The 288,358-nt window shown below is 41.5% G+C and overlaps 15 protein-coding genes across 26 annotated transcripts in view; 4 read left to right on the forward strand and 11 right to left on the reverse strand.

Moving 5' to 3' along the window:
- cngb1a (cyclic nucleotide gated channel subunit beta 1a) overlaps positions 1-923 on the reverse strand; it is a 24,855-nt gene extending 23,932 nt beyond the window's left edge. For 4 of the 5 annotated variants that reach the window (XM_053854584.1, XM_053854587.1, XM_053854585.1 and 1 more), the window contains exons 1-2: positions 531-923; positions 1-441 (exon numbers count right to left, since the gene is read on the reverse strand). The exon at positions 1-441 is cut by the window's left edge and continues 17 nt beyond it. The gene's annotated coding sequence lies outside the window, so the exon portion shown is untranslated. The remainder of the gene's footprint in view (positions 442-530) is intronic. The other variant, XM_053854586.1, reaches the window with a different exon arrangement.
- Positions 924-5,994: 5,071 nt separating this feature from the next.
- LOC128765732 (annexin A2-B-like) lies at positions 5,995-12,802 on the forward strand. Its single transcript, XM_053876742.1, has 13 exons — positions 5,995-6,063; positions 8,614-8,678; positions 9,507-9,603; positions 9,934-10,028; positions 10,264-10,377; positions 10,447-10,537; positions 10,676-10,755; positions 10,840-10,899; positions 10,972-11,065; positions 11,965-12,060; positions 12,177-12,235; positions 12,296-12,418; positions 12,656-12,802. The coding sequence occupies exons 2-13, from the start codon at positions 8,625-8,627 to the stop codon at positions 12,713-12,715; spliced, it is 1,023 nt and encodes a 340-aa protein (XP_053732717.1). The 5' UTR covers positions 5,995-6,063; positions 8,614-8,624; the 3' UTR covers positions 12,716-12,802.
- A 45,477-nt stretch (positions 12,803-58,279) lies between these two features.
- On the reverse strand, positions 58,280-60,557 carry LOC128746547 (forkhead box protein B1-like). The gene has a single exon (XM_053843671.1). It carries the CDS (start codon positions 60,395-60,397, stop codon positions 59,453-59,455), a length of 945 nt encoding a protein of 314 aa, XP_053699646.1. The 5' UTR covers positions 60,398-60,557; the 3' UTR covers positions 58,280-59,452.
- A 15,238-nt stretch (positions 60,558-75,795) lies between these two features.
- gtf2a2 (general transcription factor IIA, 2) lies at positions 75,796-77,908 on the forward strand. Its single transcript, XM_053853917.1, has 4 exons — positions 75,796-75,963; positions 76,444-76,548; positions 76,988-77,114; positions 77,696-77,908. Exons 1-4 carry the CDS (start codon positions 75,892-75,894, stop codon positions 77,719-77,721), a joined length of 330 nt encoding a protein of 109 aa, XP_053709892.1. The 5' UTR covers positions 75,796-75,891; the 3' UTR covers positions 77,722-77,908.
- An 81-nt stretch (positions 77,909-77,989) lies between these two features.
- On the reverse strand, positions 77,990-85,033 carry znf395a (zinc finger protein 395a). The gene is made up of 9 exons (XM_053853916.1): positions 84,944-85,033; positions 83,467-83,608; positions 83,257-83,399; positions 83,068-83,177; positions 82,339-82,535; positions 81,925-82,263; positions 80,912-80,998; positions 80,296-80,366; positions 77,990-79,785 (listed from the first exon to the last, which is right to left on the reverse strand). Exons 2-9 carry the CDS (start codon positions 83,599-83,601, stop codon positions 79,674-79,676), a joined length of 1,194 nt encoding a protein of 397 aa, XP_053709891.1. The 5' UTR covers positions 83,602-83,608; positions 84,944-85,033; the 3' UTR covers positions 77,990-79,673.
- Positions 85,034-87,175: 2,142 nt separating this feature from the next.
- On the reverse strand, positions 87,176-94,319 carry si:ch73-204p21.2 (uncharacterized). The gene is made up of 8 exons (XM_053853496.1): positions 94,182-94,319; positions 91,842-91,969; positions 91,638-91,698; positions 91,493-91,556; positions 90,864-90,950; positions 89,283-89,348; positions 89,125-89,205; positions 87,176-88,747 (listed from the first exon to the last, which is right to left on the reverse strand). Exons 2-8 carry the CDS (start codon positions 91,961-91,963, stop codon positions 88,566-88,568), a joined length of 663 nt encoding a protein of 220 aa, XP_053709471.1. The 5' UTR covers positions 91,964-91,969; positions 94,182-94,319; the 3' UTR covers positions 87,176-88,565.
- Positions 94,320-96,598: 2,279 nt separating this feature from the next.
- LOC128752361 (membrane progestin receptor beta-like) lies at positions 96,599-101,792 on the reverse strand. Of its 3 annotated transcripts, none has more exons than XM_053853493.1 (6): positions 101,646-101,792; positions 98,230-98,526; positions 98,052-98,164; positions 97,585-97,747; positions 97,292-97,507; positions 96,599-96,910 (listed from the first exon to the last, which is right to left on the reverse strand). In XM_053853493.1, the coding sequence occupies exons 2-6, from the start codon at positions 98,512-98,514 to the stop codon at positions 96,599-96,601; spliced, it is 1,089 nt and encodes a 362-aa protein (XP_053709468.1). In that variant the 5' UTR covers positions 98,515-98,526; positions 101,646-101,792. The 3 variants fall into 3 exon arrangements, with proteins under 3 accessions (XP_053709468.1, XP_053709469.1, XP_053709470.1); XM_053853494.1 differs by having other exon boundaries at positions 98,230-98,529; positions 101,646-101,791; XM_053853495.1 differs by lacking the exon at positions 97,585-97,747 and having other exon boundaries at positions 98,131-98,526.
- Positions 101,793-102,178: 386 nt separating this feature from the next.
- Positions 102,179-103,104, reverse strand: il17a/f2 (interleukin 17a/f2). Its single transcript, XM_053865689.1, has 3 exons — positions 103,072-103,104; positions 102,460-102,614; positions 102,179-102,389 (listed from the first exon to the last, which is right to left on the reverse strand). The coding sequence occupies exons 1-3, from the start codon at positions 103,102-103,104 to the stop codon at positions 102,179-102,181; spliced, it is 399 nt and encodes a 132-aa protein (XP_053721664.1).
- Positions 103,105-109,459: 6,355 nt separating this feature from the next.
- On the forward strand, positions 109,460-111,425 carry il17a/f1 (interleukin 17a/f1). The gene is made up of 3 exons (XM_053865809.1): positions 109,460-109,579; positions 110,060-110,214; positions 111,064-111,425. Exons 1-3 carry the CDS (start codon positions 109,460-109,462, stop codon positions 111,308-111,310), a joined length of 522 nt encoding a protein of 173 aa, XP_053721784.1. The 3' UTR covers positions 111,311-111,425.
- Positions 111,426-111,627: 202 nt separating this feature from the next.
- LOC128764825 (stathmin-4-like) lies at positions 111,628-115,980 on the reverse strand. Its single transcript, XM_053875018.1, has 6 exons — positions 115,937-115,980; positions 115,023-115,088; positions 114,841-114,936; positions 113,531-113,736; positions 113,278-113,439; positions 111,628-113,167 (listed from the first exon to the last, which is right to left on the reverse strand). Exons 2-6 carry the CDS (start codon positions 115,033-115,035, stop codon positions 113,159-113,161), a joined length of 486 nt encoding a protein of 161 aa, XP_053730993.1. The 5' UTR covers positions 115,036-115,088; positions 115,937-115,980; the 3' UTR covers positions 111,628-113,158.
- A 3,175-nt stretch (positions 115,981-119,155) lies between these two features.
- Positions 119,156-125,202, reverse strand: gpn1 (GPN-loop GTPase 1). Of its 2 annotated transcripts, none has more exons than XM_053885330.1 (13): positions 125,029-125,202; positions 124,373-124,466; positions 124,067-124,173; positions 123,612-123,649; positions 123,443-123,521; positions 123,278-123,372; positions 122,118-122,163; positions 121,549-121,695; positions 120,700-120,782; positions 120,571-120,610; positions 120,413-120,500; positions 119,560-119,661; positions 119,156-119,473 (listed from the first exon to the last, which is right to left on the reverse strand). In XM_053885330.1, the coding sequence occupies exons 1-13, from the start codon at positions 125,185-125,187 to the stop codon at positions 119,358-119,360; spliced, it is 1,194 nt and encodes a 397-aa protein (XP_053741305.1). In that variant the 5' UTR covers positions 125,188-125,202; the 3' UTR covers positions 119,156-119,357. The 2 variants fall into 2 exon arrangements, with proteins under 2 accessions (XP_053741305.1, XP_053741296.1); XM_053885321.1 differs by having other exon boundaries at positions 119,560-119,664.
- Positions 125,203-126,278: 1,076 nt separating this feature from the next.
- On the reverse strand, positions 126,279-126,967 carry LOC128759159 (C-type lectin BML-1-like). The gene is made up of 4 exons (XM_053865945.1): positions 126,878-126,967; positions 126,672-126,812; positions 126,481-126,601; positions 126,279-126,346 (listed from the first exon to the last, which is right to left on the reverse strand). The coding sequence occupies exons 1-4, from the start codon at positions 126,965-126,967 to the stop codon at positions 126,279-126,281; spliced, it is 420 nt and encodes a 139-aa protein (XP_053721920.1).
- Positions 126,968-130,687: 3,720 nt separating this feature from the next.
- On the reverse strand, positions 130,688-132,334 carry LOC128765333 (C-type isolectin Sp-CL4-like). The gene is made up of 6 exons (XM_053876021.1): positions 132,323-132,334; positions 132,092-132,190; positions 131,844-132,007; positions 131,628-131,768; positions 131,416-131,533; positions 130,688-130,834 (listed from the first exon to the last, which is right to left on the reverse strand). Exons 2-6 carry the CDS (start codon positions 132,153-132,155, stop codon positions 130,764-130,766), a joined length of 558 nt encoding a protein of 185 aa, XP_053731996.1. The 5' UTR covers positions 132,156-132,190; positions 132,323-132,334; the 3' UTR covers positions 130,688-130,763.
- Positions 132,335-140,166: 7,832 nt separating this feature from the next.
- LOC128765328 (nuclear receptor ROR-alpha A-like) lies at positions 140,167-177,435 on the forward strand. 2 transcript variants are annotated; one of them, XM_053876010.1, is made up of 13 exons: positions 140,167-140,554; positions 161,075-161,107; positions 165,242-165,327; positions 167,400-167,541; positions 167,615-167,725; positions 167,783-167,850; positions 167,911-168,100; positions 172,520-172,641; positions 172,708-172,840; positions 172,913-173,020; positions 175,083-175,193; positions 175,486-175,598; positions 175,984-177,435. In XM_053876010.1, the coding sequence occupies exons 1-13, from the start codon at positions 140,419-140,421 to the stop codon at positions 176,146-176,148; spliced, it is 1,518 nt and encodes a 505-aa protein (XP_053731985.1). In that variant the 5' UTR covers positions 140,167-140,418; the 3' UTR covers positions 176,149-177,435. The 2 variants fall into 2 exon arrangements, with proteins under 2 accessions (XP_053731985.1, XP_053731974.1); XM_053875999.1 differs by having other exon boundaries at positions 167,615-167,850.
- A 57,352-nt stretch (positions 177,436-234,787) lies between these two features.
- large2 (LARGE xylosyl- and glucuronyltransferase 2) lies at positions 234,788-276,983 on the reverse strand. Of its 4 annotated transcripts, none has more exons than XM_053854030.1 (16): positions 276,731-276,983; positions 261,108-261,205; positions 246,379-246,568; positions 245,071-245,360; positions 244,305-244,387; positions 243,771-243,894; positions 242,175-242,346; positions 240,896-241,000; positions 240,694-240,806; positions 240,107-240,232; positions 239,815-239,982; positions 239,573-239,736; positions 239,202-239,480; positions 238,945-239,091; positions 238,593-238,788; positions 234,788-238,142 (listed from the first exon to the last, which is right to left on the reverse strand). In XM_053854030.1, exons 3-16 carry the CDS (start codon positions 246,476-246,478, stop codon positions 237,945-237,947), a joined length of 2,265 nt encoding a protein of 754 aa, XP_053710005.1. In that variant the 5' UTR covers positions 246,479-246,568; positions 261,108-261,205; positions 276,731-276,983; the 3' UTR covers positions 234,788-237,944. The 4 variants fall into 4 exon arrangements, with proteins under 4 accessions (XP_053710005.1, XP_053710007.1, XP_053710006.1 ...); XM_053854032.1 differs by lacking the exons at positions 261,108-261,205; positions 276,731-276,983 and adding exons at positions 255,301-255,596; positions 255,948-256,140 and having other exon boundaries at positions 245,071-245,324; XM_053854031.1 differs by lacking the exons at positions 261,108-261,205; positions 276,731-276,983 and adding exons at positions 255,301-255,596; positions 255,948-256,140 and having other exon boundaries at positions 239,827-239,982.
- Positions 276,984-288,358: the final 11,375 nt, after the last annotated feature.

Consider the following 288,358-nt stretch of genomic DNA (forward strand, 5'->3'; position numbering starts at 1 on the left):
GTCCAGCATCCCATAGAGCTGCAGCGAAGACGCTGTGATGCTGTGCACCGGTCTGAAGACTGTGGCGGGATTACACAGGAGCTGGTCTAATGGGATTAGACGAGAAACAAGGACACGGCGGAAGTTTGAATTATATTGAAGTATATATTGAAATCTACAACTGTGTTTTTTTTTCAGTTTCAGTTGCATCATTGCCATTGAATCACTCCATGGATGTAGATGGAGATGGAGAGTGTGTGCGTATAAACGAAGGGTGCCAATGAGGATATATTCCTCTGTTTCTAAAAACAGGGGCCAAAACAGGGCTTCAGAAGTGCAGGTTTTCATTGGAAGTAACTAGGAAAGACAAGATTATAAACAAGTGCTGCTCATGTGGACAAGATTGGAGGCAAAGTTAAGGAGACCAGTGTCACGGAAGCCTGAAGGACTGGACCCAAATGCCTGTAGTGAATAGAAACAGGGAGACATGGACAACATGTTTACAATTACCAATGTTTATTAACAACATTACTAACACAACAAATACAGACCAGAAGGAGGAACCAAGGGCGTCACAAACCGGGAGAGAATATCTGTACGAACCAAGTAGAAAAACCTGAAATGAACAGGGAAGATAGCTTGTTAGCTTGCCAACAAAAAGCTCGAGCACCAGAGAACACAAGGAGAGCAAGAGAAGTCAGCTGTCCAAGTGTGGGAGCATGGACGATCTGACACCACAGCCTGGAAGCAGGACGATTCTGAAGGCTCACAGGTGCAGTGATTAGGTGATTGGTTCCAACTGGGTGTGAACGCAAACACTAGAAAGACAAACAACAAAAACAAACAAACAAAATTACAGCATACACACAACGGACCATAACAGCCAGACACATGGAGTGAAAACACAGGGAACGTGATGGATGAAGAATGGAGGCACTAAGAAGAGAACAAGAGGAAGACAACCAATGAGGAGCATGGATGAGGTGGATGAGACTGTGATAGATAGGTGTGACTTGGGAGGATGGACATGATAGGCTTGGTGCGGCTGACTTACTGTGGCAACCTAGTGTTGAATATGATGAAAGAAGGCTGTATGAAGTGTGTTTTGTTTGTTTGTTTTATGTAACACTTGAACTCTTGTCAAAGCTGCCCATCATGGTACACGGCAAGCATGTCTGCCAGCTGACTTTCTGTGACACCGTCTTAAAGATCCTGGTCCTGGTTTACCTTATTTAGAACCACAGTACACTGAACGCCCTCAACATTGAAGTGGCTTGCTTTAATTTTAGGCAGCGCCTTGTTGAAGCGTCACGGACGATGCATTTTTTCACAGTGGTCCCATGAAATTTGAAGGAGGGGAGTCAGCGGTCTTGAGACTTGGCTGCTTGATTTATTGGTTACTACAGTTTACTTTTAAAATGAATGTGAAACACTGTGTTATCTGTGATCCACACAAATCAGTTCCTGGGAAAGCTCATGCAAGTTGAGAGTTTCGACTTCCATGTAGGGTGATGCAGCTGCTTCGCTCACACAACCATGACCAAGTGGAAATTATACTTGAAACCAAGACTTGTATTTTGCCGCAGGCTATGATGTGACAGCAGTCCGGTCCTCGACAACAGCTCCTGGCATGTTTATTACAACACATTGCTTCTGCTGCTGGTACAAGCTCTTAATGTGGCCCTGATAGGGATTAGCACCAAACAAGGTCAATCCCTGTCAGCAAAAAACAGGATAGCGCTCCAGCACGACTACTCGAGCCAGACCCGCTCTCTAATTCAGTTTGGGTTCCATCTAACCTTTTGCTCTTTGAGTAGACTCCTTTGTTTCTCTGAAGGAATTCAGCCATTCTTCCGTATTTATTATATATATTATATTTTTTTAATGGAGGTGATTGAAACATGTTTCAAATGTTGTGGGTGAGACACTTACATAAGAAGAAGTATGATCTTATCGGACAGTTTTAAAATAAAATGAAAAATTAAAAAAAAATGTGCAAACCTTTGGAAAAAACTGACTCTAAAGATACATGAGAAAAAAATTAAACACTAATGAAAGAAAAATAAAAACTGTGAAAACAAATACATCCACATGAAAATATGAGCAATAGAAAATGGTGCACACAAATGTCTAAAATAAAACTAATGACATTTTGATTTTTCACATGATGCAAATATATAATTTTCATGCACAAGTTATGTATTTTTTTATTTTGCACGTTGAACTGATTCAATAATAATTTTCAACTAATCTATATTAACCTTATAACTCATAACTCATCATTATACCTAAGCACATTGCTCATCCTGCTATTATTTAGTTAAAACGGACAACAATGTTCCTTTGATTTTCGTTTATCCTTTTATATATTATATTTTTTATTTTTTGGGGGGTGGGGGTGGGGGGCCTCGTCAGAAATACAAACCAATAGATGCTGCCCTCTAGTGGTAAAACCGATACATACGTTTCTGTTTTTATTTTGTAAATGAAAATAATTTCTACAAAAATCATAAATCACATAATTATACTCCCCGCCCAAAAAAAAACCCTCCTAAATTAAAATGCCATTACACCTTATGGGACACCTCATTGTTGTATCGAAAACAGAATAGAGAAATAAAATTATTGATGTAGTTAATTATCTTGCACCTAAATAATGTATTTAAGTTTCTACCCTTCTGCAATCTAAGATTTTATATGTAGACCAAATAAAACTTGAAAATGTCAAGCATATTAAGAGGTTTGTTTTTGGAGCTAGCAAGTTAGCATGCTACTGTAGCTGAATTGTGAACTGCGTGTTCTAATATGGTCTTATAGTACTGAACATAGTGTGTGGTATATGCTTGATAGAGTGACGAATACTGTATCAGAATGAGAATATGTACAATATTAAGTGGAGTAGTCATGTGTTAAATGAACAATTTTGTGCCTTCGAAGATTGAACTCTGTTGTTTGAAAGCTGAAAACAATAGAGGTTTCCTCTCTCCGCTAACACAGCGCACTTAAATGTCCGTTCTTTCCTGCACAGGTTTCCTTAACTGCTGGACAGTTTCATTACGTAACAGAGGAAAGAATTCAGACTTGGGTGGAATCAGAGCCAGAAATTAATGGAACACTGCATGGCTCAGCCTCAGTCCTCTTATCAAAGCTGATAATGGTTTCACTCCTGCAAGAGAGCAGTGCCGCTGAAGAGATTTTCACCTCTTTCCTCTCACACTACAAACATCTGAATATTGACCTTTGGGAATTGATATCTGTCAGTGTCAGTTTTTCGGGAAAGCATAGCTGAAAAAACAAAACAAAACACAAACACGCTTGTATTTCTGTCTTTTTATCTCATTGCATTCCCCAGCCTCTCACCCTAAACCTAACCATCCAAAACAACTGGCTCACCTTGACCAGGACTCCAAACTTAAACCCAATTATAATGACCTAGTTATTTGACACCTTGTGGGGACCAGCAAAAAATGTCCCTACAAGCGTGTCTCCAAGAATTTAAAGTATAAATTACGGATTCTGCTTGGGCTCATCATAAATTCCGTTTAATATTATAGCTTAAAGAAAATAATTCATTTAATACATAATTTATAATAACAAATAACATGTAATTCTTTATAGACCTACGACACCATGATGTCATAGACACTTGTCTACAAGGGTTACCTCCACACTGTAAACTTGACTCACCTAGCAACCAGTTTTGTTGATTTTACCGGTCTGTGGTTTATCGTATTTAAAGAGGAGCATAAAACAGACCTTTCCACACCCATCTGACATATTTTACAACTTGTGCTAAATATATCAAGGCTTAATGCTATGATAATAACACAATCACTACCTTGTAATGCTACAGCCAAAATATTTCTCGAGTTTCGCAGTGAGTTAGAATCGTAAACAACCATATGAATAAATAGTCATGGTTCTTCCTGTCGCAGTGAAAGGTCTGAGAGGTAAGGCAGGCCCACAGAGACTGTGAATATTCGCACAGGCTGACGCTGTGGGTGTGTGAGGTTAGACCTGTGGGCGCAGCTTTATGGGTCTGGTCAAAGTTTTGTCCGATGAATTATCAGGAAACGTTGGAGTTGTTCATTAAATCTGATCAGATCTGACACATTCCTCTGCACCTTTTTGAACAGCAGCCTACAGAGACAGCTTGCAGTCTCCACTAATAGGTTCATGACCTTTAAACCTTTGGATACACGATGTTTCAGGCAGTAATTACTCTGGTGTCTAGGTTTCTAGGTTGCACCCTATTTGCAATGTACACTGAACTATAAATTACATTACCTTACACAGTATTTTTAATTAAGCTTATACTATATACACTGTTAGCTTAGCTACCTCTTCTACTTCTTAAATGTGTAGCATTATCCAGCATATTAAATGTCATTTTGTAAATTTATTTTTTGAATGTGTTGAAATGGGTTAGAAACTTTGCAGGTCTGATACTGAGGCCATGCACTGTATCATCTAGAAGTTGTAAAATAACTTCTGCAAAACACATAAGTTCCAAAAACCATAAAAGAAATTCAAAATTTACTAACAAACAACTTTCATGTCACCAAAAAGTGTTTCCGCGCGTGTGTTGTCGTGTTCCCCGGTGCAGCAGTGGGGGCGAACTTTTGATAGCACTGAAAAAGTGTCGGTTGCTTTCATTCATATCTTATTTCCTTCATATTTCCTCTTTATGTATTTGCTGTTTGCAGCTGAGAAACCACCAAGCAAGCATGTCACTTACAATAATATGGATGTCAGAGTGGTCATTTAATTCACATGAGGTAAATTCTGGTTCTAGCTGGACCTGAATTTCAGAACTGTATTATGTAGCTATATATCCTTTTTATGAAAACAAAAAAAGGAAAAACACGACTTTCCTAGGGGTCATATCGCAGTATACTTGCGTGTGACGTACACTACGAATAACAGAATTAGCATCAAGATTCTGCATTCATCCTATAAAACGTGTGTTTAGGTAGGAATATGACCAAGATGAGGGGTGTCAAACTCATCAGTCAAGGGGCAAAATGTCTATTCAAAGAAGTTATAGTTGAGGGCCAAACAATTGTCTAAAATTGTAACAACTTAAACAGGAAAATCATGCAAAACCAGTGATCGCAAACTCAATTGACTGGGGAGTGTCCAGAGGCATAGTCTCGGTGAGGCTCAGCCTGCAGACTGAAGGATTCTGTGGTTTTCCCTTGTAATACTGGTCATTTTTCCTCCTCTGATGTTGCTGAAGAATCCTCGTTGGTTATTCCACTTACACTGTTGAAGAGCTATGGAACAGACCAGGTCATCCCACCAACGTCAGGCGTGGTCTTGACTGAGGCATAAGCCTAAATGTCACTCACCTCACTTTGGAGCAACAGGGGCGTGTGGGCGCCACTCCTAGGCTAAAATTGGACCCCAAGTGGAGTGCTGCAAAATTGAATCCTGAGGGCTGCACATGGCCCATGGGCCGCAAGTTTGCAACCCCTGGTCTAAATGATCAGAGCTTATACAGCACACAGGAGAACTAGGATCCACTTCTCTTTCACTATTTGTGTGCTGCCTCATGGGCCTGAATGGACCTGATTTGGCGAACAGGCCTTGAGTTTGACACATATGTCCATGATCCATTTTGCAGGCGAAACATCTGGTACAAACAGATTTGCACTTGGATCCAAATAATAGGTGTAGTAGGTACGTCCCACATTAGCTCAATGCACATAAGTGAAGCATCACCTACAACTAGAACATTCAAGAACAATACCAGACGATGTCAACGTTTGGATAAGCACTGGTGGATCTGCAGCAGCGTGCCACTTTAATGAAACGGAGCCAACCAAAGAATGGGAACCAGAGACCACAGAGGGGTGATGAGGACCATCTGGGGCTGTGTGAGGAATTCGGTTCAAGTTCAGCCTGATGTGTAAAAATGTTGAGGAGTGACTCATGCGGGCGGTCAGATCGAGAACAGAGTCTGTGTGTGTGTGTGTGTGTGTGTGGCGTGTGCTAGTCAGCTGGTATTTAAACGCCACACCCCATCCAGTCCTGGGTCATAACGGAGCTGCTGCTCGCTGCCTCACTGCTGCCTCTCTTTAGGTAAGAACACATGAAAACACAGACTCATTTCTATCACCTAGTGGAACTTAACTTCCTAATAGGAAACACACAGACTCCCAAGACTTCTCTCAGCTGGCTTTCATTAAAAGAGCGCAGACAACGTGCTGTTGGTCGCTGGGTGTGTCAATCGGTTGTTATTCCTACCATTCTGAAGAAATGATAGATACCGTTACTTGGGGGTGAAAAGTTTGCATTTGGATTTCTTGACACAGAATGTGATTTCGAGAGTAGGAGGAACCTTGAAGGCATAGGAGGCTCTTATTTTGACGATTTCGTTTTCCCTCCTTAAAAAAAGGGAGACATGGATGGGAAAATGTTCTCATGCAATATATGTGATCAACAAATGACACTCTTTGATCATAAAATGTCATTAGCTGTTGCGAACAAAAACAACAGTCTTCCACATTTAGAAGGGTTATGCTGTATATGGTTATACATTTTGACTATTGTATTTCCCCGACCATGAATCACCACTACCATTCATTCAGGACTCTCCTTCAATGCTTACAGCATATGTTTGGAGACATGAATGAATCCAGTCCAAGCTGGGAAATTGTGGCAGATGTGTGCAGAGATACTTGTGTTTTTGCAACTATTATGTACGTAGTTTAATCGATGAAGACCTCTGTGGAGCTGGTTGCCCCACACACACACACACACACACACACACCTCTGGACTATATCTCACCTTGGGAAGCCATCAACATAAGTGCGATTATTTGACTGCGTAATGTTGAGAATTACGCAACAGGTCAACGTGATGTGCAGAGAGTGATACGACGGGCGACCTGGGCTGGTGACAAGGAATTTAGGAGTTTATTGCTAACTTTATCAACTAGTGCTGGTCTCAAATGATAAGATAGCAAAACTGTCTTTTCCAACTTGCTTTCCAACACCATTAAACCAAATTCAAATTTCTCTCTACAAGATTGTCTTAATCTTAAGATATGTACTGTTGTAAGATACTTTTATATATGTATAAAATATTACAATACATGCACGGGCAAGTGTATGAGCACTGTGTATAGATTGTACTGAACCAATACTTGTGTTTACTGTTGCTGGGGACACTTCCATACTTCCTGTTAATGCTCAGTAATGGGGTTGAAGGTGCAGGCAGCTTTCCTCATGAGCTTAATGACACATTTATGCTTTTACTTTGAATGTTGGTGTGAGATACTACGCTGGGAATTTCTCAGTCCGATGTGACAGTCGCAGTTGGGACCTTTTTTTTTCTTTTCTTTTGGAGTACTCTAGTTAAACAACCACTTAAGGGACTTTGCAAGGCTGCTTTTATCTCCGCTGACACACCTTCAGGCAGCGCTGCTCTATAAATCAAGAGCACCTGTCCGCTCTTTGTTCATGTCTGTCAATGATTTACCTTGCACTCAAGGACTTGATTTTACTGTCTAAAATCTACATTTAATCTGTATATTATGATATGTGCTTATTTTATTTACTTCCTGTTTTGTGAAATGCTTGAACTGCAATACATTTTTATATATAATGGGCAACAGTATAGAAAAATATATACTCATGTCGATCAATCCTACTCAGACCTTGAACTCAACTTGTGACTTCACTTCTCATGGACGTTCACAGAACATTATGCAACCTCTAAGGAGCGCGGCCATCTATTTAACCTTCATGATGGCCACATTGAAAGATATATGTTTTGTATTAATGCTTACTTTTTGCACACGTAAAAATACTATCTGCTAAGTTTTATTCACTTGTCTCATCAATCTAACCATGACCTTGAATCTGACCATACTTCAGATCAGGGAACATTTATTACCATAAATAAACTACTTAATCATATGTGTATTCAGAATATTAGCCGGCAATTGATCAATATGAAGCAATGATTGGTGTCTTGTTAAGACAAACTAGATTTTCCCTTGTAGAGTCACCTAAAGTTCACCCTAAACAATGCCGTCAATACCAAGTATTTACTGTAAATAGACAAGTATTTGGTTTATTAATAGTAAATATGTATTCCCCAATCTAAAGTGCTGTCCAATTTGACTGTAAGTGCACGTAACATCCACGTCATCTTGTGCTTTTAACAAACATTTATCCTAATCCTCACTGTCTTTCACGAAAGTTCATAATCTTAAATAGCACATTTCTGGATTCTAGATGACGTAGTCATGATCTTATTATCAAATATGTCTGCAGTGTAATATCATCTATGTTAAGTCGTTGAACTGAGAACTTATCTTGCTCATGGAAAAAGAAGCATAGCAGTGGATTGAGTTGCTTTGAACAACTATTTCAATGAAACCATTTTAAACCGAGAACTCTGAAAATGACAATAGTGCTTCATTCAGGACACCTCAGCAACCAGTAGCAGTGATCTTGCACTGCACTTGAAACCATGGATTTGTTGTTACTATCTTCTTTCGGGCGTGATGCTGTTTGCACGGTACGTTCAGGGTCATTTGATTCAACTTTCAGGTGGATCTGAACTGCTTGTACTGAAAATCTGAAGCTAATTGTTGGTGACATTGTTTGTTTTCTCTGCAGGTTGACTCATCATGGCGCTGGTGTCTGAGTTTCTTGGCCAACTGACTCTCTCATATGGAGGAGGGGTGAGTCAGAACATTTAGATGAAAGTAGTAAAAAAAAAAATTGAATTGCAGATCAATCTTCCACCAGTCCTGCTCCCATGTGTAAGCATCTAATGTTAATAATTCAAAAAGACTTGTTTTACTTTTGGCATTTCCCATGCCACTGCAACAAGCCGCCCTTCTTTGCTTTGACCAGTCATGCACATCATCCCTCGACACACCTTCTCTCCTTATCACATCCATGAATCTTAATTGTTGTCTTTTGCTTGGTAATATAAGCCACAATTGAAAATAGACGCCTGCCAGCAAACGGTTATGATCCTGTGACCAGCCGAGTCAACAAGATTTTATACTAGCGCTCACATTGGTCCATATCTTTATAGCCTGAAACTCCACAGGATGTAAACCTGGTCATAAAAGCAGATAAGCATGTTGCCAACCTCTCTGTGTGGCCCATGCTTGACTAAAGAATTGGAGATTTCCCTCAATCGATACATTCATCCTCATGATCCATGATCCAATATAAGGATTAAAACATCAAAATATAAATGGGTCATTATAATTGGGTTTAAGTTTGGTTGGAAGTGAAGGTGAGCCATGTGTTTTGGATGGTTTGGTTAATGGTTATGGCAGAGGATGGGGAAAGCGTGAAAGTCAATGAGAGAGCTCCAATGGTCCTAACAAGGATAGAAATACAAGAATGTGTCTTTATTCAATATTTAAATATTTAAAATGTAATATTTTGGATTATTTGCAGACAGACTTGTACAGCAATATACATGCTAGATTTGATCATGAAGAAAAGACTTGAAACAGACTGGTGATAGCAGTTTGTCTATCTAACTTCAGCATGAAGTAGAACTCAAGTACCCCACCGTGGTGCCGGCGAGAGACTTCGATCCAGCCAGGGATGCTGCTCGCATTGAGACAGCCGTCAAAACAAAAGGTAAAAGAAGTATGAGTCAACACATAGTCAGTTCTGTAGGGCGTCAGAAAAGCCATTGCTATATTCAATTCAATATGTGTTGCATGAACCAGAATGCCACTATGGGAGGGAAGTGAGCGCTGACTGTCAGCTTTGTCTCCTCACTACATATTTTGTTTGTTGTTGCTCTTTAAGAGAGTAATAAGAGCGGTGCCAAGCCAGGCCTCCTAGTTAGCTGGTCCGACACATAGTCAACAACATTCCTCACCTCTTCTGTAATGGCAGAAATGAATCTAAATAAATGGCTCACGCACACACTTCAGCGATTGTGTTGGAAAATTCTTTTCACAGGTGTGGATGAGCAAACGATCATTGACATTCTGACCAGGCGCAGCTACGAGCAGCGCAGAGAGATCGCCTTCGAATATGAACGCATGGCCAAGAAGGTGAAGGAATGAATATTCATCTTTCTTTTCAATTTGTCATCTTGTCTCACAAGTTGTTTACTGAATAGCCACAAAATGGGTCAAGTGGAAAACCAGTTTAAAGCTTGAATGAAGATCGATCGAATCCTGGACATGCATTCACCCACCATATTTAGCTATAAGCATTTTCTACTTTGGTGTGACGCAGCCACGGCCACAACCACACTGACTGACTGACAAACTTCCCTTCTGTCAGGACATGATCACAGCTCTGAAGGGGGCGCTCTCTGGCTCTCTGGAAGCTCTCGTCCTGGGTCTGATGAAGTCCACCGCTCAGTATGACGCATCAGAACTCAAGACCTCCATGAAGGTTTGTCAGACTTTTTATGACGGTCCCATCTCTGCAACCGCGTGATGCTGACTCGGCTGCTCTCTCCAGGGACTCGGGACAGACGAAGAGACGCTCATTGAGATCGTCTGTTCGAGAACCACAGACGAAATGCTGGAGATTAAGAGGGTTTACAAAGAATGTAAGTCTTCAGCTGTTATTTTAAAACCCACTCCACATTTTTCAGGGGTTGCATTTATGAGGAAATGGGTGTCCTGGTTGGTTTGGAGAGACAGTCCTGTTGTTGAGAGCACCATTGTAAATAACAATATTTTTCTAGTGTTCAAGAAGGACTTGGAGAAGGACGTCGCTGGTGACACCTCGGGAGCCTTTGCTAAACTTCTCCTTGCATTGGTCCAGGTAAAAAACATTTTTGACAGCACTTCTTCCAAAGGGAATTTAATTTGATGAATAATGTTAATCTTGTGATTGTTCCGTTGACAGACAAAGAGAGATGAACCATCCAATGTGATCGACTACGAGAAGATCGACGATGACGCCAGAGTGAGTCGCAGTGTCTTGACCGTCACTAAGCAGAAATGATAATGTGTCAGCTGATGTTGTGTTGCCCTGCAGTCTCTGTATGAAGCAGGTGTGAAGAGGAAGGGAACAGACGTGGCCACCTGGATCACCATCATGTCTCAGAGGAGCGTCCCCCATCTGCAGAAAGGTGTGTTTGCGCTGTTGTGTGTGAGTTTTTGTGTTCACATACATTTTTGCTATGTGTTATAGGTGTTACAGTGCCATTTTTTCTTTTCCTAGTCTGCGTATACTTGTTGACAGACTATATATGAATGTGGAGTGTGTGCCACTCAAAGTACAGGTTTTTAGGTGTGTTTTTACTGTTTCATCAACCCTGCAGTGCTGTTTCACGATCCCCCATCTACCCATCAGTTGATTTAAGGAGGGCGATTCAGCAAAAATACCCTGACAACAGAGAAATGGATTGCAATGAAATTTTGATGTAAATAAGGGACAGATATTCAAATTCGGCAGCACTCTAAATGGTCATCTGGATCCTGCAACAGTGTCAAAAGTTGTCACCCTCCATGGTGAGAGAGAGCTGCAACGCTTGATCCACAGAGTGTTGCACAACCGAGTTCAGGAAAACTGCAGTCACCTGCTGTCCCAATTGCTACCAATGATATTTCAAATGTACAGGTATAATATTATATTGATCAAATAAATGTAGGACAATAATATTGGGTAAGAACAAATGAATGGTGTAGATGAGTAGTTAGGCAGTGTGCCTTGCTTGAGACATATGTGTTGCAGTGTTCGTATGAATGTGTGTGTACGTCTTAATGCTTGTACGTTCATAATGCAGGTTCTGGACTTAATGTGTTTGAAAGGGAGGTGTGTGTGGTGTCAACTGTGCTTCATTGTTAATTTCATTCTGCTTGATGCTACTGTTTTGATGTGTTGTTGAGCATGTTTTACATCCATGTCAAACATATTGTATATATGTGTAGAATCTTGTCATGATTTAATCTTAAAGATAATTACCAATGTGTGATAGCTGAATAAAATTCTGTTGATCACTGACATCACAACTGCTGTCTATTTCAGTCTTTGAGCGCTACAAGAGCTACAGCCCATACGACATGAAGGAGAGTATCCGGAAGGAGGTGAAGGGAGATCTGGAAAAGTCTTTCCTCACACTGGGTCAGTAAGAAAGTCACATCCAGATGACGTCTTAGGAAACTACTACTACATAGCACTGTCTGCTGTATAGTTTAACACATTGATGCACTCTGTTAAACTGTTCCCTCCATATACAGTTGAATGCTTCCAGAACAAGCAGCTGTACTTCGCCAACAGACTCAGTGAGGCCATGAAGGTACAGTTGTTGGAACCGCAGATACTGATTTGAGATACTGATGCGTTTGATGTCTCTCAGACTAAAGGAGCAAAGGAGAAGGTGGTGACCAGGATCATGGTGTCGCGCTGTGAAGTCGACCTGATGAAGGTCCGAACAGAGTTCAAGAGGCAGCACCACAAGTCCCTGTACCAGACCATCGCTGTGAGTTCTGTCTTCATGATGTGTGACTGTTTTAAAGGCTCCACAGTAATAATGGGCGAAGAGTTACAGCAGCTTGAAACTGGATGGTGTCATGTCTGTCTTCAAGATTGGTGCCTGTGGCATTCATGTCTGTGCAATTCAATTTGTTTTCCTCATGTACCTGCAGTGCAGACACAGTTTGTTTCAGAAATCGAAAGTCTTAAATCTATAGAATAACATTAAGTGTATTCCCTGCAGGAACACACTAAAGGAGACTACCAGAAGGCCCTGCTGAGTCTGTGTGGAGGAGACGACTGAGGACCTTTGAAGACTTTGCAAATTGAAATTTCTTGAAAGGACCTTTGTCTCTTCTACATCTTCATGCAGCTTCCGTCACAGAAATAAAAGGAATTCTTCCAAATGTTGTTTCATCTATTGACCACCAGAGTGCAGCAGAGTTACATTAATGCTTCAGTTGACCTCTTCGTCCGCTGCCGTAAAATGGAATCTAGGAGTTTGTTGATAATTCATGTCAATATTCTCTCATTCTATTGTATCAATATTTGGCATTATGTCATCATGACAGTATGTGACAGAAAGTTGAATTTTCTTCTGCTATATTATAGTAATCCAAATTGAGTTAGAATCTGAAAAGAAGATGAAACACTGCAGAGGAAAAGATCAGCCCTTATATAGATACAGTATGACGCTCTGTTTACCCAGTGAGGGTCATATCCGTGTGATCATGTTGAGGGGAGCACTTTGACAACACCAGTATTATGGTTTTATCCAATCTATGCATGAATCTGGGCCATAATAATGTGCATTTCCCATTCAAAACCTTTCGCACCACATGATACCAACCACACAAGTATGTGTTTTCAGCATGAAAGCAGGGATGAGAAGTTCATTTGAAAGTTATGGAATAAAAAGCATTCTTTTTATTAATATATTATTTTATTTATTTATATATTTTTTCTTTTGAAAAGTGATTTTCAGTCTACTGTAATAATAATAATAATTGTGGCATCAGTCACATCAAGTATTACATATAATAAAATAATGTAAAAATAAATCAATAATAAAACATTACATAACTCATGTTCATGTCAAATATTCCATCATCACAATGGATATTGGCATTCAGGTCAGCGTCTCTGTGTCATTGGTAGAGTGACTTTGCAAAGATCAAAGAGATACCTGACTAGGAGGATCAAGATGTTTGACCACCATTTCTCTCAAAGTCATGACAAGTCTTCAGCAGTTGCCAAGTGCTGGAAGTGTTCCGAGTGTTGCACTACTGACCTGCACAAGTGCTATTTGTTTAGAACCCGTCTTATCTGCAATTGTCACACTCATGTAATCCTGTCGACAGCCACTCCTGAATCCCACCCTCTGCCACTCTGGCACACCTCAGACAGTCGGACGGCGAGGGGAAATCACCAAAACCGCCACTCCAACATGAACCAAATGTCAGACTCATCTGCCTGGTGGACTTACAGACAAGTCTCATAATTACCTCATTGGAGTCCGGGCTAGTGCAGAAACCCACTGCATACATCGTCGAGACTCTGAATCCACCTTGTAATTTCAAGTGCTGAAGCCTGCGGTGCAATTTTGAATCTACTTCTTTAAAATAAGTATATTTGCTGATGAGGGACGACCTTCTGGGCCGACGTCCTTTTTGTGTTTTATGTTGAGCTTTGCAGATTCAAATAGTTTAAGATCATGGAGAGACTGACTCTGCATTTGATTCATGTTGGTGTCAATTTTCACTAAAATGAAAAGCAACAATAAAAAAAAAGATAAAAAAAAGTATACACTGTACAACACAATCATATTACTGAATATTTTCTGCAACTTATTCCCATCTGTTGCAGAGACAATCCCAGCTGCACTGGGTGAGAAGTGATCCAAGAACAAAAAGCTGAGTCTGACGAATGTTAGAATGGCAATAAAATACGTATATAAGACACGTCATTGTTTTGCTTTTGTTTTCATTTTCTACTTCGACTTCTTTTTTTCCCCTGCTACTCCTCCCAAGCCTGATCCGTTGACGGTACACACCTGGAACTGATTCTACATTTAAGATCGCCTGCGCACACGCCCAATGGTTCAAGTGCTGTATTGACTTTCTCATGTGTTGGTAACATCTCTTGTGTCTTGTGTCTAAACAGGCTGATCACATGCTTCCATGTGTTCTCTTTGCACTGGTATTGCTGTTCAATAATATATCCACCAGGGGGAGCAGCCAAGAGTCAGAAGTTTATGACTACAACAAACACAAAAAGCCAACATGGCGACTGTGGAAGAAGTATTGCACAAAAGACGAAAAGGAAGCAGCATTGTAGGAGGTGGTGGTCATTGAGGCTGTTAAATATATTGTGACCAGTGACAGGGTCCGTCAAACCCAAAGAAAGGAGGGTAAGAGAAAATTTGAAAATAAAATTCAAGTGATGACATCATGCGTGATTGCAAAATTGTACTTTAAAATGCACAGAAAATGTTTGTTGTGTTTAATTTAATTTAAACCACATTCCATTCAAAGATTCTTGATGTGTCTCATACATTTCAAAATCTACTTTCGATTAGATATTTTAAGGGAAAAGAAATACAGGAAAAGACAAACAATTGAGAAAAAATAATCATACAAGAAAGTTATCTTTCAATTGCATCATAGTGAACAAAAAACAAAAATATCACAGACAACAACAGTGTCAGTTTTATAGTTTTACTCTGACTCTAGGAGGGCCACATAAATACAGTCAAAGGGCAACATTTGGCCCCTGGGCCGCATTTTGCCCAGGTCTGCCCTAGAGTCGTGTTTGTTATTTGGATCCTGCTGTTTCTGATTTTCTAATTTCTTTAAGCTCTTGATAGGATTCATCGATGAGCTATGAGCTGACAAGGTTTTGTTCTTTCTTCTGTTTACTCTGGGCAGCCGCGAGAATTCAGTTGTATTTGTGTATGTTGACAACACAAGTGCAAGTTCTTCTTCCGATCGCCTCTGTTTGCTCCCTTAGTGAGGCATCATGAAACTGTCTTGCAAGGTGGTCCTAATTTTCTGCGGACACTAGATGGCGCTCTTGGTTTAGATATGATGTGAGGTTTCATTGAATCAGGGTTCAAGTCCATATATTTTACATTGCCATCTGGTGGCCTCTGAAAATCAGGAAACCTCATCGCTGACACATTAACTGAAATGAGTTTCCCTTGATGGGTGGCAGGCGTCTCCCTTAGGGTGAGGAGATCTGTCACTCAGGAGAACTCGGAGTAGAGCCACTGCTTCTCCACATTGAAAAGAGCCAAAAGAGGAGGTTTGGGCAGTTTATGAAGATGCCCCCTGCACTCCTCCCTTCCGTTCCGGTCAGCCTGAAGGGTCAACCCAGGACCAGGTGGAGAGATTAAAAATCTTCCTTGGCCTGAGAGCATTTCAGGATACTCCAGTCAGAGCTGGTGGATGTCGCCCAGACCCACCTGATCCTATCACAAAAAAAGTAAATGCTCTCAGTATATTTTAAGCAAATGAAGTGTCTAGGGACGAGAACTCCATAACTCATGACCTGCAGACTTTTGATGAGCCTGTCACTTCACCCATTTCATCTCAAACAAATCCTCCCAGTCATGAATTACAAAGAGCAGGTGACTTGCTCCACCCCCCCGATCTGCAAACGAACAATTAAATTAAGAACTAAGCTCCCAATTAAGCAGCGAGATCAAGCGTCCTCGTCTGGGCGGGCGAGATTCCAGCAGGTCGTCGATCAAAGCTCAGAGCAGACACCAGCATTCTGCCCTGACACAAGGCCAGTGGTGCTGCAGGAAAACTGACAGTCAAACAGCACAACAAATATTTCCGGCAGCAGAGGATCCATGAAAGCAGCAGCCTGTTGAATCATCATTACACACACGAAGAAGCACCAGCAGCCACTTGTTTGTGAGGAAAAGAATCCACATTTGATTTCAGCAGCACAAAGAGGATGCAAATGAACCCTGGAACCTTAAAATTTTTATCAATGCCCGCCTACTGCGCGGCACATCTTCTTCCTCCTCTCCTTCTCGAGAACATGCAAAGTTTATCAGCGACTTTCATGTCAGCCTTTTTGAGTGAGATGCCGGCAGACGCTGACAGAGATTGAAGAGTCAGGTAGATGCGCAGTTTGCCTGCAGCGTCGGCGGCTGGCGCTGACGCCTGTGCATGCTAATTCTCTCTGACAAGCTCCTGATGCCAGCGCTTCATTATAAATATTTTTAAAGGGGCTTCGACCTTCTCCAGGCCCCCGATGGGGACCTCGCTGCTGCTTTGATTCGAGATTCTCGCTGAGTTTCAGGCTCGTCGTAATGACAGCAGCGCTTGAAAGACACCCATCACACGCCGCTTGTCATCTTTTGTGGGAAGTTTTGCAACAATTACCATAAATATTTCATCCCCTTCCGCCCCGTGTCATCCCAGCTCCTGCAACTTCACATCCGTCGCAGCCCAGAGAAGTCTCTGAGTGCTGGCAGAAAACGACAAACCTTTGTAAAGTGTACTTTGCACAATACAATACACATGTAGCCTTGGTGGGAGTCTTTCACACGGCATATTTGGGGCGCAGCAAGGGAGGAGTTTGATTACTTTGGTGAATTGCTGTTCAGCACGAAAGCAAATCTCCCACTTCTTTCTGGTTCATCTTATTATTTATTTCACACTAAGCTTATTTACATTCCTGAGAGGACACCATTCCAAGAAGCTCCAGTTGTTGTCGCAAAAGTCTTGAGATGTGGTGCAGAAGTCTTGTAATATTTCTAAACTACATTAGCAACGTGGTTAATGAAGACGATAGACAAGACTACTTCACCTCACCTTCACCTTCTTCTACCACTTATCCAGGGTCGAGTCACGGAGGCAGCATTCGGAGCAGGGAAGCCCAAACTTCCCAGTCCGCACAAACCTCCTCCAGCTCCTCCCGGGGGATCCCGAGGCGTTCCCAGGCCAGACCGGAGACATAATCTCTCCAGCGAGTCCTGGGTCTTCCCCGGGGTCTCCTCCCGGTAGGTCATGCCCAGAACACCTCCCCAGGGAGGCGTCCAGGGGGCATCCAGATCAGATGCCCGAGCCACCTCAGCTGGTTCCTCTCGATGTGGAGGAGCAGCGGCTCCACCCCGAGCTCCTCCCGGATGACCGAACTCCTCACCCTGTCTCTAAGGGTGCGCCCAGCCACCCTGCGGAGGAAACTCATTTCAGCCGCTTGTATCCACGATCTCATCCTTTTGGTCATGACCCAAAGCTCGTGACCATAGGTGAGGGTGGGAACGTAGATCGATCAGTAAATCAAGAGCTTCGTCTTGTGACTCAGCTCCCTCTTCACCACGACGGTCTGATACAGCGACCGCATCACTGCTGCCGCTGCACCAGCCCGTCTATCAATCTCACGCTCCCCTTTTCCCTCACTCGAGAACAAGACCCCGAGATACTTAAACTCCACCATTTGGGGCAAGAACTCTCCACCGACCTGGAGAGAGCAAACCGCCTCCGGGAACAAGACTATATACGCTACATTAATTATAATACAAATCAAACCGCTCAAGATAAACAGTTGACATTGCTATGAACAGACAGGCTATAGTGTTTATTGCCCCCTTGTAATCTTAATATATGAATTTTAATGTACTAAAACTAAATTATTTCAGTAGAAAAGTACAAAGTAAGTCTTGTGAGATTAATGAGGTGTTTTGCAGGTATAAAAACTATACTATAATACAAAATAATTATAGTAAACACTTTTTTAAGCTTATGATGTCATGGTGTAATGATACCTTTCCCTCTTTTATAATACTTCACAATACGTTACAAAAATAAAGTTTCAGTTGTTTATTTTCTTCTGTCTTTTGGCTTGATGGCCTCTCATGTTTGTCACAGAATCAAATGTGGCCTCATAGGAAACTTAATTTCCCACCCACCATCTTGACTCACGGTGCCACTTGGTCCAAGACTTTGGTCAAACAAGTCACTATACATAACAGGTAGTGCCACCGGTGATGTCACTTGTGAGAGCTTTAGATCGTCATTTCCTCTTCCGACTTCCAAACCCCATTTTTGAATGTCAATGTCTCCCCCAGTCATCTGCAATCCATGCCAGGAGTTCCACCAGCACGGACTCAGCTCAAGCAGCCTGACCATGCTGCCCCTATAAATTGACCTGCAATTGTGAACTTGCTTCAGCCGAATGTATTGCACACATCGACTGTTTCAGTCTGTTTGGCCAAAAAATGGATACAACTAATTCCAGTTTTTATAAGGTAGAGTAAAATGGTTGCAGGGAGATAGAGGTATTCTTGTTTGCGAAGGTGGCCTGATCTGGGGAATAAATCGTCCAAAAAAACAGACAGAAAAATAAAAACTGAATTTCATGAATCTCTCGGCGACACATTCTCAGAATAGAAACGAAAGTGATGTCTTTGTGACAGCAGCAATATTCACTTGGTTCCTGCAAAACAAACACTACCAGTGATCCAGTGGCACTTTTCAAGATGGGAGAGTTGCAGGGAAGATTGTGCTGCCAGTGAACTTTATAACGGCGCCGTCATGTAAATGGAGCCAGCCATCCATGTCCTTCATCTCCGATCCTGCGCTCCCGATCGTACATCATTGTCATTATTACCTCCTGGGTGACCAAAGCACAACCTCCCAACAGCCTCCCACTGTGCCACTGTGAGGAAATAAAGATGATCGCTGATGCTGGCGTCCTATAAAAATGAACGTTAGGGTGTAAATGTCTCCTGTTACGACATGTTTGCTCTGCCGGATTTTATCACTCATGACAAAGGATGTTTAGTTCGGCTGTTGTCTTTTCAAGCTATTGATATGAAAAGACAGCACAACTTTCCGTTATTGAACTCCCAATGGGGAGATTAAGGACAGTTACATGGATCAAAAAACTTTTATAACCATATGATTCTGGCTCAAGTTGGTGAGCATTGTGATGCTATTTCAGTAAGCTGGGTCTTCAGATTTTAATTCATTAACACTGACAATAACTTGAAAGAGCATAGACGGATTTGGATGAAATTCTCAGGAAATATTCTAAATGAGACAAGGAAGAAGTGATTCCATTTCGGGAGTTATCTGGATCACTGTCTGGAGCCATGGATTCTTTAACATTGGGAGACTATTTTCAGTGTTTGTGCCGCAGTTTTTTATTTTTCATTTAAACGTAGTTTGTTGTTTGGCGGGGGGTTGCTCTCCCTGAGTGTTTTCATACTTTTTCATGAGATCATTTGGAGAGGAAATCTCATGGTTGCTTTTATACTTTCTATGCCGTCTTTTATGAGTTCAGTGGAGTGCTACAAATGATATGTGAGGGCGCTATTGCACGAGTAGTTGTTGTCCATAGCTGCCCAATAGTTAGTCCATTTTTAAATGATCATTTCATTTCTATCTCTACACACAAACGCTGACGCCCTTCTGGTTCATGTAAATTAGTGATCGGTCTATGAGGTTTCATGACACAGTATTGAGGGCTTCATGAGGTTTCAAGAAACAGTGTCCTGATTATCACAGCCACCAGATGGCGCTGTTTGCTGTAAAATGTTTGGACTTGAACAACTAACAACAACATTCAATAAAACCACCTCTTATGTTACCTTATCTAGCCATCAGTAGCGTAAACTACACAGAGCCAGCATCGATGGCAAGTTCCCGCTCTGGACCCTGTTTCGATAACTCTGCACCATTACCAAAAAGTAGTTATTGGTCAGGTGGGTAATTCAGTGAAGCTGTTGAGCTGTTACTGACTCTGAATGGGAAGTATATATATTCTCATTTGCTTTGTGGACAAAGCTGCCATATCTCTAATTTTTATAAGAAAATTTTCAAACAAAGTCTTCCTGATATATGAAGACAAAAAAGTGTGAATAAATGATACATCAACGTTCTACTTCCACGCTTACATTGACTGCCAATGTTACTGTACTTCTTCATAAAAGCAAATTCCAAGTGTTTTTGCCATGATTTATACGGCTGCTTCTATCAATCCGTCTCCTGATCCTGCTGAGGCTCATCTCCTCCCGTCGCAGTTCCAGCTCACGCAGGCCACAATGACTTATTATTACATCCTGAGAATATGCAAATGGAAGCACCTCAACTGTGTGTGTTTTTGATGGAAGATTACAAATCACTGCGAACGTGACACTTTTTTAATTTTCCTGATGAATGCAATGCTTCAGAAAGAGGAAGGATTGATGACGGCGTGTAATGAACTCTTTAAGCGCACACACTCAGGAGCTCTTCATTACAGTCCTGTGTGAAGACACGTCCAAGTCCACCAATGTCCTGCCAGGCCTCATCGTGCTCCTCAACATCAGCGAAGGAGCCCTGATCAAGCTCTTTTACACGCATATATTTGGTGCTCAGAATGGATAAACTTTGAAAAAGGCTCACTTAACATTAACTAAAGGAGGAGAAGAAAAGACTTTTATGAAAAAACACAAGAATTTCCAATTCTCCAGTTAAAGTGACTAGTGCAATATTCATTGCATGCAGCATGCAGCCATGATGTTTTCGTCTGACAAATGTGCCTGAAGAACAAGAAATAATGAAGCGGAAATAAATCAGGTATCACAAATTTAAATAAAAGTGGAAATATGAATATATAAATGAAATTTAAGTATAGGAATAAATGTTATTCCCTATATTAAGTAGGGAATAAATGTGGTTTTTTTTCCATATATATTTCCACGTTTCTTTACCAATTTTGGCACTATTGTCACTTATCGCCTAAATCAGATGCCAGTCATGTCCAAGCTTAGGGTGGAACTTCTGTAGATATGGTTTGACACTCAAGCTAGCAATGCAACTTGGCGAGCAGAAATACGCTAACTGTACGCTAACTTGCCGTTCAAGCATGGTGAGGCTCAATGACCCGCATGCAGTCTCCGTCTCTGTCAGAGTGATTGATGTACAGTAGTGCTTTAAGTTAAGCTTTAAAATGAGCTGGTGTCAAAAGCACAGCAAGTTTTCATATAAACATCACCAATAATTAAATGTAGATACAGATGTACTTCATTTAATTTTTCATATGACATTCAAACGTTTATCACTAACAATAAATCTTGGGTTTTTAAGATGAGAATTCAAATGCTAATATATTAATTTAGCTTTTCTCCTCTCTAGAAACGCTATGTTGATAGCAGATGCTAACTGGAGTCCACCCACTACATTAGAAAGAAATACTGAATGACAATGTTAAAGTCAGTTGGTGGAGGAGCTTGGGAATAGCTTTCCTATAATGTCCATATAATGATGTAACAAGTACAAGCACTGTTCAACAGTCAGTGTATTGTTGACCTCTGTTGAGAAAACTTGGCCAGCTTTTGTGTATGAGTGTGTGTGTGTGTTTACGTACAGTATTTGTGTGACCAGATTAATGGCCGATCATTCATTTTGTGGCCAGTTGATTTCAGTTTACTCTCTCAGCTCAAACAATTAAATGGAGCAGTGGAGAAGGTGATGGAGGCGCCAGGACACACAGAGGTCGACCCCCACTTTACATGACAAATGAAAGATCTAGACTTCTGGACACACGCTCAAGCACACACATCATGCAGCGCACAACGCTCAGTTCTGCATGCGACATTAGTCAGCTGATCTTAAAAAGGACGTTTGAACCGAAACTTTTCATACGCTCAGTGAGTAGGTGCAAAGCTCAGTATGTGACAGCAACAGTACTCATTTTTACCATAAAGAGGTGTCATTTCAACATTATTAAAACATAAATTAGAAGGATTATATTGGGGAAAAGTCTCAATAATTGTCTCTCACTGGTCCATTGGTGACATTTTTGTCAATAGTTAAACAAACCAGTAACAGTACTCGCAATTCCAACTCAGTGGAGATCCACTTCATTTTGGAAACACTAGGAACTACTGTTTTAAATGGGTCCTTTTTCTTGAAATATGCATGATTTGACTCCAATTCACAGCTCAGATCAGTTTCTATTTCAACCAACGCGTGTACCTTTCCACACCAGATGCAGTACACGGCAGTGGCACATTGAAGTTCCCTCAGGTTGGCAGATGACACAGGACTAGTTGAAGGTAGTGATGGGTAGATGAGCTTACATGACACAGCATTAATGGCTTGATGAGGTTTCATGAAACAGTGTCCGAATTTTCAGATGCCACCAGATGGCACTGTCTGTAGTAAAATCTTTGGAATTGAAAAACTTATTCACATCATTTCTAAACCAACAGCGCCATCTAGTGGCCTGGATGTATTTGAGAAGTGATGGTAGCATTGTTTGAAATGACTGGTACAATTTGATACGTAAAGGGAGAAGAAATGGGCCTTTAATCCGCTTGATGTGTGTAAGACTGCCACATATAACATCACTCCTAAAAGGTGATGTCCAGAATAAATTATCGACCCACTGCGCCAGCCTCTCACCTATGGGCATTTGCTCCAACATACAAAACAAGTAAGCAAAGACAAAGCAATTCAGTGCTCCTTTTTTTTACTTTAGTACTTTAGTTTTGTGACTTATCTCTGTAAACCATGGATTATGTGTTCAACTTGCATGACAAAGGAAGCAAAAAGATACATCCTCAGAGGTCATTAAAACTTTTTATATATAGAGGCTTTGCTTGGGGAAAGAAATCTTAAGCACATCACATGCAAATGCAGTGTCTCCAGCCTTCGCACTCCCTGTCCTATCCCGTCCTCACTAACAACAAACAAACTGGGCTAGCACAGTGTGTGTGTTTGTGAGTCCACCGGAGACCATAACAAAATACATATTAGCATTAGTGAGCCAACTAACAAATGAATGTGCGCTTCATCTGATGGGACGGGGAGCTTGGGACAATTACTCATCTGGTGGGGGGGACAAACACAATTACAATGCAGCAATAACGGAGTGCAGAGGAAGAAGGGAAAAAAACCCCTCCTGACCTCTGCATCTCAGCTTCATTTAAATGTTTGATGTCTCATTGAATTAGTATCACAGTGTGAAAGGCAAAGCTAATGGAAACGGGCCGGCGACAGGCGGCACTGCTGATCGGGCCCCATATAATTAGAATAATATAACGTCCGGTGTTAATAACAAGGAAAGGAAATAAATAACAGGATCAGTTAATAGCTGCTGCGCTAAAACGGCAGTTTTTTTTTTTTTTTTTTCAAATTTGCCGAGGCCAGCGCTTCTTTTTGTTTACTCATGGGCCGCTGATCATCTGAATATTGATGTGGCGGAGCGATCGGCGGTGAAGGATCCTCGGCTCGCGGGAGCAGAGCGTTTTCATCTGGATTATTCATCTTGATAAATACATAAGGACGGAGAAAATTATTGCTGTTTTTCAGCGGCTGCTGGTTGGTGCCGGCCCGAGAATTAGCTGCGTGCTGATGAATGGAAGAGGAATTTGAGAGGCAGCGACAGTATCTGCTTACTCACACTTAATTGGAATCTCTTTCGTTTATTTTCCCGCATCCAAATATTAATTTACCTCCGCAGGATTTATGGTTTCGGGAAAACGTTAAACCACAGCGTAAGGTTGTTTTTTGCTTAACCATCAGAAATGTCCAGTTTATTTTATATCTACAGAAGTTTGCAAGCAGAAGTGAGCGTTCAAACTTGCACATGGGTCAAGGGTGTTTAGCTCATGTGTGAAAGTCTAAACATAAATAATGATGACTAGAAACTTAACAGGCATCAGCCGGACTGACAGACCACAGTCCTTTACATCTGAACAAGTTACCGTCCCAAGCCAAGATCGCTTCACCAGCAGTCTTATCGAGCAGGCTGTAGACTGTTTGATGATGTGTCACTTGTGATGGGTTGATGAGGTTTCATGAAACAGCGTCCTAGTTTTTAAAGCCACTAGATGTCACTGTCTGCTGTACAAATGTTGTCTTTAAAATAACATTTCAATGAAACATCCCAGCATTTTTAAGCCAAGTGCGTCAGCTATTGAGCTCAAAAAATGAGGACACTGATTCATGAAACCTTATTAACCCGTCATTTCAAGTAAGGTTCCATATCTTCCAGTCACACATTTGATGGACCTTTACCTTTAAACTCTAAATTGTTCAATGTGTTGATTCAGTTGTGGTTTTAAACAAACTACATCAAGCACATCAATACAAAAGGTCCAAGAAAAGGAAATATACACTAAAAAAAATATACGCTCACAAAATAACTTGTAGTTATGTGACAAAACAAACTATGCAAAAATAAAAAAACAACTTTATCAATAAAGTGGCTTGATTTTGCGAGCATCAATTTCAAAACAAAAGACCTGGAGTAACAGCAAGAAGAACAGAATGAGGCTCGATGGCAAACTTCAACACAGGCGACATATGCTGCAAAGGACCTTAAAAGTTCGTGGCCGTCCTGGGGAACTAGACCAGCAAAGTAGACACACCTATCCAGGACTTCCCAAACGTGTTTTAATGGGTGACATATCTGGTGAACTGCCAGTTAAGGACAGGAACTCCTGTTCAAGGAAGTCCCTGCATGTCCTGGCAATGTGTGGGCGGGATTGTCTTGTGGGGAGGTCACATGATGGAGTTCAGCAAAGGTCACACATCTCAGGATTTCATTTGGTAACTTTGCCCATTCAGGCCGCCATCAATGAAATCCAGACATGTGCTGTCCACAGCAAATGCCTGTCCACACCAGCACACTAGCGCCACCATGAGCCATTTATCGCAGGACATTGTCGTCAGTGTAACGCTCACCAACACAGTGCCAAGTACCATGTTTCTATTGTAACAATTGTCATATAATTACACAAAATACTTTTATTTTTCTTCATTTTCATCATTTAATTATGCCTAGTTTCATTCTTGTTGTCCCTCCTTTTTCTTCTTGGTGTGTTTTGGCTTTAAATCGTGGCTGTACCCTCCCTCTTGCCTTTTTTTTGTAAACTTTATTGAAGAGGTGAATGACCACGTTTTGTTCACGTTGCCATCTTGCACTTAACATTCTTGTCTGTTGTCTCATCTTGTGTAATCCTGTCGTCTTGTATTGTCCACATTGTTTGGTGTAGATATTTCCATACTTTTCAGCATTGTAAATGTTCATTTATTTTATATATTTATATTTATGCTCAATGTGTTAGCGATGTATGCATTTATTTTCATTCTGGAGAGGGGGCAACCGTGACGCTTTTGTTGTTTTTTGTTTGGTTTTGCTTCGAATCAGTGATTAAAGTGTCCTGCCGTGAAGGTGCTCTGCTTCTTCTTGATTTAAACAAAGAAAATACAACGCAGAAGTGCACCGGCCATTCTATCAGCATGGTATAGCTGGAACCGAGACTGGTCATTCAACAGCATGGTCCTCTGCCCTTTTATTGACCAAACCATAAAGAGTGTGTGTGTACTGCTCACGCATATTGACCACCACCGTGCGATACTTCATGACCCTCATGAGTGGAACTACTCAATCTGAGATTGTAGTCAATAGGAATGGCCAGGTGACACTGGACTACTGGGTGAAACAAAAGTGTGTAAAAACGATGCTGCTGTGTCAGTGAGGCTTTGTGAAGTTCTTCATTTCTCTCCATGAATCACCTAAGATGCCATGAAGCAAGAGTGTCAAACTCAAAAGGGACACGATGTAAACACAGTCTATGTTGTGGATCCAACAAAATCTGTTCTGTGTGGCACTTTGGCATCAAGCTTTTCTGTGTCTACAATTAGAATATATTGACCTCCTCACCACTTTTTTTTTATGTTTTTATGCTATTCAAATTTTCAATGAGGATAAAATGATCATTCAGTGAAAGTGAGTGCCAACTGTATACATTTATTCATCTCTCATGTGCCGCATGCAATGATCTAGACAGCTGGATTTGGCCCTCGGGCAGCGCTTGTCTTTGGATCTTTTTACGCTCATTTGCGTCGAAGAGAAACAAGTTCAGATGAGATGTAGTTAAAAGTTGTTTATGATCATTTCTCCAGTGACAAAGCTGCTTAATTAATGAAGTTGCTCTAAATAACCTGACTTGAATATCATTAAATACACACTGACAGTGTTTGTCGAGTGAATGTATTTTCCAGGATACATGCAGACATGACAGCTCTGTTTTGGTTGCAACTTCAGCAGTGTTGAAACGAAGTTCCTGTCGTGCCGTGTGCGTTGAAGTGTGACTGTGGAGTGAGCAGAAGCTCATTAATGTCACATCCTGCCCGGATTTGTCGATGTAACCCACCAACTTCACCTGAAGAAAGAAAACAAGCTGCCGAGAGCAGTAAGAAAAAAAGAAAAAAGAAGGAGAGACGTGAACATCCATCGCACTTCAAATATTATCTCTCGGTGTCAGGACTGATGGAGCGTTGGGCCACGATCTACGGCCCAAACATGCGGCTGTCATCCATCTGCTGAGTGTGGCAGAGCCGAAACTCCATCACTCTCCATCTACCACCTGCTTCCTCTGATCTAATGCATCTCTGAATCAATCAACAGTGAGCATTCTGATCACACTGTAATGGATTATGAAGAGTGAAGGTTGGCGTGCTCAGATGCAGGAACGACAGGCGCAGACGGCGCAGTGGATGAAGTTTCCTCAGCGCTCCGACAATAACACCTCTCTGATGTGGCTCCAGAAGATTAATCGCGACCTCGCCGGCGACGGGATGACTGGTCGATGACTTACTGTTAATAATATTCTTGTACGCTGAGAAAACAGCGATCTTGAATTGTTCCGCTCCGTGCCAGCGTCGCCTGCATTAACCCCTCCTTCCTCGGAGCGTCATGGTGGGATTACAGAAAGTGGCTGCGAGCTCATCTGATTTGGAGTGTGGAGATAAAAAAAGACCCTCAGAGCTTCAAGTTCATTCACAACTTCTGGTTTAATTTTACTGAGTTCATATCTCACATTTTAATATGTGGAGAAGTGAAAAGACAGTTTGCATTGGAATACAGTGTTGCTGTTCAGACCCCCAGTGTAGATTAATGTTTGATCCTGACAGTTGCGTTTGGTCATTATGTCATGTTTTATATTACATTAGAGTGGATAGTCTTTATTCCTCCCTCGATGAGGAAATTTGACATAGAGGTGATAATGCTTTCTGATAAGATGCTGACGACTCTAATGCCTTTTTTTAAAAAGAGGCATGAATTGTAAATGTACCTGCAGTTGAATGAAGAAACCTCCCTTCGGTGTGATGAGGTGTCTACCTGATGTCCCAGTGAGTGCCTTACAATGCCTGCCCAGTAAAAGCAGGGGGAGTAGTGTTGTTGACTATAAACATAGAAATGAAAGCCTCAATAATTTCTCTGTTTTAATAAATCTGTTAAATTGCATTTACTTTACTAGTTTAATGCCCTGTCCTGTTCAGTTGCAGCCGCAGAAGTCCTGTGTTGGATGAGCCTTTTGTCAACAACGATTTGCTGCAACTTTCTGGTACTTGGACAAAATTTGTTAAGGTGCATGACGTAACTTCCACTACTTTTTAAGGGCGCCTTCACACGAGGGGTTCTGTCTCGAGAAAAGCTCTTTCGTCTCAGAAGTCCGAGACGTGAACACAAGCGAGTCGGGTTTTGGCCGCAGACCTGATCCCAGCTGGAGACCTGCACTTTGTCTCGTCAAACTCTCAGCAGGTGGCGAGCTTCACACCTCTGGCGACTCAGCGCTAGATGCCGGAAACTACGTGTCCAGCGCGACTCCACACAAACCCGATAAATGCCGGGCAGTAAAGGGTCTGATCGCTGGTGGACAACGTCGTTCAAAATAACTTCTCAAACTTCCAGTTTGAGAAGAGCGAGGTGTGAAGAATCTCAACCAGGGGCGACTCGGATTCAGGCTCCCGAGACAGAACACTGCATTGTGAAAGCGCTCTAAGTCATTTTGCAGAGCGAAACACAAACGTTTATCAGATGACGGGTGGTTGAAAATGTTCCTTAAATCAAGTTTATTGAAGTTTCAGGTACATATTTTGAGTACTATGCCATGAGGGCTATAGATGCATCTACAGCAAGGGTCTCAAACTTGGGGCCTGCAGGCCATTTTCATCCCCATTTGCGGCCTGCCCCTGCGTGGCCAAGTTAACACAGGTGTGGCACCCACTAGGCACGTGGTCTCTGTCCAGTGTGAGATGTATAGAAAACACTGTAAATGTGAATTTCAATGCATGGCATTTAGACTTTGTCTTGGGATCCTGTACTTAAATTCAACGTGCCGGTACCACACCAGTATACTTGGAATTATGGTTCCACTGTTGCTTTTTCATTTTTGGTTACTGTGCCTTTTGTGCCAAGGCAAGAGCAATTGAACATAATTTGATTGACATCTTCTTAGATAGTTGGCACCTCCATTACTGTGGAAAACCATGGCGATGACTTGTCTTCATGAAAGCCATCATGCTCTTCTTAATGTTGAACGTAATCTGGAGCTGGAGGTCTTTTTTGAAGCCCTTTCTGGAGGTCCTCAAGAGGCTCACGTTGACATTTAAGTGGGTTTACCATGATGAAAAGCAAATAAAATGAAGCGAAATGACCAATGATGAGCAGCAGAAACCCCTCACTCCACACTTAGATTTTTCACTCTGACCGTCCCCCAGTCATTTGAGTTTGAGACCCCTGATTTACAGACATGACCAGGCGTGGGGAGGGGGCGGCGCTCAAGACACCCTTTCTAAAAATAAATAAATAAATGAAAACTAAATGAGTAAATAAATGATCATTGTTGTTGGTGGTGGGTCGATTCGTTTGGTTTATATAAACACAAAAGGTAATTGACTTACTGAAATAATGAACTTTAATGTGTCTATTGTGACAAAAATGTTGTCCAACATTGTTTCGTCAAAAAAATCACGGTGGAGTAGTGGTTAGAACATATCCCTGGGGAACATTGGGCTGCAGGCGCCAGTTTGAAATATTACAATTATAAAATAATACCTAAATAACCAGTGTGTGTAATCCATAAATGTCCCAATAAAACACATCGTCTCATGGCAGATTGGTTATTAAAAACTGGCGTTTTCTGGAACCACAACTTTCCAAAGCCAGCTCAGGTTTTTTTTGAAAACCATGATGCCATAACCCCGTAGTCTTTCAATAAGAACGTCAGCAGCTTATTGGAAATTTTTGTACAAAACCGTCAGCTTTTCAGCCTTTCGTTGTCATTTGCTGTGAACGACCGACGCAAATGATAAAAAAGTAAAAGAGACTGAGCACTATGTAAACATGAAAAAAATCATATAGGAAAAGGAGAGTTATCGTGGACAAGAACACGGACACATATTATTCATGGACTGAGTCACGTTCAACAGCTACATATCAGCAGCATGTGCTTTGAATTCCCCTTTGGGCACAACAAAGTTCTTTTTTTTCTTACACAATAAGTTGAGGGCCAGGCGACAGTGAGAGTCCGACCGTATACTGGTACCGATTCTATTGCACCGGCAGATAACTGACCTTGATAATAGTTTGAGTTGCGACTGAACATGAGCGGCGGCAAAAGAGGCAGCCCATGTTTAATTCATCCGTGTGCACGTCCCCCAGGTTAATTCCCCCCGCAGCAGTGTTTATTTCTGCTTTGTACTTTTGTTTAAAGCCAGTTGTTGACAACTCTTGAACATGTCAAACTATCACCGCTAATAATTGCTTAAGGAGCTGGAACTTTCTGCAAATGTTGGTTCCAGCACAAAACACTCCTCCACCCCTCCGCTCCTGCTCCTTCTGAGAGTCTCTCAGATGAATTTTTGATATTTTCTTTCCCTCCTACCCCAGCGCTCAGCAAAAACATTCGCTCTGTAATTCAAAGCGATGGCTGCGAGAGAAAGAATAAAAAAGAATAATGTAGCGACACCACTTCTCTCCATCTCCCGTCATGCTCAGTGGGGAAAAAAAAAAAAAAAACTGTCAAGTGCGGCTCTTTTTCATTCTCTTTTGATTAGTTGAGTTTCTTTTCTCTGGCAGGCTTTTTGTTCTTGACCCAGGAATCCTGAAGAGCCTCCTTCTTCTTCTGTGGTGGAGCTGGGAATAATAGCGCTGCGCTGAGGAAGATGAATCGGCACGGGCGCCGGCCCTGGGGCGGAATACACCTCTCACTTTGGGTCAATGCTATTTCTCTTCAGATCGCGACGCCGCCACTCAACTGGAGCTGCCAGTTGATTAATCCCAATTAGATGGGCTGTCACTTTCCTGCAGAGACGCTGGTTTCCGCTGCTGCCTGGATCCGACGCAGGCGGCGCGCCACAGGAAGGAGGTTTTAGCATTTCTGACGGATTTCCCTGTGAAGCCAAACACAGACAGAAGAAGAAATTAATGTCAGAGATATCAACTTCACTATGACAAGAGCGTATTTTGTGTCTCATTTCGTGGTGGGCGTAACCTCTGCGGATGCTAACGGGAATGTCATAACTTAACTATTGTTAAAGCACGAATGAATGCTCATATGTGCCTCATCACGAATGGACCTGATATAATCACACGATGATACAATACGGTGTGGTGTTGCATCAGTGCAGCCAAATGAGTGATGACCAACAATGCATCAAAGGTCATTGGACACCAAAAATTTTCATACAAAGAGACAAATTCGAGGCTAAAAAAAATCATCATGGAGCTTCGAGAAAGATGCCACTCTACACCCTCATGATGTTACCCAACTGCCGGAGCAATCGTCATAGCGTCAGTCATGTCTCTCCTCAAGTGTTTTCTTATCGTGATGTTCATCAGGATCCACGGCCCGGAAAATGAATTATCTTATCTTGTGCGGCTCTTCAATCTCCACAAGAGTCAAGTGAACATCAAGAACTGCAACAGCAGGAGCAGTTCAATAGTTCCCCTCCCAGCACAGTTCCAGCACAGTTCCGGCCGACTTCCAGCAGAGCCCCAGCCGATGGAGTGCCCCCCCTCTTCTTGGGGTAGAGTCTTTGAATAATGTAAACCCCACCTACTCATGGCGCTACGAGGTGTGAACTAAAGGTCAACAGCCTGGTCTCGCAAGCTCTTGCCGATCATGAGGTTCAACACGCCCTGTGCCTCAACGTCCACTGACTGAGCAGATCTCTATTCTCCCGTGGCTTTGAAATTCATATGTGTCTATGAGGAATCACAAAACTGTTGCAGGGTTGATGAAACTGTGTCCTAATTTTCAAGGGCCACTAGATGACGCTCTTGATTTAGAAATTATGCGAGGTGTCACTGAAGTAGTCCATTTTAGAGCAGCATCTGGTGACCTATGAAAATCAGGACACTGTTTCATGAAACCTCGTCGAAACATCATTAGTATCTCTCTTGTTTGTGGCCCACACTTAAACCAAGAGTCTCCCACCAGTAAAGCTAAGTATTTTAACTTTTTCAATTGGATGGATGTGAAGTGTTTTTATTTTATTTTACTTTTTTTTTTTTTAAACAGCAACTCAACACTAAGACTTGCTGACATCACTTGAGGTTTGGAGCTGAAAGGTTGCTTACAGCACAACTGAGAACACTAAACATCATAAACTCTATAAATAATCCCCCAAAATATCCTGCTGTTGTAGAAACTTCAAAAGCAGCACAACATGTAGCCCGTTTATTTGCTCTCTTGTCTCTCTCTGTCGACTTCTAATGAACATGCGTCCTCTCCTGACGGCGCTCATGTCTTCCTCTAATGTTCTCTGTTTCGGTGTTTCACAGGTTGTAAACAAGCACTTGCAGCTTTTATTTTACGTCCCATTAAATATTCATGATGCTGCTTCAACAGGGTGTTTGTCTTTAAACTACTGCCACATGGCAAATATTGAGAAGTGCTGCCAGACTCACGTTTACCCGAGAAAATATTGAAACTTGTTAAAAGTCAAAATGTGCATCAGCGCAAGGTGTTTTGAAGACAAATATAGAACTGTATAAACTCTTTTCTCACCCCCCCAAAAAACACACACACAAGTATGAAACTCAGTTGAACGATGAGGGGAATAAAAACAATGGTTTAAGACTTGAAGACTAGGAAATTACACATCAACTTCGAGGACGCATTTAGTAGGCTACTTTGACAGTGATTTAGATTCTCATAAATCAGGATATTTCTATCCAGCAGAAACCATGAGAAAAATAAATAAAATAAAAAATGAATTCCTTAATTTTTTATTCATTTGAACCTCTTAGGTCCCCCCGTCTACATATGCGCAGAAAACATTTTTATCTTTTACTGCCATGGTACATCTTTTCTAAAATGTCGATCCACATTTAGGGACGCGTCATGCACCCTTTGGAGTGACCCAACAACAATAGCCATTTCAGTGAGAAAAAAAGAAGGAAAGATGGCAAACACATACAAAGAGACGAGACTAGTGCAACAACAACTCCTCAATGAAAACAGAACAAGATGGAACATTCTGTGCAAGTTTTGAGAATGTATCTAGTACACATTCGTGATGGGTCAACGAGGTTTCATGAAACAGTGTCCTGATTTTCAGTGGCCACCAGATGGCAAATGTTTATGCTTGAACAACTACTTCAATGAAACCTCACATCATTTCTAACAAGAGCGCCATCTAGTGGCCTCTGAAAATTAGGGCACTGTTTCATCAGCCCTGCAATACTGTTTCATGATACCTCATCCAACCCATTGCTGTACATGCAATATGTAGAATAAAGTCTCCAGCATCATATGACATGGGAATCTAACCTATATCAGTCATAATACAATTATTATTGAGTACCGCATTGTGAATATTAAATGTCCACAAAGAAGGTCATTCATCTTTACAAAATCAGCTTTCCTCTCAGGACAAAGTTCAGTTATTACTCCTTCTAAGTAATTACTATCTCAAACTGCAAGAAAGCAAAAAGCAAAACTCAAAAAAGCTTGGATCTGAAGAGATTAAAACCAAACTGGAGAAGGGTTGAATGGCTTCTGCAACAGAACTCGATAACCATAATAATACGCTGGTAAAAAAAAGGGGTAAAAAATATTTGTTTAAAAAACACTTTTCTGCCAAAATCTTAGAAGAAAAAAACATACCCAAATTTTCAGAAACCTTGGATTATGAGTGGATTAAAACATGATTTTTGGTAACAGATTAACATGTGTAATAAAACAGAGCGGTGCTGTTAAACAGTGGTGGCACACAAAAAAAAACCATGAAAAGTCAAAGAAATATGGCAGATCCTGAACAAAATAAATAAGGGCCTATTTCCTGTGCGTTTCAGCAAATAAGACATATTTCCATTCTTTGTATATTACAGCTGGGTCCCCTTCATTAGCACTGAGCCCCCCCACCGTAACCGTCATGATGTCCTATCAACGTCCTACGAACTTGACAACTACAAGCAGCTGGTCCGTCTCATCTATGTCTCTACGGTTCCTTCGTGTTTATCTGGTCTGAACTTACACTGGTCTAAATGTATGAAAAGTAGACGTGATTTAATATCTAACCCAAAATGTGGCATTAAGCAGGCGACGTCTTGAATTACTCGGAAGATGAAGCTCAAGGAAAGTGAGGTACCTCAGACCCTCATGGACAAATCAAACTGGCTTACTAGGTCTGCGTTCTGAAGACTAAAGCAGGGGTCAAAATGTTTACAAAAAGGAGAGTAATTTGAATTGAAATCTTTCTGTCTCTTGCTCAACACAGTGCTTTCTATATAAATCTTTTTTTGGCAGTTTTGTCAACAAAAAAAGTGACAGGGAGCTTCCATATCGTCCCCCCTTTCTGACCACATTTGGCGCCGTTTCATCCTCACAAAGCCACGGAGCCTAAAAGAGCATATTTGCTTCCGACTTCATCACAGAGAACAAACAGCACTTTGGGAAATGAGCCGGCGTGGCTGATGAATCTTTAGCCACATCCTGGCGACTGGTTTTGGCGTGTTAGCCTGCCGTTAGCGTCGCTGGCGTCAGATTAATAACCTCCAGCGCGGACCGGTGCGGCGAATCAGCCATGGGTTAATTAAACATTTACATATAGATGCGCGGCTATCTATTGTGGCGGGAGGTAATTTATACGGTGGGTGCAGGCGCAACAGGGGGCCGGATGTCGCCGTGCTCCCTGCTAATTGGCGCCACGCTGGCTGATGTTTTGGAGACAAACTGAGTTCAGAGTCAAAACTCTCACTGATTCCACTGTGATGGGAGTTTTTTTTTTAATGGCGGTGCTTTTATTCTGGCGGGGACTTTTCATCGACGCGTGTCCTCAGAATGAACCAGCACTTTGTTTTATCCATTAAATAGCCCTAATTTCTTCATTAAGTCCAGATGTATTTTTCATGACACCGTTATCGTCCATCACTTGCACGTGCTGGTTGCAGCTACCAGGGAACCATTTTGTTTCCAGGTTTTATTCATTAACTGTTGAACTGAGTAAATCTTTTTTACTGTCTTCCAAAAGTTCTCACATGTAAGTTGAGTATGACGAAAAATCACATCTTTAATATGTAATTACCATATCAGCTTATTATTAAATAATATACTGTTTTTATTTTGTGGTTTGTTTTATATATATATATATATATATATATATATATATATATATATATATATATATATATATATATATATATGGGGGGTATATATATGGGGTGGGAACAATCTAATTAAATAGAGAATTTGTGATTAATTCATCTAAATTAATTGCATAATAAGTTTAATTATATAAGAATATTTGCCACAAGAAGCCACATTTTTCAGTTTGACAATGGCAATGGTCCATCAATGGTCAATCATTAACATTCAATTTTAATGATGGAGCCATACATACATTTAATAAATATTGTTTATTTTGCATCACTTTGGCAACAGCACAATAAATCACGATGGTGGCTATATTGAAGTTTTTATATCACCTTATTTAAACTAAAGCTCCTTTGGTGTCTTGAAAATATTTGTATCAGAATTTCAATGTTATAAGAATTTCAAGTACATTCAGAGTAGTGGAAACTCTGGCCATTGTGTGGCGACAAACATCCCTGAACAAAAGCAAACAGAAGCTTTTGTTTGCTTCTGTTCAGGGATTCCTCCATGTTTGTTGTTGTTGTTATCATCCTAGTTGCCACGTGTCTTGTGCATCAGTGTGATCAGTGGACCAGGAACTCACGCACTTACAAAGGTTCCCTGTTGTCTGCTGAGAAAACTGTTCAATTAAATTAAATTAAAACGATTAAATGCAATTAAAATATTTTAACATGTTAATTACGATTAATTAATCACGATTAATTAATTAATATATATATTAGTCCCACCACTAATATATATATATCGTTTACGCTGTTTTTTAACTATTCCATTTGCTCTTGATATTTGATATCTTGATACAATTTATGACATAACACTACCCTTATGGGGACTTTATGACTTCGGGGGAGTACCATTTGGCCAGACCCCGCACGTTTTTTTTTTTTTTTGAATGGTTAGGTTTGGGGTGAGATGCTCAGCTAAGCATTATGTCAATGAGAAACCTCACAATAACAATCCAAATACACATATGTGCATGAGTGTATAAGCATATCTATCCTAGTGAGGTCTAATTTTGGGGAAAACAACCCCCTTATGGAGCCCTGAGGCATTAGGCTTGAATTAAGCTTGAATTTGAGGATTGAAAATTCAAAATAGCTGGGTCATTATAGCTGAGTTTCTGGGTTTGGATGGTTACGTTTAGGGGAAGAGGCTGGGGATAAGCATGATGGCAACGAGCAGTCCCCACAAGGATAGTGTGACAAACCTGTGTGTGTGTGTGCATGTTTTCAAGCACTGGCAGTAAGTCATTCATCTTTTTTGCCATGTTTCTAATTACATCGTGTAGCCCTTTATTCAGTATTTTTTCCTATTATATCTTTTCCTTTTCCTTTTCCTGATTCTTTTCTTGTTTCTTTTTTCACATTTTGTGTTTTACAAAATATCATATTTTTCAGATATGATGCTTTCAAAATATCTTTTTAGCACCTTTTTTTCCCACATTGTTATACGACCGAAATTCTTCTTTTTTTTTGTCAAATTATATTGAATATAGAGTCGATCACGATGTTGAACTATCCAAGCCATGATTCAAACGTGAACAGATGATGGTGAAGCGTTTTTTCCACTGACTGTTGAAGACTATAACCCTCTCTGTGTGGCCACTCAGAACTTGAAGCAAGACTGAAACATAGTTTTTCCATCAGTAAACAGAAATCAATGAACAACCTGCTCGAGAAGCTGCTTTGTGTTAATTGATGAAGCCTGATAGACAGTTAATGTACCATGTGATGGCACTTAGACTTTTATGGCCCACTTAATTGCCTTTTTGTCCTTTGTTTTCTTTACTGAGCAGACAGTCAGCAGACAGTCAGTGGGCCTGAACGTCCGGGGTTTGTTGGCATTTGTTCTTGTTTGCCGCCAAATGTGGAGTTTAACTGCAGTGGACAGAAGAATGACAGCTTTTGTGGGTTTTGTGGGATTAATTCTCCTTTGAATCAACAGAACATTCTTGTCTTTATAGGACACTGAGCCTTGCCCTTTTTGATGTTTGACTGATCTCCATTAAACCAGCAGAACCTGTGACTCTTCATGCACCTGCAGCACCAAATCTTCTTCTCAACTTCTTTAATAGCTGCGGAACAAATCGTTCAGAATCACTTTGGAGAAACAAATGCAAACATTCAGCTTAGAAATCACCCCTCATTGCTCCATCATGGATATCTTTTTTTATTTTAATAAAAACGGAAATGTTTTGGGGAAAATGTTCTGGTCCCTTGGAAACATTTTCTTTTGTTCTGATTTTGCTCCATCTTTAGTCTAAAAATGTAGTTTGTAGTTTAGTATTTTTCTGGGGCTATAAAAAGCTAAAATAATTGTTGCTTTTTGCAACCGCTCATCCTGGAGTCTTCAGATGTCTTACCTGGCAACCGTAGCCAGGTGTAATGAACAGTGTCACCACAGCCACCAAACATTTGCATTGTTTCAGTAATTCCAGCTGCGTTTGATAGAGTCAACTTGCCCGGGTTTTTGCGAGTCCTGAACAGAACTAGGAAACTGAAATGAAGGGGAAACAAAACAACAAGTGCAGAACTTGCTCATGCAAATATTGAACATGTTTAACATCCACCAAGGTTGGCCCTGACCACTGATGAATTCACTGTTTTTACGCCGCAGACATCGGGGTTTTCTTGCAGGAAACTCGTAAAAAGTTACAACCATTGTGCATTTCCCATCCTTGTTCGGGTAGGGACGAAAAAAAACAGCCTATCAAAATGTGTGTGGTCAATCAAGGTTACATCTACATTTTCCGATCCCATCGTTTTCTGTGGTTTTCAAAAAGTGCAATATATAAATGGAGTCGCTACAAAACAATTTAATACATATAACGGCCCTGTAGTGGGCTCTGTTGTGCTTTAACGGAAAACTAGGATGTCACAGCGCATATGGATATGAAGCCTCTGTGCAAGCATTTGCATAGCAGTGGAACATTGAACATGTCTAGAGACATTGCTCCGGACCTGTAAATCGACACAAGAGTGAGCCGATCTGAGGTCTCCATGCTCCATTGAAAGGGGCATAGTCTATGTGTATTAAAATTCTATCAATTATTGGCTTCCCTTTAGACGATGAGCTTTACCTCTCGTGCGCAGCATGTCTGTGTTTGCTGCTTATTTTAAGTAGCAGAAGATTTTGTGCTTTCTTTACAGTCAGCTGTGACTTGCCAGTGTGACTTTCGGGGAGAGAGTGGCAGTGGTGTCATCTTCCTCAAGAGTGTTGTCAAACAAACCTGGCTTCAAAAAGCATCAGACGTGGTGACTGAAAACACCGGATCCATGTGGACCATTCAACCATCTCTGTTTCGTGTGGATGGAGTGTAAAAAATCCACACGGAGCGGCAGAATGCATCCAAAAAAAAAGTTCAATTCCAGTTGGAAGCAATCCTGGCAACGTTAACACACAAGTCTAGTCTCTTAATTTATCCCCACTGGATTAACTTCAGAAATAAATGCACGGGCATCCAAAGGTAAAGCACTAGCCGATATAGGAACACTGGTCTTGAGTTCAATCTTCACCTTCTGATCAACTGTTTCATGAATTGAGCCACGTGTTCCACGTTGACCAAGTGAAAGTCATTTTCTCCGCTGTGTGTGGGGTGACCAGACTGAGAATCACTCTCCTGCAGGGCCTGGCCAATATTTATTACATATAGATATTTTTGTTGTCAGGATTGTTTTCTTTCCAGTGACTGACTCTCTCCCTCTCAGGATGAATGGACGACCCGGTGATGGGACATTTCCCATGAGTCCGTCTGTCTGTCACGGATGGAGCGGCGCTCTAAGCATAGCCGTCCCATCTTAATCTGTTCTGCATGCTAAGCAGAGACCCCCCCACCTCCTCCTCTTCAGATTGTTATAAATGCTGTTTATGGTCTTGCTATGACAAGTGTGAAGGGCACGGCGGAGGATTTATCACAGGATTATCTCCTCAGCCAATGAATAGACGGCTTGTAAATGACCCCTCAGGGTAATAAAAGAAGACGCCGCTCCAGCGGGACAATAAGAAGAAGAGGAGGTGTTATTATTATTATCATTAATAATAATCCCGCAGACAGACAGATAGAGAGGCGCTCGTCTTCCAGTTTGGCTTTAAATCTTCAGCAGGCGGAAATGGTTCAAACACACAAATTGATTTGTAGGTTTTTATCATGCCAAGATATAAACACACGCAGCTAGCTAAGTAGATGGATAGACAGACAGACAGACAGATAGACCATGACTATATTATCAAGAAACAAAAAACAAAGTATAATAAGAAGGTGAGGGAGAAACAGTACAATCATAATAAAAATTCATTTAAGATACTAAGAAAATAAAAATCAAATATAAGTGGTTGACAGTTGACTTCAGAATATGGAGAAGTAACGGTGAAAAAGAAATACATGGTCCTAAAGAAATGAATAAATAAAACACATATAGCCTCAGGATGTCAACACTGTCTTTTTAAACATGCCAAAATCACAAATTCATCACAGGGTGGGGTGACATTGCACTCCAATCTGTTCATCTTGCAACATATTGAGATCAAAATAAATAAATTGATAAAATCATGACGGAAATTCTGTGTGATAATAGAATAATAATTTCTACAGATAAATATGAAATTACAATAGTAAATTGACAAAGAAAGTTAAATAAATATATGTAGAAAACCTATAGCCCCCAGCTAGGCAAAGCTTGTTCTAGCCAGAGTCCAAATGTACCTCAAGGGATGAGGTTTGCAATCTGTTCATCATGGTGTATCCTTCAGATAAAGACATAAAATTGTTCAAGTTTATTTTTCAGGATCGTACTGCGAACAAGGTAATAATTCATATGGGATGCATTATTTCTTTCATAACTCATACATTTTGAAGAAACTGAGGCAAATTCATGGTTTGTTTAAATAGGTCAAGACAACAATGTTTCTGCCCAAAGTTGAGCATCGTAATGAGCCAAGAAAGGAGTGTTTGACTTGGTACCATGAGCATATGGAGGCTGGCAGGCGCCGCCCCGCGGCCCTCTGATACCAGCGTCCTGCAGACGGCAGGAGGCTTGAGGGTGTCAGTTTTTGAGCTCTGCCACTACAAAGACAGAAGGACTGCCAGTCACATGTTAAATAGAGTGCAATTTCACACATGTAAACAACACAATGTGCCAAGATCCTCCTGAACTGACACTGCCTGGTCATCCACCGACCTGTTCTACTGAATTTCCTGTTGTTTTTTCTTCGTGAAATAGTTGTACCCAACCTCTAACTCACCAGCTTTCATCTGATACAATCATGAGGACTACGACCCATCCCAACTAAGCCAGAATGGAGGTGAGCCAAACAACAGCCAGTGCATTGCTATGGTAATGTCAGAAAATTGAGTACTGATACTGAGTCCTAACATTTGTCTAAGCTACTAAGTCAAAGTATTTCACCAGGGAAATCTTACAGTATTGGTTCCCTTCTGGTATCATTTCATCGACATTGCCATTCCTTTGAGCACCACGCTTCAGGTCAAGACATCTCAGAGGTTGGGGCTAGGTAAGCTAAGGGATGGTGCTCCATTCATTTAAGTGTAGCAATGTGTCAATTGCAATATAAAGGCCGTCACTTTTGCTACTGTCACTAAGGAGCCACGTAAGGCGTTCATCCAGTGTGATTTAGTGAAGAGAGCTTCCGTACGTCTTCCTGTCCCTCGTGAAGCTCCTCCCTCACGTGTGCTGCTCCGCAGTGTGCAGTCCTCCTCCCTCCCACCTGAAACGCAACACAGGAAAGAAAAACTGTTTTAAATTCAACAGTGAAGTCTGGCTTTGTCATCAGTATTGGATGTAAAAGTTAACTTTCCCACGCTGAGGGAGTGAGGATGAGTTGTTATGGTTGCCCTTTAATCCTGCAAGCACACTCCTCTTTTGATAAATCTTCATTGCAGTTGCATGGAGTTTGCTTTGCAGCAAAGTTCTACTTGTTGTACTTAAGGGTTTCATTTGACTAAAATGTCCCAACCATCAGGGCAATCTCATTTGGTCTCCATTTATGTCGTCTGTATGAGTAGATACCGTTTTATTTAACACATTCTAACTCCCAAGGCATCAAACAGCAACTGTTTCTCTGCCATGGATGCTTTGCTTACGTCACCACCTGGAATCGGTGCACAAAAAATAAACTTTATATGTGATCCCTCTGCATTATTTGAATGAATTAATATTAATCCCCATTAACATTTAGATTAGATTAGATTAGATTAGATTAGATTAGATTAGATTAGATTAGATTAGATTAGATTAGATATCCTTTATTTGTATCATTAGAGCTAAGAGACTCCATATAAAACCATGCAGCTTCATTCCCTGTAACACTGAATCAGCGGAGCACAACAGGAGCATAAATGTCTGTAAACTCGCACCCGTGCAGAGAAACAATGCCGCCGGTTCCCAGGAGACGGCAGGCTAATCCCGGCAAACGCTTAAACCCCCCACTAAATATTTAATGAGCACAAAGAGGGAACCAACTGTGTAAAGTGAATAAAACAGTTAAGCTGCTACTGAGTTTTTATTTTGGAAAAAGATGCAGCAGACAATGGGTGGTAGAAGGTAGGGGAGGGAGGGAGCCATCCCCTGAGACCAAATGGACAAATATTCCAAAGTCTGAATGAAGCTGGAGGAGGGAAGTGTGATTATGTAAAGAAGTGTCAGTTTAAGCTGTTTACGTTCCATTATTCCCACGAGACTGTCGAGATAAACCAAAACATCTCGGTCTGGATGCTCTTTTGTCTCTCAATGCATGTGATCAGGTGATTTCACCAAGTTGCTCTTTCGCTAGTTCACCAATTTAAAAACAATTGATGTTGCTGAAATTCATATTTTGGTCAACGAAATCGAATCATTTAAATTAATCATATACAATTCATTAAAATACATTAATCTTTGGTTCTCACCAGACATTCCAGGACCATGAGCAAGCAATGCAGAGTAGCTGTCAACAGTCAACTTACCCAAGAGAATCACAGTCAAGTTCGTGAAACTCAAAAAACAGATGAACAAATCACAGCGAGATTCAATTTTGAACAAGTTTCCATGAGCATAAAACAGAAAAGAATGCCATGTATTGGGCTGGTTATGATCGTGGTCGGCCCATATCTGTCACAAAGAGGCGTTCAGTCATCTTTTTGTAAAGCAGGGACATATTTTATCATAATCTGCAGAGGCCGGGCGGGTCCTTGTACACATCATTGGCTTTTCCTGCTCGGTTAGATGGTGAAGGTCAGAGTTCCTGTAGCCTTTTATGGCCATTTAACTTTGGATGTTGGTGCCAGACATCTATTTTCTGCTGTTTGTCACACAGCAGATGACACTCAAATTGCTAACACTCAAGTCCCGGAATAAGCTGGAATTTTTGTCTGTTTCTTCTGATACTGTGCCAGCACCATTTCCCTTTACAATAGTGAAACAGTCCAACACCAAATGTCAAAAAATATTTTCAATATAAGATCAAGAGTTAATTGGAACGACAATTAAAACGAGATTTTTTTTTTCTTTCTAAATTTTCAAAAAGGATTCTGTAAAACAAAGAAAAAAATCCAGGGTTGAGTGTAAATTTTGTTTCCCGTGCAATGATAAGTTGTAACTCTTAAGCAACGTTCAATTCAAAGAGTCCTAACATATTAAAGCATAAGGAGATGATGCGGCCATGTTGGGCTACATTTGCATTCATACATATTTATAATAGAGTGGTACCTCGGTTCTCGGTCCGTTGCAGACGGCCGTTCGAGTAGCGATTTGTTCGAAATCCGAATCGATTTTTCCCATTTCAATGAATGGAAAAAGAAATAATGCGTCCCAAGCCTTAAAATAGGCTTTTGTAGTGTCTGCTGCAGGTGCGCTGTTCCTCTATGTGTGTGGCCGCTGCATGTGGGAGGGGTTGCCGAGTGAGTGACGTCTCTCCAGAAGTGAAGAGGTGCCCGGTGCGTGTCCAGCTCTGAATGTGCGCTTCTGTGCAGTTTGGCTGTGACAAAGTCATAAACCAAGTAACGCTCTGTCCCAGACTCGCCTCATCCCTGTCAGAGCTCCAGCCCACAACAGGACATCAACACGTTATGTTTTTTCTGGCTTTTTGCGGGGGCTGGAAAAAAAATCTCGAAATTTTTGTTCGAAATCCGGGACGTTTGAAAATCGAGGTACCACTGTATATATAAAAATGTATGCATCAAAATATTGGTTAAGGGATTATGTTTAGTTTCCATCTTCAAGGGAGGTGTTGAGTCAGTAACCTTTATCCAAAGACGTTATTGTTCTATCGTACCAAAGCCGCCAATTTTTGTATTTATGTGTCCTCTTAACACTATTTTCACAGATACACTGAATGTACCACCATAAGTGCAGTGTTCAGTGCTTCTGAGAAGAAAAAAAAATCAATTTGAATTTTTTTGTTTTAGTTTTTTTTCCCAACTTCAAAAAAAAGTTTTTAATTAATTAATTTATTATTTTTATTTTTCCTTTTATTGAATCCTTTTCTAAAACAAAAAAGTTTTTTTTTCTTTCCACAGATGCATCTGGGGAGGTTCTTTACTTTTTACTTCTACAGAAATAGAAAAAAAATGGTTCAATGAGGTTGCATGACACAGTATTGAAGGGTCGATGATATCCTTAATATGTAAGTCCAGTGGGGAGTTATAAGTTAGTGATAAAATGCTTTTGCTTCATTAACCAGAGCAGAATCTGATTTTAGCTCAATCCATTTCAAAGTTAGAAAATAAGATTGTCACTGGGCGTTTAGTTTGTTTATTTAACTTAGAAAGGAAATCTTTTTCGTTGATCAACAAGGGGAAGTCAGAAGATTTTGAATTTAATTAAAGCTGAATATAATAATAAAAGTGTCTATGTATCAGTAAAAGCCCAGAGTGTTTTTGTGTGGTTCTGACTCACAACGCAAAAGTGGGACATTTCCATTGTCTAATCACACTCGACAGCATTCATGCTCATGCTTGAAATTTGTTTGGAAGTCCTCAGGGGTAAAAAGCTGTCCCAGTGAAAAGATCCGACCCTGAAACGAAGTCTGTCCCCCAAAGAGGTGAAGAATAGAGTGACCGTGTGTGTTTGTGTATGTGTGTGTGGTCCGCTCTCTCGCCGTGCGACCTGTTGGGGTGGCTGTCAGCCGGCCGAGCGGAAGAGAAGAAGGAGGGCAACTGAGACTAAACCTACACTGCTGTAGTTTTAGGATGAAAAGTGTCTTTTATGTTCACGGTCACCACAGCTGTTGATGTAGACCTTTGGAAACTTGTTGACCCTCATGAGGATGGTTGGAGAAAACCCTACCTTGTGGTGGGACCCCAGTCAACAATTGGCAACTCAGTGAAGCATTTTAAAAACTCTTGAAGAACAATGTAAAACTAGCCCTGAGGCATCAACTCGATGGAGGTCCACTGCTGCCTTTTGGATGTTCTTGCTGCCACTATAGGCCTTCTTTTGACATTTTACACTGTGGTAAAAATCATCTGGATTCACTGTCTGTCACTCTCTGGAGTTGCAATTAAAGGGCTGGGACACTAGGAACATGAAGGACGCTCAGGACTGGAGGAGATCATCTTAAAGGGCTGGTTCTTGGTCAGTCTTTCGATTTGAAAAGGTTGCAGCTTGAACATGGTTAGAGGGGACGCAGAAGAATCTTCAGTGTGGGATGGAAGTAAAATCACTTGTCTAACTTTCATGTGATGAAATCACCAGGTGTCAGCCATAATGAGTTAAATGACTTTTACAGATGTTTATCTAATACAGCGAAGATACTCTTCCTCATCTGTCAAGCAACAGTGATGAAGGCAGCCATCATTGAACACTACTACACTATATATCCACAACCTCCCTCTCTTGCAGTTTTCAGCCTCCATTTAACCCAGACTTTAATGGAAACATCAACAAATGTTACTCTGATGGAAGTTAGAGGAGTCCTCCATCTGTTGGTGTAAAGTAGTGACTACAGCAGGCTTCATATTTGCACCTCGGCTTGTCTAAATGCTGCAACGCTGCCTGTTTTTTACCGGCATAAGCCATTCAAGCCATTCTCTAAATGACCTGGTCTTTCGTGGGGCAGTATATGGTCTGTTCAATTTTGATGTGTCATGCTAGTCAGGGAGATTAAGGTAGGTTGAAGTACATGTGGCTTACTGCGCAATCGCTGATGCTGAAAGCACTACTTAAAAAAATAAAACAAAAACGAAATAAGGAAATTTTAATGTGTATTTGGCTCAGACACTTGGAGAGGATATTAGACTACTAATAATGCCTATTCAGCAGTGATGGATCAATGAAGCTTCATGAAACAGTGTCCTGATTTTCAGTGGCCACCAGGTGGCACTGTCTGCTGTAAAATGTTTGGGCATTGAACAACTGATTCAATGAAACCTGACATAATTTCTAAACCAACAGCGCCATCTAGTGGCCACTGTAAATTAGGACACTGTTTGGTGACACTTTAACAGCAACTTGAGGATTCGGCCAAATTCTGTATACTAGCCATGTGTATCCCTGACTTGTGCTTTATTGTCTGCAATAAAATTGTCTGCAAAAAAAAGTCTTGGTGACGGGTAGATGAGGTGTCATGAAACAGTGTTGGAGGGTTGATGAAACAGTCGCCTAATTTTTAGAGGCCACTAGATGGCGCTGGTTTAGCAATGATGGAGGGTTTCATTGAATTAGTTGTTCAAGTCCAAACATTTTTGGGACACTGTGTCAAGAAACGTCATCTACCCATCACTAGTACATCCTCATGCCAATCCATTCAGAGTTAACCTCCCAACAAGAACACCAGATACCAGTCGGGTTAACTGGGCAGTGATCATTTTTGGGGTGTTTTCTTGTGTTCAAGCAAATTAAATTCCTGTTTCCTTTTCACCGGAGCTTAAGGTAGCCCACACTGAAAATACCTTGGAAGTATTCCAGATGGCCTGTGGAGAGGTCTGCAATAACGCCCCTCTTTTAGCGCTCTCACATTTGTAACTTTAGTGTCCCAGTTTTTGGCATGATACAGGTCTGTTTCTTTGATAGACACTGATGCCGTTCAGGAGAAATGAAGGACACAACTTTTGTTATCAAGACACACTGCAACCTACTGTATATTTGCGATGATATGCTAATCCGTTCAAATTGATAAATCACAATTGAAAAGTTTCAGAATTCCTCAACTTTGCGCTTAAGCATCATTAAGGATGAAACTAGGAATGAAAGAACAGACCTGCCGTGAGGCAAGTATTGTTGGACGCTGACACCACCATCAAACTGCAGGGCAGCTGTGAAATCAGAGTTGCTCCAAAGCTGAATGAGGAAAGACAGCTCCGGTAGTTTATTTTACGGAAACAAAAGCCTCCCTCGTGGGGAAAAGTGAAAGTCCTGCGTCTGAAGGTTTCTGCAGAAGGGCTGCCAGAAAGTGAGCTGTTGGTTTAGTCGCTTTAGTCGGTGGAGGGGAACACTTTCTGGCCTTTTCTTCAGGTGCATCTGAATAGAGTGAACTCATTAACATTGGAGCACATTCTATAAATGGTCACGCAGAGGTTTGGCTGTGCCACTGACAGGATCACCCACAAACTCTTTGGGGGTTTATAGAGGAACTCCCGCGTGTTTTAAAGCAAAATTATTGGAAAGATTCCGAAGAACATTTAAAGCCTACACTTTAAGAAATATTGCATCCTAAGTCAGCGCTCACAGGCCTTTCATTCTCGACTCATGACCTCTGCTTGAATGGCCCGATGAAGGCTGAATCCATTATACATTGCAGTGAAAAATAAACAATGTTAAACAGGATTCATTTGAAAGGAAGGTACTAACAAACTCCTTCCATTTCTCTCTGAAACATTAGAGCCTGTTATCTTCGACAACTCTTGATCATGTCTGCAATGGAATGACTTCGGGTCCTTCAGGCCACTGAACCTGCCCATCCTGTGTTCACCGTCTCTGTAGTCAGTAGCCTTCAGAACCACCTCAGCCACCATTGGCAGTCACCCATTACACACCGACACGTCTTTTGTTTTTTCCTTGACTGTTACAGCGCCTAGTACAGGACAGGCATGTGGTTGTTTTGGATTGTTTCCATGGATTCCATTTTAACAGTTTGCTTTTTTGTAACCGCCATGGAAAATGAGCGTTTCCCACTGGTTGTCAACCATCATGCGGCCAAACATCGTTGCAGGCTATCTTCCCTTCAAGACAATCATTGTGGCCAGGTCTACACACCCAGGTCATTGTGTCTCCGGATGGTGTCTCTACCACGCCCTTTCTTATCTGCATAGCATCTGTCACACCTATTGCCGGAAGCATACGTCGCCATTCAGTATGTTGAAAATGCTTAGGTGTTCTTCTTCTCTTCTATATATATATGTATATATATATATATATATGGAGAATTTTTTACACAGACGTCCTGTAAGTGCCCACATCCCAGTCATGATACTGTAAATGTCAACATCTGTCAACATTCAGGAAACAGTAGACAACCAATAACACTTGCTATTGCCTCACAGTTTTCTGGAATTTCACAGCAGACCATGAATACACATCAACAACCCTCAGAGAATGATACAATGAGATGACACAAGCCAATGCTATAGGATTGGATTCATGCCACAGTATTGAAGAGCTGATGAGGTTTCATGAAACAGTGTCCTGATTTTCAGAGGCCACCAGATGGCACTGTCTGCCGTAACTGTTTCATCAACCCTGCACAACTGTTTCATTATACCTCATCTGTTTTGTCCAATTCAACTGACAGTGTTTTTTCAATAAAGGACATAGCAAAGACCCGTTTCATTTATGGTTGCAAAACAAGGCATTGCTGTCATATATATATATATATATATATATATATATATATATATATATATATATATATATATATATATATATATATATATATATATATATATATATATATATATATATATACTGCGAAATATACAGGAAAAAGCTGCATTTAATCAAGGTTTTTACTGACAGTGACATCCGCTCCAACAATATCCCCAGATAAGGCTCATCTCAGATTATTTTTGAGAGACAAAAACATTTTGCTGAATTAAATAAATAACTTCAGTATCAAGCAGACCTGCACCTCAGAAGCACCTCATCTCTGAACAGTGAACGGGATAGAAGCATATATAACACTGACATGGTACCACAAACAACCTGCTGAAACTATCTGAATGCAGGCTCACACAATTAACAAAGTGTCAAGAGTGCATTAAGCAGAAAATGTTGTGAATTAGCACTTAAGCGCAGCACAAAGGGACTCGGCCTTCTCTCCTCCCTCTGTCTTTGTGTCTCTTGGCTGTATTTCAGCCTCCAGCAGCAAACACAACAAGGAGGAGCGTTCTCTTTTCTCCCCTCCTTGAGTCTGTCTGACTCCATAGAAAGGGAGGGAGACCATTTGGGCTACTCTTCTCCTTGTGAGTGCGAGTATGTGGATCCTGATAAAACGACTCCAGGTGCAGGATGGTGTGTCATAAAAAAAAGACAAAAAGAGAGGTAAAAAAAAAAAAGTGCTGAGGGTGGGAAGCAAACCTGCTCCAGGATGTTGATTTGTGGTTGCCAAGACAAATAATTTACAGCATCACACCAAAGATAGAAGAGCAGATCGAATCTGCAGGTGTGAGGCAGAAAGTTCTCCATCGTGACAGCCTGAGGTGATGGAAGTCGTTGATGACCGTTACGCTGCAATCGAAATCTGCATTCAGGAGGAGCAACTCTGGCTCTCATCTCATGTCATCTTACTCTGTCTGCCTTATTTGGGAGATCATGTTAAAACTGCTAAAATAAACTGTTGAAAACAAAACTGCATTCAAATAATTCACTCAAATTCAACAGCGGACACCAATTCAAACAAATAATTTATTAAATAAGAAGATTGAAAAGAAGAAATTGGGACTTCACCCCGATGTAGCATTGACTGATACGTATCATATGGGTTTTTACTGACACAAAATGCCATTTTATCAAAATAAAAGGGTAATTGAGTGGTTTATATATATATATATATATATATATATATATATATATATATATATATATATATATATATATATATATATATATATATCAGATAACCATGACTCAGAGTTTACAATTCATATGAAGTGATCTTGGGTTGATGGGTTTCTTTCAAATGATTTTCCAGTATTCAGTGTTTTGTGTTGGACAAAGCTCCAACCTGTCAGTCTCCTTCTGTTTTTTTTTTACCAAGGCCAAGTGAAAGTTGTGCTTACATTCACATGAATGCCGGGAAAGCCTCGCTATTTGGGTCACACATGAAATCAAACAGATTCACCTCTAGCTGAGACCGATGATTTATTCAGTCACTGGCAGCCGCTCGACACGGCAACAGATTGTGTTCTTGGTGATCTGCCTGGCAGCGCCGAAGGCAAGCCGAGGCACGGAGCTCAGCTGAGACTCAAAGGCGGAGCTTATTTAGGATGATCTCTGCCACTGACAAGGCCATTGACTCTTTGATGAGAATTACTCACGACTTCATATGTTGTTGGAACCTTTTGCAGCTCAACTGCAGATCCTTTGGGTAGGAAGGGTTGGGGCCAGCAACTGTTGGTGCGGACAAGCTGGGTTGATAAACAATCTCAACAGCGTTAGCTTGTCTGTGAGCAAGTAAGGCTGGCTGAGGGGCTCTAAAAAAAAAGTGCTTTTTATTAAAATAGGGTCCTGTATTGAAAAACAGAATAATTTGTCATTGTGTGATCTCGCACTCGCTTTTGCCTCAGTGGAAGTCATTTGGACAAGCTGCGAGAGAAAACTTCTCCCTGTGCTTTAAGGTGTTAAGACACCTTAAAGCTTTTTTAGCATTAAGGGCTTCCCATTATTTTGTCCAACCCCTGTACTTCAGAGCCCGGAGAGGGAGCTCATCTCCTACTTGGAGAGAACATGGGACCATCTCAGAGGGAAGTGGACGTGTCTCCGTAATGAAGGGAACAAGACTTTATCTTCTCCTTCTTTCTCTTTCGGCTTCTCTCTTCAGAAGTGGCCACAGCGGATCATCCTCCTCCATCTCACCCTGTCCTCTGCTTCCTCTTCTCTCAAACCTACAAACCTCATGTCATCCTTCACCACCTCCATAAACCTCCTCTTTGGCCTTCCTCTCCACCTTCTGCCTGGCACTTCCAACCTCAACATCTTCCTACCAATGCACTGGCACTCTCCCCTCTGTACATGTCCATCTCAGTCTAGTCTCTCTGACTTTGTCTCCTAAACACATGACATGTGCTGTCCCTCTGATATACTAGATCCTGATCCTATCCAACCTGCTCACTCCCAGAGAGAAGCTCAGCATCCTCCGAGGTAGCAGAGATGCGAAGAATTTATGAATATCAAAAAGCAGAACGGAATAACATCATCCAAAACTGAATCCAGCCCAACTGGAACTTCATAAAATGAATGAACATGTCAGTGCTTCTCTCAACAACTGTGTGGAGTTCATGAGTGCACTATCTTCAGGGCAAAACATTACATGACACATCATTTATTAATGATGAAATGCTTTAAAAATACATTCTTAATATAATAAAGTGGATTTGAAAGGAAAACAGTTGTGCTTATTGGTTGTCCTCATCTAAATTACAAGATAAGTTTGTCAGAGTGCGATGCTTGTGTTTGAAACTTGTCCCTCTGTCAATAAATGAGAAATCCCCTCAATACTTTTTCTACCTGCTGGCAGTTTTGTTGCGTTTTCTGTTCGCGTTTGATCTTCAGGTGAAAGTTATTGAAATGAAAACTGGGCTCGGTCCAATCAGGACTCAGACAGACTCATCCATCAAACTCACAGCGACAGCGGCATTTTTGTTGACGTTGAAATGTGATTAACGCTCGTGTCTCCTTTGATGCGTGTTTGTGCAACAGCCTCGCTGACACCTCCAGATTGTCTGGGGTCAGCAGGTCCAAGGTTCCTCAAAGGTGATGTTTCACTCTCTGGAGGTGTTTGACATGGAATACTCCTAAACACACACACGTACACGTGTCCCTCTACAAACTTAGAAAAGTGGCTCCGTCGGAAACAAGCTCTACATAGAAATGTAAACTTTGCATGGATTTATATTTTTGGCTTGTCTCACTAAAACAATTTTACGTCACATCATGAAGGACCAGGCTCTGCCATAGATTATGACCTCTGGCCTCATGTGCATCAGATCCCCTGAAATCGCAGCAGTTATCAGTGATACCGAATCGCCAGCTGGAGGACACAGTTCAGTTTCCCACGTTGTGATCTGTCAATGGTGTCAGTGATGTTCCTTGACACAGTATTGAAGTGTTGATGAGGTTTCATGAAACAGTGGCCCGATTTTCAGAGGCCACCAGATGGCACTGTTTGGACTTGAACAGCGAATTCAATGAAACTTCATGTTATTTCTAAACCAAGAGCGCCATCTAGTGGCCTCTGAAATTTAGGACACTGTTTCATCAACCCTGCAATACTGTTTCATGACACCTGATCTACCCATTACTGGTACACTGGCCACTACCGACTTGCCCAGGAAAGGTACAGGTTGTGGTAGACTATGATGGTGCAAGCAACAGTAGACCAGCATCCTCCAAATGAATTGAATATCAGATTACATTTTCCCCTGCTGTTGTTGTTATTTTACACATTGTTTGTTTGTTTCCAGTGCAACTATAAGCAACACTCAAAACAACAAGAGTTGAGCATGTTTTAGATATTTGTACAAGTTGTGAATTAGACTTTAGCTGTTCAATGAAAAGCAAGAACGGAGTGTGGCTTCCAGACTGTGGGCAACTTCCAGACCTGTTTCCTGATGTGCACTCAACAAGCGTGAAGACAGAAACTAGAGAACTTAATCTGTCAATTATGATAAAGAATGATATGTGACATGTGTCCCTTCTGATTCATTTCAGAGCAGGGGATCAATCCCACATGATTTCAACCTAAGGCCCAGGGGGCCAGAGGTCATTTTAAGTGTCCTAGAGTTTTAATATCAAATGTTGGATTTTAATTTCTTTCAAATGAGTAACTTGTTTATACACACATAGCAGGAGACTACATTTTTGCTGTTCAGCACGATGTTTTTTTTTCACCATGACTGACTCAAAGCTAGCACATGCAAACACACTAGATCTGTGCAACAACACAACAGGATGGGAAATTTTATTCAATGAATCCAGCATACATACAGTGTGGACAATAAAGTCTCCATCTTCCCGATAACATGGGAATCATGGGAAACAAATTTTAGTTACTCATTTCAGGTCACTCCTATGCCAAATTGCAAAAAGCAAAACTCAACAAACATTGGGGTCTGACAGGGTTAAGGATCAAACATCTTTCATATTTGACAGACACACACTGGAAGTGGTTCAGAGCCACTCATCAGGTCAGGGTCCTTGCTTTTTCCTAACAGGCCCCAGGAGCCACTCTGATGGTGGACTCTGGAGATTTGGAAGGCAGCATCTGTGACAATGTCTGGGCCTGTCTGCATGATTCTGGACACCCTGTGTGGGTCATCTCGAAGGAAGCTATTTACTCCTTTTAGATGGAGATGTAGGGGATTGATGAGAGTCTCTCCCAATGGGGGAGGGGGATCAGTTTTATTGCCAATGAATTAGTGTTGTTTTCTTTTCACACGCCCACTAACCTCCCCTCGCTGCCCTCTAAATGGTTTGCGGCCAGCGGTTCCGCCCCTCATAACGCACCTGTGCGTGATCATGAGCGGAGGGGGGATCCCTAGTCTCCCTGCAGCCGTCAGGTGGAGTCACCATCGTTGTAAACACACGACCTGCTGAACCCGCAGAAGAAAACAAACATTGGCCCTTAAAGCTTGCCTTATATCTACAGTATATAGAGCTTTTAATTGATGATGAAAATGTTTTTCGGAGACTGTGTTGAAATAAAGAGTTCCGAGGGGACTTGTCCAAATTGTTCCACAAGAAAGAAGTGCTGAATTGGTGTCATGAGAATCCAAGCGCGGTGCATGTGGGACAGTTGTTGTTCGAGCAGTTAAAGATCTCCTCTTGTATTTGGAGAATGTGTCAGGTGATAACAGACTGTCAGGTTGAACGACCTCTGTCTGCTTCTGCCTGCAGCTCTTTCTCCTTCTCTGCAGCCGCATTCATTTACAGCCCATTCAGGAATCTTATCTGCAGCACTTGGCCGTAAACTAACACCTTGCCGCTGCACTTCAAAGCTGCACCGAGAGGACGAGGTGCCAAAAGAGGCAGCGCGGCGCTCTGAGGGAAAACCTGCACAGATTGATGAGGCGTCCAAGATGATCATTATTGCTCTTGGAGAGGAGCTAAACGCTGCTCCGGCCGAGGGAGAAGGCCAGGGCCGCCCTCGGGGGCCCAGTGTGGAGGAGTTTTTACAGGAAAGGCAGCTTCCACATCAGGTATGTCGAGGGGTCGATTCGCACCTGAGGGGTCAGCAGCGTCACAGGCCACTCCGCCTCTGGTTTCTGATCACCCCAACAATCAGTTCATAAAAAAAAAAAAAAACCTCCCTAAGGTTCAAGGTCTGTTTACATTTTTACATGATACAACAACAACAGGGTTCTGTGGATGAGAAGAACTCGGCTCCACGTCATCGGCGTGGAATCGACACTGCTCGCCTTATCTCAATGAAGCAGCTTGTATCTGGGTCGTCTGCTCAGCCCAAACATCGACACCTCAGACTGCTCTTCATCTTGACAACTGTGGAGAAATCATTTTCTTCTGATTCACCACTATTCTATATTGTGCAGATTTGTAATGAAACCACGACACAAACAACAGAAGGACCACCACTGTCTGATAAATGAATCTATACGCTCCTGAAGACTTCATGTGCCCCATTCCAGTCAGAAAGAAAAGTTGGAAGTCAAAAATAGACTGGAAAACCTGAAACATGGTTTCCTTTGGTCAACAAGTTGGTTAACTGAAAACGTTGTTGATAGGCCTCATAAGTTGGGAAGAACAAATCGACATAAGTCAGCCAGGGACACCAAAAGATAATGAACAGACCCCTTTAAGGGGGCCAGGCTGTTGCCCTCTCCCCCCAAAAAATGACTACACCATCCATGTGATACAAGCTTGGAAGAGGAGTCTCACCATGTGCACCCTTTCTAATGTATTTTGTTTATTTATTTATTTTACTGACAATCTGCTGGAGCATAGCCTTCCCTCGCACTATAGCACTGATCTACGTATATCAGTTGCATGTACCTGTAGGTGTTGGTTCAGGAATTTTCTATACTGCTGAAAATAGCAGGGGTAACAATGGTTCACTGAAAAAAAACGTCTTTTTGTCCCCAACACTCAGAAACATTATGAGAACAAGAGGAGAAACTGTTCATATAACTTCTGGCAGCAGCTGTTGGACTATACCTAAGTGCCCTGAAGAAACCCTCATGAGGACAATCCAGACTCGACATAGAAAGCACCCAACTTTGTTCAAACTGCATCCCGTTTGATTTGAACCAGCTTTGGATCCAGAATTCTGTTTCTTCATGTGAGAAAATGTTGCCGAACAAAAAGCTGGTCACATGTCATGACGTACTGACAAAACTTTAAGTAGCTTCGCAGAAGTAATATATTGGGAAAATTAATGTTTTCAAAATCAGAATACAGGCATTAGGTAAGACGGCTCAATTTAAGCGTGAATATTTTCTGTGTTGTGTGACTGTTGCTTTAAACACTCGTCCTTGTCTACTTTGCATAGAAGATTTCACAATAATACAATGACTACCAACGGTGTTTAAAATTCCTCCAGCCATCGTGTCTGCCTCATTTGTCTTTCTGTGTCTAGTCAGGAAGATCCGGGTGCTGCTTTGCCAACTTTGGGCCGTAAATGTGACATCACATTTGTATCACATCGCTGTAACAGTTGCACCTCACGCTCACCACTCTGTTTTCTTCACCGTAGACGCAGTGATTCAAACCAGAAATATTTGGGCTATTCACTAAACAGAGGAGAAGCAATTCCGCCAACAGTCTGGTACACGTATTCAAACATTCTGTGCCAGATCTTCCAGAACCCCCCGCTGTGCAACCCTCTCACGTCTTACTGGCAACTGGATCAATCTTGTTTCTCTCCATTTCATCATCTGATGAATTAATACATTCCTTAAATTACCCATGAGTCATCTGGTGGTGGAGGGGGCGGGACTCTTTGCTCACCTCCGTGTCATCACCAGCACCTTCTTGTTCTTCCCCGCCTTAGTCTGAACCCCACGCTTCGCCACGGCGGGGAGCGACAGTGCGTCACAGACACCTTGGTTAATTAGCGAGCGCTTTGGTGGAGAATGCGTGGACACCTCGCTGTCACAGTCCCGTCCTGAGGCGGGGGGGTCCCGTGATTAATTACTAGCCGAGCTGTCCCAGCAAACATGATATTTAGTTGTGATATTTCAGGTTTGAATTCTGTCAGATTACTAGAGTGGAACACATTATGACGTGGGCTTGAAAATGCCTTCAAAGAGCTTGAGGATTTCTTCTTCTTTCAAAGTGAACTACGTAAAGACATTCATGAACAGAAGAGTCTATTTTTGGCTTTCTGGATTAATCCTGAGGACTGACTCACAAACACAAGATCCACTCACTTTCAAGCATGCGTTTTCCTAACTGCTACTTCAAGTTGACCATTGACACTATCAGTCATATTTCAAATGCTACATAAAGTTGTGTTTAAATTCTGTAGATTAAATTCAAGTTGGGCAGCAATATTGAAATGAAGTGTTTCTGTGTCTTTAGTTCATGTCAAAGTGATCCTGACTAGCCATAATAATAAAAAATTAAAAGATGAAAAAAAAACAGTATTATAACAGCATTATATTTCAATTAGATTTTGGCTGTATATTTGGAGCAGTGCAGTAAGTAAACAGTGGTGAACAGGCCTCAAAAGCATGAACAGGCCCTGAACAGAGGTGTTGGCCCGAGTGCCTGGAATTGGTCTGTTACTAAAATGTTAGAGACTGTTAGAAGCCGATAATAAATGAAGCACAGCACATTCATGAGTCAGAAGTCATAGATTAGTTAAGATACTTATGTAAGAGCACACCGTCAAAACCCAAGGTTCTGGTTCTTATTTCATCCTTCTGTATTCAAATATTTGAGTCCCCCAGCACGTACTCAATATTTGTATTTCTCCGAGCGACATCCATTATTTGAAAGGAAGCAGGAATGTCAACAACGGCAGACGAGAGTTTCCTTCTTTAAATGCCATTTGTTTGACTTGTGTGTGGCCACAAAGCTTGGTGTGGGGAAGGAGGAGGGGGTCGGTGGGCACGGAGGGTGGCGGCGGTCACAAACTGACATTTTTACGGTAACAGTTGCCGTCGCTGGGCAACACACTCAAAGAACTATACATACTGACGGAGCACAATTGTGCATGTCACCAGGGAAGTTAACTGGGTAATCTCTTACAACGGCTCAGACGTCCTCGACCACCCCCATCCTCCCGCCTGCCCCCATCCTACCCTGCTCCATAACACCCTGTCTTCTATCTATGAATGGATTTAGTGGTGTCACTAAACAGAAGTAAAATTCAATATTGAACTTCACCTGAAGATAAACCTTTACAAAATACTCAGGAGTAAAACAAAAGAAGCCGGAGCAAATCCTGAGACATTTTCTGAAAATGTAGGAGATGAAAGCTTGACACAAAATTCATTTTTCAGGTATCATGTTTTCACAGTTGTTATTGTTGTTGCTTCTAAATGAGAACACAAACAATATAGTGCATATGCAAGTTGAAATAACCTGTAACTCAACTCTGAATTCAATTATGTGTCTCATAAAAAAGAAAAGAAATGAAGCCTTTCTTCAGTGGAGTTTTGAAAAGCAAACAACGACTGACTTTGTTTGTTCCATTGTTTTTATTTTACGCTGTCAGGCACAGAGAATAAGTTGTCTGGGGCAATTCATTTCAATTTGGCAAGATATGATTATTTTGAGTAAAAATGTGTTGCAGAAAGGCAAAATACAAATTGAGAGTGTATGACTCAAAGTCATCTGGATGTTTTTATGTGTATGATTGATCTGAAAAGAGTTAAAAAATGGGATGGACCAACTCATTTACTTTGATATTTGTATTTCAATTTCATAGAAGCAGGCATTTAGTCATGGATGACACAGTAGAGCTTGATCCATTTCCCTTTCAATATGCCATTTAATAATGAAAATGTCTGTGCACTTGTTTTAAATCTCGCTCTAAACTTCTGCCCAGTGTAGTGTGTCATTATTATACGTTGCTGCATTTGTTGTTTCCTCTGCTAAAGTTTCCAATCACAATATAAAACTCCACAACTTTGAAAAGAAAGTTGCATAATAGAAATGAAGTACTCATCACGGGTTTGTCATTTTAATTATTCCTCCATTGTTTTTCTGTCTTTCCAGGTCAAACTTAATACATGTCGACACTAAACACTACACAAGCAAACACATCTGCTTTCCGGGAGCAGAGGATAGCTTGCAGTGAACTGTGTACTGGGGAAAAGAGATTTGACTCCAGAAAAAAACTCCTCAGAGACATTATTTTGACAAACAACTAAGAGAAAATCTGAAGTCATTCACAGGTGAGAACATGTCCTCCGTATCACGCTGAAGTACAAGTGACGGGAACTTGAGACGCTTTCGGGAGACAGAACAGAATCTGTTTATACACTTTGTCTTTTTGTTTCTTTCTGTGATGCTATAGACATGTACTTAGATACAATCGGCTCTCATGTTGGTCAGAGCCATTCCAACTGTCTATGTGTTGCATTTACATAACTTACAAGTCCACTTTTTTACATCCATAACTCATGGAGCACATTATGATGTGGATTTTTATATGTATATTCAATAATAATACTAATTTCATGTTCAAATGAAACTTGGTTAAGAAAAAACATTATGTTAACCAGGTTTAAAAAACAAACAAACTTTTTGTCATTCATTTTAACCTTCATAGTCTTAAACAACAACATGATAATTCAGAAAACATATTCGGTCAAGGCTAAAATGAAAAGAAACATATATGTATGTAGCACTAAAAATAATGAACATATTAACTGTTCTTTTCGTTACTTTTTCATTGTAGTATTAAAACCACAAGTCATGTAGATGGCTTGACTTTTATACTCACCTGTCAAATATTTTTCTCTTGCAATTTTGGTTCCATTTAACATGTTGGGAATTTTAATTACAAGTTTTTAAATCTGTCTTTGCCACTTTTTTTTTTCAATAAATACACATGGCAAAAACAAATGAAGGAGATGATACAATATTCTAGTCATAATTAGGATAGTTTCAATTGGAATGTCCCTGATTCAATAATATTTTTGCGGTGAATTTTTGTCTTCAAAATAAAAATATTATCCTTTATTATTACATTTTCGCTTTGGGAGTTGCTGTCTAGTGAAATAAAAATAAACCAAACACTTTGAGAATAGTTTCTGTATTTTTCCAGACAGCAGTAGCATGCAGCAGTACAAATACACCGACAACTTTAAATAAAATCAACACTGAATAAAAAAAACATCTACATATTTAAAAGTGCATCAGAGATAGTCGATGGTTGTGTTCACGGTAAAAACATCTCCAGCTATTTTGTGCACACCGTCTGACATAAATATATGCTTTCAAGTTGTGTTACATCAGCGATTGTTCTCATCAAGAAAGAAAAAAAAAAAAACAAGATTTTTTATTTGGTTGTTCGAATGCTAATTTCGCATTTCAGTTGTGTTGGACCCTGCAAGTCGAAGATCGTTTACTGTTGCTGAAAAAAAAACCGAGACATCAGAGGCCAAGAGTGAGTGTGGGGGAGAGAAAAGAAATTCTTAAAAAGTCATTAATCTGAAGTGTTTCCTTTCAGCGCAGGAGAAAAGACGACAAACACAAAAGAAGTGGGGGAATTTGTCAGGCTCAGATTCGGACAGCTTTGGAGAAAAGTCGTTGGCGCAACGCAACCCAATCTCAATATTCGATCCATTTTTGTCATTGGACATTCAACAGGTCGTTCGCTGTTTAAACTGCAACAAACAGATCGTTTTGTTAAAGATTGGCTTACTGTTGTTTTTTGTATTTCCCCTTGCAAATATACAAGATAACGGAGACTTGTAAAAAAAAAAGAATGTTGCTCTTTGAGAAATAACAAATGCGCTCATATATCTGTTATTGAAATTCAGTGACATAAATATAGTCCTGTCTTTAAATGGTTCATTTTCTTGTCTGATTGATTGAATGGTTTATACAGTTAGTGACCGAAAAGAAGAAAAAAAAACTTCGAGAGGCATCGGATCTATTTTTTTTAAGTATTTTTTTTAAGTCAAAGTAATTTTATTAATTACACGTCTCTTATACTGGCGTCCATGACTCGTTTTTAACTACGCGTGATTTCTTTTTACATTTCTAATCAACGACAACGTGTATTTTCCGTCTACAAAATTCCAAATGATTGGACAAATACTGATAAATTTGTTTCATAAATGAGCTCGAATTCTTATTAAATGGAAACCAGCTTGTCTGCCAGAAATCAATAGTCGCGATTTGAAAAGAAACTTTAATTTGGAACCTGTTGAAGTGTCCGCAGTCTGAGCTTCTTCATTGGCTGAAATATTTGATTTTTTTTTTTTTTTATAACGATAAACCTTTGGAATCGATGGAATTTTCCCATTTTGATCCGTCTTTCTTTTTAAAAATATAAAAAGGGGGAAAAGAGAGTCGTTCAGTGCACCGCCACCGCAGAGTGCAGCGTGGAAGAGGCCGACGAGGGCATCACCTCGGGACCGACGGGGCTGCTCTGGCCGGTGGCGGTCTGTGGGGATGTGGGGCTCAAAGACCGAGGAGAGTTCGCCAGAAAGGCCGGGATGTGTGACGGGAGTCCCGGCAGACCCGCCACCGACGCGGGCGTGGGTTTGATTGGCACGGGGATGGCGGGTAAAGTCTGCGCTCCGTGGCAGAGGGACTTGAGCGGCATGCCGTAGTGCGTGTAGTCTCCGGCGGTCATGGAGAGGGGCGCGGCGGGGTCCATCATCCCGGCGCTGTACACGTGCGGCCAAGCCGGGGCCAGCTGATTGTGGAGCGGGTAACCAGCGCTGGAGAACGCCGCCAACCCGCCCGGCATCTTGTACTCTCTGGCGATGATGTTCTCGATGGCAAACGGGTGTTTGAACCCGGACGGCTGCGACACGGAGCTCAGGTTGTAGCTGGAAGTCATGGGCGGCAGGTGCGCGGCCGCGTGGAGCGCGCTCAGCCGCAACTTGGCCTGCTGCTGCAGGTAGTGAGCCGCGTCCTGCTGCTTGCTGGACACCAGCTGGTCCGCGCTCTGCACGCCGCCCACTTTGAAGCGCTTCCTGCGCCGTAGGAAACTCCCGTTCTCGAACATGTCCCCGCAGCTCGGGTGAAGCGCCCAAAAACTGCCCTTCCCGGGCTGGTCCGGCCTGCGCGGGATCTTGATGAAGCAGTCATTGAAGGACAGGTTGTGGCGCAGGGAGTTCTGCCAACGCTGCGTGTTCTCCCGGTAATACGGGAAGCGGTCCATGATGAACTTGTAGATGTCGCTGAGGGGGAGCATCTTCTCCGGGCAGCTCTGGATCGCCATGGCTGTCAGAGAGATGTACGAGTACGGAGGCTTTTGGTCGCTGTATGTGTTCCTCCCCGGGCGAGGCATCTTCCTGCTGAACTGGACCGAGCGCAAGACTCTTCTCACTCTCACAAAACTTCGCTGGAAGACTCCCAACGTCCTGAAGCGGAGTGACGCGCGATCACAACTTCTCCAGTTGATGCGTCTTTTACGCGCAGGAACTTCGCCATCAAGTTGGCGGGGAAAGTTTCAGCTCTCCTGTCTTCTTGTCTCGTGTCGTGGAAGTGTTCGCGATAGGTGCCGCGGTCTCGTCCTACGACACTTCCTCCGCCTCCATGTCTGTGAGCTGGACGTGGCTGACAGAGTAAAGAACCCCGGCGAGGGGCTCCATTAATGGACCACATCTTCTCCACTATCACATGATCACGGGAGGAGGAGGAGGGACAGGAGGAGGGGGCTCGGGGGTTCCGTGTGCTCCCATTCACGCGTATTTACATGGACGCGGTGAGGCGACACGAGCCACTTTATTTGAATCGTCGGCGGCAAATAGAGGCGAGTGAAGCCGCGATGAGAGGCGTGATTCCAGGGGAGTGATGAAGCGACGCCGCGTTCCTCTCTGGAGGTACGTGGAGACTCACCGGGCGTTTTAACCTGATTGATCGGAATTGAGGAAAAATCTGCGACACCAAAATAAGAAACTCGACTATTATACTATAACTATTATCAATACACATATTTTGTGACGTTTTTGAATATGCTCTTTTGTTTTTTAGAGGCATATAATGCTGCAATTTCAATTGGCAATATTATCGTTGCTTTAAATACATTATTGTATTGTAGATGCTTTAAATACATCTGTTTATGCAAAATTAAAAGGCACAACAACAGCATATAAAAATTCAGGCGTTTTTACTCCTCAATTATCATAAAATAACAACATCATATATATATATATACATATATATATATATGCATTTTTTTTTTACAAAACATAGTCAATAGTGCTATTAAAACGTAATGTTCCTGAGTAATATATTATTCTTTAAATGAAGTGCGCTTAAGTGAGCATATTAATGACTGAACTGTTTGATTTATGAACATTTAATCAATAAAAGAGCTCCAGTGTTTAAGGACAGACCTGTTTCAATAATAGAGTCGTCGAGTGTGTGACATTATTTTCTCCATAATCATGTTACTGTGACACCTCGCTGTTCTTTTATCGCCCGATGAGATGGATCTTGTCAGCGGATCAGAGGAGACAAAGCGTCCCGGAGGAGCCGCAGGATTAAATAAAAGTCCCAGAGGAGGAGGCGAGGGGGGGGGTTCACCAGCACACAGCCACTTTCACACGTCTGACCTTTGACCTCTGAGCTGGTAATCTGACTGAGAGTGTTCAGGATGCAGAGACACGCTCATCGGGAGTAGGACAGTATGTTGTTTTCAGAAGAGAATCGCTATTTGTAATTTGAATAAGTACTTGTGTTTCGTAATGTATCTAGTATTGGCCTTGTCTTTAGTATTTGACTTTGAAAACAGTAATTCAGCATTATGTCTTATTATAACTGTCATTATAAATAGAGATTTTTTGTCAATTTATTGTCTTTGAATATCCTGTTTAATTAAAATATGAATTCACACTGGGGGGTTTGAGTGATATTAAGATCTAGGATTTGGCTGTTTCTCATTTATCATAACAGGTTTTCATGATAAAACCTGTGATGTTCTAGATAAAAACACCTTCACTTCACATGTTTTAAAGCTTGTTACTGTTTAGCTAACAGCAATGTGTAGTGTGGGTGAACACGTATAGACATACCTATGGCGACCTTTTGCAGGTCCCCACATGGTTAAGCCTCAATTTGAGGATTAAAATTTCAAAATAATTTGGTGTAAGTTTTGTACAGAGTCCTGTTTAAGGTTAGCCATTTGTTTTGGATGGTTGGGGTGAGAGGCTGGGGAAAGCATGATGTCAATGAGAGGTCCCCACAAAACACAAAAACATAACTGTGTGTGTGTCGACAGCTCAAGTACCCGACAATAATGAGACGCGTGCTGAAGTACCTATGTGGCTTCAACTACTTTGCATTTTTAGTATTTCAGTCTGTCTTGTGCACCTTTTCACACACGTGCACACGTGCATGCAAATAAAAATAAACTAGCTTTTTTAGTTAACTTTTCACATACCATTTAATTTATTTATTTATTTTTTATTCTATCTGGAGCTTTAATAAATAAAACTTTAGTCTCATTTCCTTCCAACAAAGTTCGGAAGGGTGTGTTGGTCCTATTTTACTTTCACAGCAGATATCCATAGGTTTGTATTGTATGTCTGCATTCAACTGATTTCATTCATTTCAGAAGGCGGGTCACAAGTTGTGATGGAAATATGTTGAATAAATGTGCACAGTGTACCAGTCTGATGTATTTCTTGCCAGCATGTATATAATCCACGATGTGTCCAGGTAACATCACCTTCATTAACCTATGTGTTTTCTTCGTCTTGGTTATAAATCTAAATATTCCAGCAGCGCTTGCGAGTCTTGGAGGCTCCAATTTGTGACGGATTAATGACAATACGGCCACTGCAGGTTGGCCGGGCCCTTATTATGAAATCAATGAATGGGTGCCAGCGAATGTGTCATGGCCGTTAGCTCTCAGCATGCTGCCTCTGCCTCCAGCTTCACCTCCCCCCTGAAGTCGGAGCTGGTGGTCTCCATTAGAGCGGCTGATTTATTTGGAAGGAGAAACTGCTTCAAACACTTCAGTATGCTGCTCGAGTGTGAATCGATGGAGCGGGTTCGCTGATGTTGTTTGGCCAGAGCATCTAGCATGGTCTGGAAAATGCCAGAAGTGACACTGAAACTGTGTGTTTTTCACCCAACTTAAATATATATTTTGGATCTAAGCTGATGAGAACTTAGAATGGTAATAATATCACATTGATGTTACAACTTTCAGTCATGTCGGAAATGATCATCTAGAACATTTCCTAAAGGGCCACATTTGAAACTGCAACGGTGCCAAAAGAAAAACTGCAATGACCACAAAACATGATGGAAAAATATTGAGAAGATGAAATGTAATTAAGGATGTTAAGAAGTGTGAATATGCCTTAAAACCTATTGAAATATTTCATTTTATATGCACTTAATTTGAATTTAAATAAGATAGATAAGATAAAAAAGGTTCAGTGTTACTTCAATGTATTTTGAGGAACAAAAAAAACACAAAAAAGAAAAGAAGAAAAATTTAGTCTCAAAACAAGAAGTTTCTATATTTACTGCTGAAGTGGTGGTGGTGGTGACTAAAAGAGAAAGAACAAGAAAGGTGAAAAAATTAGGACATATTAGTTATAGTTTTAGTCTGATGTCAAACGGGCCATGAAAATACAGGCATCAGGCTGCATATGGCCCCCGGGCCGCACTTTGCCAAGTTCTGATCGAGAACTAAAAGTTTTGTGGATGTTATTGATCAATTTCATGATTGAAATAGATCTCATTATTCTTCATAACAAGACTGATTTTCAGAAAAACCAACTCAAATCAAACTTGTTGAAGCACATGATAGATACATTCTTCAATCGTGTTGACGTCAGTCACAGTTGGACCACCCTAACCCTGAAGTCAAACAAAGCTGCAACACTTTGTCCTCCATTTGTGTCACTCACTTTTATTAAAGAGAACTTTTCCAGGTTAGCAGCACGCAGAGTTTTACATCCAATATTGTTTTCGTTTTAATTAACTGGACCCCCATAAGTCTCACGCATTTGTTTCTGTGGTTGGAGTTTTAATTGGGCGTTATACATTGTTAATTTGCCCTTCGCTAACCAGCTTGAGTGTCTTGAACAAACGACTTTACTCTAGGACTCCATTAAAACTAAATCAAGAAGTTTATCCCGGCAAGTGGGATCTTCAAAGAAAATAATCACCTTCTGCTCAACACACTCCTAAAAACAATACGTTCAATGAAGGGTTCTGCGTGGAGTTTTCTGGCCAAAGACTTTAAGATTGTCAAACACAAACATCCTACCGCCTCCGTGTTTGTGCCATGCAGGGCGAGTGGAGGGGTCACAGGTTAAGTACACACTGGTAACCCTGCGAGTCTCAAGCAGCGTGTGATTGACCTCTGGTGGACTCTGACATCGCTCAGAAATTCACATTTATTCACTTGTGGAGGAGCAAGAAAAAGACAAACAGTTTGTAAGATAATGGATCCTAAACACAGTGTTGTCTTTCAGTTCATCATATCCAAGTATACACATTAGTTTATCCGGTTTATAAACACAGAATCCTGGATCAACGTCCTGCCACTCACATCGATAAGGCAGCTTAGAGTCAACCTCCGAGTTTGGCTTATTGCACCACGGCCCTCCCTGCCGCTCGCACGCTCGAGTGTCTCCACGTTCAGCCGCTGATTACTTCAATTAAACCGCTGATTAAGCAAATTGGAAGCTGATGAGTAAACGAGCAGCGGTCTTTGGGGGAGCTCTTCATTAGCCAGGCGATGATGGCGGGTGAGAGGAGCTGGAGAGGCAGAGATTATTACATCACCAGGCAGTGACATCACCAGCAGGAGCTGGGACCACCACGGCCAAACTTAAGTTTCAAAGTCAAGCTGAAAATCCCAATGTGCTTTAGTAGTAAATCTGGATTTTCATATCAACTATATAGGCAACAACTATAGTTTGCGTTGAAAAGGTGACAAAAAACAACCCTACAATTATGGATGGAAAAGATGGATTCAGTTTTTAAGCACAGATCTCAAGCGCTGACTTGTTGGTTGCAACACAAACTACCAGTCACAAGTATGAACATGCTCGCTCACAATTCTGTAGTTTTTAACCAAACACTTTTAAATGTATAAACCAAAGTACGTTGTTTCCACTCACTGTGGCAAATTCTAATAATATGTATCTCGGCATAGTTGGCTTCAGCCACGGGAAGAATGTTCCACCTGTCAGAGTGCAACCATCGCTCTCACTCTTTTGCTTCTCAACCACTCAGGAGCCAAATTCCTCAAAGCTCTCCGTGCTCATTATCTTCTTCTTAAACACAACCAGTCAAGTTGTGATACCCGCCGTCGCTCTGGATCACACTTGGAACCATTTCGTCCGAGACCTCATTACTCCAGTTGCCCCGACCCGGGTGCCATTTAGAGGCAAGGTAATTCAGCGTGATACAACTCAATTAAATTTCCCCTGACTGGGATTTATGGAACATACGTAGCCACTCAGTGGGACCAATGGGAGCGCGGCTTATTTATCCCTGCGTCCTCCTGATGTTGCATTTCTGCAGCTCAATTAAATACTGGAGCGATGAGGATGTTTCACAAGTGTGTAATGAGAACAGACAGAGGGACGGTGGAGTGGCAGAGGGCTGGTGGTGAATAGGCAGGAAGCAACACTCATTACTGCTCAAATTAACATGGCAACTCCAGACTTCATAATATCTGGAGCTATAAATCTTACTCCTGTACTGTGGCAATCCACCCAAACTTTGGTTAATCAGAAAAAATCTCTCCTGAGAAAGGAGTCCAGGTTGTGACTTCCAGGACAGAGGGAGGTCCAGGGGCTGATCTCTATTGAATATGCACCTCCCGCAAAACTGAGGATTAGCTAACCCTAAAATAAGTAGTCGATGTGGAGTTCATGTTCTCCTGCAGACCACTGTCAGGTGAAGAAAACAAACAAAAACAATCCACCGAAACACTGATGCAGCTGACCATGAAAGATAGATGCGGTCTACTTCGAAAATGGCCTCTAATGGAGGTCAGATGGCTCCACTAACCGCCACACACGGTGCTAACCCTAACTTCCCTCATTGAGCTGGTAAGTCAGAATAGGCTTCATGAAACAGTGTACAGATTTTCAGAGGCCACCAGGTGGCACAGTCTGCTGTAAAGTACAGTGGTGCCTCAGTTCTCGACCACAATACGTTCCAGAAGCGATTTGTTGGAAATCTGAATTGATTTTTCCCATCACAATGAATGGAAAAAGAAATAATGCGTTCCAAGCCTTAAAATAGTCTTTTGTAAGAGTGAATGTAGAGTGTCTGCTGCAGGTGCGCTGTTCCTCTATGTGTGTGACCGCTGCATGTGGGAGGGGTTGCTGAGTGAGTGACGTCTCTCCAGAAGTGAAGAGGTGCCCGGTGCGTGTCCAGCTCTGAATGTGTGCTTCTGTGCAGTTTGGCTGTGACAAAGTCATAAACCAAGTCACGCTCTGTCCCAGACTCGCCTCATCCCTGTCCCAGCTCCAGCCCACAACAGGACATCAAACCCTGGAGTGAGCGCTCCAGCCTCGGAGGTGTGGAGAGCGAGCACCTCCCCTGTGACACTCTACCACGGTCCAGTGCGGAGACAGGAAAGGTTTTACACCTCAATATGAAGAAAAAACAGTCAGTAAATGAAGCTAACGGGACACGTCTGTATACAGAGGCTGCGTTATACACAATAACAAAGCGTCGTCAATAACAAGGGGTCGTCGTGGGTGGCTGATCGGTCCGCGCACGTTATGTTTTTTCCAGCTTTTTTCAAGTTCTGGATTTTCGTTTGAAATCAGAAGCAAAGAATCTCTAAATTTTTGCTTGTTCGAAGTCCGCGACGTTCGAAAACTGAGGCACCACTGTATTTGGACTTGAACAACTCAATTCAATGAAATCTCACATCATTTCTAAACCAAGAGCACCATCTAGTGGCCTCTAAAAATTATGACACTGTTTCATCATCCCTGCAATACTGTTTCATGATACTCCATTGAACCATCACTACCGAACATTTTACAGCAGACACTCTGAATATAAGGACACTGTGTCATGTAAGACATTGATAACATGTGAGGTGAAAAATCTCAGACAACAGTCACGTCTGCACAATACATCAGCCTACACACCCACACTTGTTACGTGCCAGATGTGTCCGACATGTTCTCCACATGCACATGTCCACCAGAAATAGTTAATAAAGAATGTTGGAAATGGTGTCACCACAATGGTGCAGAATAACTTTGCTTCAGAGGAGTGTAATTCTGCACACTACTAGTCATAGGACTGCCGCACAAGCGCTCCTTCAAACCCTCCTGCGCTTCACAGTCGCTCTTTCTTGCCTCTAATGTCACAGCACTGCTGAAGACCAGCAGCCCCAGACTGTTGTTGTTTGAGGGGTCATTATAATGAACGGCAATCTTGGGCCTCATTACAACATTACAAGAGTCTCCGACTCTCCTTCCGACGAAAAGCTGTTTGGCATCTGGACGGTGGCGGCGTCGTCAGTGCCACCTCCTCTGGAGTTATTATCCCTCAAACTGGCTTGTGAATTTAATTATTAGCTGCCTTTTTGTTTCCATGTCTGCCTCATTACTGTCAGGATTGATGTCACATAAACTTCATTAAACATTAAAGTGGGATTCTTTAATTACAAGGCCGCCCTTGCTGGAGCCAGAATTAGCCAACGCAGTGATGTGCAAATGAGAGCATTATTTAAGAAACATGCTGGAAGTAGTTATGCTAATTCGCCGGGGTTCACAGTGGCAGACCTTTCCACTGGCGCTTGCATATTCATTAAATGCACTATGCAAATTTAATGTAGCAGCCTTAGTAATGCCTTGTTAATTTATTCAGATTTATTGAGTCAGACTTGTAAAAAGTACCAATTTAATTAGCCCATCTCCTCGGATGGCGGGCGGTGATCGCTGAGCTTTTTAAAAAGACGCGTCAGAGGGAAAAAAAAAGTGCATCAGACTGTCGTGTTTTACAATTCAAAGGCTTTAACGGGGATATTTGCCGCACTTATGGGGGCGCTCAGAGAGGAATCACTTAAACTGCTCGTCCTTCTCCCAGGAGGAGGATGGAGAAGGAAATGAGGCCGAGTCCGCCGCTTTTAATGGCTGGAATGATGCTGCTACCGCAACGATCCTCAGCGACCCCGGAGGAAACATCAGGCCCCTCCAAAACAAAGTAAACTGCCAGTCCCTTTATGCGCAGTCCATGGAGAGGGTGCGGTCAGAAGGTCAGGAGGAGTGCAGAGGTCAACTTGACCCATGGTGAACTATTAGAAAGCAATGAAAAGGGAATGATGAAGTGTCATTTCGCTCCCCTTTAGAACTCGTGACTTTTATAAAACTGTCATCTATTGACTAAACAAACCTGAGGTGCATTGGTGGGTCCAGATCATGAGCAAGACCAAGAAAAAATAGTCCAAACCAGTACCTCTCGCAACGGCCATGCTAAATGATCAACTAGTTGAACTAAAGAGATGCAGTATCAGCACATCGAAGCGATGGTTCAACGCCATCACCGTCCCAGAGCAGCCGTCATTACCAGCACATTGGAAAGCCAAGACTGGATTAGATTAAAATGACATTTTCAAAGATCACTTTTTATTCCGTGACGTAGCAGAAGCCATTGCTTTCGAGCTAAACTGCTAGACATAGGCTATATTGAGCTATGAACTGCATTAGCCAGGGAGTGTAATCTGAGTGAGAAAAATTCCATTACAAGCACTTTAAAATCCTCAACACTGGGCCCTGTTTTCAAAACTAGCTCAGAAGTGATCCTCATGCATTTGTGAGACGGGTGCACCACTGACCTTTCTACAGTGCAGACAGCACCACTGCACCCGCGGCTTATAGACTGGTGCGGCTTATGTATGAACAAGATCTATTTACCTTCTTAAATGTAGTGGGTGCAGCTAATATTACGTTGTGCTTTATCGAACAGAATTCACGGTAGTAAAATCCTAATGCTTCAACATATGTGTGGGTACAAAAATCGATTAAGTTCCTTTACTTGGGATGCAGCTGTCTGCCGGACCAAATCTTGAGTCATAATTACAACATCCAGACCTTGTGTCTTTCCCAGTGTGGAGAAAGACAACTCAATAGAAGGACTCAGTTATGAAAACGGAACAGTACTGGCAAAGATCTGGCAACGAGACAGAGTTAGGAGACCAGGGCCACTGCTTTGTTTCGCAGAATAAAAAAGGTGTTGCCGATATGGTCGCTGTTTCTTCCTTATGATACTTTGTTTTAAAGTTACACTTTACAAAAAAAGAACTCTGTCTACGGAGGCTTAGGTTTGGTGAAACCATGAAGGCCTTTCCATTTCATGAAGCTTGTGAGATAGATCTAGTGTGCAGCTTTGTGCAGGATCTCCAGAGTGTTTGATCTGAAAAACAAGAGCTGTGATTTCCCAATTGAAGACACGTCAGAGACTTGTTTTTCTCCCTGCTGGCGAGCGGCATTTGGAGGAAATAGATGGGCACATCAGCGAATTAAACCCACACAAAACCTGCAGGAAATCCCCACCGGGTCCCTGACTGACTTGTCTGTAAAGAGAAATGAAATAACGGCCTTATTTAAGGTCAAGATCCTCAGGGCTGGGCTGGGCTCAGGCGTAAATGCTCGGTAATATCTGGGACGGTGATTGCTTTGCTCTCCAGACAATGTCAATTTTTGTCCAAGGAGCGGTGGGCGAAGTTTGGGCTGATAGTGCTGCCACGTCAAGGGCCCTCATGCGTTTGCTCGTAGGCGCCTTGTAAAGCCCTGCTCTATTATCTGGTGAGCCCAGAGGAAGCCTGGCAGCTTGCAAAGTAATAACACATTACTTTCCTAATGTTTCCCACACAGACAGCGATACTTGTTCTGCTCTCCTATGATCTCTTCTGCTTTCTTCTTGTTGTTTTGTCACATTACGCCGTCCCCCCTTGGCACTGGTGCAGGACTCACTGGCCCTCGTCGCATCCGTCAGCCCGGAGCGGCTTGTCGAGGGAGGGAAGACCAACCAGGAAGTCATTAGAGAGGATGGATCTCTTGTATTTACTCCTCGGTTATGCAATAATAAAGACAAAACACAGAGCAGGACAAAGGAAATGATGGTCTTTACATAAGGAAGCCACTTGGCTGCTGTTAGAATCATCCGTTGCTGTCTATAACCAGGATGACAAACATGTTTTTCTATAGATTCTTCACATTTCTTTGCATGTATTCAATTGGACGTCCCTATTCAATGCCTAAAGCTGTGCTTTTGTAGACCTCTGCTGGTCTACCCAAGTGATGTGTGTTTCAGTCACGGTGACTTTCAGGGAGGAGAGCAATGCATCATATGAATCGCTGCCTATGACAAAAAACTCTTCTTTCTCAACACTGATGGTGTAGTACACCCTGGATTGAGAATGGGTTGCACAGAGCCACAGAAACTGACAGACACTCAGGACACTTTGTTGTTGTGTTGTTTTGCTAGTTTCTTCTCTAAATTGTTCATTTGTATCTGCCTCATTTCCTTATTTTTGAAAGCAAAAATACTGCTGTATTCATATTGCTTTTGATTCTCAAAAATTGAAGCCGTATTTTCTACGTTACTGAAAACAAAAGAGAGAGGTTGTGGGGAAAAGAGCACTATATATATATATATATATATATATATATATATATATATATATATATATATATATATATATATATCAAGGACGGTTTCCTATACACGCCTGTAACCAGAAAGGGTCGGGACAGAAGCCGTGGTGACCTTTGTACTCGTCTTCTTTGGGGCTCAACCTCATTCCTCAATTGATTTCAGTCGTTTTTAAACTTGTTTCTGTTTATTTGACCAACACCTTTTAAAATAATTAATAATTTTATTTTGAACTACTTAGTTTTTATTTGGCAAGTTGGAATTGAAGTAAGAATCAATCCGATGAAATATCTCAGAGGAAACTACAGTTGGTCAGAGGCACAAATACCTGCCACAACACAATATATCTTTCCCCCATACTTCATCTCTGCACATATTTGCCTCGAAAGCCATTTGCCGTTCCTGCTGTTTGGCAAATAAAAGTCTGAAGTTAAATAAGAAATCAATTACGACAGGATTAGAGCACCGTTTCAAAGTTGCTAAATTTGATCCTCAGTAGCTGGAGGTAATTAAGTCATGATCCTTCTCAAACAGGGAGTGTCTTTTATGATGCGTGAAACTCCGTGCGAGAGAGCGTTTTGAAATGAGTCAACACAGTTTTTGTTGATGCAAAAGACAGTGATACATCTGAGCTATGAAGGGAATTTTAAAAGACTGAAAATTAAGGCATTGGATAAACTCAACAAATAGCTGAATAATAATGTGTATATACAGGAAATGCAAGTAATTTCAAAGTCAGTGCATGAAAAGAGAACATTTTGTCAAACTTTAACAAAATCTCTACACTCTGATATGACAGACAGTTATTGGAAAACTAGTCGTCCCAGAGACAAGGTGTTGAGCTGTTGTTTAGGATGATACAATGCTTTGTGTAAGGCATGCGTTCCAGATTAGCTAGAACATTTGCTGCCTTGCTGGATATTTGAATTTTAGCTCAATTGGCCCCTGAAATGCACTTTTGAAGTCATGTCTGGCTACGCTATTGTCACCGACCTCTTGACTCACAAAGGAGGAACCGGGATATCTAACACTGAAACACATCGTATGCCAGGGTTTCTGGCTCTGCAAAGTTGACACTCCAAATACAGCTGATTTATGTTTGAGAGATGAACAAAGATCCATCTTCATCTCTTGGTTTGTTTACATCTTTTAAAATGAACAGCATGAAACTGTTAGCGCCATCAATTTTACAGCAGACATCTTGTTTACTGTTCCCTCAAAGAGGTGTCGTGGAAAGAACATTTCTGGACTATAAACTGTTACTTTTTTCTCTGTGCTGAACCTTTGTACAATGGTGTGGCTAATATTGGATTTTTACAGGCTAAAGAGCGTCATGTGCCCAAAATATTAAGCGTCATCACATCAAACCGATGAAATCACATGTGTTCAATTGACCTTAAAAGGCACAAAATGCACTATTTTTCGTCCGTGTGTCCTCAGCTCCGCCAACAGAGTCAATCTTCTGGAGGACTGGAGACGAGAAGAAGCAGCTGAGACCGGCTGTGGTGTTGGGAACTTTTGACCTGCGTACAAAAACAGAGCATTTTGGGCGCTTTAATGTGAATAGAAGATGTGAGGAGTTCATGATTCAAGTTCAGAACATTGCCCAGTTTGTTTCATGAGTCAGTCTCAATGCTGGACCCTGTTTTCAAAACTAGTTTAAGTGGTCCTCATGCATTTTTAAGCACCACTAAACTTTCTATGCTGCAGACTGCACCACTGCACCTGCAGCTTATAGACCTTATGTATGGACAAGATCGATTTTCCGCCTAAAATTTCGTGGGTGCAGCTAAAGTTCTGATGCTCACAATAGTCCTGAAATTACAATATTAAAGTTTTGTTCTGCATTTGAATATTCACAGGGAGTATTAATGTCTATTAATGTGTAAAGTAAGAGGTATCATGAAACAGTATTGCAGGGTTGACGAAACAATGTGCTAATTTTCAGAGGCCACTAGATGGCGTCATTGGTGTAGCAATGATGTGAGGTGCGACTGAATTAGTTATTCTAGTCCAAACATTTTACAGCGGACAGTAGTGGCCTCTGAAAATCAGGATTTCACGAAACAGCACCAGCCCTTCAATAACGTGTCATGAAACCTCATCTACCACCGCAAGGCAAACAAAACTGAAAAACAAAACAAGAACGTTATCTGGTGCTGGCAGCCCCTTCGGGAGACATGAAGGGGGACTGCATCTTGCTGTAACAATCTTAATACGTCAAGATAGAAGTTCAGGGTTCTTATTTGTTTGGGGCTGTGTAGTGGTAAAACAGAAGGTTTCACATAAACTTGGCAGTAATAAAAATGATAGAACTGACAGCCAAATCAAACTTTCTGCAGGTTTAAGAAAGCTATTCCACTGTTAAGATAACTGAGTCAGTCGGCTAAATGTAAATGCCGGATATTCCAGTCGAGAAACAACAGTCACCCTTCAATCCAGCATCCACAATTTCACCCAGAAAAACCCTCCACCATTGCAACTAAAAAAGTTTCAAATGCTTTTTGTTTCATTCATTTGAAATGTATGAGCATCACCTCCCTCTCATGCGTCTCCATCCTCTCTGAGCACTGTGATCTAGAGAAGCAAAATAAGCGCAGGACGATGCAGAATCAAGATGAATGCTGAGCACAGACGGACGGGAGGCCACTTCATCTTAACATGGCCGTCCTGTGTCTTATGATATCTTATCATTAGTTTCTCTGACAGTGATGGAGGGGACGCCGTCGCCCCTCCTTTGCGCCGCGAGCCGTTGTATAAAAGTAACCTTCTTTCCATAATAATGGCCATTCATCACTTCTTTAACTGTCAGTGGACGAGCGACGCAAACAAAGTGGGATTTAACAAGATGTGTGTCGAGTCAAGAGGGGTCAGACCCCGACACTTTAGTGGGACAGCGTGCCCACATTACATGTCTGATGTGTTCAGGGAGTGAGGGAATCGAGGGCTCTGTGGCTCTCTTTTATGATGGTGCAGGCCAGACATGTTAGACAAGGAGGTATCTGCTTCATATAGATGCACATATATATCAGTAGATACATTCATGATAGCCTGTGTTAACCTCCTTAAGTTGACATCCCTGTCTCTGGTATTGTTGGGCAGATGAGGCATCATGAAACAGTATTGCAGGGTTGATGAAACAGTGTCACCAGACAAGTCCCAGAACAGTCCTGCTACAACAAATGAGCACACACTGAAGTATTCCAGGGGAAATCCAAACATCTTTGCTTAGTCACTCACCACACCAGGAAACCTTTTGTGGGCTCCTGTCACAGAGTGGAGAATCACTCACCCCGACTTGGCCTTGGACCCCTTCCTCAATGCTGAAGAGCTTTCTCACTGTTACGGTCATCAGCGAGCACACTTGTCCTCGTGTCCTCACATTTAGAAAAGGTCTGCCACCAGATGCCAGGAGCACTGAATCTGACTTGTTTTTTTCATTTATTTAAAGAGACTTTAAAGAGAGAGAGGAAATAAATCTCTTTCATTTTTTTTTCAGTCGACCTCCTTTCTAAACTACTCATATGTCAAAGTAATTTTCACAATTTAAATGTAATGAAATCCCATTATTCCATTCCAGACTTAAACATACCAAGTAAGCATATATTTTACAGATGAAATTTTGGTCGGGAACAATGACAGAGGAGATGGAGCCTTCAAGACAGAATGGAACTCAGATCATTTAACTGAGGGAAGACGGAGACGTCGGCGTCCGAGTGATTGATGTGTCTCTATAAAGTGCTCCAAGAGGAGGTTGCTGGTGTCGTGTGTAACCATGTGCACTGAGCATCTCATCGTTATGGAAAATGGATTTAAAAAGTGTTTGACACGTTTAGGAAAGTTAATATGGGCATTCCTCTGGATTGTTTGTTAACTACCATAAAGGTCCAATATCTGACTTTTCTGTGTTGTTTTAAATAGGAATATATATACTATATAACAGTTACAGATGCTTGAGGCGCCAAACCTCTGGACCTAACAAGAATTTGTTGTTTCACACTGACATGGCTGGTTCATTCGTACTGTTCTACATAGCTACATAAACAAAATCACGATTTTGGAGCATGAATGAACGTGTCCCAATATCCTGTAAACTAACTGGAATTTCATATTCTATCATAAAAACTGGTAACGTATTGTAGTGACGTATATGAATTATGCTTTAAATGCTCTGTTAGCATGCAATATATTGCCCTGTGGTTCCCGCTGTAATTCATTATGCATCCCTAGTTTGTGTAGCCAAACTTGTCAAAAGACTGTGACAGACATGGAGACACTCACATGGGCTAAGTTGATGTTGGTCGGGTGGATCAGAGAGCAGCTTCATTTAAGTTTAATCCACTCATTTACAGTCTTTTTATCCTTTGAAGCAGGAGTATAATATGAAACACACTCAATAATTAGTTGTCACTGCCAGTCAACGTCATGTCTCGATGTGATCCGGCGCCTCTCTCACCAGCGATATCATCCAGTGATGTGTTTTGTTTTGCTGTCATCTGGCGGCCATTAGATGAACTACACTGCTCTTACATCGGCATGTTCGATTTTCTATCTCCCCTCGAGGACAAGCGATGTTAAAATGCTGTAAAGTTTTTGTTTTATTAAATTATATTCCAAACCTTAATTGTGACGTTGGAACAATCAAATAAAAATGAATAATTTCGACCCATATCAAGGTCCTCATTTGCGTTTTTTTCAGTGATTATTATTATTATTATTATTATTATTATTATTATTATTATTATTATTATTTCGGTAGGAATTATTGTGGTTTTGTATCTGTGTTTGTATCGCATGACAATGACATTTAAAAAATGTTTGAAATCTAACTGTATGTGTTTAAATTATAAATAAACACGTTTTTAAAAATAATATGCAAGATTATTCCCTCTCAGATGCATCTTTGAACGCGTTCAAATTGCGCAAAACCAAAACTTGACGACGTGTGAAAAGTGAAAGGTTAAAGCCAGATGTGTACATTAAAAATACTATGAGAACAAAAAAATATATATATTGCGATGCTGACCTACCAGTTGATGGCAGCAGTGTGCCAAGTTACCCTCCAACGGACCGTCGTCAGCGACAGAAGAAGAGATCCGGGTTAGCTCGCTGCTTCGCTTTGGGGGTAGCAGTTGAGTGTGTGGGAATCAGCGGGAGTTAACTGATTCTTTACTTAACGCGATGGCGTACCAGCTGTACAGAAACACCACGCTTGGAAACAGTCTACAGGAAAGTCTCGATGAGCTCATCCAGGTGCGGATTTATGCTTTTGCTCCGCTAAAGTGTGGCTGCAGTTTTGTCGTGTTAGCTTCTGCCGGCTAACCAATCCTAATAGAAACGATGCACATTGAGCACAGGCGCTTAAACAGTTCGTATCAGAAGTGGCTCTTTGATTGTGACTGTTTTATTCATCATTTCAGTTCTGTTCTATTCGGATTCGGCTTGTTTTCTTTCAATACATCCTAAAATTGCGCCCTTTTTATTATCTACATCCTTTAACTTTTTACGCGCATGCAGTAGAATCAATGCACGTAAACAAAATCCAAACGTATGAAATGCAAGTATATTTCATGCACGAATAACTCTTTAAATACTTTCCGCAATTAAGACAGAAATGAGTAACGTGCTCAGTGCTACAGTATCTTTTCAAAAAATACGAGTCCTGCTTTAGTCCGGGATTCGTATGCAAAGATGTATTTGGCTGCGTCCTAATTTTGGATGTTGTGTGCTCAGAGTCAGCAGATCACTCCTCAGCTGGCTCTTCAAGTCCTCCTGCAGTTCGACAAAGCCATTAACACTGCCTTGGCCAACCGAGTCCGCAACAGGGTTAACTTCAGGGTGAGTGAAACTTGGACAAAAAACACAAGTACAGTGATCACAGTAAAGATCATTGACTTGACACAGGGTTCTGTTCATATGCCATGAGGTGGATTTTGTCGTATGGTCACAATTGCAGACATAAAGGCACATTGACATGGCTGAACATTTTGCATTATTAAGAATTTCACTATTGACAAGGAAATACTGTAATAAAATGAAACGCTGTCCTCCTCAGCTCCGCAGTGCGCTGCTCTTTAGTGACTGAGCACTTGTTTGCACACACGATTCATATTTACTGAGAAAATCTCAAGTCAAAACAGCCTCAAGTGATGTGGATGTCAAACGTGTCCTAGAAACGGAGGCTGAGGACCCACTCCAACAACTGCCGCTGTGACCACTTGCCATAGTCATGTTATTGATGTCACATGATATTCAAGAATATCTGTCTTTCTTACAGGGCTCCCTGAACACGTACAGGTTCTGTGACAATGTGTGGACGTTTGTCCTCAATGATGTGGAGTTCCGGGAAGTAACTGACCTTGTGAAGGTTGATAAGGTCAAAATCGTTGCCTGTGATGGAAAGAGTGAGTTATTTTCTTCTTCATATCAGATGATTTGTGATTGTTTAATCTATATCTAGAGTTTCTGCCGTTTTTTTTTTTTTTGTTTGTTTGTTTTTTGAAACCACACACGCAGTCACTTGTATGTCTATCTTTCTGAGCCTCTCACCCTTAACAAAACAAATCTCACCCTCAAACCTCAATGTGGATTGGCCAAAATGTCATCACAAAGCAAAATCTAATAAGATCAGTGTCTTGTCATACATTGGCCCATTCAAGCATTCAAGATTAACACACACACACACACACACTAGCAACGGACATCAGTCACTGTGATGTTTCTTTGGGGATTCTTCTGTGGAAAAACAAAAAAAAACCATCATGTTCAAATCCATCTCCATGATCTGTTGTGTGTCATCCATTTGTTTCAATATTTCCACCTTGTTTTAATGTTTGATCACATTTCATCTGTAAAAAGAGACCATTGTTATGGTGCCGTGGCAGTTCTCATTTAAGCCACTAGTTAATATGTGGCAGAAACCCTGATGTCTTCCGTCAATAATGGTGCAGTATATCACTAACAAATGTCTGTTTTTCCTCTGCAGATACAGGTTCTAATGCTGGGGAGTGAAACCTCTGGAGACAACCTGGACTGTACATATAATTTATTACCGCAGAGTTACTGTGCCTGCAGCTTTTATTGATTTTCTTTTTTTAACGCAATTGTTTTGCTGTAATTAATGAGCTGCTTCATGTTTAATAAAACTTTATCGAAAAATATGAATTTTAAAAGGGTTTCTGGGTATGTTCTTGTAACACAATATATATTTAAATTTAGACTAAATGGTTGAATCATGTCTCACCCTGACCTGGTCACTTTGACATTTAATTTCATTGACCTTTAAAATATTCTGTCACCAGACAAAATAGCTTTCCATCTGTTTATTGTAAACAACATGATCATTCACATCTTGTATAAAAGAGTGCATGTTTTTTTTTTCTTTTAAAAAAAAAAGCTATAATCAGCAACTTTACTTGACAAAACAGGACGATGCGAGTATAAATACAGTCTGTTTTCACAGCAAAGAAAGTTGGTAGTAAACACAGAATGATTTAAAGACATTTAATGTCGAGAAGAATGCGAAGAAAATACAGGCTTTCAGTATTTACACCGAGAAACGTGTTCATATATTACGATCCTTCGTAAAACCTTTGACCGTTGAACCAATCAATACTGCATATGAGTTCCATAGAGGCTAGTAGAAATGGCTTCAGCTTCCTTTCAAAGTAACAGAAGCAAACAGACTCACGGGGAAGGAAATCCTGTTATTGAAAATAAAAAGGTCCTTAATTCAGTCTGCATTTCACTCTTTCCACTTGTGTTTTGGGATTGAATGAGATGAAAATCAAGACAAAGGTTATTTTGAAGTTGACAAAGTAAAGTAAAAAGCTGCATGTTTATAGGAAGGTTTGTGAAAAGTATGATCTCGTATTTGTGAAAAGAAAATGAAACGGGTGTTAACTAAACTCTTATTAAAAACAAAGCGATCGGGAGCAGATTGCAGCTCCAGAATGACGGACAAAAAAAGATGCAAGTACTGAGAAGCAATGGAGAAGTTGTCCAAAATGACAGATTAAGTCAAACATACTGATTTAGTTCAGGTGCTGATACATTTTTGCAAAACAGACTTGTGACTGATGAGTTAGTGAAGATGATTCCACAAGAGAAAAGGGCATTTTAAGCGCTTTAAATAGGTGTGGCTCTCTTCTTTGTGACTATTGTTACAGCAGGTGATTATATTTTGATAGTCTGCAACTGAAAGTCTTTCACTTTTTTGTGGTTATCTGGCTTTAGATTTGAGGGGAGAAAATCTAGGTTTGTTGTGGAATGTATGACTTAAACTGAGTTTGAGACCTTGTTTCAGTGAAACACGGTTGTGCAGTTACTCATTTAATATCCTATGTGTTCTATGTTTAGTGTCGGAGTTTCACATTTGCCTTGTCAGGACATTTCTGTAAGTCAAAACATGAAGCAGTTTGTTTTGGAAAATAGATTCAGTTTAGCTCTGTTGCGTGTTGTCAAGTGAACTTAAAAGAGCAGAACATCTGAATGAGGAAACTGGATTCTAGTGTTTACCAAAAGTGCTTCAGCTGTCATCAAAAATAGCCTTTGCTAGGATAGAAATGAACCTGCAATGCACTGCTAGTAGAAGATTGTACCACGATTGTACCAAGATTGTAACCCTGGACTTTTAAGTACTTTTAAACTGCTGTAAATACGCATAGAAGATTGAGCAAGTAAAGTTTAAATACAGGTCTTTAACACAAGGTCCTGAACGGGTCTCCATGGTAACCAGCTTTTTGGACAAGTGCGTGTGAATAATGTGGCACAAACTCGGCTGGTTTCAAGGTTAACGTTCACATGGTAGCTGCCCTTAATTAGTTCCTCAAAAAGCACCGCTTATGAAATACACATTTAAAAATAAGAGACACTTGGAATATGAAGTGTAAAAAAAAAAAGGTCTGGGAAAGTATAAAACTCCAAGCGGGTGAAGAACCTTCACCCTGCAGTCCTGTTGTGGTTCAGTCGAGGAACCGCTGGCAGGCTTTTTTCCAGCGACAGGCTGTGCACCACTGGTCTCTGTGCTCAATGCCGTAAACTTTACGACACTTCTTGGCTTCACCGCGAATCCTTCTGTTGAGAGGACGCAGAAAACAAACTGTAATACCCGGCTTTATCCTGTCAACATGTTCCCACCCAGGCCTTTTAATACAGACACGTTGTGGCAGAACTATGGGTCCCCACAGTTTGAGGTCATAGTCAGCATTTATTTAAAAAGACAAGGTCAGCGATATGGCAGTTGGTAGGCAGGAGAAAAGAGGGGTGGCCCACCCCCCGAAATTAATTTTGTGGAACACACCCCTCCTCTTCCCTCTTGAATTCATCGCATTCTGGGTCATGCTGTGTTGACCTATATTTCCAGGTGTTTCTATGCAGTTGTGAAGGTGCATTCTATATGAACCTTCACAACTGCGGACTGTTAAAGTGGGGTATGAATGTGAATCATCTGTGGGATCATCTGACTGTATGTTCTGGGGTTCACGACCGCTCGTGCGACCTCAGATATAGCCCTTCGCTCCCCATGCACTACTGAGCCATGGCACATGATGCTGTGTCGCTGATAGTGGAAGACGACATACAAACCTGCACGCTGAGTTCTGGTTCTGCAGCCACTGTTCTCCCACACTGACGGAACGCACCCGAAAAGACAAACCCTGGGGGAGAAAAAAATGTTTTCCCGATTATATTTTAATTCAAGCAAACACTGAAACATTTTTTTGACCATGCATCGTCTTTGTGTTGTGTGCTTCTGTCGTGAAAAACAATCTGTAGGGAAACCGTTTGAACGCCAGATGGCAGCACTGTGGCTGTCACCGCTCGATGGAAAATGCGGCCACAAGCATGCGCGTCTGGGAGGAGGCGGAACCCAGCCGCGCGCGCGCACACCACGCTTCCAAACCAGTTCTGACAGGAATCTCCGGGCTGGAAGTCAACAAACCGCCGCTCGACAGTGCCAGAGTGAATAACATAGTTGGACCAGCCGCCAGTCTAAATACCAAATATATTTCTGGACGTCCTGAAATGTCTTCGCACATCAACAAGTATTTTCATTGTTTCAGCCTCACTTGCGGCTCCATTTAGAGTTTGTTAAAGAATGTAAGAACTGAAACACAGCTACATTTTGGATGCTTTCTAGCGCTTTCAGAGGCCGTCCTGATACCCGCTAGTTAAAGTCACAAGTGGATGAGTCCTCTCCTACCTGTCTGCTGCAGGTAGTGGGCGGAGTTACCCACTGACAAGGGGCTGCTGTCGGAGCGGCTGCCTCCACTGGGCATGGAGGGGGAGCCTGAAATGCAACCACAGTGGATACAGAGTTGTCAGTACAGCCCCTCGTAGATGAACTCAACAACAACCTCCAACTGCAGTTTTCTAAACCACTTGAGTCTTTTTTTAAAAGAAGTGACTATTCATTGTATTCATTGTTCTTTTTTTTTTACAACGTAATGCATAAATTTATTTAACATTCATTGATATTAAAATATACAAAATAATATGAATGAATTTAATTCATTTAAGTTTATCTATAATGCAGTATGGCATACTAATGGACAGTGTGAAATTCACAAAAAAATAAAAAAATCATCTGCTGTATGTGATGTTGTGTCATAGAAATAACCATAATATGCAAGCGTTAAGTAGGGCCCCATAAATCATTATTTTTATTAAAGAAATTTTCTTTTTGAAAAACAGCATAGTAGTTATGCACACAACTGAAAAAAAATACATTAATTTGGTGAAAAATATGGGAGTCTGAAAAGTTTTGATCTTCGTAAAGTACATTTTTGAGAGCTCAGGAAGTGGTCTTGACACAGTGTGCTTGCTTCGTCTTGGCTTATGAATAAATATCAGATGGAAGAACAGTTGAGTTTTGGAACGTCTGAATCAGACACACAGTCAGCCAACAGCTGATCAGACATCCAGGTTGACCCTTATTCCCAAGCCTGTCCACAGCAGCCAATCCGCTCGCTGTTCCCTCGCTGAGAAGATAATCTTGTCACTATTGCGTCAGAAGGGCCTTTGCACACAAATAGATGAATGAGCTCCACCTTGACAGGCGTGCAATGTTTCACCTCTTGGTGCGTTCCAACTAGCACTGCATAGTTTGGCGTAGTCACAGCTCTTATGTAACTCTGATTAAATGTATATACTGTACGTGTCTTGAGCTCAAAGCATCAGCTATGTTAAATGGAGGTGTTTAAGCGGCACCTGTACCTGATAGGAGTGCTCTGATTGGACCTGCCAGAAGCTGCCGGAGGTCGGTGCTGATCGACTCAGCCCGTCTTCACCTGCACATGGTGGTGTTGGAGGGGAGGGAGGCGGAGGGCTGGGAGGGGAGGAAGGGGAGATGGAGGCGGGGGAAGGAGGCAGCTGAGGGGGCTCCACTTGGTTGATCTCCGTGTAGTAGAAGTCTTCCTCGCTGCGGGAGCAGCGCTCGTGCTCGCTGCCGCGGCTCAGGTGCATCGTGCGGATGTGTCGCTTTATTCCCACCACTGTGGTGAGCACCTTCCCACAGCTCGGCCACAGACACCTGTAGGCCACCTTTACAGAGTTCTGGACCAATGACAGCCTGCCATTAGCTCAAAATCCAGCGCCTCTACCAAGCATGACAAAATCTTTTCCGCTCACCCGTCGCTTCCGCGGCGTGGGCTGGTCGAACATCACCTGCTCCAGCTCCATCTCCAGTCCTTCGTCTTGGGGGGCGGCTTGTTCCGGCTCTGCCATTGGTGGAGAGGGAGCTGGACTTCTGCAGCTGCGGCCGACGCTCCAATAGCCACTGCTGCCGCTGTCAGAGAGCTCGCCCCCTCCACAGTCCATCGGCAGAGCTGCAGCACAAATAATGATGATGATATTCAGATGTATTCTTTCTGTCTTTACTGCAGGGTTTAGCTTCAGTTGACTTACAAACTCAACATGTATTTGTCGACTGAAAATTTCAATAATCAGATACAAAAAAATCGGTTCCACTACATTAGAACACAAATTAGCTACTCATTTATACCTATATTAGCAACATATTAGCCATCAAATAATCATTATAAAGTATTGACTGGCTTAGCCTGACTATATTCCAGCCTAAAGCAGTCAAAAGTGCACTCTTAACAACACCATCATTTCTTGTTATTACTAGTAAATGAATTGTTAAAATGTGGTGCCCAATCTTAAAAATTATTCTCTTTTACATTTTGCATAACACAAGGTCACCCATTAATAAGAGTTTCACATTAAAAAAAAAAGAAAGTTGTGACCAAAAATGAAGCATAAAGCACCGGTGTCCCATTCAATTTCAGGCCCCACCTTTTTTATGGCCTCGGCTTCATTTTATTACCATTACTGTTGACTGCTTTGGTTTCTCACCTGTTTCTGGCTGGACATTGTTGTGCATCAGTGGGCTGCAGGACAGACTGCTGAGGACCATCGCTGCCATCATCTCATCCATTTCCACTTCTTCTGGACTCCTGTGACTCCTATGGTTGCATGAGAAGAGTAAGTAAGAAATGCCGAGAAACAAATTACAGTTAATTTCCCTCAAACTATGATGCTGACCTTCTTGGAACTTCTATGAAGGAGGAGACCGAGCCATTGCTGAGTGGTGGCTCTGGTATTGAAGGCGCTGGAGAGGAGGCCCAGCACTCAGAAGGATCCATCGCACCCGCAGCTTCACCTATTCCAGCACACTGGAAGTACACCTGAGAGGAAGAAGGTCAGAGTCAAACTGTTGCAGAGAATTTGAAGTGGCTGCATTTTTCCCAGTACCTTCTGTCCTTGGTGACCTCTGACGCCAGTGGCAACCGGTTGACTGACTGCAGAGTGGATGTCATGGTCAGATCTCACTGAACTCACCAGAGCTCCCAATGGAGAGCGCTTTCCCAAACGGGCCTTGGGTATCATGTCCAATCTGAAATGCAATTATTCTTATTATTTCATCTAACATCCGAGTCCAGATGGCCATTATTAAGTCAACCATCTTTGAACAAATACATCTCCTTAATATAAGACTGACAAAAAAATGGCATGTGATATATAATATCTCCATGATTAGAACAAGAGCTTGCTTTTATATTTCTTAATTTATTTATCATTGTTGCTGCAGTACAGCATGTCTCCAAAAACAGATGTGCTTGTTTAAAGCCAACAATTGTTTTATGTTATGTTGGGAAACAGAAGTGTATTCAATAGTGTATTTCAAGTTACAATCTTTTGCATTTACTTCCCCTCCAATAATTAGAGTTAAATTCGTCGTAAGAATGCCATAATAACAACTCTATTTGATTAATCCTCAGTTGGTGTCAAGTTGTTTGAGTAGCCAACATAAACTAAACAACTAGCTCCATTAGAAGCTGTTTTAATGCAAAAAACAGAGCTAAATTAATTTATGATGAAAGTTTCCCAAATGTAAAGATAATTTGGTCGATTTCAATTTAAAAATGACAACACAAACGTGTCTCTTTTTCAGCAAGGTTAGACGCACTACCAGAAGTCAACTGAGCTCTTGCTGAGACCTCGTGATCTTTTTATCTTCCAATACAATCTTAGTTAAATGACATTGTTGACTTATAATGAGAAACTAGTCTTGACCTGATTCATGCCACATCTCTCTTCTAAGTAAACAAACAGAATAAACTACTGTACAAACAGTCAACACGCCAGAAGCCAGAGTTATGGACTGGGTTTTAGCAGCAAAGCTTTGCTGTTCACAGCCGTGACGACCTCCACTCGACGAACAGTCACACGTGAGTTACAGTGGAGCACAAACAGTACGAACAGTGCACACACCCCCTTGTCCATCGGCTGCACGATCCAATCAGAGCTCTACAGTGTCCAGGCCACACCCTCGTCAACGAGTGTCCTCAATAGAGACAAAAAACACCTAAAACTACCAACCTCGAACGATGCGGCATAGAATCACTACACATTTCGGAGATGCTGTGCGACACTAAGCCCACAAAACAGAGCCTTTCCAGCTCACAACGCAAAGAAGCAAAGCATGCTTCATATTACAGAAGCAGGAAAGTTAGTGAATATTATTTAAATTTAGCCCTCAAGTTTAAGTGTGACATCAACTCGAGGGAGCTTTCATTGAAAACCATCAGCCTGAATGAAAACGACATATTTTTTGTCCAAACCCACCCTTTCATATTCTCCTATTGAAGCCTTTCGATAGCAAAACAGATAAGGAGTATATATCTTGCAGCGGACACGAGGTAAACAGAAAAGTTCGAGGCCCACATACCTGCAGTGCGAGGAGAGGAACAACAACAACAACACTTCTGGAGGTGAGAGAGTGAGAACTGCAGACTGAAGAAGGACTCAACTCACGAGGAGGCGGGAGGAAGAGAGACGGGGAAACCTGGAGGGAGGGAAGGATCAGGAGTGTTTTTGTCTGTGCTAATACAGCTTTCTTTTACAACGCGCACCATTCAACCACGTCGGTGTTCCAATGAAGAAATAAAACCTGGTGTACTTAGCTCTTTTTAGAGTGACTTATTGTCCGAGTATTCCATAGCGAGGTGATGAGCTCAGATGACTTGAACCTGTGAAGTGATGACCGTGCAAGATCATTTTCAAACGTTATATTCTTGCATGCATGTTTAGGATACATGCAATGATTTACAAAGAAAAGCAAGACGATCTAACTGAATTATTGAATTGAATGAATTATGTGCTGAAGTTATGGGTTTGATTCCTGATGACGTGAACTGTGTGGGTCATTGACCTCCCCCCAGCATCTTCTTAGCTGGTATGCTTACTCATAAATTAATATATTCAATTTAAGGTGCTGGTTATTGAAACATTACGTTCAATTCTGGTCATTTATCCATATATACTTGACATATATATATGAATCAGAATCAGATTTTTTTTTTTTAAATTAATCCCAAGGGAAGATGATATAATTTATATGTACACATATATGTTTTTATATTAATAATACATGTTTACAAAATTGTTTCAGGCATTTTAATATATGTGTGGTATAGTGGTCCAATAGTTAAAGATCAAATGAAATGAAAAATGCACTTCTATCACTCATAATAAAATCAGACACCCGCCTTATTTTTTAAAATACCAACATATCTAGTATATGATTAAATCACGACCATTATTGGGTTCATTCAGAGTCAGGCTACTGTAGTTTCTTCGCATAGCACCTCAACTACATTTCCAAGTATTGGTTTGCATCCTATTGTACATCATTTTAAACAGTCCGTTGCAGACAATTCAAGCAGCAACAAATCCAGTCCCCAGATCCGCTCCGTCATTTCGCAGCAGCTTCAGTAGCACCCGCGAGCGTAGTAGTAAACAAGGAGACCACGTGTTTCCAGGACTGCGCCGTGATTGGCTGAGCAGGGTTGGGCAGGAACACACCCCTCCGTTGTTTACGGACTTTTTGCAGTAAAACGCACTGAGCACAACTGTTGGACCGTTAACACAACACACCTCCTGCCCGCCTCAGAAATAGTCCCGAAATAGAGCCTAATAAAATGCCTGTTTAAGAACCGCAGCACGTCCATGAATACATTTCACATGCAACTGTGCAAACTTTTGCTGAACGGGTTTATAAAATGTATATTTATGTGAACCATTTAGAAGCAATGACTCCACACACACCGTGCATTGAACTGTTAGGAAGTGAATTGCGTGCCGTGATATGGGTTGGGGAGGTGTTGAGCAACTGTGGGGGGGCAATAAAAGTGCTTTACACAAAGAGCAGCTGGTGGGCGGGGAGAACCCTCACACTCATTAGATTGTGATTACATAACTTTTGTCTGCCCTGCTTTGTGCGTGTGCGCATGTTTGTGTGCGCATGTTTGCGTGTGCTTACGGGCACGTACTGTAGTGGCAGCACTCGTGAGGTACGTGCAGGGAATATGGCTGAGCTTCTGTTCTTAAAGACACAGCGCATGTTTTTATTCTCGGGAATGTGGCGGTCACCGATTCATTCGTGCAGGAGTCGACGTTAAACTGGACAGCTGGATGATGAAAAAAAAAATCTCTCTCATATGTTATCTGCCTAATTTATAGGTGGATTACAACAAACTGGAACCTTGCATCCGATCAGAAGTGAACAGCTCGATTTGTCAAAAAAATGTCCAACAAATATGCTTGAAACTGCTTGAATTATGAAGTAAATTAGAATTCCTCAGAACTATATTTAATATCATCCTTGTACTGAAAAAATAGAGTCAAGTCAACTGAGTGATTGAAATGTGTCTTGGTACGAATGGCATTATAAACAAAGTTGTCAGTTTTAGTTCAACGTATCCAATGTAAAAGTTACAAATAAAAATGTGTGTATGTGTTTTATTTTTTTTTATTGGAACGGGAATCAAATTATCAACATACTATTTACCTACATTTGTCCTGATCTAGAAGGTGCCATACAAACCAGTCGTTTACTGAAGTCAGACTACTCCACACATATTTCCTTTACAAATTGAACATTTATTTTCATTTTCTGGATATCATTTTTGCACAAAAAGAAGTATTTCATTTTCAAGACAGCATACTATCAGATAAGGTTATGGCGTGTTGCAGGCGTGTCCTCTTGCCCCATCACTTTTCTGAGGAAGCTGATGAAACAGTAAATAGATAATTCCATGGTGAATCATTTGACCAGACTGAAACTCCCCTGGAGGATCACATATTAATGTCCCGCTATGATTTTAGATAATTATTAATAATTTCGTCTTTCATTTAAATCAGTTGACCAAATTGGTCGAAGGTTTCTTGAGTGTATGAAGCTTGTTATCACAACATCATGGGGAAAAAAAGGTTGCAAATGGAAGGAATCCAGTGCTAGGCACTAGGCTCTGAGGAGGGTCGATACAGTCTGAGAATATACATTTAGTGACAGTCCATGATCATAAGTTAAACAACAATACTGTATGGAGAAGTTTGACACAAATTATCAATCATTAAACTGCATTACTCATTAAATTATGCATATTAAACGCAAAGATGGCCATCAGTAATCTTCATCTGTTTAAGACGTGTTTATGTACAAGAGAGAAAATTCCTGAATAAGCTAGAGTCCACCAAATAAAAATCTCACTGGAAAAAAATACACACACACACACGCACACACAAGCATGTCATATTTAGATTTAGTAAAAAAAATCAGTAGTCTTCAATAAGTTTCAACAAGTAGTTTGCATTGTCAGAAATAAAAAGAATTAAATAAAAAAATCAGAACTAATAAAACTTTGCTCTTCACATCAGATGAACAAGAAGATCATAAGCAGTGATTGCATCTTTTTGGGAATTAGTTGCACCATTTGTGGCCTACATGTCAGTTGGTACGTTTATTCTCGGTTTACGAGTGAGTCAGAGCTGACTCAGCAGAAATATTCCCGTCACAGCTGATGCATGATGAGTCCATTCGACAGTTGGCCCAGAAAAACCCCAACATGTGACATCGCTTATGTTATTTGTGATATTGTTATTTCTGTTATTTATTATTAATAGATTTAAATCAACTTCAAATGAAGTGTACTTCCTAATCCCGAACCAAAAAAAACAGATGATTTTCATGCTTGTTAGTGATCATCTCAACAGGGAGACACTCATTGACATGCAGTACAAAATTGCATCAGTGGAAACTTTCCGCCTGCATGACTTATTACTCATGCATTTCCTGCAACTTTCATTGTGTTTGATTTTTTTTTAAAATCAATCATGTTGTTTTGAAACTCATCATCAACTCATTCATTATAGGCAGTTCTGTTTGTTTAAAATATTAATATGCTTGTCATCACCATCATCCACCTAGTGTGCCATTTGCCAACACGCCTCTCATTTTACAGTTTGATCCCTCACTGTTTGTTGGTAAACTTTCTTCCGCCACTCTCACATCATGATTGGTCCGTCAGTGGAGGGTCTGCTTCCTTCTCTACCTGCAATGCAGGCAAGGTAGAAGTGGGCGTGGCTGTTTCACGGAACTCAGCTGGAGTTGTTTCCTCGCTTATCCTGAGATTTGCCGCCATTGCTGTGTGCTTTTTGTAAATGGAGTCGTAAGGGCTGTTTATGCTTGCACCTGCAAACAGAAATATACATTTTATAAGGCTTAGATTTCAGTAATTTGTTTGGTAAAGACGTGTCTGGCAGACAGAAGGGTTTTACGGCCAGGGTTTCTCACACAGGTGAGACGTAAATCATCAAAATTATTATTATTTCTTAGTCTTGTTCAGTCTGAGTGAATATGTTCTATTTTCATGACAAATCGCAATAACAACTGCAACTTATTTAGGATGTAACAGTGAAATCAATCTGTAGAATGTTATATGTAACGCTACTGAGATTATTGTGATAATAATAAAAACAGCAATAATGTTTAAAAAAAAAAAAAAAAAAAAAAAAGCTCAGTGAAAGAGAAGCTTGTTACTGAACATGACAGGGCGTTAGCGTCCGCACCTCGTTTGTAGAGTTTGGACGCCCTCAGGTGGCTTCTCCAGGCAGTGAAGGAGACGGCCGTGTCCTCGTCTTGACTGGAGTCTGAACACACACACGCGGGTCGATAAGTCAGTGAAATGGCGCCCTAGAGAACAATTCCGGAACCGTGGTTTATTTACCAACTGTGGTGTCATCTTGGTCACTCCCTGTAGTCACATCTGTCATGCTGCCATTGGACAGAACCTCTGAATGATGAGAGCAGACGCTTACTTTACCTAGTTTGACCCCAGTTGTTTGGTCCCACCTCCCTCTTTGCTTTGACTGCTCATAGTTTTGTGCTCGAGTGAGTGGGAAACTATGCGGAATAGGAATCACTAAGGCAGTGTTTTCCAACCTGCGTGTCGAGAGACTGTCAGGTGTTCCGTGGGAAATGATCCAGTTTCATCTCAACTGTCCGGAGATAGAGGAGGCCGATATGGTGGAGAAGCCGACCAAATGTGCAACTTTGAGTTGTTTTTAAACCTGATGCGCCTCTAACTTGAGCACACACCTTCACGACAAATTTGATGGAATGTTCTTTGTCGGACCCGCAACGACAAAGACTGTCGGCACCGCAGAGCTAACCGAGCTAACGGCGAGTGTGACGTCTCACTTCAAAACTCAAACCAAAGTTTGTTTTGTGGTTTAAATGTGGGCGAAAAACTTCACGCAGAACCAACAAATGCGCTCCAATATGCAAAGAGAGAAAGAATCGTTGTTGTGATTTGGCAAAGATTGTTAAAGATTTCTCCGAAAAATTTCCCTAACTAAGATGAAATCATGATCGTGATGAAATTATTTAAAGTAAACAAATAAATCATGACCTATTTTGCCATATGGGTCACCCCTCTCTGCAGACGTCTTAAAACAAATACATTTTCTGCTGTTAGTGTCTGCCAATAGCTTGTCAAAATACAATTTTGGGACAAATTATTTGGGATTTCTGGACTTCTGTTGAAGCACAATTGCAGTTTGGCTGAGCTTCCTTTAGTGGTGTGTCTCTGGATTTTTTCTTTGTGCTGAGTGAAGTGTGCTGTAGCTTACAAAGGTTGACAAACACTGCACTTAGTGTCACATGATTTTCTACTCAGGATGCATAAAATAAATAAAGAAAGAGTCTTTGGCATTTTCCAATTTTCCGTCTCACTGTTTTTTTTTTTTAATTTTGTTTTGTTTTTTTAATTCCTGTCCTTCCATCCAGCTCTCCTTCACCTCCCTTCCCGTTGATTCCCTACCCCCCCTCCATGTCTTTATTGGAAAATACTGGGGCGGGAACATGTTTACAAAAGTCTACTTAATTAGAAGTTTTTATTTAATAAATCACAACGCATGGCATTTTAGTAGTTGACACCAGACTAATGGAAATCAATTCTTCTCTACTCACAAGCTCAAACATCAGGGTGGTAGAGCTCCAGTAATGAGTCAACTCTTTGCTGGATAAATATAAACAGAACGTTTTTTGTGCTTCTATCCCAAATATTTTTGTGTTTCCCTCCTCATCCTGAATAATCCATCTATCAGCGGAATATTTATTCTCCTTCATCATGGATGTTTTGGTGATGCCATCACATAGTATAATACTATACAACCTGGAAATTGTGTTCTGAATAACGTACCCTATGAAAGAAAGTTTAAACACAGTTGTTCTTAATTAATTAAAATTAATTGATCCAAATTAATCTCTTAAAGGAGCAGCCTTAACAAAGACACCCATTTCTGACCATTGGGCTGTGCTTCATTCTCTCCTTCCGACAAATGAAGCCTCCACGAGGAATGTGAGGTGGACTTTTCCTCATCGCTTTTGAATTCTGTAATGAAGAAAAAAAATGTTATTTTTGGTTTAGCTCTGTTGAATCTTGAGATGCATTTATGTTGTTATCAAAGAGAAGGGTACACTTTAATGATGTCTACAGGAAATGCATCGTACTATTTAAATTTCAAATGGTGAGGGGAGGGTGCCAGCAAGTTGCTCTCTATCACCTTTCTTCCATCCTTCAATTCTGTCTTCTCTCTATCCCATCCTTCCTTCATTGTTCCTTTCTTCCTTCCTTCTTTCCTGCCTTCCTTATATCCTTGTTTAGGTGGATCAAGACTGTTAAATCTTTTAAAAATTTAAAAACTGTTAAAAATTTCAAATGGTGTGGAGGGGGTGCCGCCAGAAAGTTGGGGGAGGAGGCATTAGGTTTCAGTTGGAAAGTAAAATAGCAAGTGCCATCTGCAAAATGTATCTGTGTATTTTGCTTGACAAATCTTCCAATAAAAATAGATATCAAAAAAGGTTCTGATGGAAAAAAAAAATTCCATTTTTTTTTTAATTTGAGAAAACGGCGCGTGCTTGTTTTGAACTCACCCTTCTCATCATTTTGCATCTCATTGATCATTGGGTTTTCTCTCGCCACCTCCTCTAGCTTGACCTGTCCATCAACACGGAACAGAGCATCTATCTTTTTTCTTGTTTTTGTTTTTGTTTTTTAAGGCAGAGTGAGGTCACTTACCACTCTGACGAGATCTGATGCATTTTTCTCTGGTTCAGGTTCTTGCAGTTCAAAAGAACGTCTGCAAAAGAGAGCAGTATCATTCAATTTCAACCATTTAAAACACGGAATATTTACTAGCATTTACTTTACAAAACTGATTGAAAGGCCTTGAAATGCCACACTGATTCAGTGAGCTCAAGTCTTAGCGATGTAGCGACATACTTGGTGCAGTCACTGCAGAGTGCCGTGAGGAAGACTGAGACGATGAAGAGGATGATGATGAAGAAAGCCACTCCTGGCGATAGAAGCATCGACTCGGTGACCTCCAAGCCCACTGCAGCCATGATAGCCTAGATGGTCATTTCCAAACATCAACATATGTCATTTCGACAGCAGCGCAGTCATCATTGACGACAGTCTGTTCATGTTGAGTGCAGTCAGTCCTAAACAGCTGATGGAGTGACTTCAGACAGGAGTAGCCACAGGGTGTTTGGTCTCTGTCACTGAAGTGAAGCGTAGCCAGCTGGATCAGCATGAAGTCTTTTGAACAGCAGCAGCTCTGCTCACATGGTACCTGGAAATGCCTAAAGTTTATCTATCACTCAGGAAAAGTGAGATATAAACATATTATATTTATAACAAATAAAACGAACCCATTCCATTTGACTCTTGTATTTCTGTTTTTTCTCCTTTCTCATACTGACTTCCTCCCTTCCTTCTTTTTTCCATCCTCCCTTCCATCCTTCCCTTCTGCCGCTCCCTGTCTTCAGCTATCCTTTTTTCCCCTTCCATCCCTTACATTGGTCCTTCTGTCCTTTCTTTCCTTCCCTTGCTCTCTATCACCTCTCCTTCATCTATCCATTTTGTCTTCTTACTCTCCCTCCCTTTGTTCCTCTGTTCCTTCCATTCCTTCCTACTTCTTTCATGTCTTCCTTCCTTCCTTGATTTTCCAGACTCACCCTTCCTTTCCAGGCTCCATCCACGATTCTTTTTTCCTTCCTTCCTTGGTTCTGTATTCCGTCCTTCTTCTCTTCATTCGTTTTTGTCATCCTTTCATCTTTCATTCACCCTGCCTTCCTTTCATTCTCTCGATTGCAATCTCACCATTTCCTCTATCCATGTATTGTGTTTTCCTCCCTTCTTTACTTCATTCAGATCCATGCTTAACGTCCTTCACTTTTTCCATTTCTGTTCATTCATTCATTCCTTGGTTTTATGTTCCTTCCTTCTCTCCTTCATTTTTTCATCTTCCATCCGTCTTGTCTTCCTTCCTTTCATTATTCCTCCCTGTCATTCATTCCATTCCCCGCTCTCACCCACTAATCCTCCACCTTTTCATCCAGTCTTTTTCCTTTCCTTCCTTCTCTTTCTTTGAATCCCTTCCTACTTCGACCATTCCTTCCTTCTTCCCACTTTCTTTTTCCTGCATCCAGCCTTGAGTTTGACAGAAGATCCATCCAAACCATGAACTTGCATGACTGGTATGCCATTGTGGATTATAATAAAAGTTTCTCCATGCCCAGTTGCTCAAGATGAGCTTCGGTCCTACACAAATTCATGAATGTAAAAGCCAAGTCAGCACATTTTAATACGCCATATTCTTACACCCTCTACATCAGCTACATCCCGCTCTGTGTATACAGTGTTGAAGTTGTGCCGACATGAATCAGTTGCACAAACAGGTTCTTGTCAAACACACAGACGGGCGTCAATCACCAGAGGATACTGGCAAAATCTCAACGGCCCACATGTCACCTGCAATACTAACATGCATGTAAAAAGACAAAACAATTCCTGCCATCTCATGAAGGTTCCAGTGAGCAGCTGCTGATGTGTCATGATTGTTCATCTGAAGTCCTTTCCTTATGCACTCGATACTGATCCAGCTGTGTTTTAAAGATGAGTGACTGTCCAGGAACTAAAAGTTCAATCCAGTCTCTGCCAGAGAGCAAAGCACTCACAATATAGGCTTCAGCTGCGGCATGGAGTGTGATCAAATCCATGAACTCCTATATGTAATGTTATTGATTCAAGTGCCTTATGCCTAGTTTCCATAACAGTTCAACATTAAAAAGAACCTCTAAATATTGTGAGTCAAATAAATATTGCATCAAAAAATACAATAATAATAAGAATAGTAATAATAATTGTAAGTAATTTGTTTTTGTGAACAACTACTGTTCATAACTATTACATATATAACATATGTGAATAAATCTGCAACAGTATTTATGTGATATAAGTGTCGGTTTCCACATCAAACTGGCTAATACTTGAATATATGGTATATCCATGTATTCAGTTTACAATGTCCACTGTCACGATGAAATATGAATGTCCAACTGCTCGACTCAATATTCTGGGTTGACATATTAAAGCCAATGAAATGGAGAATGAAAATTCTGACAAAATTGTAAAACACTGAACAGAGTTTTTAGTCAATTCCGAGCCAAGAGAGATCAGTCACTTGATCAATACTTGTTAGTCAATAGAATCAGCTGTGTTTCTGTGATGTCACTCGTGAATGAAATCAACAACAGAAAGGTTGAAGAAGACACGTACCGACTGAAAGGGTTTCTGTGGTTCTGATCCAGTAGTGAAGGAACAAAAGTGTGGAATAGCTGAGCGTGACGGCGGTGTGTTCAGGTTCAGTTGGTTTTCTGAAAGTTTGCTCACGAACTCACTGAACAAACACGCCGAAACTGCTCTTTAAAGAAACACACGCACCATTTATCAGCTCAAGTCAAGAGGAAGGAGCTGCTGCGGCACCATCAGCTCAGAGCTCCTTAAATCAAATGTTGTTTCAATAAACACTGCATGTTCGTGTTGTTGTGGTTCACTGTGACTTTAATAGAAGTACTTTCATTTCAGTACCCTATATTTAAAAGATTGCATTTCATTTTGAATTTCTTCTTCTTGTCAGAGTTGTTTACTGTTCCGTTTTCATATTTCTGTGTGGAATTTCTTTGAAACAGACAAAAAGGGGTCGATAGACATAGGATCAAGATCAACATCAGTTTTTCACTGTTTCTTATTCCTTTCTTCCATTGTCTTTTATTTACATCATACAATTGCCATTCAACTACTCTTGGTTTTCCTTCCTTCCTCCCTTACGATCTCTTTTTTTGCCTCCTTCCTGTTTTCCACTCTTCCTTCCTCCCTTTCTTTCTTTCTTTCTTTCTTCCCTTCCTTCCTTCCTTCCATTCCTTTCTTTTCCTCCATTTTTTGTTTTTTTGTTCCTTCCTTCTCTTCTTCATTCTTACTTCTCGTCATGCCATCCTTCTTGTCTTGCTTCATTCTTTCCATTGGTCCTACCTGCCTTTCTTACCCACTCCTGCTCTCTCCCTCTTTCGCTCCATGCTTCCACCCAGTCTTATTTCCCACCTTCCTTCCTTTCTTTTTTCTGTCCTTCCTTCCTTTCTTCCTTCCTTAGTTTTTTCCTTCCTTCCTTCCTTCTTTCCTTCGCTCCCCATTTTCTCTCTCCCAATTCTTCCTTCTCTCCTTCATTCCTTCCTTCCTCCCTTTGCCTGGTTCACCCTTCCTTTCCAGTCTCCACGCACTCTTCTTTTTCCTTCTACGCTTTGTCCATTCCTTTATTTCTCAACCTTGCTCCTCTCACCATGTCCACCATCCATCTGTCGATCTGTCTTCCGTCCTCCCTTCATTCTTTGCTTCTTCTGCCTGTTTCCCTTCATTCTTTGGTTGCATGTTCCTTCCTTCTCTGCTTCATTCTTTTGAGTCATCCTTCCATACTTCTTGTCTTCTAATGCTTGTAATTCTTTCCTTCCCTTGCTTACCCCACTCCATCCTTTCATCCAGTATTTTTCCTTCCTTTCATTCAAATCCCTTCTCACTTTAGCTTTATTCAACCACACCTTTATACTCTTCTAACCCTAACCTTGTTTTTCTTTGCTTCCATCATCAAAATTTCTGTCTGTCATGGTGTTGTTCCATAAGTATTCCCCTGGTTTTTCATTTCCCTTCCTACCTTCCCTGTTTTAGACAGACAGATAGATGCAAAGTACTTGTGTTTTCCACATTTATCTGAGTGTTTCAGTGACTCATATGACCTTTTACAGTAATTCACTGTGGTATTCCATGTATTTTTTTAAGTAAAAACACAATGCATTGAATTTGTCCTACGTCCTGTATTTACAATGACTCACGAGCAGATGCACCCTATTTTGTTATTTATTCACCATTTATGGCAGTTTCCTTCAACAGTAGCAGTGAGTTTCTGTTCCTGCTGATTGACGGATATGTTGATCCTGGATCTTTATAGCTGTGGGCTCAAGTCGCGGACGCTGATAAGATTGTTGAGGCCAAACCGAAACTGGAACATTATCAGCGGCTCCACCCAAGCACACGCACCAGTGAAGCGTGACCGCTTTGCTGGACAGACTTTGTCATTATTTGATCAAGTTCTCAGTGTTGTTCTATTATTTTAAAGACACGGAACAATTCCATTTGCCTGAGATGAACGCCAGCGCACGGCGGCATCAGTTCCACCTCCGTTTTTGAGAATGAAGCAAACAGAATGATCACCTATAGTTCTTGAAACTCAAATAATTGGAAACAAAAAATGGAAGCTTAACCAGAAATTCTGGAAAGGAGAGCCCTGAGGACATATGCTGATGCACTTATACATACACAGAGGGAAAACGATCCACAATCACATAGAAGACTTAAGCCCCACTGCAAACACAGGTACTTCATAAACATACCTGCATATGGATACGCAATGACTCACTTGAAAACAAATGAAAAAATCTAACATTGCCAATGAAATAATCCACATACAAAAGTATAAACAGTATTCACAAAAAGGCACCTCAAATGCAGACAAACAACTACTCTTTGTTCACTCTGAAGGACAAATGAATAGCTAACACTGTATACAAATAAAAACACAAACATGTCCTGACGAGAACACGTCTGCGATATGATAGGGTCTTGCATGCCATGATAACACAGATATGTTATCTGTGTCCTCTCTTCAGCTGCGCTACGACCTGTGCACTCATGTGATTCACTGTCATCACACAGCACAAGGTCAGGCAGATGAAGGACACACACGCCAGCAGGATGCGCTCTTCCCCAAACATCCTGATCAGTGCAGGTCGTCTCATGAGGAAGTCCTCATAGAGCGCCTCCTGTTGCGCCAGCGTGCAGAGCGAGAGGAGGAGGTGGAAGAGTTGGTGCCCGTGGCCTATAATGTCATATCGTCCAGGGGAAAAGCGCTCAGGAATGGGACAGGAGAAGAAGAAGGCAGCCAGCAGGAACAGCACCACCTGGTGGAGACATGCCAACAAAAGTTGCTGATGCATGAAAAAAAGAATCCAAAATATGCATTAAAAAGCCTCTGTAGTGAGAGATTGAAATGAAAAGTTGTGAGCACACATCTTGGTAACGCACTCACATGTTAGCATTTCTATCTTTGTGAGGACTGCTCTTTGGCATAATGCTTTCCTCTCACCCTAAACCTAACCATCCAAAACACATGGCTTAACCAGGGCTCTGAACCAAACTTTATTCTAACCTTATTATCTTAACCTTATTCTAATGACCCATTTATTTTGACGCCTTCATGGCAAATGGTCCCCACAAGTAAAGGTTAACCAGGTGCACACACACACACCCACACACACTGAGTCGAAGCTTATTAACTTGACCTGCAGAAGGTGAAGAGGCATGGCAGGGCTGCTGCTCCAGTTTTGTGTGGACAGACGGTGGATGACCGGGCTGATGTCCAGCAGGTAGGCCACACCCATAGGTCCAACTTGGCATAACTTCCTGTGAAGTGGGTATGATCGCTGGAAACGCAGTTTGGCATAACAGCAGGCAGAGCAGGACAGCCAGGCCAGGAAGGCTGAGGCCGGGAGGAAGATCTGCACCCACCGACATGCGCTGATGTTAGTAGCTGCTGATGCTCATTTTCACTGGCTGAATTACCGACAAGCCTCACATGTATCTGCCCCAGAGTGCTTTGCCTCCAGACTGAGTCGGAGCTGTACAAGTACAGGGCCAGGGAGCAGCCATACTGGTAGACTGCCACACCAACGTAGTCGAGGAAGAAGAGCGAGTAGTGAGCCCGCTCTGAGTGGGACTGAAGCAGGTGGGCCGACGCGCTGTGACACCGGCATATTGATGATTAGTATTCTGCTCGGGCAAAAGCAGGCATGTGCTTAAGCTAGAAATAGGGCACCCGTTGCGAAAAATTGCTCAAGAAAATGTGTATTCTAGTTAGTAATCTTACTGTCCTTAAAAATTTGGGTGAAACTCATAAGAAAAATAATGTAACTTTTCCCCACTTCCCCACAGAATGACAGAAAAGGGTCTACTTTCACAAAGGGTTGATACTTGTGACCACTAGGGGTCTATGTGTCCCAAGTATCATAATGATGTGACTTTATTAAAATTAGAATATGTTACCTGCAGGTCAGATATGTGATGGAAGAGCAAACATAAAGGATTAATGGCATGGATGAGACATCCAGCGAAAAGCCCTGACCTTCAGGCCCTTGCAGCCGGAATCCCAGGAGCCCCTACAGGAAATCAGAGTTATGACAGCAGAACTGTCCCGCAGAAACCATAGTTTTTGTGTCTCTACCCCTCCTTGGAAGACTGAGAAGGTCAGGAACCTCAATGCGATGCAGAGAGCGGCCAGCAGATGGCTCCACACGTTCAGCGTTTCATTGTGCAGCTGGAATAGACTTAAGACGTAGCAGCGCCATGACTGGCCAACAGGACGGTATCCTGACAGAATGTAACGCTCCCGAAACAAAGGAGGTACGTCGACATCTCGCACTGTTGGAGGAAGAGACGGGAGGAGCCTGCGTAGACCTGGGAGGAGAGCCAGGCATATTGTGGGAGGGCTGAAGGACACCTGGACCATGATGGTGGTTTCCTGCTGGAGAAAAACATGTAACAATTTGAATGATTGCTAGCATTGATAGAGCGTGAGGTACTTGAGTCAAGCTAGCCGACGCTTCCGTCATCACAGCCTTGAAATGAATTGAAAGAATTGTTTTTTCACATAACTACTTTTAACTACTTTTTTTCCATAGTTTAGTAACTTTTGAGTATGTTGCACTTCTGAGAGTAGTTGTCTTTACTTGAATATACTTCCCCGTACTCGACTACGTTTAATCGCTGGAGTTCCGTGACGTGAACCCAAAATCAGCAACGTGGTTGAGTCACAATTGTCCCGGGTTAGTTAGCATGAACTGGGTGTTTCATGGTCTGAGAAAACTGAACACCTTTGGCCCCACAATGGCTCCTTGTTTTCCTTGGCTAACAAGCTACGGAATGCTGTGTTGGTAGACCAGATCTGTGGCAGTAGCAATTCCTGCCTTCCAAAATTCTACGTCTCACCTCAAGAAAACATGGTGGTAAGTGCTACCTGTATAAACAATATACTCTAAATATTGTAGTTCATAGTTGCTACACACTGACACTTCGTCTGTTGCCAATAGCTCACATGATCCAAACAAGTGACTAAACACTTTTCTGCACTGTGTTGTCTCAAAAAAAAAAAATCAATGATGTATCTTTACTTTTATTTCATTAATTTGCATTTAAAGCAACAACACGCTTACTTAAATGCACGATTTTGCCAGGCTGCATCGACATTTTAATATAATCGATTAGAAATAACATCCGACTTACGACCGGGATCGGTTCCTACCAACCGGCCGTAAGTCAGATAGGACGTAAGTTGAATGCCAGACATTGAATTAAAAAAAATAAGCATCTTCTGGCCGTGGTCGTAAGTACGGGTGGACATAAGTCGAGCAGGTCGTAAGTCGGATGTTACTTATATTAGTTTAGTTGCCAATGGTCTATCATCGTTCTCCTAGCACAAACCGCAGTAAGAAGAGAAAAGGCTGAGGCTACCAACACAACCAAAATGGTCAAACGCATGGGATCACTTTACAAAGGACATATACCTTCCACACCACAATTCGAGCATTTAAAATCCAAATACAAAAATAATACCCGGGAATATATTAAGCGATTACAACAATTTACATCCACTTTTAATTGAATTTATTTGTACACTACTAAAACATGTCGTGTTCATGAACTTGTAAACGTCATATGCCGATTACTTGACTAATAGCTAAAGTGGCCGATGACAAGTCGACCGTCAAAATGATTGTTTGTGAAATGAGTGGTAATAATGAGAACTGGAAACGTGTGTTCAGTGGTGGCTGCTGAAAAAATGTCCTGGGAGGGCTGTGCTAGTTTCACATTCAAACATGTCAGGACATAAAATTTGTTACAGGCACTGAATATTATTTCTGTGTGAAACAGTTCTTATTAAAGACCATGTCAAACATAATTCTAGCATATTCTATGGTCCCGATTGGATGAATTTGCTGGTGCCATGTGGCCATTTCATGTCTGTCGTGGGCTTAGCAGCCGTGGGAAGGGTGTTGTTTCCATTGCCTCACAAGCACCATATCACCATACCATATATATTTATAAAGCACTAAGCAATCATTGTTTATAGGTCAATCGAAAATGATGAATAAATGTTCCATTAAAAATTAAATGGCTTTGTTTAGGTAGGATACGGTGTGAGGGAGGATTCCAGTGCCCCCTAGTGACCCGCTGCCACTGTGTACTGGATGTTCCTTGAGGGTAGAAGAATTGTCACCACTGGTGTGTTAGTCCTCACTCAAGTCAGTTATGAGATAGAAGAGGTGGCGTCAAAGATAGCATATGTAAATCTGTCAGCAACAATGCAAGGTTTAGTTCTTTCAAAGGACAACCCTCCTTTCTCAGAGTAATGTTGGAATATTTGCTCATGATGATACATGCGCCTACGGTCACATGATGCATGCTCTTTGCTACCAGAGGAAATCTCTGAATATTATAAACATTTAGAGACAGGCAGAAGCTCTGTCAAGTTTGGACACACCTTCTCATTCAGTTTTTTTTTTTTTTTGTTACTACGTTCTACATACTGAGGGCATCAAATATATGTAGCAGGATGAATGGGATTGTGAAGCAAAGGAAAAGAAAAGTAAAATAACTGTAAACGTGTTTATGTATTAAACTACTTAAAGTAGCTTCCATTTGCTTTGTTGACAGTGAGCTTCATGATGCTGTCACCTGTTGGAACATGGTAATCAAACCAAAGGGTTGCTCTTTGGAAGAAGCTAAAATATAAGACATGTTTAGATTAGATTAGCTATCCTTTATTTGTGGGTTTTTTTGTTTGTTTTTTTATACATAATTCCATATGTGTTCATTAATAGTTTGATGCGGTCATTGAGAATTTGCAATGTCATGAAAAATGAAGAAGAACCATTCATTGTGTGTCCAAACTTTTGACTGGCAGTGTAAGTGCTTATTTTGGAAAAAGAACCCATGTTGATGCCCTATCTGAGGTGGACATCTACAGCTCCCAAACGTACCGCCATCTCCGAGGCCCAGCAACAGAGCTCTCTAACCTCAACACTGCCACAGGAGGTGCTGGTTAGTTTGCTCGGCCCCATCGCAACATGCTCTCAAGACTGGAGATTCTATATCTGCTCTATCCTGCTCTCCAGTCAGATCTTATACATGGACAGAGTCAGGAAAATGCAGGCAACATCAATGCAATCCTCTGGCCAAGCTTGCGGCCTCTGTGTTACAGAGCACTATGTCGGCATTCTGCATGGATTATAGTCATTTATCCATTGGTACTTCATGTTTCAAGTACCATCAATTCCACATCACATTTGGTGTTAACAGTGCTTTATTTTATTAACAGTGTCAATGGTGTTACAAGTTTAGTTTATGATTTGTGTTGCTTTCCATCAACAATGTGTGACGTTTTGTCTATCCTGCAGCATATGAAGTGTTTTTTATGCTTCTGCTGTATGAATGCAGTATGTTAGAAGTGTATATATTTTATGTAAGAAAATTAACAGGTGAAGTTTCAATAACTTGTGTAGAAAAAGTCAATAATTATTAAAGACACTAGTGAAAAATAGCTGTTCTATGGCCACAAAAAATAAACAACATGAACCAAACCTGAGTTTCTTCAAGACAGGAGCTGCACTGTATCCAGATGGTGAATTTTTAATTCCATCATTATTCTTATTCTTCAAATACTCCTACTATTTCTTTGTGGTAGTTCCCCTCTGAGAGCGACTGACTTGTCCCTTGCCCCTTCCTTGCCGACTGCACATAAACACAATGTGTTCTTGTTGTTCTCATTAGAGCCGATTTCAGCCTGAGAAGGAATATCTGCTGAGGATTTGTGCCGTCATGGGACTGCAGCAGCACCACACTCGCTGCATTGTTCTTGCTGCTACATTACTCAAACAGCTATCATCCAATTAGCTTTGGAATGTAGAAAATCTATCTATCTATCTATCTGTCTGTCTGTCTGTCTGTCTGTCTGTCTGTCTGTCTGTCTGTCTGTCTGTCTGTCGTTTTCAAAATGTAAAGAAACAGCCTCAAGTCAGTCTTGGTGAAAACATTTATTTACTAAATGGGTTCACAGCCAGAAAAAAGTAATGTAATGTCACAGGTAACATCCAGAAATGGCTGTATAGTTCTCATCAGTTTTGTTTTTTCCGCACTTGAACACAGGTGCAGCCCACTGCCACGGACTGGTAGGTTGCCTTATAGCAGGTTCTGTCTGAGTTCAGGCTCAGCACCAATACATTCTGATAGATGGGAACTGAGTTTAGTCCGTCAATCAAACAATTGGAGCTGCTGCACTGTGCTTCCCAGATGGTTGCAGGGATTCGGTGAGTCACTGTGGACTGTCTGGAACAGAAAATAAGTGAGTTTCTTTGAAGGATGATACTGTCTTGGATCATAGGGAGAAGAGAACCACCTCCAAGTCCATGGTGACAAGGATTGCAAGTGCCCGTCCCCAACGCCCTTGACCCTAAAACTGCCGCCAGGAGAGATGCTCAATGTGGCGTTGCACTCAGGGGGAGGTGGAAGAGTGGTTGTCGAGGACACGACCCATGTTAGACTGCAGAAGACCTGAAGAGGCAAAGATTTGCTGATAGGATCAAAACAGGGCTAAAGCAAACCGTCACACCATTACCAATAGGTCAAGAGGAAGACTGGCAAAAACATATTTGGACATAGGCTACAGGAGATGGCACCGAGGTGAGACCAACATATTCAGAAGGTTTTGAAACAGAGATGAAAGCTGTTCAGAGGGTTAGGATGCGCCCCAAGATTTTATGGGGCGCAGACTTGTCGTTTTGATAGCCAAAGCCATTTTAAAGGGTCTGAGAATTTACAACCAAAAACTCTGGGCGGACTACATGAAAGCATTTTTGCCTTGCCCCACATCAGGAACCAGTCCACAGCTCTAGAAAAAATGTATCATTGACAAAATATAAATCAAAGTTTAAAGATGTAAAAAACAACTAGCAAAATTTACTGTTTTGTCCATATAACTGCCCAATGAGAGGAGAGGGTTTATTCTCACCAGCAGCTTGCAGATGTTAGCCATCGACTTCATCTCGGGAGGATCGCAACCTCATCCTCTTCACTCCGACTTAAGTATCTGATCACCTGAAACTGATCTGTGCTGATAAAACCTCAGGCTCTCTGCTCGGCTCTATCTAGATCACAGCAGAGTTTTGATCTCACCAAGATAAGCAAATGTGAAAGTAGTACGGCGAAGTTCCAGAGAGGTCACCGTAAAAAATATTATGTTAAATGTTAATGTCAAATGTTTGTCAGAATCTGTCACGTAACATCTCACAATACGCACAATTCGTAGACTGATTATACTTGTGTATAATAAAATGCAAGAACTTGAGGTTCGCTTCGTACACTTCAAGGTTTCACATCTGTGTTCTGATGGCCTTCTACACAAGTAATGATGTTCTAGCCCCTATTTTTCCCACCTTGTCAAGCACTTACTTCTTTAGTTTGGTGTAATGTATTTTTGAGATGTGTTGTTTTTGAGTCCTGTCAGACCTGTGCTTCACATTCACCTTTGTTAAAACTTTGTAGACAAAATATTACTGGTGTTTTTCTTTTAAGGATTTCATACATATATATATATATATATATATATATATATATATATATATATATATATATATATATATATATATATATATATATATATATATGTATGGCTTTGGCTTCCTTAAATTGATAAAAATTGGAACCACCAGGATCCATCCTCACACTGGACAGCTGCCTGAACCGGGCGGTGAGGGAGAACAGACTTTGCCAGTCAAACAAGAGACTGAACTTGGTGAGAAGGCCAGACACGTGCAGAGGAAAGCAGGAAACTCTCAGCCCCAGGCCAGTAACATCTCTACAGTGAAGCTTCATGCTGTGAGAGTGTGGCTTAAACTAGCCATGGGCTGATGAGGTTACATGGAACACAATCCTCATTTTGGAGCTCAGTAGGTGGCGCTCTTGGTTCAAAAAATGATATACAGTTCCATTGAAATAGTTCTTCAAAGCTAAGGATTCTACAGCAGACAGTGGCATCTTGTGACCTCTGAAAATTAGGACACTGTTTCATGAAACTTCAACAACTCATCAGATAGTCTATTCCATGCCACTTGACCCCAGACGGGTGGTGGTTCCTCCGTCTAAGCATGAGGCTTGGAAAGGAGTTTGAAGGTGGATCAGGATTGCCTGTGGCTGAGCCAGCCAGACCTGAATTCAACTCAACATCTCTCAAGCGATATGAATGCCATCCAAGTGACAGAGCTCGGAAGATGCTTCCAAAGGATCAGCAACAGAATAGACCAAGTGTAGTGAAAGTTCTCCAGCTTTAATATGTGCGCAAAGCCTTAAAATTAAATAAACAGCTACATGGAAAAACGATGCTGTATTTTCGTGTTTAATTTTGCTGAAAAGGAAAAAAAAAGGTTTTAGTCCACTGTAATAAAGATCTGCAGCACCATAAAACATGGAAAAAATGAAGCATGAATTGCATCCGGAAGCTCAGTCTTGCTCATCACGCGATGCGGTAACACACCCACGCACACACAACACAAATCCTTGAGAAAGAACATCCACCAGTCACCCACTAATCGCATACAGAGTAAAACACACACATCAAATGCAAATGAATTAATCCAACTTGGAGTGCAAATACACCTGTACAGTACACACATATAAACACCAAATCCCAGACCAACTAACACACTGACACACAAACGCCTCTGATAAACAAACTGTTTGGGTTATGCATGACTCTCACCACAACTTGCAGGTCATTACTCCCAAAAAGTGATCAGGCAAGTTCATGTACATCTTCCTGTGCCCATATATGGAGTGTCGCATAATTGTGCCTCAGGTCGAGGCTTTTGACCTGGTTTGACAGGAAACCTCAAACAGTAAGGGTGGATTTGAATTGTCTGCAGATCGTTACAGTCATAGTCAGAGCTCCTGGTGTCTCAAAGTCCATATACCATATGTATGATCTCTGAGAACCTTTTCAGGAAATAGCTTCTCTCTACAGTAGCACAGCAGGAAGTAGGAACTTAATTATGGAGTTACGTTATTCACAGCAGGGTGCTTCGATAGTCCCCTGGAACTATTTTCGTACAGTAGACAGTGCCATCTGGTGGCCTCTTAATATCAGGACACTGTTTCATGAAACCTCATCGACCCTTCAATACTTTGTCATGAAATCTCATCATCGCATCACTGGCTTGGGCCAAAGACGGGAAGCAGAGTCAGAAGAGTCAGAGTTGAAGATGCTCTGGTTTTCACTGGGAGTCACAGGAAGGGCAAGATCAGTAACCAGTTTTTCAGAGGAACAGTGTGAGGTGAAAGGATTTGAGACAAATCTGGAAGGTCTAGAATCTGCTTTAGCCTATAATGGAGGTGTTTCACTGACTGCAGTGTGAGAATAGTTCCAGGGAACTATCGAAGCACCCTGCTGTGGAAAATGGGCTAAAAAAAGGAACAACTCCGTAATTCAGTGAAGCTATTTCCTGAAAAGACCCTCTGAGATGACTATGACTGTAACAATCTGCAGACAATTCAAATCCACCCTTACTGTTTGAGGTTTCCTGTCAAACCAGGTCAAAAGCCTCGACCTGAGGCACAATTATGCGACACTCCATATATGGGCACAGGAAGATGTACATGAACTTGCCTGATCACTTTTTGGGAGTAATGACCTGCAAGTTGTGGTGAGAGTCATGCATAACCCATACAGTTTGTTTATCAGAGGCGTTTGTGTGTCAGTGTGTTAGTTGGTCTGGGATTTGGTGTTTATATGTGTGTACTGTACAAGTTGGATTAATTCATTTGCATTTGATGTGTGTGTTTTACTCTGTATGCGATTAGTGGGTGACTGGTGGATGTTCTTTCTCAAGGATTTGTGTTGTGTGTGTGTGTGGGTGTGTTACCGCGTGATGAGCAAGACTGAGCATCCGGATACAATTCATGCTTCTTTTTTTCCATGTTTTATGGTGCTGCAGATCTTTATTACAGTGGACTAAAATAGTTTTTTTCTTTTCAGCAAAATTAAACACGAAAATATAGCATCATGACAGTGCCATTTTTCCATGTAATAGTGTATTTATTTTAAGTGCGCATTTTCAGTCCTCTTTGCAGCATCTTCCGAGCTCTGTCACTTGGATGGCATTCATATCACTTGAGAAATGTTGAGTTGAATTCAGGTCTGGCTTACTCACTCACAAGCAATCCTGATCCACCTTCAAAGCCTCATGCTTAGGGTCACTTTCCTGCCCAGATATGTCTCAAAACATTCCACCTCGTACTGTTCCTCTGAAAAATTGGTTTCTAATCTTGCCCTTCCTGCGACTCAGAATGGAAACCAGAGCATCTTCAACTCTGACTTTTCTGACTCTGCTTCCTGTCTTTGGCCCAAGCCAGTGATGGGTCCATGAGGTTTCATGACACAGTGTTGAAGGGTTGATGGGGTTTCATGAAACAGTGTCCTGATATTCAGAGGCCACCAGATGGTACTGTCTGCTGTAAAATGTTTGGAATGGAACCGCTGATTCAATGAAACCTCACATCATTTCTAAACCAATCGGCACCAGATCATTGTTCACCAACCCGTCATCCTTAGGCATGAAGATAAGAAAATCTGTGCAAAAAGTTCACTACTCGCTCTCCTCAATGCTCACAGAGCCATAGTATAAAAATATTTTTAAAGAAATCTAACAAAAAACACACCTGTTTCCCAACATACTTCAATTCATTCAAATTTTCTACAGATCTCCCCTGTTTTGTTTCTCAGCATTTTCCTTCGCTCATTATTTTTAAAATCTATTATGAGTTGAGATTTACTATACTGCATCTGTTAGCTGACCCGGACACAGCGACACATTCATTTTGAAAGGCAAATTCAGATCTACTTGTCCACCTCGATCTCAACATATATAGTACTTAGTTATACTTGGAAAAAGCCTTGGCTGACTCATGTTTCCACTCGCCACCAGGAGAAATTGAACCTCAAAAGACCACCACTGATCAAAGAGACCACACATCCTGTGGAGCTCATATCCTTCACCACAAGAGGTTGATCATTGCGTCAGAAAAGTGGCGAATTCTTTTGTGCCGACTGAAAGTAAAGGGCCGTGTTTACGTAATTCTTCATCTTATCCTTTTCCCATTTCCCATCAGCTTCTGTTATTCTGTTAATGTTATTCATTTGATAAATAATGTCATTTAAATATCCATGGCAACTCCTCCGGACCCTCATCTGTCTGTCTGGCGGCAACAATAGCAATCTTGAATGGGCAGAGAGCTGATCCCTGATGGACTCCTAGTCTCACCTCCGTCACTCCGACAGCACACCTCACCACTGTCTCACATGTCTTGCACCATCCTCACTGACTTCTCTGCTGCTCATGACTTCCTCACATCTGTTCTTCGCTCCTCTTTAGGAACTCTGTCCTGGGCTTCATCCTGAAGGCATCTTTCTTACCGGCATTGCAATCCAGTCTCTTGTACAACTTCAAGCTATTGCTGAGCATCAGTTCTGGTTTGCTATACATGATGGTTGACATAGTCATCGCTGATAAGCATCAACCACTGATCAGGCTGAGCTGGCAGCGTGGGCCCGACAAGTTATCACTGAAGGTGGTAACCAGGTCAGGCCTGTTTTTTTGAGCAGTACATCACAGAGAAAAAACAGCACATTTGAAGACCTCAACCTGCAGGAATTGATCTTGCGATAAGATTGCAGTTGAGGTGGGTTAGCAACCTTTTAGTTTTGATCAGATCAAACGGAAATTCTGAGATACTGTGGCATCGACATAAATCACTGTTTTCTAGACTCCTTTGATCGATCGGAACATGCCTTGGATCTTTTTAGTCGCCAAATAAATTTATTTTTTAATCCCAAATCACTGTAGATGTGAGATGAAAGGGTGATGACTCTAATATAAACTGATTATTTAAGTGAACATGAGTGCAAAGCGTGTTTTATATTTACATATCTTCTGCTTTTATTATTTCGACTAAGCTACATGTTTTCCATTCACAGCCACTCCTTTGATCTCTTACTGAGTAGATAAAAAGCAGCACAATATTATAATAAAACAAAGGTAAAATAATAGTTAATATCCTGAAACGAAATATGAAATATTCCTGCTATTTATGTATTATTTAGGTCGATAGTCTACAACCTCTTTTGTCAGTCTGGATCACTTACAGGGACAAAATAGAAAAGACCCTGTTGGTTGCTTTATGAGTGACATTAATTTGTGTCATGAGTGTTTTATCACGATCAAAAAAAGCATTTCCATCCAAAATCACATGACGTCTGTCAATACTGTAAACTGGCAGTGGAGTTGTGTTCAAATTATCTCCTGAAGTGGATTGTTATCGCACTAAACACCATGTTTAGTCAGAGCCCTCATAAATATGAACTTAATAATAAAAACATGCAATTGAATTTGGTGTCTGGCTGAAACATGGCTACTAAAAAGTAATGAGTGGATTACTATTGGTATTACTATTATTATAAATTGTCTTCTTCCATTTGTTGGCTCCTCTTTAATAATTTTGAACGCAGTTTTTCTTTTTTTTTGGTTTTCAGTCTGCCCCATTGTGATGCGGTGTGCCATCACTGATCATCACTCATTCGCTTGACATTAAAAGTGATGTCTTGTTTGGGGGCTGCGTGACACATGACATTAAAATGAAATGTGAGGCCACATTTCAGGGAATTAAAAAACTAATCAAAACAAAAAAAAGAACTCAACTTCATAGTAAAAAAAAAAAAAATGAAAATGACAGAAAATGAGTAAATCTGTAATACAGTCAATTTCTTTAGGAAATGAGCTAAATAAGGCAGATCCAGAATCAGATGGAGAGATTAACACTCCCCGGAACATCACAGCATCCTGCAGCCACATCTGAATTACACAGGCACATGGACAAGTGCACGTCTAATGGAACAGTGGCGACATCACCGTCTGTGAGGGGGTTGGAAAAGAGTTGATTTGAAATCTCCCATTTTTTTGTTTGCTATTCTTTAGCTATCATTTTTCATGCTGACAGTCTGGTAAGTATCAGAACCGCTTTTTCAGCGTGCTCAGCATCTCTTGAACAAGTCTCTGAACTCACAATAATTCAAGTAGTCGGACGGCCTGGTGAACGCGACTGACCGAAATACGTCAACTGTTACTCCATATTTTAATGATGCAAACTTTCCACCTAAAACCTAAAACCTCGAAACACTTGCTATGGACATCATAAGTCAGCAATGAAAGTAGGTTGCCCTATTTCGTCATGCTGACGACGAATGTGGTTTAGCGAGGAGGATCAAAGGTGCTCACGCACATTTTCACCGACTGAAGCTTGTGACATCACCAGAATTTTCACTTGAATTAGGATAAATAACAGAGGGGGGCATGGTGACCAGCAGAACAGCAGGGACAAGCGTTGCACTGTGGAACCTCTGGAGAGAAGAAGATTCAGTCGTGAACTTCGAATACCGACACCTCAGGATGTGCTGGTCGATCTTGAAAGTGGTAAGAATTGGTGAAATTTTGATATTAAAAAATTCGAAAATGTTAATTTATCCAAGCAAAGAATATGATCATAGGATTATGTTAGCTGTTTTTAGACTATATTGATGTTGATATCTTGCATTATAAAATCCAGCATTTAGTTATATTATATTTTTTTATGTTTTGTCTCTCTTATCCTCAATGCTATTGTATACAATTAATTCAGAGATTTGATTTTATAATTTACAAAATTCAAATGATCAATGTTTGTGTGATTAAACATTATTTTTCTCAGAATTAATTTCATCATATATGACACTAATAGACAGCTTACAAACAATTTCTGATTAATATTATTTTTTAGAATTTGGTCTGTAAAATGCTTTCATTTTTTTGTTTTCTTAAGTTGATGATATATTGATATTTTGTTTGTGTCACCTTTAGTTGATGTAGATGTACCATTGCTCTGTATGTAATTTCAATTTCTGGCCACTTTCTCAGATGTGTTTGGTGCTGTCAGTGCTGATGGTGAACTGGACAACAGGGAGAGCCAGAAAGATCCAAACAGTTCCATTACATTTGGATTTAGATTCTTTGGCCCCGTCAGCAAACTCCAGGCCTCTGCACAAGGACTCCATATCGCCGTGGACGTACAAGTATGAACACTCACATTCTGCATTGTAGTGACGTGGGTCAAAAAACACTTCATCTTTTTAACAAGACCAAAACCAGAGAGTTGTTTGACAGAAGGGATACAGCTGATATATATAGTTCATACAGTAAATTCTAAATCTGTCATCGCCGCCAGGTACATTCTTCCGTTTGTTTTTTATTTTAAGTGGACTGGCGACTATGTTCCTCGCTTCTGTGACCCCAAACTGACAATGAGCAAATGAATGAATATTTATGTATGAAAGAGTGTCAACAAGCAAGCTGCGTAATCGCTGCAAATCTGATTCTCTGATCTCAGAAATCTCAGGATGTAAAACAGTGAACATGTTTATTGTTAAAGCAGACCTTTGTTTTTAAATCTAAACTTGAAATCTATTCTTGATTCTATTCTGTGATGCAAAACACTTATTGTCTGCTTAAATGAGTCAATATTAGAAGTAAAAAAATGCAGCATTGAAAAATCTTTTTGGTCGGTTGTCAACCAATGCATGTCTCAGACGTTTAAAGCAATAATGCAGTGTATTTTTTTAAATGTCCCGTGAAATAGAAGCCGTGCAAGGCAACTGAAATACAAACCTTCACTCACTTTATAGTTAATATTGGTGGGCTTATTTTGTGAGGCAGTGTACTCTCCGCTCTATAATCTTTGGCTTCAAGCAACTATTTCACATCACTTTTACACCGAGAGCACCACCTTCTGAGCTGGGCACATTGGGACACTGTTTCGTGATCCTCATGTTGTGTGAACATAAAAAAAGTGTGGCATTTCTCTTATTTTGTGAGAAGCGAGTGGCGCGTAAATCTCATGTTCCCTTGGTTGTCTCTTCCCGCAGTACGACCTTTGACCCCTCCGTCTACCCTCCCACACTTTCGGAGGCCCGCTGCACGTTCCGTGGTTGCCTGAACTCTGATGGTTCAGAGGACAGGAACCTGGAGTCCAAACCCATCATGCACCAGGTCCTCGTACTGCGGCGAGTCCACTCATCTAACCGCAGTCAAACCTACCACTACCGCCTGGAGTCCCGCCTGCTCGCCATCGGCTGCACTTGTGTCCGACCCATCGTGCGCACACAGCAATGACTAAATATAGAAATGGAATACTGAAGATAGTGATGCAGGGATTAAATAAAAAAAAATGTATGTGGCTATTTATGAATTGAGAAAAAAAAAAACATTGTGTTTGCATAGATATTGTACAAGCTGAATTCATTCATTAATGCTAACAGTTGAGTTAGATATTGTCTAATGTTATTTAAAATATTTGATATTTTATTACAAGATTGTAGTTTACAATATCATTCTTGTTTATTTAAATAACAATGTCATTTCTGCTGGTGGTTATTTATTGTTATTTATCATCGTAATAAAACCAAAACAAAGATTTAAAGTGTCACAGTTTTATTTCTTTTGATTTAAAATAGAATGTGATTTCTGTACACTGTTATTATTCTTTACACAGGGACGTTGTTACGCTGCTGTAAACACTGCGCACAGTCGCTTTGTCCATCGTCAGTCATGGCTTTTGGGAGAAGATGTGAAAGTGTGTTCACGTGCCGTCAGAATATTTTGGGGGAAATGCACTCAAAAGCTGCCACCACTGGGGAAACCCTCTCAAAGCGGATAAGCGCTTTTGGGACACCACATTGATTCTCACATTGGGACTGACACAAAATGTCAGCGCAGCAAATTTGGAAAAGCAACTTGGTTGTTAGGAAAGTTCCGAGCAGCACATGAACACAACAAGAAAAGGTGAATTTGACGCATAACGTGACCAGTAACATGCGCAGGAGCTGCCATCTGCGTGACGACGCTAGCAGCGGGATCAGAACGCTCAGCGTTGCTTACAACTACGTTCATCCTCGTTTCATTGAATCATTCTTCCAACGAAAACCTGACTTACGGGCATTGATTTATTTTCAGAGACCAATAGATGGCGCACTCTGCTGGTAACAATCATGAATGTTGGCTTCTGAAAATCAAGACCTGCTTGAAACGAGAACGTTTAAATAATGTTGATGATTTAATTGACATTATTGTGCTCACTGCTATCTGTCACTGTCTCAGTTGATGATCTGACGTGATAAAAATATGATTATTATGGTTAGAAAAAAATCAGTATTTGTACATGAGCACAATAGCATTATAAAAACAAATAGCGATATGAATGATTTGCATTTGTGCTTAATATTGGAAAACTTATTGTAATAAAGTGCGAATTGTTTTTTAATATCACAAACCAATTATTGAAATGTAGAAGTTGTGTATCATTGACAGTATTAATAGACCAATCATGTGGCTGATCCTTGTTATTCTGAAAAATAAAACCTAAAATAGAGAACTGCTGTTTGACGTCGACAACGTGACGACAGCACCTGCGCATGCTTGACTCTGTCGCAGCAGAAACTGGCACGTGAACAGAAATAAGCCATCAGAAGAATGACATCCCATCCTGCTTTGCCGGGGAAAACAAAGCGTGACAGGCGACTGATGCGAAATAGCATTTTACTCATTGTGGACGCCAGGGGGCGCTCTAACATACTCCATGTCCTGACATGGCCATAATCTGCCATCCTTGTTGTTCGTTTTTGGTTTAACTCCTCTTGGTAACTGGAAGAAATCCTCACCTCGGCACACAGTCACACATAAACACATTGGCACTGTTGGCATGGCAACAAGCATGACCCCGTGAACTTTTGATTGATGGGTGACTATCCAGCATCCTCAAGTTTCAGCAGTTTTTTTTTTTTTTTGTCTCCATGACAAGAGTCCTGGTTACACAGACAAAACTGAGCGGCCTCAGTCGTCGTCTTTCCCTGACACGAAGTCAAGCGTGCAGCAGCGCCACTTTCCGGCTCGTAAACTCGCGGTCTCTCAGTCCTCCAAGAAAAGGCTTGCAAGTAGAGTTCAGCTTGTGTTGTGATCAGGCCATCAAGACACCTGGATGCACAGCAGAGGAGAAATCGTTGGAGGCCATTTCACTCAAGAAAAAACTTTCAATTCGACAGAAAGGAGGTGAACAGAGCAAGGAGGACCTGTGTTCAGCTCACCTCCTGCAGTTGTTTCTGTGAGGCGTTCAGGTGCACCGTGTGCTGCTCCTTCAGAGCGTCAGTCCGATGCTCCTGTCGTTCTTTGGTCTGAGCTTTCTGAGCAACCTCCCGCTCGTGCTCTCTCCGTTCTGCAAGGTGCTTCAGCAGTTCAGCCTCCTGCCACTAGAGGGCGACAGAGATGATGTTTAAAAATTCAACCCACACATGATTCTCTTTAATTCATTAATTTTTTTTCTATCCGTGATTTACAAACCTTCCTCCTTTCCTGAGCAGCGTCCAGTTTCTTCTGGATCTCCTCCAGCGATGGTTTGGGTTTTGGCGGCGTGGTCGCCCTCAGCTCAGGCGCGCCGTCGAATGAGGGCGGTTTGAGGATGACCTCGAAGGCCTGTCCACTTGAGCGCTTGCTCAGCTCGATGACCTCCATGTCCCGGATGTTACATAGGTTCAGGTCGACCACACCTGAAGACAAGGGACGTGTTGAGAATTGTTGGTCATCGTATGTTTTGCAGATGATACTGTGATGTGTCCCTCTCAAGGCAGTGGGACATGTTCCTCTCAGCTTAGGAAGCAACTTAAAATAGCTGCAGGCGTATTTATGTCATCGACTCGGCCTGATAGATCGAATGGAGGCAGACCCCGATGATGACGTCCGGCTGCCGAACAGGCCGCAACAATCGCATTTCAATGGAAACCATCTGACACCTCCATCCATAATAGTGAAGGGCTGATGAGGTTTCATGAAACAGTGTCCTGATTTTCAGAGGCCACCAGATGGTGCTGTCTGCTGTAAAATGGTTGGACATGAACAACTGATTCAATGAAACCTTGCATCATTTCTAAACCAAGAGCGCCATCTTGTGGCCTCTGAAAATTAGGTTTCAGCTTCAACTGTTTCATGATACCTCATCTACCCATCACTGATACATAATATCAAGTTGAATTTAAACTACATTCTTGTCACTAGATGTTTGGATCACCATCACTGATGCAACACAGCAACACATTTTGGCAGTGCATACTTCCACCAAGCCACTCATTTTGACCCAAACTTTGATATTACTGCCCTACAAGTATTACAAGCGCAAGTACAAGTTAAATATATCCCGAGTGCAATTCCTTTTCGCATTTTCGCATTCGCATTTTCGTTGTTGTTTTCAGGCAGGAAAGAGCAACTTTTGCCAGTGCCTGAACAGTAGGTTTGATGCCCCCATGGGTGCTGGTGCTTACAGACAGTTTTTGACAGTTTTGCAGGGTTGATGAAACAGTGTCCAAATTTTCAGAGGCCTCTCGATTTAGAAATGATGTGAGGTTTCATGGAATTAGTTGTTCAAACCCAAACATTTTACAACAAACAGTGCCGTCTGGTGGCCTCTGAAAATCAGGACACTGTTTCATGAAACCTCATTGACCCACTGTCTTTTTCTTCACTCAAAAAACTCAAAAGTAAATGCACTTAAGCCTCAGCAGCTGCCTTTTGAGTTTCACTTCATATCAGGTGACTAACCAAGCTGTCGAATGCCAAACTGAAGCCAAGCAAAAATGAACCGTAGGACTGATGCTGACCTTCTGTCTTGTCAGAATTGGTGTCCCTTGGTTTGGGCCGGACGCAGGAGCAGAACAGAGACAGCAGGGGGAGCTCCCTTAACTTCTCTCTGTAGGCTGCAACAAATACATTAAGTCAGTCACTGCTCAATCATAATAAATGAATAAATCATTGATCATCCACATGAAGAGCGTGAAATCACCTGCAAGAGTCATGTTGCGGCTGTTTGCGTTCCTGTAAAGACACTGTGGTGAGGTAGAGACTGTTCCTGCGGAGAGAGGGAAGTATGCTCATTTAATAAGAGATATGAGCAGTAATAATCGTGGCGTGATCAAAATGAGTGGAAAACTCAAGTATAGTTTGTATGTGGTTAAAAGAGACAGATTGTTTACACGCTGCAAGTAATAAAGGTGTCTGAAAAAGCAGGACCAAACTTATTTTCTCAACTTGAAGTGAAGAAAATTCACCAGCCTGATGTACAAGGGGAGCGTTTCTGAGAAATAGGGTGAATCATAAATACACTTCCATCGGCTTCTACCCGCAGAATATAGCTCACACCTCACTGGACGAGCAAGAACAAGCAAATACCCCTGACAGCCATATAAATGATTCGGCTTTGACCTCAAAGGTTTTTCTGGACAGTTGTTTCTATTCTTGAAAATGCCACACATTTAAAAGGAAAACAACGAAAAAACAGTCGTTGCACAGTTTGAAAACAATGCAGTGGTCAGTCATTTACAAATACATCCTCAGCAGTCTGCGTCCCCACAACCCCAAAGCAGCAGAGATGGTGTCACCGCTCATGAATAAAAGATGAGCGGAGCGTGCCGGGAGTAAAGGATGATGTCACTGTTGCCAGTAAGCGCATCACCTTCTGCAGACATGAGCAGCACCAAACAAAAAGAAACCCCCAAAAATACGATGACTTGAAAGCTCTTCAGAGCCAGCAACAGCTATTTAACAAAGAGAAATAGTGATCGAATGGAAGCAAAGAGAATGTGTTTCATAAAAGCGGCACGTGTGCAGCATATATTTACACACCGCAGAGAAATGAAAAAGATGAACATGAGAGAAAATAAATCTAAATGAGTGGATGGACTGTGGAGGCTCACTCACCCTGCACTGAGGCTCGTCCCTCTTCTCTCTGCTCTCACTGAAGATCTGCAGCTCGGCAGCATCAGCACCAAACAGCAGCAGCTGCATGACATCACCACGGAGCCGTCTCATTGGTCGGCTGAGATCCAGCGCTCCGATTGGCCTGTGGGATCTGGCAGGGTAGTGGAGCAGCATGGAGAAGTGAAGGGGGCGAATTCTACCCAACACCAGAGTTTTCAAAATGATTTCTGAGCAGCAAGTCAGACACTCATCTAATATTTATCTTGTATAGTGATATGCTTTTTTGGCCTTGTGCCAGCCATTTTAGCTATATGAATAAAATGCATTGCAGAAAAATAATAAGTCAAATTAAGCTCAGCTCAATGAAGGTAATTCATTATGTTATACATATATATATATATTATATTTAATATTACATGACATTTTTCGCTCCAGAACATCAAAAAATGGGTATATTTAATAGATTCACTTTGATTTCACATTTCACAGTCTGCTATTGTTTCATTACAAGTAGAAAAAAGAGAGGAATATGGAAAGACTCAAGTATCTGCTGCACATCTGTGTGCAAGTAAAATGAGCTTATATGAGTGAGAGGAGCAAATCATTTCATGTTACTTTCATTTCTAATTACAGGACGAGGCGCTGTGGTGACCTGATTTGCTGGATCCAGCTGATCTAGTTTGTTCTGGCTGAAGGCTCCTGTAGAAATGTCAGTGCTAAATTTACAGGCTGAGAACTGAGAACTGTTACTCATCCCGCACACACGAGGACACATAAATCCGCCCACATCTGTTTGCTCTGCTTCACTGTCAGCATTTCAGTTGTAAGAATCGAGATTTGTCGTGGCCTTTGCGCTTGAAAGAGACAAAAATGATGATAACATAAGTGTGATCTGAACCCTAGCATTATTGGTGTGCAGCACAACAGGACTACATCATCCATGGTGCACCTTGTCAGTGGAACACACAGTACTTCTCCCGGCAGATGATGTAATGCAGCTGCAGTGTCTGTTGTGATTGCAGTACAAGGCTGCAGGGGGGCGATAGACAAACCTGCACAGCCCAACACATGATGTCATCAGCAGCCAATCGGCTCCTGCAGAGAGAGGGCGTGCGTGCGCATCACTAGCATTCATGAAGCCTCTTCACAACACAAATCCAAAGTCAAAATGCAAGTGATGAGTTATTAAATGGAAAAGACATACAGGCAATAATGGAGTGTGTGATAAAAACAATAGTCAGAATAACATGAAGATCAGCGAGAGATTTGGGAGAGTGTGATCTGAAGGAGCGAACCAGCTAGAAGAGACGAGAAGGAGGAATCAGAGGACACACAGCAGCAGCGATGACATCATCCGCGATTCTCCACAATGATGTCACTGATGATGAGGTCACTGCTCTGAGTTAAGATATGATGCGCCGCTGTGCTAAATGATGCTGTGCTGAAATGGGCTCCTGAAAATGCTGTCTCATAAGACAAACTGACAATTTCTAATGGAAAAGTGTGTTTCTTCAATCATCATTCTCTGATCTGACTTTTTTTTTTTTTTGAGTGAGTGAGCGAGCGACTGTCAGCCAGCAGTCGTGTCTGTGTGTCGGCGAGACATCGTGACTGCTTCTGTCTCGGAGTGGGTGAGGAAGGGGAAGGCAGACAACAGAGTGGGCCGGGTGTGAGTGACTCACTGCCGCTACTTCCACAAACACGCCAGAGACTCACCCAAGCCTTTGATTCATTAGAATTCCACAGCAAACTGATGCCAGAGCAAAAATACGTGTTGACTTTTTAAAGTCCAAAGGCCACAAGAGACAAGAGAATACTGCCGCATGCAGTTTTCAGAATACAGTACATACATTTTCAATGACTTTCTCTTATTTAATCTCATTTCATTATATGAGATGGAGCCGTGAACTGACGTGGGGCACACTCAGCCATAACCAGAAGTTGATGTATGACAAGCATCTAGAAGGAGGAGGAAAACTAGTGGGAACCTATGAAGAAACCTGTCGCCCGGGATTGGGGTCGTGCAACCATTCATTTTACCATGAGCCAGTTACAAAAATGTGTGCGATAACCCCTTTTTTTTGTATAATTTTGGTCAGGCAGAGGGCTAGCATGTAATAAGCATGCAATAAACCATGGTGTGGAAAGCATGCGGACAGGACGGCACACCTCAGCTGATTTGGACTGACGAGGAAGTGGGTCTTTGGCTGCGCGTGATTTTAATATCCAAGTGTGGTATACGGAGCGCAGCAACAAGCTTCTGGCGCAGAGGCCGCTTGACGATTTCAGCTCCTGAGAAACCAGGCCCTAGCGATGGTTATATGAGGTATCATGAAACAGTGAACTAATTTTCAGAGGCTGCTAGATGGCGCTCTTGGTTTGGTATCAAATATTTTGCAGCAGACAGTGCCATCTAGTGGCCTGGGAAAATCAGGAAAAAATCATGACACCTCATCAACCCTCCACACACTTTGAAAAAAAAAGTATGTCATGGTTTGACCTTTCTTCTGTCCAGGCAGCAAATGTAATGCTTCATTACATTACCATCTAAATTTATTCTAGGACCTTTTAAGATACTTTGGTCACGTTTATTGCAGATTCTTTTTCACATTTGCATCCTTTTCAACCACATTCATGAGGCGCCCGAGATAAACTCATGAATGATGGATCTCATAATTAGCAACCCTCTTCTCCTCAGTGGCACATATTTGCTGTTCTTTTGAAGGCGGCGAGTGATTCAGCTGCTCTTTAATGGAGACCACGCAGCCGGATTCTGAAGAGCGAGTGTGTGGGCGACGGCACAGAGAGAAGAGGCAGATGGTTGACAGGCGGAGGACGAGGCTCCATTCAAAGCGGAGATGAGTGAAAACCAACAGCTTGTAGTTGGTGAAAGGAATAAAACTTTCCTCGAACATGAATGCAAGACATAGCTGATGGTGAAAACAGCCATGAGACAGAGGCCAAAATCTGGTGGCTCTTATAACAAGTGACTTCAGCAACAAGAAAAGGTCAAATACATTGTAATAGCTGGGGAGCAGATGCATGAGTGCAATTGACAATGACAACTGCAAAAAAAAAAAAAAATGCATACACACTACGATTACTGCTACTACTACTACTACTAGTAATAATAATAATAATAATACAAAACTAGCATGCAGTTGTTTCTGGAATGAGACATTCAGGATGAAAAAGATTTGGAAATAAGGATTTATTACTGTGGCACTTTCACTCAGTGCTTGTAGGTAAAAACCAAAAGTGCACACGTTAAAATGGCATGGATACATAATCAAATACAAATTTTCTTCACTGAGAAAGTACAAAAATAGATCTTTTTTCAGTTGCAGACGCATCCGCACGTCACCTGCCGCTTCATCAAGAGTCTCTCCAGTTGGCCAACAGTTGGCCCTGCAGCCTGGTGTCAGATGGCTGCAGGGGCCTCTGTGACTGCTGCCTTCTTGTTTCGGACCTCAACCACTTCTCGTCTCTCCTTCAGAAAGTTTCCAAAGGAGTCCTTCTCCTTGCTCTCCTCTGTGGCTGAAGGGAAACCCATGATGAGAGAAGTGATTTGATTGGGCAGAGAAAATGACGGTCTGATATCTGGCAAGTACTGATAGTCTTACTGCTGTGGTCGATGTCATCTGTATCGCTGTCCTCTTCCTCATCCTCTTCTTCAGGATTACCACGGGTCATGATGAGGTCACTGGGCCCAGCCACATCAGCATCTTCTAAGGTCAGGAGCACTGATTAAGAGAACTTGCCCAAAACACTTTGCTCCTAGTTTGGTGACCCTTCTCCCGCGCACTTATGCGCAGTGGTGGCCACCACGCAAGGTCCGGGTGCAATATTTAAGGCGCGAGGTCTGAACGTTGCAGTGCCATCCTGTTTGCACTCCGCTGGTGCGCGCACTCTCCTTTGGATGACCGCTATAGTTTTCGGGCAGCGAGTCCGTCCGACGTTTGTCAGGGTGGCCATGGTTCATGTCACAAGGTTTTTTTCAGGTCAAACTAAGTGGTGAGGATTCTCTCTCCACCTAGTCAAGTTGACCTGCCTGGTGAACCTGGAGTTCCGGGCAGAGCCCCGGGTAGTGCATCTCCACATTAGCCTGTGGTTCTCCCATCTCTGCTATACCCGGACTGCGGTCATTGAGGGATGGGAGAGGCGATGGAGCCCTCCAGCTGGGTCACACGAGGTGCCTGGCGGGGGTGCATCCATCGCCTTGTGTCCTTCTCTTCTACACGGTCAAGTTCTTGGTCCGTGGGAGAGACCAGCAGGTGGAGCGAGGGCTTTGCCTCCTGATCTCAATATTCATCCCATCTCTGCTACACTCAGACTACGGTCAAAGAGAGATGGAAATAAGGAGCGATTGAAAACTCCCAGGATAGGTCATAGGGAGTGGACCGGTGCCAACAAGCTCCGTTTAAAACCGTTTGAAAATGAGTTCATCAAAGGTGCAGTTCAAGTCTAGCAGCCCACCTGCAGCCATCTTTGTCATGTTGACCGCGCCCATGTCCTTCCGGAGTCGCTCCAGCTGCTCGCGCTGCTTCTTGCTCTGAGCCTCCAGCTACAACAGCAGAGAAGACTCACATTAAACCGGAAGCAAAAACAAATGTAATAATCCCTCGCCAACCCACCAGCTCCTTGCGAAGTCTCTCATATTCAGGCCGATAATCTCTGAGGTGCAGAGCAGCAAGAGAATACATTACAGATTATAGCGATTGTCTGTGGAGTAAATTATTGTAACACAATGAGTGGTTCCTCACCTCTCGTACTCCTCAGCAGCATCTTCCACCTGAACGAAAAAGTCATCCAGACCGGTGCCGGTCACCGCAGACACACCAACGACCTGCAGGCAGACACATGAAAGATGGAGTACTAACAAATGTTTCCAGCTTTACACATGCCTTGATTCAGGTGTCTTGTGATCATGCTGCAACTTAGCAATTCCAAATAATAGTGATAGGTGGATGCTTTTCATACGCCACTAGATGGCGCTGTCTGCTATAAAATGTTTGGACTTGAACAACGAATTAAATGAAACCTCATAGTTTCTAAACAAATAGCGCCATCTAGTGGCCTCTGAAAATTAGGACACGGTTTTGTCAACCCTGCAATACTGTGTCATGATACCTCATCTACCTATTACTACAAAATAGTAAAACACTGTAAAAGTAAGGCAAAAAAATATAATATAATAATAATAATATAATAATGCAATATAAATAAAGCTTTACAATTAATATCATTTTAAAACACTAGTGACGATGTAAATATCTCAAATACCCAGTCCACAATGGAGATAAAAGCCTTTGCAATCCAGGCACTACAGAGTCAAATGTAATATTTCAGCTCAATGCTGCCCCCCTCTGTTTCTCTTTTAAGAAAAAAATAAAATCTTTGTAGGAGCCTTGTTGTGGTTTAGCACGTTTGGCACAGCACATCAGACGTTTTTCCTCATGTTAAGATGCGAGGTGGTCAGTTTGTAACTTTAACTGAAGATAACATGGAAGATACATCAATATTACATCACTTATTTTGATGTACAGCTATTGTCATCTGAGATTTGATTACAGAAGCAAAGAAGCATAGGCCACGATACGCCACCGACTCACCCTTAGGTTTGCGTAGAACTCGTCCAGAACCAGACTCATGGAGCGGGTCAGGTTGCTAACGTAGGACGTTTCCTGATTGAGAGCATCTTGGAAAACCTCAAAGTCCTGCATCCATTCCACTGCAAAGCTGTGGTCGATTATGTCTGTCTGCAGAATTTGGGAGTATAACACATCAAATATCAACATCATCGGGCTTTTAGCTCCGTCCCCTGACATGTAAAACATGAAAAAAATGGGGCGTCATGGAAGCGCGCTGTGATTGATAAGGTGTGAAAGTTGACAAAACCATCACAGATACAAAGCTGATACAACTTTATGCTTATCTTGCATAAACATATAAAAGAAGATGAACAAACCTGCAGACATTTAGTAGTTGTGGTAATGGAAAGAATCATTATAAACATGTTTTTTTTTAATTAATCAGGGTCAGTCAAGTAAAACAACAGGAGACTCCTGCATCTGAAAGTGTTATTGTGGCAATAGCTACTGAGTTCATCTCTGTTCACATTTGTTATTTGACTCGGTGTTTGTTTTCATAAGAAGTTTTTGTACAAATAGAACACACTTACCTTGTTCATAACTACGATGAATGGCAGCTTTGTCTTGTAGAGAATGCTGAAAGACAAAAACAACAACAAAACAGCTCCATTATACTGGACCTCAAATATTTGAAAGGAGCCAACCCAATAAAAATTCAAAGATATTTGACAAACTTAGGGGCTTTTTACACTGTGGGTTCTGTCTCGAGAGGCCTGAGTCCGATTCGCCCCCTGCTGTGCTGTCTCAGGCAATGTCCCGTTTTTCTCCTCAGCTGGCGGCGCTCAGTGCGAAATAGCTGGTTTGTGACCCACGATGAAGCAGGTCTCAAGGAAGTTGTCATCAACCGCACTACAACCAATTTACCACCATTGTCCTAACCTCCTTATTGCTTTGTCACTTCTTAACATTATGAGTCGTTCTCACCTCAGATATGAACTGATGACAGAGCTCCGCCACGGCTGCAACAGAATGTGGCGTTTCACAGCCAAAACTAAACATGGAAGAGTGTTGTCATGTTTGTTTTACAAGAAAATAGCGGAGACAAGCAGCGTAATTCAGAGTGTTTTGATTGATCCATGCTGCTCTCACAACACCTTGAACAAAGTGAGAGAGCGTCTTTCCTCCTCATGCTGCAGCCTCATCACCGCAGTGAAAGCTGTGTTACCGTACAGCGCAGCATTATTCATTTATGTCTGTCAATAAAATCAGATGTTTATCAGCCTAATAAAGGTGAAAACATGTGAGTTATCAAACATCCGCACACATCACGCGTCCCGGACCGCAGCACTGCGTTTCCGTTCCCGAGCACAATTTTCCTGCAGCTCCCAGCTGGTCACCTCAGTGTTCTGGGAGTTTGAGAAGTTGTTTTTGAACCATGTTGTGCACCCAGACAGTGATCGGACCCTTTACTGCCCGGCATCTATCATGTTTGTGTGGAGTCGCGCTGTACACGCAGTTTCCGGCATCTAGCGGCGAGATGCTCACCACCCGCTGAGAGTTTCCCGAGACAAAGTGCAGGTCTCCAGTCGGGATCAAGTCCGCAGCCAAAACCCGACTCACTCGTGTTCACATCTCGGACTTCTGAGCCGAAAGAGCATTGTCTTGTGACAGAACCCGCAGTGTGAAAGCGCCCAAATACTTGGTAGGTTCATCACAGACTAGAGTGAATAACACAAGAGACATTAAATACCTGCAGGCATACAGCATGTTGGACATGAAGGTGACTGGGTTGACGCTGCGAGACGTGTCCATCACGTACACCACCACACAGGGAAACGATGAAGCCTAAATTGCAGAAAAGCAGAGGACTCAAAGAATGCAAGAATGAGTTTCAACATAGTGGTTTTTGACTTACCAGTGCCTCTGTGATAATAGTTCCCGAGGCCGACCAGGTAAAGACTTCGATCTGACCGGGAGTGTCGATCAGCACGTATCTGCAGAGGGCAGGGATAATCATTATCGATCACAGATGAGTAAAATCAAGGTAAAATCACGCTGATGTGGAATCAGATAGCCATGCTGACCTGTGATCCTGGTGTTTCTTCTCAATGAACTGCATCACCTGAAACAGAACCAAAGGCACACATGCGTTTGAGAGAGTTTAGAGAAGGACCACAAGCCACCGGCAAAAAAAACAACTTTCAGCACAGTACGAATAGACTACAGTCAAAGTTCTTAATATTAAATGTAATTTTATATATATATATATATATATATATATATATATATATATATATATATATATATATATATATTTATATATATATATATATATATATATATATTTTTTTTTTTTTTTTTTTTTTTTTTTTTTTTTTTTCTGGTAAGTGGGAGCTTCTGTTTTTTTTCAAACATCAACTCTCTGACAAATCAGCAATATTTTCTAATCTCTTAGGGATTGCCATTGACATCTTCATCTATGAGAGAGGGCTTGCTTTAGAAGGTGTGAATCTTGAAGTGCTACAGTGAAGTGAGTCACCTGATCAAACCGTGTGGCAAACAGGTTGAGTGAAGTGACGATGCCCCCGTTTGGTCCAAGACCATACTGCTTCATAACTTCTTTATAGTTGACAGTGTCTCGTATATCTGGGGACACACAATCGGCACTTTAGAGAGGTTCAGAAGACACAAAGGGCAAACCAAACCAACGAGTGATAATTCTATTTTTTAAGCCCCACGCACTTTAACATAACATAACTGTACACAGATTTGCAGACATATTATGCTAAATAAATGCTATCCATCAATCCCACTGCAACTTAATCTCAGCCTGAAAGATGCTCACCGATGTTAGCAGGGAAAGGGACTTCATGAACAGCAGGATCCAGGTTGATAACATACGGCGGACATTTGCGAGTGTGAAGATGAGCAGTTAACCTCTGAGGAAATAAAGGTGATCAGACATATTTACAAGTAAAAACCGAATTTTACATCTCTTAAGATCATATATAAGACTTTAAAACGAACAATAGAATCTCCAAACCATAATGACGTAATTCTGTGTTGCATTAGCTACAAAAAAAAAATACTCACCTGTCAATACTATCAATTTTTCATTCTTAACTGTTTGGTAAGACACTTCATTTTGCCAAGCAAACACATGGTGACTTGATATTGACTTTATGCGGAGTACTCGTTCCGGAAAGAGAAGCCCATAAAACTGCAGGATTGACAACATTTATATTTTTGTTTACTTACCGTCATAAATGCAGTATGTGACTGGCATGACTACTGGCAAAGTTAGCAAAGTAACTACTGCCCGAAGTAAAGTGCCGCACAATGACTAGGAAGTTCATTACTGGGAAGAATACGTCAACGGTTCGTAATAAATGAATGCGTAAATTGCAAAAAAAAAAAAAAAAAAGGTGAGAATGTGCATATTTGTTTGGTGTGGGTTCACAGCGAGTCTTTTAGCGTGTTAGCATGTGTAGCTGACGGTACCTGGACGAACGTGGTTTTTCCTGACCCTGCCATCCCCAGCACGATTAAACACACAGGTTTATTCCGGGATGCTGATGTAGGACCTGGTGACACACCATCCCCCGCCGGTGAAGGCTCTTGGTTTTCCATCTGAACCTCCGGTGCGGGAGCTGTAGCCATGCTGTTTGTGTATCAGCAACCGACTGCCGTAAAAAGTGCTGTCTGTCGTGACATCAAAAGCGTCAGACCACAATTTCAGAGCGGAAGTGGCGCTACTACTAGTAATGAGCGATTTAAAATACGTCAATAGGTGGAAGCGAATGTGAGTGAGTGAAGAAGAAAATGGAGGCTTACAACGCGAAGACCGTGAGTACAAGAGTGACACGGTAAATTATATGTTGTGTGTTTAACTGTGTGTCACATCGGGTCAATGTTTGTTTTATTGTTTGGCATATGGGTTTACTTTATTTATATTTTTATTATCCTTCAGAACGCAAAGCCTAGTGCTTCTTCTGTCGGTCAATACAAAAATAAGACAAATTAATAGCAATAAAATCTGTCCAGATATTTCATGAAATATCTGTTCCTTAAAAAAGTAAATTTGACAATTGACTGTTTATGTCCACTAGAGGGCAGCATTGTAAATGTATTTCAGTCATCTGGACATAGAGCATACCGCTGTTCTCCATAGGATGGCGCTATAATGTCATGTATATGCTGTCAGATTGCACGTAGTATATTAGAATTAACTATTGTTCAGTTTTGAATACAGAAGTGCCATACGGTATATATTCAATTGTATTGATGGAACAAGAAATTGATGACAATCACTTTGTTGCTCAAACAATGTAATTTCACCATACAAACATATTTTCAAGGTATTATTGATGCAGTCCAGAAATGCCCTGCTGTATAAGAACAAATACATTCGTGAATGATGAATGTCAAGTCTGAAAATTTAATTTTTTTGGGTAAAAAAGTCAAATAGGGGGTGGATTATTTTTACATGAATTTCGGGACTTGCATCCGAATTGAACCTGTTGAGAAAATATTCACTTTAGATAGATTGATAAAACTTTATTCATTTTCCAAGGGAGAAATTCAGGTGTTTGACAGCAGAATTACCCCCTAGGGGGATAAATTAAGTTTTATCTATCTATGCTATCTTTGCTGGACTCATCATGTGGAGTGACAATTCAAGGATTTTATTTGATGAAGTCAACTCAAATATTTTTTTCCTAGAAGACAAAAAGCATTTTCCTCCTCTGCGATTAATATCGTACTTGGCACATGTAGGGTCTACGGTCCGAACATTTGTTGCGGTTCCAGTGACCCCAATCTGATAAAAAAGAACACAAAACACGAACACATGAGTGTCATAACTCTAGAATGACAATCTTAATGCAATGTATCCTGAACTATCCATATGTGTGGCCCATACTGTAACATGCCGTTTTGGATTGCTTCACTTACGTCCGTAGTTCATCTCCACACAGTACTCGGTCCCCCAAAGCTCGTCAGGCTCTGCACCCACCAGTCTTCCAAAGTTGACTGTGGAATAATCTGACCACTTGTAATAAAACAAGTATGGATCCTGCACGTGAAAAAAAAGGAAAATAAGAAACAAAGTAGCATTTAAACGGGACAAAATAGTTGTCTGTTACCCTGGTGAGACCGATCCAATAAGTTGGTTTTCCAGGATGGACTCTATACATGATGCATATGACAGCGTTCCACTCCTCTTCACTGTGTATGGACACCAAGTGGCCACTGTAGGTGTAATATTCATATTCCTGACAGGCTTCCTAAAACCAAAAGAAGAGCATTCAGGGAGCATTTTTCTAAAGAGGGGGCTGGATAAATATCTCACCTCTGCATCTCCCCAGTCCAAATGCGGTGTTTTGAAAAAGACCTTCACACAGCGATCAGCACCAAACTGGTACCAGTCATCGTCAGCCATGTGATGTTTGCATGGTTCAAGAACAAAACTAGTGCCACACTTGCTGGCAATGTCACCTGTGTGAATGTCAGAAAAATAAATAAATAAATAATAATAATAATAATATAATATCTATTCAATTCTCACTGCTGGAGAAGGCCATCATGATTAACGCTGCTGGAATGAAAGCATGGACCAACACTGGAGGCATGATGGTGAATGGTCCTCACACTTCACTGGAAAGTGGCTCTGAGGACAGAGGCTCATTTTATGTTAGGAACATCTGCATTGGAAAACAGCAAGCGGAGCGTGTCGTTTGTTTTGTGGCAGAAAGACGCTTCTAATGACATCATCTCATGGTGCACTCCCATCTCTGTAGTCGCAAAATAAAAACTGAGAAATGTCTAAACATTCAGATGGAAACCTCTCTAATGAAGTCACATGGTATTTTACATGTCAGGTGCACCTCACAGTCCTCTATCAGCCCATTGGGAAGCGTCATCATGTAAACAAACTAACCGAAAACTCGCCTCATCTGGTCTTCAGCTTAGCATAGATACACAGCTATCACCGCTTTCAGATGGGCACAAGAGGCACATGCTCTAAGGAAAAGCCTGAAAACCAACTAATGCCACATTCTGCCTACAAACCCACATCAGTTTGTTAAAAACACAAGTTAACACCTTTTAAAACACTGATAATGAGCGTTATGAAGCAAAAGCATACTCACCAGGTTCTCCATGTAATGTCAGTTTAGTTTAATTTTAGTTTTAGTCAGAGTTTCATTTGAATGTTCAAATAAAGATTCAGCTCCAGAGGGGGTGTGGGGCTGTGCCTTCTGCAAACAGAACTGCATTTCAAATTTTTCCTTAAATAACACAAATGAACATCGTGAACATGTATGTAATGGGTTCCTTGGTGTTGTTGCACAAACTATTGATTTAGTGAATTGCTTTATCTGTCATCAATGCACCAACAGCTTCCTAGGTGATAATAATGACCTCACAAAGCCTAGCAAGTGGGTTGGTGAAGGCTGAACCAGGGACCAAAGTTGAGCAGAATTGATATCTTGACGAAATGTAGTTGAGCATAGATGTCAGGTGAGAAAGTTTCCTGTCAACAAATGTGCACAAAGTCAAACACATGGTTCGGGTCTTACTCACAAGGAGTGTCTGAGGCTGCTTCTCATATGAGCCTCACTTGTCCTCACCTCTTCATTTCATACAGACAGTAGGAGTTAACAGGTTGCACTATTAGGTCCTACAGTCAGTGACTTCATCCGCGCAGGTCACAGCGTCGAATCCTGGGAGTCGGCGCCCTTCAAGGACGTTCTACTCCTCTTTTCACAAAATATTTCTTGTTTTCCAGCTGCCGCTGATTCACTACCACTAATTTCTCACATTCTGAATCACACGATTTGAACACAAGGTTAATGCATCTTGATAACTTCACAGTAAGAACCAATAACACTCTTAACAATGCAGCAGATTTTATCTTTTGGATTTTGGATTGGTTTTTGAAAATCATCATTCACTGGCGCATGTTAAAAAAGTGTTGACATCAATAACACACCCACAATTTAATTTGTTTCCATGTGACTGCAGCAACTACATAGCAAATTAGAAACATTTTATTCATGATTCTAATGGTAGATCAATAGAATATAAACTATAGCCTCATATACCAGTATTCTTCTGCATTCTGTCTTAAATAAGTGCAACAGGAGGCTGAGAGGAAAATTAAGGACTGTATTTCCAGATCCTCTTCAGTCATTGTCCACATTTTTCTTGATACACAAAAGGGTTTTGGCAGCAACCAGTTGACAACTTTGAAGTCTCCCCATTCTGGAAAATAAAAAGACATATCAACTACAAGACAGATAACATGTAGATTCATGATATAGATTGTTCTGTTCTCTTGTGCGCTCCCTGATGAGTGGTAGTAATATGACTGCTGGCCCACTACTCTGCTTCAATATAGCTTCTATCAACAGAATTAAATTAGGCACCTGATTTTGAAAACCTTCCCTCTTTCATTATGAATAAGAGCTGGTAATGTATGTAATGTTTTCATATTGACTGTCAGTAACAGACTGAACAAAGTTGAGTTGAAATTCACAACAGAAGAAATTACAACAGGAGTGACACAGAAGGAGTTTTCAAGTGGGCACCCACCTTCATCGGGGGTTGATGTAAACCCACGACGCCACCAGAGGGGTCAACAGTGACCTTCGGCGTCCCTGTAGCAACCCCCTCTGTGTCACCCCTATCTGCTACTTGAGGCCCAGCAGGTGTCCCTTCGCCTCAGCCGATGACTGCTCCTCTCGGCTGCTTCCGACACCGCTTTGATGGCATTTGGCATGGCAAGCTTTGGCCTCCAACCCTTATATCCTTCAGTAGTCTGTCCACGGCGAGGACTTCACCCTCCCAGCCACATTGTTGTGCTTCCACAGCAAGGTCGGCATACTGTGGGTCTTTCCTTTCATATGCTCTGCCCGCTGAATTTTCCCAGGGAACAGTAAGTTCAGTAATGAAGATCTCAGGGTGGTGGTAGCAAGAAATACAAGGGGTTGATCCACATCTGCCAGCATTTTCCAACTGTGCAAAGTTGGCGAAGGTCTGTTGTTATGGATGCACTCTGAGCATGGAAACTCCTGGGGTTGTCCACCCAAGAAATACTGTAACTTCGGACCTTAAGCACTCCCATAATTACACTCAACAGTCAAGTCATGCATGTCACCAAGTGTTACTCAGCCAATTGTTGGCTCTGGCATTCAGTATAATGGATCAAAGTAGAAAAGGTACTCATGAAGATGAGGCCGCTCTGGTCTCACTCCTGAGTGCTCCGCCAATGTTTTTCACGCTCCAACATGACTCCTCCCGCCCCAAGCAATAACTCGCGCAGACAAGTTGTAAACAGAATAAGAACAATATCTTACTTCCAAAATTATGCAAGGAGAATCTGAGGACAACAGTGATAACATCATTAATTTCCTGGTACATGCTATCATTATAAAGTTGCTCATCCAGAAAGAGACTCTCGTCGTAACCCATGGATCCTCTCAAAAAACTGGAATAAGTTATTAAACACAAGTACTACAGGTGAATTCAAAATCCAACACGGTGGGCTTTCCATGCCCCATGTTCAGGGTCTTGAAAATCTGATTTGGTGAGTTCCAAACTGTAACTTGATGCATGTCGGGCAGCATAACACGTTATGTCAACATGAGACCCACAACCCTAGTATGGGTGACCATCGTAACATCCTTCACACGCATGAGTTGAAGTGACAATATTTTAAGCCGATGTCCTACTGCCACGGTAGGTGGTTCCTTGAATCTGATGTCAACAACTGGCTGGATTTTTCTTTACACAGCCTTGGAGCAGGACAGGCAGCTTCGTGGTCGCCCTCTGTTATTGACACATGTGCTCAACTTGTTGGTCCTAGACTAACACTCACTTGACACTCCCCATCAAAATTGTCTGGTTCAAGTTGTGTGCTCTAAGCTATTATTCTGGCTTGAGATACTTTGCATACATAAACAAAACTAAACAATAATATTGAATATATTATGAAGTTTATATTGTGCACCATGCACACATCTTATTATGGTTTATTATTTGTTTTTAATTTATCTAACTATGCAACTTGCGCATTTTAAAGCTGTCCGGTAGAAATGGAATAAGCCTTGTATCAACAACAGTGAAATGTGGAGGAAGCAAAACCAGGCCACTTGCTGTTTATCGATGCTCTTTATTTTGTCTTTGTCAAATGGAGGTGTGAACCTCCGGCTCCATTTGCAGACAATCGCAGGGAATCATTCAAACCTGACTTGACAGACGAAGCCATTATATTGAAAGCAGTCAACGTCGTCGTAATATCCCCAATCTGGAAAAAGAAAACGGAAAGAAATTCCACATTTAGTTTAGGGTCTAAACTAAAGAATAAGTAATTCACTTTCTGCATAGAATTCAACCAGGGCAATGGGGAAGGAATGTCATTTATGAGGCTCTCAAACAAAGCATATGATATAGATGCAAAGCAAATTTAATATTCATTATTATGTATAATTTCATGTTCTAGTGCCAGGATGGTTCAATGCAAGGGCCTCGTCTGTCATCACTCGCTACTGCCTAAACAACGGAGTAGCGTATTCGCAGTGCCACTGAAGATAAAAACAGCCGTGGACATTATTCAAAACACTATATCTCCATGGGATTTCCCTCCTCCCGTTCCAGTTTACTTGCGATCCTTGCTCATAACTTTTCTTCATGACTTGTTTTTTTATACAAACTATAAATAAAAATACATAGATATATATGGCTGAAAGTATTTGATGAAATATGCTCCATCTCAGCACTCTATTCCTCGACCAGAACATACAGTAATCGACAGGATTAAATAAATAAAAAGTCATAACAAAAGTCATATAACATAAGTCATAATTTCTTGAGCTTCGTTTCTCTTACCAACAGAGTTGATTTTGACACAGTACTGTGGCAAGAAATCTAAGTTAGGTTGGTTTTTGCCCCAGTTGATGAATCCATTTTCTGTGCCATCGGTCCAGAGATTTGTCTCACCTCGCATCTGAGCAAGAGTGTGAGTCATGTTTTAATTGAAGACATTTATTGCTCAAATATGAAACATGTCTTTCCCGGAATGTGAGTTTTTATTTGGCTACCTTGTGGAGTGCAATCCAGTAATGTTGCCGGTAAGAATTCTTCCTGTACATGGCGCAGATTGTCCCGTTCAACTCTTGCGTAGTGCGGATGGACACCAAGTGGCCGTAAAAGTATCTGTAGCTGAATGATGAACAGGCGGCCTATAATTAAAAAAAAAAAAAAATTAGTATTGAGAGACATATACGTCACAGGAGTGAAAGTTCTGTGGACCTCACCTCGGCGTTGACCCAATTCACTTGCGGGAGCGTCACTACTTTCACACAACTGTCCTTCCCGAGCTGAAACCACTCTTCCGGATCCATGTAGTCACTGTTGCGGTAGGTGATTTTATATTGACAAGGTTTGGCCGGGTAGTTCGCGCACATTGCCTCAACATCACCTGCTCAGACGAATGGAACACATTTGTTAGTGAGTAGAGCCAGTACATTTTTCAGAAGCTTTGATAACTGCATCCATGCTTCACCTGCTGCTGAGTCTGAGGTGAACAGAACCACCAGCAGAAAGGCAGTTAGCTTGACAAAGCGCATGGCTTTTGCCCCTCAGTCACTCCAAGCGAAATATTCTTTGAAAAGAAATATGAAGAACATCACGTTAATAAGTCTTATAAAAATCCAGCATCCATCTTCAAATGCCAGAAATCTGCAAAACATGTAACAAGCTGATCATTATGAGAAGTCCTTCATGATGCTCTCACCCAAGATGCTGGTCCAAAGAGTGTCAGTTTAGCTTCTAGGTGACATGTTTTATAGGGCCGTCATTTAAATAATCAAATAGGAACTGTTGCATAAAAGTGTCTTTAGGGAGAGAATCCATCGACATTTACATCCACTAATACCCCAATGCTAGAAGAAAATAAACAATCATGCTTACGGCATTTCACTGTGTCTTCCAGAAGACTAAACAGTCGTATTAATGAGCTTTAACAGACCATGCAACATTAATAAGATAATAATATCAGACGACAGTGTTTGGTCCCATCCATGCTAATATATGAGACATCGCATATAAATTGTGATTCACCATCAATTCAGTCAACCTAAAACATATTGCTTGCTTTTGAATAAATTGCATTTAAATGAATTAACACGCATTAATGAAACCATTTTCTCATTGAGTTTAAATTGGAGGAGCCTTTTTCGCTTGTAGCTTTCCATATTTAATGCTATTATTTTATATTTTTATAGTAAGAATGTATTCATATTTACTCAGCATAACTGCCTGAAAGCTTGTGCCAATCATGATCCAGTGTTTATATTTACTTCATGTGATTTAAAGGTCCCTGCAGTTATTTACATGCTTCTTCATTTGTTTTGAGAGTGCTTTGTAAACTCTTGTAACAACTGGAATTCACCAGTGGCAAAGCATAAGAACTTCCAATTAAACTCATTGTAAAAATCAAAGCGCGAAAAAGTGCACTTCTGCTGCGACGACCATCAGAAGTGACGTCAGCTGACCTTGTTCCTCCTTATCAGCCACCACTGAACATCTAAACTCATGATGAACTGACCACATTCCTGGTGAAAGATATGTGTTTTGATAGCTGGGTGGAGTTGGATGCTGGCCTCAGGTGTGATTAATAACACATCTTGGTCTGAATTTTTTTAAATTTTTTTTTAGAAATCCTCATTTTGGTGTTAATGAGATGCCAAAGCCTGTACCGTATTTTCCTGATTATCAAGCGCACCGGAATATTAGCTGCACCCACGAAATCTAAGAAGGAAAATAAATCTTTTTCGTACATAAGCCGCACCGGTCTAAAAGCCGCTGGTGCACTGGTGCTGTCTGCACTGCAGAAAATGCATGAGAATCACTTCTAGTGATCCTCTATGAGCTCATGAGCACCAGAAAACTCCGCCAAGTGCTGGTGTTTTAAATATCGTACTGAATTTGTTGAAAATTCACCGATCCCTCGTAAAAATCTATATATAAGCCACATCGCTGTATAAGCTGCAAGGTTCAGACCGCAAGGAAAAAGTTGCGGCTCATAAAATACATAAAATACGGTAGAAATCTATGCTTTTCCTTTGTGTGACCTTCACTCCTTGGTTCAGTTAGAGGGGGTATTTAACAGGGGTGGGTCCAAGAGTTTTCATGACAGTATTGAAGGGTCGATGAGGTTTCATGAAACAGTGTGGCGATTTCCAGAGGCCACCAGATGGCACTGTCTGCTGTAAAATGTTTGGGCTTCAACTTCTAATTCAATGAAAACTCACATCATTTCTAAATCAAAAGTGCCATCTAGTGGCCTCTGAAAATTAGGACACTGTTTCATGATACCTCATCTACTACGATCGCTTGTATTTAAACATCATGTCATCATATGACAACAGTGTCACCAGCAGGCTTCCACAGAGGCAGGACGAGTCCGAGAAAGACAAAGTGGTGGACACCATTTGATCACACTGCATGGACCACTCATTCATGTAGAGGTGTCTTGAATAAAATGTAGAACAGATCGAATGAAATGTTGCTCTGATTACCAGAGGTGGTTTATGCCAATCATTGATAGGGTCGGCGTCCGTGTGCACACCTGATCCGATCATGTCTCTGTGTCTGGGAAGATTCTTATTGTCACTGTGCATGTTTACTCCATGTGACATGAAAAGGAAATGCATCAAACAAGAGCCCGTCTCTGCGACTGAAACTGAATGCACAGCTGTTGAGCTGCCGCCTCAATAGCAAAAAGCTCACGCTGTAGTCAAGACTACACCAACCAAGACCAAGACATTGTTGAGACTGGAGAGTATCGAGACAAGACCAAAACAGTTTATTTAAGGGGTCTAAGGTTCCCGTTTGCATAAACTGATCCACAAATGAGCCGCCGGTGTCAGTGGAAACAAGCAGCACCAGACTGACAATCTGTCTTCAGACTCCTTATAGGTGTTTGGGTATCCTGAATAGTTGCAACAGAAACTGCCACCCACTTGTAGTGCCAGGTGAAAATTGAGTGCAAAAATTGCAAGACAACTGTATTAGACAAAAAAGAAACATTCTTTCATGGGAAGTGACGGATGGCACATCTACACTTTTGGTTATTTTCTCTATTTTCTTTATGGTACTGCATACGCCTGTGTTCATTTGGATTGAATGCTTGCTGCATGAGCACTCATGTCTGAATCGGACACTGTTTAGTTTTTGAAAAATGCTTAGTTTCAGTTTAGTTTTTATTAGTTGTTTTTTCATTCAATATTGAACCAAGATTGACATATTTCACAAAAATAGTCAGTTATAAAAACAAAACAGCAAAAGACCATGTAAAAAATGTATTAAGTTTGGAAAGATGACGCTTTTGCCCAACTACCAGCATCGCATCAACAATGTCAGGTCATGTCGTCATTGAAAAACTTCAGTTTAACAAAACTTTATTTCAGTTAACAAAATTGATCTACAATACTACCTTTCATTAGCTTTGGTTTACTATAATAACCATGTAGCAGTTGCAACTGATGACCACTTCATTGTGAACAGTGACTCAACTCAGGGAACATTTAAGTGTCACGTCACACCCATTTATATGAAGTCTCTCTTCCAACACACTGGACATTGGAGTTACAGCACTAATGTTTTAAGTCTTAACAGCTAGCGGAAGTGCATGTGTATTGTAGTGTACCAATTTCACTGAGTTCTGTTTTAGTTATTTTTATGCAACTGTAGGAAATTTCTTTATTTTTTTTCATGTCTCATAACATTTACCCTTAAACTCTCCAAGCTCTAACAAAGCTGGACCTATATCCGAACCACTCTTTACCGCTTTGCATGACGCTCCTCTCCTTCGAGCGCCAGAGCAGTTGGCGGAATGTAAATGAATGCATCTTATTAAAAGAAAGAAAATATTCAGCGAGTGCTAATGCATGGCATTAGAATTTAAAAACTTCCCTTTGTAGTTAGTGTTTAATCAGCGCTGGATGTGATGAAATGATAGTGACACGTTATTAGTGATTCAGAGGAAGATAAGAGAGGGAACGGAGTTCAGATGGCGGGGCTTTATCACAGCATTGTCTTGTTTTTAAATGAAGAAGATTCTTGGTTTGATGTGGTGCAACAATGAACAGATCAGTGTAAAGCGACAGCCCTGGGCTCCACAGCAAGAACGATCAACATCCAGAACCATTCTAAACCATTCTTTCTATGGTGGGGCCTTTTATGAGGGTCCCAGCTGAAGCTGCCAACATCCATTTTGGGTTAATATCCATGACTAAAAAACATTTATTGAATGTGACAAACTTTCCATCTACCACAGACTTTCTTAAAGTAAGTATTTGGACATGAATATATTATTTTCATATTCTCAGTGACTGGCTCTCCAGCTATTAATACAATAAACCTCCAGACCTTCTCTAAACCTCTAGAGTGGTAGAAGTGATGGATGTTTCTTGAGTTGCCTTTGCAAGTATAAGCTTGACAGTGTTGTTTACCATTTGCAATTGCATTTTTCGCTGTGGCGCCACGGTCCTTTCCCATAAACAGGTAAACATAGGATGGGCCGCTTGCATTCACCATTCACACTCTTTTACCAGAGATGCCACCAAAAATAAATATTCTTAAACTGTGCAATGATGCTTTAACGTGAAAGAGTGAACAAGTGCAGGTACAGGTTTTCCTCACACTGAAGGGGGCGCAGGAGGGGGGTATGAGATTTATAGACTTTCAAAATATATTTTTTTGTAAATTTGTATTGTAAATAATAATTGACACTCCAAAAGTCAAGCTTTTAAATTCACAAATTTGCCCTTAAACTACATATATATATATATATATATATATATATATATATATATATATATATATATATATATATATATATATATATATATATATATATATATATATATATATATATATATATATATATATATATATATATATATATATATATACATGTTTTTTTTAAGTACTTTTGTTGAAAATGGTTGTGAAAATGTTTTGATCCAAATAGGCTCTGGATTACATTTTTACACACATTAAATATGTGTATAAAAGATACCAATGCAGCTAGGGTAAATGTGATCCGAGTCTTAGACAATTGGGAAAAGGCAAATGACAACATGTCACCAGAGCCGCCATGACCTGGACAAGCTTCCTGTGGTGACTGTGTCTTGTCATTTGGGGGGGATAATGAAGAGACCCAACAAAGTTGAATTAAAATCTTGGTAAAGATGAAGAAGCACAGTTGAAAACGCCAACCGAAGACACTTCTACTTTTGTTTCTGATATACTTCAGGGGAAAACTGACCTGAGTAAAAACAGGTTCCATTATTGTTTTAATTTCTAACACATAATAAATTATTTTGTTTTCACTATCTTATTTTGACATATCATATATTTTATTTAGAATGTGAATCAAACATGCACCAAGTTAGTAGTGATCACTTTCATTCGTGAGACTGTTTTGCTTTTCCACTGGGAATTCATTTGTTATTTGAAGCCTACAGTTGTGTGAGGAGGACCGTGCTAATTTTATTTCTCCGCACATCTTCGAAGATCTCACGGAGACCTCAAGAATTCTCTAACAACTTCCACAGCTCACACACCTTCCAAGAACTGAAGGAAACATGTGATTTGACGTCGCCTTCTTGTCGCTGAAGATGTAGAGGTTGATGTAAAGGAAGGAGAGTGGGAACCGTCCAAACATGGGTTTTTGGCATTATTTCTATTCGTATCTTAATGGGAATACACCTCAAAAGATGATGCATCTGCTGTTTTCCCTCAAGCACACTAAGTGCAAGTTTTTATACACACGCAACACTACATATATTTTACGCATAGTAATAATAATAATAAATAAATAAATACATTCTAAACTGTAATTCCCGCAGGAGTTCCATTGGATAATCATTTCACAGTTTTAATACAATAATATTCCTCATTCTAAAATGTGACATCTGTTTTTACCGTGATCGTTTTTTTCCGTCCTTTGCCCTGTGTCCAACATTTGATTCTGAGCTACAGGTGAAATGCCTCAGTGCGAACTTGGTGATAAGGTCCAGAGAACATTTCCAAATCAAAACTATGTCTGCCGTCCCTACAACGATCGACTTTCAACGGGGTTCACGTAAAGTTTGCACGTGTGTACTTTCCCCCCTGAGTTGTGGGAAACAAACGGGTGTTCCAACATGAGAAAAGATTCCAGATGAGAGGAAATATTCATGTGAGCAGTTTCAGACTCAATAATTCATGCTTACAGAGGAGCGCTGAATTATTGAACTGAGCCGTTCGTCCGGTGATGACTCACATGCTGTTATTCTGAAAGCACGTCGCCACGGAGGCTTCGAGTTTTCTGTGATCACTGTGGAAACGACGGCTGCTCTTCAGGGTTAAACTGAGGGGGTAGGAGGAAATTTCCCTTTTTCTGGCCTGAGGAACTTCGTAACGTGGTCAGAACATTTTTAGAACTATACTGCCACAATCCACAGTCTATTACTGTTCGATCGAAGATCATGTCTAATAATCTTAAATAAGGCGACTTTCTTTTTTAAATTCTGCTTGAAAAAGTTCAGGAGTTCTCACTTGAAAGTTTGAAATTGCCTTACCTTTGATTTTTATTTATTGTGTTAAACTTGTGTTTGACGATGTTTACTAACATAGAATACTCAAACTAAAGACAAGTTTGTCCCTAATATGAAGATTCACTAATATCGAAGGTCAAGTGCCGCTGTAGGTACCAAGCGTGTTTGCATGTATAATGTGTCTGTGACATCACACCCTGCAGTTGCGATCACATTTTTCTGAAACTGAAGCTGCAACTTGTGGGATTCAAAGGCATTTTGTACCTCACACAATGTTTATATTTGTATGTTATTATGTATATTTGTATATTATTAATAATTTAAAAAAAAAGGGTAGATAAAGAAATGTAATGAAAGAGAATATGATCTTCGGAGTCATAGCAGTTTGTTTTTTTCAGGCTCCCACAGTTCAATTTTGGCTCTCCAAACTGCCTGAATTGTCATTAACAAGTGACAGGTTCTGTTTAGATTAGATTAGATTACATTACATGACATTAAAGACACAAAAATACCATTAAAGACAGGAGACATTACAGATACCCAAAAGCATCAAAAGCGTCCATGAAGCATTGGCATACAAAAAACACAAAGCTAGAAAAAAACTGATGTCACAAGCTATAAAACAACACATGACAAATAAATATCCATAGTATATAAACAAATATTGTGACAAAAATAAATAAATAAATAGGTAAAATGTAACTGTGTAAAATGTGTGTGTGTGTGTGTGTGTGTGTGTGAGAGAGAGAGAGAGAGAGAGAGAGAGAGAGACCTGTCCAGGGTGTATTGCCTCCATTGTGAAACTTCGTAAACGGTTGTCACCAGGGTCACCTGGGGGTAATCTCACCCCGGGCGCTAAATTGGGTGTAGCTGCTGCTGAGGATCACCTTAAACCAAGATGGAGTAACTCAAACATGATAGACCTCCGCTAAGATGCTTATTCCCTCCATGATATTGGCAATATCATTGATAGCAATGAGCTCAGTCTGACAGCAGGTGGCAGTAGCAACACTGAACCAGCTCCCACGACACTCACATTAAGCACAGAGAAGAGCTCTCTCAGCCTTATTATGGTGTGACGGGTCCTCAAAAGGATTGGTGTATCCAGAGTTCAGTCCAAAACACGACAAAATGTATCTACTCTGTATCCTATTATCAAGATCTCACTCAACAATACAAAAACAGCAGCTCTACAAAACTTATCTTTTCACTGTTTAAAAGTCGAGAGAAGTTGTAGATAGCGAAAACTCACGAAAAATAAGTACAACATTCCCGGGGCTTTCAACTGCGGGCGAAAAGGCCTAAAATAATCTTCATATTCAGCTCTTTTATTGCATCTGAGCTAATTAAGGTGATGAAATCAAGAGCAACATCCTAGGTTCAAAAGTGTTGCAGCCATTGTGAAAGAAAATTAGTAATAGAAGGAGAAGCAGATGATGAAAAGGGACAGAGGCTTGGGGAAACAGAGCAGGCACCACTGGATGAGAGGACGACAGAGGTCTATACAGACAGATCCAGACTACATGACATACCACATTGTTTAAGACACTTATTCAGAACTGTTGCATAAGGATTAAAAAAAACAAAAAAACAGATGGTATTGGTTTGCTATAACTCTGAGATGCTTGCTCGACTAGAATAAGCTTTAATAAAGTGGTTATTTATCTGTATAAATTAAATGTTTGCAATATGCTTGCAAACATTTAATTGATATACATTCTGAGAGCATGATAAAATAAAACCGTTTTTATAAATCATTCATTTATCATCATTTTTTGTCGACCAATTAAATATGTAGAGTTTGTTTATATTGCATAACTTAAGTGGCCAGACCAGAGGACACATTCATGAAAAAGGAATCAGCGCGGTCTAAATAATACAGTGATTCATTCTTCAAAAAAAAAAAAAAAAAGCGTTAAACATGAATGGCTATGTCTCCAGTAAGTTGGCGACAAATCAGACTTGGTAAATTGTTCAAATCGCCAAACAGGTACAATGGGAAGTAGATGCAAACTGCGATTATGGACCTACTTGTTTGAGCCATTTTTGATTGACGCATGAAGCGGAGGTATGATCCTCCAGGGAGCACAGCCTTGCTCGTCTCCTCAGTGCCGCCCTCCCTCTCTCGCAACCCGGCTTCAGATCGTCTCACAAGGCGCTGAGTTCAGCGTCTCGGGAGCCGCTCCTCGACCTTCAGCCGACTGAAAATATTATCACTCTGTCGTTTTGGTGCAAACGGGATAGGGAATTAGCTAAACCTGGGTCATTTTGTCCATTTCTACGGATGGATTCAACCTCGAATGACTTGGCGAGTGACGCGGAGAAGAGCAGCTCGGAGCCCGGGATGGTGGAGGCAGAGAATCCGATGCTCGGTGGGGAGCGTTTGACCCCGGGCTCATCCAGCTTTGGCAACAGCAAAGGTAGGATTTAAGCCGCTGCAGTGAATTAGTTTCGGCTGTCTGACTGCCAGAATTGTCGAAGAAGTTTGATCAGTCATACATGGTTGTGTTAGCGGAGTCAGGGAGTCCGTGAAGCCGCTGCCGGTGACTTCAAACTGGATGCACTTCGCTGTCGCTGGTGGTCAAAACTGCTCGGTTCCGATCGTGTATACATCGACAGCGGCTGAAGAAAAGGTCTTTGGGACATTTACAAATTGTTAATAGCACTCCAACTCATATTTGCGGTCCGTGAAAGGAGTAGAAATTCCCTGTCAAATACGTCAAACATTGAAGATTAAAAATTAAAATTAAAGCAATAAAACATCATGAAATAACATAGGAGTAAAGGTAAACAAGACAACAGTCATTTTTATGCAGTATGGGATTGGCACGATGAGCTTTAAAAAAAAAAACAAAAAAACGACTTAAATAGAAAATACAATTAAAAAAAATCTATCAAAATATTTTTGCACGGAATTGACATTTTGTGGAGTGTCTTCGTAGATACCTTTTTGAAAAGAACTAGCATTACAAATTCAAATGAGTTATAATAGTGTTTTGAAAAAACGAACCAAGAAAATACTGAAAATCGCAGAGAAAACTGACCAACAAAAATAGATGTAGTCTGCCACACAGTACTACAATATTTTGCCCAATTTTAGTAAATAATGATTAAAGAAAATGATTTGAACATAGCTTGTACCAAAACTAATGTGTCACTTTTACCTTTCCACCCTGGAGTGAAAGGAATGTTAGGTAACAACACTGGCGTTGAACTCTAAGATAAACGATTTTAAGCTGAAATGATTCCACATTGTTGATGTGAATGAGGCAAGTGATGTGAACTGCCATGTGTCTTCTGCCAGGCAGCAGCTTTTCCTGCAGCATGTTATTGGTATGCAGCTTGTTAGGAGAGAGGAGGAGAAAAAAACAGAGAGAGAGGGAGAAGCTCAGATTCAGTCTCATTGGGTTTCTCAGAGTAGCATCGGTTACGTAACAGCTGTTCAAAAAGGGAAGGGGGTGGAAACTGAGATGACTTAGATGATCATGTGACTGCCTCTGAGCGCCAGAATGGGCTGTGACAGGAGACTAGATTTGAGGAGGAAATTAGTAAACATCACCGGGTCACTTCAGCGATCATCACTGGCTTGTTCCTCTTATTGATAATTACAGTCTAACAAAGGTAAACAACCATCCTCCTGCTCACTTCAAAGTGATACTGGGTCTCCATGAAGCTCAAGTGAGGTCTCTTTCTCGATCAGGACAGTTTTGAATGTCTTTCTCAGACCTCACCTTCTCTGACAGAGAGTATTGTTACAACACATGACACAGAATTTACACATTTAATCAAGTTATGTAAGTTGGTAAATTATGACGTGAGCGGGTTCACTGAAGCGCTTTTAAATGTGCTGACGTGACGACATTCACGATGAATATAACATATATTCAAATGGTGTTTACTGCTGATCTGAATAATGTCAGCATCTTGTCTAGGCTGTTAAATGTCTTTTCTCTTGACAAAACAATCACATTTGTTCTTTGACAATAAGAGTGCAGCCAAATTAGTTATCTGTTTCAGTAGTTATCAATGTTAAGTTCAAATCTGTAGATGCTGTGGTGATCCAACTGAGCTGAAGATTCTGAGCGGACTGAGCTATTAAAACAAACACGAGGGCAGAGTCTCAGTTACGACTGATATGGTTAAGAGTTTCGGCTCAGCGGTGTGGGCAGCATTTCTGACTGGCATCTAACTCCCATACCAAGCAGGTAGACTGTCGAAGCTACCGGCTTTAGGCAGAAACATTTCAATCTCTGCAGCAGGCTGTCACTCAATATGGAAGATCAAATTTAGGGCTGGGACAACATGCCTTTGTTGTCCTGATTGCATTTTAATCCCGACAAGTTGGTGCGATTGTACACCTGACAGGAGTTAATGGCAGTGATTTTAATTTCCTTATTTTCCTTATCCAATAAGAGAAGTTGAATCTTACACTTTTTGGGAATAATATCTGAGCGATAGTCACAAAAAAACAAACGAACAAGGCTTGTTGCCCTCGGTTCCCGCTGACATTTCGTCTGTCCGTGTGACGACTGTGAGTGGGGGAAATACAAAATAAATAGTGCATGTACAGTTATCACATGCAGTGTTTGCAACCTCAGAGGACAGATAATGAGTGGTGGTTTGAAGAAGTGTGTTAGCAACACTTGCCTCCTACAAGGAGTCCTTGGTATACAGTATATTTGACTCATCTGACTGGCTGCTCTGGTGAGCATGTTTCTGAACTCATCCGTGAGACGTCAGCAGACCTCATTAATGCTTCTGTATATGAATGTGCAAATGTAGACACTGTTTTTGTTATTAAATCCCAATTTCCTGGCACCCACTTTGTGTACAGTGATCTGAAAAGTGCTCGATAAATAAATGTTCTCCTTCTTCATCTTTTAATAATAATGATAATAGTTTTTAATAATAATAATTATTATTATTATTATTATTGTTATTATTTACAATTATAATATACCAGAAAAGAATATGACGTCATGTCATTGCCGCCCATCAAAAGAAAAAGAAGAAGAAGAAGAATATTGAATCTGGGGAGAAACGCAGATTTTTAATACCGACATTAAAAAAAATATTCATACATAACCAATTTATTGCCGGACTTAAGCTAACTGGATACCTTGCATACTCTGATATAATTCCATAAGCCCAAAAAAAAGACATTGAGTTGCGGTTCAACATCAATATGAATAAAAAGGGAGCTGTGAATTATTTAATCAAAATATTTGTGATCTATAATCAAGTATAACTAAATCCCTACAGTCAGTTGGATAAACATTGCGGTGAATCATCCATTTCCCGCACTGGTTGGTGTCACCCTGATGGCACTTGAATGCAGCGCAGGTTATGTAAGAGCTATGCCAGAGGTGTGTGCAGGTGACATACTAAAAAAAAAACCACATAACCAACCTGCTGACCCACATTCCTGCTGGAAATCAACGTCATACTTTTATCAGGCTTATCAAACCACGAGACTGAAACTCTAGCATCCTGATTTGTTTCATAACTCAGGTGGTGTTATAAGTCCATCTGGTTTGGAGGTAGACTTTTTCCTGGACACCTTCAGTGACTTAAAACTAAATGGCTACATAATAATGAGAATCGAATCTACAGGATCTAAAATCTTATATCTTCACTCAACCTTTTGTACTTTTTGCTTTTGTTTACCATGGAGCTTCTTTCTTCCCTTTTTCCTTTCTGAGACGACTGTCTGTCTCATGTCCTGCATTCCTCTTTCTTCTTCTTCCTCCTCGCTTCAATTTTAGAATCATGGCAGAAAATAACCAAACCGTGTCATCTGCATGATCTAAGGACTGAGCTGTCCTCTTGAAGAAAGTTCCCAAAGTGCCCTGTCCACCCATCATCCTCTCTGCCTGTCCTCAGACTAATAGACCTCTGGAATTAACTTCAGGAAATGCCTTGTTTATTGAAAAAGAAGTCCACATTTTCCATGCACCTCGCTCTGTCTCTCATGTTTGGCCCTCCAGCACCATGTTTACGTCGCTGCACAAATAAACTTTTAACATTCTTGATTAAGCAAAGATGCATTTAAAAACACACACACATACACACACACACACAGACATATATAGCTATAAATGTTTTTTACATGTCGTTCATTGAATATGATGTGATTATTAATGTTTTTTTATATAATGATGAAATTGTTTAATAAAAATAAATAAATAAGACAGTATGGTTTGGTGGTTCAGCCAGTCTTTTAGGCCTGGGTATTGTTGTTCAGAACCTCACAATATGGTTTAGATTTCCATCCACTAGGTTGCAATTTGAAGTCTTTGATGTCAGTTTAGTAAGAAGTGGGAAAAACACAGATAATAAGTGTACCTTGTAAAATAGTTATTTCCGTTCCCATGTGAACCCATGGCATGTCACCCATCACATCGAGCAAAAATCTTGCACAGTTAAAAATTGACATGTTTCTGCTCATTTATTATTATTGCGCATATTAAAAATACGTTTAAAACTATAATCTAGAATGAAATTCATACAGATTCTTTCTGCTGTGGTTTTGCTAGGTCATGTGTGCGGCTTCCCTTCATTAAACAAGAATTATACAAGTGGCGCCCCTAGTGGCCAGGTTGTGAATCGATTTAGAGGACTTGCTGAAATGACACTGAACTGGGGATTCACAGTACATTACTGGATTAAATTTTTTACCCTCCTCTTGTCATACACACGTGCAAAGTGAGACAAGTATGGCAGGAGAGTAGTGAAATATAGCGGATAAGAATCAGCTGTGTGGGAGCACGTTGGACTGAACGTGTGTTATAATGACAGCTGGCATATCCAACACGTCAAATCATCTGCGGAGACATCACCCGAGTGTGTCTGTTGACAAATCAGACAGCGAAACTGCCGTATTCTCACAGGTTTTACATGACATGGAAGAATTGATGGAAAAAAAAAGTGAATCATTGACATATCAGGTATTCTGGGGTTTTGACACACCGAACAGAAAACTGTCACCAGATTCATATTCATGTTTTTATGAATCACTCCATCTCGATCTTCATATTAGAAACATCATTTACCCATTTTGTAAAAGGATTTACATTATACTGCCTTAGTCATACTGAATACAGTATGAGCAAGTATTCATTTGTGGGGATGTAAAGCAAATGTGTATATAACTGGAAAAGATTTTCCATCAAAGAGCTTTGGTTCGTACAACGAAGATGTCCATACTGTGACAGACACAATGAACTCACTCAAGTTATTGATGAAAGTGACCTGCAGAACCATTCAGACAGACTCACTGTTTTTATTTGTCGATGCAGCAGGAAAAGGATATAAAAATCATGGAAATGTTTGAAGAACAATGCAACCTCTGAAATAAATCACCCATTGATTCATGGAGGTGATAATAAATTCAATAGCCAGTAGGAATAGACAGTGCTGAGTGATCTACGATCTCACCCTATTTTTTGTCTCTCAGCGCAACAGCTTCGCACCTAGAATATGAAGGCTCAACACAACGGTGGTTCCATCCCATGTGTTTTCAACTCAGGGGTAGACCCCAACACCAGAGTCTTAACAGATCAGACACATTTTACATCTGACAGCGTTCCATTGGCCTGACACCCTTTACCCAGCCATAGATGTCGCTCCCCATAGCACAACAAAATCAACTGCCTTAAGGGATTTAAACATCTAGGTGTTGCAGTTGAACAAACTAAATGGATGCTTTCTTGATGCAGTGATGCAGTTCTAAACCCTTAAATCAGTTTTATGACTGAAAGAGAATGTGTGACAGATTTGTAATGTTCTTACCCATTTAGAATTAAAGGTCAGGTGTTATGCGCATTGGATAACAACAATATTGAAGTTCTTCTGACAACGAACATACAGATGCAATCCGTTTCTGTTTCTGTTATTCCAACCCATCCTCACTCCCATGGCGTATTATCTTGATGTTGGGAAAGTTGACTTTTGCGTCCTATACTGACGCCAAAGGCAGCCTTCAGGGTGCCATGTTCAAGCATAGGCGTGTAAAAGTAGTCTGTCGTGTGTGGGATTCCAGGCAGGGGTGTGGATCACGGAGTGCGAGGAGCAGCATGCGTGGGAAGGAAAACGTTTGAAATACCTATGCGTCAACATGCAACGCTGAGTCTGCCTTTGTCCTCAGTATAGGACGCAAAATCTGATTTCTCAACGTCAATATAGTACTCCAAGGAAGTGAGGCATTGGCTGGTAAATGTATACGTCTTAGTTCTACCTCTGTATTCCATGTGCTTGGGTAACAACAACTTTGAAATAACCAACAAAGTACAATCTCAAGGGTAGTTACATGTAATACAGAGCTCACAATTTTGACTGATGCACAGTGATGAGTGAGAAAAATTACAAAAGGTTTGTGCTATTGCATTGTGTTTGCGTTCCACAAACGAAGGATGGCTTTTCAGTTTGTTAGGCAAAATGCAATAACAATCGACTTCGGCAGGTGCAGAAATTCACCACCCCACCAGTTACAGCTAGAATCAATCTGCTCATTAGATTCAGCAGAGGAGCAGATCGCCCTCACTTCCTTCCAACTCCCTCCGCTGTCGTGTTCTCTGTCACAATATTCTCAAAATATTTTTCCTGTCCAGATTTCTGCTAATCCCTCATCTGCTAAGTTGTTTGTAGATGTTGTTGCTTGCCGTGCGGATCCGCGGGTGTTTGTGTGGAAGAGGCAGCGGGACTGAATGAGACTCCGCCTTCTTGCTTCACCCTTTGATGTCAGTGAGACGGAGGTGGAACCCCGCAGATTTACATACAGGGGTGCTCTTTGTTCTCCCTGGTGTGCAGAAGAAATGGTTCATGTGGAATTCAATCCAGTCTTTTAATGGTGAGGTATGAAATAATTCAGATGCATTTCAGCTTTGCCAAAAATTCCCAACAAAATATGGCGCTTTATTCTATCTGAAAGCATTTTTGCCTTCGTCCTTCCATTAAATGTTACCCAGGCAACTTCTTTGATGTCAAGCAAGCCCATGCTGATACTAACAAGGACTCAGTAAATGCTTGTGAAAGAGCTTCTATATTTTCCACGTGTAAATTTGTATGACAAAACACTGCTGAAATGATGGGTCCCACAGGAGCCTGGTCAGCGAAAATTTAGTCTGGCACCTCTGAACATGCTCTCTGTCAGGAGTTTTCTCCCATCCCCTTAATTCCCTTCTCATCTGCAATATCCATTTTGTATGGGTTGTGATATCAGTTTGCATGACACGTGACCTATAGTGTGAGGTGAGATTTAAATCCTTGCTGGGTCTAATAGGAAACATATTATACACATTTAAGCTCTTGTGGGACGTGAGGTGTGCCGGCGGACCTGATTTGGAACCTGGGCCTTGAGTTTGACACAAGTGCCATGGCTCTAGGAAATGTTTGAGGCACCCAAACCTCAAGGAAGGCTCGAGAATAGATTAGAATAGAATAGAATCTTGACTTCTTAAACTGGAATCCGTGGGGGTGGCTGATGGATAGAGTAGGATGTTTATCTTGAGATTCTTCAGCTGCAGAGAGGTTGGCGATGAGATGAAAATCTCCACTAGATAAAGAGCAAATCGTGATTCCTAACTGGCAAAGAGCATTCAGGCATTAAAAAAATACAAGTCCTGAGTGACTCTTTTAATGTATTTACTACACAAATTCCACCACAAAGTGGTGTCAACTACGGTACTTCTGAGTACTCAAAGAACATGTAAATTCAGTGTTTACATGGAGTCCGGTGTTTGCTGCCATCCCATGCAGGAGAGCGAGACGGTCGAGTAAGGGTGCTCTGCATGAGCTGTACGTTTGGATTCTAACACCTGGTATTGCATCATTAAGTTATGTCAAATCTATGTCATTGGCCCTTGTCACTCATTTACTCTTTTTGCAATATTAATTCAAATTCATTTTATTTATTTCTTCACACTACAAGAGCGAATACACATTGTTTTGCTGCTCAAATGATTTATTATTTCCCTTCTATATATATCAGTCTTGGATTTAATGTATATGACCTGCCCGTGTGAAGCAACTTCTGAGGTGAAATTTCTTTTCAGGGTAGCATTTTATTTTTGTTTTTCTGTTTTTCTGACATCCCTCTCTGGACTTACACTGGGCTCAAGTTACCTTTTCTAAAGCCCAATCAAAAAAATGATGAAAACAATAAAGCGGAGAGAGCTCAGGTACAACCATATCCGCTGGCTTTTAGCTAGGATTCTGAAACAGGGCGCCCATCAGGGGTGTAAGACAATATCGATACGCTCAAATAAAGCAATGCTTGATTCCACAATATCGTATCTGTATTTTTTCTGACCTATCCCAATACTTGATTGTTTGATGTTCTCTTGCTATTTTAAGTCGGCTATGTCGATATTTAGTACATAAATGTTTGGATATGCTGTTGCATTTGTGACGTTAGTACTTAGTACTTATAATGTTTTATTTCTGTACATGTTACTTTGCTCAGGGAGCTATTCACTTCACTTAGACTCCCAAATTCAACTGAAAGTCTACCTGGATTGACTTCATAACAGCACATAACATTGTACTGCATTATCTATTTTTTTTCTCTCTAAAAAGGGGTTTTGTGAACAAATATTAAAATATATTGGATAACTTATGGATCGGAATGAAATGTATCACCAACTTGGGGTACCTGCATCTTCGTTCCAGCATGGGAACACCTGCAGTCCTTTCGATGGAACTACAAGGTGTAAGGTACGAGGTGAGGTAACTATTTTTCGTATGAGAATGTATGTACTACAACGACCAAAGAAACAGGAAGGAACAGTATTTGGATGAAAAAGTAACAAAGATCCCAGAGAGAGCTGAGGTTTGTCCTCCAAGTAGACTTTGTCTTTCACAAGCAGCAAACAACTCATTCTTTGAAGGTGGGGCGAAATGTGGGCCGCTGATGATCGATGACAAAGTTGCTTCCATCTTTCACTGCAAGTCCTTGTGTGGCCATGAAAGCATGAACTCCGTCTTAAAATAAACACAAACTCCTCAAAGTCGGGAACAATGTGATACGGGACTTTTCCAAAGTAGGTGTCTTGTTTCTTCGGCATTGATCGGGTTCGGGTTCAAAGACTTCAGGGCTCCTTCTGGCTGCTAACAACCTTTGTAATAAGAATCAGACTTTGCACAAATCCCTGACTTTTATGTTCTCTATGTCGAGGTGTGCACAAGCTTTACATGTAGTCACAACAATCCACTCAACGGGTGTAAAAGTGAATGAAAGAAAAAAGGAAAGCCAATTAGCTAACTACTCGCTGTAGCTGCAGTCGGTGTGCTAATGAGTTGTTGGAGTGGAGCAAGGTTTCTGGAGCACAGAGAAAGACACATCAGATATAGATTCATGTGAGGAGAAGCTCGGCATACTTGAAATTCAAACATGAAGCAGATGAGGAAAAAGTACTTCTCGTTTCATAGGATTTGATTAACTTTTTCCAACTTGCTTCTGTGTATATCATCATACTTTTTGATTCAAGGAGCGTTTAGTTTATCCACCATGTTCAGGTGTTGAGTGTGAGCGGTTGTTCTTATACACTTATCTTCTTCCTAATCTTCATCGGAACATCTTCAGCAGGCAGGTATCACTGCTATTGTGACTCGGAACGCTGCTTGAGCATCTGCTCCTTTGTGGTCTTGATGCACTGACGGTGGCTCACTCTAACATCCCCCACACTGTATAAACAGAGGGTCAAGCTGTCGTGCAGCGCTATGTGTCGCATTTCATAATCCAATTTTTTTTACTGTGGCCATTAGCTTTGATGCTAGCGAGACAGGTTTCCTGTATGTGTGATTTGATTTTCAAAATGTGTGCATTACCATACAAGTTTTAGGCATGAATCTGGTTTTCTTAATATAGTTGTATGCTGTGTTTAATAAATTTTTTTATATTATGTGTGAGGTATGTGCAGTCTCATTGCCTTTGTAGCGTTTCAATGAATTGACAGGCTTCCCGCAACAAGTAAACCATGCGCCATGCACCACCTTAAGTGAGAACTGCTGTGCCTTCAGAAAAATGATGAAATCTTACGTGATCGAAACATCAAAACATGTGAATAACAGTCTGAGGAACTCAAGTCACACAATGCAACCGGGTGTATGAAGAGACGCCTGGATTGATGTTATAAAATGAGCCAGTATTATGTCAAAGTTCACTGTCGCATCACCATTGAAGTGATTGTTTTTTTTAAATGTGGGATGTTTATATCACTCCACTTCTCGCAGACAGTGTCAAACGTGATGCAGCTCTTTGGAGAACTAAAAAGGGTAAGGAAAACAGATAAAAGGAAGTCTGGAAGTCTCTAATATGGATGATGCTGCTGCTTTCCCAGCAACTCCTGACACCTTCAATAACCGAAACAACTCATTTGTCCTCTGGCTTCACCTCCCGGTGTCTTTCCCAATACTCTCTCTACAGTCCTTAAATGTCAAACTGTCCCCAACTCTGTACTCAGAGTAATTCGCCTGTAATGAGATGCAGCAGTTCGACGACGTGTCGGCTCTACCAGGAGTGTGTCCTCAGACGCCTGTCACTGAGGGAGATGGGGACGTTTTAACATGTTAACTTTCTCAGAATTAGATTTGTTGGTATTTCGTGCTGAGCACGCTCACCTGTGGGTGACCTTCCCTCTTAGTATTCTCTGCGTGGGCTCCTTTTCCATTACCCCTCATTGCCGCCTGGATTAAACTCAGATTGACCTGCCCAGAGAAGTACATTAACTTGTTGAAATTGAGGTTTTTCTGACCGATGTTGATTTTTTCTATGGTGCCGCAAATTATAATTAATTCTGTAGATATTCTCCGCCTGTGAGAACTGGGGCCATTACACATTATTAACCCAGAGTTTTACGTTTCATTTCACCAATGCTGGGAAGATTTTTGAGATATTTATAGTCGTGGAGCATCAGACCTGAAAACTATATTATATTATATTATATTATATTATATTATATTATATTATATTATATTATATTATATTATATTATATTATATTATATTATATTATATTATATTATATTATATTATATTATATTATATTATATTATATTAGATTAGATTATATTATATTAGATTAGATTAGATTAGATTACACGCCCTACTTTCATCCCTGAAAGTGACTTTTTCTATCTTTAACACACTAGAACAGCAAAAGAACTGAACCCTTAAGACACCAACCTGCACTGTTTATTTACTTGTTATATATTGATAGCAAGAGTGAAGTATTTTAGGAGGGCATGTATTTTAATAAGGAATAAAAAGATTAGAACAAAACACCCTGCATTATGTTTTTTAATGGCTGTGTACAAGTCTTCTTTTAGTCTTCTGAATAGTTTTAGTTTTTTGCAAAAATATTTTTCTTTACATGTTCACAAAAGCAAAGCTTAATATACAGTGTTCAGTCAAGTGAATTCTTACGCATGTATGACAAAACACAAGTATAAGTCTTTTATATAGATGATATAGAGTCCTCATATGTTTTCAAACTTATTTAGCTTTGTTTTTAAAAGTTCTCTCGAAAGGATTGCATGAGAGCATAATTTGTGTCCAAGTACTTGGTCTGTTTGTGCTCTTCCACATTGCTATGCACTTCTTAGCAATAAGTTGCCAAACATCAACAGACATGTATTCATATCAACCATGTCTATGATTGACGGCAACTGGTTTAGCAGTATATTTTTCCCAAGAATGTTTGAGTTTTCATGAATACATTTTGAAGTATCTTTATAATGAAGCTTCAGTCTGGTTATTTTCTTATGCTGTGAGCAAGTTAGCATTGCAAATAAAATGCACCTCAGTCTTATTGACTAGTTGCCTTGTGGCTGTTTATTTCAAATGTTCGGATCACGTGATTCTCAACTTGTATTTTTGGACAAAATAATGGAAACACCGTAAAGCTAAAAAAGCTTTAACGTGTTTCCATTATTTTGTCCAACCCCTGTATGTAACAAATTGTGTGCTGCATGAAAGAGGCTGTCATTGTGGTTGTTGTGATTTTTTTTCTTTCATTTTAGATTCTGTTTCTCATTCATCAAATATAAGATTTATATTTGTTTCTTCTCATGTCTTGCCAAAGCACTGTTGGCGGGAACAGCAGAGGATTCCTTCCAAGCACAGTGGAAGTGGATCTTTCTCCATATATTTTCTTTGCTGGCTGCCACACTGATGCCTATTGCAACTGCAGGCGCCATGATGGTTGCCTTCAGACATCCTTGGGAGGACCGTTTTATTTTTGATGCCACAGCTGTAGCCCAAAAACATTGCTCACAATTTAAATAAAATAAAATGCATTACACATGTTGTCCATTCTCTGTAAAGTGAGCTGTGGATGGGAACCTCCTGCTCCCAGTCCACTCTAGTAATGATCTAAGTTTCAAAGTAGTGTAGTCCCTGTCTTGGCCTGTTGACTTCGGGTTTATGAAAACAAGAGCAAGGTCTCTCTGAGAAGTTTCCATTGTGTTCCCTATCTCCGTTCTCCTCAGTGATCAGGAGGAGAGCTGAGCCACAGACTACCAGCTCTGATTCCCACATGTTTCATCTGACGACCAGCAGAGCCAGACTTGTCTTTTACCAGTTGTTGATCAGTTAGACTCTTTGATTCCTCTCTGACGTCTGGCTGCGGCAGGACGCTGTGCTGGTGCTCCTCACACTGTTGGTCTGTGATAGCGGGGTGATGAAACTATGCTGTAACGTCAGCCATCAGAGCTGTTTGTAAAAACGCACAACAAACACAATCATGAAATGCCAGTGAATAATACATGTGACAACCACAGAGAGATGATCAAACCAGTCATCATTTATAGATGCAGCTAATGATCAATATTACAAAGCCGAATGAACCTTATGAAGCCAGTGGGGAAACGTATTAATATGCTCAGAGTGAGTCTGGGAGTAAAACTACTCAAGAATGACTTGGCTTTCCGATCACAGAAACTGCATTAGTGAGAAAAAAAACCATGGAAGTAGGAATGAAATCTAGCTTATATCACAGTCACGATATACCACAATATAGTTTTTCATACAATATGTAAAAACATTCTGTACAATGTAGGGGTGCACCATTTTTTGGCATACATCAAGATTTTTTTCTCTCCTCAACTAAATCACACATGAATGGTTTACAAAGCCCACAATGTAAACTTCACTTGTTAAATACCGGAATGTTGTCTGATGCAACATGCTCATCCAAAACAATAAACTCTGTTCGCATTTGTTTCATCTGAGGTTAGCTCTGGTTCGCTTAGCATTTGTTTGTTTCGCCTCTTGATCAGGCTAGAGGGAGTGAGGGTATCTTGTGGACGCCCTGAATTCCAAAACATGATAAAATGGACAACCGTGTTTCCCAGCAGGACACCCCAAATGGCCTATACAGTGGTACCTCGGTTTTCGAACGTCCCGGAATTCGAACAAATTGGAGTTCGAACAAAAATTTTGAGATTTTTGTGCTTCGGATTTCGAACGAAAATCCTGAACTTGAACGCCTCCGAAAAAAGCTGGAAAAAACATAACGTGCGCGGACCGATCCGCTGACCCACAATGCACTTTGTTATTGTGTATAACGCAGCCTCTGTATGCAGACGTGTCCTGTTAGCTCCATTTACTGACTGTTTTTTCTTCATATTGAGGTGTAAAACCTTTCCTGTCTCCACACTGGACCGTGGTAGAGTGTCACAGGGGAGGTGCTCGCTCACACCTCCGAGGCTGGAGCGCTCACTCCAGGGTTTGATGTCCTGTTGTGGGCTGGAGCTGGGACAGGGATGAGGCGAGTCTGGGACAGAGCGTGACTTGGTTTATGACTTTGTCACAGCCAAACTGCACAGAAGCGCACATTCAGAGCTGGACACGCACCGGGCACCTCTTCACTTCTGGAGAGACGTCACTCACTCTGCAACCCCTCCCACATGCAGTGGCCACACACATAGAGGAACAGTGCACCTGCAGCAGACACTCTACATTCACTCCTACAAAAGCCTATTTTAAGGCTTGGGACTCATTATTTCTTTTTCCATTCATTGTTATGGGAAAAATCGATTCGGATTTCAAACAATTCGCTTCTCAAACGGCCGTCTGGAACGGACTGGGTTCCACTGTATAATGAGGTTCCACTGTATAATGTTCTACTCGTCGTATCATTCTGATGAAAAGTGTGTTTTCGGTATTTTTACTGAATATGATTCTCAACCCTTTTGCAGCTGTAGCTTGGCCATCGTGGTTGCCGTGTTTGTTTACCGGTCTAATCTTGCAGTTACAGTGAACCCTCATTTATCACGGGGGTTACGTTCCAAAAAGAACCCGTGATAGGCGAAATCCATGAAGTAGTCAGCTTTATTTTTTACATTTATTATACAATACTGAACTACGTATACAATGAAACCAAAGACCAAAACATGTTTTCAGGCCCAAGCATTTATAAAAAATAAAAAAATAAATAACTACGATAGTTTTTGGAAAAACTAATAATATTTTTAATAGTCATGACGAGGTTGGACACATTGTCACTTGCGTATTTCACCGTTCCTCTAACTTTGCCTCGTTGTCGCTCCGCTCCCGCTTCTTCTTTTCCTTCCGGCTTCTTCCTTCTGGGGTCGGCTCTTAGCATCAATGTTGTCATATTTTAAATGACTGGTATCAAAATTGAATTCAACTGTTTTATGATGAAACATCAAATGATGAAACTGGAAGGGCATGACTGGAATTTGTCTCCAACATCAACTAACAATGTGTTTGCTTACATATTAGTACATTCAAATGAATGTAGTTGCCAAATAGGTGTAGATATAGGCAAATGAATGTTCGACATCTCACGGAGAATTCTGATGTGTTTGTAGCTGCACCAGACAATGTTGTGCCAGTTCTAATTTAAATTGTGACTGCTAGAGGTTGAGATGTTTGTAACTTTGTGGCACCTAGCAAAGTGGTGGAGATAATGCCGATCCAGTGAAATCAAGATCTGTTGCCGTTGTTTTGGTGAGATGATAGTTTGGAGGAATGTAGTCAATGCGAGGCTTCAAGTGTTGATTGCTGACACATTGGACTGCTCTATTGTCCAAAACCATCCCTGACTCAGAGTCTCAGTATCTACAAGCATCATTTTTGAGAGGTCTGTGTACTGAACCCCTCACCCCTGGCTGCTCTGTCTTGTCATCTTGGCTGTCACATGCAGCGAGGTTTGTAAAGCAACAGCGTAAAGCAGTGTAGTGTTGCTAACCATAAACACAAAGTCCTTCGAATGGTATCTTCTTTGCTGGAACAATAGCCTTATCTTCACTGCAAGTGTGCTTGAAATGACACGTTTGTATTGAACATGTAATGTCGTATTGTCCAAAACTACTTTGATACTTGCAATTGAGATTCATTCATCTATTACATTGCAAAATACAAAGACAATCAGAGCGACTGGTTTTTGTTTTGTAGCTGATGATAAGCTGCCAATATGGCTGGTATGTCATGCTTGTAGAAAGACTAGACTTCTTTCTCATTGTAGGTGCGAGAATACTGAGAAAGGCAAAGGTGCTCATCACCCTCTGTGCAACTTCTACTTCCGCTGCTTTCAAAGACATCACAGTGTTGAGTACATCTGTGTGACTTCAAATCACTCCGGTGAGAAGCAGAGCTGTTTGACTTATTGTCATCCAGGAAGTATTTTTAAATCGAATTCATCAGCTGTCCTGATGGAGCCAGAGCTCTGTGGAAGTCCCCTGAAGTGCCAGATGGGGTTTTATTGAAAAGTAAAGACAGTAAGTGACTTACAGTTTTGTGCTCTGCTTATAATATCCTTGATGGATTTTCACCTGGCAACTGCTTCTGCAGGTACCGGAGTGTTGATGATACCTAGATGCAGCCACCTGACGTACTGTTGGTTCTTACTTTGAGCATCAATTTAATAGCACTATACCTCTAAACTTTACTCTGTAGCTTAATTTTTTTCTAGTGATGGGCAGATGGGGTTTTATGAGACACTATTGCAGGGTTGATGAAACAGTGTCCTAATTTTCAGAGGCCACTAGATGGCGCTCCTTGTTCAGAAATGATGAGGTTTCATTGAATGAGTTGTTCAAGTCCAAACATTTTTCAGCAGACAGTGCCATCTGGTGGCCTCTGAACATCAGGACACTGTGTCAAGAAACCTCATCGACCCATCACTACTGTTTACTCTCTGTATTCCCCAGAAAAGAACACAATTTACATTTCTTCAGTACAGTGATTTATTTTAAAATTATGCTTGTGTAGGTGAGAGTATTCTGAGGTGAGCAAATGGGCATATTCTCTTACAAATACAAAGCAAAGACATCTACTTAAGTTAGGAGGCTGCAAACAAAGTATTTGTCTTTTCACATTCAATTTTTGCCAAAGTCGTTCGTTCAACTGGCAGAACCTTCCCCCATTCCTCTTCATTTGGCTTCAGATGTTTCGGGGTTCTCCTCAGGGACACAGTGCCACAGTCTTCCATCCTGATTTTTCCTCCTGTAAATGTCTCGAGACGCTGTTGTGATTTATTCAGCCTCTGTGCTTGTCCTCTGGTGAGTAAGGGTTGAGACTGACAAGATGAACGATCCACTGCTGATATTCTCAGCCGCTCATTTCCCTGAGGGCAGAGGGACCATATGAAACTGCCTAATGATCAATGGTGCTAGTCTGATGAAAAGACCTCACTTTCACAAACACACTTCCTCAATTAACAACTAGAAAATCTTTTTTCTCACAAAATATTTTTGCTACCAAAATTTGTCTTCCACTGCATCGCGTAGGGAGCTTAAGTCTCCGCCGCCTTCGGTCGGTCTAAGGTCGGGAAAAAAATGAATGGGGGACTTTGAGGACATCAAAGTTATTTTCTGGCCCTGGGTCACACATGTGCTGTACCTCAATTTATGTGATAAATAATGATTTGAGTTTCGACTATGTTTGTTGCGTAATTTATGATTTGCTTGTGAATTTTTGGGCTACAAATCAAACATTGCCTGTGACGTCACATGAAGCAGAAGTAGGTGGGCGTGACTTAGGCTTCGCATTACTGGCAATGTTTTGTCCAAATCACCCACCTGAGATGCTTCGCTGACTCTTTCCACGAAGTGTGACATCTACACCAAAGTGCTGCTATTGTACAGTGTGTGGTAATTAAGATTTCTGATAGACATAGACAACTCATTTCTATTCAAAATCATCCAAGCCCGTGTTTTTTTTCTCTGTTCAGATAAGCCTGTCATCTGTACTAGTCTGCATCTGCTGCAGCGCCTCCTGCTTCCTGCCTGTCATTTTAAAACAAGTCACCCAAAGTTCATCCCAAACTCCCAGTCTAATCCTCAAATCTGACTTCATCTGTATCGTCTTAAACCAACCACTTTATTTGATGTTGCAGGCGGCTGAAGGCGCAGGAATAAGGAAGCCGTTCAGTCTTTTTTGTTTTTCTTGCTCCCAGATGAGCAGCGGTGAAATGACTTTGGCGGTTCGGCTAATGCGCTATAATTGGTGCGAAGAGCCGCTCACTCCCAACAATTAGAGACAGTTATCTCCTCAGAGCAACACTGCTGCCTTTTTTAAGTGTTTCAAGAAAAGCAGTCACATTTGTTTGACTTCACCTGCTCCACGTCAGCCATGCTGAAAATACAAGCTACACAAAATGGTCATGAAGTTTGTTCACTATCGGGATTCAAGGGGCACTTCATGCTGTAATGTGTTCAAGGATTAGCCAGTCAGGTATGACCGTGTGTTAAGAGTGTTCTTCTTCACTATCAATTCATATGCGTCGTGAGGAAGATCCAAGCTCACGCTAACCGTAGGAGCCAAGATGGGCTCAAGCAATACAGGATTGGTGTATAGAACCCTATAGAAGCTTCAGTAAGCCAGGTGTACGCTGGTCTACTGTACCCTGGGGTAAGCAGCCCTCTTAAATTAGAATGTAAGAAAGCAATTTATAAGTATATAAATAAACAAAAAAGTAATAAATGATTAACAAATTTTAAAAGTATACTTAAATGAGGTACCTGATTTGTAAATAAATATAAAAAATAATAGTAATAATAATATTATTCTCTTATTTATTATTTTATCCCAGCATTTATTAAGTAATTTCTCATTATGCCATTTTTCTCCCCTCATGAATTACTGCAGGGATTTTCTGCTTGGATTTTTCTGATGATGACATGATGTTTCTTTTGGGATTTTTTCCGTGAAAAACATGCTGAAAACCACCATGATGATGTCCACCTCTCTGGTGCGTTATGTGTTATCACTTTGTTTAGATGTTTCCAATACGTTTGATCATTATTTATATATAATTCCACTGGTACACACCGTACCACACCATACCGTTTTGATGAAGATAACTTGTTTAGTTCCTTCCTGCGTCTGCGTTTACAATTTTTCATCTTATGAGTAAAATCACATTATGTGTAAGCATTTGTCAGAATATTATGTGACGTTTGCCTCTTCATATTTACGGTCACAGCAGTTAAAACTGGTTTTCTGGAGAATTCTTGAAGAACATTTAGAGGTCTCTTGACCGCACATCAGGGGCTCTTTTCCCCACCGTGCGGTATCGAGCTTCACAAGAACAATCCTGCAGGTATGATTCACCTACTCTGGTTCACAGGGGATACTGATCGTGGAGCTGCAGGGAAAGTTAGAAAAAGGTTATTCCAATATCTCAAGGTCGCTTTCTCCGCTGCAATTTTAATGAATGTTGAAGGTTCTGTTCAATATCGAACCTTTGTCGAACAGTTTGGGGGCATAGATATTTATTTTGAGCGTGACAGAACATTATCATGTATGTCCTTCACTAATGGCACAAAGGTACTTTTGAAAGTGATCCTTCCAAGTGTGTTGAAGTTGTGGTTGGTTTTTGAGTCACCAAGGGGGAAACTTGAGAAGTCAAATCAGAGAGCACATAAAAAAGTCAACTATCTTTAGGTGCAAAACAAGTATTAAGTCGTATTGTTCTTCCTTTAAATATTCGCAACCGATCTCAGTTGGAGGTAATCAAAATGAATGAAAAAATATTTATAATCTTTAACATGTTGTAAATCCAAAATACTTTCACTGACTTATGACGTGGGCCCATCACTACGTCATTTAGTCATGAGTTGGATTTTGTTAAGTAATGTAAATTGTAAGAAATGGTCAGTCCATAATTTAGGCCATAAAATCATGTCTAGGTGACGCAGACATTTATTTAGTGTATCAGAAAAAAAAACAAAAAGAAGAAGAAGGAAAACAGCTACCAGACGGGTCTAATACTGTCATAAAATGTTGATGATGTTTTCTCTCAGCAAGAATAAGATGTGAATCATCCTACTTTCATGATACACAACCTGTTACACAACAACATGTTGAGCCAGTTTCAAGCACCTGCCATGGTTTATTTTAATTACAGGGACGTAATGTGTGATTCAGTAACAAGACAGAATACCCGGGCATTTACTTACACATTCTAGGGAAGCTCTATTTCACTTCATTTGTCAGAGTGCACTATTTCTGATGTAATCTGACCTGTCTTGGTTATCTATATGCAGATGAGTGATCTTGTTTGGAGGACATGGAGCGTCATTTTAATGACAATACTATTGTCGCTGAGTACCTCTACTGGCAGGGACCTTTGCCAAAGTGGAAGCAAACAGGTTCAGCAATGAAGAGACTGACTGAGAGGCTGGAGAAACTCCCTCCCATGCACTGGTAAACTGGCTGGTGTCTGTACTGAAAGAGACAACCCCACAGCTTGAGGTGGAGACTAAAATGGGCAGAAACAGGGATGAAGAGTGCACACAACATCTCCGCTTTTAAAAAACTGCTTCAGCGTGTGTGTGACAGTGTCCACTGATACTTGGCAATGATTTACTTGGAAGGTCATTTGTTAGTGCTCTGTTGACTTATGATTGACCTAACCTATTTTTCATTGACATCTAAGCCACAAAGCATAAAATCCTGTAATCTCAGTTGTTAATATTAATATCGTCATGGCGACCTAACCAGCATTTCTGCTGGTTGATGTTTTTTTCTACTCTCTTTTCTCTAATGAAGTCTACATGCTCTCACTCCCATGGCTTGAAATAGTGAATATTTGATGCCAGACTTTCATGTTCAAGAGTAAAATGGAAGTCAGCCTCCTGCGTTACGTGTCTTGACATACGAGGCTAGCAATTGAGGCACATGTTCCATCATCTGCACTATACTGTACATCAGTAATGAGGTATTGTGAAACAGTATTGCAGAGCTGAAACAGTGTCCTCATTTTCAGATGCCGCTAGATGGCGCTCTTGGTTTAGAAATGATGTGAGGTTTCATTTCACAGCGCCATCTAGTGGCCTCTGAAAATCAGGACACTGTGCCATGAAACCTCATGGACCCTTCAGTATTGTGTCGCAAAACCTAACCCAGTACTGTATCCTAATGCCTTGCGCTGTGCATGTTAAAAACAGAGGTTGGGCTGAAGCCATGCGGTGTCGCTCCTTTTGCCCTTCAAAAGTAGTTGTGTCACTTGGTATTTATAGTTCCTCCATTGGGGTTGCAACTAGCGATTATTTTGGTAGTTGACTAGTCACCAACGGTTAGCCAACAAGTCTGCATTCGATGCGTATGGGTTGACGATCATATCAACATTGATTGTAGCGTTGTAAATCGAACACAATAGTGTTAAATGTTGTTTTAAAACATCGTAGATCAATTACAACTCGTCCGACTGTGGTGTGAAAGGAATGTGTCCTTTGTGAAATGGTCCTGTACTTGTCATTGGGCTGTATTAATATATATATATATATATATACACATATATATATATATATATATATATAGTTTCATCAGGGAGTTGCATAAGGGTCCAATATCATTTTCAAAGATGCTTAAATCATGAGGATAGTTTCTCTTGCTTGCTGGCTTGTTATGAATTCAACGTCTTTAACCTTTTTTTTCCTTAAAAAAGCTGACTCCTGGTTTTCTTGTTCCAGGTTCATCAACAGCCGTGAAGAAGACACACTCATGTAAGTTACTGATTCTCTCATGACTGAAGGAAAAAACTGCCTTTTCCCTATTGTTTACATGGTGCTGAAGAATTCAACCAGATATCCTCAGATGAACTTAGGTGGGTGCGTTAATCTGTTCCCAGGGGTGTGCAAGATCTTTGTTTTGCAGATTTGAACATGTATTAGTGTAAAACCTGGGCGTGTGAAGGGTGTATGAGTCAAAATGTGTGATCGGGGATCTGCCAACGCTGGCTTTCCCTCTGGTTAGTGCTCATCATGAATGCTGTCGGCCTGCGAGATGATCAGTGGGGGAGTGTTACACTCCACTCTCAAAGCTCTCTCCGGGCTTTTCCAAAGACTTGTGATGAATTTATTAACTGGACCTGCTGAGAGAAGTGGATGACATCAACCATGAATATTTCCAAATGTAAATCATCCTCCTGATGCTAATTCTGAGCAAGACATGAAGCTCCTGCTGCTCGTTGCCTTTCTGTTCTCTGCAGGCAAGAGTTGCTCTTTCACCCCTATAGTAATTCTCATTTGAGTCTATTATCATTTCAGTGTACAGGATGATTCAGCAACACCAATCTGAGAAGGTTGCACATACTGTATTTCGTTTACTTCAATTTTGTTTCAAAATATATTTTATATTGATCATGTTTTCTCCATGATGAAATGTGATGTCTGAAGAAGTGAAAATACACACACCACTTTTAACGCTATAAAATGTAATTAAAGTAGCCCTGTTGTTTTGAAGTTTTCATCCTCAAATTGAGCCTTTACTTTGTGGCGTCTGGCCCAAAAAATAGCCCAACATGGAGGCGTGTTTTGTCCAACATTGGTCCTCACGAGGATAGAACGTGGACACACACACACACACACATACACACACAAATAAGAAAACTGCAGTTGTCATAATGATTATAATGATGATGATAATGATTATTAAACATGCAATGCGGCAATGCAACTTGTTTTTGAAATTATGAATGTTGATGTAATAATTTTGAACCCCCCTTTTTCCCATCCTCCCTTGATCTTCAACTGTAAACCTCAAAACCAAGCGTTAAGAGCTATGTGTAACTTAGAAGTGGGGCACCCCTTAAACACAGACGTGTCCTCAGACTGTGGGGGGCGGCCTTGCGCAAAAGTGGCGTTCAATCCGTCATTTCCCAAGATGAAGAATAACATTGACATAATATCGGTAATTGTGTCTTCAAATTGCATCGCACCACAATGTTGCCAAAGTGATTTAGAACCAAAACAAGTGTCAATTGGTGTCAGCTACTGTCAACAAGTGTCAAAATCTCAAGTATGTATATAGTAAATAAAACAGAAAAACTAGATTACGTGCATTATTTGTAAATATCCACATAAACACCAGCACAAAAAAAGACAAAGACTCCCGCCAACTGAGTTTGAGACCCTTAAATAATTGATTCGTGAAAAAAATGATGTGACCAGTACAATTTAATGGAATCAACTGTCACCTCCACCCCTGATGTCGTATGTCTTCTGGCCGTGACCTTAGCAAGTGCACAACTGGCCCATAAAGTGTGTTCACCCTCCCCACGATTTACTGCCACCATCTGTTGCCATCACATCTGTATCTTCATGTTTACTTCATGAGGAGAGAACCGGTCACAGGTATCCGTAATGTGTTGGCTGACCTTGAGATGTGACACCTCCAGTTGCTTCTGGAACACTGGACAACTCTAGAGTCAATATTATTGTCTCCTGTATATACTTCAGTTACAAATGGTGACTTGTATTTGTAAAAATATATATAAATAATTGCTCTCACATTTTATGTCCCATTCGACAGAATCACTGTCAGTCAGTGGAGATGGTGGTGTAGTGATGACGTGCTGTCAACATCATTTGCCGTGTTGAGGATGTCGGAGCTCATCTCTCATCTCTCACTGGCTTTTGCATTGTGAGGATGAAGATAATTTCTGTGGACAAGAAAGGTGGATGGATAATCCTTTCCATCTTGTCATGCTCTGGCTGAACCTAGAAACACGACTGTCATAAGTCATAACCTTGAATTGTAGCCTTGATCTGATATTGCAGTCTGGAACTTGATGGGAACCATGACCTGCTGCCATGAATTGAACTGTACTTGGTACAAACAAGTGTCACTAATACTTGCTAAAAGATCATTGATGAATTCTTCAACACATCAAACATGAGGGTGGAGAAGACGCGGACATGTCATTGAGACGCAGGAGTGACTGCTGGAACCTCTGAACAAAACACAAAATTGTGAGGCATTGTAATTGTGATGAAAAGGCTTTATGAAACATCCTTATTGTCGTAAATAAAGAGGGAAGGGGAAAAAAGAGGAGGAAAAAAGAAAAAAAAAGAATTATGAAGTGCTGGCGCTGATGATTAGAATGGGTTTCACTTTAGACTAAGCTATTATAAAAGCATCTGTGACACAGGCTTATTACATGCTTTAAGTAAAATGTACCTTAGTTTTCTTCTGAGTATTCGGACCACATAAAGACGTCTAGTAAATCTACTCAATTTGTTTAGTAGTACGATTAAGTTGGTCTGCTACTGATGTGATGTGATGTACTGATGCCACCAGCTCAATCGCACGTCCTCAGTCTGAGCCTGTCAACAGTCAACATGTCCATTTTCTGTTCCTGGGTCAGCTCTCACCCGCCGTGGACAGCCTACAATGTGTGTCACGGTGTTTATAAAGTAGTGCGTCATTGTTACTGTAATGTGCTCCCAGCCGTAGTGTTGCAGAATCTTCCAAAATCTTGAGGATTATCCTCATTGTCTCCTTAGAAACTAATTTACTAGAAGATTGCTCTCATAATAATTTTTTTTTTTTTTACAAGATTAATCTCATAATAATAATAATCATAATCACAAATTTATTATGTGATGGTAACTTATTAGGTGACGCTCTGCAGGAGTGCGCACAAAATGGCTCAAGTTTGCTTTTGTTTTTCATTTCAAAAGTGCACTGTCTATGTATCCGCCCATAAACTGGCTTGATTCTTCAACATGATTCTTCCACACTATTGTTATATAGCTGTGGAATTAGTTTAAATCGTTCTTGGTTGAGATTTTACTGAATAATTCTTGTCAATTTCAACGTCAATTTTTATGTCTGTTAAATGCTGTTGTCACAATTTTCATAAACAACAACCACAAACACTGATCAACAACAGCAGAACTGTGACTAATACCAAGAAATTCCCTTAGATTGTCTATGTTTGGAGTGACTTAAATAGCAAACGGCCATCTTTTACATAGAGCTGGATGGTGTGGATGAGGTTTTGGTTTTGACCTCCCCACCGCTGTGGGTGCTGGCAGCTGCTACTGTGTCTGTCAGTTATACAGTTAGTTATATCACAGGATTATTACAGGGAATGATGTAACCGCTTTTTGTGTGGGCAAGTTGTGAGGGCGAGTTGACATCACTTATGACATCATCTCTTCTTTGACCATATGTCAGCCCTGAATGGAAGAAATAAAGCAAACCGTTTATGTCCATCATATTTGGAGGGTTGAATCAGCCATGCTGCTCCAGTTGCTCCGCTACACTCAACATTATTTCTGCATTAATGCCGTTTCTTCTTTCTGCATGTGGGATAGTATAGATATGATGTAGAAGGCTACGGTTCTTACACACTCTGCGTAGGCGCACACACACTCTAATTAGCTCTCGGAACAGTAATCCCATTTGAATTGGTGTCTCAGCTTCAAAGAGAGAAGACGTTCAGACTGAAATCTGAGCCGACGTGAGAGAAGGCAGTTATTTATTCACCAGCTGCAAACACACAAACATCTGTGTTCTCGCTTGCATGAGATATAGGAATTTGTCTCTGCCCTCCTCACCTCCTCATCTTTAGCCGCTTTTTGATGATGACAACTTCATGACAACAAGTTAACTCTTATTCTCATTATATTGTGTTGCCAGTGATCCATTATTATCTACGCCTTGTTTTTGTCGACGTCTTGTCTGATGGAAAAATAACTTTGAGCTGTTTTTGAAACAACAGTGATAGAAGAAGATGATGCCGTTTTTGGGGGTTGCCTCATTCACATGCACAGCTTCTCCAATGGAAAAACAGCTTGTTGAGCCTCTCACTTACTTAAACAATTCATCTCAGTCCATTCCTCTTCCTGCAGCTCAAATTGAAATCATTCCCTGTAAGATCTGCGGAGACAAATCCTCTGGAATCCACTATGGAGTGATCACCTGTGAGGGCTGCAAGGTAAACATGGACGCTCATCACTCCTCATCATGGCACTGACTTGGTAATGCACGGCAGAGGACCAGATCTCAACTACTTCAGACTTCATTTGTCTTGGAGCTCAATACACTCCATGAGTGAATGTTTATCCATCAAGCCTGTATACTCAAAGGCCATAGAGCTGGATGTCTAAACATTTGGTCAGATGAGATGGAAGTATGTGGGAGACCAACCTGGAAAAAAATACATGTAAAACAGATGAACAGAATATTAAGAATTTTCATATTGATGTGGAGTTGAAAATTCAGTTTTATCTGTGGTCACCTGTGAAGCAGTGCACGGAAACCACAAATAATACATTTTATGACTCTACTGGTAATTCTATTGATGTCAAATCAACAAAATAAAATATGACATTTCATTCAAAAGTCAACTGCTGATAAACACCAGTGTTTCACAACAAAGGTCATGGTTGGAGACTCTCCTCTTTAATCTGGTCCTTTGGCAAACTCTCATTTTCTTTTTTTAAATCTTTGTCAGTTAAATTTTGTTGCTTTTTTAATAGTTTCATTTTTAGCCTGATGTACAGCATTTATTTATTATTGTGTTGTCTGTATTATTTACAGTACATACAGATGGCATCACATAGGCCTGCACCAAAATGAAAAGTTGTGGCACAACGAAAGTTAAAAAGTTTGACTGAATACTGAATAATAAATGTGGTTATTCATAAAAAAAATATAAAAATGGTGCATAAATAGTTGGGAATACATTTTTATACATGATTTTCAAAGAAAGATGGTTGAATATTTTTAGACACATGTATGTATCAAACATGTATTTCTGCCTTTGCTTTAAAAAAAAAGCTTTTTGTTTTATGGTGCTAGTCTGCTTAGCCACAGTGAACAAGCTAATAAACAGAAGGCTCTTGATAGTTTGGTTGAACACTCATTGCGAACTGCAATTCTATTCTCGCTCTCCAACACTTTAAAAGAACCGAAAAGTTCAACACTACATGCAGACTTTAAATCTCACTCACACTGAAGCGTCACCGTGACAACTGTCAGAACCAGCCACGCTTGATACTTGACACCGTGGACAACATGATCAAATTAAGAGGAGTCGCGTGATACATGGGTCGGAAAGTCAAAATCATTTCCACTTGCGTTGAACCGCAACTGGTCTCCAGCTGACCAGGCAGTGAACCGGGGAGTCTGGGAGAGACTGTGCAGACGAATAGAAATCATTTCTGCCTCTGTTGCATTAGTATTGTCCTTTATCAGTCCAGGAGCTACAACCTCGGCAGCATGTATTCAGCAGAAAGTGCTAGTTGTACTTGCTGCTGGTGCTGAGGTTTCATGAAACAGTGTCCGGCCACCAGATGGCACTGTCTGCATTAAAATGTTTGGACTTGAACAACCAAGTCAATAACACCTCATATTTCCAAACCAAGAGCGCCATCTAGTGGCCTCAGAAAATCTGGAACCACTCAGCAATACTGTTTCACCTCATTCCTTCCCATCACTACTTGTGGCTCTTGAGCAACTGATACACATATAAATAAAGTGTTTGAAAACGTTGGATGCTGAGAATTTTTATTAAAAAAGCAGGCACCATGGCTGCAAACTCTGTGTGAAACTGCACAAATCTCAGCTTTGCTTGAAGTGACCAGCCCAGCTCAAGTAGCAACATTTGTCGACTGTGCATTTTTATATTTGATCTTATTCAGTCAGTAAGGCTGAACACATTGACATTAAAAGCAGGATGTAGTTATTTACAACTACCTGAGCCAGAAAACATCTTTATGTATTCACATTACGTCACAATGGGTAGCCTAAGTCACAGCATCTACTTCCGCCTCGTGGGACCTAAGTTAACAACAAATATGAATATGATATCTGTGAATTTGAGAGAGATGCTGTCGCAGGCTCTCACTCGATAGTCGGTCCAGTCGCAAATGGCCCCTGAGCCAGACTGTGGACAGGACATTGATTTACCAGTAAGGTTAAAAGTGCATGGATTTTCCTATGTTTGGAACACACATAGTGGAGAAATGTGAATGTCAGTGTTCTAAATAACACTTCACTTCACAGGGTTTCTTCCGGCGCAGTCAGCAGAGTAACGTCACCTACTCATGTCCTCGTCAGAAGAACTGCCTGATAGACAGGACGAGTCGCAACCGCTGTCAACACTGTCGTCTACAGAAGTGTCTGTCTGTGGGGATGTCTAGAGATGGTAGGATGTCAAAACCAAGCGCTGAAATAATGCTAAACTTGCATGGACAGGAACCCTCTCATGTCCTCATCAGCCGTGAAATTCGGTCGAATGTCTAAGAAGCAGCGGGACAGTTTGTACGAGGAGGTTCAGAAGCATCGTCTTCAGCAGCAGCAGAGTCCACTGTCCCCTCCGGACCAAGCAGGTCACGATGCAGACGAGCTGTCGCGTAGCTATGACCTCACATCCAGCAATCTCACAGAGCTCACCGAAGACCTGGGTGTGTACCTGGACCAGGACTCGGCGGCGGAGGGATCGCTGTCATCAAAGGTTGTGTCTGAATTAAGACGCAGCAACCACATGTGTGTAGTGACCTCTTCTCTCCACCAGGGGGACTCTGAAGGCGGTGTAAGAGAAGAGGAGGCAGGCCGATCTTATCATGACCTCCAACCATCCCCGGATCAGTCGGGCCTGGATATAAACGGAATCAAACAGGAAAATTTGGGCGACCTCAGACCTGCTAATGGTCTCATTCGCTACCACTCCTCCAGTGATGGGGAGACGGCAACAGCAGAGATCGGTATGGAAACTCTTGTTATATTTGTATTCCACAGCATCGTCATGCTTCCGTCCACTATATTTATATATTTTAACGTGAATAACAATGTTAAATATGTTCAAGTGTTCCCCAAATAATGTGGCTTATAAAGTACATGTACTCTGTTTCGTTTATATTATATATTGTGTTTTCCAGTAGCTGATGGTTGTAGTGGCAAGTTTGAGAGGGAAACATAGAGGACCGCACTTATTTGAAATCCACATTTCAGGAGCAGTAGTCGTACTCTTTGTCAGAAAAAAAACAGATGATGAAAAGCGCAGGAGACCAGTATTAAATCATACCTCTCTGACCTTCCGTTGCCTTTCATTTCAATTCAAGAATGCAATGTGCTTAGTGGTGTGTATGTAAGAAATGAAGAAACACTTGACTCTTAAAGCAGCATGACACATAATTTAATGAAGGCACGTCATGAACTGGAGATGTCAAAAACATTCAATGATTATTATGATTATGATCTAAGTGCTACTTAGCCATTCTACTGTGAGATGCATTACTTATGAAAGGGCAACACACATGCTTTGATTAAAATCTTGTTTATTCAACCTTTCTAGTTTAAAATGCCCTGAACACACCAACATGCGTCGAGTGTTTATTTCGAGAGCAGAGGTGATGTTTGGGGTTTGCGGCTGCTATCCAGACTGTTCTGCGCATTGTTGTTACCTCCCAGACCCGGGGTCCTTGGCTCCTCCTCCACAATTGAAACGGGAACAATCGCAAATCGATGTTTTTCCAAAGCATTTGTGGGAACAAGTTTGGCAGTTAATAACAACACGTTTGTGCCACGATCAGGACCAACCAACGAACAGCGTAGAGAACTGACAATGGTGTAGTAAACGCACATCACGTTTACCTATTAGCCCACAATGCATTGCGTTTTTCTCCAGTCTTTGACGTCATCCTTTTGAGCCCCATAGCTTTATGGGTAGTTGTATGCAAACAACATCTTGGCTTTTTGAACCGTGAAGGCTAGCATTGTTGTTATATGTACTTCCAACTGTGATATATGGTCTCAACACTCGATGGGAGAAATTCTTAGACTGTTGGACCTTTAAATTTATAGGGCTGTGTATTGGCAGATGCATATCCTGATACACTCCTCCATGGACCGTCACTTTATCGTGGTGGAGGGGTTTGACTACCTCAATGATTCAGGGAGCTATAGCCTTGTGCTCCTGGTAGGATCATCCTTGACAAATAGGTTCCTGGTGAGAGGTCAGACTAAGTACGGTCCATACGACTTTATAAATGGTAAATGGTTAGTGCAGGAGATGGAGCGTTACCAGTTAGATCTGGTGGGGCTCACCTCCACGCAAAGCTTGCGCTCTGGAACCCAGCTCCTTGATAGGGGCTGGACTCTGTCCTTCTCGGGTGTTGCTCGTGGTGTGAGGCGCCAGGCGGGGGTGGGGATACTCACAAGCCCCCGGATGAGCGCCTGTTTCTTGGAGTTCTCTCCGGTGGACCAGAGGGTCGCCTGCCTGAGGCTTAGGCTTCGGGGAGGGAAAACTCTGACTGCTGTTTGTGCATATGCACCGAATAACAGTTCTGAGTATCCGGCCTTCTTGGGGGTCCTGGATGGGGTCCTAGGTGAGATCACGCCTGGTGACTCCATTGTCCTCCTGGGAGACTTCAATGCACACGTGGGCAATGACGGAGAAACTTGGAGAGGCGTGATCAGGAGGAACGTCTGCCTGATCTTAACCCGGATGGTTGTTTGTTGTTTGACTTCTGTGCTAGACATGGTTTGTCCATCACAAACACTATGTTCGAACATCGGGGGGCTCATAAGTGTACCAGAGCTCCCAAGGCCGTAGGTCAATGATCAATTTTGTGATGGGTTTCATCTGACCTGTGACCAACTGATCACCAAGCCTTTAGACCGACCAGGCAAACCCAAACGGATAGTGCGGGTGAACTGGGAACGTCTGGACGACGAAGCTGTCAGAGGAGCATTTAACTCACACCTCCGGGAAGCTTTTTCACACAGGAGGGGGAGGCAGCGGAACATTCAAGCTGTTTACAGCAAGGATGGTTTGCTGCTGACTTCAAGAGAGGATGTAATTGGCCGTTGGAAAGAGTACTTTAAGGAACTCCTGAATCCGGACATTCCGCCCTCTGTAAGGGAGACAGAGCTGGAGGCTGATGGGCAGTCTTCGTTAATTTCTCGGGCTGAAGTCACTGTGGTAGTCAAAAAACTGCACGGTGGCAAGGCTGCAGGAGTTGACGAGATTCGTCCTGAAATGCTGAAAGCTCTGGGTTGTCTTGGTTGACACGCCTCTTCAACATTGTGTGGAGATCTGGGTTGTTACCGGACAAGTGGCAGACATCGCGTGACCTACAGCTCACGCTGGATCGGTTTGCGTCTGAGTGTGAAGCGGCTGGGATGAGGATCAACACCTCTAAGTCCGAGACCATGGTTCTCAACCGGAAACAGATGGATTGCTCTCTCCAGGTTGGGACTGAGATCTTGCCTCAAGTGGAGAAGTTTAAGTATCTCAGGGTGTTGTTCTCATGTGAGGGGATTAGGGATTTGGTCGGCGAATTGGGGCAGCAGGGGCGGTTTCGCAATCACTTTGCCGCACTGTTGTCCATAAGAGAGAGCTGAGCCAGAAGGCAAAGCTCTCTATATACCGATCAATCTTCGTCCTGACCCTCACCTATGGTCATGACCAAGAGAGCAAGGTCCCGGATACAAGCGGCTGAAATGGGTTTTCTCCGAAGGGTGGCAGGTGTCTCCCTTAGAGATAGGGTGAGAAGTTCTGTCACTCGGGAGAGGCTCGGAGTGGAGCCGCTGCTTCTCCACATTGAGAGGAGTCAGTTGAGGTGGTTCGGGCATCTCATCAGGATGCCCTCTGGACGCCTCCCTTTGGAGGTGTTCCAGACACGTCCAGCTGGGAGGAGACCGAGGGGTCGACCCAGGACCAGGAGGAGACATTATATCTCTCCTCTTGCCTGGGAGCGTCTCGGGATCCCCCAGTCGGAGCTGGTGGATGTCTGAAGCTGCTGCCCCCGCGACCCGGCAACGGATAAGCGGGCGACGATGGATGGGTGGATGGATATCCTGATACAGGGGTGGTGATTCAATACGTTGCAATATATCGCAATACTCTAAGTTCAGCAATATATTGCAATGAGAGCCATCATTTTAAGGAAAATCAGATAATGTGGAGCAATATCATGTGCATGACATCAACAGTCAAGTTTGACTTTCAGTTAAATTTCGCACTGAGGAATGGATTGCTCCCTTAATCAATGAAATAACTCCTTTCTGGAAAAAGAAAACATTTATTATTCAACACGGCCTAATGCTGCAGCATGTTCAAGACTACCAAGACAATATCACACAATCAAGTGTTATGATACTTCAACAAAATTATTCATATAATTTCCCAGAATGAAGTATCACGATATTTGAGCATATCGATATTTTGTCCCCTATAAATTTAGTAGAATAAAAAACATTCCAGCGAGGTTCTCTTACTCAGCACAAAAGATTGGTAGCCCAGAGTCCCAGGCCAGTGAGTCTTTAACAAAGTGAGCGTTGGCATCTCAGATGGCAGATCACTCCACAAAGATGTTGTAGACTTTCCCTTAGAGCTTGGGATGAGGATGGAAGTGTGACCACTCAGTCATCTGAAGGACTTACGCCTCCTTGATGAATGAGAAACAGGATGAAATACATCCGTCCTGATGTTGGGATCTTTGACTGGATTTCCAAATTGGATGAACAAGAGAGGAGCGGCTGGAGGGCAAAGCACAAGAGGGAATCTGATGAAAGAGGAGGAGCAGATGGAGAGGAAGGAGGGTGCCAGGCAGAGGAGGAGAGGAAAAGATTGTTAGGAAAGGGAGGAGAATGTGGGGAGTGCAGGAGGAGGAGAGCGAGGAACAGAGCGGGCCTGACAAAAAGCTGGATTAAAATATCAAGAGGTTTCCTTCACAGCTCATTAAGACCTCACCAAGCTCATGATCTGTGTGTTGAGCAGGGCTGACTGAGACGTCTTTACTGGGAATCTCTCCCTCTGGAACCTCTGTCTCAATGGCTATATTGGGAGAGGCCCATCCTAAACCTAAATATCAAAATCCATCCTGGTGGGTGCATTAATGGATCACATAATGATAATAATAAACTTGTAATAAAAAATGTATTCTCAGTACATGAGAGATTGAAATTGTTTTTGGTGCGTCAGGTGAGTAGCTCCTGCTATTGGGAGAAAAATTGGGCACCTCATGTGTGTAAAAGTGCTGTCATTAATGATCTGAGTCAGTGTGATGTGAGTTGTGAAAAATAATAGCCAAAGATGATACAGCAGACAGTGCTAACTTGTGGCAGCTGAGGGTCAAGCTGTCACTTATTTGAATCTGATTCCCTCTCAATGTGTGTAGATTGGCTGATCCAGGTTGTATCCAAGTCTCACCTGGAGACGTGCCAGTACCTGAAGGAGGAACTGCAGGAGACAGGCTGGCAGAATTTTCTCCAGGAGGAGGTTCAGAGCTACCAGAAGAAAGTCAGTGGCGTCGATGTCTCGGCCTCACCTGTGTCGTCACATTGACGCGTCATGTTGTGTGCGCAGCCCCGCGAGGTGATGTGGCAGCTGTGTGCGGTCAAGATCACAGAGGCCATCCAGTACGTGGTGGAGTTTGCCAAACGGATCGACGGCTTTATGGATCTATGCCAGAACGACCAGATAGTTCTTCTGAAAGCAGGTGAGACACACCTTCGCCTGCTCTTCTGAATATATGTGTCGACGTGTAACCTGGGCCTGAACGTCTTTTCAGGGTCCTTAGAGGTGGTGTTTGTTCGGATGAGTCGCATGTTCGACACGCAGAACAACAGCGTTTACTTTGATGGGAAGTTTGCCAGCACGGAAGTCTTCAAGTCTTTAGGTAAGGGGATCAAACAATGCCATCAACAATCGCAAAAATGTAACTCTTAACAATACCTGTAAATACAGTTCTTCATGGGCGTTAAACGTCAGGATGGGTACCTTTCAAGTTTCAACCTATATAGTGCTACTATCTGGTACCTGGGAATTGTTCAACGGTACTAAGTTCCTTTACTTGTGTGTTTTGTGTGGTAATATTTGTTAACTTGTCTAATAATGACAGCTCACTCCTTTAAAATGAACATATTTATTTCTCAATAAATAGTCCAACAAGAGTTTGGATTGCCTCATCGCAGATTTGCAGTTGTTTCACCTATTTAAAAATCCGACTTTTCTTTTTTTTCTTAAACATGCACCAATTAAACCCCACTGGTCTGAACATTTCTGTTAGCACAAATGCAAGCGAAGCACTCTTGACAGCCATCTGCCCTCTGACCGGACGAGAAAAAGCCTTGGCTCTTGGAAAGCGAGTCGCTGTAAATGAAAACAAGCATTTAAATTGATGTGGCAAAGTAAGAGGAATGAAGCAGTTAGAAGTTAAATCATACACGCTCAACATATTTACCTGGAGAAGACAAAGATGGTTGCATCATGTCAAGCTGGGCTGAACACGCAGGGCAGCTTGTGTGTCCCTGTTTTCTCAGGTGGCACTGATTCAGAGTTCTTTGTATGCACCTAATTTAAATGTACTTTGGGTTCCAACTGACTCACCTATACCACACATACCATGAGCTACAAATACTACACAGTAGAATGTTATGTCACGTACCACTGTTGTTATGTTATAGTACCAATTACAGAACAGATTCTGTTCCCATCTCTCAGTCACATTCAAAACTAGTGATGGGTAGATGAGGTATTCCATGAGGTTTCATTGAATTCATTGTTGAAGTCCAAACATTTTACAGCAGACAGTGCCATCTGGTGGCCTCTGAAAATCTGGACACTGTTTCATGAAACCCCACCATCCATTCAATACTCTGTCACAAAACTGACCCATCACTACTCACAACCATACTGCAGTGAGATTCAGTGGGCTACATGAGCTTCACACTCTCAATTGTGCCTTTTTTGTTACACAATTTTACACCCGTAAAATCTAAATAAACACAGGCCACCTGTACATATTTGTCATTTATTGTCTAGTTCAATAAAAGAAACACATTTTATCTACATGTAGGGGCGAAACTTTACACTCATTGTAACCATCATTTGGTAAATAAATAAAATGTTATAATGACAAGGTGGTTAATGATGAGAGGATTTGAAATCTACTGGAAAATAAAGGTAGGAACATAAGGTAAGGTAAGGTAAGGTAACTTTATTGTCAAATATGCTACAGTACAAGACATATAGCATGGATGAAATATCTGTCCTCTCAGACCTGGACACAACATACAATCACAGACAAACATAAAGATCACAGACACAACATAAAGATCACAGACAGCAGGATACATGCAACAAAAATCAAACATCAAAACAGTGCTGTCAGGTGGTACAACAGTAACACCTGACTGACTGATGCCCTTTGTTGATTGTCAATCATGTGTCTATTTATATTCGTGTTACTTATGTAATTTATTGTCTATTCAGCGAGCTACTGTATTTAGTGTAAATATGCAATATGGGACAACTATGTCTTTTGTTTGCTTTATCTATGTGCGTCTTTGATGTTCGGTGTGTGACTTTGATGTTTTTGTTTTCGCCGATGTCTTAGTATGTTCGACTTCCGTCGAATTCCTCCACTGTGGGACAAATGAAGGCCATCTAATTCAATGTAAAATACGTGTTAAAACTAGTTATGTCTTGCTTGAGAAATAATTCTCTCTAATAATAATAACATTCAAAGCACTAAAGAGAGCACAGACCACCATCAAGCTCATTTACACATACAGTTTCTTTTTTTTTCACTCGCTGGTTTGTTGCCCTTCATGTTTTTTATCCATATAAGTGAGTACCTTTTTTCAGCGAGCGATCACGTGACCTGCTTGTCCGGGGTTAAAACGATGTTGATCATCTTGATACAGAACTGATGAAGTAATGCAACTGTGTGTTGACAGGTTGCGATGACTTGATCACGTCGGTGTTTGACTTTGCCAGAAGCTTGAGTTTGCTGCAGCTGAATGAAGAGGAGTTGGCTCTTTTCTCTGCGTTTGTTCTCTTTTCGGCAGGTATGCTTACGTTTGCGTTAAAATGATTCAGCAATTGCTGAAATGTAGTCATTGGTAGATGAGGTATCATGAAACAGTACTGCTGGGTTGATGAAACATTGCCCTTACTTTCAGAGGCCACTAGATGGCGCTCTTGGTTTAGAAATGACATGGGCTTTTCGTTGTTCAAGTCCAAACATTTTACAGCAGACAGCGCCATCTGGTGGCCTTTAAAAATCAGGACACTGTTTCATGAAATCTCATCGACCCAACCAACAATGTGTGTGGAGACTGTGTGTGTTTGTTTGTGTAGACCGGTCGTGGCTGCAGGAGGCTCTGCAGGTGGAAAAGCTGCAGCAGAAGACTCTGTTGGCTCTTCAGCACGTCCTGCAGAAGAACCAGAGAGGAGACGGAGTGATGGACAAGGTTCGAACACCCACACGTTGCTTTTGTATTGATATTGAGAAACACTGACTTTTTGTGATTGATTTTTTGTTGAAATATATATTGTGATGCTAACACAAACTAACCAGAATTCCAGAAATAATTTAAGTAGTGAGATTAGGATTAGGTGGATTCTCCAAGTGGATCTTTTGTAGACAAATGGGGCAAGTAGATGACATTGACATAAGTATTGGAAATACAAATAAACAAATATAAATGACTTAATTCCCTTAGCAGGGAGATTTCTGGCAGGTGGAGTTCCCTTTATGCAACTCTGGACTTCCAATAAATTCCAAGAAATGTACTAAAAGTTGAAGCAAAGTTAAGGAAAGAACAGAAAAAATTCATACACTTCTTTTGTCTTCAGCTCAGGCACAAAGTATCAACGCTGCGATCGCTGTGCAGTCGCCACACGGAGAAGCTGTTGGCGCTGCGAGCTCTCTACCCCGACATTGTCCACACACTCTTCCCTCCTCTTTATAAGGAGCTTTTTGGAGCAAACCAGGAAGTGATGGTGCAACCGGCTGACTGAGTGGAAGGTGAACACAGGAACAACCAGTCAAGCACTGTATGGATGGACGCTGATACGGAACAAGGACACTGCTCCACTTATCGGAGCCACTAATTTCTCTTTAACATTCATAAATCATAAACCGGTAACTGAGGTTTGGAAGAAAGTTTTTCATGTGTCTCAACACAACACTGTTGAATTACTCAGATAGTCTGTATTTGGTGCAAGATAAAAACATTTTAGTGGCTGCCAACTAGTTAGCAGTTGGTTTATTGTTAGGTCGGTTTAGTTCTTATCTTTTTGATGATTCAAATTTAAGTTTTTATACTTATCTAAATGTCAATGTTCAGTATTAAAACATTGACTAGCTTTAGGACCAGATTTACGTAATTGTGGAAGAAAGGTTTGAAATCGATTACCTGAGCAACAGATTCAGACTTTTTCAACAGTTGTCTTCCACATTTCTCGCAAAAGTCCGAGTGAAAAGACACAGTTATGATTTTCTCGGCTGACTTCCGCACAGATCTCTCAGGTGAGCGTGATGTCATATGCATTCTGTCATTAATACACTCAGTATGATTCCTTACTGTAGCACATAATTATATGCAAAATGTAAAAGTCAACCATCTGCTATGCAGCCAGTGAAGGACTTAGCTTGCAGCAGCGGCGCAATATTTTTCAATTTCACATGAGCACAATGAATTCGAATTTGAAGACGTTGCATGTTTTAAGATATCAAAACACCACCATCTAGTGGCTAAGATGAAAAACGCGTACTGTTTTATTCACTCATAATTAAATGGAGGTTATTTGATGTTGCTTAGTTAAAGTCACCAAGATAAATGTCTTAATTATATTCCAACATTTTGTGTCATAAATAAGATTTTTTCCCCCAGAAAATAGCATTATTACAGTCACTTCTTGTGTCACTTGTAATCTACAGTACTGTAGCCTTTAAAATAGTTAAAAATGTTTTATACATGAAAAGAAAATTTTAAATTGAATTACATTGCACTACTATCATTAATGTTATTCTGTATATTGACAAGCACTTCACTCCGAATAAGATGCTAAATACATATTTTGATATGTTTCGGCCTATTAATTGTGGTATTTTAATCATTTTCTTTTTCCGTTTGATGGGGATGAAATGTCTATGTGCTTTTTAACATTTTAATAACAATAATAGTTAAGAAAAAAGGTCCAAAGCTCGAAATTAAAATTAAAACTCAGGAAATATTGCATTAAGTGAACCCAAAATAACATGCAAAAATACCTGGTAGTATGTTCTAAAGCAATAATAATGATGTATAAGGGTGAAAAAAAAAAAAGAAAAAAAAAAAGCAATAACAACTGTGATATTTACATTTTAGAAGAAATGCACTTAAATTTGTTGCATCCGAATTAAACAATTTTATATTTTAATGGATCGGTGTGTTAAAAAAATCTTTTGTATGATATTTAAAAACTGTGATCGAACCCCTTGGCAGTGTGTTTGTCAAATGAAGTATTGTACATTTTTGTGACCATTTGCATAACAAAAGAGGAGATTCTCGACCATATTGCCGCCAGTGGTCATTTTATTCCACTCGTGATTTTCCATTATTGTGCAAGATGTATATATGATGTATAGTTCCCAGCATGCACCTGCATCAGTGTGTCAGACTTGGGGCAGTCACCATTTTCAAACTAGTGAATCACTTTTACTCGTTTTGATACAAATCAGATGAGTTTCTTAATAAAAAAAAATGGTGAGAAAGATGTGTTTGTTCATTTTTTTTTTACTACTCAATATCAATTATTATTTTTGAAATCACTGTCGACAAGTCCAGTAAACAATTCCCTGGCTCACAGCCTGCGTCGTGTTGCAGTACAAGGTAGCTCCATTAGATGGCAGCAGAGCATTGCTTGATCATTGTGCCATAGGACTCGTGATTTCACAATTCATTTTTCTGGAGAAAGTTGCTCACCGTGTTCTGAATTCAAATGTCTGAGAATTGAATTGTTGACATGAACCGTCAAAACACAGTACAGCACAAACAGGCGCCTTGTCAAGCATGCTGAAAGAATCTATATTGGGCAGTGGTTTCCGTGTTGAATTTTAAATGAATAGATTCTATCACATTTCGTGGAACCATCCAAACACTAGCCCAAAAAGATGTTGCTAATCTTTTAGTGCAACTTCAGATGCTTTTGGAATTTAGTCGTAGAGGTGTACTTCTGATGCATGTTACTGCTACCTGAGCGTACTACTGACTACACGGCTGTCAGGCATGTCCCCAGACATTTTTGAGCGCCTGGTGCTCAAGTCATAAAAAAATGGCACCCATCTGAACAAAAATATATCTCATATCGTTGCTGCTAGCTCGGTTTGTCACTGAAATAAACAAGTTTATTGTATCTTTTTGGTTAGATTAGTGCATGTGCTCTGGGAACTAAGATGAGAGGTTGCCATTTTTACCTTTTATTTCTTTTTTAAGTGGATACATGGGCTGGTGGGTTGGTGCGCGATTCTCACACAACCTTAAATGAATGCCCTTTAAAATGTGTATAGAATGCATTTGAGTGGAAATGAAAGTGAGCAACTTCTCAACAATGTAAGAATGATGCGGGCCGCGAAAAACGTCATCTCACGTTCAGAGCAGACTAAACATCTGAGGCAAACTGCTGAGCCGACATCTCACCCAGAGCTGAGCAAGTAAGAAGCTGAGCAGAGGCAGAGACGCTTGAAGATGCGTTTATATCTTGAGCAAAATAACTCAAGGGTCAGGGTTAGGGGTGGAGACGCAGTCTAGCCAGTCAGAGGTGAGGAAGTACCTCCCCCTACTAACCTGGGATTCTCAAACATCTGTACCTGTGTGTGTACAGAACCTATCCAAGTGGTGACTGCACATCCAGCAGTTGGATTTTTTAAAACTTTTGAATGAGTGAATGAAACCTTTGCTTATATGTATGTATTATTGAAAGATATAGAAAACGTTTTGTATACTTGGAAGATTGTTTGAAACTGTGAACAAATATTCAGCAGCCCGTCGACACGTTGAATGATATTTTGGACCACCACTGACTGAAAGTCAAGTGAATACATAGACTAGTGTCAGAGAGGGTTTTGAAGTCCCGACGCAAGCATCGTTGATTCGGTGAATTCTGCCTAAAGTTTCATCGAGAGATCCAGAATGAACATTTTGCGTGCTACATTTCCCGCCTATTGAGAGTTCTTCTGTGAGCGTCTCTCAGTGTTCCAGACTGACTCGACTCCATTAAAAACTTTGGTGAGTGTGCTTGACAATTCTGCTTCCTGTGAGATTTATAGTTTTTATAGCATCCAGGGGGGTGTCACTGAAAGTTCTAATGGGAGCGTTTCAGAAAGTTCTGCCATTAGTCAGTTCTACTGGGATCATTGAGAGACCTGGTGTGAGAGTCTTACTTTGAACTCATGTTCGACATAATGATTGAAAAGATGCGCTCAAAAGGACTACAAATCAGGCATAGCAGGAGCATGTTCACAGCAAGGTAAAGTTTTTCCTCAGTTCTCTGGGAGAAGAAGAAGAAAGGGAAGCCTCCCTCAGTCATGTAGGAGTGAAGTGCTTGAGAAGTGTGATTGCTAAAGCGATGGATCAGACTTGGCAGCCCGAGCCGTCTGGCGGCATCAGAGTGGGCAGAGACAAAGGTCCAGAAGTGCCAATCACACTTAAGCTGACAAATCTGGAGCACTGCGAGCTGTCAATAGCCTATGTCAGCACGGAGAGAGTCACTGTTTCCCTGCAGCCGGTGTGAAAGAACGGCAGCTGACACACTGAGGAGGGAAGTAAAGTTGGAGAAGATTCAGTCTTAAAGTTCCCATGTTGAGATCATCTGCTGGCAATGGCACTTATCAACACCTTGTGGAAGCAAGAATAAAAAAAGACCTGCCTGTCATAGTGTTGCACTGTAGATAAGGACGCTATCAGATTGACAGGTGAGCAGCTGATAGAGCTTGGCCTTGAGTTTTCAGGTAGTCCATCACAGGACATGAGGAAGGACTGTCATATCAAGAGCCACGGTGCATCCCACGTGGTCTCTCAGGTAGTGTGTTCCCCCGTGAGGAAGACCCAGAGATAAGAGAGAAGACAAGAGAAATGTATAAAACTATGTTTCAGGATTCAAAACTCAACACATTCTCACTCCCACGGTCTCAAATAGCGACTCTCTTCAAGTGACAGACAGCATGTGCCCTATGCTGACACAGAAGTCTGCCGTCACCGTCGTATGTTAACGTAATAGGCTTTTATTCGAAGCATGCTCCACCTTCAGGTGCAGATCCTGACGCCATTGGCAGCGACTGAAGATGATTGTCAGTCTGATGCTGTTTGTTTCAGCTGACACCTGTTTGGTCAAACCAGGGATCCAAGGGAGCAGCCTATGGAGCCTATGGAAAAAAAAAAATAAATAACAATAATAATGATTCTTTTATTCTGAAAACTCAGCAATGAGACAAGTATTTGAGAGGAATATCATTTATCATCCATTATATATTGTGACTTCAGAAGTGTGTACTGAAGCGATGGCAGCCCTTATAGTCACACAGTGCCCTTGGAGTAGCTCACGTTTACTAAAAGGTTGGTGACCCCTGGGTTAAACTATACAGTATGTGCTTGACTGGTTGGGTCAGAAACCTGTACCGCCCTCCAGCCCTTTGGGGACCGGTTTGACCCCTGACATAGGATGAAAAATCACCTGACCAGTGTTTCTACTTCTACTCTTTGGGAGGGAGGAAGAGTCGCCATAGGAGCACCATAGTATTGAATAAGGTTTCTCTGGATCCTGGCTACAATAAAGAAACAACTTCTTGCATATCAGCCAGGTGACTTAGACTTGATTCCGTCTTTGGAGAATTTAAAGTCGTCTCAGAACTGTGAGATGGCAGTTGATTTCAAGAAAATAATGTTATCAGATGCTGCGTCAGCTCCATGAAAGCCTTTATCTCCAGACATGACAGAAAAAAATCCATCTTGTTGTTATACCATCAAACATCAGTACGTTAATCTGCAGTCACCTCCCTCACGCCTCCTACGGCTCACAGAGGGATTGTGTCTAAATCACATAGCAGCACCAACATTTGCTGTAAACCCATAATCTGTGTGTACGACTGCTGCCTCAAAGATATTCCACTTTCAAACTTATCTCAGTCTTCTCCATTTCATCTGCAATTTTTAAACATAAATAAAGATTGAGAAGATACATTAAAAAAGTCTTCAACACAGAATAAGAATTTAAACAAAATGTGTCTCAATTTCAATTACAAGATGCTACATGTAACAATAGCAGCGAAATGTAAATAGATCTTGTCCATATATAAGCCGCGGGTGCAGTGGTGCTGTCTGCGCCGTAGAAAGTTCAGTGGTGCTTAAAAATGCATGAGGATCACTTCCAAACTAGTTTTGAGAACAGGGTCCAGCAGCGAGACTGACTCATGAAACTAACTCTGCAATGTTCTGAACTGGAATCATTACAACTCACATCTTTTGTTCACATTAAAGCGCTCATAATGCTGTGTTTTCGACCGTGTGTCCAAAGTTTGGGCAGCCAGTCTCAGCTGCTTCTTCTCGTCTCCAGTCCTCCAGGAGATTGGCTCAGCGGACGGAGCTGCGGACACGTGGGTGAAAACAGTGCATTTTGAGTGCTTTAAGGTAAATAAAACACCTGGGATTTCATCGGTTTGATGTGAAAAAGCGCAATGTTTTGGCAACAATGACGCTCTTTAACCTGTGAAAATCCATATATTAGTCGCACCGTTGTATAAGGTGCATGGTTCAGACCATGAGAAAAAAAGTAGCGGCTTATAGTCTGGAAATGACCACACTATTGATTTATTTTCGAGGCTAAGAGTCGGTATTGCACCTGTGGGCCACCTAAAATGACTTGGCCCGCGGACCTTGAATTGGACACGCAATCTACCGTAAGTAATTGTAATACACCTTTCTCTCTGTTGACTTCTGTCGTTCCAATGTGAAAACAAATGGTCTCAATTTGCTCTCACATAAAGAGCGACATATCAGGTCCAAATGATGGAGATCTTGTGCTCAGACAAGTTTAAACTGCTGTGAAAACATCACAACCGAAGCAGGAACAACAAAACACAGAGGATAGAGAGCGGCAGTTATTAAACAATGATTGAGACTCAAAGAGAACGAGTCTGGGGATCACTGATAACAAGACAGGCAACATTCGCGTTTGACTTAGACACTAATGACCAATGTAAAGGTTCGATGGAGTGGAATAATGATGCAGATCAATGTTCATTGACCTGCTGCCTGTCCACCAGACTCTCCCCATTACAGTGATGCCTCAGGGTAACCTTATCTGCTCCCTAAGTGAGAGACTAACTGGAAATAACAGCCAAGGAAGCTGGGCCAGCAGAGTTGGAAGGACTATCGATTGTCGTTTTAGCTTGAACCTGATTTTCAGCATCTCAAGAGACGCTTTACTTCCCGCTTGGTTGAGTCAAATTCTAGAAATTTGTACAGTAGCAGGAAAGCACTGGCTGACTTGAAAGGACAAAATGCCAGGCGTCTGTGACCTTGGATGACCGGAGGTTCCTACTTTGTTCTCAGTAAAATAAAATGGGGACAAATACAGAAGGGTACCCGGCATTGGACGGCCGACCCGTCCAGGATGTCACCTCTTGCGGTGTGTAATAGACCCCGCCCCCCCTTTACCCAAGAGTCGCCTCACAATTTTTTTTTCTCAATGTAAGATAGATCTTTATGGCCCATTGTGAGCATTGTAACTGGATAATGAAAATGAACAAACAAACATAGGAGTGAATTGGAAATTTCAAAGTAATAGCTGCTAAACTGTGATTTTAAAAATGTATGTTTTGGGGTTGGTTTCCCAACGACGAAGCCACATCAATACCTACTTTGAATAGTCAGTTCCACCTCAGTTCCACTGGCCACCTGTGCTTGTTGCACATTAATTGAAAGGAATGAGGAGAATCAAACTTGGAGAAAGAACAACAGACGTCTCTCTCAACAGTGCTGCAGTCAAACAATAGCTGGCGTGCCTTTCACTCACTCCCACTTAGAAAAGTGAAAATCCAATTATATTTTCATCTGCACTAATCTGTGTGTGGTCACTTGCGTGGCTGATACCGTTGTTTGTCCAGGAATCACTGTTGAGCTGTTCCAAGCTCCAATTAAAGCTCCAATTCCACTCATGTCCTTGTTGGCGCGTCACGTTAACAGCGCTGCGAGCCATAATTCAATCATGCGGACACAAGCTGTAGAGCGCAGCTGTGTGTGGAGGAACGCACAGGGAACTTTGTCATCTCTGGATAGAAACTGAATACAAATGAATGGATGTTATTGTTTTGTTTTTGACATGATCTGATATTATTACTGCTTCTGAAATAAATGGGCCAAAAATGAGTTTGGCTACTATCAAGTTTTGGTTCTCATGACTACGCAGAGGGCGCTTTCCACTTTCTAGAAGGCCCCAACTCATGTACCCTTGGGCTATTGAGCTTCCCTCTAAAATGGCTCACTTTCTGTTCCATTAGATCTTGAGTCTGATGCCTCCTGCTGCCACAGTAAAGGCCATTCAATGCTCATTGACAATTGCCCAGTGGCTGTCATTCAGAAAGAACGAGACAATGATGCAGATAAAGCATGCAGCCCACATATCGACAAACCCTTGCAGATTTGCTAGCAGATTTTCTCCACTGATGGAATCAGCCAGAATTTTGAAGTACTCTATGCCCCGTAAATTTAGGTGTACAAACCTGTCAGCCATTCAACTTCTTCCATCACTCTCCGTGTGAAAGTGTTTTCAAATGCCCCCTGCTGATCTCGAGACTATGCCAGTCATGTTGGTAAAATACAGTCTTGCCTCAGATACCATAACCTGGCCTAGAAGCAAACTTCATGTCACTCAAGGCCTATTTATGTTCAATGTTATGTACAGATCCAGATACAGACGGAGCCATCTGTCCACGCTCTGTGTTCATTTCATTCGTATTTCTGCATGTTTCCACAAAGCTTATAGATACGAACCAAACAGAGCAGTGCCACCGAAAACCGGTGGTGGAAACTATAGAGGAAATTCACCGTCCTCCAGTCGCGATGTATTTAACTGTCTCACTGACCACCACCTCCTAAAACGCTGCCTCTGTTTCCTCTTTTGTGAAAGATGTACATTATCAATGGCACAGTCGCCATGTTTGTTTTGTCGTCATAAACTTGGGCTGCACCCCCTGGTGGATATATTGGTGAACAGCAATAGGCAGCACAAATGGACCTTAAGGCTACATCCCACTGACGACGCCCTTTGTTGTGATGAGAAGGGTACCGATACCAACATGGGCTGCAGGAAAACCCAACAGAAGATCTGTTGAAATAGCCAATATACACTTACAACCACCAACGAACACAGTGAATGTTGTTTATTGCTTCCTGTGGAAAGGTGGAAAACTAGGACCAATTCTCGTGTTCTGTTGTTATGGGCTCTACATGTCATCCAGGATTGCAATTCAAACAAGAAAAAGGAGGAAAGCAGAAAGGTCACTAGATCTGAAGACAGCAGCTTCTTATTTTTCAATGATGATTGCAAGATTTGACATCCAAAAATCCTTTTCTGTTCCAACAGTAGCTGAAGAGGAGAAGAAAACGACGGGGTCAGCCCAGCTACTGAAAACTACAATCCTCAGTGGAATAGCGGGTCACTGGTAACTGAAAATTGCCCAACAAGCCTGACAAGCAGCAACACCATGGGATTCACACAGTCAAACAGCATTATTTCGGCAATTTTACAAGAAAATGAGTCATGACGGAGGCTGTGGAAGGGTGCAACTCCCCTGTGACGGTGTCATCAGCCACGCCGTTGGAGATGTACGTCCATGTTTGTTTCCTGAAGATGATGCTTTTGGCAGCGTGTGTGAACTGCGATCACAGGATGATGCATTTCTTGTAATAGCTCTTGCTTTTCAATGTCATGCATGGGAATAAAGACATGATTCGTGTAGGCATGCTGACAAACGGTATATTTCTATTGTAGATGGAAAGACTGAAGGAACATTGGAACAATGGGTCAAAGGCACATGAATGTCTCGTGGTGAGTGAAAAAAGAAGCCTAGGAGTATTACTATTAGATACAGGTTTCATGAGTGTCCTGATCATCAGAGGCCACTAGATGGCACTATCTAAAATGTTCAGCTTTGAACAATTAACTCAATGAAGCCTCACACCATTTCTAAACCAAGAGCGCCATCTAGTGGCCTCTGAAAATGAGCACACTCTTCCATCAATCCTGCAATACTGTTTCATGATACCTACCCATCACTAGTTTGGGAGGTGAAGTTCAACTCCCACAGGCAACAGAGGCATGTCTTAAAATGATTTGTCCGTCTCCTCTTTCAGAGATGAAAATTTGTACGGTTTGTTCCTTTGTTGAGGAGATATTGACAGCCACCCATTGTGTGAGGAGGAAGTCTGAACCTTTCACATTTTTCATTTTTCAATATTTTGTTGTCAACGCCCACTCCATCCTGTGATGACTCACTTTTATTTCCCGGATTAAGAAAAGGAAAAAAGCCAAAGCGGCATAAACAGAGTGAATATCCTGTAGTGCCAGTGGCTGTGCGGAGCGGTGAGGGTAATTGGGCGTCTCAGAATAATCCCATCACCACACGCATCCTCCTCTGTGCAGTTTACACTCAGCAGGGTTGTTTCACATTCGCTGGATGAAAACAAACTTATGTCAGTGGATGATAGTTTCACTATGACCAGACCTCACATTTGTGTCGTTTCATTTTCAACCTGGGGAGTAAAGACATGATTCAAGTTGGAATACTGATTTGGACACCATTTTGTTTGCCCTCTGGAATTACCCCGCCACCTATCAAAACAAGAGAACCAACCAGGAGGCTGCATTTATGAGCTGAGAAGCAGGCACAACCCAAGAGGGCTTTTGGGTCAATTGCCTAATATTTTCAAGGTCCAAATTCATGCTGTTTTCCTTGAAAGAAATGTGACCCGCAGATGACAGTGCTATGGTGAATTACAAGCCTTTTCATTCAGAGTTCTGTTGCGATGTATTGTGCACCCAGACAACACATCCTCACTCCCATATCGTAAAGATGGACTTTGTTGATGCTGAAGCTTCTTTCAGGTTGTTGACACCTTTGTCATCGTCAGGTTATCGTCATGAAAAAGGCGTCATTAACAAAATATTTTCATCATCGTCATCCTTGGCGAATACCACACTGCCCAGAATGAAAACATTCATCATTTCTTCTTCATCTGGGTCATCTGTCATAATTCTGAAAGTAAAGTAAATGACACAATTGGAGAGTTTTGCTGTGAAAATCCACATTGCATAAGAAATCATGAGCTCACTTGTAAGGTGTGCATTAAAAAAATATTACATAGACAAAGACCAAGCCATCATATACTTCATATACTGAGATTATTATCTGATCGATGCCCCACGTTTACAAAAGAGTTCCGCTCCATTGTATTCAGCAATGACGCAGCGTAGGATGTGGTGCAGCTGAGTCATAATTTAGAGTGAGCGGCATGGAAAAGACTTTTAAATGGCCACATCCTGCAGCGATTGTCACAGGCCTCCATCCCCAGACTAAGAGCAAAATATGACGTTGACGTTTGCACCACAATACGACAAGCCCCTGTGGCTGCATGAACATGTGACGCGCCGTTGAAAAGTGACGATGGCAAACGGAAATGTCAGTTGTCACACATACGAGTCACATGTTGACATGTGATGGAGGTGTTAATGATAGGCACATTGCTGCCTCAATGGGGGAACAAGCAAATGTGTCACGCTGCTATTTTAGCATCAGATGAACAACTCCACTGCTTACCACGACGTACCATGTTATTATTCTGCTTTCGGGTGGGTTTTAAAATGACATTAGACCTCAGAGAACAAGATGTTTCTTGTTGAAAAAATGGGGTGATCAGATCCATACATGTGGATGCATGCTCCAGATTTTGTTTGGACCTCAATACATTTCCAATTTTCAGATACAAGTTTACCCTAAAGCACTTATACAAACTATATGGAAAATTATATTCATCTTAGTCCTCTTGTCAGTCTCAAGGTTTCACATTGGCAGAGTATGTCAAGGAGTCAGATCACCAGGTGACCAGGAGGCCGGTTGGGACCATGATAGTTGTGAAGGGTCGATGAGGTTTCATGACACAGTGTCCTAATTTTCAAAGGCCACTAGATGGCAGTGTCTGCTGTATATTGTTTGGACTTGAACAACTCATTCAACATAATTTCTAATACAAGAGCGCCATCTAGTGTCCTCTGAAAATTAGAACACTGTTTTATCAACTCGTGTTGTAGTACTCGAGATCGGTGTTGGTCTTGAGACTGGTCTCAAGACATTTTAGGGTCCCGGTCTCCAGTGCATTTTTACTTGGTCTTGTCTATGTCTCGGACTGGACAGGGTAGGTATTTCTAGTCAAGACCATCAGAAAACTGTCATAACTGGTAAAAGGCTTTTTGTTCAGTTTTGCTTTGTTTTTCTTTTGATATTTATCAGGTGTTTCAAACTGAAACACCCAAACACCAATAAGGCATCAGTCTGGTGTTGTTTGTTTCAGCTGACACCTGAATGGTTAAGCAATGTGAGCCTGCACTCACCGTGGCTCATTTGTGAGACTCTTTCTATTCACTGTCTTGGTCTTGTTTCACTCTCGACCTCCAAATATCTTAGTCTTGTCTTGGTCTTGATCTCCAAACGCCTTGTTCTTGTCTCGATCACGATACTCTCCAGTCTCCATAATGTCTTGGTCACAGTTGGTGTGGTCTTGACTACAACACGATCATCAACCCTGCAATACGTGGGTCTGAAATACGCAAAAGGTTTCACGAGCACAATCATTTAAGACGTTTCGATGGTGAAAAGGCCAAAAAGTCCTTTCATTCATAGGCTGGAGAAAATGGAGCGAACAAAGTCAGGCTAAAGATGAGGGACACGTAAGCAGTTCTATCAGACAGGCGTTAAATAAAGGGGCGATTGTGTCCTTTTTCGTTTGCTTCTCTGTAATTACATTACAGCCTGGATGCTGCGTTTAAGAGATAATCCCAATTCCTGTCACTGATTTCTCTGCTCATGTCTCATTTTGGGGGAGTGGAGTGGCACCGAGGTAGAGATAAGACAGACAGAAACAAGCAGCGTTTGACGTTACGGATACAGGACGTGCGTCAGTAGTAATGTCAAAGTTTAACACCTGATAAAAATGTATTTGCTTGTCATTCATAAACAGTTAACATTTTGTTGACTTGAAATAAAGTTTGATTTTGAAATCCAAAAACAAAACAATGGTCTAAAGCTTGAAAAACAAAAGGGAGACGTACAAAGTTGTATGAGTCAATACAATACTAATGAAAATGAGGAAACAAAAAAAAACGTGGAGAGGATTATCTGAAGAAGACAAAATAAACTAAGACTAAATATTACATTTATCTTTCTATTCAGGTTCAATAACCTTCATCCAGTCTATGCAAAGCACAAACCTTCCCTCCATCACCGGACTCAGAATGTTTGCGTGACCTGAAAGGAGTCGATTGGTTGGGGTGGCGGTAGGATGCAGCAGTCATTACAGGTGATAAATATTTCAGTCTCTGCCTCAGCTGGGAAACATTTACTGAGGGAGAAAGCACAGATGCCATTTGCTTTACAAAGCCTACTGCCTGCCAGCATCCGGCGGAGAATCCGCCCTGGCTGTGTGTAGGTGGACTGTCGACAACTTGCTGAAGAAGCGGCAGCAAAGAACACGACAAGTCAGGCCGAAGTCAGATATTCTCAGGTTGTGCAAAAGTTTCTCATGCAGTTGTGCTAATGGAGACACAGTCAAGATCTTGGTCTAGAGTGTGTTCTGACTCAGCCTGGTCTCAGTACCGGCCATGCTGGGCTCTAGATTTGTTTGTCAAGACCACAGCTGCTGGGATTTGATTTATTATTTTTTATAAACCTATGATGAGTCATATTCCTGGCCAGTTATGCATTTTCATTGAAAAGCCAGCACCGGAGCACTACCTTGCTCTTGATCTCCTATAATGAACCCCATTCAGGTGTGGGGAAATAAGACATCTGACAACGTGACAAGTGTCAAGAATGCTCTAAACCTGACATTGATGTGTGAACAATTACCATGGAATCACTTTGAGTTGCCCGAAACAGCGGGGATTTTTCAGTGAAACTTTCCTGGTTGGGTGGAAAGCAACTTCATTTTGGTGGTGTTCTGTAGATTTATTTTTTGCCAAATAGACCGACCTATTCAGTATCTGGTTTGCTCTCAAGCTTGACTCAGTCTCGCCCCTCAAAGTCTTGGTCTTGTCTTGGTGTGTTCTTGGTCACGACTGCAGTATTCTTTCATCTTTCACTGCTGGTCCACAGTCTTGCGTTTTGCTTGCATATCATAACTGTGATCATAGCATTGATGCAGAATATGTTAATGGACTGAGTGGACGCAGGCTCATTAAGAGCACAGATGACTAGAAAAGTACTTGCTCAAACGTCAATTACTTCAACAACATTTGAGTTGCACATGGAATTCAATGACCATAATTTTCTGACTATAAGCCGCTACTTTTTTCTCGTGCTCTGAAGCCTGCGGCTTGTACAACATTGCAGCTAATATATGGATTTTTACAGACTAAAGAGCGTCATGCTGCCAAAATATTGAGCCTAGTCACATGAAAACCAGGCGTTTCACTGACCTTAAAGCGCTCAGAATGGGCTATTTTCACCCGCGTGTCCGCAGCTCTGGCAACAGAGCAAAAACAGAGCATTTTGAGTACTTTAATGTGAATAAAAGATGTGAGGAGTTCATGGTTCAAGTTCAGATCATTGCAGAGTTTGTTTCTTGAGTCATTTAGAAGTGATCCTCGTGCATTTTTAAGGTAGACTTTCAACAGGAAACAAAACAGAAAAGCCTGGTCCTTGGTTGCCTGATGCACAAAGGATGCACAGAAGCTCCAAAGGATGTTGATCCATCTTGAAGTCTGACATTGCTTGGAGATTAGACTGGACAAACTGCTTGGATGAGTAGCCAGTGATCTGCTACACAGCAGCCTGGTCTGTTCCCTGTCATTTCACCTCACAACGGTTTATTTAAAACTTTTCTCATCCACAAGACGTGCACAGTATGAAGACAGAAGGATTGTGTATCTTCATCGGTGGCATCATAATAACTGTTGTTTCTGCTGGTCAACATTTTCCATCATAAATGTCGTGAAGAACAATGATGGTAGGAATTTAAATTTGATTTGCTCCTTGCCAAGCTACTAAAGAGAAGTCTACATTTAATAGTCTTAAGGGGGAAATTGTCTGAGGTGACACCACCTCAGGTGTTCAGCCTTCAGCAAGCACTTCAAATTTCGGACTTGAATTACAAGCATCAAGCCGCAGCAACCAGATGAACATGAATGATGACGACTCATATGCTGACCACTCATCATCATCATCATCATCCAGGAGCACCGACGTCCTCTCAGCCAGAGGTCTGTCTACGAGCTGATCTCTAATCAAGCATTTACACTTCTGTCCTTGGGTGTCACTTCAGTGCTCCTCATAATCATGTGGCAGGCAGTGATGGTAATTACATACTGGGATAAAAGCTTTTAGCTGCTCTCATCAAAGCAGGAGATGATTTGGCCTCCTAAACATGAGAGAGGAGGTAGGCCTGACCTGAAGGCTTCTGCTGGATGGCCACCACACAGAATGCTCTATGTTTCCACATCAGAATGGGAGCCGTCTTACTTCTCTACAATGGAATTATCACACAGCCAAACCATCAGTCAGAGTGCTGGTGTCCGACATGAAGCTTGGCTTTTTAGTTCTTTGCGATTGACAATTTCATTCACGTTGTTCTGTGTTCTCTGTCCATTGTAAATGTTTACATTTTGTAACTAACTACAACTGTACCTTATAACTGCTGTCATTGGTCAGATGTAACTGCTTACTGCTTGACTTATTTTTTCTGACAGGAGTTCTCCAAAATAATGAATGGTCAAACCTATACTGTAGCTCCAAAATGTATTTACCCAAACAATTCCATCCCAAATACATGTATGGTACAACTGTATTGACATTTAGATTATATGTCTTCTGCTTTGGTTTAACTCCATTCCAGGACCACAGAAAGCGACAATTTTCAGCCTGAAAAGTGCTCTGATAACTAAAAATATTCAAGGCCATTTTGTTGTATATTCTACCACTGTTTTGTCAGTTCCAACCTTAGCATTGTAGTGATACATTCTGGACACTGTTCCGGCCTGAGTAGAAATGATATACTCGCCACACAGCAGGAGGTGTCGCCACTCCTATAAGAAGATGTGCTTTTACTCATCCCACACAGCTACTTGGCCTCCTCAATGTCTTCCCCCAGTATGTGTTTGCTGCTTTCCCTTGTTCAGAGAGCGAAGCTTCAGGTCGCAGGATGCTATTTGCAGCCCTGGTTTGTCTGAGCAGCCCATAGCTCCTGGCACTAATGCAAATGTCGATGGGAGTGAGGAGCAATATCAGAGCTGAGTCAAGGATTGGCTGCTCATGGGACCAGGGTGAACTGTCAGGGTTTAGATGACTGAGTCTTACAGTGGTGTGCAGAAACAAGCTCTTCTGCTTCTGTATCAGAAAAGACGTACCCGACCATTGCATGGCGTCTGGATGTTCTACCAATGCTATTGAGGATGGAAGACGAGACGAGAAATGGGGGAAGCAACTTCAAGGAAGGAGGCTACCATTGGTAACCTGCAGTGATCAGTTCAAGGACCTTTTGGCCTGATAAGTTCACCTCAGCCGGATTCTGAAACTCACCATAATACCCATGGTTTTCACATGTAAACAAACAATAACAAAGTGTGTCATCAAAGTGGCGGAGAAGCAGTGGTACTCAAAATACCTTCCTTTACTAGCACGCATTATACATTTAATGCCGCACTATGTTTATTTTCAATTTCAATTTATTCATTTTCAATTTATTTTTTTTATGTGACCATTCATTGTTAATGGGTCCGACCAATGTCCATCATTAAATCCGCAGCCTCTGACTAGCATGAGTCATCGTTTCCAGAACGACATGGTTTGGATAAAAATAATTCTGTTGTTTACATGAACCTGTTATTCCTCCTCAAAAACCGTTTTCAAATTTTCACTGGTTTTCCTCGCAACGTCCTGTGCCTCCGTGCACACAGCTGTGCTTGTTTACCGAGTTGGTACCATACAGTATATGCATTAAGACATATGTAAACTAACTTAATATCTAATGTGAAATATTTCCTATGTAATGTGACATATATACATGCATGAATTGTTTGTTAAACAATACAGGAATGACTGCAAATATCTTAAAACACAATAACTACCTGTTATACACGCTAGGATCACAGTGATGATCAATAATGATTGTGTATCAAGCAGATCTGAACTTCCACCTATAGAAAGCTATAAAGCCTCTAAGTACTGATCCCTGACCTCTATGTTTTTGCATCTGTACAGTTCCATTCGGCGCTCTAAAATGCTAAATTGTCTGTTCGGTAAATTAAATTTGACACTTTCACTTCCTTCTTCAAACGCATCTGTTGGATTCCAGACACAGCGGCTTTGTGTTTTTCACCACACTTAAATTGTGATTTCCAAGCCTTGACCTTTCCTGTCCAACCCATCAGATAGAACCAGAGGTGGCAAATATGCAGCTGTGAGGCAAAGAATGCAGAGACAAGCTTTTAGAAAAAAATCAATTTTAAGAAAAAAAAAACATGGCAAGAAAATCAAAAGGACCACTGAGGACGAACTTGAGAGAATGAGATGGTTCCACTCCCGCTGCTGTTGCTGTCCACAAGTAAATCGCAACTGAACAGTATTCCATTTTTCAGACTCAAAATCATTACCAATAAAACATATTTTCCTCTTGACATCGAAAGATTAAAAGTAACAGTTTCTACTGGTCAAAATAAAACATGTATTGTCACAGATTTACATTGACACATAATGATCTTGTTGTCAAAGTGACGTGGCAGATTGAAAGTGTCATCACTTTCAGCCTTTAGTCAAGATGACAAAAGCAGACCTGTAGACTGGTCTTGAGTTGACTTTTTCGTGGTTTAGGTGTTGAGTCTCTTGGTCTTGCCACACCACAGTCTCGAAGCCTGCAGTATCATGCCAGACATTATTATCACCAGTGTACTAACAAGTCAGCATTGAGGCTATACAGTATTAACTCAGAAAATGTGAAGTGTTCCAGTCACTTTCAAAGTGCATGCACTTGTGTATCTTTAATTTCATTTAGTTTTTTTAATGAGTTAAATGCCTCTTGTTTACCAGCAGTGATGCATATGTTTATTCTGAAATATATATATATATATTTTTAAATATCTACTATTCTGCCCAGAATCCACTTACACCCCACATTATGACAACAGCAAGACCTCATATCCATTTCCTGTAAAACAGTTGGGAAGCTGAGCTTAAGCATATCTCCTGCTCAAAAAGCAGCCAATCAAACACACATTTTACACTCATGACAAGCTTTTATTTTCAAACACCAACATATTTATAAACAGTGACTAATACTCCTTATAAATACACAAATAACCACGGTCACCACTTATTTTTAAATGAATAAATCACAATTGCAATATAAATCGAATCAGACTAAGAATCGCAATACAATGAGGAATATATTGAATTGGGCCAAACGCATGTCGACCCAGCCCTAATGTTTGTTGCATTGTCGGTTGACAAAATGACTGAGAGACTCAAATCAGGCAAGGTTTCTGTCTTGGTTGTCACATGTGTTGTGCTCTTATTCTGTCTGTTCCGCTTGCTTTTATTTTGTTAACCCCCTGTAGTATCCTTTTCCTTTGTCATCATCCAGCTTAATGGCAGCGCAGCTGGAGCTCATCTCGTCATCAACTCCTGTGGATATCACCTGGCGAGCTCCAGGCTGCTGGCTGGTCACTTTGTGTCATTTGATTTTTCCCCTATGTATATCCCGGTTCGTGTTTTGGCTCCGACGCCTTCAGTTCCTGTCTTCGTCGTTTGTACTTTTTGCGATTTTTGTATTAAATTTTTGAATTTAATCTCGTGTTCGTGCCTTCTGTCAGCTTGCAGTCATCTGCACCTGGGTCAATCCTTAGGCAAGCATGATATTGGTCTTGGACTCACTCACCAAAATTCTCCTGCTCTACTGTATTTCTAGATTTTATGTTGAAAGACTGTAGACAATCTTGGTGGCTGAGGGAAATTGGAGGTTTCAACAACGAAAAAACCCTCACTCTTTAATAAGGCTTAACCTCGCCAGAGGGTGTGTTTATCCCATGTAAGTGTAGAGAGTTTGAGGAGGCTTCTAGAAGATGAGTGTGGGCGCATCCTGAATGCTGCTGTGAGGACAGCATTTGCTTTTGACAAACTGTCACCATCAAGTTCCTTTCTTCAGTAATGACACTAATTCGTCAGTCAACATCTTCTGCTGAGTTGAGTGTGAGGTCACGTGAAGCGACGCTTGGATAGGTTGTCTCCATTATTCTGACATCCAACAGCCAAACTGGAGGCAGCAGGGGAGTCCTGACAGCTCAATCGTCTGCTGGATGGCTCATGTGAAAGTATTGATTGGAGGCGGTGAAGGTTACTGCAGTCAGTGTGCGCTCTGATCTTTGTCTCGTTGTGATCGTGTCATTTAACCCGAGTTCACTTCCAATTTGGCAAGAACTCAAGGCCTCTCCTCTCAGTCGTTTGACAAAATTCTGATTTCTTTTGTGGCAGTGTCAACAGTCACACGACAACGGCTGATTTATGATGCTGCGTGTTTACCTCAGAAACTCCTGGGGGGTTCTCTGGGAACCAAAGCTTGTTCTGTTTCGTAACTTTGAAGTGAAAAATGTTGGTGTGTGAAGGACATTAGGGAACTCCTGAATAACAAGGTTGGCAATGAAGGCTACAAATGAGCGTAGATTTTGGTTGAACCCCTGTGCATTCTGGAGGTTTTGCTCCACATTCCAATAGGCGAATACTCGTGAGGATTATGTTGTGACCATGTGGTTGTGAGAGCTCTCACAATGAATGGCATTAGAATGCAGCAGGGAGCCCAGAACCTTCCATTACAAAGTAATCCAACACAGAGGGCAAAATCCAAAATTGGGCCAACAAAACTAAGAAATAACAATGTGCAGATACTGACAACATCAGAAACAGTGCATAGTTCAATTTCCACGGTGCAAAGGAATGAGAGTGTGGACGGGACTTCGAGGGTTCAAGGGTCAATAGAAATTTAAGTAAGAGGGAAAAGTTGTGGCAGAACAAGTCTGAGGTCCTAATACTGCAAGAAAGTAAGGCAAAGGATCATGACATATTTGTGTATTTAAAATGCTTACTTTGTTTTCCTGATTGAACTTATTGAGTTGAATAGAAAAACGTTTGCTTTATAGTCTTGCTGTATTTCAATTTTTAAATATGCATATTAACTGGTTAAGCCTTGCCCTGGCAACCCTGATGAAAAGTGTTTTATTATTATTATTTGAGATAATAATAATACATAATACCAATAATAATGGAAGTTATTATTAATATTAATGATTGATATAATAATGGTAATATTTTCATCACAGCTATCCCTTACGCCTCTTTAAGACCCACACTGTGCTCAAATGCTGCCTTCATAAGTGCTTTTTATTTTATAATTTAATTGAGATAAATTTAATGCATTTATGCGTATTTCTTTAGAGTGAACAAACAGGCTTTGTTGCGTTGTAGTCAGTGCACACCTAAGATAATCCAGGACTGAACAGGAGATAAAAATGATAAATTACCTCATATATATGTACAGTATATACATATTTAACATTACCTTATCATAAAGTATGGTATCGCTAACGGCATAAACCTTTTTTTTTACCTTATTGTATTACCAAAATAATACATGTGAAAAACAAAACAGAAACAAGTTCAGTTCATATATTCAATGTTAAAGCACAGGTTATTCTTTGGGTTTATACTTGGATGATGGCTCCGTCCAAGACACTTCAGTGTCACTCCTCACGTCCATGTCTTCTACCTCGAGCTGTGGTGGAGGTTGAACTTTTATCACTGTGTTGACCACGGTGACAAAATAAACAGTAGAAATTGTATCAGTGGTTTGAAAAAGAATGTTGGCATGACTTGGTTTGATGTGCAATCTGATTTATCACGTGTGTGTGTGTGTGTGTGAGTTCCTGTCATCGGCAAGGTTTGTCTGATTATTGAGTGACAGGCGGCTCTGGAGAGATGAGCCTCCCTAGTTCAGCTGCCGCCGCAGGGCTTCAAGGTCGACAGGATTAGCATTTAAAACCTTGGCGCCTCCTCTGATCTGGCAGTCGGAGGAGCAACAAGGCAGACTGAAACTGGATCATCCTCCCACTTCGAGGTGCGCCTCATTTGTTTGAAATCGGCGAAGGAAACAGAAGTTTACCGTCTCATTACGCCTCACGCGGCGGAGTGAAAGTAGGGCGGCACCCGGGATGTAGCCAATCTTTCTTCTGGCTTTGGGGGTTTCCTCGTCATCCGAGCATGAAGAGCCACGCTGACTTTCGCTTTACACCTTTACTCCATCTCATTGTCAGTTTCAAGTCACTGACTGACACGTTGCGTTCTGCCAAACAGAACATACAAACTGGTCCAAAGGTGAATAGTTACGCTTGCAGGGTGAGCTGGAGCACAATCATCAGCGCAGAGAGGAGATCCCTCCTTACAACTCAGCAGCCAATCACAGAGGAGACATGGACCAGCAGTCATACTCGCTCTCATACGTGACAACCCGTCCTTGCCTGCATTGTCTGCACTTGCACTGTATGTCCTCAATGACTTGTCTAGCTCCATGTATTGAGCACCATATATACTGATCCTGGCGTGATGGTGTGGGACACCCTGCCAGAAACTTTACTCTGAACTTCTGTTCTTATATGCTGTTGGGTGGGGCAGGTTTGGACTTGGTACAACCCCATCTATTGGTTCTGCTGCAAGAATCACTGAAATATTTGGCTCAACATCATATTTTCAGTCTTTTCCCCTTCCATATCTCTGCTACATCAACATTTACTGAGACATTGACTTTGTTTTAAGAGATTGAGACACAAATCTTCTGCTTTCTTTCACGAAATTGAGGAAGTCAACTGCCTGATGACAGGACTGAAATGAAATACCTCACTACATTCAAGCCGTAGTCCATCTAGAAATGGACCCTTGCCAAGTTGTTCCCTGCATCACGAAGATATGTCTTCGATGGCGATGGTTCGTATACTGTTTGTAATTTTCAGGAAATGGGACTAGGAAGACATGATTCCATTTTTGGGAGTGATCCGGATCACCATTAAGATGTAGGATTTTTTTTTTAAGTATTCTTCTGTTCTCTTTCATCTCTCTGGGAGTTAGGGCATTTGGGTGTTTGGATCCAAGCATTTTTAGGGCTACTTTGTCATTGGGGCGATGTGTTGGGGGGTGAAGCTGCTTGGCAAAGGTTTCTAGTTTCTAGTGCATTTCTATTTATTTTAATTGTTTATGAGGATGCATTCAAGTTTTCAGACACTGAATCAATTGCAATACTGACAAATAAGGATTTTTTTTATCCATTATTCTGTGACAGAGGTGAAACGTCCATGAAGCCAGAGATGAGTCACTACAGAAGTACTCAGTCTTTTACTTTTATATGGGTCTTTAAAAAATCCAACTCTTAACCCTGACAGTCTCCTAAAAAGGGAGTGAAAGTTCCATGTCAGCCACATCTTGAGGAGTGTCGTGAAAAGATCACATTACCAGAGCAGAGTAATGTGAAATAACTGAAACTGTTGGTGCCCACAAGTGATGGGTAGGAGGAGCCACACTTCAGCCATGGTGAATCGTACAATCCGTGTTCCATTATTTGGGCTTTTGACAATCTCATGTACCGGCTGTTTGCGGATCAACTTTGACTCTGGGTTGACTGAACTAACTCTTCATACTAGTGATGGGTCGATGAGGTATCATGAGACAGTATTGCAGTGTTAGTGAAAGAGTCCCCTAATTTTCAAAGGGAACTAGGTGGCGCTTTATCATCCGCATCAGATGGCAGTTTAAAAACGTTTTCATTGAGTTAGTTGTTCAAGTCCAGAGAGCAGACAGTGGCATCTGGTGGCCTCTGAAAATCAGGACACTGTTTCATGAAACCTCATCAACCCTTCAATACTGTGGCATGGAACCTTACGAACCATCACTAGCCGTAACCATGTCACAAATGTGATAACATTTTATTCATTTCTGCACAGTGACGAATGATAGAGTAGGCCACGGGCGGGCAATGGAACTTCCCACAAAATAGGATGAGGTGAATGATCCAAGGGTCAAATGGTTCCACCATATTACGACTCAACCAAACTCTCCTTGTTCCGTGGCTCCACCTAAGTAAAGCAGCAACAACACTGTAATACCTGAGTTTTCAGCAGATTGATGAACAAATTTGAACGTTAATTTATTCGTTGTTATTGAAATTTCCACGTTTTATTTAGTCACCCATGATTGTCAGCTCTGTGATGTGTGTGAAGTCATTTAGCTGTTTTGCAACTCCCAGACGAAACAATCCTGCTCCGCACACCCACACGCGCTCGCCGACTAAGTTGCAAATGATAAATTAGAAGCCAGTGAATGATCTTTGACGTACAGCAATGGAAAATGAATATTTTCACTAAAACCTGAGTAGACTGGCGCCACCTACTAATCGCTGTGCAGTTTTAAATGTTCAAACAATGTAGCACATTTGTTCAGAATCGTATTAACTGAACTGTCATTTGTCACAAAACCATGTTTTAAGTTCTGAAAGTCCAGCAGGAACTGAGAGGGATGAGTGAATACCTACCTTATTTTTCATTTTATAAAAAATAACATAAAAAAAAAAAAAGTTCAGTTGAATCCATATCTTGATCATCGATTTAAAGCATTTTATGCAATGTATCCAGGGCAGACTGACTCATGTCCACTGGACAGGCCTTACAGTGCCGCAGCAGATCGTCTCTTCTGTGGGTCTCTACAGGCTTCGACAGTATATTTGTTAACATTAAATACTCAGGCAGCTGTAGCAAAACAATGATTTCATCCATAGCATCAAGACACATCCACCTCAGCAATGAACAATTCAGTAACCCGTGGTCGGCTCCTTGGTATAAGTCCTTTTTGTCATGATCCGCTTTTATTTTGTTCCCTTGACTCCTGTTTCTGTTTCTCTCTCCTTCCTTCCTGTTCGTGTGGCACACGGCTGGAGCCAATTACCTGCGTATAAGAACACCTGAACTCCAGCAACGTGTGCCAGATCGACTCCTTGATTTCTGTGGTAAAGTGGCTCTCCTCGTTCATTCTCTCCCTGCGCTCTAGTTTTTGGTCATTTTTTTACTACTCTCTTTGAAACCCTTGTGCCTGATTTTGTGTTTTATTCCTTCCTCTGTTTCCACGTGTTTCCTGGTTTGTTCTATGATTTACTATTTTTGTTCATAGTGTTTTTCTCTCTGTTTCAGATTGAAGTTTGTTTGACTCTCCTGGTTCGGTGATGCTTTCTGTTTGGATTCTTATTCGTGGCTGTGGACTTCTCTCGGTTTGACGCTGTAATTCTGGACAATTTAGACTTCACTTTGTTTCTCCCGGTTCAGTGACTCTTTCTGTTCTCAATAAAATTATCTGAAACATTGAAGAGTGACATACATACAGATACAATATGACAATAAATAAGTAAGAAATCAGCAAGTGGGCAAACACATTTTCCTATCGCTGTCTGTTCATGCAAAGTGAAACATGATTCAAACTAAATTGTGGTTAACCTGATTAAAATCCTGTGACAGCACAAGTTTAAAAATGTTCTTTTTCTGTCTGAACTATTAAACGTTAAATCATTGAAATGGCCTTTCATGAGTCATTTACAACATCCATGTGTTAATTTGATGCGAAAACATTGCTCTCAGCAACTGCAGTGTTATTAAAAAAAAAAAAAAAAGTGAACAGACGCTGTGTAGCCTCAGTGACTCATCATTGATCGACATTCACACAATTGTTTCTATGTCTCTAAGAGTGTACAGTGATGGACACGTTCACCCTTGTCTCCTTGGACTTTAATGAGGCACCAAACCTTAAACACAAAAAGATAAATTTTAAAAAATGGAAGATGTAAAGAAGTGCGTCATAAATGTCAAATTTCTCTTTCCTCAGTATTTTGACAGAAAAAGGTTTCCTATCACATTGGAGCAGATTTTTATAGCATCCCGCTATTCCTCATTTACTGTCAAAAGTCGTAAAGGAAAGTGTCAAGTCTCATCACAGCTGGTATTTTACTGTTTGAAAACCATTTTTGGCCGGACAGAATGCATTTTTCTGAAATTATCCCACCGTGTCTTGTTCTCCTGACAGTCCATTAAACCAAAGCAGCAATCTGTTGGTCTGGATCTGTCATATCAGCAGTGGACCGTCGTTCCCGGCCGCCACATTTGCACATAAATGTTTGGTTTGTGTGAGGCGTGCAGCATATTTATGGAGGTAGGGACGTAAAAACAAAAGAAGCACCATCTGCACACTCACCTCCATTCAGCCAGAGTGTCACACACGTTTCAGAGTGTCAGACCTGCCCATTCAACATGAGGCTTTTCTGTGTTTAGTGAGACATAATGTTAAATGCACGCATCAACATGTAACTCAAAATGCTTTCTCTGGGTCAAGGTGGCCAATGTGGTAATTGATTATATATTTGAATGACTGAATGATCCCAATGGCGTGTTTGATGAGCTCACTGTCACCCACTGTGATGTCTGGATGGAGGTGCGCAGGAGATGCCGCTCTCCATGGAACTTCAGCGGCGCACAGTGATCCATGAAAACACTAAATTCACATGGGTTGCTACTGAACAACTCACCAGACTGAAACGTTTCAGTATGTAACCACAAAATACTACTAGGCCCACAGTCTGTCTGCATTAAGCCACACACACACACACACACACACACCCATGTTTGTATTTACACACACACACACACACACACACACACACACACACACACACACACACACACACACACACACACACACACACACACACACACACACACAGCTCCGCTTCATTTCGTATTTCTACACAGGTGTGAGCTGACAGAACAAACTATCCTCTACGATGACTACAAGAAACCCTTGTATTTCTTCCAAGTTGTCATTTTCCCATGGTTGTTTTTAGTTATTTTTTACACATGCTCCTAAACAACAATGACTGCTGTCGCATCTTAAAATGTATTCGTCTACTCCCGTCCAATCAGTGGCATCGTGGGTGTGTTGCTTCAACACCCTAAGCAAGGAGTGCCAAAAATGTTAAGGGCCGGGTCGGTTTTTCCAATCCCTTTCAGTGGTGGCATCTCTAAAATAAGGTACCAATCCGAACTGCTCTGAAGAAAAACAACATTTGTTTGCAATTTGTCTCAAGAATGAATCTTGAAGTATTGATATGATCTTTTCAGGCAACGTTGATCCTCATACGAGGGGTGCTCTGATGTTTCACATGGCTCCAGGACAGTCTTCAAAGCTCCCTCATTCAACTGTTGATGGAGACAAAATGTGTTGTGCTATTCACATCCTGTAACTTGGACATTGCTCACCACAGACAAAAGTGTGAAAACATGCGTCTGAATTTCCATTATGTCCAATATCTCCATGCAAATTGTGATCATGATGATCCCAGACCCCCCGCAGCTTCAGCCAACACCACTCACTGCATGAACCCCTGAGATGACAGCAGAGCAACTATCCAACAACATTGAGGACTATAAGCCAGACAATAACTTTAGTCAGACACACAAGGGCTGTGCGCACCATTACGTCGGAAAAGTATACTTGTGTAATAATCCAGCATTGTTAAAGCAGTTTGTCATTTGATGAAAAGATAAAGCATGTAAATTGTCAATCGATGTGTTGGAAGGGCTGAAATATATGACAGCCGCTGAAGAGAACATGACAACACTCTGCTCGTGTGGTCCGAAATAGTAAGGTGGTCAGACGTGTTTCATCGTGTTCAGCTGTTGGCGACAATGGTCGTGCCAGATCTTAAGGACACTAATGAGCAGGTGCTGACCCACAGCTCAGCTCGAGACGAAGAGCCTTGGACGAGAACATCTTCTCGAGCCTTTACAACTGTTTTACTATTATACTTTGGTGCAAGTATTGCAGCTCAAATCCCTCTTTACTGTGATCAGCTCGGTCTGCTCCGAGGTCTGCTGCACATCACAACACATAAGCTAAATCATGTCTCGGACGGTCCCTGCCAAGAAGAGGAGAAGTGCTGTGTGAAAACTTTGACCAGCGCTCACAGTTGTCCTAAACCAAGTATCGCTCTGTCCCAGACTCCCCTCATCCCTGTCCCAGCTCCAGCCCACAACAGGACATCAAACCCTGGAGTGAGCGCTCCAGCCTCAGAGGTGTGGAGAGCGAGCACCTCCCCTGTGACACTCTACCACAGTCCAGTGTGGGGACAGGAAAGGTTTTACACCTCAATATGAAGAAAAAACAGCCAGTAAATGGAGCTCACAGAGGAAAGTCTGCATACAGAGGCTGCGTTATACGCGTCGTGGGTCAGCTGATCGGTCCATGCACATTATGGTTTTTCTGGCTTTTTTCGGGGGTCTTCCTATTCTGGATTTTTGTTCGAAATCTGAAGCAAAAAAATCTCGAAATTTTTGTTCAAACTCCGAGACGTTTGAAGTCCGAGACGTTCGAAAACCGAGGTACCACTGTACGAGACAGGTAGGGAGCTTCGTCTGTTTCAGGCCATTGGTCCTGTTGACTCCACATGCAGTGTCTGTATAATCCTCTCGGGTCCAGTAGCACCGTCAAACTCCCACTGAATGTTTTAATACCCTGCGGACCACTGAATCCAGAATTGGCTGATACAGTTTCCACATTACATTACACAATACATTTAATACAGATGCAAAATGGGTGATTAATTTGCCTTTAATCACGAGATTACTCATCTTAAATTATATTAATTGAGATTACGAATTTTAATTTACTGAGAGCAAATTTTAACCAATCTGTCCCAGGCAGAAGAAGAGGCTGTGTTGGTACGATTATAACATTCTCACACAATGTGTTGCGTTGGTAAACACCAAAGTCTGCCAACCACAAAGCATGTTGACGCTGAGTTCAGTAGGTACAATTTTCAATGAAGTAGGATGTTTTCCATCCTGTGTGATGTTACTGGAGGAGGGGTGGGGGATACATGACGCTCTCCCCACAGGGGCAGGGTATGCGATGGACTACAGAACATGTGCTCCAATTGAAAGCCTCAAATGCAGCATGAACGGCTGACATCTGCATCACTCTGGGATGCAAAAGACCCAAAAATCATGAAGTACTAGCTGGTGACTGGACAACAAGCGAGGAGGTTGAATCCAAAAAAACTAAATTCACTGCTATACAAGAGCATATGCTAGCTACATTTATTTAGCCCAGTAAAATAATCTGTGTATTTTAATTGAATATTTCACTCCGGCATGGAAAAGACTTCTGTCCCGGCGCTTCTCTACTTCCCCACACAGCTGCAGTTTATTAGACATGATCTCCATTCAGAATAATGTCCCTTGGCGCCCTCTCCGCTATCTTGCATTTATTTATGTATTTGCTGACACAGATTCTACACTGGTGACACACATGAGGCTGTGAGCTCAGAGTTAACTTTGTGAAATTGTCATCGAGGGACGAACACAATCCAGCTCCCCAGGGATCAGAGACCTAATACATCTGCATGAGGCACATGCATTCTCTTCAAAGGAGATCTTTTTGTTCTTTTATTGGTCTGCACTGGGAACAAAACACGTCTTGTTTCTTCCTCTTCGGATATATTTGTGTATTCAACGGATGGCAAAGTCATCAAGAGCACAGTCTGCTGTGAAATACATGCAAACATTTTGTCCCTTCCAAGCAGCTGCCTGATGATTTAGACAGTTTTCCCAGAGAGGCAATTAAAAGTCTCTAAGAAACGCTAGAGTTTATAAACAGAGTTGAATATAAATCTCAACCACTTCGGCCAATACATAGCAAATCAATTCATGACTTTTGTGATTAGCAAGTCATAATTCCACTGGCGTTTGAGCTTCTGTCATATTGGCGGTTATTCACTTGGTTATGCAGAGCTATAACTCCTAAAATAAAATTGAGAAAGGAGCTGCAAAAATATTTTTCTTCTCCTTGAGCAGCAGAATAAATGAGAAATTCCTTTATTATCACTATTACGTTGTCAAGGTGGAAGCTTGATGCGGAACTCTGTGGCCAAGGGCCCGTTTCGGAAAGTGAAAAGCCTCAGTTGGGTTTCCCGGAAGTGGTTTTTCAGTTTCATACTCTGATCATTAACTCTTACACATTTTTTACGTGATATTTAAATGTTGCATTTTAGTGGAAACTGTCACATTTTAAATTGTTGCTGGTCAGCTGTACTAAAACCACGACATACAGGTTTATAGCGTTCAAATTGCATTCATCACTTCATCACTCACATTCATGCGATAATAAAATGTGTACAATGGCGACTAATGTATGTTCTATTCTATGAACGCTGTTTGAGGAGGACATAGTGAACAACACCACATGCTCATAGTTTATTTGTGCCACAATATGTTACAAGTCGGAGGAGCCAAGCTTCTGTGAATCATGTAATCCGCCTTCCATTGATTGGGCTTTTGACCTCCTCATATACGAGCGGTTTGTGTGTCAACTGCTGGGCTGATGAAACACTGTCACTAGAGGCCACTAGATGGCGATCTTGGCTTAGAAATTATGTGAGGTTTCATTGAATTTGTTGTTCAAGTCCAAACATTTTACAGCAGACAGTGCCACCTGGTGGCATCTGAAACTCAGGACACTGTTTCATGAAACCTCATGGACCCATCACAACTTCATACAAGGGTTAGGCAATAACTCATCGTACACGATATACCACCAAACACAATATCCACGATGACAATTCTGCGTCTCACAATAAATTCAACACGTGACACACTTGTTGCATTGGACCTTCACACGTGAACATGACGAGACCGCGACAGCATGTCGCACTCTCCAGCTCCACAGCGTTTGACAGTCGACTCCGGCGTGTGACACTGAGTGTGTGGTGGACATTGGTTCACGATTGTAGTTTATACATATTTTTAATACATGGAACCTTTGACATTGGTTGACCCTGAGTCTCTGGATCTGTGTTTATTTTATTAGATGGAGTGGTCCTCATAGGTTCTCTGAAGCGGTCGCCTGCCTTGGTTCACATCAACACATGCAGGTCTCCCACTGCGCTGGTTGGGTATTGGATGGACCTCCGCTCCGGTATTGGCGGCGACGTCCTCCTTATAGTTTACTGATCATGGACACATTCTCACAAGCTAATTCTCTCCTAATGCTACGACCCGTCGCGGGTTAGGGACCATCAACAAATTGTAAAACAGTCAAATTATTAGTGAAATCTTTAATAAGGCAATGGAAAACAACCATTTTAGGAGAGAGAATTGTGAAAAGGTTTTTCATCACACAAGACAAAGGACTGACAGTTTGTATACTGATTTCCAGAATATAATATGACTAAATGATCATTTATTCAAATTATTTCTAATATTTCTTCAACAGCATCTCGGAAATGTGTCCAGACTGCTCCATAGTTCAAGTCAACAGTTAAGACACATGAGACACAGCAGACAGACGGCTCAATTCAACCCCTAAATATAGCTGGCAGAGCAGTCTGACAGACTGGAGCAGGTTCTACCAGAGATGTGAAACATTGAATTTCTCATCTCTACACTTAGTTCACTATTATGTTTAACCATAAACAAATAATGATGTTGAAGACAAACTCCACTGATAAGTTTAATCATAAAACAGTTTCAAGAGAGACTGTAGTGTCTCCAACACATGGAATAGAATGAAAATGTATTTATTGTGATAATTATCGTTATGGTCAAAACTAAAACATTTATCGTGATAACTTTTTTTGCCTGCAGGAGAGGCACCACCACCACTCCAGAGCACTGCAACGGTCGAAGCAGCTGCAACTTCCTAATTACACCTGGGCAGAAAATTCAACCACCATTTTTTTTGTTTTGGCTCCTCAGATCAGGGAAGGAAGGGCTGTGTAGTATGACACTCAGTTAGGCTACGACTCCTCTTTGCCTTCGCCGCTTCGTCTCACCACGACTGCGATCTGATCCAGGATCAGCCAAAGCAACAGATGGGCAACTTCTGCTCTGAAAGCCAACGGCCATTTTGAGTTCCCCTCCTAGTTAATATTCACATGACTCATCTGCTGGAGGAGAATTGGAAATCATTTCATCAAGTAGTTAGAGACAAGGACAGCGCATTTCTGTTTCCTTCTCTTTGATAGATTTGCTCTCATCACCTCTACGCCCACGCAGACAGACGCTGTATCACTCCACGCGTCTCCTCTCCAGCAGCTCCTCTCCTCTGTAGCTCCTGATTAAAATGAGGCATCTTTTTAAAGTCTGCCATGTATTCCTGCCCAAGTTTCTTCTTACAGGGACAGAGCAGCGGGCTGCCCTCAGTGTGACTTCCAGCCTCCTCGCACCGAGCATCTGGAGCTCCGCAGCAAGCAGGTGGGAGGCGTGGGCACTGTCGCATCTCTGTTTGTTTGTCTTTTAAAACTTGAAGGGAAAATAGTTTGCTGATAAAAAGGTCAACCAGTTCAAGATCCACAAACCATCGTGCAGCCACGGAACACGACCAGTATGTGGCATCTTACAACAATGGCATGAAAAACTTATCTTCCTGACTTCTTTTTTCCATGCCACTAAAATGTTCAAACAATATCAAATATTAGTCAGTGACCTGGATGGCAGAATAAAGGACATTTGAAAAACGGAGAAATCTCAATCGGACTGCTTCTTTTCCATCACATTGGTGCCTCAAATGTAGTACCTCTCCTGCTGCGCCGATTTTCTGCTCAATCTCATGCACCATTGCTCCTTAAATTGTTAATAAAACAAGATACTGAATCTCAGCTTGGAGCAAAAGACGTTCCTTGGGCTGAGAAGAGCTCACCCTTCTGAGCCATGAACAGAATCTAGAAACCTTTTTAACAAAAAAATCAATGTACACAGCTCACAAAGCTCAGTAATATGAAAGCTTGAGAGCTACTTTTCTTTTATTCACCTGATTTTGCGTTGTCACTCCCCACCACCACCTGCCCTTGTGCCAGGTTCTGCTCTCCTTTCCTGTCAAGCTCCATGTAGCTGCAACAGGGCCTCCAGATGGGAGCCTCACATCGGAGGGTATGACATGTCAAAAGGTGCGGCGCGAGCAATGAAAGGGACTAAAGATGACAGGAGATGAATTCACAATACACTGGTTGTAGCAATGTGAGACAACATGAGGCCCAGAGTTTTACAGAATCGTAATAAAAGCATGTACCTGTTCGGATTTAGTGTGACACTTTCTAAGCGCCGACAGCATGTGGATATGATAATTGCTATGTCGTTTTTATTGGATTCAGGTGACATAAAAAGTGCATGGTGGACATGTGATTTCATTTCCCTCGGTTGTGTTTGTCATCGCCCTGAAAATGACATGAGGGAACAGTCAAGGCTTCAGTTCAAATATGACTAATAAAATGTTATTTTCTCAAAGAAAATACTCTTAAATAATTGCCCACACACTGGAAATGTGTTTGCGCACAATCATCCCCCTGACTCTTCCTTTGACTGCTTCTCTTCCTACTAACTGTCAGAATCACATCGCTGCTTGTTGTCTTACTGTCACACCTCCAGGCTGCGGCGTGTGGCTCAGCTGCGGAGACATTATTCGGCCGGTGATGCGAGGGCAGGGTTTGAGTTTGCTTCTGCTCGAGGGTGACACATTTGATTTACAAAGTTTGGGTCATCCTGGATAGGACGCCCACAAGCCATGTAAAGCTTTTCAACGTCCACCTGTAAAGTTGTACAACAAAATCCAGTTTAATTTGATTCATGAACATAATACATTGTACCAAGTTTGACTCTAAGCTTGACTCGCGGTGCAGAAAAAGTGAGTGAGGAGGCTGTCGATGTTGAAGCGTTAATCTATGAGATGAAATTCTTTAACAGCGTTGACATAATTTATAGTTCTGTGCATGTGCAAGCAATCTTACATATGCTGGAAACCTTTAGGGTCCATTTATCCTCCCTCATTCTTTGCGTTGGTATTGCTGTTCAACAATATATCCACCAGGGGGAGCAACACAAAGTCAAATTTTATGACAAGGGGAAACAGAGGCAGCATTGTGGGAAGTGGTGGACGGTGGGGCCGCTACATATATCGCGACGCGAGGACGGAGAATTTCCACCATTGTTATGTCTTCATTGTGTCTCATTAGACCTACGTATCGGCTAGTAACAGCAACACAGACAGAGGACGGACAGAAGGCTCCGCCCATATCCGGTTCTGTATGTAATGTTAGGCCTTTACGCATCTGGTTTTGGCGTGTGATCAATTGGCCAACAGATTCTGGGTCCAGAAAATTGTATTTTCTGGACCCAGAAGTAAGACCAAGAGAGCAAGAAAGACTGACTGACTGAAAATTGTGCTTGGGTGTTTGAGTTCTGCTACCACCCTAACAGTTCCTTGCGAATATACCATCTGAACGTGAAACATCTAGAGAGAAATATGACATTAATTCATGCATCATTTGGATTTATGTGTTTTGATAGATAAGCCGCCTCATTTTCTGTCCTACTCTACAGACAAAAAAATAATATATATAAACCACCTGGCTAGATATATATATATATATATATATATATATATATATATATATATATATATATATATATATATATATATATATATATAGCTATGCACTGCAATCCACCTTCAACAGCCGAGGGACCATGATGGCATTATCTTACAATTTGTGCACGTATCAGAGGGGCTGCGGCCGGAAGGCAGATGCCTCACTTTCCATTTAGGGGTGGTCATTACTGAGGCGATCTTCTTAAAATGGTGACGGTAATGGCCCCTGGTGCTCGTCTGATCTGCCTGTTAGAGCTTAATATGATATACACTGCAGTGAGACAGAGGTGCAGCAGAGTTAAATCACTGAGCGGAAAGAGGTGGCGACATGTGAGGGAAAACCCATGAAGGAATTTAAACTGTTGGCTCAGCCGGTGAATTTGTGTCCCTAATCCCTGGCACTGTAATCATGGGAACAGAGGAGTAGCAGGAGCTCCTCAGTAGTCATGAGATGAAACATGTCACAGTGTCTCTGCTAAACCAGGACTCGCTGCGCAACCTGCGCTGAAATTGTTGGGTGGTGGATATGAGAACCCGTCGTAATTTCCTGGATACATGGCTGCTCGAACTGACAAATCACAAGATGTTCAGGAGTCTGAGTTGAGACATGGGTGTACATCCTCAAATGCCCCCAGAATAGTGAGAGAACTACAGAAGTCAGGATGGAAATGAAAGAAGCAAACAGCCCGTTTCGAAGCCATGATGAAGTTAAACACTGTATAGGTGTGTTATTTAATGTTGCATGTCACTTTGAAGGTGTGTGCAGTATATGTGTGTCTGCCAAAAAAAAGAAAGAAGCGTCGTTTGAAAAAAAAAACCCATCAAGCTCAACCCCTTCAAATTTCTCTTTTGGATCGGTGAGTACAGCAACATTAACCAAAGCCGCAAAACGGAGATAAGATAGTGATAAGTCTCTCCTGGGATCAAGATAGAGAACATCAACCTGACAAGCCCACATCAATTCTTCATTAGAGCAAATGCCTCATGTGCTTTTTATGAAGTACAGAGATGTTAACAAGAAGCTCAAACCTCACTGAAAACACAGGTCTGAATCCCACTCCTCATTTGCAGACACCCTCCATTTGAATATGTCAATTGATTCAGAATCAGATATTAATCCCAAGGGAAATTATGTTCCTAACATGCTCTGTACACAACATATCACAATAAAATGAAAAAGGAATAACATTATGAAGTGCAAAAAGTAATACAAAAACTAACACAGTGAGTGATGGGCAGATGAGGTGTCATGAAACAGTTTTGCAGAGTTCATCGAACAGTGTCCTAATTTTCAGAAGCCACTAGATGGCGCTCTTGTTTTAGAAATGATGAGGTTTCATTGAATCAGTTGTTCAAGTCCAAACATTTTACAGCAGACAGTGCCATCTGGTGGCCTCTGAAGATCAGGACAGTGTGTCAAGATACCTCATTGACCCATCACTACTTGACAGGAATCTTAACTCAGCTTACCTGGTCCACTAGGGACCACTCTCTAGTGTTTGCTTCTTTTTTTCCACACATTTCCATGCGGTTATGACCACTGATAATAATGAGGAGGAAATGATTGCTGCAAACAGTCAAGAGGCTCAGCAGGCGTGAAAATCCATTTGGTAAAATTTGCCCTTTTGAAGGCAAAATGAGTGAGCGACATGATTTGCATTTTTTTCGCGAAGTGCATTGCAGAGTACATAAATGATATACATTAAATATAAAATCACTCGGATACAAGTGTGTGAGAAAGTGAAAGGCCGTATTTGCGTCAGTCTTATTATTAGCTTGCACACAGGTGCAGACCAACTGAAGCTGAAGACTGAAACTGGTCAGTAATGAAAAGATTTTGGTAAATCTGAGTTACCCATCTGTTGATTATTTTACTTTGATTCCAGTCATTGAATGAACATCGCAAGAGAACACAGCGTCGTCAAAAAACTTTGGAGGAAAAATAATTTGTCAGCTAGATAGTCTGTCTCAAGTTATCTTTGAGCGTTTATAGCTCACACCAAGTCTCAAACTCATATTCACTGGTTGTATAGACGGAGTTTAGGTGAGGTGTCAAGTCCACTGTTCTGTCAATAAGGCGCCACATGACAACAGGCTCTCAATAGTGAACAATCTAATCTTCTTGCCTACTTTGGGCTGGGAACAGTAATAGCGGCACAGCATGGAGTGAAAATTAAAAACGTCAATTGTTTCTTGGAGATCTCTTCGGGTTTTTGTTGTTAGTAAATCTAAAGCACACGTGACTAAAATGTACTTCATTTTTAATGAGAAAACATGTTTCATTTTACAAAGTTTGAGCCGTTAAAAGTCAATAAAACATTTTGTTTTGAAATTCAGTTAATTTTATTTTCAGAGGTCCGTATTGTCCGTATGATTTATTAGTTGAAGCAGAATACTAATGATTGAATGACAATGACAGAATGTCGTATTGGACCATTGTCATGTTGAAACGTCCAGGTACATCCCAGCCTTCAGGCCTGATGTGTGCATAGTACACCAGTGTTTTCTGCTAATATGCTGCATTCATGTTGTCTGAAAGTTTTCTCATGACTTTGAAGTTCCCACATTCACCAGCGAACCACCTCTGTGCTTCACAGCAGGGGTTATCGGCCATTATCGGCCTTGTTGACTACTCTCTGAACGTTTATGGTTGTTGCCAAAAAGTTCGATTTTAGTCCCAATGTCTGTGCAGTTTGGCACATGATGACTTTCTTCTGGTGACTCGACCACACAGCCAATCTTTCTTCAATTACATTCATTGTGCGTGACGAAAGAGCCGCACCACTTTTTCCCAGTATCTCCGCTATTTGTGGGTTTTCCATTGCACACTGACATTGTTCCTCTGTAATTACAGTGTGAACCCTGCCGAGCAGCCGACTTGATTTTAACATTAGAGATATAAGGCACTGATCAATGTAAGCTTCCATGACAGCATAACTCAAGCTTCATCACTGGACAGGCTCCATGACTTGGCTGTTTCAGGTGACTGGTTGACGGAGCAGCTGGGAAACCTGCAGTGGTATTAGGGAGCCAGTTCGTGGAGCCACACACCCCAGGTAGCTAGACTTTGACTAGTTTGTGTTTTCTTCCTGAGCCAACAACAATCGTTCACTTCAGAACAGCAACATGCCAAGCGGACTATCAGGGCTCCGAAAACATTCCAAACGCCTGACCCAAAAAATCAGAACTGAAGTCAGATGAGCTCACTTCATAAGCCACGCGGTGCTGACATTCAGCGAAGTCATTATCTTCTGTGTCAGTCATTCGTGCCGCTGCAGCTCCTGATAAGGAAGCAGGTTATTGATTTTACTTATCTGCTCTAAACTGGCCGGGATTGATGCAGGGGAACAAAGACGTCTTTGTTAATTCTTGTCACACTAATGGACGGTTTTTAATTAGGCGTGTGACTTCACAACATAGGTGACATTTTTCGTCCGCGCATATTGGCAGGGGGGTTTTGGTTTGATGCTTAGTAACAAGCAGGGCTTGGAAAAGAATCTAATTTGGAATGCAGTTCACTTGAGAGACTTGGCTGTTTGAATTGCCCAATGAAGACCTGAGTGAAAACCTTTCTGTAAGATGCCAGTTGTTCCTTTTGTATTTTCGGATTAAGACAGGCTCTTTAATATGTTTCAAATAAGTTAAGTCACAGAAAAATGTGAAAACGACAACAACCTGAATTTGATTCAGAGAGTCTACCTGATACACAAATGCAGCAGGATCTCATTCTTGTCGAGTTTTTCCATTCAATCAATACAAAAAAAAGCAGCGGTTGCGAGTGTAATAAAAACTGTTGATGCAGCGACCCTTGAAAAATATAGCTGGATTCCTTCAAATTTGTTTCTCAAGAGACGACATAACTTTGTTAGGAATGAAAAGCCGCTTTTATAAAACATCTCTTTTGTTGCGCGGCCAAACAGCTGCAGGAGAATCCTGACAAATTATACATATAAACTATTTAATAAACATGCTGCCTCTGCATTTTGTCCTGGTGTTGTTTGAGAAGAGGTGTGTATGAAGGTAAAATGGGTGCAAAAGTGGCACATACCCGTAACACAAGACTCGTATCCATGCGTCAGAGGCACATATGCGTAACTGCACATTTGCATCCGTAAACCCCGTGGCACGTGCATGTAAAAAGAAGATTTACATTCATACAAACACGAAAAGTAATTTCGCCTTCATCTTCTAAGTGCACAGAGACAAGTGGCTAAACACGAGCTCTTGAAAATGCAATTGTGACACATTGCTTCAACCACCGCCCAAACAGCTGCATAAGTTCCACATACTCGTAGAACACGATCCGTATGCGCGTGCACCCTTTTGCACCTCTTCTCGCACCTGTAAATAAAACTGATGCGCACTCGTAGAAGTGGCGGCAATACGTGCCTGGTACTCCATGCGTGTTCCCGGGGGTCACATGACGTCTATTGTCCAATCAGCTGCAGCGACACGCTGCGCCATTATATTGCATCAATCTTCCGAGGAAAAGCGACGTGGGTAAATGAAGCACTTACTATCTGTCTTTCTATCAGTGGTAACAGTGAGAATTGCCTTCTATCCGAATTCTTCATAAACCGCCATGACATGGGATGTTGCTGCTAGTCTGGTGTGGTTGACTATGTACAGCACCTCTGTGGAACCTGAGCATGTTGATGCATGGAGATTCATGAGAGTGTGTGAGTCAGGTCATATAGGAAATACAAGAAGGGTGAGGTCTCCGCCAGGGCTGCCCTTTGTCACCGGTTCTGTTCATCACTTTTATGGACAGAATTTCTAGGCGTAGCCAGGGGTCGGAGGGGATCCGGTTCGGGAACCACAGAATTTCATCTCTGCTATTTACGGACGATGTTGTTCTGCTGGCCTCATCGGACCGGGACCTTCAGCATGCACTGGGTCGGTTTGCAGCCGAGTGTGAAGCGGCCGGGATGAGGATCAGCACCTCCAAGTCTGAAGCCATGGTTCTCGACCGGAATAAGGTGGTTTGCTTTCTCCTGGTCGGTGGAGAGTTCTTGCCCCAAGTGGTGGAGTTTAAGTATCTCGGGGTCTTGTCCTCGAGTGAGGGAAAAGGGGAGCATGAGATTGATAGACGGGTTGGTGCAGCGGCAGCAGTGATACGGTCGCTGTATCGGACCGTCGTGGTGAAGAGGGAGCTGAGTCACAAGACGAAGCTCTTGATTTACTGATCGATCTACGTACCCACCCTCACCTATAGTCACGAGCTTTGGGTCATGACCGAAAGGATGAGATCGCGGATACAAGCGGCTGAGATGAGTTTCCTCCGCAGGGTGGCTGGGCGCACCCTTAGAGACAGGGTGAGGAGTTCGGTCATCCGCTGCTCCTCCACATCGAGAGGAACCAGTTGAGGTGGCTCGGGCATCTGATCCGGATGCCCCCTGCACGCCTCCCTGGGGAGGTGTTCCGGGCATGTCCTACCGGGAGGAGACCCCGGGGAAGACCCAGGACTCGCTGGAGAGATTATGTCTCCGGTCTGGCCTGGGAACGCCTCGGGATCCCCCCGGGAGGAGCTGGCGGAGGTTTGTGCGGACTGGGAAGTTTGGGCTTCCCTGCTCGGAATGCTGCCTCCGCGACCCGACCCCGGATAAGCGGTATAATAATAATAATAATAATAATAATAATAAATTAAAATAGGTTATTGCACCAGCGAAATGGGTATTGCACATTGAATAAGTGTATATTTGTGTGTGGGTATGTTTTGCCATATTTGTGAGTACCGAGTTGTGACGATCCACCTTCTTGTGAGGACATTTTACTTTGTGAGGACATTTTGGCCTGTCCTCACAAGGTATAGAGGGTTAAAACCTCAGTAAAAGTAGACAGTACAATTTAGCGTAAGTTTGGTTCTGGGCCGTGGTTAAGGTGAGCCATGTGTTTTGGATGGTTAAGTTGAAGGTGAGAGGCAGGGGTAGCATTATGGCACTGAGAGGTCCGCACAAGGATGGTGCGACAAACCAGTGTGTGTGTCTCCACAAAACCTAAACACATGACTGTGTGTGTGTGAGGGTCACTTGTTCTTCAGGCCTCATTAGCCGCCTGATTGGCTGCAATTTTAACAGCCAGATGAATCAGTTTGGTCCAAATGAGCGATCATGGGTCGCTAATGGCCGCAGACAGACGTGAAATTAAACCCCACAGAAAAACGTTAAACAAATACGCTCGTGTCCCATTTTGCAAAAACAAAACACCAAACCGAATCCAAGCATAATGAAAGTGGCTGAGGTTAGCGGTGTCGTCGTTCTGCATGCAAACAGCAGCTCACATGTCTGGACGGAGACATCCAACAGCCTGTCTGCAAACACACACAGAAACACGCTGAGGCTTTCACAGGCCATGACACTTGTGAGTCAAAACACATATTTTCCCCGCCAAATTTGAGACTCTAATTGGGAGCGCGCAGTGTCAGAGGACATGTGTTATCGCTGAGCTTGTCTGTTTAGAGGTCTCAGAGGCAGCGTCGGGTCTCGGAGAAGGTCCCAGGGCTGCAAGAGTCAGAGCAAAGTTTCATGGACAAGAACAAATATAAATATCCAAGTTCAAAAGCACCAAGTGAAAAAAATGCAGCAGTCCAGTCAAGAGTGTCTTCTGCCTTTCACTAGTTACTCTGCCTCGCTTGTGAGTAATGGTAATTTAATGAAGCATGGCCGCACGCCAAAAACCAAAAACACAATTGAGGCTATTAATGATAACCTCAGGCCAGTTGTGTCTCAACTAGCTCATTGTCTTTGGAAACAGAGTTGGATTTTTGTGGTCCTTCTTCACAAAAACATAGAATGAACTTTATTGACTAAAGACAGGGGGGAGCAAGTCCAGTATGTCTCAGGTCTTAACCCTGAGGTCTCAAGCAAGTCCAGTCATTTTTGCTGTCGAGTTACTGTAAGTCATACAGTAGCTTTGGAACATATCTTCCAGTGCTGAACCTTTCTTAGCAAAAATAATTCAACGCTGCAACCCCTAATGTTCATCTGTCATTCAACACAATGGTTTCACTCTCAAACCTTCCTCCTAACAATACTGATCATAAATAAGTCAGGTGTGCATTAGCTCTGTGGTTCATTGTCATGAGACTGCGCTATTTGTATGAAGGTAAAATGGATTTGAGGCAGAGGCAGGTGCCGATAAATCAGAGTATGCGGAACTCTAAATCAAAACTATAAGGCACAAAGAAAAGTATTCTAGGAGTTCAGCAGTTGAAGAATTTTATTTCACATCATTTTCCTTTTTTTCCATCAATTTAAAAATTAACAGCTTTTTTGCTAAAGTTTTTTTGCAAGTGCACAAATCACGGTCTCTGTGCACTCTAGATGTGACTTGTGCACTCGCAGCAGTAGATTTGCACACTTGCAAAAAATATATTTGAAGTCTTGTAGCTGTTAATTTTTTAATTGCTGGAAAAGAAATCTTCAACAATGTGAAATAAAATTCTTCAAGCATTCAACTCCTGGAACACATTTCTCTGTGACTTCAAATTTGTAGTTCCGCATAGTCACATTTATTGGCACCTCCATCTGTGACTACCAATCCATTTTGCCTCCATTTTACCCTCATATATGTGCTGCTCCAAAATCTCCCCATTGTGGAAAGAATAAAGGCAGTTTACTCTACTCTCTTGACTCTCATAATCAGGTATGATGTTATGTCACAGTCACCAATAAAAACGTGAAAAATAATAGTATGGAAATAAATAAGAATGAATATAAATAACACGTTAATAAATAAGAAAATTGAATTGACTCGGGGGAGGAAAATATTTTCTGTCTGTGAAATTCGAATTACAATTAAAGCCTCTTAGGAAAAAATATCTGACATATTTATACTTGGAAAAAAGTACCACAATAGTCATGTTGGAGTAATTCAGACAGAGTGGTATCTCGGTTCCACCTCCCCTGTGACACTCTACCACGGTCCAGTGTGGAGACAGGAAAGGTTTTACACCTCAATATGAAGAGTAAATGTAGCTAACGGGACACATCTGCATACAGACGCTGCATTATACACAATAACAAAGCGTGTCGTGGCTCAGCTGATCGGTCCACGCACGTTATGTTTTTTTCCTGCTTTTTTCAGGGGCGTTCGAGTTCTGGATTTTCGTTCGAAATCCGACGCAAAAAAATCTCGAAAGTTTCGTTCAAACTCCGACTTGTTCGAAGTCCGGGACGTTTGAAAACCGAGGTACCACTGTACTCAGTTACATTTTGGGAGGAGTAACTAGTAGTGATGGGTAGATGAGGTGTCATGAAACAGCAGTACAGATTTGATGAAACAGTCTCCTTATTTTCAGAGGCCACTAGATGGCGCTCTTGGTTTAGAAACGATGTGAGGCTTCATTGGATTAGTTGTTCAAGTCTAAACATTTGAGTGCAGACAGTGCCATCTGGTGGTCACTGGAAATCCGGACACTGTTTCATGAAACCTCATCAACCCTTCAACAGTAACTAGTAACTGATAAAAAGTACTTTTCAAAAGTAACAAACCCTCCACTGGCAATGGTGTATTTAGCTATTGATTATGTACCTATAAGACCAACATACACATTTCTTCCGCCTGACCTCCAGCACTGTGTGTGTTGACGTCAGTGGACTTGATACTCCCTGTTGTCAGGGAATTAGGTGGTGTCTCAATCTGTTTGTATTGGAAACAGCTTTCCCACTGGATGAGTGAGCGCTCAAGTGTCTGGTTCTAAAAGTGTGCATCAGATGTGGGGCGCTCGCTCTGAACCCCGAACTGCAACGGGGCGATTACAGAAAAAGGAGACGCTCAGCAAACATGATTGTGTCTCTGTTAATGTGTGCGTTCCACGTGTTCCCTCCAGAGGCTGCGTTTCTCACACGCAGCAGACGAAACAGATGAAGATGGATTAGCGTCTGCTGGTGACTGTCTTATGGAAGCAGAAAGTGGATGAAACACATTAGTCCCCTTGCAAACATCCCCAGATGAAAGGTTCAGCAAATTCGGTGGGAAAAAAAAAAACAAAACACAGCACTTTCCTTGAAACCCTGTCACCTCCTGTCTTTTCTTCCATTTCTTGTCTGGGCTGTGGGGGGTGGTGGGTTTTACTGCTGACACAGCGCTGATTGTTTGTGTCAACACTTTTGGGCCGAGATGACAACCAACCTGGACTTATATTAAATGAAGCGGCTGTTATTCAAAGACAGTGTGGTGACGTCGCTGTTGCCAGGGTCATTTCTGAGCGGATTTTCCGGCTTTTGACATGTTGGCATAACCCTCTGGTTTCCTCCCAAAATTCAAAACAAGCATGACTGATGTCAACTAAGTCCATTTGTGCTCTCAATTGTATTAGCAGAAAATCCATCATCTGAGGATTGGGATGGGTCACTTTATCCCAGGGTCGCAAAACAATAACTACTGTTCAGAAAATGAACACAAACAACTGAACATCCGATGAACAACTAAAGGAAAATTGGGAATTTGACAAAATCGCCAAAAAAAGTTGTTATATTATATTGATGAGGAATATACTGCACTGAGGAATTTAACAAGGAAAATGCTATTTTAAAAAGAATTTTGAAATAAATAAACCATAGACACAAGACATAATTGCAAAAATCACAACATATAATCTAAAAATATGTTATGAGAGGAGTGGAGGAGGATGTGTTATGATAGGAGCACTACATGGAGATATATACAATTTTGAAAAGCGTGGTCAAATTGGTCGAGTAGTCACTTGCTCCAAACCAGAACTTTTGAACAGCCATCCTGCAACTGCATCATTTTTTTAAAATGTCCATAAATTCCCTGCAATAACATGGCAGGCTATTCTTCCATTAAAGTCGCTGTACTTCTTCAGAGCGAGGTTCTGTTTTGAGGGAACACTGGGAAAGATTTGCCAACATGCCTGGAACGATTCAGGCTCACAAAAAAAAAACTGAGTGCCAGAGGGAGGGCTTTACTTAACTTTATTTAATTAAAATGGTGATATTCCTTTAATGAAAAAAGGGTCATAATATCATTTGAAACAGACTTGTGACAGACTCTTTCCTGTTCCAACGATATTATGACCCCTTTTTTTAAGAAATGCTGATGTCCTCAAACGTCAGGCAGCAAACATGACATATGGAAAGGACATTCAACTCGAGAGAAGTGAAACATACTATCTGAGAGGTTTAAGGCAAAATTTGCATTCAGCTCTGAATCTTCACATGAATAATTCCTGCGGAAATCACTGCTCAATTTCAATACAAGAGCAACATCAATGATTCTGTGGTATCTGAATCACGTGTCAGAGTTCATCCTGGTGACCCAAATGTTTTGTCTTGCTTTGGTTCACTCTTCTGTTATTTTCATATGATGCTTGGAAAAGCGGTGAACCTTTCGACATTGTCCCTACGTCTCGTTCGTTTTCAGATTTCTCTATTGTCTATTGAGGATGAGGATCCTAAAAAAAGTTGCTTTTCCTGTAGCAACACAATTGCCTTGGGCAATATCCTACAGGGTTTCTATTACCATCATCTCTGATCAGATATAGGTAACAGAGTTCTGCCTTTGGTCTGGTGTGGTTGACTATATATATATATATATATATATATATATATATATATATATATATATATATATATATATATATATATATATATATATATATATATATATATATATATATTTTTTTTTTTTTAAATTTATGCTCCATTTACACACAAAATTGTACACATCTGTTTCAAACATTTATAATGTTTGTGTTACATTGGTATTGCTGTACACCAGTATATCCACCAGGGGGAGCAGCCCAGAGTCAAGAGTTTACGACAACACAAACTCCAAAACCAACATGGCGACTATGGAAACAGTATTGATAACGTAAGAGTCAGCAGCGTTGTAGAAAGCGGTGGTTAGTGAGGTTGTAAAATATATCACGATTGGAGGACGTGGATAATTTAGTCATTGTTATGTCTTCTTTGTTTCTCATTAAAGCTAAGTATTGTGTAGTAGCAGCAACACTGCCGCTACGGTTCCCGGTGGTACTGCTCTGTTTGCTCCACATCCGTATATAGTGGCTAGATATTTTTCAATTAAAATGAATGAATTTTATATCAAACTACATAACTTCACTTCAACTTCACCAATGGGGCTTGACTTTTTTCCTCCAATAACCAAACATGTGATGACTTGATATATATCATGATATAGAGACATAGAAGATGAGTGTGTGTGTGTGTTGGCGATATGTTTTTGCTGAGGTTCAAGTAGCTGACTCACTCCAGAGCAAACAAAGTGTAATTGAAACTTCCTTCTCCTTTTGTAAACAGAGAATGCTACACACCCACCGATGATGTCATGGTACGCAAACTCAAATGTTTTTTGGTTCCAGCCGAACCCGTTCTTTTCCTTCTTACAGGCTAACCATTTCAAAATTGCGTTCCAGAACCTCCTCGGACCCATTCCAGTGTGAAAGAGCTCAGAGTGGCCATGAGCTTCACTCTTATACCAGGTGTCAGTGTTACCTTTTAAATTGGAAACAAGCGTCCGATCTTGAGGTGATGATCGCACGGTGGGGGTAGGTGAAGCCAAAATGGCCACTTATAGATGGTGTGCTGGGTCATGTGATTGGGAATCCTGTCGTGTGCCTGAATGTGGTTGTTTGCTGCATGGGTCAGATGGACAGCTGATTAACTGGACTGGTGTGAGAACAATACTGGAAGGTTGCAGAAAGGTCACTGTCAGACGGTGTCTTATCTGACTGACAACTCCCATCCCCTCCAGCATCCTTAAAGACCATGAACCAGCGCTGAGAGGACTAAATGTCAGTGCACCAATTCAAGGTCATGGAGCTGGAGGCTGGACGGCCCATGGAAGCAGTAGAGGATAATAGTCCTTTAGTGACTCTTGGGTCTAGATCATGTATGTGATCCTCTGGTGAGAAACTGATCATATCTTAGTGGGATATTAGTCTTTGATGTGTGGAGCCATGAAATGAATCCAGACTCAACAGATCTTATTTTGTCAGTCCTGCTGCATGATATGTTCAGGATTATTTTGAATGGTAGTGTCTTTGTAGCTTCGCTCTGACTTGAACGATTCAGGCTGAATCCATCTGTCAATATCTGGGTCCATGGAAAGTCATTTTCTAATAATGGAGGTGGTGGATTCTGTGACCGGGAATCACACCGTCATGGCGCCTGTCTTTGGCTGTCGTCCACAATTCTCCTGGAGCCAAAGAAGATTCGGAAAATGTCTAATGTTGTGTTGTGTGTTGCTTCAGTTGTTAATGTGTTACTGTTAGGTTTTCACTCCTGATATGAGAACTCTCTTCATTAATGTTATCCAGATACATTTTCTCGAAAGCCCCCACATTCATTCGGTTTATCAGTCGGTTCCACATTTTCACGCCCACTATTGTAGTGTACCTTTGTCCTGGTGCTGAAATGGTGCAGTGTAGCCAGTGCTGTTGAAGATTTGGGTTTAACTCATCATCAGGTTGTGAACCCTCTCAAGCTACTGTATCAGCAACATGTCTGACATGAAAACCGTTTCACTGAATATTTCACAACCCTCCTTTTGGACCAAACCAGGTTCCTTTTAGTGAAGAGATGTGTCTATATTCTCCTCAAGTGCCTGTTGTCATCTGAACCCACATGAATTATATTGGTTAAGATGAAAATTGATGTGCACGAGGACCCATTGGTTCCTGACCTGTTGTTGCATGGGAAATGAAATAGGGACCACAAAGTTAGTCAGTAAAAACAAAAGAGTACTTTGAAGCAACGAAGAACTAATTCAATGGAATACAGTGCTATTTTTGTGTGCAAGAAATACAAATTGGGAACAAAGTACTAATTCGAGGTAACACAGTACTCATTCGTAGGCAAGAAATACTAATTTGAGGGAATGAAATACTTAATCGAGGGAACAAGGTACTACTTTGTGGGAATGAAATACTAGATTCTGCCCAGGAAATAGGTGCAAAACGAGCACACCTTCTGTAGCACCATCATTAGATCATCTTCATTATGGTAGAGGGGTGTGGCTACTTTCCTAAGCCAAGAGTTGTTTTCTCTGATCTATCCGGTGTGGCTACAACATGCACTTGGGCTGAACAGTGTACAAAGTAGAGAACTGGAATACATAACTGTGGAACAGTAAATGGCCTGGTTATTTACTTTGATATCACAGATAAAATAAATGCACAAGAGACATACGCCGGACACGTACCGGCAACCTAGTGAATCACCAGCATGTGCTTTAACCACTATACTATGGCAAAGTCTGGCGAACTGATGGCACACCTCACTTTTGTTGATGCCATTGAGGCAGGTTTTTAGTTCAGTGTAGCACCACCACTGTGGACGTGGACAGAGTTTTCAAGTGTTTGAGAGCTGCTGCACCTTGGCATAATATCAGCTGGCCTCGTGCCTGGTGTTTTAACGTCCTAGTGTTTTTACTCGGATTAGGAATTAAGCAAGTTTGGATTTTGCTGTATTGTAATATCTGAATAGTTCAGTGGTAAAACTGTATTGGCATGATTGTAAAGATGACCAACTGTCATTAAACCTGTGCAGTTTAATTGTTATCCTCTTTTGTAGCTTATAACATGCTACAGAATATTCTGTTGGGTGTAATAAGGAATATTTAAAGTTTAAAGGAATATTTAAAGTATGGAGAAAGAACACAGCCAAGCTGGATAGATGGCTGAACATCTAAACCACTACACAAGCGGGTCATCATCTGGTACCAGACATACAATGACTGATTTTGATTTAAACAGAATCATATTTTTTGTATTTATTGTGTTGTGATTTGAGATGCTGTTTGGAAATTTCAGTTAAGTGCAATAACTAGACTGTGATTGTAGTTAAGCTTCACTCCTCACGAACTTGGACCTGTTATCCTGTGACCAGGAGGGATACAGACTGGAAACCGGACTGTCCCCCACATCTTGCCCCAAGTGGGTTAAAACCCATTTATGCTTAACGTTGTGTACAGATCCAAATACGGAAAGAGTCTTCTGTCCGTGCACTGCGTTCATTTTGTCCATATTTCTGCACATTTCCACAGATCCGCAGCAAACAGAGCAGTACCAACAGAAACCATGGGGGGCAGTGTTGCTGTAACTACCTGAATAAGTAGCACTAATGACACACGAGGAAGACAAAACAATGATGGAAATTCTCCGTCCTCCAATTGCAATATAGAAATATAAAACCTCACCAACCACCACAATGCTGCCTCCTCTTTTCTGCAAGAGCTACATTATTAACACTTCTTCCACAGTCGCCATATTTGTTTTGTTGTTTGTCGTTGTCATAAACGTTGTCATGACTCTGGGTTGCTCCCCCTGGTGGATATATTGGTGAACAGCAATGCTAACGCAAAGAAGCATGTGCTCAGTGATGGTGACATTGTTTGAAACGGATGGGTACAATATTGTCCATAAAGGGAGCTTAAATTACTCCTTACTACTTCAGCTGATCAATAATCTGATCATTGAAATAGTATAATCTACTATTTGATTCAATTGTAGAACAAAAGCTAATAGTGAAAGCATTATGGCAAATCCCTGGTGTTTGTCAAAGCTAGCATCATGGCTAGTATTAGCAGTGGATTTTCCATGCAGTTTAAATCAAACCGGAGCATGCAAGGCCTCTTTTAGACCCACAAAAACAAGCAAAACAAGCTAGGAACTCACGCAGTGAATATCGGTGTGACGAAAACAAACCACACAGCTGTGGAAGTGTGAGTTTATAAATGAGTCAAGGAAGCTGCCAAGAAGATCCAAGAGCTGTCCGGTTTCCTCGAGGCTGACAGACGTCCACACAGTGAAGGTTGACCTCTGCCCGACCCCCACTAGCCCAGCTTTTAATCTACACCTGCAAGGCTTTGACATTTCTTTGACATTTACCACCATCTCTTCGCATAAGTGGAAAGAGCCTGGTTACTGCAATCAATAGTTCATGCAAGTGGGGGAGAAATCGGGCGTCCGAGTCTCTGAAATCTTGAAAGGAATGATCGCTCAACTGTGAAATAGGTGCGGGGTTGAACCATTTAATGTCCTAGCAATATTAGAGATGCACAAATACGTTTTGAGTGTTCACAATAGGATCCAAAGTCACAGCATTATGTTTTGATTTAAATACGGTTTCAGGAATCTATCAGAGGTGTGAGACACACGAGAGCAGCTCAAACATGCACGTGACACCAGGCGGCGACTCGGGAGAGGGTCTTGGACTCACTGCAAATGCTTACCAGAGCTTTTTCTGAAGATTGCTGACAGAAAGACGCAATCTGTAAAATCAGATGGCAACATCCAGAGAATCACAGAGATAAACCCTGAATACACACACAGACACACACACACACACACACTCAAGCCACTTTCCTGCATGTCAGCAGGTGACACAGTGGAGCATTTGGCAAATTAAATGACTACCATATTCCAGGTAAGCACTTTCAGACAAAGCGCAGTCAGAATGAGCTCATGGGGACAGAAGGTCACTGTCTACTACAAAGAACTCAGTGCTTTTCCAAAGCGGCACATTAATAAAATAGTTGATAAATGTTAAGTTACCGAAATGTAACTTTAGTTCTATGAATACGGGCAACGCCCTCTATGGGCGTAGAAACAAACATTTTAAACCCACATCACCACAAAAGCCACATATAGTTCCTTTTTGATGTGTCATAGGCCAATGTTCCTAGCTGACCAATACATTCTATACGATCTGGCATTTACAACTTTTGTTCATAGAGTGGCTTCATATCAAAGCAGAATTTAAAATGTAATTTCAGTGAACTACAAACAAGAGGCTAGACGTCACGATCCGAATGGTTAGCATAGGGTAGTGTTTTGTGCACTTTAGAACTAAATTCCTCAGGAATGCATGGACATGGTTCTAAATCACTGACACCATCAGTTTAGGTGATGTTTCGTCTTCTTAACACTGCTGATAACTGCGAACATATATGTGACACCCTAGGAGCTAGAATATTGTTATGCACTTACATGACATTTTGCTTCCCTCCATCTGTCCTTGTTAAATTGCTCACAAGTGAATGTTGACTTTCTCTATTGAAAGAGAAACATTTGACTGTTTTTTGAAATAGCTCAGACATATTGTCCCTATACAGCCAGACTCAATGTCACAGTGTCTGAGAATCAAAGCAGAAGGACTTGGACGAGCCAGAGAAGAAGAGGAGGAAGAGTGAGGCTGTGTTGAGGAGTTAAAACAAGAGAGTGGTCATGTCAGAGATGACCGCCGAAGTATGTGACTGTTAGGTACGATGACGGTCTCCATCGATCCAACATAATCTGATGATGGTTTGAGTCTCTTATCAGGGTGGTAACGGAGCTCCTCAATAAGCATTTCAACATAAAGACGGAAAGTACAGAGATGACACTCTGCCCTGCCGCGTATGCACTGATGACATCATGCCCGCTGTGGCCGGATGATACACATTTCCACAATGTCACAAGACTTGACCTTTGACACGGATGTTCATATTAACACAGATGACACGGATGTTTAAACTAAGAGGTTTATGCTCAATGGTGCTCTGAACAAACACACGTGCCGTTTCGCAAATCTTGAAGATGATTTTTATAAGGATTTTTATCACATTTATTTGTTTTGATTTTTTTCCAGCTAGGTTATTTGATCAATACAAATATCTAAAATGATGTGGATGAGTGACATTCCATTAATAGAGGAAAAAATACCTTTTTAAAAAAGGACTCCTCATTGAATAAAAAGCAACACACCTCACCTTGTCGCCAGTGCGTCCTGCTTGGTAAATAACCACATGAAGTGCCATTCATCACTTATTCATCGCCTGAATGTAGTGAACACACAAAGCTGGCGCGTTGAAAGCGTCGATACATCAGCAAATAAATGCCCCTGCCTTCTACTGAGTCAGTTGACACCCCCCACTCCTGAGCCATGGTGGCGCCCACGATTAATGGCGTGTGGCGGAAACATTTCTAGAGGGAGCACACAGCAGCATCTTGTTGATGGGGAATGATCCCTTATGTGTGGTCTGGTGATTATATTGAGAAACAAAAGGCATGGCATAACAAGTGTGAAGCATCAGCGCCTTCTTTACAGATTTGTGCATAATGGTAAACTGCTGTTTCTGTTGCTGTGTGATAGAACACAGGAGAAATGAATAATAAACACACACACACACAGACGTATGTGAGTGTTGAGTCTTGACCAGACACCTTCATGTGAGGGCATTTGGCTTTTGGCCTGTCCTCACAAGGGTCACTGGGTTAAATTGGTTGCACAAATTAAGTTTAATAGTACTTATGTTTACCAAAAAAAGCATCTATATCTGCCAAGTGTTTTAAATTCTTACATGTTAAATTAGCATAACCTCTTTTTAAAAGACTGAAAGCGTTACTTATGTCACATATTTGATTCAAGCCCATATGAAACCAACATGATAGCTGTGACCTTTTTATTTTTGGTGTATTCAGTTAACATCAGTTAAGATTAAAGTACTTGCTGCTTTGGGTCACACGTTCTAATGCTACTGCATACTTCGTGTCTGTCCTAGAAGTTAAATAATAAAGTTTACATGAACATATCCAAGCCACTCACCAAAATGACATGCCCTTCTTTGACATGGCCATTGTACTGGATTGGCAATGTGCTGCACATCAGTGTCTCCACTGGATCATTGGACGCCTTCATCATCAGCCTAAAGAGTAAACAGTACTGATGGGTACATGAGGTTTCACGAAACAGCATTGCAGGGTTGATGAAACTCTTCCGTCTTTCTTTTCATGATGTGCTGCCCACGACATCAGGATGTGCAGTGTGCTTCAGTTGAAAGCCTAATGCATCAACACGCAAGGCTGTCTGCCGCGGAGGATGCAAAAATCTACTCTTCCAACGGCAGTATACTGTAGTGAGGATTTGTATTGGGAGTGAGGATTTGTTGGTCAAATAATTGGGAATTGCAATTTTAACATTTTAGATTTCCTTTTTAATACAACAATTTAAACATGAAAATGATTCACTGTGAAACCAATTGTGCAAAAGTGTCCTCTCTTCAGAGAAAAATGCACTAAAATGGTTTGTTTTCCATTATAAAAGAATGATGCTTAAAATGAAAATACTGACCCCCCCAGTAATCCCACTCACCACGCACTGGGTTACATGATATCCTGGGTCCTCATTCAGGTACGTGCACTCCCTCTTGATAATACGTTCCCATCCTGGATAAGCAGAACAAAAATTTGAATAATTTGACTCTTAAACGTGTCAAAGCTATATTTTCCTTTTCCAAAATGCATTCTCATTAAAAAAAAAAGTCAAGTTTGGGGGTTGTTTTGTAATAACTAATATAAAAATCGTAAAAAAAACCCAAATATATCCAAACGTAATAGCAGAATTGTGGAACAATATAATCATGTATTTTATATTGTGTATGCAATATATATGTATCTAACTATAACTATAACTCTTTGGGTTTATTTTTCAATGAATTTGGGAAGTTTATCAAGACCAATGTCTGGAGTTTCGATGCAGTGAATTTGCCTGCCTTCTTGCCTTGGGTTCTCATTTTTACATGAATCAGCTTGGTTCACTGTACAATTGTGACCTTCAGAAAATGGAAATTGAATTAAATATAGAAACATGAGTGAGGGATAATTACAATGGAGCGCCTTGTGAGTGAAAAGATCAATTGTTCCAGGAAGAATTGACTAATTTCTGTGGGCAAAAGCTTTTTTTGTGGGTGTGAGGGCATAAACTCATGAATGGATGTGCACCCACACCCTCGCCCTCCATCTCCCTGATTATCTCGACTATTTTCTACGGCCTTTGTGCAGGGGGCCATTTTTTCATTTCCACTTGGACTCAGTGTTCAACCAATCGACAAGCTCCCATGTCATTTTGGCATCACCATTCCTGCCACATTCTCCATTGTTCGACTGCACCTTCTCATCCTGAGGATCTGAATTAGCTCTTTTGTGGAGGGGGAAATGTCCAATTACATTTACTGTAATAAAAAAAAAGTATTAGGATGTAAGTTAATGGAAAGGTATGAATAACATGAAAGGAAAAAAAAAAACAAATGAGTGAAAAACATCTCATTTCTCAAATTTAGTTTTGATCTCTCTGAACCCTAAGGTGAGGTGAGTGTGAGGATTTATGTGCAGGGTGGAACCCAAAAGCAAAATGCTGAGGATGCAACAAGGAAGGTCAACACTTTAATAAAAAAGAAAATATACATATATATTCATAAAAGATCAACCAAGGGAGCAGAAATCTGGAAATCAAAAGCTCATATGGATATAATAACAAAACACAGTGGAATAAAAAGACAACTAAAAGACACAAAAACAAAACAAACAATAAACTTTCAAGAATCCAAGTAGTGACAAGGGTACGAGCACAATCTTTACCAGGACGGACACCTGACGTTCTGGCACTGGAGACAGGAACCAGGTGGAAGGTAAAGGCCGCCGCCTCCAGCAGAATTAGTTGCAGCTGTCTGCCAAAGGTGAAGGAGTGGAGAAGTGCAGGTGTAAAATAAAACCAAAATAAAAGCAGATCACCAGCGAGATGGGTTTGCTGCTGTTCTACATCCTCTTAAGAGCATCCCTCACTTCTACCTTGTGAATTTCCTCAACTACCTGATCCACCATCACACCGTCATCCACCCACCTCTCTCAATCTCTTCGTTCACTCAGTCCTTGGTCAGCCTAAAAGATGCACATCCTTCCCTGCTCTCTCTCTCTCTCTCTCTCTCTCTCTCTCTCTCTCTCTCTCTGCCTGGCTATCGCGAATACATCCTTCTCTCCTTCCTTGGTCTCCACTCTCTCATACAACTAACTATAAGCTGCTGCCATAACCTTAGCAACCTCTCTCTTTGCTTGTCTTTGCTACACTTCACCAACCCTGGTCTGCTCCCCTCATTGTTCTGTTCATCCCACAGCCTCTTTGCTTCCTTCTTTTTCCTGATCCATTCCAATAGCAAAATGCTACTGATGAGTTGATGAGGTTTCATGACACAGTGTACTGATTTTCAGACGCCACCAGATGGCACTGTCTGCTCTGCACTAAGTCAGTGAAACCCCACACCATTCTAAACCATGAGCGCCATCTAGTGGCCTCTGAAAATTAGGCCACTGTTTCATCAACCCTGCGATACTGTTTCATGATATCTCATCTACTCACCGCGACAAGACACTATGCACGTGAACGACACCATCAGCCATATGGCAACTGAACTTCAAAGGCCCTGAGACAAACTCAGCAGACCTACCTCAGCATAGGTGATGGTCAGTGGAGGATGGACACTGAATTTGGGCCGTACATTTAGCAGCAGTGCTTTGTGCTCGCAGCTATGTCCATCACGGCAGCAGTTGATGATGACCTCTCTCTCCTTCACCTTCCTGCATCATGAGTCACCAAGCAGACCAATAAGTCACCGCAAGCCAGACGGGACTATAACCGGTCAGAATAAGTATGATGGATGCCTCACTGCCCCTTGCTGGAGTGTGATCATGGCTGACACTGTCCCTGCAGGAAGTGCTGCTATTGACCTGAGCGAGGAGAGACAGAAGAGGGTGGAGCAATAAATTGGCATTGATCAGAGAAGGAGGCTGCAGATGCCTAAGGTGGAGATGTTGCTTTCCGAGGGGAGTGATTTTTATTTATTTTTCCTGGCATATCGATCTGTCCTCGACACTGACATTAATAATGATCCCGAGACGTCAGAGATTACTGATGGGTCCATCATTCCCTCCTCCCCTAAGACCACAGCTGCCTGCCGCCGTAATCTCATCCGATTCCAGTGGAAACACATAATCTCTCCCACAAGAAGATGGATTGCGATGATATCGTTGAATCCGTGATAATGATTCCTGCCATTTTTGTTCTCCACGTCACCAATAAATGAGATTTCAGCCCAACATCATGTGTTGGCAGCAGTCATCTCCATCATCTGGCGCCTTCTGTGTCTAATGAGAATACCAGACTTGTGCTATCATCTCCTGTTGGGGGCAGCACTGAGTAGATTTGACCAATGCTGAGCCTGCTTATCAATTCTCTTTCTTAAAGAGTCTCAATTTTGATAAAGAGTCAGAGTCTTTTGTTTGTTGTGAAATAATAATAAGAAAATGATAAATTAAACATTAATTCCAGAGCACAACAGAGGCCAAATGTCCAGGATTTATTTCAATGACGCAAGAATATATAATAGTACTAAAGTTAAGACCACAGCAACCGAGACCAAGAAATTATCGAGACTAAGGAACTGAGATAAGACTAAGACATTTGGAGGTCGACACAGAAACAAGACCAAGCCAGTAGATATAAGGAGTCTCACACTGAGCCACAGTGGGTGCAGGCTCACATTGGGTAACCAATCATGTGTCAGCTGAAACAAGCAACACCAGGCTGATAAACAACAGTCTTCAGACACCTTATTGGTGTTTGGGTGTCGTCCTGTTTAGTTGCAACAAAAACCTGTACCCTATGTGACCCTGTGACCCCAGATATACTGTATATCAAAGGAAAAAACACAACAAAACTGAACAAAATGCCGGAATGTACCTTACAAATTATGCTAGTTGTCTCTGTCGATCTCGAAGAAATCTTTTAATTTTAAGATCAAGACAAGGCTGAGTAAAAATGCATTCGAGACCGAGACCGAGAAGTGGTCTTGAGACCAAGACCACTGTCAAGTACTACAATGGTCTAAGGTCAAGTTTTAGCAAAGACCCACGTTGTTCGTGTGATGGAAAATTATTGTTATTGTTCAGACTAATGGAAAGTTAGTGGCGAAGGCTGTCTCATTGTTTTTGGTTGCACCATCCCTCACTGTTTTCAGAGTGCAGACTGAGCTTCTCACCAATGCTCAAGCTTGTGTAATCTTCACTTATCTATCCCTCCCGTCCAGTAGATTAAAGTGAATGCTCCAAGATCCCTCAATCCCTCAGTGAGAGTTTCAACTTCATACTGTGGACATACTGTGGATACTTCATACTGTACACTCACTCTCGTTGCAGATTTTTCAATAAATATTTGTTAAAAAAAAACAATGCTCTCCTCAAAATTGTTGTAGTCAGAACAGTCCACAACAATTGTTGCTCACTGTCTTTTTTTTTTCTTTTCTTCTGAGGTGGTCACACTTTACTTGGTCCCCAACGAAAATTGCGCTCCTGTCTTTTAAAGATTCTAAAGATATATATATATATATATATATATATGAAATGTGTTTAATTCCGGGTTGGCAATTCTTTAAACAGTATTTTTCCCATCAGAAATCCCAAATCTGGTGAACCTCTGGAGTGAAATATGCTCGTGGTGACAGCATACATATGGAGCTCTTTGACCTACATGCATAGGCTGACTAATAATGGCAAAGCTCCTGCTATGATGCCTAGAGGGAAACGCAGATAAAGTCACAGCGTGAACCAGCAGCTCGAGGAGCGACACTATGTCGCCTGTCAGTGTTGCTCCGCACGGAGACGCAGACCCGCAGAGTCGAGCTGGCAGTGATGTGCACCTGCTGCTTCTGGGGAATGATTGAGGTTCCTTTAATGCTACATTTAAGGTCCAAACGTGTTGTAGGCAGCTCCGTGTGTCAGAGGTTGAGAGACAGAAACTGAATACATCTGCACCCAGTCGTCTTTCTCAGCAGGCCGAGGGAAAACAACAAGTTCAATGTTTCCAAACCGCTGGATGTCTCAGTAGGAGAAGACAAACTCGTGACGTTTGATCGTGCTTGACAGCTTTGTCACCAGCAGGTGGTGCTCCAAAAAACTATAGCGGAGCAGCAATTTTATGAATGATTTTTTTTTCCAGCTATTTTATTGGATTGGATTGGAAATTTATGCAGGGATCTTCAACATTTTGCAACAAAGTTTGAATGTTGATTTAATTCAAGAATGAAAAGCTGCTGAGAAATGTTCCTTTTGAGGACTGACTGATGAGTCAGATCTTTGGGGGAAATCTTATCTCCCCACTCACACTGGGAATATGTCACAGGAAATGCCTGATCCATCCTGAGGGAAGAAATGTGATCAAAAACGTTTCATTCTCCTGCTGTGCACTGTCGGTGGAAAAACTTCTTTAAATCCAGATTTTTCTGTCGTTGACGTTTTCCAACCTAAATCCTGCGCAGATAATGCACTTAGAAATAAACTTTAAAGCTTGCAGAATGTATAACTTACTGCACTTACAAACCAGGCTACCTCCGACACCAGGCATCTTCAAACTGGTCCTCAAAGGGCTGGGGTGGTGTGGCTTCGCCACTTGAGCACATGTACACTGCTCAAATAAATAAAGAGAACACTAAGATAACATAACCTAAATCTGAATGAATTAAATATTGATGTCATTAGATCAACATTTTTAATCTCAATTAATCGCACTGAAGTCTTGCACATCAGGAGTGGCACGATGAAATACATTCGCGGAACACAAGTCACAGCAAATAACCCTGTGATTTCCGCGATCACAAACTGGTTGATTGTAGAATTGGAGTATCTTGGAATTTGAATTTATGTGACTGACAAAGAGTTTTTGTGTGGACGTGTGTTTAAGGGAAATTGTGAGGAGGGAGCCCGCCTGCTATGAGAGAGAGTTGTTCCCTCTGTTTTCATGGAGGGGATGGAGGCTGGTATTTATCCGCCTTTCAATGGCGACCCAGTCCTCCGGTCAACGCCGGCAATTTACATGTGCTCGATTATACACACACTGTCATCCTATTCAATCTCCGCAGCTATTCCCCTCCAAATATTGTCTTTATAATCGTCTTTTTCGTTTTTGCTTTGTTGTAAAGAGCTGTGTGCTGGGAAAACTGCAATTTCATGCAGCCAAACAATGTTGCTGGTGTGCTGGCTTGGAGTGAAAAACAGCATATCTAAAAAAAAAAAAACAAAAAAAAAACAATATGCACAAAAAAATACTCATCCAGTGCACAGACGCATAAGGCTGAGCTAACTTGGGATTAATGGCAAATTAGTCACACATTGTGTACCTGTTCTAAATGTATCTGAAAGGAGGATCAAGATTCAACACAAGAGAGGCCAATAATGCTTACAACATTATGCTTTTAGCAAGTTGTTAAGCCTCTTCAGTGCCTCTTCCATGTTCTTGACAGTGTCTGTGATGTTGGGTTGTTGTAGTAAACAACATGAAGAATGGATTAGTGGTCCCTCTTGCGTTGATAAAATCTTCCTCTAAGTTAAGATAAGTTAAGAAGATTTCGAAAAGATACAAAATGTGTCATTAATTTGCCAGTAATCGCAAATGTGATACATTGAGATTCAAATTTTGATCTATTCACAACACTGGGAATATTTTCATGAAGTAATTTGTTCTGTCTATAGTTGAATGTGCTGACAACAAAAAACTCATGGAGGTCTGGACTTACAGTCACATTCAAACTTATAGAGGAGAAACACACTGATCCAACTTTGATGTAATTTCCTTAGAACAAGACCTGGACCAACTCCTGTGGTGCGGCGTGGGTCGATGTTCTCAAATAGATTCAGGTCTGGGGAACAGGTGGGCCAGTCCATAGCATCAGTGATGGGTCGATGAGGTTTCATGACACAGTGTCCAGTGTTCAGAGGCCACCAGATGGCACTGTCTGCTGTAAAATGTTTGGGCTTAAGCCACTAATTCAATAAAACCTCACATCATTTCTAAAGTAGGAGCACCGTCTAGTGGCCTCTGAAGATTAGGACGCTCTTTCTTCAACCTTGCAATACTGTTTCATGATACCTCATTGACCGATCACTTCATAGCGTCAATGTTTTTCTAACTCTCATATCGGAACCTAGTGGCAGTCAGGCTACCTCTGGCGAGCACACGAAGGGTTGTGTGGCGCTCCAAAGAAATGCCACCCCACACTATTCCTGACTCATGCTGGAGGTTGCTACAGGCAGCCGAACGTTCTCCACGGCGTCGCCAGTCTCTGTCACGTCTGTCACATGTGCTCAGTGTGAACCTGCTTTCATCTGTGAAGAGCGCAGGGCGCCAGTGGCGAATGTGCCAGTCTTGGAGTTCTCTCTGGCAAATGCCAAACGTCTTGCACGGTGTTGGGTTGACAGCATAACCTCCACCATCCTCATGGAGTCGGTTTATGTTTGAGCAGATACCTGCACATTTGTGGGTTGAAGGAGGTCATTTTGTAGAGCGCTGGGCGGGCTGCTCCTGTTCGAGCTTGGACAAAGGTGGAGGTAGCGGTCCTCCTGGGTTGTTGCCCTCCTATGGCCTCCTCCATGTCTCCTAGTGTACTGGCTTGTCTGGTACTGGCTGGTAGCATCTCTATGCTCTGGTCTCTACATTGACAGACACAGCAAATCTTCTTGCCACAGCTGGCACTGATGTTTCATCCTGGATGAGCTGCACTACCTCAGCCACTTGTGTGGGTTGTAGACTCCGTCTCATGCTACCATAAGAGTGAAAGTGCCGCCAGCAGCTGTGGTCACCACCACCACGCAGAACCACTGCTTTATTTGGGGCGTCATGCTAAACGCCCATGACTTCCACCAGATGTCTGTTCATTTGCACAACAGCATGTCAAATAGATTGACGTGAAGCTACATCGTGTTCCCTTTATTTATTTATTGTGGGGCAGAGTAGTTTAACCAATCAGGTGTCAGCTGAACCAAGCAGCACCAGACTGAACATGACTGCATTTGGACCACAACAGGTGAAGTTGTGGCCTGATTAATCTACACCAACTACCAAGGGAAATTTGTTTCTCAACCCCAGAACATTCCGTTTGTCTTCAATGTGTGATTGTCCCAGTTACACAAGAAAAGTAAAGTTAATTCGTTATGTCAATCTCACGTTATATTATATTTAATATTCGGTGCAGCTGAAAAATGACAATGCACATTTTTATTTTTGTTTATTTTTTTGTAAAAAGGGCAGATTTATTTAAAGCACTTACATAGAAAAATATGATTGATTTGAGTCAACAATAATAAATAGAGTGCCTGACTCTCTCCAGGCTCCGTCAGTACAACAGTACAATCAATATCCAGTTTCACAATACAGCAAAGGCACTCGCATTTACCACAATCAACCACGAGTCGATGTAGGCGGAGCATGAGCATGGTGGTAGCGAAAGGGCGATTCCATCTCTTTGCCACTTACTGTCAGACCTAGCAATTCAAGACCTTACACCCAAACGGACACTGGAAACCATTCATTAGTTTGTATCGTCACAAATAAATAAAGCAAAGATGTCACTCGAATGGCGCACACACACAAGGTGACTGACTCCTGTCTGCGTTGTGGTGGAGATGGACGGCAGGGGGGACATTCATGAACGATACAGGACTGTTTCTTCAAGTAAACAAATACAGTTAGGTTTACTGGTATGTTTTCATGTCCCTAATGTCCTTGAAAATGTGCCCAAAACGATGACTGAATGAAAGTTTTAAACTTTTATTTCAGTCCGGCCAGATTATTTTGGGGATTAAATAATAAATAATAACTCCTGAGTAAGACATTGGGCTTTGAATAAACTCTTTGGGATAAATGAAATCATCAGTCACGTTTGTTATTCATACTTAAAATAGTGATTCAGAAGTTCAAGGAAGGATCCCTGGTGAATTCTCAGTCTGCTGTTTGCCGCAAATGGACCCTCGTTCCCGTGTTTCGACCTGATAACTGTGGTTTTGCTAACCTTTGTCTGCTACTTTCACCTCAAAAGAAGGCCAAATGGCTGTGAGTCAGGTGAGTGTGTTTAGCACTGTCTTTTTTTTTTTTAGTTTTATGTCTATGATACTTAATCAGACAATATTTTTCTTGTGGTTGCCCCAAAACTAGAACTACCTCTAAAAGTCAACAGTGTCTTTAGTGTCGAGAGCAACACTCTCATATATCTGCATTGTGATTTTATATCTGCATTTTCAAGACCACACTCATTCTTCCCCAATACTCTTTCTACACATGATATGACAGGGAAAAAAACCATTGTGCTTAAGCACAGTTTATTAGAGTGCAGGTCAGCGTGGACGTCAGAAGAGCTTCAGAACAGAAACTGGTTAGAGTGAGGAACTGTCTGGGATGTAGCGTCACTCTCAAGGGCGGTCTCTGGTCCGACCTCATCAGAAGTTTAAAAGCCAATGAAGAATACTAGACTTTCAAAAGTAGAGGTGATGGTGCCAATATGTAAACCCATTATTAAAAGTGAACTGCTTTGGATCTCCTGGATGAAAGTGAAACATGTCAATCTCCGACGAGTCCACCATGATTGGTTGGAGGATGGATACTTTTTCTAATCCACGCTCATTCCAAATGTTGAGCTGGGGTCCAAGACTGATCCAAAAAAGGGCCCCCATGGTGCAGGCTTTCGTGTCACCCAGTCAAGAGAACACCAATGGAAGGACTCAGTCTGGTACTGTAGGTTTGTTTGGAACAGAAGCCTGTACCCTCAGTGGCCCTTGTGTGGATCAGTTTGAGACCTATGCTGTAAATGTTTGACGACTTCTGCTTATGAGTATGATATGATTTACTTTTGCTACAACATAATACCTGTTTAATTCCATAAAGTGGTTACATTTCAAGGCGACCGGCTGCAGCAGGACAACATGTCCTGGTTGTATTTAAATGAATTAAAGGGCTAGGAGGCTAAGAATGAGGCTTCCAATATTGTATATTATAAAATGTATATACTGCTTTTGGATCTCCAAATAGAAATCCCGTACTCGCTGAGCTCTTCTCATGTTGAATATGTTCCACCTGTGTCTGTTGCAATGCGACAAAGGCCTATGACAGTGATTATGACTATGGATATCTACTTTTGATCTATCAGATCAGAGTCAAAGAAGCTATGCACATGTCCAGTTTCTAAGACTAAAGGCCCATTTATGCTCCTTCACTGATCACATACTTCTATGCGTTCGATGTGTTGGTATTGCTGTTGCAGGGGGAGCAGCCAAGAGTTAAAAAAGTAAAAACGTTTGTGATAACTACAAACTCCAAAACCAACATGGCGACTGTGGAAGAAGTATTGACAATGTGGTGGTGGACGGTGGATTCATTAAATCTATCATGACTGGAGGACTGGAGAATTTCCACCATTGTTAAGTCTTTGTGACCCATGAGAGCTACGTATCGGGAAGTAACAGCAACACTGCCCCTATGTTTTATGGTCGTACTGCTCCACTTGGTCCATATCCGTAAGCTTTGTGGAAAAGTGCAGAAATATGGACGAAATAAACACACTGCAAGGACAGAAGGTTCCATCCCTATCCGTACGTAACATAAATGGGCCTTAAAACAACGGCTACACCTTTCTCAAGCAAAGGGGTGGCGGTATACGTTGGTCCCGTGTGTCATTATTGTTCTGCACTGAACAGAACATTCAACAGAACAAAGACAAAACCTATGACTTTTGTGGATGTGTTGACATGCCAGCACGGAGGCCTTGGTCGAGACAGAAGCAGGAATGACAACAAGCATGTTTGCGGTGCAACTGGATCCATCTTTCACGCACATATAGACACATCCCTGACGCCAATAGTTAATTTGTGATACCGCCAGTTAGCCTGTTCGGTGAAACAGACTCCGAAACATTTAGGACGTAAGGAAAACTGGACTCAAAAGTTGTTACCAAAGGACATGAAATCAGTTTTCATTGGGTCTTACTGACACTCTAAATAATATATTTTTTAACATCATATGGTTGTAAATTGGTAAGGCTTGTATCTTTCTGCAGTCCGACTTGAAAAGAAATGGTTACAATGGCACACATCTGTCTCCATGAGTGTCCAGATTTTCATGGTAGCGTCGAGTCCACTGGAGTCAGTCCTGATTGTCAGAACATAGGAGAATATTCTCATAAAGCTTTTCCCAGTACCTGCTCCCCAATGAATCCACTGAATATAAATCTTTCTTTGCACCTCCTGTTTTGGTCACTGGGACATACAGTTCAGTGGTGAATTCATTTGTAGGAGTGAGATTATCCCAAAAGAGCTGTAAAGCTTTACCGTTGAGTCTGCGCTCGGCGCAGGTGCAGGCCGGCTGCATCATAAGGGAATTCGTCCATCTGATAGAATGACTCCTCAGATGTTCCGATGGGCGGTAAGATACTTAAGAGCAGCGGCGCCGTACTTCCTGGACAGGTCCTGGTGGAACTCATCCTTCAGGGTGTTCAGGCAGTTGCGATAGCTGGAGCTGGAGCGAAACTTGGAGATGTCAAAGCTGGGGGCGTGAGGCATGTGGATCATGAAGGCGTTGGGTAGGACCATGAGGTCGTACTCCTGGGTAAACAGAGAGCAAGTCGTGAGTTTTTCCATTTCTTTATGTGTTCTCCATTCTCCCGCCATTTTTTAGCAGGGGATTTTACCAGTTAAAGTGGGGGAGTAAGTTCAAACCATGTTATGGTTTCAATTCAGTTTCTTGTGAGGCAATAAATTAATTCTGAATATAAACAAGACAACAATTAATCTCTACTTCAGATTTTATTTTGTTTAAATAGTATGACCAATCATTGTTCCACTTTCTGCCTTGGAACCCTAAGCTGGAGCCTCGGACAGGTCTGGTGCTATATATACCAAGAAACATCCAATGATAGCCGTGATGAAAGCTCCAGATTGTCACTCCTCTACACGCATCCTAACCCCAACCCTAATACACAGCACTGTAAACAATTGAAACACCTGAGCATCAACGTTCAACACATGACTGTTTGTTGTTGGTGGCATGTTTACCTGTGCATCTAGCTCCATGATATGTGAAACCTTGTTCCAGCCAAAACCCACAAAGCGTTGGTCGTACTCTGGACAGTCCCGCCGTACCACTACGTAAGGTTCAAAGTCTGGCTCCCACTCCACCTTGTACGGTGTGGTGGCTGTTCTCCATTTGGCATAGTTGGTGGGGGCGTGACCTTTGGGCCACACATGATACCTGGAACATTGAAGCAAAAGTCAGGACAAGGATACACTCAGGTTGAAATGAATGTGATCACAAAGCTTCTCTGTTGTGAGTTGTTCAGTCTCTGAATTCATTTACGCTGCAGTCGACAAGTAACAAACCAGAGTCTTAGTAGCGGCGATGCCATACCTGAAGGTGTACAGAGTTCCCATGTCCAGCATGGAAAGCAGCTCTGCTTTGGATTTCGGGAAGGACAGACGATAACGCAGTGTCTCAAATGCTGGAACCACCAGAGCTTTCTTGGTGTGAGCCATGTCCAACTGAACCACAGATTTCCTGCCGCAAGACAACCAGATGAAGGACTTTCTCATTTGGAATTTTTCACAGGCTCAGTGATTCACTACTGTGCAATAAATTTCCATTCGTCACTTCTGTTCATGCCTTACCTGAGATAATCATAGAGTCCATACATGGGCAGGAAATCCACGTCAGTCAGGAACATGTATGGCGTATTGATGTTCTTCATGGCCACGTTTCTAACCAGGTTGACTGGGTAGAACTGCCCCTCTTTGTAGACAATATGGTAACCTACATTTTTGCGGTTTTTAAGGACCTCTGAGGCCTGTGCGTAGCGGAGGAATTGCTGTGCCTCCGCATCAGACATGTATAGGGCCAAGCTGATGGGGCCCTCCCAGTGTTTACAAATAGCCTCTAACATCTGCAGCCTGTTGGTGGAAATATGGAGTGTGATATTTGTATTTCAGTTTCCAACAGATTCATCAAAGAGCTCTGCATCACGCTTAGATGTTGTACTCACCTGTCCATGGACAGCTGAGCCACCAGAGTGATGTCATTGTCGTCCTCGGTGGGCAGATATTCATACTGAAGGAAGTAGAGATGCACTCTGTGTTTGGTTAGACGCTCACGGCGAAAGTCGTAACACTGATCGTCTTCGTCCAGATCCTCCAGGGCGACCTGCAGCTACGTGGCCAGCGACATGCAAAATTCATCATCCAATATAACCTCACAGTGTCACGCGTTTCATGTCGACTCATCTACCTCGGCATCTACCTCAGTGTTCTCTGGACTGGCCTGGCTTGGACAGCCAAAAAGTTCCCGCCTCAGCAAGTTTCCATCATACTCCAGAAAGGTCAGATAGAGGTTCCGAAAAAACTCCACATGCTTGTTCTTGACTCTGAGTTTCTTTGGAGAGTTCCAATGGATGACCTGAAATAACCGTGTTTTAGAGTTCAAATTACAATCTATATCATAAACAAACATTTTATTGGCGAGCAAATTTTCCTGCAGCCGCTATCAAATCTCTTGTGTGCGATTGTGTGTGCACGCTCACCTTGAGGTCAGACACCTCTGTGTAGCACTGTTCGGAGCGCGTGTGATCTGAGAGTTGCACATTCCAGAAGCAGGGCAACTGGTGAACCAGAACTGGGTTCTGCTTAATAAAGGCATTGAAGATGTCCTGCACAGAGCAATGGCTGTATTTTAGTTCACTAGAGAAGAAAGACCGATGTGTGCATATGTCAAGCACTCTGTGTGCAGCACTTTTAAAGGCTCTTTATAAGTGGTACTTCCCCAGAAAAGCTCGAGGTCTCTGGGGAAAGTAAAGCCTGGGTGCAATCCAACTTAAGCGGTGTAATAGGTAGAAGCTCAATGGTAAAATCACGTTCTATAATTTATACTTAGATAATAAATAAAATCCCAATTTGTAAGAACATGACAAATACTATCAGCATGATGTTTCCTTCATTTCACTGTCATCGTACTTAATAAAAATATCACATTCAGGCAGCTGTGTTTCACAGACTCCCTGGTGAGGGAATATATGTGACTTAAATAAAGCAAAGTTGTTTGGAATACTTTCTTTAGAACCTCAACTTCAATTCCTCAGACCGAGCTGAGGCCACATTGTAAATACTTTACCTGGTCAGCCAGAGAGGTACTCAGCATGCTCATGAGCTCTCTCTCTGCCGTCAAACGCCACATCTGCTCCCAGCCGATCTTCCGCAACCGCTCCAGATAGAGAAGAATGACGCCTGCCAGAAAGAGCAGAAACACAGTCATTGTGTCTCAGTGACAGCGTGGACACACTTTAACATCGCGGAAACAGGCAGCATGTCCTCACCCGTGTTGAAGCCTCGTCCCAGGGCTGGCCAGGGTTTGTGGTTTTTCCATAAGTTCCCCAAATACCAATCGCTCTGATTCTCCACAAGACCAATCACTTGTTTGTCTGTAAGAGAAGCAGCATTCACATGAAGGACTGCGGGGCCGCGGCTCCTTGAAGGAAGGGGTCTCTAGCTTAGTTGACAGTGGGGGTCGCCAGAAGGAAAGCCCTAGTGAGACTGGACTGCAGACTAACTGGGGGATTTCATTCACTCTTAAGTTGGAGGTACATCATGTAAATGACACCAACAGAAGAAGAGAAAAACATCAGGACCACATTATAGTCAACATCATCAAGGTAGCGCACTTGGTTATAGATGTTCATCTGTCAGGGCATTGCCAGAATGTTTGGTCTCACTGGCATCTCTGTTTATTTTCTTTCTCTACGGATGTCGTCTAATCTTATAGGGGCAACATTTGGTGACATTATTGGTATCTGAGTGTTTTGCTGGTTTTGCACCGTGAAAAACGTTGCTTGCTCTTCCTACCTGGCCAACCTGCAATGTCTATTGTATAGGATGAAAGCAGCTTGTATGTTATCCATTTGGCTTCTGTTACGCAAGGCTAAATTTTGGACTTTGGTTTGTATCCCCTGCTTTAGGTGCTGAAACACTTCTTCTTGAGTATGTAAGTATGTTCTTACATACTCAAGACAAGAATGCGAAATGCATTTTTGTTAATCTGGACATGAACTTTTGTCCTCTGTGAAGACCTCATTTAGCAACTAAACACATGAACGCATCATCCACACGCATTCAAGATACGTCAGTTAGTGCTTTACCCTAGCGTGAGATAGAAATGAAGAAAAGCACTGAAAGCAAACTGACACCTTGCATGTGCTCCCACGGACCTTTACGTGTAAAAGAAACACAGTCCTTATTTGTTTCAAGCAGTAAACGTAAGTAGCTTGATATACGGTGGCCTGCAGTGGACAAAAAGGCTCACTACAGAGGGATTCAGGAGAACGGATACATGCAATGTTTTTCTTTATCCGTTGTCCTATGTCACTTATCGTACCCAAATCTAAGAGGAAAAAAAACCCCTCCATAATCATCGCCCCCCACTTCTCAAAACAAAGTGATGCTCTTGCTGTTAACAGCAGAATGATAACTGCACAAACATCAGTCATGTGTAGTCATCAGACTCTCATGGCTTAATAAAGATTGACCGCTCATATGGTTGGCTGCGTCATCGACTTGACAAATATAATGCAACAGTGACGCATGAATGAATCATCATACCATTAAACTTTCTAAAGATGCCCCACAGCTCAGCGATGTCGGTGGCGAAGGTGATGTCAGTGTCCAAGACGATGACCTTTGTCAGGTCGGAGGGCAGCGCTTTTGTTAGCGTCAGCTTCATCAAGCCGTAAATCCCTGAGTAGTGCTTGTTGGGAATCCATGAGACCTCTGTCTGCGAGACAAGGGGAAAACCAGTTATGAGTGCCGACTGAAAGTCGCAATAGTGCAAAAACCGTCGGCTCACATTGTGCATTCAGTGTACGCGTTCACACACCCTGCATTCTGCACATTTTGGCAATAGCTCTGTGTTTTTTATTCCTCGCATCTTAATCTGCAAACAGTGCGTGCTAATTAATTTTCCTGCTTTGTGTAATTGGATCTGCATCAGTGCATCATAGGCAAACATAATCCGCTTAAATTCTCTGCTGTTTTCCTCCAGATTAATGTGAGTCGATGGAAAAGGAAGCGAGTCGCTGCAGGTCGTAGCTTCCGACAGCACAAAAGACTCATTGTTCAGCACAAAGACGGGCATGAGGGAGGAGAAAACACACACACACACACAGCAGATACACCTCGTTCTTTACATTCCCATCACCCTGAGCGCACATTCATCAACCCAAAGTCAAATAAATTATGAGCTTGTGTTGTGCTGAAGTGACACTTGACTTGAGAGAGAAGTCAATCAAGCGAAGTGAAACCCTCCCGACTCCCACACAGGCACTTGAGTGAGCTGAGTAAACGAAAGGAGGTTTATAGAGAACCTTCTCGTGGCGCCTTATTGACACGGTCAGAAACATTTTCTGAACTGGCCATCACAGCTGTGTGGTCACATATCGATATTCTTCACAGAAAAAGAAAGCAGCTCTTCCTTATATGTAGTGATGGATAGATGAGGTGTCATGAAACAGTACTGCAAAGTTGATGAAACAGTGCCCTCATTTTCAGGGGCCACTAGATGGCACTCTTGGTTTAGAAATGATGCGAGGTTTCATTGAATTAGTGGTTCCAACATTTTACAGTAGACAGCGCCATCTGGTGGCCTCTGAAAATCAGGGCACTGTTTCATGAAGCCTCACTTACCGGTCACTACCTATAGGGATTTTCACCCAACATGATTGTTCAACAATTAATTACTACATATTTAAGTATCTTCACTAGCATTTGAAATGTTTGCTATTGTTGACTTCTCCTGTTATTTTGCTGGAAGATACACACCAGCTTATACGTAACGTCCTCTGCAGCTCATAAGGCAGATTCCTCAAGTCTGATGTGAAATAAAGCCCAGCTGAAGGCAATTCATTCAACAAGGTTTTAAACTCCATTATGTATTAAGTCTAAAGAATGAGAAAATCTTTAACCTTCGGTAAAAGGAAAAAACTTGGCTGCCATGGCAACAGTTCATCTTTGTACAGGACTGTTTCCACACAAACCACAGCTTTTTCAGAGTGAAGCGATTTCATTGATTCTGATGTTTGACTTTGCTTTATATCTGCTTTGCACTGTTAGTTTCAAGAGTCTGGACCCTGAAAAACTCAACGCCACTCAGCTGTGCAAGCTAAAAAAAAGGTACGGAAACACAAACACAGCAAATCGTACCTTCAGTTCCTCGGCGTCATAGAAGCTGACCTGCACTGACGGGACCATCCAAGACTGAAACAAGGAGCTCAGGATCTGATGGGCCACAGTATCTGTGATGAAGTGGAAGTGAAGGGGGTTTCTCCTAAAAGCGAAAATGACAGCGGCTCATATGTTTTTGTAACAGTCATGACACAGATGATCAAGGTTTTTAAAGGAAAAATACATTTACGTCACACTATCTTCCAGATTCTTTATAAACAGGGGGGATGCTATGCTAATATTTAAAGTTTTAATTAAGCTAATATATTTCACTCCAAATTATGGTATTTTACAGTAGTTGTAGTAGTAGTACAATTTACTCATGAGTGAGTCGAGTAGATGAGGTATCATGAAACAGTGCCCTAATTTTCTGAGGCCACCAGATGGTGCTCTTCATTTAGAAATGATGTGGGTTTTCATTGAATTAGTGGTCAAAACATCTTACAGCAGACAGTATATTCAAACTACACTTCACAAAAACATTTAGCCCCATGCTACAACACGGCCACTCACCTGTGAAAGAGCACTGACTTCACCAGAGTGACCACATCCCTGCTGGCGTTGTGTCCGGCGCAAACACAGGCCACATGGATCATCTGTTAACATCAAAAATTATAAATGTTTATTGTCAAAATCCATCTCAGTTAAGGGTTGTCCCCCTCCTCCACTGCTGCATCTGTCCATTGTGGTCATTTTTCATTCCCCAAATCCTTGTCCCGATGAGCTTTTCATGAAGACGCCACGTATCAGATCTTTAAATAATCCCCTACATTTTTGTCAAGTGTACGGGTGGGAAGATTAGCGCCTCAAATATTCATGATTTTACTTTCCAGCAACTGAGACTTTGAAAAGTTCCAAAATCAAAGACGAGATGTACTTCAAAGAGTGAGGTTGTCGCTGGGATTTTTGGTCGCCGTCAGATGTGCGGAGGTTGGTGGCACATTTGCAGGAAAACAGAAATAAATCCCTTCAAACATGTAATCTTCCACACAAGGTTACAGAGGAAGGCCGCCTAACGCACTGACTTTTTTGTCACTGGTACTGGATATTTGTTCATCAAGGTTTATATTTTTACATGAAAGTCAGCTGGTTTCCATTTTTTTTAACATTCTAAAATGTTTAGAAACAGAGAAATCACCACATTAAAATCAACAAGAATTATTATAATATAATAAAAATATAACACAAGTTATGCAGTATTTAAGCATTTCATTTTTTTGTAAAAAAAAAAACTTTCTGTTCAGAGATTACTGAAAACTTTGAATGTGACTTTGCTCACTTCACACTTCTGGACGGTGGGCGATCTTGGACAATCCGTATGGTTGTTCTTCTCCTCTGCTGTTGTGTCCCCATCCTCCGCTGCCGTGTCTGCAGATGCCCCCCACTGTTGGTTACCATAGCTACCATCTGGAGTCTGGGCAGCAGCACCCTGAGATCGACTGAGTTGTAGCCTGATCTGTCGGTTCTCCTCCTCCACCTCTCGGACCCGAGACTCGAGGACGGCTCGCTCCTGGACCTGAGACGCTGGTGTCTCTGCCAAACACGGAGGGAGGAGTAAGGCGCGGCCATCTGCGGAGGGACGTAATCATAAGCGACGGATTAATGATCCGCTTTTGTGTGGTCTAAAACTGACCTCACGATTTTGTCAACTTCTTTTCATTCTCTTCACTTCAACTTCTCAAATATGATCAGTATCATTATGCAGTTATAACATATAACATTTCTAATATGCTGTCAATACCATGCTCCTTGGCAATTTTACTCACTTGACAAATAATCTCTTCAACACCTGTGTTTTGTTCAGCCAAAGACTGAAGCTCTGATGGCTGGCAACACATTATGGCCTATACTAGTGATGCGTCCATGAGGTCTCACGACGCAGTGTCCTGATTTCCAGTGGCCACCAGATGGCACTGTCAGGAATAAAACATTTAGGCTTGAACAGGTAATGCAATGAAACCTCACGTCATTTCAAAACCAAGATTTCTACACTCAGTTGGCACTAATGGGGGTCAGTATGAGCACCTCCAAAGTCACCTCACCTTATTTCCAACTCATTATAATGAGACAAAAATGAAATATTTTTTTGTAAATTTCATCAAAACCTTTCTTTTTGCTCCACATATATTGAACAACGGTGAGCCACGTCGCCTCTCACCATTGCTATTTCTTCCTCTGACAACTGATGTCACCTCATGACACAGCTTAACTTGTTATTCAAAGTGACTTACAATGGAGTGTATATATATAGCAAAATAGACTTTGCACAAGGGCACACGGGTTACTGGACCTGAACCCTAATTAGCCTCTCCGGGATGCAAGATCCCTGGTCTTCAGCGCCAAAAATATCTTGAATACATGACGGCTAAAAAAGGTGGTGATCAGCGGGGAGCCAAGGAGAAATAAACTGCTTCATTCACTCACTGGAACAGAATTGAAACATGCCTTGCTATAAGGTTTCAGCCTTATATATCTGCAGGTCAAAGCTCCCTAGATCAGGATCAGATAGAGAGACAGGCCTTGGATGGTACGTTACTTTTCACGCAAATAAGTTTAGACCGAATGACTGTTCAGAATCGGAACTCACTCTCCAGGTTTCCGGCGAAAAGGTAGAGCCAGGTGAGCAGCACGACGGCAGACAGGGATGCCACCAGTAACTTCAGCCTCCCGCGACAGAGCAGGTTCATGTTGGGACGTGGGCACCAAGGCTCTGAGGGTCAGGGGTCAGGGGAGATGTGGGAATAAAGGGGTCTCAGGAAGTCAGCCTCATTTCTCATCTAGAAAGAGACAGACAGATGCAAGTTGTTTAATTCATAGTCAACTGTTACTCACTAACCACAAAGAAAGGAACACAACAAAAATCCATGCAGGTGCAGTTATATTATTGTTTGCTGCGAGAGAAAAAAAACTTCTCGAGTGATTGTACTTGGTACTAATTTACTTTCCGGGTTGCGGGTGCCCTTCTGGGGTCATAGTTAAGGGATGGGTTTTTCGAAATGTTTTCCTTTTTGGGGTTGTGCTTTCGTGATCCTTTAAATGAACAGTTTTCAGGTTTCAGATGTTGTCAAACATCACTTCATACACTTCATTGTTTACTTTTGGTCCCTAGACAGAATCAAAGATTTCCGGGTACTTATGACAGTGTCAGGTAGGGACACGTGTTGTGCCCTAAGGCGTCTAGACCGGTGTAGGTTCCAAACACGTCCGCTTGTGAAATGTTCCTGCGACTGGGTGATAACGTCACAATTGGCTCTTGCAATCACTTTGTGTGTAAACTGAACTTCAGTTGACAGTGTTTGATGACACTGTTTTTTAAAAATGATTTCAGCACACCTCTGTGGATACAGTCCATTCTTTCAACAGCCTTGGCATGGAAATATGCTAAGCCAATACATGAGTCACTCCTTGAGGGAACATTCATTTCCGACGTGCATGGTGTGCACCACCGTCTTAAGTCCAAAGAAAAGACATATGACATGAGCTAGCAAGAGGTTCATCCTATCATGCGCCTAAGACTGGGATTAACTTTCACACTGTGATCTTAAAGTGTGAAACATTTTTGGAGTTGTCATGTTTTCCAAACTGCCCTCAGGAACTGCTTCTCTTTATTGTGGTGGGAACTAGACACAAAAGTCAGCATCACACTCCACATTATGTCACACTTGTGTCATTCATGAGTCTGTGCCTGGTGCAGTTATAATTAGCACATAATGAAATTTGTGCCGATGTTGCAGCCAACACAGAGGACATTGAGTGACAGTTGTTTATTAAATATGCAACAGTAGAATTTGCTGATGCTTGAAAAAATCGGTATTGGAACCGGAGGAATGGTAGCAGGCACCTGAGCCTCGTCTCCCACCCTGCAAATGATCTTATATTATTTCAGGAAGCATAAAAAGCCAACGACCTGCAGTTCCTTTCAAACATGGAAGGCTGTCCATCAACAGCTTCTGTGAGATTATAATTCCACTTTCATTAGACCGAGAGCAGATTGCAGAGATCGCATGCTGGAAGATCACAAACAGGCAACTTTCCATCCACAAGTTTCCATCTGTTTCTGCTGAGTGGAGGAAAACTCATTTGGAAGAGACTATGGACAGTTTGTCTGATGACTAAAAGTGTGACGTTGTGCCTTGTCTGCCCACCACCCAGCCCTGTTACTACTACACTGACAGACATTTTTGGCAAAGCTGCTTGCCGACACCACGGTGACTCATCTGCTATTATGGGGTCACTGGCGAGAGAAAAGAAGATTTGCTTGCTAGAAGAGGGAATGATTGATCCTGTCACCTTTTTTGTGCTGGACAATGTCAGAAGCTGTGGTCAAGGTTGAAGCTTATTCTGTAGTCTCCGTCCAACTCATCTTCGAAGCGGGTTTTCCACCCTATGACCCTGGTTAATGCCAGGTTAATATGTGAGGTGGATTTTGGTCGCAGGATATAGGCGATGGACAACACAACCAAATGGACCTGGCATTAATGATTTGCATACTGATCGGACTACAGAGCTCACCAGAATATTAATATTATTACATTTAAGAAGGGAAATAGATCTTGTTTATACATAAGCCGCATCTGTCTATAAGCCACGGGTGCATTGGTGCTGTATATGCGCTGTAGAAAGGTCAGTGGTGCTTAAAAATGCAGGGTCACTTCTAAACTAGTTTTGAAAACAGCATCCAGCGTCGAGACTGACTCATGAAAGAAACTCTGAACGTGAATCATGAACTCCTCACATCTTTTATTCACATTTAAGCGCTCAAAATGTGCCGTGTCCCGACACCACAGTCGGTCTCAGCTACTGCTTCTCGTCTCAGGTCCTCCAGGCTCTGTTGGTGGATATGCAAACATGCAGGCGAAACCAACACATTTTGAGTGCTTTATGGTCAATAAGAGGGCTGTGATTTCAGCGATTTTCATGTGACCAAGCTCAATATTTTGGCAGCATGGCGCTCTTTAGCCTGTAAAAATCCATATATTGGCCGCGCCATTGTATAATATTCAAACCGCAGAAAAAAGATATTACAGTATTTAGCCACACCACTGACCGTTTAAAAGAGCTTGGGTTGAACAGTGGGAAAATCTGGGACTCTTTGCTTGACTGATAAACACCTGCTTTTATAGATGGACGATTTACATTATTTATTCACCAATGATGGATTGTTATTGTTTCCATGCTGTTGTAGGTGCATGTCATTCTCATATGAGAAAAGATTCAAGTTTTATTCGAGGTTTTGCTGAAAATGTAAATGCACTTGATTCATAAACATCTGCTTTTGTGATGTTGGATTTCCTCTGCCAAGGAGGTGAGGGGCCATTTTTATGTCAAGTAACTGAAAAATGGACGGATGGATGTCAATGAAGTGTTCAAATGTGTCAACAATGGGACAAGGACAGATGATTAAATATCTTCATCTGGAGCCACAATTCCACTATAGATTTAACACTGTCTTTGGTGTCGAGGTGCAGCAGGATCTCAAACAACCCTTGAACCCATGGTTATCAGTGACATTTGGGATTTCAGAAAAATAAAATGGGGTAATAATAGGCATAATGTTACACTACAGTACATCTGAGTAAACAGGTGTAAGATCTCTGCACCATACCAGAAATATTTTTCATGTCATGGGTTTTTTATTATTTTTATTTCAAGTATTTTATTTCGAAATACTTTGATAAAGCTCAGTATGTAAGATAAGACAAGAAGGACATGTTCTACTCTGCAGTCAAAGCTCAGTTGACCTTCATGAAATAGTCACAGACTGAACAAAGTTTCTTTCAGCAGCGACTCCTCTGATCATGTGCACTGTTTGTCAACTTTCTCACTCCAAGGGGAAGAAAGCCTTGCTGGTGAAGAGAAAATCCAATGTCTCTGTCAGGACAACAGTCTGTCACTGCTCTTTATTCTCAGCTGCAGCTTCGTCCGAATAAGTGATGTATGAATTCGAGAAAAACAATACATTTCTTTTCTTTTTCATCTTTTCAGTCAAACAATAGGCATCAGCCTGACTGTGATTTCGGTGCTCGGATCAGACGAATTCATGAACATGAGTCACGTCTGCCTCCCCAAAGCCTCCAGCTCTCCATTGTTCTGAGCCCTTGAGTCTTTTGGGGAGGGACATGTAAACTGTCTTGAACTCATACAAGGTATAAAGCTGAGAACCCTCAAGCACATGTCGCCTATAGCCTCCCACAGCTCTGTCTATTCTGGGATTTGGGGTTTGGTGGTGAAAAGTATACATTTCAGTTCTTCCTCATGCTCAGCCCTGAAGCTTCAGAAGTATCATATGTCAGACAAGAGAAGCGAAGGTGTGAAAAGCAGATGCAAGAGCGTGTTATTTCACATGTGCCTGAAATGTGGTGAAATATGATTAAAAGATCCCATGATGTCTCAGTTATATTAATAAATTAAGTAGCGTTTATATAAAAAAAGTGGAGCTTCCTTCATGCTTACTCTGGACGCACCGGCTTCATCCCTCAGTCCAAAAACATACAGAGGTTGACTGAGTTCTCTAAATTGTCTCTGGTGGGGACTTGGATGAATGGTTGCGTGTAGTGATGGGTAGATGAGGTGTCATGAAACAGTATTGCAGGGTTGATGAAACAGTGTTCTGGTGTTCAGGGGCCACTAGCTGGTGCTCTTGGTTTAGAAATTATGTATGATCTCATTGAAGTAGTAGTGCAATTCCAAATATTTTACAGCAAACAGTGCCATCTGGTGGCCTCTGAAAATCAGGACACTGTGTCATGAAACCTCATTGACCAATCACTAGGTGCATGTCTCTTTGTGCCCTGCAATGTGTCTCCACGGGTGTGCTTGAAGAAGAAGGAAGGAGATCACTGAAAAATTACTACTACTACTACTGCAAGACTACTTCTACTACTACTACTACTAATAATAATAATAATAATAATAACAATAATATTCATGATAAATATCTTCCATCATTTCACAGCTCGCGTTTTCAATTGCAAGAAGAATGAAAACAGCAGTGGAGACAGCAGCTCCAGAGAATGAAGTCGAAGTGTAACCGTGGAGGTTTATTGACCTCTCAGCCTTTCAGACCTGTTAACCCTGCAAGGATATAAAAGTGAGGGACGACACCACTAAAGAGGAATTTAATAGGCGTCTTTTTGTTGATTCTGCAGGAGCTTTGGAGATTGAAGCGCAGTTGTAAATATCAAGTGGCGTTGACGACATAAAGGCGGAAGCAGGAGTTTTCAAATGGGAGCTCAGCACTGGCGGGTCAGAGGAGCGGCTGGATCACAAATGGCCTGATCTATATTCCGTAAATGGAAGATGAGGAGCTCCAAAAAATGTGATACCAGAAATAAGCTTGTGCAAGTCGACATCAGAAACCAACAAGGTTCTGTCGGGACAACAGTTTGATAGTCTTGAGAAAACAAAAAAATGAGAAATTCAAAAGAGTAAAATAAATTGCTGTGTATTTATCAAATTATTAATTATTCCTGTCTGTGATTTTTATGTTGTCTGTGATTTTTATGTCACGCGTCCTGGTCTGAGAGAACAGATATTTCATCCATGCTATATGTCTTGTACTGTAGCATATTTGACAATAAAGTTACCTACCGACCTACCTAACATAGTATTATTACTCTATTTAAAGAATGAGGTGAAGCCATTACGATGAATAATACACACAACATTTGACAATGTTTGGGGCGAGAAATCACAGTATATATTGACTATGATGAAAAGAGCAATTGCGCAAAAAGTATCATTCATTTCTGGTTTCTTCTTTATGAACAATCTCCAAAGGTGAATGGCAAATAATATTGTGATAGAAACGCATCCCATTTCTATCGTCCCAATCCTAGCATCATTTAAGTGTGTGGAGGAGCAATGAGTTTTTTCTGCTGAAGAAGATTTCAATTAAATAAATAAAGGAATTAAATGCTGAAAAAAAAAATGGAATGATCATTGTCAAGAAGTTAAATTAACAATGGATGTCTCAAAAGAGCGACAATGCAAACACTGGAAACAGATGATGGAGAGTAGAAATTATCGTAAACAATGACAGAAGCAAAGCGGACAGCAAGCCAAGGCAGTCTATCTCAGCTGTTTACAAGAATAATGTTATGGTGTTATGGCCCTTCATATAGTAATTTTAATTTAAAAAACATATGAATAATCTGGATTAGTTGTTTTGTATATTTGTTTATTTGTTTTACAATTGTATTGTCACAATTCTATCTCAACTCCTGAATAAATCTACACTTGACTGGACACAAAACGCTCGTGATGTCTAGAGTCATGACACAGAGTCATGGCTTTCAGAGGCCACCAGATGGCACTGTCTGCAGTATAATGTTTCAACAAATTCAATGAAACCTCAGCTCATTCCTAAACGAAGAGCGCCATCTAGTGGCCCCTGAACACCAGGACACTGTTTCATCAACCCTGCAATACTGTTCCATGATGCCTCATCTGCCCATCACTACAAAACACCTCATGTGTCACCTGAAACGACCTACAACAACTCAACACAAGAATTCGGTTTCTGATGTCAACCAGAAGTCTCTGTCAATCATTGCAGATGAAGACGGCGCACATGGTGATAGAATTAAGGGCAAGTCCAGCGCTATCACCCGAACGGCCGCTTCGCTAGAAGCAGGCTAATCACGCGATGCAGGCGTTCTTGATGAAGGGAATATTCAGCATTAGTGGAGCCAGATAAGAGCTGGAGTGGGTAATCGGCTCGCCCAACGTCACCATCGCACCACTATAAAAAACCCGTGTCAGAACCTGCCTGCAGTATAAGAGCAGCATTAGGATGTTTCATGGAACACAAAGGGAGTCTTTCCGTAAGAACTGCCACCATGTAACAAACAACACCTAGTGTGGCTGAGCAGAGGTGGTGGAAACTGCTCAAGACACAAATTACAGGTGCTGCTTTTTGGGCTGCTGCCTGGGCTGTTCTGTAATTACCAGTGCTTTGTGATGCCTACAGGTACATAACAGCACACTCACAATGAGCCGCTGCCAATGCGGAGTCGCGCTGGTTATGTCACCGATGAAGGTGTCTCCTGCATGAAGCTCCGAGTCGGCCGGCAGATTATCACATCCCAGTTGCACTTCTGACATCTGTCGCTAGAGACGACTGAGACCACCTTTAACTGCCTGGTATGTTCATGTGCACGGAAATGGACTTTGATCTGGGCCTGTGTCTTGTGAAAGCCCCATGAGTCAGAACTGTTTGCCAACGTTGCCAACGGTTGACGTTAACTATTGGGGTGATCCAGCGTCACACTTCGCCATATAGGAAAGGGTCCAGCTCCTCGACACCGCTATTCCCATGGGCTACATGCTACACATGGCTCTCCCAGAGACACCCCTCCTGGAAACCTGGAAGAGGTTTGAAGTTGGGTAAAAATAAATGAAGTTCCCCATTTCTATTCCAGCCAAAACAACTCCGTGAAGAAGGAATGCCCCTGAAGTCTGTCCAGACAAGACAGCAGGGATTAAAAACAACAAGGAGGTGAACGTCTAAATTGATTAATGCATCATCTTTGTAAGTTTTATTTGCATTACTTCACCACTACAAAGTGTATCACCTCTGTATTCACCACATAGGTGTGAAGTAGCTATATCGACGTCTGCTATCTGAATGTGAAATACTGACATAAAAGGATTGCCCTTCTGTCCTGTAAGGAAACTCCATCTCTTCACCTGAGCGTCATCTTTGTCAACAACACATAGAATTTGTTAATACATTGGTAATACACTTCCTCAAACATTATATATTATCCTGTCTCCAGTATTTCATAGGTGAAACTACAGATTGCATTTTTGATAGACAGTCATATATAACGACAAGAGCACACTGAGCGGCTCCATGAAGTGTCAGATATGAACAGTTTTGGAGTCATATCAGCTAAATCCAAGCAAAATCACTCCCTAAAAACTCCCATGATTTCTGCTGCACTCTGTCATATCGCTCCTTTGAACCGCTGCAGTGCTCATTAAGGATTTCTGTGTGATCTCTGGATCTGGAGTCACAACAAGTATGTAGCAAACTTTGAGGTTCTGCTCTACTTTCATCCAGCCACAGAGTAGTTTGCAACCATGTTTAAAAGGTGAGGAGAGGAACCGTCTAATGAAAAGTGAATGCTTCAGTGCCACCCGGTGATGCTCACCTTAAATATAGACATGCAGCAGAGAGAGTCACATGACAATCTCTGTGTCATATCCCATCGCTGTTCCACATTTAATTTGATTGTGTAGGGTCACCATGTAATCTGGGACGTCCCGCCTGCTCACAGTGTTTCTTGTGTGGTTTACCAGAGTAAGCTGAGGTGGGATTAGTATGTTTGTGACAGACGGGTCGGACCTTTGATTTCATTTCCATGGTCTCTCATAAACCGCTGGCTGCACTCTTAAACAATGCAACTTGAAAACACATTTTAACAAGAGAAATTACTGCGGCAGGTTGAAGATAATATTTCTAAAACGCTAACACTACTTAATGCCAGTTCCTTCAACTGCATCTTATATCTTTTGCAAATAGACAAGATAAATCCATCACAAAAAGTCAACCGGAACAGGACCACTTCAATACAAGGGTTGTGTCGACTTGAAAATTAAGGTCAGGCGTTTGAGCTTTGTATTGAAAAGACAGTATAATTATTAGTACTTTTACTGACTGACATGGTGCATAACATCCCATCAACTTTCAGCAACGTTTTGTTTTTGTTTTTTTACTGCAGCAACCGACCCAAAACTAAAAAAAAAAACATCTTATTCAAATTTTCCAAAAGAAATTAAAGTCTCTAGTTTCAATAGAAAACAAAATTGGATATTGTTTCATACATTGTAATGAAGTCAATAATCCCCTCATTTATTATTTTTGCACTGCACGAAGCCTTGGTTTAGTCATTATATCGCTTCATATCCCAGTCAGACCAGAGCTCGGGTCTCTTTTTTAACAAACTGCATAGTAAAATTGTAAATTAATGTCTGTGGTATAATACAATGTTAAAACCATCCAGTTTTATAAATTACAAGTAAATTAAAAGTAACAAAATGTAGTACATTGTTGCCACATCAATGACAATAGAATGGTTAAGACTAGTCCAAAAACGAACTTAAAACAATGTCAGTGTTAAAATGATGTCAATTATTGTGCGGTGCCCACGTTGGTTCACTGGGATTTTTGAAACGGAATCCCATGCTCAGTGGTCAAAATTCAATTTCTCATGGTACTCAAATGTGGGCATGTTCACCTAGACGATAGGCAGAAGGCATTGGCAACAACTCCTCACATCTTACTTCAGAGTCTCTCGATAGATAGATAGATAGATAGATAGATAGATAGATAGATAGATAGATAGATAGATAGATAGATAGATAGATAGATAGATAGATAGATAGATAGATGTGTTATTAATTCATAGTGTTGCAGGATCTACTTTCCTTCAAGCCATAGAATGTTTATATAATGAACACTCAATCATTTACGCATGAAGTGGTCTTTGCCCTCTCACCCTACCTGGGTAGTCTGTGTCTGCAGTCAGCAACACGTGCTCACAAGTCCAAGTTTAGCCGCATGCTTCCTCTTTCCCTCTGATCCGTCTGCACCACCGCTCTTTGAATCCAACTCACTAAACAATGCTCCTCATTCACTGTTGTGTTTAAACCTCTGTCTTCTTGTCCTTCTCTCCTTCTCTTCCTCAAGCTCGCCTCCCACCGCTCCTCCTCCTGCTCGTGAACAAACACGCCATGAATCCACCTCCGAGGGTTGGACTCTGATTTCAGCCCCCTCTGCTCCCTCCTGACCTGCTCGCTCTGACAGATGGGAGGAGAACGGTGGAAAAAAAGGAGAAAGGACAGGGAGAAAAGGACGGGTGTCACCTTACATATTGTCAGGAGCACAAGAAAAGAGCTTTGTGAGTTCTTTTTATTTATTTATTTATTTTACAGCAGTGGAATGTCAGTCTTTTAGACCTGAAAATGGAGTGTTGAATACTCCCTGTGATACTGTTGAACCATCGCTGAAGCTGATGGACCATGTTTATATTCATCTGTACAACACACACACACACTCTCCGCCTCCCAAGTCAAGATACTGTTTCTAGTAGAAACAAAAGTCTGTTTTATCACATTCGCTCCTTCAAAACATTCTCAAATTCTTCATACCTGAAAAGGAGTTTGGAGGAAAGCAAGGTCTCTCCTTTTAAAATGTTGCGCAAAGATGTCAATGCGACCCTGAAGCAAGTTTCTTACAAAACAATTGAAAGAGGATTCAAAATAGAGCACTTCACTTCATCTTAGTAGGTGCTTTTTTTCATGTTCTTGGAACTTCAGACTTCAGAAAGCAGTGTTAATCCTACCCCAGTCAAACTCACAGACGATTCATTTGCTCTGGTTCACTGGGTTGGATTATGCTCACCCTCCAAAGCATTTGGCTCTTTGTTTTGAGAATGAGATCATGAAGGATCCGTAGATCATAAAGGCTCAGGCTGGATACAAATCCCTCCACCACTCTCCTATAAAGGCGATCTAATCTAATCTAAAGACTGTTTTACATGATGAACAAGCGCACTCAAGGCAAGAGGATGCATTTGTACAAACAAAATATTTTCAGCGAACTATGACTTTTTTGATCCACAAAAACTCCTCCACATTAACTAGGTTAATCATCACAGAGGTGGTGAGATAATTACAAAGCGCTAAGAGCTACTGAGTTTGACGTAGGCGGAGCAGAAACAAGTCACTGCCTGTCAAAGTCAATACTTGTCCAGGGGATACAAGTGAGACTGACGCTGCTCTGCTTTACTTTGTGAAATCCTTTTTTTTTAACCACCTTGAATCCGGAATTGGAGCTGGAATTATTTCTTTCATGCATTAGAGGATGTGACGACAGTTCACCGCACATTATTTGAAAGGATGTTTGAGAAACTTTTTAGCTTTTTAAATCCATACTATGTGCTTTAGTTTCCTGAGTACAATAATATTCCCTGCATATCTACCAGAGCAACAGCCGCAATAGAGTTTTTCAGTGTAAATATGCTGTATTACTGTTATGTTGGAATCTTTTGGTATGAAATTATTGCTGTTATTTAGTGATGGGTAGATGAGGTATCACGAAACAGTACTTCAGGGTTGATGAAACAATGTCCTAATTTTCAGAGGCCACTAGATGGCGCTCTTGGTTAAGTTTAATTGATTTAGTTGTTCAAGTCCAAACATGTTACCGGTGCCACCTGGTGGCCTCTGAAAATCTGGACACTGTTTCATGAAACCTCATCCACCCTTCAATACTATGTCATGGAACCTCATCGACCCATCACTAGTGAACAGAATAACTCCAAACACATCCAGCGCGTTTGCCACGCCAAACTGGTGAACTAAAAGTGTGAAAAGTTGTTCTCGACATTCACAACATGAGTTCTTCACCCAGCATGCAACACAGGGTAAAGCAAAACACTGGTAACAATGAAGCTGATGGTTTTAACCTTTGCCCCCATTAACATGTGAAGGGTTAGTACCCACCAGCAGCATCATACAAAAGCAGGTTCTTGGGTATTCAGGGAAGGTTTTGCAGGTCGGCATTAAAACCACAACAAAGCGCACTTCTTAACTCATGAGCTTTCAAGTGAAATGTCGTCACTGGGACGCTCCCAGACAAAAACGCTGTGCTTTATTGCCTCCTGTTGTCTAGCATTGGAAGTATTGGGTGACAGTCTTCCAGACGGAGTAACAACTTAACACTTGCATGTTTGTTCTGAGGTCAGAGGTTAAGTTTACAAGCCCACGGAGGGGGGTGCAGGTGCTGAGTGGCAGCAGGGACTGACCACTCTTTTGGCCAAGCTGTCTCTGTGTGTATCTGTTAGAACAGGGGTGAGGAGTTACGTTCCCCCTCGTGCACCTGCTGAACCCCCTCTCAGATAGCAGTCGTCTGAGCTTCAGACTGTGGCTAAAAATGAATTATCTGCTTTCAGCAACAACTCAGCTGACTAATCCATGTTTATATATAACACTCTAGCCGGAAGTGAATGATGAAATCCCTAAAAATAAAGATCTCAAAGGGCAGTTCTCAATTCACAACCAACACCACGTAAAACACTATATATACTGTTTGGTTATCACATTAACCTGTGACAATTAGTAGACAGTAAATATCAACTTAATTCTGGACTTACGTTGGATCCCACTCAAGAACACTCAAGAATTTGAATTACTATATACTTGAACAAAAAAATAAAAACGATAAACAGATCCAAATGCAAAACCTCTAGACACATTTTACTTAAGGATGAGGAAGTGCTACTGTCTATCAAAACCACATGGAGGAGCATGAAAAGTTCAAACATGCACAGCAGATTTTCAGACATTCATCTCGATTCCAGCTCAAAATTGATGTTACAGGCTTGAAATACAGGATGATCTGTTGCATCACTGCCTGAACTTCTCATGGCTGGTTACTCCTTCATCACTACTGCCACAGGTTTCCCAGGACTGTAAATCGCACACAGTTCTGCAGCAACAATTCTTATTATTATTTATATACATTCACACTCTGAACAAAATTAAATAACAATGTACCACAGTTAAATATAGTATATATAAGACCTGGAAAATACATACATAACTGAGAGATTCTCATGGAAATTGAGACATAAGAGCCAGACAGAGGTGTGTTATTTTATGCTGGAACAGCAGAGCGACTTTCAAAATGTGAAGTGGAGGATAAGAATTTACTGCATCTCAAACTGTGTAATGTGCTGCCCTCTGGCTCTGCGCTGCCCACACACACTGCGCTATAAATGTACGACAATCAATTCTCTCTGCCTAACACACAGAGACACACAAACAACTGTGTGTTCCAGCCTACACCTTCCAGATTGATGCTCTCTCACACACATTCACATCTGCTACTGGACTGTGAAGAGGGTACATGTTCCTACTGAGTGTGTATTATAAGGAATTGTTGCCTGGAGTGACACACGTACAACCTTCTATCCAGAGTTTTTTTTTTTTTTCAGGTGAGGGAGACTCAACTTTTTCCGAAACAATATTATCCCGAAACTTCGATCTGCTGACCGGCTTTATTGCAATATGTGGATCTAAATATGGAACTGAATAACCAGGCCTCACTATACGCTTGACACAAGCCATATAATAATTGAAACAATTACAAGGAATAAATAAATAAATAAAAACTGTTCAAAAAATGAAAGCACATGAAAGTACCACAGTCATACTTCAGTATGAAGTTTGAATATCGATGCGTCGTTTTGAGTTCATTGACATTTGATCTTTAAGGTGGTCACTGGAGATTTCATGGAGAAAAGTGGTGGGAATAAGAACAATGTAAAGAAGGGGGGGAAAGAGTAAGTCACAAGTACGATTGTGGTTTGACATGTTTTGGGAAAATCTATCTGCCACCACCAGCGCCAGCACACTCACTGAAGCAGCCATCGATTCACTGTCTTTGTTTACATGTGTCCATTCATTTTGATGTCAAAGAAGTCAAAGGTTTGAAAGGACAAGTGGATATATCTTCTGAATTCCGGTGCGCAAATATGAGGAGGGACAAATGAAGCAGGTACGCCTATGATTCTGTCCCCAGGGGGCGCCACACCCACTCTTGGGAATAAAAACTAATTAAACAACCCACCAACCCCATCAGTAGGTCACATGACCTGTAATGATCCCCATGTAGCCAACCATGAGCTCGTCTCAGAGGGGGGTCACAGGTCAGCAGATTAGTAGGGAAAGGTATTGTGGCCAAGGGCCTGTAGGCCACATGAGGTCACATCCAGAGTGGGAGAGGTCACGCGTTTCCTCCGTATCTAGCAGGTCATCTGGAGCCTGGAGGTTTCATTAATCAGAGATGTGTCACATTTACACACACTGGTGCACACGTCCGCCTACGCTGTCACCTTGCATTATCCTCCGAGTCCCATATATTAAATATTTTAAATGCCAATAACCATTCTCAATATTCATGAATCTAGGAGTTCTGTGACCAGCATCTTAGAATGCTGCCTGAGGGGAGCCTTCTCGATCAGTCGTGCAAATGCACCCACGCACGTATCAATAGGTAAGATGAAGTTCAAGGGAAAGTCTTGCTGTCTGCCAATGACCACTGCATAAACACAGACCTTGCATTCATGTCTGAAGGAAACACAACGGATCACTCTAAATGGCTCGCACTAAAGTGGATGCCATCGCTACTTCACCATCGCTCTATATCTCTCCCTGCAGTCCAGAAAAATTACCTGAACAATTAAATATTCAGAGAAGGCGTGACAATGTTTTGTTTTGTTTTGTTTTCACAGTTGGATCTGGTTTCTTGACAAAACACCTCCTTCTGGGGACCTTGTGCTATTGTGTGAAAATGTTTCCAGTCCCCACAAGGTAAAGCTTCACTCTAGGGATGAAGACTACAAAATAACTGGGTCATTATAAGTGAGTTCAAGTTTGGTTCTGAGACCTGGTTAAGGTGAGACATGAGTTTTAGATGGCTAGGTTTCAGGTGAGAGGCTGGGGGAAGTATTACGGCACTGAAATGTCCTCACAGGGTCCTCACAAGGAAACTGGACCAGAGTGAAGGCATCATCAAGATCCACAGCTGATGTGTCACATTGACTAATATATACACATGACTTGAATGCGAGCTTCAACTGTTGGCAGTGCATTGAATGTTCCTACTGTGTATATATATAGAGAGGAATAATACTCATCTCATAGCTGTCACAAGTCTGTCAGATGATAGTGGTTAGATAGTGGGTAGAATCAAAATCAGAAAACAGAAGGTTTCCTTTCATTAAACTCTATTCAGTTCACAGTATTTTTTAAAGGTCTTTGAAATAGTGAGGCGTGTCGTGACGTTCCTTGCTACAAAGAATGAGCTATGTAGAGCATCTCTAATGGCGGATGAGCATGACATGAAAATGCTTATGATCTATATGAAGCATCTAATTCTTTGAGCCTTTTAGGAAGCAGCCACTTAGATGCACTATTGATCGGCTCTTATTACTTGAGAGCTTCTATGAGCTAAAAATGGACCAAAAATGTTTAAAGCCAACATTAACTGTTTCCACTGCAGCTCACTTGCAAAAAGAACAGAAGGTCAGGGAGAAGTTTTTTTTTGCTTGTCAGGAGTTATATCTCTTCTGCAAAGATTCAGGAGCAGCCAAGCATCATGTGCTAGACCTGGTGGAGTATTGCACTTGTGGTTTTGATCAAACACCGGCACAAAGATACTTGCCGACAGTCTAATGAGAGACGAACAGCATATGTGACACTTAAAACAAGAAACATAAAGAAAAAAGATCTTTTGTTCCTCACCAGGTTCTTGGTTTGAATTCCCTGAGAGGGAGAAGTGAAGATCCTTGGAGTGGCTTTTCAGTTTCAATTGACAAGAGAAGCAATGAGAATAATCCAATCTGTGAATAAACAAACCACAAGACCAAAGAAAATGTGCATTAAAATACTGAATTTTACAAACAGCAGAAAGATTTCACATGGATTTCTGTATTTCTATTCGGATATGCATGGTCTTGGATTTACTGTGTAACTGATCATATTTCAGATTTCTTTGCAAAATATTTACATGCACACTGTATATAAAGAATGTATGAACATATTTACAGTGCAGCGGTGGCCACTAAAACTTGAGTTTGTTTCAGTTGAAAGAGGAATCAGTTCGCATGTTTGTTTTCCTTTTCTTTTGAAGTGGAGGAGGTGGGCGGTGCACAAAGGTCAAGTGGAACATTGGCAGTAATCACATTCCACCACTAATTATTTGTTCAACCAGCATCACTAATGTTGTTATTTTAAGAGGAAATTATATATCCAAACTGAGTGGATGTAAAAAACACTTCTTTCCCTTTGCATTGTTGGTCGAACAGTTGCGTCCTCCTGCTTGGAGGGAACACAATTTTAATAACCAGATGCAATTTTTCTGCAGCAGATGTTGCTGAAATATAACCCCGATAGCTGTCTCGCAGACATATGGACAACAGCAAAATGCACAGCGACCTAACAGCGACAAAGCGCTCAACACAATCAGTACAATCAGTAGAACTTGTGATTTTGCAAAAGATGATCAGATACTTGCACTCACATTGATTGAGTTCTTAAAACTCAAACGTCAACGTCTGCAGCTTGATGCACATAAAAAAAGTAGAATGTGGAATGCAGATGTTTTGGCTGCCGTGTTGTCAGGTAACATCAAAACAAAATAAAGTGACGTTCAGTTATTTTTCTTTTAGTAAAAGACGAAAACCTGTGAATAAGAGTTGCAAAGATTTAAGTAGACTATGGCAATAGCTCAGTTATGTCCGACTGCGGTTTACATTCAGGGGACGGAAAGTCACCTTCACCTTCTTCTGCCGCTTTTCCAGGGGCGGCTCACGGAGGCAGCATTCGGAGCAAGGAAGCTCAAACTTCCCAATCTCACGCTCCCCTTTTCCCTCACTCAAGAACAAGACCCCGAGATACTTAAACTCCACCACTTGGGGCAAGAACTCTCCACCGACCCGGAGAGAGCAAACCACCTTATTCCGGTCGAGAACCATGGCCTCAGACTTGGAGGTGCTGATCCTCATCCCGGCCGCTTCACACTCGACTGCAAACCGAAAGATCTACCGATGGAAGATGAGACTCTCTTGTCTCAATATTACAAGAATGATAGATGTCGAGTGAGAAAAGCAAAGAGTCGCACTTTTGTTCACCGACGTGAGCCTCAACTAACTTGGCAACCAGGCTAACGGTTGCTAACATGGAGGTAATGTTGTCTCCTTAAACCAACGAATCACGTCCTTTAATGTTACTGCGAGAATAATGATAAAAAAGGCCAGAGTGAAGAAAGACAAATCTGCACATTTGCAGATCATTGTCGCCCGGAGTTACGAAACACAGCTAACATCAGGTTTGCTATGTGTTGCTGCATCAGGTTTTGTGTATTCCGATGAAGGGAAATTCCAATTTCTCCCCCGCAGTCCGACTGAGCTGCTGCATTTGAAAAGTCCAAACTAACTGTTCTAACGCAGTAATTTGGTATTCTGAACCTTCCAGTAGCTGCGCTCAGTGTTTTATCATATATGTTCTCAGAGACATTGTTATATGTCTTCACGCTGGTTGGAGTGGAGCTGTGTTCATGTAAAATTATTATAATGCTACATTTAAGCATTATAAATAAATAAATTGGAACATTTGAAGCTGTTAGATTTATGTTCTTGCTACAAGACAGACTTTAGTATGAACCTTTTATTGTGCTGCTATTCTTAAAACACGAAATGATGATGACTCGACTTGATAAACATGTTTACAGGTGATACTATTGTGTTTTCTGGTTGTGAATGAATTGTCCCACAACACCAAAGATTGACATCTAGACGTCTGCCTACCGTTAAGTGTGTGTGTGGGTGGGGGAGGAGGGGTTGGTATTAAACCCCAGGAGGCCTCTCACTTATTCTTTATTTCTGGTGTTTGCTTGCTAACTGGACCTCGTAGTGGAGACAACAGCAGACATGATCTCCTTTTATAAGTGTCGGGTGTGGCATGAACAAGGGGAGGGAATGTTGACCATAAACACACACTGGAGACGAGCGGATCCGACAGACCACCAATTTTATCGGCTTTGGTTTTCTGTTAAACACTTCTTACTGAAGAGGCACAGTTACAGACGTATGTCAATATACTTGGAGCACACATATCAATAAATCCATCTATAATTCAAGCATGCAATATTTGCTTTAAATTAAGACCAGTTAGATCAATTCTGTCTGATCTGAGTACTGTGTCGGACTATGGCAGGGCTATGACAATAAAGTTGAAGGTCAAAGTAAATTTCTCTCTATTGAATGCTTATAGCAGGAATCACAATGTCGAAACACAGTGTCATATCAGGCTCTCTTAATGATGGGAGGCTAATTTCAGCATGAAGGATCTCATCTGGCTCATTAGAAAGACTTTATCTTCAACCTATAGGCACACTTCCATAAATATTTTGGAAGTTTACAGCATAATTGTAAATATATAATAGAAAACTGCATGTTAATCTCTTGTCAATTACGACATGCCTTTGAAACTGTCTACATTTTAAATCACAAATGAACAGAATTCTGAGCCCACAACTTGCATTTAAAACCTTTGTGATCCACATAAAATGACTTGGTGGGCCAGCTTTGGCCCCGGGCCTCGAGTTGGACAGGCTTGATTAAGCTTGTGGTCTGATCGTCTGCAGTTGAAAAATATTCTCCAGGTTCCATATATACGGCAGAACAAACAACAAACAATAATAGAGCACGATGACATGTTCTATTGGGTGACTACAGACCATTTATTTATTTCTTTTACATGTCATTGACTTCTGACTTCAGATCTGGCTAAGTGATCGTCGGACTCAGGCATTAATTCAATATTCTCAACAGCTTCTAAAACATATTACAACAACACGACAGATGAACCTGCAATAAGCACAGTTAACACATGAGGCTTGAATTCTGTGACAAAGGTTCATCAAAGGACACAAACCACCAAATGAATCGATTTCAGCAACATCCCTTATTGAAAGAGCTGTTCAACCTCTTTCATAACATCACATTTTTTGAATATTTTCCCATTTTAATTTTTTTTGGACCAAGTGCTGGTTCTGGCTGTGATACTGGATTGCACTGCTTTGAGAGACTCAGCTGCCACTTCATCATGACTGTCATAGCTGCCTGGACACACAACACAAACACTATATTTTTTCTGCAACAACTTCTCCATAAGCGTTCCTTCATCTTTGAAAATCAGGGAGATGCAGATTACAGGAAAATGCTGGACGAAGGAACGTGTGAGGTTTGTTTCACACGCACTTTCCACTTGTGACCCCATCAGATGCAGCTGGACACACTTCACGGTTTGGGTAGATGTCTCCACACAGCTGCATCGCACCCCGGTGCAATCTCCGACAGAGCAGAGCAAACCCACTGATTGTCAACAAGAATGTCTTCTCTGTGCTGAGTTCATGGACAACATGTGCTTAGATCTACTCAGTGGTTTCACCTCTTCATCAGACAGGACTTCATGATGTACATGTTGGAAGATTCATTTACTGTAGTACAGCTGTAGAGTTTCTATGACGCCTCCCGTTGCCGTAGCCATGCGAGCTCAAGCTACGTTGCACTTGAGCCACTGAACTCCTTGCATCTCCTCTTCTTCCAGCAATGAACCACAGCTGTAACTAAACATATAAATACAAGTGGTTGCTGCGGCAGATTATATAGCATCTACTAGTGATGGGTAGATGGGTGGGTGATGAAACAGTGTTCCGAGGCCTCTAGACGGCGCTCTTGGTTTAGAAATGATGTGTGGTTCGGTTGAACTAGTCCAACCATTTTTCAGCAGACAGTGCCATCTGGTGGCCTGTGAAAATCAGGACACTGTTTCATGAAACCTCATCTACCCATCACTAGTTGTAACTCACAGTTACAGCTAATGTTCTTCTAGTGAGACCAATTTTATTTAGAGTGAATGAGAGGCATTTTCACATAAGATCTCATCACACTCTGACTATTTAGTGTTTGCATCTTATATTAGGGCAAATGAGAGTCTGGCCAAAAGCAATGCACACTTATAATATTGGTGCGACCAAAGTGTTGAGTGTGTGTGACCTCAACATTTACGTACAGTCACTTGAGAATCACTTGTTATTTCCTGGTTATACAATACATCCATCGCTCACACACAGCACGTGTGGGAGTGCAGGAAGAGAGGTGAAACCTGAGTCACATCCTGCACAACCATAAAAACACTTATGTGAAATGGAGGAGTAGCACCAGTATCTTAATGGACATCATTCTGGAACATTCCAGTCCAGCGACTGAGCACCTCTCATTCCCCGGCAAGAGTTGAGCTAATGTGAACTCTCCCTGGATTTCTCCTGAAGGAATAACACGCCCTCAGCCTGGTTTGTAAACCGGGTCCCGATTTCCTCACGTCACGTCAAGCGTTGTTAGATTATTCCGATGGTTTTTCACTGCATTCTCATCTAAATGAAGATTAGATTTAGGTCATGAAAATGGACTGCTGACAGAAATCTCACTCACGGAGTAGTTTGTATCCTGACTGTCCTTGAACTAACCACTGATGGCAGAGTTTGGGGGCATTGATTCAGCAGTGGAAGCTCTATGTAAAAATATAAAGAGATATGTTAAAAAAGAAAAAAAAAGAAATCACACTCAGGATGTAAAATCATTCCATGAAGAAAAAAAAACTATTACATGAAAAACAGTCTCATAATATGTTTTATAAACATGGAGCTTTCACAAAAAATCCCACTGAAAAATAAGAAGGGGACAAATTTAGCAATAGCATAGGTGTTTCAATATTTCAACCGAACTTGAAGCAGAAATATTTCTTCATGATCAGGTTCACTCTGACCACACGGAGTCTGCTTTGCTAGAGGCAAAGGTCAATATGTGGCATCATACCTGCAACTGGAAATGGATAAATACGTGGTCATGCAAGAGTTAGATCTAACTACTTCCCTCTTTGGGGCTTTGTGTGTCAGAAGTTAGACTTCTGCCACACAATCGACAGTTCAGCAATTTAGACCCATTAAAATACATTTAACCATCAGTGTGCACAACAATATTATTCATGATCAGATGATCAGAGCAAGCGTGTTTCCGACACTGACCTCTGTGTGAGAAAGTTGTCTCACTTTGCACCCAGACTCGTAACACTTCTAAACACCCACGGAGAAGAGAGTGTGGCGATGCTCTCCGCACCGTTCCTAAAATATTCATCAGTCTATCTTCATCTATCTTTCAGCCCCTCTTTGCCTCCCTCGCTCCCTTCCTGACTCAGCATCGGGAACTGTATGTTGCAGATTCCACTGACAGAATTTGTCAAAACTGACAAGGCTTACAAGAAACAAGGCTGCGCTAGATGACCAGACAGAATGTTTGAGCTTCAATCTGGCTTAAAGGGACTTTTCTTTCTTCAGCTTTTCCTCCTCAAACCAGGAAAAAAAACATCAAACTGAGAGATGGAAAATTGCTTTCAACCCTATGCGTTTTACTCGGTGCTAATGGCTGGACTACTGAATATTCATTGGATGATGTGATGGTTGTTTTGAACAATTCCCTGTTATTTGTTGACAACTGACATATTGAGACTATCAAGAATAAATTATTCTGTCTGTCTATCTGTGTGTTCGTCCGTCAGTCCGTCCGTCCGCCCACCCGCCCATCTATCTATCTATCTATCTATCTATCTATCTATCTATCTATCTATCTATCTATCTATCTATCTATCTGTCTATCTCTGTCTGTCTGTCTATCTATCTATCTATCTATCTATCCATCTATCCATCTAGCTACCTACCTGTCTGTCTGTCTGTCTATCTACCTGTCTGTCTGTCTGTCTATCTATATCTATGTCTCTGTCTGTCTGCCCGTCCGTTGTCTGTCTATCTATCTTTCTACTGTATCTATCTATCTATCCATCTATCTTGTTATGATTGATAGTAAACAATAAACAAAGTCTTTATTTGAATCATACAGGAGACACATCTTTTGGGAAACAAATTAAATTTTTTATGCCAAATGGCAAATTGTATAGGGGAAAACTTTTTTTATTGCTACTCGAAAATGGATCATGTATACAGTATTTGCTATTAGCTACTTTAACAATTACTAACAGTAAAATTACAGGATACTGAACATTTATATCGATTGTATAAATATTATTATTTGATATAATTTCCTTTAATATGAGGTCTATAAAGGGGCTGGCTATGTCTCATATTTAGATTTGAGTCATTGCAAGTAAACAACATCTCGTGTCTGAGTCAGACTTGGTGTTCAACCTTAGAATTTCCGTCCCTAGAGTCTATGTGAAATTAGAGGATTACAAACAATGGACTTTGGATTCCATTCACGACACTATTGATTCAACTGTTAGAAGTAGCAAGTCTTTTGTCCGGCTAATTTGTGCTAATCTATGCATGAATGACTCAGCATGTTACAGATTTTTTTCATAGATGCTGACATGTAGCAGGTAATCCCACCTGTGTGAGTCGATTTCAATCTCAAAAAGAGCTCTACATACCTCTTTCAAAGTCTTTACAAAACAGCTTTAGCATAGATAAGCTTAGATAACCGTATGCTCGCTGTGGTGCCAGCATCTGATGGCATCACACTAGACTCAGAAAAAGATTCTTAAAGTAATAGGGATATTTTGACAGAAATTGTAGAGCTATTTAAATCAATACTCAGTTACATTTGCCCATAAAATCTTATCATCATGTTCTATTAACATCAAATGCGAGTGTATTGATCCAAGTATATAGCTTTTTTCAGTGACACAACTTTGAATAAACATTCTAAAGCATCTTTCAATAGGAACATAAAACAGAGGATGCCATAGCTAAATGTTGGTCCAAACAGGAAGTAGTATGCTGATCTCTCAGGATATGGATGGAGTCACATCACATTCACAAGGTTTGGGTTTTTTTTCTTGTTGATGTAAATGTTTCAGATCATGTACTGAATCCCTGAAACAGCCTCTGTTGCAGGCTAAACAAAGATAGTCATCATGAGTTGGCAGCTTTACTGTGACTTAAGCTTTATTTGCAGTGCATAATCTGACTTGCTAGTGTGAGCATTGCTTCTAAAGTGTGATCAGTTTCACAATGCCAAACATGTCATTCACCTGTACATTGACTTAAAAGCCCAGGGTGAGTTCTGTGTAGGAATATATAGGCGCGTTTGAGCTTTACCTCCCTTTTTTCTTTTTGAGCGTGCTGCTGTTCAAAATGAATAAAGCGTTGGGTGTTCAGCACAGCCTTGAAATTTATCTAAAGCGGAAGAATAAAAAGACAAGTAGGATGGTACAAAATTACAATTTAATTATGATGCAAAAGGAGTAAAAGTAAGTAGACCCACAAGTCCATTGATTTAGAAAATGCCGAGCAAGTGTAAGACGGAGAGTAAAATCCAGGTTTATTTTTTGGTTTATAATTCAAAAGTAGACCAATCATGGCTTGTATATATATATATATATATATATATAGTAAAATTTGGCCCCTTAACTAAGCTTAAGCAGCAGTTCTTTACTTGACTGCTTCTCCAAAACAGGCAGCAGAAATTGCCAAATGACAAGGAGCTCTCCACGCCTACTGCAGGCTTAGTTGTCAAGAGTGAAGGAATTCATTTTCCCATGGGGTGAACTTATAATTGGGGGTTTAGAAAGGGAAGACCATTAAGCTCAGCTCAATCAATAGGGATTTTACAATTAAAGCAGTAAATCCTAAACCACAGTTGAACAAATGCCTGTTTATTTGCGGCACACATTTTAGTTTTAAAAGCACAATATCCCATGCATAAGATGAACCATTTTAAAGTGGCATTAGTAGGATATAATGTATTGGAAAAGCATGTGAAAATGGAAAAATCCAAGTTAGTGTAACGGCTAATACATATTGATGAGCTATAACTTATAGCTGTTTCAACAGGTCATTGATAAACTGATAATTCAGGGATTCCTCAAGTTCGGCATTTGGATGGTTAAGGAATTTTTATAGCATATTATAGCAAAATACATATGAAACAGTGAAGGGAGTACCCTACCTGAGACGTGAATTATAATCCCAGTTTAGCTCCTCATGTTCCTCCTCTGCTGCCTTCAGCTGATCTGAGGAAAGGGCCATTGGCAGAAGTGACAAAAGAAGCCGACACCTCCCACAGCGATGACACCTCACCCCCGCCCCAACACTTTCTCCTTCCCAATCCTGCATTCACGCCACACTGCAGGAGTCCCCTCCAATTCCACCCCACCACCCCAACCCTGAGGCTCACCGTGATCGTGCGCTGTTGCCAAATGAACACTACGCTTAACGTGGTTCTCTTACTACTTTTAAAATGATTGTTGTTTTGTTCAAAAACCTGGGGTTTTGTTCTGACAGACTAAAGACGTGATACCATTATCTTCAATTTAATCCACTCTGAGACCCCAAAAGTTGCACTTCTTGTGGTTCCAGTGGGCCAAACAGAACTGAGGAGTGAAGCTTTAAACTCCTTGTCGGCTGATGTTTCATCGAATGGAAAAAATATTAGCTGTGACACTCCTTCCAGACATGAGTCTCCCCATCCTCTATGGCAATATAAGAGGTGGAACCCAAAAAAATGAAATGAAAACACATTGCAAAGCAGAGTAAAAGCTTCATTTGTTAGTCAAATATTTGTGTCAAAACAAGATGATTCCACACTGATGTTTTGCCGTGTTTAGCTTGTTCTTCTATTATCTCAATCAATCACTGCACAGGAATTTGTGGTTTGTTGAACAAATATTTTATCTTTTTTTCATGAAAAGTTCCCCATTTTGTGATTATTTAAGGTGCTTGATAAGACAATCAGCTCTGATTTAGCGATGCCTTCTTTAGAATGTCTATTGATATGTAGATTTTCAGTCGTCAGTTCAAATGCAAGCAAACAGCAACAAGCTCAGCAGGAGTCACAGCGGAGTGAAGCGCTGCACTTGTTGTTAGAGGAAAACTACAAGTCACGTACTGACTCATTGAAATTTAAAATGTTACTCAAGAGGTTGACAATTCAGCTCCACACGGCAGAGTCTGGGATTCCGTCTGTAATGACACACAAGTTATTTATTACTATAGTAGATTAGTAGTGAATTCACCCTAATCTTCTCCAGCATTGAAAGGATGGTTGGGATTAAATAAATGGCACAGACAACAGGAATAAGAGTTGGAGATGAGTGTTCGGTTTCTGATACAAAGAGTCAAGATAAGGACTCAAGATAATGGACCGAAAACAAAGAAGTAATCGACATCTGCAGCAAGTTGTAAATATTACGTTTTGCAAATTGATGCCAAGGTACTCCAAAGAAAGTACTGGACAGGCGTGTGCAATGATAGACCACGAGCAGAGCTTAGTACCAGCAGAAACCACAGGGGCAGTGTTGCTGTTGCTCATGAGATACTAAGACATAGACAACAATTGCGGAAATTCTCCGTCCTCACAAACCACAGCCTCCTACAACGCTGCCGTTGGTATATTATCGATACATGTTTGTCAAGGAGTTGTTGTCATAAACCTTTGACTATGAGCTGCTCCCCCTGGTGGCTATATATTGCTGAACAGCAATACTAACGCAAAGCATGTGATCAGTAATAATGTAGCACAAAATAGAATCATACTAGTGATCACATCTGTTGTCATTATGGTTTGCCATTCTGTGAACATAATCAAATCATAGTTTATACATATAAAAAGGTGAATGTGGTCAGTTCAAGTGTGAGTGGATCTACAGCAAACATTACGTTCTTGATTACTTCAAAATCTAGAGCCCAATGGACGCATAAATGGCCACAGTTAATGTTCATACTGGATTTATTGAGCGGTTTAAACAAATGTTAGGCTCGACTGCATTGTCCAAACCACAGAGTAGCACTTTGCACTCCCAACACACGGCCTTATTTTGTCTTTAAGTGGTGTTTACTGCCATAAAATGTGACAAATAGCTGATGATGACCATGCTTTCACTGCAACTGCCTGGGATTTTTACTTATTCTCTGTCAATGGATTGTTTTAAAAGCATTTTACCACAGTAAAAACAACTGAACAAAAATTGGAAATGATATGGTTGCAGTTTCTGGTTGATTCAAAGATAAAATAACTTCAACTTTACATACATACTCATTATGCATTCTCATCAAAAACCCCTGTCGCAGTCCACGAGCTCAGCATCTTGTTTTTGTCACTGTTTCTGTCAACACCTGAATGCACATAGTTACATGCCTGAAGGAGTTCTAAGCCCCACACAAGGTATTTCTGTCCATTTCAGCTGGTGATTTCTATCTCTTAAATATTCAGAAAGACAGACTGCTCTCAGCAGTCTTTCACCTGTTGACCTTCTACTGTATGTCATGATGACGGTGCTATTTGGCCTGGAGAAGATGATTGATGTGACCTCACTACAACTCTGGAAACAAAGGTCTCTTTCAGATTTTTATTTTTCCAGGGACAAATGAGGGTGGATTGTAATGTAAGGTATAGCAGTTGCCATTTCTTTACCTTTTTGAAATGGTGGGACAGTATGTTGCTTGGACTGGTAGCGAGCGCCCTTTAAGGTTCCAGGCATTTTCTCAGCATGTTTCCCTTTTTGCACTAGTTGATCAGAAAAATGGCAACATTTTAGTTCTACTTTGAATGCTGCTCTGTTAAACTGTAGATGACCAGTATGAGGGTAACCCAGCTTGATGCCTACCGTAAATTGCGGACAGTGGAGCGTAGTATAAGTTGCACTCAATTTATGAAGGAAAATAAAAAAGCTAGTGAAGTCCATCTACCTGGCTTGACTGACTTCTAAACTAGTATTGAAAACGGGGTCCAAACTCAGAAATGTTCTGAACTTGAATCATGAACTCCTCACATACCTTAAAACGCTCAAAATGCCGTTTTCACCTCTGTGTCCGAAGTTCCGACACCACAGCTGATCTCAGCTGCTGCGTCTTGTCTGATGACAGATCTGCAAGACACGCGGGCTAATACGCCGCATTTTGAGCGCTTTAAGGTCAACTGCTGCAAGGTCAATAAAACTGCTTCATCAGATTGATGTGACAAGTCTCAATATTTTGGCAGCATGACGTTCTTTAGCCTGTGAAAATCCATATATTAGTCGTTGTACAAGCCTCACGGTTCAGACCGCGAGAAGAAACTTGTAAAGCATGTTACAGTCGGTCATTTACGGTATTTGTGATTCTGTGTAATCTGGAGGTTATGGCTTGTGTCCATGGAAGATCCGTGGATGAGGATCCAGGAGCGTGGGAGAGAGAGCGATATTATAAGCTGATGTTTTTAATTATAAATGTGCTTTCTGTTGAGAGACGGGTCAGCAGCTCAGTACAAAAGAGGAAAGTCGGTGAAAGTGGGCCCTTTTGATAGTTTTCAGCCTTCCTGCAAAGCCTGCGGGTGATTCTGTGAGATGTAGATGAGGAGGTTTGACTTGTAGCATTCGCTCATTTTCTTCTCCTTAACTGGGGCTGAAGCCCATCCCAGCTACTTGGGGTGAAAGCACGGGGACACTCGGGCAAAGCTGCTGGCAGTTTTCCTTCCTGGAAGCTTGCAGCACACGGTGATAATCTATATCACTTGCGTCACCTTTTTCCTGTTCCAGGCTCCTACCTGATGCCTTCAATAGCTGCCTCCCACACCTCCACAAACCCCCAACATTGGACTTGCAAGCCTGTACAACAACATTATTTTGCCAGAAAACTGCAGATATGCTTTATGTGCTGCCTGGTCAGTTTTTTCCCTTAGTTAATAAGCATACTCCACTAACCATTATGACCTACTTCATTTAGCTGTTCAGCTCTACCAGCGTCCATTCAGTAACCAAGAGGTTGGAATCGATCTTGAAGTCTTATGCGATTATCTTAATCTACTTAACACAGTGTGAATTCAACTTGAACGCATAAAAAATTACTGTTATAGCATGGGAGGAGAGTGGCATATCGGTCAGCTAGACCCCATCTACCAGTGGTGGCTCCATGAGGTTTCATGACACAGCAGTGAGGGATTGATGAGGTTTCATGAAACAGTGCACTGGTTATCAGAGGCCACCAGATGGCACTGTCTGCTGCAGAATGTTTCAACATCTAATTCAATGCAACCTCACATCATTTCTAAACCAAGAGTGCCATCTAGTGGCCTCTGGAAATCAGGACATTAGCACACGGGAGTTTCACGATACCTCATCTACCCATCACCACCTTCTACATACGCATCACACCAGAACGATAAAACAAGTTTTCAAACTCCAGAACAAAATTGAATCTATTGACACATATTTGTTAAAAAAAACACTTGACTGTAAAGTTAAAAGACAAAAGGGATTCAACTGCAGTATTGCATAATGGGACTTGATGAATTATAGCATTACTATTTATCATTGGCTGCATGGGTTGGATGTGTCTTCAGCCACCTCTGTGGTGATTTATGAAGACAGACAAGGTCAGTCTCATTCGTAAGTAAAGTGTGATTTTGATAGCAAATTGGACCTAAAAATGATTGATGATCAAAGGGAGCGATGCAGTTTTAGTCTGTGGCCTGAATTTACAACAACAGGCAGTAGCAATAAAACGTATTGCATAATTTACGGGTATATGGGAGCTGAGAATGGATGTGCTTCAATCTCCGAGATGTTCTCCAGACGAGCAGCCGCCTTTTCAGAGTGTCAATGAGTTTTCTTGTTGTTCACAAAAATGCACGTTGCAAGTCATTACACTCAAGCGAAAGTCAAAATTTCCAACTCCAAGTCATGGCAAGTTATTCATGGTGATCAGTCATGCAAGTGTGAACTTGAAAGCATGAGACTTCGACTGGAGCCCATCACTTGCTTTCTCATCACATACTGTACTGCTGAAATCGCTGTCTTAACATCCAACGCGCTCAGACGCACATGACAGCTGGAAAACGCTGATTTCTTTTGCATTTCATTTGAATGAACAGATGAAATCTTCCATAATCTGGGGAGATGTAAAGTATGAGCTGAAATATGCCGTCATGCAGTTATATTTTATTTCCACCCACGGTGGAAAGAATTTTAGCTGCAGCAGGCCTCAACCATTTGAATGGTCACGTTTTCCCTGATATACCAGACATGATTCATATCACAGCTGTCATCCACCACCGAGAACATCAACAGAGAGCTGAGCATAGAGTGTATCGAAGTATTCCACAGAGTAGTTGTCATGAATTCTCTTCAATATTGACAGCAAATGCACACTTCAGAAATAAGGTTTCACACCAACGGGGGGGTTAAGTGTGGAGCGAGGTGAAGTGGCAGCAGGGAGCAGTTGCTTCAAACCAAAGATGAATATTTTAGCACAGAAGCTTTCGGTGCAGTCAAGAGACAGACATGACAGACAGGAACTAGCGATCAAAACCCCTCGGCTTCCATAATTCTTCTGACAAATTAAATGAGTACCATACGGAGAGACGGGCGTCTGATAACTACTGGAGATGACAGTCGGGAGCTCCGGAAGCTGCTCTTGGATTTTGGGTTGCAGTTAAACCTGCACTCCTAAACTGCTTGCACTTGACTCCCAACACAGTGGTTCAACGGACATTGCATTCATTATTAATAGCGAGAGACTTTCCCCCCTCTACAACGAATATAACAGCAATCCTTGCTAAACCTAGAATCATAGAGTGACCAACTGGGGAATACTGCTTAGCAACATTAAGGGTTAGTTTTAAGGAAACAACTCCTGAGCTTGTTTTAGAAAACTTAAACCTTGAATAATCCACTGTGTTCTCTGTCCAGCTGGAATCTTTTTTCCACATTCAGATTCATAGATTATGCAGTAGTAATATGTGGGATCAGTCAACACAACAAGTTTCTATTGCCACTTCCTGCAGCTCCTCAACGCAACCAACCTTGTCACTTCTGCTGCGTTACAGACCTAGTTTGACCTCTATTTTCCACCAGATGGCTCTAGGAAAATCCGGACATAGGAGCCACCTGGCTTCAGCATCACATGCGATGTGTCCTGTGCTGCCTAGTGGGTCTTTCCATAAATTACTTTCATTTTACCATTCAGATGTCAACGAAGAGAAGCAAAAGAAGAGAAGGCTACACCGCACAATCATTGTGTTTGCTGAGGAGAAACTGAGGAGAAACCTGATATTACACTGGTATTAGCCAGTGTTGACATATGGATTCATTCAATCATTCTTGTCTGATTCATTTGGGAGTTATAGAGGCAAAATAAGATAAAAGGCATTGAAGACATTTACATTAAGACATGAAAAATATGTTCCTACCTTTGGTGCCATGTACAAAACAAGCTGCAGTCCATTTGAGACTTTATGCATGCATTTATTTCAAAATATCCAATGTCAATATATAGAATTATATGTTTATATTCCCATCACTTTACACTACAGTTGGAAAAATAAATAAAATGTATATATTATTATTACAATTAATAATAATAATGCTAAATGCTAAAATTTGTTACGGGCATCTTATTTTTTTTTAAACATCTGGTATCATAGCAAGCAATTAAAAAATGACCTTATGCAATTTTGTTTGAAATAATTAGTAAGAACTTAAAATGCTGGGCATCACATTATTTCAGAGCTCTAGTAATGAAGCAGACAAAAACAGTGCTGGTTTTGTAGAATGACTCAGGAGACACCCAGAAAGGGTCACCAGTCCATTTTAGGGCACATACAGAGCGCCGTCGAGATCACTTCAAACCTGCATGGTCAAACAAAAAAATTAAAGACTAGGTAATGACAAGGTATCCAGGACAGATTTGCTTTACTTTCAGTGTTTTTTGACAGTATTTGGTCAGTGTGCATTTGGATACCCATGATCACAGAAGCTGCTTTAAGAAGGAGAACAGAGAAGATGGACTAATAAAAGATGCCAAAGTTGTTCACTGTGGAAGTCACAGTGCAAGACGCAGACTTCCTTCCAGACAGGATCGGTGATCATTCTTAACATTGAAGATCAGATTTCTTTTTCTTCCCCCATCTATGTAAGACAGACACGCAGCATTGCCGATTGACTAGTTCCTTCAACAGCCAGAGAAACTGCAGCTCAATCGCACATTCTTCAAGTGAAAGACTAAAGTATCTTCACATAATTCTACCGGTATTTCAGCGCTTCTAGAGGAGAATATTCCCAGATTTCCGGCTCCTGTAGTATAATCTTAGCACACAAGTGTGAGTTCCGTTTGAACATAAACCATTGGAGAGATGACTGCTTTTCTAATGTGCTGGTTCTCCACGCCTCAGTGGATAAGAATGCAGCTCAATTAGACCAAAGCACGGGTCACATGAACCTGACTTGCCAACCCAGTAACTACGTGAGACAAGAAGTGAAGTCAGTCCAAAGCATAAAAACTTTAAATAAATCTGAGGCTTGGAGCCAAAATCTCTCACCTGGGTTTGTGATTCAAAAAAAAAAGTAATCCCAACAGAGACTTAAGCCATTTCATATAATCCAGGGGATTTGTGTAAATCAAAAATCCATTCACAATCAGGGCAAAGTGCCTGAAGGCAGCATTGTTTCTCAATCCAAAAAGAGTCTGTGGGCTGACACACCAACGCCTCAGAGAGGCACAGCCTTCCGCCGGGTTGGCGCACCCCGCCTGGGCAGCAGCGGAGCGAGGCTGCCGATGTCAGAACCAGGAGGAGGTGAATGCAGGCACACAGAGCGGCTTCTGAGAAATGAGTAGAGCAGCATCCCCCCATCATCACCAGCAGCAACAAAGGCCCAACCCACCCGACACCAGCTCAGCCAATGGCACTGCAGCACGCCTTCCCTTCTATCCCCCTTTCATCACAGTCTCTCTCACGCACATGCACACATATGCGAGTCTGTCTTATACACACAAAGAATATGCTTGGCACTTCTACATAATTAATGAAATTCATTCACCTACTCGGTTGAAGGGGGAGCTGAAACAAAAAACAGTCCCCCCCCCCGACACCATAATCTACACAATATTAAAGCAGCTGTGCCTTCAGTATTGACAGCTGACGTCCATGTCATTTTCAAATGTTCCAAATCAATACTTTAATGAAACTGAGGAGGCCGGCTTTCCCTTTCCAGATAGTTGCTTAGAATGAGAATATGAATTCCCAAAGGCGCCGATGAGTTTGGCAAACAGGTCATAAGTCACATTATTAACATTGAATGGACGGTCAAACTCCCAAGAGTCGCTCTGTAGGTCCACCACAATATGATTTGCATTAATAAACATTTGCTCAGGCGTTATGTTCTCTCACCCGCTGCAAGACCTCACAGTAAAGTCTGGAGTTCAGATTTTGTTGATGCATTTAATAAAGTCAAATTAAGAAGTTTTTTGGTTTGGGGACCATGTCAGTGCACTCTGTTGTGGAAAAAGCATTCGAGCCACTGCTGCAGACTGGTCAGATCACGTCCACGATGAGTATTATTTTCACCATCAAAATGCCTGAAAAACCTTGGCAATGAAAGCGTAAGAAAGTTTTTGTTTTGCTAAAGTTTCGTGCTACCATTAAAGTACCAAGACGTCACGTTTGTTTTGTTTTTTTGTGTTGATAGGTTGAATATTGAACAGTCATAAATCAGTGAGTTTGGCTTTGATCCCATTATTACAACGAGCCTCTTTCTCCTGGCAACACGCCAGTCCTGAGAGTGTCCTCTCCGCTGCCAATGTGACCACTGTACAGTGTGGACATGTCACCATGAAAAGAGACAGGGACACCCTTTTTTTTATCGACGCCGAGGTGAACCCGATCAACCAGACAAAGGTGAACACCCTGGCTACTATTTTGATAGCATTCAGTGCAACTTCCTGTTTGTATCATGTCCCTCTTGTCTCCTCCCCCCAATTATTTTATCATCTGCACCTGTGTATCTGCCTCTGTTTTTCACTCCTGTGTCTGAGTCAAGTGAAATATAATGTTGGAAATCCATGATCGTCGTCAGTGCGACAGAGTTTCCGGGTTCTGATTCCTTCCTTGTGAAGCACTTTTTGTCGCAGTTTATAGGCGTTGGAGTTGATCTGCATTTTTCTATCATTCTACTTACTGGACGACTGAAGGGTTCAGGTGCTGAAAACGGCGATGTCTCAACTGGACTCGTATTCATTGTTTGCACTGCTGGTCTTCCTTGTGTTGTCAAATATCGAGTATTTTTGTGATGCGAAACGTTACAAAGAAATTTATTAGATGTCTGAGCGCTCTAATGCGAACAAAAGTCAGTATAATGCTAACAAATGTTAGTATTAGAAACTGCAAAGATAAGCACACTCTAACATAACATTTGCTCACGCTTTTATGAATTGACATGGAAGAACAGCTCCTTGGTCTTTCACTGACCCAAAAACTAAACTTCAGACGCGTGATCTCAAGCAATGAAGATTCTGAGGCAAAACATTACATAACAAAATAGTCAATTGATTTGAGACTTCTGGTGTGTGAATAATGTTTGTAAATAGATGCATTTCAGAATTAGATTTGTACATGTCTAGTTAAGAATAATTCATGGATAAGTAATGTCTTGGGACTATATTTCACCACAACAGCAAAAAGACAAAAAAAAATACTGATCACAGCAGAATCCTTCTTTGTAACAGTCAAAACACCCCATAACCGAAAAATAATGAGCATGTGATGATTGTGAACTTTTATTTATTCATGCATTTCCCCTAAAGTTGTTGGACACCAGAATTAAAAGTTACCACTCTAAAGCTTCAGGATGAAGCCATAAATGAAGAATGGCTGTATGTATCCCCTTGTCTTGGACCAGTCCAGCACACAACACAGTCACTCTTTGCCTGTTTATGATGACAGTGCTCTTTATCGATGACATCAATGTATCTGAGTCCGAAAACCTTTTATCTTCATCAAAATCATTCAAAGCCTTTTTTTCTTAGGTCTGTTGAATGCCATTCACTTCTGACTCATCTTGTTTGCTTGATGAATTTCTTCTAGCAGAAAGGAAGAAAAGGCTGCAGTGCAATTGTTGGGAGCTGGCTCTCATTCAAGTCCTGACAGTGCAGAGGAGAATTATCTACACTTTTTAGAGGATACTTGAGGTTTCTGTAGCTGATGTAATAGTCTTCCAAGCTGGCTGCCAGGTTTGTGTCTTCTCTCGGGATAATATTACAGGGGAACGAAAGACATTTGCTCTTTCCTTTGGATGCTAAAGTCAGATCAATGCTGCCATAATTTAATATAAAGATAATACAAGAGACCTATCTTCTAAAGGCAGGATTGGAGTGCAGAAGTGTTCTTGCAAGTTTCAAGGACTGTCTTGCTGAATGTTGTTCTGCTTTGCAAGTACTTTTTCTAGCAAAAGCAATGATCGGTCCATCGTCATCAGCAAGGTAATGCAATAAGCTTCACATTGTCATGGCGGTCCTTCCTGTGCATACCAGGAGGGATTTAAGTCCAGAAATCCTATATATATTCAAAGTTAAGTTAGGGTTGTGGAGCTAATGCAGAGGGCAAGATGGTGAGTCACTAAGACAAAGAAACAGTGGAGTGAAAAGCCACCTGAATTCACCGACTCCTGATGTATTTGTTTTTATTATTACATTTTATAGTAGTGATGGGTAGATGAGGTATCATGAGACAGTATTGCAGGATTGATGGAACAGTGTCCTAAGTTTCAGTAGCCACTAGAATGATGTGCGGTTACACTGACTTTCAGGTTCAGGTCCTAGCATATAACAGCAGACAGTGCCATCTAGTGGCCTCTGATAATCAGAACACTGTTTCATGAAACTTCAGCAACCCTTCACTACTGTTTCATAAAACCTCATACACCCATCACGATTGTCACCTGGGAACAGCAAATATAGCGACCTCTCTTGGTCCTAGTTTCCATTCAGACCTCATCCATATTTTTCGCTACATTTTCCTGTCCAAACATTTTCCACACAAAAGTTCCAAAAAAGTCCTCTGTTTCTGCCATTCACACGGATTCAGTGGAATTGCTTTGAAATTATGTAGTACATTTGCCAGTGTGACGATTTTAAGACGGGAGACCCAAGTGCAGCAGGAAGGAGACCAAGACCTGAATAATGTCCAACAAAGTTAAAAACAAAACAGAATTACACTCGACTTCTACCCAAGAAGGAGGCAGGAAAACAAAATAACCAAAATACTGTAAACAAACAAAATTATACTCTACTTCTACTCTAGAAGGAGACTAGAATAACAAAAGAATTGCAGAACACAAGCGGAATGATATTCAACCTCCACACCAGAGGACGACGAGTCCGAAAATTAAAATTAAACAGTCCAGAAACAGAAACAAGCGTCCATAAGCACAAACGGTAGGGAGGAAACCAGAGTCCAGGGCACAGAATAAGTCCACAGGATTGGGGGAGAGGAACCACAGAGAACAGGCACAGACACACTGTGAAACAAAGGAGATCAATCAGAAAAACTCACAAACTCAAAGCGCATGGAAAAACGTCCACGGATAGAAGAAGAATCATCCATGATATGAGCATGAGGTATGAGGGACACGCGTTTGGAGTGTTTTCAGTTGCTCTGAGGTCACCTGCTTCACTGACACCACAGGGAGAAATCAGTTGAATTTCAGTTCCATAGATTCTTGTTTGATATTGGCTTGAAATATGTGACTTGTGTTTGCGACTGGTTTGCCTGTAGAGCAGGGATCACCGAACTGTTCCAGAAAGGGCTGCAGGCATTTGTTCCAATCAAAAAAACACACACAGGGATCGACAGTCAGCAGCCGCTAGCTTCAGCTGACACCTGGTTGGTTAAACTGTGCATGCGCAATTGGATGGAACAAAGGCCCGCAATCACTGCAGTCCTTTGGTGACCCCTACTGTAGAGTGTGTGCTGCTCCGGTCCACAGGCACGTATCACAATGTTTCACAAATTTCGTGTCGAAAGAGGCGAAACAAATGGGGATGTGATGTCATCATTTTCAAAAATATCAGGCTCTGCTGTCCACACGGAGACATGGATCCATCAAATATATTGACTCTGGGACCCGGCTTCAAAAAGTATTGGTGACGGAAAACTCTGGATCCAGGTGGACGGCGTCTCAAAAGCATGAATTTGCTGCTGTCTGCAGCAGGCCAGCGGCTCCATCGCCGATCCCCCCGTCACAAAGCTCTCCCAGGTGTCAGTTACACTCACTGAAGTGTCACAGCGCAGCTCCTTCTCCAGTCAGAGACTGGTGAGTTTGGTAGCGCTCCATCACCATGCGGTAAATGGCTCATTCACTTGCAGGCATTATGCAATTGAGGTGCTGACGTCATTTAGGGACTTCATCTAGGGCCTCCAATAGTGACTTTTATCACTGAGGGATTGACAATGTTCTGATGCGAGTGATCAGCCCTGGTGGAGTTCAGTTGTCAATGGAAATGAATCGGACTTGTTACTGGCCACGCGAAGAAGACTGACACCAGTTTATTCAATAGCGTATGTTAAATTCGGGACCCAATATAACCAAAGCAACTCCATCCCGACACTGACAGTTGAATGCCCTCTACAAGTCTATGAAACACAGGTGAGGTGATTATACAAACCCTCATGAAGTTTCAAAGATCCTGTTAAAGATGGAGGGCGGGGCCACATGGAGGAAAACCACACTGCACCTGCTGAGTCTGATGGTTGACCACTGGATATCTGGCTGGTGAATAAGATCCTCCCATGGTTGGAATCTCAAGGATCCCCTCCACAGGCCCTCAGTTGTCAACAGTGGTCAACTACAGCCCAAGCCAAGTTAATATTTTCAAAATGTCCACCTTATTTCAACTCATTACAAACGCCAATCGTTGAAAGCATTTAAGGCAGCTTTAACAAGCCTGTTTCTTAACAACAATAGAACTGACAATGTCATGTTGCTGCATTTCAGCACATAGCCTAGTGTAATGTCAAAGCCACCGTACAAACTCACAACACTGATTTGAAGAGCCTCGTATGTACTTACCGATGGTGGACGTGGAAGTTCAGATCGAGTCTTTGAAGAAGCCCACTGATTGAGCATGTGTGGGCCCTTTCGCGAAACCTGCACTCACGCCATGTCTGCAACGTTAGCCACTGTGAAATGTGGCTGCATAGGGAGACACCTGCATCCAAAGTGAATTCACAGAAAGGCTGGGAAAGGCAGCCGTCCCAGCAGCCACACATTGTTTATACAATTGCATCATCAACCCCCATAGTCTGTCACATGAATGCGCTTTCGTGGCATCATCTTACACGTTTTTGTCACGAGTCAAGGAACGAGGAGCGACTGTCACGTGTCGAGGACGTGGAGCAGGACCCAAGTGCAAGTGGTGAAAGTCAGTGAGGCGGGAGCGAGTTAGAAATATTATTTAATAATGAAACAACAAAAAGACAACAGAAAGCGTCACAGAATCGGGAGAAAACAAAGCAAACACAAGTCTGGAGACAGATTGACATAAACCCTGAACAGAGATATTGACTAAAGAAACAAGGAAAAGACGCAGAAACAGGAAGAAAAAGAACACTAACTCAGGCACCAGGGTCTAAGACAAAGTAATCAAAAACAAGCTAGCTAGCACACAGAACGAGAGACCGAACGACAGAGAGACAATTTACCGCAGGGAACGAGAGTACAAATCACAGGAACTAGGAGAAATCACAGGGAACTAGAGGAGCAAACACAGGGAGCAATGAGAGACGATCTGGCACACGTTGCTGGAGTCCAGGTGTTTTTGTACTTGGGTGATCAGGGAATAATTGGCTCCAGCCGTGTGCCACACAAACAGGAAGGACAAAGGAAGAAAACAAAACAGGACTCACATGACAATATAAGCAGAGTCATGACAGTTTTTGCCATATTTATGATCTTTTATGTCCATTTTTATGTTCTCCTTTCACACAGGGTACATTTTAAGGTGACATTTTAGCATGCTAGCTGTGTTGATAACATGGAACAACATCATGGAAAAGCATACTAGGGCCCCTTTAACGCAGCTCAACAAGCTCAGCTTGGGTGAAAGCCAGTGAGACCCCAAACTCCACCGCTTTAATGGATGGTATGTCAATGTGATTGAGGAGGCCCTTCCTCTCACCAGCAAGGTCTATAATCAAGGTCAACGTACCATGTCCCGTGTGCCAGTTCAGGAAACTGGTGGCCAATCCCCACCTGACCTGTATGACCTATATCAAAGGTCAGGCCAATTAAAGTGAAAAAGGCACCAAATTAAAATCATTTTAAAAAAGCAATTTTCCATCTCTGTGTCAAGTCAAAGTGAAGGTAGTTACAACCAACTCAGACAACCTGAGCCATGCACAACAGAATTTTACTACAGTATTTTTTGATGCATGACTATACGGGTTCAGTTTTTCCCAGCCACTTAGAGCAAGAAGCGAGTGACAGTGGAAACTATGTGCCCAAACAAATCCCACACAAGTGTGGCGAGAACATGTGGGGAGAGACAGACCAGACAGAGGAATCGTACCTATGATCGTCCTTCCTCTGCCTCATTTTGCAAATGTAAAATGTGGTGGGTAGATGAGGCATCATGAAACAGTATAGCACGGTTGAATGAAACAGTGTCCTCATTTTCAGAGGCCACTAGATGGCGCTCTTGGTTTAGAAATGATGTGAGGTTTCATTGAAGTAGTTGTTCAAGTCCAAACGTTTTACAGCAGCCATCTGGTGGTCTCTGAAAATCGGGACACCGTGTCATGAAACCTAAGCAACCCTTCAATACTGTGTCATGGAACCTCATGGACCCATCACTAGTAAAATGACACCATCAAATCACGTCAATGTCTTGTGAAAATGGCATGTGTGTGTGTGTGTGTGTGTATATATATATATGTGTGTAATGAAAAACAAGTGTACAAGTCACGTTCAACGTGAGGTCAGCTAGAAGGCCTCGCTGTCACCAACTCGTCATCTGACTGGCTTTGGCAACTATCCATCAACTATGTGTGTCTGTTCCTCTGAGGGCACCTGCGCCTGCACTGTTGCTGCTGAAGGCCTTGGACATGACGACACAAGCTCGCTGAATTCTGATTGGATAAAAACTTTTTTTATTTATTTTTAAACTGGAAAAACCATACTGGGATATACTACGACGTGAGTATGATTATTATACATACTATATATAATATACTTTACATTAATACATTACGTACAAAATACATTAAAGATGAAATTCACTTTAGTCATAAATATGCTCATGATTTCTGGTTACGTTTGGCCTGCAGAGAAGGCCAGCAAGGAATATATGTTCACTGCAAAACAGTGAATATTCGCTGTGTTCTTTGCCTCCCTTTTGGGGCCCGAGTTAAAAGCAACTAATGCCCTCAAATATGAAAGATCTTTGGTGGAAAACATGTCAAACACCAGAGTATGTCTTATACAGTAGGTTGTCTTCCAGAAATGTCACTTAAAGACAGTAATATTTCATGTCCGGGTCTTGGCTGCCTTCTGATGTCTGTCCTCCAGTGAGAAAAGAAAAAAGTCTTCTCTTGTTAACTTACATTTGTTTCTGTGTCTGTTCCCCTGACACTAACTAACCTCCTCCTACCGCTCTCTCAATGACTTTTATTTTGCATACTGCTTTATTTAAGGGGCCTGGTTCATCAAACCACCAGAATCTTCACTGCAGCGCTCAGATGAAGCTCCATCTGCTCTCTCATTCCACTCACACAGCAGGCTGTAAATCTAATCACGCAGCGCCATGAGTGACAGGTAGATAGGTCTTTTCTAATCTGGTCTGCAGGTGGTTCTACCACACAATGTTCTAATAAAGATGGAGAGGGACAGGAGAACAAGAGCGTCATGGCCCTCCTAAATGACTGTGTAACGCCTGCCTCTCTCAGCTGGGTGAATCTTCTCCACATCTATTAGCTTGTTGAAACTGAACTTAAATCATTGGTTCTGTTGAATCTTCGCCGAGTGCAACATTTAGTCAGTTTCAGTGGAGTTTTTATCAGGTAAATGTCATGAGATTTATACCTCTTCTTTGCCAGAAAAATGAAAAACAATTGTACCACAATGAAAAAAACAAAACATGGAATCAAGTATAAAATGATTGAACATTATTACATTATTATTTCCCAGCCTTTTCTTGGTGGTTTTGTAACCGAGCACGTGTGCGCCCAAGCTGATATGTATATGCTAGTGATGGGTCGATGAGGTTTCATGAAACAGTGTCCTGTTTTTCAGAGGCCACCTGATGGCGCTTTCATTAATTCAGTGAAACCACACATAATTTCTAAACCGAGAGTGCCATCTAGTGGCCTCTGATAATTACGACACTGTTTCACGACGCCTCATTTGCACGTCACTAGTACCTGGTGTTGTATTGAATGTTCGGATGCCCCAATCTCTTGATGACTAACCACTGAGAGAAGAATCTGCCACAGACAACAGTCTCTGTGGTGTCATAACACATTTCTGAAATTAAAACCAGCAAGAAACAGCCTAGTAAAGTAGTTCCATGCGCTCAGATGTGTTTATTTACCTCCGGTTTCTGCTGATGCATACAGAAATGACTGGAGAGGAGACTTCTCTGACCTCTCCATTAGCTGCTGCAAACTCCGAGTGAATGGATGAGTTCCAGCTGCTCCCATCAGAGCCGTTGTTCATTCTCCACACACTTTACACTAATAGACTGGGATAGTCTTCTGATTCCAGTGCTATTGACTTTTGAAACTAATTATACCGTCACATCTGTCAAACTAACTGCTCTCCCGGGAAGAGACTCCACTCCACCGTGAAACAGCTTGTGCATTTTTTAACTTCATGATGAATAAGTCACTACAGTTTAGCAAGAAATCTTTCTTCTGTTCAGGAGATTTCCGACATCTGGAGGAGGCGTAAAACCCGCCAGCATCACTGAAGCACCAGTAAGTGAATCATCACCTCACCACAGTCGTGTTGGCTCAGCAAACCACCAGGGTAACTAATGACTCCTAATTGTCGGACTGCACGGCAAATTGCATCCTCTGATGAATTTCTAAACAACTTGGCACAGCTCAATATCGCTCCGTCGGACTGTTCGTCTATAGGTAATCCAGTGACAGCGTCCTGCTGCAGCCCAGGACGGAGGAATCCAGCGGGAATTGAATGAAATCAGGACCCACGTCTTCAGGGTTTTGGATTTCAAATTGTTTTACTGGCCTACCAAAAGTATTACATGGAGGCACTAATGCTACCATGATTTAAGTCAGAGGTGGGCAAAGTGTCATCACTGCTAAGCTAAGGTGACCCAAAAGCAGATGACTCCAAACTCAGGACTCAAACAAAGCGAGAGTTCTGTTAACTACAAGATTTACAAAATACAGACAGAAATCTAAACTGAAGGCAACAACACCAGAAGCGGAGCGCGGAGGACAACACACGAAGGGAGAGGGAAAAACCTAAAACAGAAAACAGGCGTGAGATACTCAGCGCTGCAAACGGGGATAACAGAAAACTATGCACTCGGATATAACTCTGATGAGGCTAATACAAAACTAAAGATGCTCGGTAGAGGTGAAAACAAACACTCTAACCGAGAAAATAACTAGCATACAGGCTGAACTAAAGTAGCAAGTAACACACGCTCGAGGAAGCTAACAGGGAGCTAATGACAGCAAGCGATAGAACAGCTACATAGAGCAAGAAGAGAGACAAAGGTGACAGAACAAGGAGAAGAACACAGAGCAAAACAGAGAGATAAACAGGTTCACAAGCGAACAGCGCAATCGAGAGAGAGAGAGAGAGAGAGAGAGAGAGAGAGAGAGCGCGTACCATAAGAACAAAAGACGATCTGGCAGCACATGCTGGTTCTCCAGGTGTATAAATCTCTGCAGAGGCAATCAGTGGATTGAGAACCAGCTGCGCTGCCATGAAGCTGGAGGGGGTGAGAGAGCAAACAAGAAAACAACGAACCGGAACACAGGAAGTGAAAAAGTAAAAGCACGAGCCATGACACAAAGAGCGGCCTGAAACATGCAGCCGGTTGTTGTTCCTCGCGAGGTCAGATCAAAATTGCATTTACAATTTGAATACTTCTTATCGCTCATCCTTGTTTATTTTCTTTATAAAAAAAAATCAAGAAATGGTCATTTTAACAGTATTTTTTGTCCCTCAAACTCAATAACGGTGCTTATTGCTTTTCAAATGATGATAATAAAAACATGCCAAAACTTTCCATTCTTTAATAGGCTAATGATGTAAACTCAAGGCTCTAGATAGTTTGGTTGAACACTCATTGCAAACTGAAATTTGAACACTTTAAAAGAACCCATAACTTACAGAATTCGGATCACACTTTCCGCTGAAACTTCACCATTATGATGGTCAGGGCTTAATACTTGACACCATGGGCAACAAGGAAAATGATCAGATCACGCAGAAACCCGGGCAGCTTTTCCTGTCGTGCAAACCAGGCTATGGATCAAACCCTGTAATAGAAGGATGTCGATATGAAGAGCAGAGGGCATTCACACGGTAACGTTTGTGAGCTCCAAATATGTCCCTCATATATGCGAGCAGGAAACACATCACTGTTGAGCAGTTCAGCTACGTGTAAAATAGCAGAGCTAACTTTGTGCTTTTCTTCCATTGAGCAGACACCGAGCAGAACATGGAGTTTTTCAGAATGCAGAAGCTTTCACTCCACTCCACGTCCCATGACGCTGTGTCACCAGTAGAACCGAGTGCAAGTGGACTGTGAAATTACTCTTCGCTCTCTAATCCTTCCACCTCCATGGAGCCTCCTGGTGAGTAAAAGTGGAAACCATTTACTGGAACTCTAAAGGGAGATGATTGATTTGTTCTTATTTAATATTTAATATTGAATCAATATGGCTCTATTTTTTTCTGGACTAATGTTTGTGTTAGGATGTTGCAGTCTACACATTCTGAGTATGTCACATAGGTATCCAGGGAGGGCATTACCACCGTACCTCTGAGGTTTGCTTTTATTTTCAGCTCCTCTGTGTGGAATATATGAAGTTTCCTGTCACCAACAGGAATTATAGTTCTGATGAATTCCCAAATGATTAATGGATCCCAATGTTGATTTGGAACGATGCCAAAATGTTATCTGGTGTTTGTTAAAA

Source organism: Synchiropus splendidus, chromosome 1 (assembly GCF_027744825.2).
Source record: "Synchiropus splendidus isolate RoL2022-P1 chromosome 1, RoL_Sspl_1.0, whole genome shotgun sequence".
Lineage (NCBI taxonomy): Eukaryota > Metazoa > Chordata > Actinopteri > Syngnathiformes > Callionymidae > Synchiropus > Synchiropus splendidus.

Excerpts from the sequence above, each read along its gene's own strand:
- il17a/f2 (XM_053865689.1), bottom strand. The coding sequence starts at position 103,104 with ATGAAGTCGATGGCTAACATCTGCAAGCTGCTG. Across the intron at positions 102,615-103,071 it reads CTAACATCTGCAAGCTGCTG|GTCTTCTGCAGTCTAACATG; the intron begins GTGAGAATAAAC and ends TTGCCTCTTCAG. Across the intron at positions 102,390-102,459 it reads TTGTCACCATGGACTTGGAG|ACAGTCCACAGTGACTCACC; the intron begins GTGGTTCTCTTC and ends TTTCTGTTCCAG.
- large2 (XM_053854030.1), bottom strand. The coding sequence starts at position 246,478 with ATGAACCTGCTCTGTCGCGGGAGGCTGAAGTTACTGGTGGCATCCCTG. Across the intron at positions 240,233-240,693 it reads GTACCTCTCTGGCTGACCAG|GACATCTTCAATGCCTTTAT; the intron begins GTAAAGTATTTA and ends TGCTCTGTGCAG. Across the intron at positions 239,737-239,814 it reads ACACTGAGGTAGATGCCGAG|CTGCAGGTCGCCCTGGAGGA; the intron begins GTAGATGAGTCG and ends CTGGCCACGTAG.
- LOC128765333 (XM_053876021.1), bottom strand. The coding sequence starts at position 132,155 with ATGCGCTTTGTCAAGCTAACTGCCTTTCTGCTGGTGGTTCTGTTCACC. Across the intron at positions 132,008-132,091 it reads CACCTCAGACTCAGCAGCAG|GTGATGTTGAGGCAATGTGC; the intron begins GTGAAGCATGGA and ends TCGTCTGAGCAG. Across the intron at positions 131,534-131,627 it reads ACTGGATTGCACTCCACAAG|ATGCGAGGTGAGACAAATCT; the intron begins GTAGCCAAATAA and ends ACTCTTGCTCAG.
- gtf2a2 (XM_053853917.1), top strand. The coding sequence starts at position 75,892 with ATGGCGTACCAGCTGTACAGAAACACCACGCTTGGAAACAGTCTACAG. Across the intron at positions 76,549-76,987 it reads GCAACAGGGTTAACTTCAGG|GGCTCCCTGAACACGTACAG; the intron begins GTGAGTGAAACT and ends TCTTTCTTACAG. Across the intron at positions 77,115-77,695 it reads CGTTGCCTGTGATGGAAAGA|ATACAGGTTCTAATGCTGGG; the intron begins GTGAGTTATTTT and ends TTTCCTCTGCAG.
- il17a/f1 (XM_053865809.1), top strand. The coding sequence starts at position 109,460 with ATGGTGACCAGCAGAACAGCAGGGACAAGCGTTGCACTGTGGAACCTC. Across the intron at positions 109,580-110,059 it reads GCTGGTCGATCTTGAAAGTG|ATGTGTTTGGTGCTGTCAGT; the intron begins GTAAGAATTGGT and ends CCACTTTCTCAG. Across the intron at positions 110,215-111,063 it reads ATATCGCCGTGGACGTACAA|TACGACCTTTGACCCCTCCG; the intron begins GTATGAACACTC and ends CTCTTCCCGCAG.
- gpn1 (XM_053885321.1), bottom strand. The coding sequence starts at position 125,187 with ATGGCTACAGCTCCCGCACCGGAGGTTCAGATGGAAAACCAAGAGCCT. Across the intron at positions 122,164-123,277 it reads AACATGCTGTATGCCTGCAG|CATTCTCTACAAGACAAAGC; the intron begins GTATTTAATGTC and ends TTTGTCTTTCAG. Across the intron at positions 120,611-120,699 it reads GCTGCTGAGGAGTACGAGAG|AGATTATCGGCCTGAATATG; the intron begins GTGAGGAACCAC and ends TCTGCACCTCAG.
- LOC128752361 (XM_053853493.1), bottom strand. The coding sequence starts at position 98,514 with ATGGTCCAGGTGTCCTTCAGCCCTCCCACAATATGCCTGGCTCTCCTC. Across the intron at positions 98,165-98,229 it reads TCTCAGTCTTCCAAGGAGGG|GGGCTCCTGGGATTCCGGCT; the intron begins GTAGAGACACAA and ends GATTTCCTGTAG. Across the intron at positions 97,508-97,584 it reads GCACTCTGGGGCAGATACAT|ATCTTCCTCCCGGCCTCAGC; the intron begins GTGAGGCTTGTC and ends CGGTGGGTGCAG.
- LOC128746547 (XM_053843671.1), bottom strand. The coding sequence starts at position 60,397 with ATGCCTCGCCCGGGGAGGAACACATACAGCGACCAAAAGCCTCCGTAC.
- LOC128765732 (XM_053876742.1), top strand. The coding sequence starts at position 8,625 with ATGGCGCTGGTGTCTGAGTTTCTTGGCCAACTGACTCTCTCATATGGA. Across the intron at positions 12,061-12,176 it reads AAAGTCTTTCCTCACACTGG|TTGAATGCTTCCAGAACAAG; the intron begins GTCAGTAAGAAA and ends CTCCATATACAG. Across the intron at positions 12,236-12,295 it reads GACTCAGTGAGGCCATGAAG|ACTAAAGGAGCAAAGGAGAA; the intron begins GTACAGTTGTTG and ends GATGTCTCTCAG.
- znf395a (XM_053853916.1), bottom strand. The coding sequence starts at position 83,601 with ATGATACCCAAGGCCCGTTTGGGAAAGCGCTCTCCATTGGGAGCTCTG. Across the intron at positions 83,400-83,466 it reads GAGGTCACCAAGGACAGAAG|GTGTACTTCCAGTGTGCTGG; the intron begins GTACTGGGAAAA and ends TCTTCCTCTCAG. Across the intron at positions 80,999-81,924 it reads AATCAGAGCACTCCTATCAG|GCTCCCCCTCCATGCCCAGT; the intron begins GTACAGGTGCCG and ends GTTGCATTTCAG.
- LOC128765328 (XM_053875999.1), top strand. The coding sequence starts at position 140,419 with ATGGATTCAACCTCGAATGACTTGGCGAGTGACGCGGAGAAGAGCAGC. Across the intron at positions 167,542-167,614 it reads TGTGGGGATGTCTAGAGATG|CCGTGAAATTCGGTCGAATG; the intron begins GTAGGATGTCAA and ends TGTCCTCATCAG. Across the intron at positions 172,841-172,912 it reads GATAGTTCTTCTGAAAGCAG|GGTCCTTAGAGGTGGTGTTT; the intron begins GTGAGACACACC and ends ACGTCTTTTCAG.
- si:ch73-204p21.2 (XM_053853496.1), bottom strand. The coding sequence starts at position 91,963 with ATGGCTGCAGTGGGCTTGGAGGTCACCGAGTCGATGCTTCTATCGCCA. Across the intron at positions 91,699-91,841 it reads CTCTGCAGTGACTGCACCAA|ACGTTCTTTTGAACTGCAAG; the intron begins GTATGTCGCTAC and ends TCTCTTTTGCAG. Across the intron at positions 90,951-91,492 it reads GATGCAAAATGATGAGAAGG|AATTCAAAAGCGATGAGGAA; the intron begins GTGAGTTCAAAA and ends TCTTCATTACAG.
- LOC128759159 (XM_053865945.1), bottom strand. The coding sequence starts at position 126,967 with ATGGCTGACGATGACTGGTACCAGTTTGGTGCTGATCGCTGTGTGAAG. Across the intron at positions 126,813-126,877 it reads TGGACTGGGGAGATGCAGAG|GAAGCCTGTCAGGAATATGA; the intron begins GTGAGATATTTA and ends TTTTGGTTTTAG. Across the intron at positions 126,347-126,480 it reads TGTGGAGATGAACTACGGAC|ATTGGGGTCACTGGAACCGC; the intron begins GTAAGTGAAGCA and ends CTTTTTTATCAG.
- LOC128764825 (XM_053875018.1), bottom strand. Across the intron at positions 113,737-114,840 it reads CAATTCTGACAAGACAGAAG|GTGTGGTCGACCTGAACCTA; the intron begins GTCAGCATCAGT and ends CCTTGTCTTCAG. Across the intron at positions 113,440-113,530 it reads CTGCTCAGGAAAGGAGGAAG|TGGCAGGAGGCTGAACTGCT; the intron begins GTTTGTAAATCA and ends GTCGCCCTCTAG.